This window comes from Oryctolagus cuniculus, chromosome 7, assembly GCF_964237555.1.
Source record: "Oryctolagus cuniculus chromosome 7, mOryCun1.1, whole genome shotgun sequence".
In the NCBI taxonomy this organism is placed as follows: domain Eukaryota; kingdom Metazoa; phylum Chordata; class Mammalia; order Lagomorpha; family Leporidae; genus Oryctolagus; species Oryctolagus cuniculus.
The window spans coordinates 109,158,948-109,401,567 of NC_091438.1; the positions used below are offsets into that span (position 1 = coordinate 109,158,948).

At 41.1% G+C, this 242,620-nt stretch overlaps 3 protein-coding genes across 22 annotated transcripts; 1 reads left to right on the forward strand and 2 right to left on the reverse strand.

The window, feature by feature from the left end:
- Nucleotides 1-42,737: 42,737 nt before the first annotated feature.
- On the reverse strand, nt 42,738-96,154 carry EFCAB7 (EF-hand calcium binding domain 7). Of its 7 annotated transcripts, none has more exons than XM_008265127.4 (14): nt 96,023-96,154; nt 93,137-93,306; nt 86,613-86,824; nt 85,677-85,763; nt 84,798-84,993; nt 84,247-84,368; nt 72,863-73,004; nt 68,730-68,839; nt 66,062-66,219; nt 64,121-64,254; nt 58,069-58,217; nt 51,402-51,611; nt 45,769-45,876; nt 42,738-43,733 (listed from the first exon to the last, which is right to left on the reverse strand). In XM_008265127.4, exons 2-14 carry the CDS (start codon nt 93,303-93,305, stop codon nt 43,659-43,661), a joined length of 1,872 nt encoding a protein of 623 aa, XP_008263349.3. In that variant the 5' UTR covers nt 93,306; nt 96,023-96,154; the 3' UTR covers nt 42,738-43,658. The 7 variants fall into 7 exon arrangements, with proteins under 7 accessions (XP_008263349.3, XP_051713632.2, XP_002715993.3 ...); XM_051857672.2 differs by having other exon boundaries at nt 95,923-96,125; XM_002715947.5 differs by having other exon boundaries at nt 95,919-96,059.
- A 164-nt stretch (nt 96,155-96,318) lies between these two features.
- ITGB3BP (integrin subunit beta 3 binding protein) lies at nt 96,319-176,544 on the forward strand. 8 transcript variants are annotated; one of them, XR_011390678.1, is made up of 10 exons: nt 96,319-96,520; nt 113,888-113,918; nt 125,019-125,145; nt 140,781-140,850; nt 153,744-153,822; nt 154,243-154,336; nt 154,714-154,773; nt 161,588-161,638; nt 170,406-170,526; nt 176,375-176,469. XR_011390678.1 is itself a non-coding variant. In XM_051857685.2 (9 exons), exons 1-8 carry the CDS (start codon nt 96,516-96,518, stop codon nt 161,635-161,637), a joined length of 516 nt encoding a protein of 171 aa, XP_051713645.2. In that variant the 5' UTR covers nt 96,319-96,515; the 3' UTR covers nt 161,638; nt 176,375-176,544. The 8 variants fall into 8 exon arrangements, 5 of the variants coding, with proteins under 5 accessions (XP_051713645.2, XP_051713644.2, XP_069934476.1 ...); XR_007924041.2 differs by lacking the exon at nt 161,588-161,638 and having other exon boundaries at nt 170,406-170,588; nt 176,375-176,544; XR_007924042.2 differs by lacking the exon at nt 161,588-161,638 and having other exon boundaries at nt 176,375-176,544.
- Nucleotides 176,178-234,134, reverse strand: ALG6 (ALG6 alpha-1,3-glucosyltransferase). Of its 7 annotated transcripts, none has more exons than XM_070078361.1 (17): nt 233,997-234,123; nt 232,101-232,179; nt 229,908-230,170; nt 228,440-228,535; nt 215,752-215,836; nt 208,102-208,191; nt 205,233-205,321; nt 204,543-204,625; nt 203,480-203,544; nt 197,770-197,955; nt 196,734-196,869; nt 194,563-194,648; nt 193,175-193,259; nt 188,771-188,841; nt 184,088-184,156; nt 183,766-183,964; nt 176,178-176,543 (listed from the first exon to the last, which is right to left on the reverse strand). In XM_070078361.1, exons 5-17 carry the CDS (start codon nt 215,817-215,819, stop codon nt 176,346-176,348), a joined length of 1,425 nt encoding a protein of 474 aa, XP_069934462.1. In that variant the 5' UTR covers nt 215,820-215,836; nt 228,440-228,535; nt 229,908-230,170; nt 232,101-232,179; nt 233,997-234,123; the 3' UTR covers nt 176,178-176,345. The 7 variants fall into 7 exon arrangements, with proteins under 7 accessions (XP_069934462.1, XP_069934461.1, XP_051713634.2 ...); XM_070078360.1 differs by lacking the exon at nt 228,440-228,535 and adding an exon at nt 232,796-232,936 and having other exon boundaries at nt 233,997-234,107; XM_051857674.2 differs by lacking the exon at nt 228,440-228,535.
- Nucleotides 234,135-242,620: the final 8,486 nt, after the last annotated feature.

The window sequence follows — 242,620 nt, forward strand, 5'->3', positions numbered from 1 at the left end:
TAGAACTGGCATTAAATTTTTTAATTTACAAATTCTTTTTTTAAAAAAAAAAAAAAGGTTATTTATTTGAAAGGCAGAGTGACAGAGAGAGAGTCAGAGAGCTTCCATTTGCTGGTTCACTCTCCAGATGGTTACAATGGCTGGCTAGGACTGGTCCAGGCAAGTCAGGAGCCTAGAACGCCATGCAGATCTCCCATGTGGGTGGCAGGGGCCTAAGCACTTGGGCCATCCTCTACTGTTTTCTCTGGTGCATTAGCAGGGAGCTGGATGGATCAGAATTGGAGCAGGCAAGATTTGAACTGGCACTATGATATGGGATGCTGGTGTTGGAGGGACTAGCTTAAACTGCTGTGCCACAACCTCAGCCCCTACTTACATATTCTTATTTGATAGGCAGAGGAAGAGGCAAAGAAACAGAACTCTCATCTGCTGGTTCACTTCCTAAATGCCTGTGGCAGCTGGAGCTGGGCCAAACCAAAGCCAGGAGGCTGGAACTCAATCCAGGTCCTCCCATATGAGTAGCAAGGACCCAACTACTTAAGTCAACACTTGCTGCCTCCAAGGGTGCATAGGAAGCTGGAATTGGAAGTGGAGCTGAGACCCGAACCCAGGCACTCCAATCTGGGAGCTCACCTGGCAGCTTAGCCCCTGCACCCAACAACTGCCCCAAGAAATGGCGTTTTAAAGTAGCTTCTATAGCTCAGAGATGCGTGCAATAGCAATTAGGGAGAGAACTAGAAATTGCAACAGTGAAGGAAGCAGAGCTGGTTAGCATGTGTGCCTGAGGCTGCAAGCTTGTACCACACACAAGGAGAGCGCTGGAGAACCGCAGGCAGAGAGAGGAAGCAGGGGTCGTCATGGTGCTCTTACAAGTGCGGCAGAGAAGTGCGGAGCAGGAGTTAGAGACAGAGTATAAACGAGAGAACAAGAAGACACAGAATCCCAGACCCTTCAGGCCCTCCAACAGATGCCAGAGTGAGATCTGTTTGAAACAACACAGCCACACGGGACACCTATTTTTGGGAACATCTACTCTTTGGGTGACTCTTTGCATCTGTAGCCATGTGATTTAAGTTGGTGAACTGTACATCATTCATTCTACACGTGGATTCAGCTCTATCAAGCCTGGTGGAAAGGTTTGCCCTAAGAAAGACATCTAGCCACATGGCAGACCTGTTACAAGTCATGCAACCTGCTAGTAAAAGACAGATAGGGTTGTAGCCAACCGATAGTGCCTTAATGTGTTACTGAACAAATACTAAGATGGCTTTTTTAAAAAAATTCATATAAAAGGAACAAATCTCAAGTATTACATATATACAGTTTTAAGAGCATAATGTTACTTCTCACCCTACCCTCCCTCACTTCCCATGGCCAAGGCCTCCCTCAATCTCTTCCTTTTGCACTTGCCTCATTTGGTCTTCACTGCACCTTCAAGGTGGGGTTGGACAGCTTTTCTTATTTGCCTTTTAATTTTGACAATGACATATTTTCAATCACAAGATTAACCCTTCACTAAACAAAGAATTCAGCAAGTAGTCAGTAGAAAAACCACTGTTCCTCAAGAGTATAGATGAGGGGCTAACGAATGGGTTGTGAAGATGGCTAACCTAAGTCCCCAAGATTCTTTCTTCTCGTCGGTGTCCTGAGATGATTCAGTCTGGCCGGTAAGTAGACTTTGGGGATTAGGGACCTGTGTGGCAGTCCCCCAGGCCCACTGCTTTGCCCTCCCTCTTCCATCCCAGCACTGCAGGAGTCCAGGTGAGGCCTCCTCCTTGTTTTACCTGCGCACCTTCTTCTTCAAAGAATGTCTTCTTGGCTCTCCCTGTCTTGTCTTCCCCTGGCTTCCTTTTCATCAGGCTTCAAGACTTGGCTCAAATGCATCTCCCAGGAAGCTTCTCTGACCAGCCCTAAACACTCCCCTCTTACTTCGGGCTCGCAGTCACCCCCACAGAGGCACTTCTCGCACTAAATCCCAGTGCCCATGCCCAGAGACTGTCTCAGGCACTGTGTATTCCCCACATGTGTAGCACGGTATGGAGCAATGAAAAACCAAACAGTCAACATTCGCGGGATGGAAATGTTAATTTGGGAGTGGTTTCTGGAACAAGCAAACCCAACCGCTTACCTGAACCAGCATCCTAAAGCTCTGATGAAGAGACCTTGTATGCAAACACCAAACCCTGTGACCAGTATTTAAGTTACTCAGGGACAACTTTGCTAACTTTTGGGCTGGCCGCTGTGTGTTGAGATGAAACAGCTGAGTATCAGATTGATGACCAAGTACTGAAAACCCAAGTTAAGCAGAACAGGTTCCCATTCCTGCCTCAGGCCCTGTGCATTTAACACGTGCTCTGTGAGAAAGACATTTCTTTTCAAGTTTTATTTATTTATTCGAGACAGAGACAGAGACAGAGACAGATACAGAGACAGAGACAGAGACAGAGTGAGCTTCCTTCTGCCAATTCACTCCCCTGCATGCCTGCCACGATCAAGACTGGGCTGAGCTGAAGCTAGGAGCTGGGAACTCAAAGCAAGTCTCTCAGGTGGGTATCAGCAGCCCAATCCCATGAGACATCACCTGCTGCTTCCCAGGGTCTGCACTGGCAGGAGACTGGAGTCAGGCGTGGAGCCAGATATTGAACCCAGTTATGTGGATGTGGGACACAGGAGTCTTACCTGGCATTTTAATTGTTAGGCTAAATGCCAGCCCCAAGAAAGACATTTCTGTTCTGTGATTTATAGGTTAACAACTGTGGGCATTTTGACAGGCCACTGGCAAACCTGAGAAGGACAGAAATGAAACTGAGAAGGTGGCAGGTGGCTGGGGAACTCTTAGTAAGTTTAAATGTCTGTGATTCCCACTGAAACCCCCATATGCCCAGAGGAGCGACCTGCTAATGGTGACTATGCACATGAGATTAGTTATGCAGAGTAACTTCCTGTGTGTCATCCTGCTAATCCTGAATACATCTCTGTGACATATTATTGTAATTTTGCAAACGAGTTAAAAAAGAAAGTTCAAGCAATTGGCCCCTGATTAAACAGCTAATAAACAGCATATCCAGTAATCAAACTCAGGTCTGTCTGACACCAAAGGTTATATTGCAATAAAATTCTAAACTTTGATATCCCACCGAGATCCTCAAAGTGACAGCAAGGCTGTACTTTTCTGGTTACACTTTAGCTCACCCAAGACTTTCCCACATGGACTTTGAGATGTGAGATTAAATTGCACGTAGAGGTTTGTTTTGGACAGGAGGCTTAAATTAGTCCAGTGGGGTGACTGTCCTGAGCAATGGTGGAAATTCAATAACAACCATAACAACTCCTGTTGGAGTTGTACCTTAGCGTTCCTCAAAACCTTTGCACACACACTCCTTCAGTTCTCATTCAGCCCTCTGAAACAGCGGGTTCTAGCACAAATCCCATTTAACAGGTTAGAAAATAGAACTGTAAGTACAGCACAGGATATGATGTCTCACACTAGATGGCAAAGCTGAGGTTTGAACCAAAGTCTGCAATTCCAAGCCATCACGATGAGTCAAAGTTGTTAGGTCAAATTCAGGTCGCCAGCAAGTGGCCTGTCTTGCATTTGACATTACAGCAGAGGGAGTCTGCAGAAGCACTGTGGATATGGAGCTGCAGAACCTCGTTGGCAGTCCTTGCCACTGCTGTACATGTGCACGGGGCAGCAGAAGTATCAGCCTCCTCCATGAGCTAATAGCTGTACTCTCCCCTGCCCTCGCGCCTCCCTCGGCCAAGGCCTCCCTCATGCTCTTCCTTTTGCACTTGCCTCCTGTGGTCTTCACCGCACCTTCGGGGTGGGGGGTGGGGGCGTTGGAAGCTTTCCTCTGTGTCGCCATCTTACACTAGTTGTATTGGATGAATGGTGGCCTCTCTTCCCCTAAAAGAGATACATCCGCCCAGAACCTGTGATTGTGACCTTGTTTGGTAAGGGTTTTGAAGAAGTAATTAAGTGAAGGATATTGAGATGATATTACTGGGGGTGGTCCAGTGATAAGTGTCCTTACAAGAAACAGAAGGGGTGAAGACATACACATGGAGATGCCTTGTGCATATGAAAGCAAAGATTGGAGTTCCATAGCCCCAAGGAGTACCTGAAGCCAGCAAAAGCCACAAGAGGCAAAGAAGGGTACTCCTCACACCTTGATGTTACACTTGTAGTCTCTAGAAATGTAGGAAAATAGATGTCTGCTGTTTAAGCCGATCAGCTAATATTGACATCTTTTTTTTTTTTTTTGCAATTACCCATGGAGGTACCCACCTCCTCTATTAGCAGGAGCACGCTGCGAACAAAGACTTCGTTTTATTCATCTTTGTAGCCCCCACCCCCTCACACAGTGCCTGATGCTTGTGGAATGACCACATCCATGTGTTGCAGGAAGTTCACAGCAGCGCCACCAATGCATGGTGGCACTGGCCTGGGCCAGGTCACCGCCCCACAGTCCCTGAGCCATCTAAGGAGCCAGCTCATGACTCACACCAGATGGAGGCCTCACATCAATGGGCCTGTGGCTGACAGAGCCAAGCCAAGAGAAGATGGCGTGACACAGCCAGGACAGGAAGGCAGTGAGGGTGGTGGCAGATACAGAAGACCTTCCCCTTGGCCCTTTTCCTTGTCCCCTCCCTCTGTCCTCCAGTGACCTCAGTGTTTGAAACCATCATGAGCATTAAACTCACCAGAATCTCCTGTTTACTGAGCAGTTACGGTCTCGGCCACTGTAAGTGCTTCCCAAACTCTGTTCCCATCATCACACAGCTCCTACGTGGCAGCTGTTATTCCTCCTCCTTCCAAACTCACATACGGGGAAACTGGCTCTGGTGAACTGTGTGTTAAGTGGGTTTTTCTGTGGATGTGACTACAAAGAACGTGGAGCCCACTGTGTGGCCTGGGTTAGACAGGAGGTGTGGCTATCATGACAGAGGTCAATTATATTTCTGACTCCATTTCAGCTTCCTATATTGTTACCCATTGGCTTAATTTAAAAATCTTTGTGTATACAATATATTTCATCTTGCTCTACAGAACACACATTTTTCAGAGTCCCCATAGAGGTGGAGTAACAAAACAGTTTTATTACTAATGCAGAAGACAAGACCTTCCCCTGTCCCCACCCAGTTATGCCATGGCAGCTCATTTTCTGGCTTCTTTGTGGTCATGGGAAGATCTGTCAGAGTCCAGGTGGGCACTGGCTTTAATGCCTGCGTTTCTGGGGCTGGCAGGGCTCTTCCTAGGCCAGGGCCAGGCTGTTTTGTCTGCCTGTTTTATCTGCCTATGTTTGTCCCATTCTGTACAGCTCCTAAATGCCTAGCCAAAGGACACTCAGATGTGAAAGAGGAGAACTGTACCCCCACCACTGTAGTAGATGGCAGAAGGATAGCAAATGCCAGGCTCTCCCTCTTCTTTTTCTTCTTCTTCTTCTTCTTTTTTTAATAAAGATTTACTTTTTGAAAGGCAGAGTGAGAGACGCAGAGGGAGATACAGAGAGAGGATCTTCCATCTGTTGGCTCATTCCCTAAATGGCCACAACAGCCAGGACTGGTCCAGGCTGGGTCTCCCCTGTGGGTGGCAAGCACTTGGGCCTTGGTCCACTGCTTTTCCAGGTGCAACAGCAGGGAGCTAGACCAGAAGCAGAGCAGTCAGGACTTGACCTGCTGCTCAGATATGGGATGCCAGTTTCAGAAGCAGTGGCTTAACCCACTGCACCCCAATGTTGGCCCCATGAACTGTCTTCTAAGAGTCTCTCTACAACGCAGTGAGCTTGGACAGTATAAAACATGGGGACTCATTTTCAGCAGTTATGCCAGAGTATACTCTTCTCAGCTAGTGTTATCTCCTTCAAAACTGTCACCCTGGGAAGCAACACATTTATTCAAACAACTCTGACACCCCTCTGATTCCTTGACAGAGACTGCGTTCCTGTCTGCTGCACTTTCTTTGAAAAGTCTTCGGTCGTCTATGGCCATACCACCCTGAACGCGCCCGATCTCGTCTGAAAAGTCTTCGGTCATAACAAACGTCTCCCTCTGAGAATAGATTTGAACTTTGGAAAGAGGCAAAAATTGGCTGGAGCCATGTCTAATGAATAAAGTGGGTGATCAAATCTTGTTACATCATTTTAGGTGAAAAATGAGGCATGACTCTAAAATGATGTGACTGGTTTTCCTGGGTGACCCATAAACCGACCAGCTGAAAAGCCATTCCCGGGGAGGCGGCTGCCCACGCTCCGAGCACTGGACGCATGGCTGAGTGTGTGTGCGGCTCCCAGAGCAGCGATTTGGCAGGGCTCCATCTGAATTTGGATATATAAGTTCAAATGTGTTTGTAAAAAAAGGAATCTGATTGCTTACTCATGGAAATGAAGAAGCTGTTCTTGTGGAGAAAGTTCACTCTCTCTCTCTTTTTGGCAGCCAGGTCTGCTTTGCATATGGAGTCCGCTGAGAAACAGACTCCTCTCCTGCAGCAAACCTGCACCCCAGGCTGGCCTGCGGCTCCTACAGGCACCGCTTCCCTTACAGGTCGACTCCTGCTGCACCTCGGAGCGGCTGGCTGCTTGTTACATGGCCATCTTCCCCTTTCAACCAGAGGCTCCTTGAGAATGATGGCAGCCTCAGCTCTGCGACTCCAGTGCTCAGGGCACTGCGCACAGACACCGGCCTGTCACCAACCCGTCCCCTTTGCTTCTCCTGCTTCTGCGGCTCCAGTTGCTAAATGGAACTTCCCTGGCCTGGAAACCTCAGCGGGCCATTCATAGGTAGGCAGAAAGGAGACTACTGGTTGCTTACGGCTTAAGCGGTAGGGGAGCAAGGGAGACTGACTGCTAATATAGGGAGCTCCTCTTAGGATTATGGAAGTAGCATTCAACTGTAGTGAGGGCTGTACCACTCTGTGAATACACTAATACTGAATTGTACATACACTTTAAATAGGTGAACTGGATGGCATGCGAATTCTATCTTGATAAAGTAGTTTATTTCACAAGGGGAATGTTTGTGCCTTGGCTCCTTCCTAAGGTAGTGGTTGGAATAAATGACAGCTAAGCTCTCATATTTAGTTACCTGTATAGAATTAAGTTCTATCTCTTTTCTGTAATTCTACCATGTGAAAACATATGAGTGACTTTCATCAAATTTAGAAGGAATGCTTAGGATAGTGGAAACTGTTGGCTGTTTCCCAACATCAACTCTCCTCTTCATTTAGCTTGACAACCCCCTGGTGTTTAGTTTGACACAAAGACATGGGTAAAGCTACCGCCTGCAGTGTCAGCATCCCATATGGGCGCCAGTTCAAGTCCCAGCCGCTCCACTTCTGATCCAGCTCCCTGTTAACACACCTGGGAAAACACTGGAAGATGGCCAAAGTACTTGGGTCCCTGTACTCATATGGGAGACCCGACGAAGCTTCTGGCTTCTGGCTTTGGATTGGTCCAGTTCCGGCCATTGCGGCCATTTGGGGAGTGAAGCAGCAGATGGAAGACCCCTCCCCTCCCCCAGCCCGGTCTCTCTCTCTATTTCTCTCCCCCTATTTCTCTCCCCCCCAACTTTCTCTCCCTCGCTTCTGCTTCTCTGTAACTCTGCCTTTAAAATAAATAAATAATGAATATAAATTTCAAAGTGCAGCTTAAAAAAATAAAAATAAATAAATAAATCTGAAATAAAGAAAGGTAGACCTGCTTTCTTTTCAAAAAAATAAACAAATAAATAAAAAGACATCCTGAAAAGAAGCAGGTGGCCTTAGCTAAGCTTTGGCCATCAGAACAGGAGTGAAATAGACATGTGTACTCTTGTGCCTTTCTTTTTCCTCCTCTCCTTCCTGTTGACTGGCACGAGGGGATGACAGTGGTCAGCCATCTTGGCCAAAAACAGAGACAGTCAACACTCTCAAGGAAGCTGAGCAGCAAAAGAAAGGAATCAGGAGTCTGTTCACACAACGGAGTCCCACACCAGCCTTGCGCTAGTCAACGACAAAAAGGGTTCGAACACTATACACTTTTACTTTCAGTATCTTTTTTGAAACTGTATTGCAGCAGCGAAATCTACATTTTTAACTAATAAGAAAAGCTAGTACTCTGTGTACCAAAACAGGATCTAGAACTTGTGGCCCTGGCATGCTTTCCTTGCAAGGGCAAAATTCTTACCTCTGCTAGCTTGGAAGACAGACAACTGGCCAACCCAAAACCTACAGCTCTAGGCAAATGGTGGCCAAATTTAAAACATGAGTGGGGCTGGCTACTTGTTGCTGTGATTTAGAGAGAAGCTCAGGCAAGGGCTGGTTATGGCTCTGCTAAGGGAAGTTTTCTTTAACTATAGCCTACAAATGATGTTATCCAAGTCCAGTGATTTGTAGACTTGCAGAGCTGTGATCATGACTATCTCTATACCCAAACAAAAGGGGACTTCAAAATGTCTGTAGAAAAAAATGAATTTAAAAGATAAACTTCAGGGCGGGCATTTGGCACAGTGTAGATGTTGTGATTTGGGATGACTTATTGTGGAGTGACTTGGGATTGCCTGGTCTGACCTCCAGCTATTCTGCTTCCAATCCAGTTTCCTGCTAACGTGCATCCTGGGAGGCAGCAAGCAATGACTCAAGTACTCATTATCCCCTGCCGCCCACGTGGGAGACCTGGATTGAGGTCCAGGCTCCTGGTTTCAGACTGGCCCAGCCACCTGAGGAGTGAATCAGATAGAAGGATGCAAGATCTCTCTCCATCTGTCGATCTCTCTCTCTGTTTCAAGCAAAATGAAAATAAATAGAAAATGAATTAAGATACATTTGTGGGGCTAGCATTATGGTGTAGTGGGCTAAGTCTGCCTGCAGTGCCAGTACCCCCATATGGGCACCAGTGAGAGTCCTGGCTGCTCCACTTCCGATCCAGCTCTCTGCAATGGCCTGGGAAAGCAGTGGAAGATGGCCCAAGTGCTTGGGCTCCTGCACCCACATGGGAGACCCAGTAGAAGCTCTTGGCTCCAGACTGACCCAGCTGCGACCATTGCAGGGATTGGAGAGTAAACCAGAAGATGGAAGACTTCCCTCTCTCTGCTTCTGCCTCTCTGTAACTGTGCGTTTCAAATAAATAAATAGATAGATAGACCTTTTTTAAAAAGGACACATTTGTTTTGGTGCAAAATGATTTGAAATTCAGCATAGTTTTTAATAAAAACACATTTTCTATGAACTTTCTGAGGACCCCTCAGATGCATGGATTTCCTACTATCTAAGCTGGCCATCAGTAGTGGTGAAATCAGATGGGCAGAGTACAGAGGCCAAGTAACCGCAGTCAAAGTTTTCAGGCTTCAAAACTATCAAGATGAGAACTTTCACTCTGCTCACCAACACAGGGAACTGATCAGAAGAGGATAGGAGCCTAAGAAGTTTCTGAGGAAACCACAGATCGAAAGAAACAGGTCCAGCTGGCAACAGCAAACCCCACCCTTCTAACCCCGACCCCTACTCCTAACCTTCATCAGCAGATTGCAAAAATTATGCAGCTCTGAAAAGGGCTTTTTGGGGCTGCTCTCCAATGTCCATTAGATAGAGAATGAGAGTTCTTGGAGGGTGGAGCCACCACTTCCTATGCACCTGCTCCATTGCCAGCAAAGCACAATGTGAATGCCATTGTGGCTGGTAGCTGCTCTTTATACATACGTGTGTGTGTGTGTGTGTGTGTGTGTAATACTTATTATATAGTTAAATATAGTTATGTATACAATTATATATATATACTTATGTAAGTACATATATAGTTAATTGAGAGAAGGGACTGAAATTTGTCTCTACATTTATTGGGTGTTGAACCACAATGAACCACACATGGGTCTGATGGAGAGGGGGTGCACTGCCCAGAGCTCACGGACACAGACTAGGTTACTTGTAGGAATGTGACCCCTGGGAATGAGTGATGCATTCCGTGGATGGGAAGATCAGTAAGCATTGTTATTTGCATGGTCAAAGGGGTGACAGCAGCAGAGATTTCTCTACTTTTCCTTCCCTATAGTAACATAATGGAACCAGCCATTTGTAGCTGACCACATGCCTCGAAATATGAAGTCTAACTTTGTTCAGGCCTATGTGTAGATAAATGTGGCCTGCATGATAGATCTAACTGGTGGACTGTGAATTGGAGTCAAGTGTGCACCTTCCAGATTTTAAAGGAAGAAAGCACCCTGCCCATCTTTGTCCTATGCCCACTGCTGAAACAAGGATGTGGTGGTGGGGAGCTACTTGCAGCCAGGCGAGCAAGTGTAATACCTATAAGATGGCAGATTGACAAGTCTGAAGGATCTGGGTCCCCACCCCATGGTCCCGTCGTACTAATCCCAACATGCTTACCCCAGACTATGCCACAAGAGGAGAAAAATGTCCTCTGGTTTCACCCACTCTTGCTTGGAGTTCCTATTAAAACAGCATCACTGGGGCCGACACTGTGGCGCAGCAGGTTAATGCCCTGGCCTGAAGCACCGGCATCCCATATGGGCGCCGTTTCGAGACCTGGCTGCTCCACTTCCAATCCAGCTCTCTGCTATGGCCAGAGAAAGCAGTAGAAGATGGCCCAAGTCCTTGGGTCCCTGCACCCATGTGGGAGACCTGGAGAAGCTCCTGGCTCCTGGCTTTGGATTGGCACAGCTCAGGCCGTTGCAGCCAATTGGGGAATGAACCAGCAGATGGAAGACCTCTCTCTCTGCCTCTCCTCTCTCTGTGTAACTCTGACTTTCAAACAAATAAATCTTTTTTAAAAAGCATCATTGTAGAAATTATTTGGCTTAAAATATAAGTTACATGATATGCACTGAATTCCCTTTGGGAGGTCTCTTACAGTGGCATTTGCCAGAGCAGCCAAAACTGAGATACAATGGAAGGATAAAGCCTTAATGGGAAATTTAACAGAGCTTTCAAATATAAACCACATAGACAGTCACAAGGGCTTAAGCTTCCAAGTTGCACGTGCAGAATTACGGGAAGTCTCTCACACGGGCTAACGGAGTGGCAGCTGAATTTGCAGGGTAGTCACTGCCTACAAATATTTAGCTTGCATAAATCTAATTATTCTTACACATAACAGACAGGGAAACGAAGAGGAGAAGAGGAAACTTAAGTAGCCGGGACAATTCTGCCACCATCTCACTCAAGGACTACGTGCTCTCGCTCAGCCTTCTTCCCCACCTGCCTCTTAAAGCATGAGCGTCTTGCTGTGCCCAGTGCTGTTCTGGTATTCCCAGGCATACATATTGTATTACACACATAGTTCTCCGGTGTGGTACTTGTATAAGGGATTTTGTGTAAAATGATTTTGACTACATTAAAGTGTCATCTTCAACTCTAATTCTTGAACTCACGCCACAGCACAATGTGAGCTCCCTGTAAAGTCAGCAACAATGACTTACTCCCCTCTCCCCACCTTCCCCCACCCCGCCAGCCCCAGGAAGACTAGCTGGTCCTAGGGGACAGCAAAAAGCTTGTGGGAAATGAAATTAATAAATAAGTTTACTTTGGGGCAAAAACAATCTTGACATCCATGCATAGTTTTCCCATAGTGTACATTTTCTGTACATTTTCCATGAATTTTTTTAAAGATTTACTTATTTTATTAGAAAGAGTTACAGAGAGGCAGAGGCAGAGAGAGAAAGGTCTTCCATCACTCCCCAGATGGCCACAATGGCCGGAGCTGTACTGATCTGAAACCAGGAGCCAGGAGCTTCTTCTAGGTCTCCCACGTGGGTGCAGGGGGCCGAGGACTCAGGCCATCCTCTACTGCTTTCCTAGGCCACAGCAAAGAGCTGGATCAGAAATGGAGCAGCCGGGACTCAAACTGGTGCCCAAAAGGGATGCCAGCACTGCAGGCGGTGGCTTTACCCGCTATGCCACAGCACCGGCCCCTCCATGAACTTTTTTGAAGACACCTTATATATCCTACTGGCTCAGTTTTCATTTTCATATAGATCATTAAAGGAAAGAAAACAGTTGCTTCTGATAGGGATTTGCCTCTTCTGTCACATGGTCATTCTGTAAGGGGGCTTTATTTCAATCAAATACAGAGTTGCAAGGTCTGTGTATGTCCCCATTGCAAAAATTTCCTGTGTAAAACTTCATCTAGGTTGGCAGTGTCCTCAGCCACTCCTAGGGGCAACCTGGCATTTGGAGAACAGCCCCAGAGGTCTTTGTTTTCAATGGGGCAGCTCCCAATCTTCTCCTGACTTTGTAACCTGGACACCCAGAGGGCTTTCTGTAGAAAGGAAATGGAGCGATGCATGTGAGAGTATCTTGGAAAACAGAAAATATGATGTGTAATTTTAATGCCATTGCTTCTATAAAGTATGAAAAAAACTATGGAGCTTAGGGAGCAAGGGGGGTCGGATAGAGGAATCTCCAACCTACCTCTTCAACATGCCAACCTCTCTCACCCCTAGTTCCTCCTGGAACGGTCTTCTCTAGTCTTCACCTTCAGCTCTGAGTTTAGTGATCATTCTCCCACTCCCTCCGCCAGAATCAGAATCTTTTCTGCTCTTACAGCCAGCCTTGTTCCGCCCAGCCCTCACCCCATAGTGACGTCTGCACCTTGCAGCAGTTGCTGGTTTGCTTGTCTGTAACCCATCACACCTCCTTCTTCCCTGTGTGTCCCAGGAGGCAATATAGTTTAGCTGAGGATCTCATTTTGAGCTTCCTGCCAGTGTTTATGATCCTCACACTGGTTGATTTGGCCCCCAAATGGTTCCTACACCAAGTTCACTGGACCCAGCCACGGTAGTAGCCACTTCAATTCACCCTTGAGCAAAAGAGGTGCTTTTCCCATGAGAGCATTTCAGGCATGAAAAGCCTAAACACTGTGGCAAAAAAATAATGTCCTACATGAAGGATTTCTGTGAGTGAGACCCCACGGGAAAGAAGTGGCCATAAAAGAAGGATGTACTTTTCTCTGAAGGGAGGAGAGAACTTCCAATTTGCTTATGGTCTTGTCTAAATACTAATGGAGATTGTGGATTCAAACGGTTTCCATAGCCTTGGCAGTTAATGTCAAGAGCCTCAGGTGATCATTGATGTCACACATAAGAGTGTTAATTGTTAAATTAACAACAGGAGTCACTGTACACTAACTTCCCATACAGGACCTCTGTCTGCAATGAATTGTATTATGAGAATTAACTGTAAAACTTGTTCTCAAACAGTTTGTATGTGTGTGTGTGTGTGTGCAAACTGTTGAAATCTTTACTTAGTATAACGTTGGTCTTCTGTGTATTCATTGAAAATGAATCTTAACAGAGAATGGAACTGGGAATGGGAGAGAGAGGAGGAAGAGGTGAGGTGGGAAGGGGTGGGAGGGCGGGTATGGAGGGAAGAATCATTGCATTCCTAAAGGTGTACTTATGAAATCTATACTCCTTAAATAAAAGGTTTCTTTGCGTGGTGGGGGGAGAAGTGCTTTTGAGTATACTGCAGTACAGTACAGGAAAATCATATTTGGTTATAAGGTTTTTGGCCACTTACTACATAACCCTACCACGTAGTGGCCAGGGGGTGGGGGGAAATGCTCCAGGGGCTGAATCAGTCATAAAACAGTCAAATTCAAATTCTTGTGTTAGTTGCTAAAATAAGCCATGTGGTATATGCTATAGGAAAACAGGCTCTCAGCTTCCCTGCATGCCGTTCACAACACATGAAAGAGAAGAGAAATAAAATAAAAAGAAAACTTTGTAAAGATTTCTGTAAGGTGTGGATGGTCATATGGATCCAGCACATTGTAGATTGGTATTTCCCCCAATCGTTCTGTTTGGGTCCTTATAGGACTCCTTGTATACTGAACATGCTGACAGTCCTATTTAACACTGCCCAATTCAGTTTACCTAAACTTTTAACCAGGGTATTATAACCCCAGAACTACTTGTTTTTGGGATATATTTATTTGTGGAAAAGATCAACAGGATGAAATATCAGAAGACTCAAGTCTTAGTTTCAACTCCACAAGCAGGTTAGACAAGTCAATCAAATATTTTAGTACTACCACCTGTCCATCATATTTCATCTTTTTAGAATCTTAGAGGAACTCATGAAGAGGAAAAACGGAAGAAAATGTTTTCAATATGAACAATAATATTCAAAGTGTTTGATTCATGATTAAATCTCTACTGCATGACTTAATTGGCAGAGTTCATTGTTTACTCAAGGGCTGTTTTCATGTCACAGGAACTCAGCTCAGCGGTGACTGGGAGAAGCAATGAGAAGGAGGATTTCCAACGGCAGATGTTCAAAATAGCCAACAAAACCCAGCTTGCATCCATCTGCACACCCTTCTCGCCCTTTCCATACAAGCCCATGGGATCATCCCTTCGTGATTCTACGCCTCTATGGGGACGCCAGGTGAGAAAAGCCTTTGCCATCCTCTCAGCTGGAAGCCTTCATAAGGCCTCAATTACTGACTGAACTCGCCCAGGAACCATTCTTAAAGCTGGGACTCCACTGCGAGCTTCCAAGCCAACAGAAGGACTGGATGTATTGGGTTGGGCTTGCAGGGAATTGAGAGGAGAATGAATGGATCAGTTCAAAGGTTCCTGTTCATTTTTTTATAGAAGTGTAGCTCACTTAAGCTCTTCTAAGGCCTGAAGGAGTGCAAACTACAACACTGTTGCATCAACCTTATTCTAAACTGAAGACACTTGAGAATAGGTATTTTACCAAACTCCCTCGCCTACTTTAAAAGCAGAGCATTGGGGCCAGCACTGTGGTGTAGCAGGTAAAGCCTGTAGTGTCAGCATCCCATATGGGCGCTGGTTTGAGTCTCGGCTGCTCCACTTCTGATCCAGCTCTCAGCTGTGGCCTAGGAAGGCAGTAGATGATGGCCCAAGTCCTTGGGCTCCTGCACCCATGTGGGAGACCTGGAAGAAGCTCCTGGCTCCTGGCTTCAGACAGGCGCAGCTCCAGCCATTGTAGCCAACTGGGGAGTGAACCATCGGATGGAAGACTCCCTGCTCCCGCCCCCCTGCCTCTCCTTCTCTCTCTGTGTAACTGACTTTCAAATAAACAAATCTAAAAAAAAAAAAAAAAAAAAGAAGAAGAAGCAGAGCATCTCTAAAGAGCTCAATTGTCATACATTCCCTCCCCAGGAGTTTCACAGCCCAGGAAAACGGCTTTTTGGTACCATACCTTCTTGATGACTGCCACGGAAACCATCCTATCTCTACAATCTGTTCTCATAGGGTCCATTTCTCTCTCCTAAAAGTCATGTGTTCCAGCAAGTGCCCTTCTCTCTCTCCCCTTTTCTCTAGGAAGCAGTTTATAAGCCCTAATTCTAATTGCCTCCAGTCACATTTTTTTTTTCTGTGAATTCTCACATATAGGAATAAAGATGCTTTTTTCTTGCTAATCTACCTTTTACAGTTTAATTTGCAGGCCCCTAAGTAAATAACTTAAGCAGTAGATGAAAAGCTTGTCCTAGCCTACAAGGCCAAGACAGAAAAAAAAAAAAATATTGTTGGTTGATCAGTTCTGATCATACTTCTATCATGCCAGATAAACTTATAATACTTGTAATACACTATATGTAAAAACTTCACAGCAGACTGAGACCTTTCATACAATGAAAATGTATGCTACATTTGTTTATTTGGAGCAAAATTTTAGGTTAACTGATGGAATGTGTTTATTGTTGACACTGAACTCTGTCTGTGCGGCTCACTCCTTTCACTTCACGCAGGTCTCTCTCCTCGCGTGGTTCAGCAGAGGTTTTCCCAAACACTGGACTAAAAACAGCAGCCCACCCTCCACTGCCCTCTCTCTTTACCGGGTTCTGTTTTTCTTCAGAGCCTTTCTCTTCATATGACATACACAGTCTACCTCCTTCATATAGCTCTCCACAGCTCTGTCAGGGTGGAAACTTTTTTTTTCTGTTCATTGCTACATCCCTAATATGTGCAACAGCACATAGTAGGTGCTCACAAGAATTTATCCACTGAATCCCTCTTCCCAAGGCATTGTATTGCTCTTACCTATCTAATTTGGCTTACTACAAAAAGCCTTATTTTCAAAGGGTAGAATGCTTTTCTTTTTAGTCTTTCGTGTTCCTTGAGCATTAGATTTGGTCAAGAAACAGGAAAAAAAAGGCATTGTTTTTTTGTTCTTGTTTTTTTTTTAGCAAGAACACTAATGAAACCAAGAAAGAGAAGTGGGGCTGGTGCTGTGGCATAGCTGGTAAAGCTGCCACCTGCAGTGCCAGCATCCCACATGGGCGCCAGTTCAAGTCTCGGCTGCTCTACTTTCAATCCAGCTCTCTGCTATAGCCTGGGAGAGCAGTAGAAGATGGCCCAAATCCTTGGGCCCCTGCACCCACGTGGAAAACCCTGAAGAAGCTCCTGGCTCCTGGCTTCGGATTGGCACAACTCCGGCTGTTGCGGCCAACTGGGGAGTGAACCAGTGGCTAGAGGACCTCTCTCTCTCTCTGCCTCTCCTTCTCTCTTTGTGTAACTATGACTTTTGAATAAATAAATAAATCTTAAAAAAAGAAGAAGAAAGAGAACTCCTAAATTGATTGAAATTTTTGTGCAACAGATTAAATGTTTAGCAATCAAGTGCCCGGGTCTCAAAGCCAGTCTTGCCCATTCCTTCTCCCTTGGCTCTCTCTGCTGCCCTCTCTCTGGAAGGGGGGAGGAGGGCTCATCTTTTTTGTTCCCACACTATCCACGCTTTAAGACACAGTCCACCTCTTCTTTCCACAATCCAGAATGTTCTCTCCCTTCTCTGAACTCAGCACTTTCTCTAGTTCTGTTCTCTGTGCAGGTACATATCTCTTGTGTCTTCTCTCCCCGCAAAAACTGCGTGGATGAAAGGTGAACAATATCTTATTCATCTTGCTGGTTTAATGCAACAGGAGAGTGCACATTCCAAAGCCCACCACAATTAACGAACAAGTTTTTGTTTTTGTTTTCCACACATGGGAGTTACAGCTTATTAAAAAGAACCCCAGGATGCCTCTCTGCCAAGTCATCCCTGTCCCAAGCATATGAGGAGTAGGAGCATCTCCTCTAACACCAACTCTCTACCAGCGCTGAGAACTTGCCCTCCTGCTTGGTGCTCCTTCACTTCCTTTTCAGTAAAAGCTGTACACTGGTCACAAACATGTCCTGCCCCAGCGTCTGCAGTGGTGCCTAACCAGAGTGCAGGAAAGAGTTATTCATTCCAAATGGGAGATACTGGAGTGTCTCAGCTGTAAGACCAAGTTCTTGGGCCGGCGCCACGGCTCACTAGGCTAATCCTCCGCCTTGCGGAGCTGGCACACCGGGTTCTAGTCCCGGTCGGGGCGCCGGATTCTGTCCCGGTTGCCCCTCTTCCAGGCCAGCTCTCTGCTGTGGCCCGGGAGTGCAGTGGAGGATGGCCCAAATGCTTGGGCCCTGCACCCCATGGGAGACCAGGATAAGTACCTGGATCCTGCCTGCGGATCAGCGCGGTGCGCCGGTCGCAGCGCGCCGGCTGCGGTGGCCATTAGAGGGTGAACCAACGGCAAAGGAAGACCTTTCTGTCTGTCTGTCTCTCTCACTGTCCACTCTGCCTGTCAAAAAAAAAAAAAAAAAAAAAAAAAAAAAAACCAAGTTCTCAAGGCCCCACTAGTTGGGTCTGAGTATAGCCCCTTAACCTCTGGGTCAGAACTCAAGGCCCATTTTCCTGCAGGTGACACAAAAAGCGATCACTTGTTTAGCACAGGATGCATATGCCACACTCCTCCACTGCAAGAGGTCCACCTGTAGATGGGTCCTTGAACGTGAACGGCGAAACACACAAAATCTTTATTTCACTAATCTCTAACAGGCGTTTAGCATTTCTGTCTATTACAAACAGCATTATTAGAATTATTACTATTACTTATTGCTGCTACCTAAGACTTTATCATTATTAGAAGTCATAGAAATTTTCATATCACATTTAGTTAGCTCAAAATATTGAGATTGTGGATATCTCAAAATGTCATTTATATATAGTCATAATTCTGAAGTATGGTAGTGTAGTAGGGTAGACCCTCTACTAGGTCTTGTTATTTTCAATAGAGCATGTATCTTATTATATCACAAATTTGGTCTTTTAGTGTTTTCATAATTATATTTTAACAAAATAGATGGTTTCCTTTGCAGTTGTCTGCTTATATTTTATTTACTTAAAAGTACTGAGGGGTCTGTAGGTTTACAAAGCAATAGCAAAGCAGACCACGACAAAAGAACCCCTCTGAGTTGATGAAAAATCTGCTGATGCACAAATTCCCCTGAAAGTGCTTATTTTATTTTGCTTAGGGTGGTCATACATGATCCTTCAAAATATCCACACTTTGATTTACTCATGAGTGTGAACCTGCCTCAATTTCTAACACTGGCCACTTACAGGCCAGTGGGGCCACCGTGACTCTTAGAGCCCAGAAACAGCTTGAACTAACAAGTCAGCAGGACATCTCCTGGACTTTTCAGTAACACAGGCCAATAAATTCCTCTTTTGCTCGGACCAGTCTGTGTTAGGTTTTGTCACTTGCACCACATTGGGTTCTTGGCTGTTGAGGGCCAGGGGAAGGTGGAGACAGTGCTGATACTCCCTGGGAGGCTAACATCTGCCCCAGCTGGATTCACTGTGCTCCAACACCAGCAGACAACAGACAGCACAAGTGTCACGCCAAAGCGTCCGTTCCCCTAATCCTCACAACAGCCTCTCTGATAGGCATCCTCATTCTCAGCTGTTACAGATGGGGGGGGGGGGGGAGGGGGTCAGAAATTAAATGACTTGCCCAAGAGAACAATCCCCATTTCCCACGATTTTTTTTCTTCTGCCTAGAATTCTCCTTGCCCGACAAATCTACCTTGGGAACTCCAACGGATCCTTGAACTCAGCTCAGCTACCACCTCTGTGGGAAGCCCTCCTCTCTCTTCATCTTCCCCTCCCACCCTGAGCCCTCAGTATTCTTGCCCCTGCAAAGCCTGACATGTACTATGCTGTCTACATCCCTTATAAGCCATGTCTTTTCAGTGGGTGGGAATATTCTGGATCCCACATGCAACATCTGATACAAAGCAAGCACATAATAAATGTTTGATGAGACTAAACTTACTGGTAACTACGCATAAACTAGCTGTAAGTTAAATCCTGGAAAACAAAGGTGACTCACAATCCACAGCACTGGGACAAACATTCAGGGAATGTCACATGGTCTTGCAATGTCCTGTAGGTACAGTCAGCCTTCCGTGTCTGTAGGTTCTGCATCCATGGATTCAACCAACCACAGAAAATATTCGGAAAAAATAAAATCACAAATAAACTAAAAACTATCCATATAACATTTGCATTATATTAGGTTTTATAAGTAATCCAGAGATGATGTACAGTATGGGGGAATTAGGATAATTTAAGGTATATACACATTTAAAGTATGTGTGTAGGTTCTGTGTGAATACTATGCTATTTTATATACAGGATTGGAACATCCTTAGATTCTGGTATCCATGGGGTCCTGGAACCAATCTCTGATGGACCAAGGGAAGACTGCACAGGTGAAATGCAAACGCTATCTTAGAGCAGCTTACTCTCTAGTGGGGAAACTATGACATAAACAGGTAATTTCACTGGAATGGAATTAACGTATTCGAGATGAAAAGGCAGAGCAGAGCAGTGGACAGAGGTTGTCTGGGAAAGCCTTCTGTAGATGCCCTCGGAACTGAATCACCCCAAAGGAGAAGAGCAGCTTATTTAAATACCAGGCAAGTTGAGAGAGGGAATAAAATCAAGAGCAGCAAACAGTAGCCAGGGTGTAGGAAGGAAGGGCAAACATCCACAAAGGAACTCTCGAAAACTGCGAGCAGAATCAGAAGAGTGATGGAGGCAGGGGGGTAAGAGCTCCCGAACTCGTGCAAAAGCAGCAGTGCCAAAGGCAGCAGAAAGGCCAACACAAGCCCTAAGGTGTTCCCTGGCCTTAGCGACCAGAAAGTCACTAAGAACTCTGGCAACAGCACTTACAATAGAGACCCGGAGAAGGCAGGGGACAGACTGCAGAGAGGTGGTGAGTGAGTAAGAGGTGACAATCAGAAACAGAATGCACAGAATCTTAACATTGACTAAAAGGAGGAAAGAGCGGCAGGGCATAGCTAACACGTGAAGTTTTAGGAATACTTTTTTAAGTCTTAACTTTTCCCTTCCAACCCCACACCTACTCCCGAAGAGACAAATTTCCATTTGGAACCCTAACACTCCCCCTGTATTTTGTCAGTCATCCTTTTATTTCTCGCATTCTCTGTTCATGGTATAGGCTCACTAACTTCTGCGTGGATGAAATGCAAACAGCACAGGTGGTGGCAGGGAGCAGAAGGGACTTACTGGGACAAGGCTACTGTTTGTTCTGCCTCCATGGCACGTGTGGCTGTCTGGAAAATCAAGCGCACGGAGGCAGGGACAGACGGAGAGGGCTCGGTTTGGATGGTGGAGCCCAGAAAACAGAACTGTAGATTCAAGGGTCCCTTCATTCTCAGAAGGAACTCAAGTTCCTGGGATTGGCGGGTTTGTGTTGGATTCTCAGGGCTGCCACTGTAGGTCTTGTAAATTATTCCACCTGTCTGAGCTCAGGTTTTTCCTGGCAACTTGAAAATGCCCATGGTAGCTGCATCTACCTTACAGCACCACTACAGACATATGAGTACCCCAAATGAAGAGCTCTTCATAGGGCCTGGCAAAAGAGTCCTATCTCGTAAAATAGGATAAAGTACAACTAAAACGAATAAAAATGTTACTCGAGGCTCTGAGTTCCAGAAGAGTTGGGCAGAAGTAAAAAAAACAAAACAAAACAAAACTTAAAACTCCTTAGAAATTGTACCACAGGAATCAATAATCAGCCCCAATTTACCACTTTTACAAATCCGTATTTTCGTGTACCAAATTTACTGAAAAATCGATGCTACAGTTTGACCTCTCTGAATAGGCCTGCCCAGTGAAGTCGCTTAATGCCCCAGGGCCAGGGGGCGGGACCAAGGTGTTGCATTAATTTCCTGACCTGACAGGGCTGCTTGCGTAAGAACGTCCTTGGTGTATCAAGTTGTTTTTCATGAAAATTCAGCTCCAGACCCCTGAGTGGAGCAGATCCAAAGCGCTGCCCGGCAACCACCAGATTTTTCAAAAGCCTGCGCCCCGGCAAGCAGCCTACCCAAGGACAGGAGCCCGGTCCCATCGCCAACGAGAGGGTGGGGAGGGCGGCTTGGCACTCGCCCGGCAGGACCTGCGGGCTGACGCCCCAGGGGTGGGTGCTCCCTCTCCCTTGCCCCCACAACGCCGGGCTCCGAGCCAGAAGGAAGCGCCAGTCCCAGCCGAGAATAGCAGGCAGCCCAGCGGGCAGCGCAGTTCAGGCACGCCGGCGACGGCCTAACCTTTCCCGTTAAGGTGACAGCACTGGGCGCTGTAACTGCATATTCCGAGGCAGCAAAGGTTAAAGGAAATGTCAGAAGCCTGAGGAGCAGGAGGGGGCACGGGGACTGTCAGGGAGGGAGGGGCAAGACGCGGTGGGTCGGGCCTCGCAAGGTCAACCACAGCTCCCGGTGCCCGGCTCTCCCCGCCCCCCGGCAGGCAGGCGAGCAGCCCGGCTGGGCCCCGTGGCCGCGTTTCCCCCGACCCGGCGACGTCGGCCGGGTCCCCCCGAGGCAGAAGAGCGAGCGCACAGGCGCTAGGGCGGAGACTGGGCGGCGGCGCACGGAAGTGGCCGGTGGCCGGCGAGGCGGCGCGGCCTCGGGCGCACGTCGCGCACGCGCCCCTGGGCGCACGCAGCCCAGGGCCGGTCGTCCTTACCCCGTTGGCGGCGGCGATGCGCACGATGAGCTGGATGGCCTCCTTCATGTAGAACCTGCCGTCCCCGCCCACCACCAGGGTGGCCTCCTGCCGCTGCGCCGGCTCCACGGTGGAGATGATACTCTGGATGAAGTTCTCCGCATAGTTGGTGCTGCTCTGGAACACCTTCACCCGCTTCCGCAGCCCGCTCGTGCCCGGCTTCTGGTCCGGGTACGCCTTGGTCTTCACGGTCACGATCTTCACCATGGTGGCGACGGGCTGCCGGGGGCCGGAGCGGACACTGCTGACTGAGGGGCGGCCGCGGCGGGGGCTGCAGCTGCTCTGGGGTGAGGGTGCAGGCGGGTGGGGGCTACGCCGGCTCTCTCGGCCGTGCTCGGCCCTCCCCCTTAAAGAGACAGGGGACAGGGCCCTCCCTCCACCGCCAGCCCACCTACCTGCAGGTCCAGCCAGGAGGGGAAGGGGGTGCGCCCATCTCCAGACCTCCCGGGGAAGTGGGTGGAGCCTGCCGGTTTACCCTCCCCTTGGTGAGCCAATCCTCTATAAAAAGAAACCCGCCACGCCTCCCCTAGATGGAAGGGCAGAGGTTGGGCTAGGGACCTGCTCCTAGAGCGAGGACGGGAGGCAGGGTGGGGGGAAAGAAGAGTAGACGGTTATGATTTTCTGTGGTTTGCCCAGCGTAACGTGTGGCAATAACTTTCTGAAAACTGGTTCTGAAAGTCAGAAGCGTAGCCTCAGAGACATTTCATGGTTCCTTCTTTCCCTTCTCTCCCCAAATGGAAGGACATTTGAGTGGGGAAAGGGAATCCGTTCTAAAGGTTGAGTTGGACTTACTGCTGTCCGCGAAGAGCCACACACTTGACTTCCACTGGTGAGGGTGGGTGTGTAAGTAGCTGTGACTTATTGAATGTAATGTTTCGCAATCTTACTAAGGTATGGGTTTAACTTTTCCCTGTTTGATCCTTACAACACGGAGATTCGAAGAATAAAATGCCTTGTGATGCCATTCAGCCAGGAAGGTGCAGGAGGCCGACCCGGGTGGGTCTGGCTCCAAAACCAGGCTCTCACGGCTATATCGCCGCCGTTTCACCAGGTTTAACAAGTGTCCCACAACTTAGGCCATGCAAATGTAGGAACCATGCAAAAGGCTGAGAATGGTTACCATCAAAATAAGCCAATTATCCAGGCGATAGAAATTCAGTAAACAGATTGCCGAGAACTTAGGTGCCCTGAAATGGTTCCTGGAGAATAACAGGGCAGTAAATGGGATCTTCAGCTTTTCCTTTAGGCTTTGCGATCTCTTCTGCTGGAGGAATGTGTCATTTTGGTGACATGGAAAACAACTTGGCTTCCTAACTTGTGTGACCTTGGAAAAGTTAGCAACTGTGTGTATCCATTTCTTTGCTATAAAATGCACATAGAACCTAACTTAGGCGCCGGCATTGTGGCATAGTAAGCTAAGCTGCTACCTGCAATGCTGGCATCCCATAATCAGTGCTGGTTTAAGTCTCAGCTGCTGCACTTCACATCCAGCTCCCTGCCAGTGTTCCTGGGAAGGCAGCAGAGGATGGCTCAGGTTTCTTGGTCCCCTGCTGTCCATGTGGGAGACCCAGATGGAGCTCTAGGTTCCTGGGTTCAGCCCCAGTCTGGGCTGTGGTGGCCATTTCAGGAGTGAACCAGTAGATGAAAGATTGATCTCCCTCTCTGCCTTTTGAATAACTAAATATTAAAAAAAAAAAAAAAACTACCTTAGAGGATCTCTGCAAGAATTAATAGGATTTTCCGTGTCTGTGGTTCTAAGTCACGGACACCCAGAATTACTTGAGATACTTTTTGAAATGGCCCATGTTCCAACCCCAGTCCAAATTAAATCATCATCAACTGGTGTAATTAAATCACCTAGCTTGGTGCCTCAATAATACTAGCTCTCTTTCCCCAATTCCAAAGCCAGAGCTTACGGTTAGCCTTTGAATTCAATTTTAATCATGATTCTTTTAGTGGTTAATTGGTGTATCTTCATCAAGCAGGGCTGACCGCTGACTCTCAGAAACCAAACATATTGATTTTGTTTTTTTAAAAAAGATTTTATTTATTTATTTATTTGAGAGGTAGAGTTACAGACAGTGAGAGGGAGAGACAGAGAGAAAGGTCTTCCATCCTCTAGTTCACTCCCTAAATGGCTGCAATAGCCAGAGCTGGACTGATCCAAAGCCAGGAGCTTCTTCCAGGTCTCCCACGAAGGTGCAGGGGCCCAAGCACTTGGGCATCTTCCACTGCTTTCCCAGGCCATAGCAGAGAGCTGCATTGAAAGAGGAGCAGGCAGGACTAGAACCAGAACCCATATGGAATGCTGGCACCACAGGCGGAGGATTAACCCACTGCGCCACAGCGCCGGCCCCCAAACATGTTGATTTTGCATGTGTTGTGCTGACATAATGTGTGGTGATACTGTCACATTAAATGAGTTTCAGTAGTAAATAATATTTGAAAACTGAATCCTGGGCTTCTGTAATGATTTATAATACTTACATAAGAGTTCACAGTTTACAAGTAGTATAATCTTGTGACTTAAACGGCAGAGTCAAGTCCACTTTATAGATGAGAGAACTGAGGATAGAACAGTGAATGTAATCAAGGTTACCTAACTCTATGAAATGAAAATATAGCTTAGAGTCACTATCTTAGAAATATCAACCTCAAAATAGGTATCAGTAAATGTTAACTCATGAAGTGATGGGCTCCAACTCAAATCCCATACTTTCTCTAGCCTTCACTATCTTTGGGAAGTGGGATGGGGCTTTTTAGTTACAAGGAATTGACTTGTACATTTTTCACTTCAGAAGTTGTAATAACTAGGTTGAACAGCATGACAAATCAGCCTTATCTTAGTGGCTTAAGACACAACTACTTAATATTACTTCTCATGATTTTATGAGTTAACTGGATGATTCTGCTGATTTTGGCTGGGCTCCTGGGGCAGGCAGGCTAAGGTAGTCCCCTGCCCCTTATCTTTTGGAAACCATGTCTTTATTTATTCCCCTTGCAGTACTTTTCTACTACTATGAAACAAAGCTCTACAAACGCACTGGCTGGAAACAACACCCATTTACAATCTCATACTTCTATAGGTCAGAAGTCTGGGCGGGTTTGGCTGGGTTCAATGTTCAGGGTATTTAACAAAACTGAAATCAAGATGTTGGCCAGGCTAGGCTTTTTTTTTTTTTTTTTTTCCACAGGCAGAGTGGACAGTGAGAGAGAGAGAGACAGAGAGAAAGGTCTTCCTTTGCCGTTGGTTCTGATCCGAAGCCAGGAGCCAGGTGCTTCTCCTGGTCTCCCATGTGGGTGCAGGGGCCCAAGCACTTGGGCCATCCTCCACTGCACTCCCTGGCCACAGGCAGAGAGCTGGCCTGGAAGAGGGGCAACCAGGACAGAATCCGGCGCCCCAACCAGGACTAGAACCCGGTGTGCCGGCGCCGCAGGCGGAGGAGTAGCCTAGTGAGCCATGGCGCCGGCCTTAGGCTAGGCTCTTATCTTGAGGCTCTGGGAAGAATCTGCTCCCAAAGATGAAGATAAATAAAAATGGAGGCCCCAGTTTGGATATCCCAGGTCCAATCACATGTAGCCACGTAGTGGACATAAGTCACCTGGATTGTCCTGAAACACTAGCTTTAGTCATAAACAAAACACAAGATGTCCTTGTCAGCATGATTCAGTAAAATTAAACCAGTCAGCTATAGGCACATCACTTAAACAGCTCTGCTTGCCTGAAAAAGAATGCTAATGTATAACAACAGCTAATTACGAAGGTCAAAATACTTCCTCCTTTATGCTTTATAAAATGCACTGTAACTGCTGGGAGCTGGGCATCTTACCACTTTTGTTCAAAAGTCTCCCATTTTGTGAACTGTTCTTTGTATGCACAATCAACTTAAAAATTTGACTTTGGGGTTGGTGTGGCATAGCGAGTAAAGTCACCACTTGTGACACTGGCATCCCATATGGGTGCAGGTTTGAGTTCCAGCTGCTCTACTTCTGATCCAGCTCCCACTTATGTGCCTGGGAAGGAAGCAGATGATGTCCCAAGTGCTTGGGGCCCTGCCACACAAGTGAGAGACCTCAAAGAAGCTCCTGGCTCCTGGCTGTGGATGGGTCCAACTCCAGTCATTGCAGCCATGTGGGGAGTAAACCAGTGGATGGAAGATTCTCTCTCTCTCTCTCTCTCTCTCTAACTCTGCCTTTCAAATAAACTAAATAAATCTTTTTAAAAAATTGACTATTTTTGACACAGCTCATTAAGTTTGTTCCATTTTCTTAGAACTGCAGGATTGAGATCTCTGTTCTGAATTTCCACTAAGCACGCTTTTTTTTTTTTTTTTTTTTACTTGAGAGTTGGAGTTACACAGAGAGAGGAGAGGCAGAGAGAGAGGTCTTCTACCCGATGGTTCACTCCCAGTTGGCCACAATGGCTGGAACTGCGCCAATCTGAAGCCAGGAACCAGGAGCTTCTTCCAGGTCTCCCACCTGGGTGCAGGGGCCCAAGGACTTGGACCATCTTCCACTGCTATCCCAGATTATAGCAGAGAGCTCGATGGGAAGTGGAGCAGCAGAGACTAGAACCAGCGCCCATATGGGATGCCGGTGCTTCAGGCCAGGGCGTTAACCCGCTGGCCAACTCCGGGCTCATTTAACTGTGTGTGTATTAACCTTTCTGTGCCTCGATTTTCCCGTATGTAAATGGACAATAATAACTTTCTGCCATCTACATTCACAGGGAAGATTAGCATGAGCTCTTTAAAAGGTGTTAGGCAGGCTGGCGCTGTGGTGCAGAGGGTTAACGCCCTGGCCTGAAGTGCCAGCATCCCATATGGGCGCCAGTTCAAGCCCCAACTGCTCCACTTCTGATCCAGCTCTCTGCAACTCTGACTTTCAAATAAATAAATCTTTTTAAAAAATTTTAAAAAAAGGTATTAGACAAATGGTTCCTGGTCTCACCAACCTTGCAAGATGTTGGAGATAGATACTAAGTAATAAATCATAATTGTGGCAACTGCTCCAAAAAAGCATGGGTGCTATTAGAGTGTAAGTAGGAGAAGCTGTCATTGGAGGGAGTCAGGGACAACAGCCTGGAGGAAGGGGTCTTTGAGCTTAGGGCAGGAAGGGTAAGTAGTAGGTGGTCAGGTGAAAAGAGAGGGAAGGCACTCTATTCTAGGAGAGGACATGTTCAGAAGGAAGACTTGAAATTACAAGAAATCTGTTAGCGGAACTCAAACGACAGCCAGCCAAGTGGAACATAGAAACTGAGAGGTTGATTTATGGGCTTGCCCATACTAGGCCTTCTAGTTGCTGTAAGTATTGGGATCTTTATCATAGCAATAATGAGCAACCAAAGGGATTTTCTAGAATTGTGGTAAAATATGCATAAACTTGACCATTATAAGTGTGCAGTGGCATTAAGTACATTCACTCCCAATTAAAGCACTTTTAACCATTACCACTATCCATCTCTAGAATTTTTTTATCACCCCAAACTGAAACTCTGTAGCCATTGAACAGTAACTCCCTATTCCTCCCTGCCCCACTGCCCCTGGAGACCACTATGTTATTTTCTGTCTATGAATTTCGCTATCTGTTCCCTGTGTAAGTGGAATCATATAAGATCTGTGTAAGCCTTTTGGTGTCTGACTCATTTCAATTAGCATAATGTCTTGAAGACTCATCCTTGTTGCTGTATGCCAAAAGGGTTTAAAGCAGAGGAATGTTGTGATCATAACAGCAATGTAAAGATCATTCTGGCTCCTGTATGAATGAATACAAGGAAATAATGTGGTTGAAGTGAAACTGTGTTGGCAGGTAGAAACTGGTGAATTGTGAGACACTTCATATAGGGCTCAGCAATGTTGCATAACGGGTTAAGCTGCCACCTGCAATGCCAGCATCCCACATGGGCACCGGTTCGATCCTATTTGCTCCATTTCCGATCCAGTTCCCTGCTAATGTACCTGATAAAGCAACAGAAGATGGCCCAAGTGCTTGGGTCCCTACACCCACATGGGAGACTTGGATGAAGCTCCTGCCTCCTGGCTTCAGCCTGGCCCATCCCTGGCCACTGTGGCCATTTTGGGGGGTGAACCAGTGGATGGAATCTCTCTCTCTTTCTCTGTCACTCCTTCTTTTTCTGTAACTCTGCCTATCGAATAAATTAATTTATTCTTTAAAAAAGTTCATGTAAAATGGAATTAAAAGATAAGTCTGGAGTGGACATTTAGCCTAGTGGTTAGAACATCGGTGTGCCACACTGGAATGTTGGGATTTTTTTTCCAGATCCAGCCTCTGACCCCAGCTTCCAGCGAGTGCAGACCCAGGGCGGCAGCAGTGGTGGCTCAAGTAACTGAGGTTCTGCTAACTACATGAGAGACCTAAGCTGAGTTCCCCACTCTTAGTTTTGGCTCTGGGAGTCTTGACTGTTGCAGCCATTTGGGGAGTGAACCAACAAATAGGGACTTCGTCTGTCTCCCTGTCTTGTTTTCTCTGCCTCTGAAATAATCAAAAATATATATATTTTTGACAGGCAGAGTTAGACAGTGTGTGAGAGAGAGAGAGAGAGAGAGAGAGACAGAGAGGAAGGTCTTCCTTCCGTTCATTCACCCCCCAGATGGCCGCTACGGCTGGCGCGCTGCGCCGATCCGAAGCCAGGAGCCAGGTGCTTCCTCCTGGTCTCCCATGCAGATGCAGGGGTCCAAGCACTTGGGCCATCCTCCACTGCCTTCCCAGGCCACAGCAGAGAGCTGGACTGGAAGAGGAGCAACTGGGACAGAACCAGCGCCCTAACCAGGACTAGAACCCAGAGTACCGGTGCCGCTGGCGGAGGATTAGCCTAGTGAGCCGCGGCGCCGGCCACAAAAATATTTTTTAAAAGATAAATTTCTCTTGGTGCAAAAAAAATTGAAATCCACATTTTTTTAAAAAGTAGAATTTTTTAAAAAAATGTTTATTTATTTATTTATTTGAAAGGCAGAGTTACAGAGAGGTGGAAGCAGAGGCAGAGAGAAGTCTTCCAGCCACTGGTTCACTCCCCAAATGGCCACAACAGCCTGAGCTAGGCCAATCCGAACCTGGAGCTTCTTCAGAGTCTCCCACGCACACACAGGTTTTTTGTTTTGTTTTGTTTTTATGATATGCATTTTCTATGAGCTTTTTGAAGATCCCTTATACTCCACTGCAGACAATATATCAAGGTGACCAGATTCAAGATATTCTGAGGAAGTAGGATCAACAGAACTTGATGATAGGTATGGGTTGAGTGAAAAGGAATGATGGCTCCTAGCATCCTGGGATTAGGAATTAAAAAAATTTTTTTTTTAAATTTTGACAGAGTTATAGACAGTGAGAGGCAGAGACAGAGAGAAAAGTCTTCCTTCCGTTGGTTCACTCCTCAAATGGCCGCCACAGCTGGCACTGTGCAGATCCAAAGCCAGGAGCCCCGCGCTTCTTCCTGGTCTCCCATGCGGGTGCAGGGCCCAAGCACTTGGGCCATTTTCTACTGCTTTCCAAAGCCATAGCAGAGAGCTGGATTGGAAGAGGAGCATCCAGGACTAGAACGGTGCCCATATGGGATGCCGGCGCCGCAGGCATAGGATTAACCAAGCGAGCCATGGTGCTGGCCCTAAGGGATCAGGAATTTTATGCATATGGAGTTGGAGAGTAATCAGGTATGACCATGAATCATTTTGGACATGTAAACTTTGGAGTGGCTGTCATCAGTTTAAGAGGAAGTACAGAATCAGATGCTGAATATATAGATCTAGTCCTTAGAAACAAGATTTGGCCAGTGCTACAGATTTACAATCTATTAGCTCACATAGTATTGGAAGACATAGGAGTGGGTGAGATCCTCTACAGAAAAGAACACAGAAGACAGAATCAATAGAGTACAATACTGAGCTTTGAGAAACTCGCATTTAAAGGCAGGCCAAGAACTGCAGTGTGGACAAGTTGGGCTTTTTATACTTTTGAAAGAAAATTTATTTAGAAACACTGATCCAGCAAGAAGAGTTAGATGTGTTGTCCTATATGTCATCCAGCATAAGCCTCGGCTTTGAACATTAGGTTACACTGAAAGGCAAGGCAGGACACATTACTGCTATGCCAATCAGGAGCCTTCCGACGACTCAAATCACCTGGAATTTGGTTGGGTTTGGACACAAAGAACAGGGAATTTCTTTGTTTCTTTTTTTGTTTGTTTTGTTTTACAGACTTGTCAACTACAATTCTGAATGATTTTTCCCCCCGCACATATAAATGACAGGTAAGTTAAATCCTGGTTAGATAAATATACAATGCTTGGTTAAATACAGTATTAATTAAAAAAAAAAAAAGCTTTATCTTCACCCTTCAGTTATCATTATTTGCATCCCATTTTTAATGGGACTTGAACCAATGCCCACAGGGATGCCGGTACTGCAAGTGGCAGATTTACCCACTACACCACGGCGCCACTCCCACCCCCCTTTTAAGATTTTATTTATTTATTTGAGAGGTAGAGTTACAGAGAGTGGGAGAGACACAGAGAGAGAGGTCTTCTATATGCTGGTTCATTCCCCAAATGCTGCAAGAGCCGGATCTGGGCCAATCCAAAGCCAGGAGCCAGGAGCCAGGAGCCAGGAGCCAGGAGCCAGGAGCTTTCTCTGGGGTCTCTCACGTGGGTGCAGGGGACCAAGCACTTGGGCCATTTTCTACTGCTTTCCAAAGCCATAGCAGAGAGCTGGATTGGAAGAGGAGCAGCCAGGACTAGAACTGGTGCCCACATGGGATGCCAGTGCCACAGGTGGAGGCTTAGCCAACTATGCCACAGTGCCTACCCCCCAAATCCTTTTCTTACCCAAGAGTTCTATGAGGCCTGAGAGTCTTCCAATTAAGAGAACTGTAATAGAATAAATCATCTATATTGTCCAATAAGAATTTTCAATTATTTGTAGCTGTTTTTTGTATGTACTCGGATTAATGCTGAACAATATGTCATTTTAGTCCATTTGTTAACCCTAAATCATAAGTTCTTCCTGACCATAGATTTAGTTTATTACACTAAATTCTGATCTATTGTAGTTTGCTGAAACTACTAATTCCTACATATGGAAGCAGTACAAAGCAATCTAATGTTGAATTGTGTCCATAACTTATTCAGGTATTTAAAACTTGTATGTGAATAAAACTTAGTGGATATTTGGAAGCCATAATCCTGAAATTGTTTGTTCCTACACCAAAATTATAATACTTTCTGAACTCATGTTTCAGTGGCAAGTGGTTATTCATGAAGCTATACATGAAAGGGATTGATATATGATAAATTGTACTTTTCCTTATAAGTCATTTTTGGAATCTTCTATAAAGGATATCAGTCTGAATTAATTTAAATGAATATTTGATATGCAAATATTAATATTTCAAGTGGCAAAAAGATAAGATTTTTAAAAATACAGATTGTAAAGGACATTTTTCAAGAGATAATGAATGTCTTCATTACCCTATTTCATCAATGTTCTCAATTCCTTGTTAGATGCTGTGGTAGGTTAAATAATGACCACCCCAAAAGATCTCCATGTCCTAATCCCTATAACCTGTGACCGTTACCTTAAATGGCAAAGATGACTTTGAAGATGTAATTAAATGAAGGATCTTGGGGTGGGCATGTTATCCCGGATTATTCAAGTGGGCTCTCCATGCAATCACAAGTGTCCTTGAAAGAGGAAGCCGGGAAAGATGTGACTCTAGATGCGAGGAGGGCGATATGACCATGGAGGCAGGGACTGGAATGTTGTAGTAGCAAACCAAGGCGTTAGCAGAAGCCACCACGAGCTGAAGAGGCAAGAATGCAGTCTCCTCCAAGAACTTCCCAGGTTAGCACAACAGCCCACTGACGCTGATTTTTGAACCTGGCCTCTAGAACTGTGAGAAAATAAATTTCTATTGTTTTGAGTCACAAAGTTTGTGGTGATTTGGTTCCATGGCCATGGGGAACTAATAAAGATGCTTTAAGTCAGGAAACTTAAGGCTTGATTCCCTGGAGGCTGAACACATGACTTCTGGAGGCCAGAAAGAGACACAAGAAAAACAAAGGGCTATCCTCAGGCTTTACTATGAATAAGCAACAGAGAAATGTTCATCACGTAGAGCACAAATAAAGCAACCAAGAAAATCATAGAGGTAATTATTTCCAAATTGTTATTTTGATTAAATAATGATTGATCAAGGTCAAAAATGTTTTTTCTTGAATTGTCTAACAGAGTTCTCTGTTTATACATTATATAGAATTATCTACAATATACCACCTTGGAATTCTGAACATTGTCTATCAGAACTAATTCTAATTCAGAGCTGTTAGTTATTATTATTATTATTTTTGACAGGCAGAGTTAGAAGACAGACGAAGAGAGAGACGGAGAAAAAGGTCTTCCTTCCATTGGTTCACCCCCCAAAATGGCTGCCATAGCCGGCGCACTGCGCCAATCCAAAGCCAAAAGCCAAGTGCTTCCTCCTGGTCTTCCATGCGGCTGCAGGGCCCAAACACTTGGGCCATCCTCCACTGCCTTCCTGGGCCACAGCTGAGAGCGGGACTGGAAGAGGAACAACCGGCAGAGCTGTTAGTTATTAACAGTTTTTTCGGGGCAGCACTGAGGTGGAGCCGGTAAAGCAGCTCCCTGCAGTACCTGCATCCCATACGAGTGCTGGTTCGAATCCCGGCTGCTCCTCTTGATTCAGCTCTCTGCTATTCCCTGTGAAAGTGGTAAAAGTTGGCCTAAGTCCTTGGGCCTCCTGTACCCAGGCGGGAGACCAGAAGAAGCTTCTGGCTCCTGGTTTCAAATAGTCCTGCTCCAGCCGTTGCAGTCATTTGGAAAGTGAACCAGTGGATGGAAGATTTCTCTCTCTGCCTCTGCCTCCTATAACTCTGCTTTTCAAATAAATAAGTAAATCTTTAAAAAAAAACCACACACACTTTTTTCTCACTTGCTTCTCAATTCTTTCTCTTGGTATTACTAACTCTTTTAGCTTCTATTATATATTTTTTCTATTTTTGAACATTTTATATTCATTATCTTCATTTACATTTATCCATCTGTTCCCATTCAAGTCATTGTATCAAATATTTACAAAACACATTTTGTACGAAACACATAGTAAAAAATACTTGGTTAGGCCTCAGATTAGTCACCTAAAATAAGATCCATATATTCAAGAAATTAAAAATAGGAAAGAAATTGATAAAAAGTAAGATATATAATAAAATCAACAGTTACTGAATTTTTAAACAAAAGATTTATTTATTTGAAAGGCAGAATTACAGAGAGGCAGAAATAGAAAGAAAGAGAGGGTAAGAGAGAGAAAGAGAGAGATAGAGGTCTTCCATCCACTGGTTCACTCCCCAAATGGCCACAGTGGTGGAGCTAGGCCAATCTGAAGCCAGGAACCAGGAGTCGGGGGCTTCTTCTGGGTCTCCCATGCAGGTGCAGGGGCCCAAGGACTTGGGCCATCTTCTACTGCTTTCTCAAGCTATAGCAGAGAGCTGGATCAGATGTTGAACAGCTGGGACTTGAGCAGGCGCCCATATGGGATGCTGGCACTGCAGGTGGTGACTTTACTTACTATGCCACAGCTCCAGTCCCAGAGCTAGGTACTGAACCCCAGTAATATGATATGAGACCTGGGTTTCTTAATCGCTAGGCTAAATGTCTGCTCCTTCCCCACCAGATGATTTAGAAAAAAACTCTAGGCATACAAATTGGACAATTTAGATCAAATGGACCAATTCCTCAAGAACCAAAACTACAAAAATTCAACCAAGATGAAATAGATAAACTGAAATGATGTATAGCTGTTGAAGAATAGAATTAGTATTTAAAAGCTTCCTCAAAAGAAATCTCCATGTTTATAGTTTTAATGGGAAATAAAATATTTCAAAAAACAGAACTAATTTTACAGTCTATCCCACAAAACAAAAAGGAGCATTCCCAACTTATTTTTATGAAGCCAGCATTACTCTGATACCCATATGAGAAAGAGATTACAAATAAAACTATAGACCAACATCTCTAATACTCACAAAAATGTTCAACAATATATCAGCACATACAACCTATAAACATATAATGATACTTCAAGATGTAGAGGGGCTGGTGCTGTGGTATAGTGGGTGAAGCCACCGCCTGCAGTGCCAGCATCCCATATAGGCACTGGTTTGATCCCTGCTCTCCATTTCCGATCCAGCTCTCTGCTGTGGCCTGGGAAAGCAGTAGAAGGTGGCCCAAGTACTTCGGATCCTGCACCCACGTGGGAGACCCAGAAGAAGCTCCTGATTCCGGGCTTCGGATCAGTACAGCTCCGGCCATTGTGGCCAATTGGGGAGTGAACCATGGGATGGAAGACCCATCTCTCTCTCTGCCTCTCCTTCTCTCTCTGTGAAACTGTGACTTTCAAGTAAAATAAATAAATCTTAAAAAAAAAGTATGTAGAAAAATGGAATTAAAATTATGATTTTATTTTGATGCAAAACTTTTAAATCTATGCATTTTTTCATAATATGCATTTTCATGTATTATGAAAAACATGTTCCAAGATTTTTTTGTACCAGAATAAACTCATTTGTTTCCATGAACTTTTTGAAATATCTCCACATGAAAAGAATAATATATCACAATCAAGTGGGTTTTATTCACTTGAAATTTTATCCACTTGAAATTTGAAAATCAATGAATATGACTCAATATATTTGCAGTCTAAAGAAGAAAAACCATGTAGCCATATCAATTGATGCAGAAAAAAGTCTGACAAAATTCAGCATACATTATCGATTAAAAAAATCAGAAAAATAGGAATAGAAGGAAACTTCTCCGCCCTAATAAAGGACATCTACAAAAACAAAAACATTCCCAGGTACTGGATTGAAGACTGAATGGTTTCTTACTCTAGACTGTGAGCAAGCTTAGGATGTCATCCACTCTCACCACTCTTATTTGACATTATAATAGAAGTATTGGCCATTGCAATAAGCCAAGAACTAAAGTAAGAAAATGCATACAGATAAGAAAGAAACTGTCCCTATTTGCAAATGACATAATTTTCTGTGTAAGAAATTTACAGAAGAAAACAGACAAAAAAAAAGACAAAAATCTCCTACAACTAATAAGACTTTAGCAAGGGTCTCAGGAAATAAGACCAAATACAAAAATCAATCATATTTTTATACATTGGCAATGCAGAACTGGAAACTGGAATCTAAAAAACAACCCATTTCTAATAGCTCATAACATTTAGGAATAAATCTATTGAAGAATGTATAGGATCTGTACTACTGAAAGCTACAAAATGCTGATGAAACAAGGAAAACCTAAATAAATGGAGAGATATACCATGCTCATGGATTAAGAATCATTTTCCTCCAAATAATTCATATATTTACCACAAAACCAAACAAAATCCTAGCAGGATTTTTTTGAAATATAAACAAGCTAGTCATAAAATTTATATGGAATGAAAAAGAAAGATTAGTTATGACAATTCTGAAAAAGATAATTGGAGGGATCATATTAGTTTTTAGACCAACTGTAAAGCTACTTTAATCAATACAGTGTAATATTAGAAACACACATTAAGTAGGGCCGGTTTTGTGGCATAGTAGGGTAAACCTCCACCTGTGACACCAGCAGCCCCATATTAGTGCTGGTTGAAGATCCAGCTACTCCACTTTTGATCAAGCTTCCTGCTAATGTGTCTGAGAAAGCAGTGGAGGATGACCCAAGTGCTTGGGCCCCTGCACCCATGTGGGAGACCCAGAATAGGCTCCAGGCTCCTGGCTTTGGCTTGGCCTACCCCGAGATGTTGTAGCCATTTGGGGAGTGAACCAGCGGATGGAAGATCTCTCTCTTCCTCCCTCTCTCTCTCTCTCTCTAACTGCCTTTCAAATAAATAAAAATTAAAAATCTTAAAAAAAAAAAAAAAAAGAAGGCCGGCGCCGCAGCTCACTAGGCTAATCCTCTGCTTTGTGGCGCCGGCACACCGGGTTCTGTTCCGGTTACCCCTCTTCCAGGCCAGCTCTCTGCTGTGGCCAGGGAGTGCAGTGGAGGATGGCCCAAGTGCTTGGGCCCTGCACCCATGGGAGACCAGGAGAAGCACCTGGGTCCTGCCTTCGGATCAGCACGGTGCGCTGGCCGCGGTGGCCATTGGAGGGTGAACCAATGGCAAAAAGAAAGACCTTTCTCTCTGTCTCTCTCTCACTGTCCACTCTGCCTGTCCCAAAAAAAAAAAAAAAAAAAAAAAAGAAACACACATAACTCAATGGAGCAGACTAGACCCATAAATAGACTCACATAAATAGTTGGGTCTGTATAATTAGTTGATGTTCAATAATGAACAAGGACAATTCAATGGAGAAAGGAAAATCTTTTCAACAAAAACTACTAGAATAATTAACATTCATATAAAAAATGAGCCTGAACTAAAGCCTTATAACTCATATAAGAATTAACTCAAAATTAGTTATAGATACAAAGTTACAAAGTAAAACTATAAAACTTTTAGAAGAAACTGGAGAAAATCTTTGTGGCTGGGATAGGCAAGGTCTTCTTACATTTGACACCATTGATAATGCATACTCTTAAAAGGAAATATTGAGAAACTGGACTTCATCAAAATTAAAAACTCTCACTCTCCGTATGGTCCAGTTGAGAGAAGGAAAAGACAAGCTACAGACTATAATACAGTGTTTTAAAAATCACATATTCAGCAAAAGACATACCTAGAATTGATAAAGAACTCAAAACTCATTGGTAAGAAAACAAACAACTCGGCTTAGAAATGGACAAAACTCTTGAAGAGACACCTCACAAAAAGGACATATACAGACTACAAGCAAGTATATGAAAAGTTGTTAAGTATTATTACTTACTTCAAAAATGCAAATTAAAACCATACAAGGCACTACTGTACATCTATTGGAATGGGTAGTATGAAAAACAGCGACAATACCAGCTGCTGATGGGGATGCAGAACAACTGGAGTTCTCATTGCTGTGGAAATATAAAATGGTACAGCCATTCTGGAAAACACTCTGGCAGTTTTTTACTAGCTTCTCTGCTTCCCATCTAGCTTCCTGCTGACATGCACTCTGGACAGAGGATGATAGCTCAAGTACTTGAGTCTCTACTAATTACAAAGACTTGGGCTTTGGCTTTGGCCTGGCCCAGTCCAAGCTGTTGAGGGCATCTTGAGAGTGAATCTGTAGAAAGATCTCTCCTTGTTTATCTCTCTCTCTTTCTTCTCTCTCTCTCTCTCTCTCTTTCTCTGCTTTTCAAATAAAATAAAAACAAACAGCAAAAAAAAATTTAAGTCAACTTGTATTTACCAGGTGACCTAGCAATTCTAACTCTGGTCCATAGGGAAATGGAAACTCATGTTCATGTAAAAACCTTAGAAAGAGTGGGGTGGGAGGAGTGGAAATTTCAGGTATTTTCTTTGTTTTCATTGGCTCTAAGTGTGCTATTTATTTCTGCACACTAATATTATAGGCAATGTGTCAATCATTACCATAGCCATTTTTAAGTACATGGATGTTAATAGCAGCTGTAAAATAATTGCCAAAATACTGGAAAGAACCCGCAGATGAATGGATAAGTAAATGATGGCATGACCATATAATAAAAACACTACTCAGAAATAAGCTCCACCAAAAAACACAATTATTGACACCTACAGTTTAGATGATTTTCCAAGACTGAAAGAATTGAGTCTCAAATGGCTGCAATACTTCATGGTCCCATCCATGTGACATTCTTAGAAAAAAACTGTAGTGATGGAGAATAGCAGTGGTCGATGCAGCGGGGGTACACAGCAGGGTGGAACGTGGCTGTGTGGGATAGCAGGCAGGAGGCAGTTTCTTGGTGATGGAACTAGTCCATATCCAGATTGTGATGGTGGTTATATGAATTTATACAGGGGGTTAAATTAATAGAATTGCACAATTTCCCCCTGAAAAGGGTCAACTTCACTGAATGGTGATTTAAAAAAAAATAAATCTGAAATAAAAGCCCCATAGGAATAAAAAGGTATTAGTTTTAAAATAGAAGCTCAGAAGTGGAACAGCTTCTTCTGGGCTGGGGAAGGATTAAAGGTTTCATGAAAGATGAGGCATTTAAAAAATGTATGTTAGAGGTACAGCCTGTAATACTGGTTCACAATCCATCTTCTCTGATACTTTATATAATGAGGGCCAGGAACAATGTCTGCCTTGTTCGCCTCTAAGTAAGCAGTAACGAAAGCAGTGCTCTGCATGTATTAGGCACTCAATAAGTGTTTGATGAATTGATCTAATGCCTATGATATTAATAAGCATAGATAAAATAACAGGACGCTCTAGAGCAAATGAAAAACACAATACCTGAGATTTCCATCCTCCAGTCCGCCCTACTCTAAGTCCTTCCTACCCCTTCAAAGTCAAAGATGTAACTCATTCCTCTGATTTTTCCAGCCCACACTCACTTTTCCAACTTGTCCAAACTTGCTCTATCAAACTTAGTCTAACATTTTAGTGTAGTGCTTCTCAGTATTTTAAAGCCTCTGCTTCATTTCCTTTGTCATCAAAACATCCCCTTTTTATATAATTTAAAATTAAAAATACAATATATTGCATGACTAAGGATCAGTGAGTGGATTGGAGCTCTATCAAATAAATAAATAATTAACAGATCAAAGCACTACTTAGCTTCAAATTACACTTCCTTCAGTCTTCAAAAGAGATCCTCATCTGCCCCTAAATGCCTAAAATAGGCAAGCCTTCACGCTCTCCTTTCTGTTCCCAGACCCTCACCACTAGGATAATGCTTAATGAGCAGCTTACTAACTTCAGATTTATTACAATTCCCGAATAGGCTAACGGGGCGCTCATTTCCTCAGTCGCCCCCCCCCCCCAGTCTTCTGCTTCTTTATTATGATTAATACAGCATGTAATGGATACTTGCTCATTGGATATCAATATGTACCATTCCCCAGCTTACTCCTAATATATTTACTTCTCTGCTATAAAGAAAAAATACTTCTCAAAAGCTAAACCCAGATGACTTTTGTAATAAATGCTTAGAAAAGACATAGAGAAATTTACTTTTTAGTAATGATGCACATTCATATCTTTTTTTTTTTTTTTTTTTTTTTTTTTTTGGACAGGCAGAGTTAAACAGAAAGAGAGAGACAGAGAGAAAAGTCTTCCTTCCGTTGGTTCACCTCCCAAATGGCTGCCACAGCCAGGGCGCTGTGCTGATTCGAAGCCAGGAGCCAGGTGCTTCCTCCTGGTTTCCCATGCGGGTGCAGGGCCCAAGCACTTGGGCCATCCTCCACTGCACTCCCAGGCCACAGCAGAGTGCTGGACTAGAAGTGGAGCAACCGGGACAGAATCTGGTGCCCCAACCAGGACTAGAACCCGGGGTGCCGGCGCCACAGGCGGAGGATTAGCCTAGTGAGCCGAGGTGCTGGCCGGATGCACATTTATATCTAAAATTGCCAGAAAAAATACAAGGTGGTCATCTGTAACTGGCACCATTGCCTTTATGTGGTACAAGGAAATTAGTTTCAATCAGATTGTTGTACTTTAGCTGGCCTTGAATTTAACTTGATGTTGTATCCAATTGTAAAGAAAATAATAAAAATAAGAGTATGTATAAATGTCTACCATTTATTCATGTGTGCCTAAGAGAAGCTGAAAAATATGTTTTTTAATTTTTGGAGAATGGAACCACATTCCAACCCTTAATGATATGCAGATCTTTTTTTCAACATTCACATACAAAGGGGTCTTCAAAAAGTTTATGGAAAACGTATATTATGAAAAAACTATGCATGGGTTTCAAGATACTTTCCACCAAAATAAACTTCTTTTATTTTTTTCACAGTTTGGATTTTTAAAAAAATTTTTCTTTACGATAGATTTAAATTTACAAAACAAAAAATTATGTAGTACTTCACTTGTTGAATACCTTCCTACATTTTCAAAAATGCATTATATACAAAAGTAGCGAAGTCCCTATTTTTAAGGTACAAACTGACGTTGGTCAATTATCACAAATGTAGGTGACTTGGGCCCTTACACTTTTCCTTTTGCAAAGACAAAGTCAGTACCTTGTTAAGAGCAGATTTCCTATTCACTTTAGAAGTTAGAAATGATTTTCAAGTAGGAATGTATATAAACCTAAGTATGCATATAGCCATAGTGTCCAGTATCTTGCTAAAAGCAGCCTAAGTCATCACAAAGGACTTACAGTGCTGAGACATTCATTCTCTCTCTGTCTGTCTCTCTCTCTGTGTGTGTATGTGTGTGTGTGTGTGTGTGTGAAAATAATATGCTCACCCTCTGGTGGCCAAGATCAGAAATACATTTCCATTTTCTCGGGTTGTATCCAAAATATGATTAATGTGGTATATTAAGTTTCTGCTTCATCTTTAACTTAAAACAAAATATATGAAAGAAGGCTGGCAGTTTAGTTTACTCCAATATCTAAAGAAAATTAACAAAGCAATTAATACTAATTTTGAATTGCTTATGATGGTATTTGATTCTGAGTACTTCAACTGATTCTATAACATCATCAGAACTGTAAAATTTTAGAGTTGAGAGGAATTACAGTGGTTCTATAGTCTATTCTCCACTTAAAACTGCAGTGAAAAATCAAATTTTTGTTTCAGTTGTTTTTAAATCAATTAATGAAAGGAAAAAGGTCTGGTAAAAAATTCGTCATAATACTTTTATTCTGATGCTTCTAGTTTTAATTTATAAATATCCTTAGGAATTGGGAAGGTCATATTACAAATAGGTTTATTTTAATTTTCTGCTCATTTTATTCAGCCACCCAACCAATATTTATTGCATATCTGTTATGTTTAATGTGGCACATGTTGAGGTTACAACTGCCCCTGCTTTCAACTTAGTCAAAAGTACAAATAAATAACCACAATCTCAACAGTGTACAATGAGTGCTACAAGAGTGAGCGAGCACAGAGGGTCAGGGCCATCGAAGTAGTCATAGTTGGGGGAATCACTAGGGAAGGGCTCTTGGGAAAATGACTTATTCATTCAGACCTGAAAAAGGAAGAGGGAAGGGAGAGGGGAGAATTATTCTATAAGCAAGAAGGGAAAAATAACGTTCAAAGGTCCTGAGGTGGCAAAGAATGTGGAAATTGGGAGAAATTACAGAAGTATGGGTGGGAAAAAAAAAGGCTGAAGAGGAATGGTCAGAGGTGAGAAGAAAATCTGAAGAATACGGTGTTCCAGAAAGGTCACCAGTGTCCAATGCTGGAGAAAAGACTAAAATATCCACTGGATTTAATGACAAGGATGTAATTTTGACCTGGGAGGGAGTCATCGATCACATTTGAATTAACTGGGAAGAATAAATGAGTCAAAGTGGTTGTAGCAAATGTGGACAATTCTTATGTGAAGAGAAGAACAGAAATAAGAGATGTGTAATGACAGGCTTCTTAAAGAGACTAGAACACGTGTAAGTAACAGTGGGAAAAAGCCGACACTCGGGGCATGTCTGCGGACATTTAATGGACATACTGAGGAAACAGGCAGGAATGGATTCAGAGCACAGGAGAGAGCTGGGGCACATAGCTGTCTTTTTAAATTAAACCACATATAGAGTTACCTTTTAAAATAGTATGGTCCAGGGGCTGGCCTGTGGCGTAGTGGGTAAAGCCACCACCTGCAGTGCCGGCATCCCATATGGGAGCTGGTTCAAGTCCTACCTGCTCCTCTTCTGATCCAGCTCTCTGCAATGGCCTGGGAAAGCAGTAGAAGATGGCCAAGTCTTTGGGTCCCTGCACCTGTGTGAGAGACTTGGAAGAGGATCCTGGCTCCTGGCTTCAGATCAGCACAGCTCTGGCCGTTGCAGCCAAATGGGGAGTGAATCAGCAAATGGAAGACCTCTCTCTCTCTCTCTCTCTCTCTCTGTGTGTGTAACTCTGACTTTCAAATAAATAAATAAGTCTTTAAAATAAAATAAAATAGTATGGTCAATCAGTGCAAAAGTACCTTGAAAAAGGGAAACACCTCTCAAATGTAAAGAAAACACTGTTATATGCCAATCAAGCATATTTGCTTGGTTAAAGAATTACCAGGAGCTGGAACTATAGTATAGTGGGTTGGGCCACCACCTGCAGCGCTGACATCTCATGTGGGCACCTGTTCTGGTCAGGCTGCTACATTTAATCTGGCTCCCTGCTGGTGTTCCTGGGAAAGCAGTGGACGATTGCCCAGGGGCTTGGGCCTCTGCATCCACCTGGGAGACTTGGAGGAAGCTCCTGGTTCCTGACTTCAGCCTGGCCTAGCCCTGGCTGTTGTAGCCATTTAGGGAGTGAACCAGTGAACAGAAGACCTCTCTCTCTGCCTATGGCCCTCCCTCTCTGTGATTCCGCCTTTCAAATAAATAAACACATCTTTAAAAACAATAGCAACAACAATAAAAAAGAATTACAAAAGCCTAGAAGTAAGGTGTTTTAGGACTTGAATCAAATTTTCCTAGATATTCCACTACCACAGTAATTAAGTAATCCATAACAAGTACCTAGTTTACTGAAAGATCCAAAAATGTAACCCTGTTTATATTCATTATATAGCTGGTTCCCATGAACTTCCATTGACTTGGAAAAAAGTTTCACTTTAATCAAAATATCTGTCTTTTCTACTAAGTTTAAATGTGATTGATAAAAGACAGTTGCTTTTCCATCATTTTATGAGTGAGTTCTGGGAAGGAAAAAGGCTTAGTATGTCCAAGTGCTAATAGGGGTGGAAGGCCAGGCTTAAGTGCTTGTTGTTCTTTTTCTTAAATCTCCATGTTCCAAAGACATGGCTTAAGTTAGCCCGTCAATATCCCATTATAAAAGAACCTTTACAACTCTGGACAAAGATAACAACTTTATTACATGTTTTTATTATCATAGAGATAATTTCCTATAGCTCAACAACTGGTGAAATAGAGTATATGTTCATACTTATTAGATTTATAAAGCATTTGGCAATTAATGAAATGTTTTCATATTCCATTTCTTTTTAAAACATATTATCTAAAGAATTTAACTGCTAGATAATAACCACCCATTTTATAGATACCTAAATCAAGGGCCAAAAATCCAATGACATTTAAACTATGTGCTAGCATGTACTGGGTACAAAAATAACACACTGCCATATGGTACTCATATTTCAAAAGCTGACATTTACTAGCCAAGTATTCTGTTAATGACATTGCCATTCAGTTCTTAATCGCTTAATATAATTTCATGCCCTCTACTGCTTCATTAAATGCTATATAGATTTAATTTCCATTATTTCAAAATACATTAATTAAGAGCAACCTACAAGTCAATTCATAAAAAGAACAAAATATTTCAACTACTCTCATTAGATTTTGGCCTCTTAATATAAAGATGAATTTTTCCAAATTTTGTTTCAATTTTTTCTGATTAGAAAACCAAATGGCTATTTTTATATTGAATTTTATTTTGGTTCTTTAATTAAGATAAACCAAAAATATACAATATTTTATAGAATTCACTGAGTATTACTTTTTAATTTTTATTTTGACTTACTAATCATAAATAAAATATGCTTAGAGTTACCACTAAATTAATAAGAAGGTCACAGATTAAAAACATTTATATTTTAATAATAAAAATGTCTAACATGAACATAAAATGTAGATGCATATAAATTAGTTAATTATATACATACATCAGTAAAATTGATTAGCATTTACTTGATCAATATATAGACTAAATCTGAAGTAATTATTCTTATTTAGATAGTTCCAGGTGGAATTATTTAAGATATAAGGGAATACACACAATGATATACCCATTCTTGTCGTTCATTCAGAGGCATTACATGTTGACAAACCTGCATATAAAAATAGAAAGCTTTTACTTTTACATACTGGGTTTTTTGGCTAATTTTTCACTAGGACCAATATTTCTAGGCCTTAAATTTAAAAAAATTCTTCTACAGATAAAATTCAATAATATTTGTCCTTAGCAAGGGCTGGCAGTATATGATATATGATCTGAGGTCTAACAGGATAATCCAGTGTAAATCCTACCCCGATATAGTAGTTGTTAGCTGGAGTATAAGAATATGGGTAAAGGAGGGTGATAGAAAGTGAAGTAAATATCTTTCCTTACTAATCCTAGAGCGTTTTCTATAATGTTTTCCAGTTTTTTACTTTGTTTTGTTATTGTTGTTGTTTTAAAGATTATTTATTTATTTATTTGAAAGGCACAGATACAGAAAGAGAGGGAGAGAATGAGACAGAAATCTTCCATCTGCTGGTTCACTCCCCAAATGGCTGCAATGGCAGGGGCTGGGCCAACCGAAGCCAGAAGCTTCTTCTGAGTCTCCCACGTGGGTGCAGGGGCCCAAGCACTTGGGCCATCTTCTGCTGCTTTCCCAAGAGCATTAGCAGGGAGCTGGATCAGAAGTAGAACAGCAGGGACTTGAACTGGTGCCCATATTGGATGCCAATTATACAAGTGGTGGCTTTACCCACTATGCCACAATGCCGGCCCCTATTTTCTGTACTCTTAATTTGAGAAACAAAGAATAATCTCTATTTATCCTGTTCTAGAATGTATCAGAATTCTATGGACAGTGTGGAGAAAGAACGGGTAAGAATATAAAGCTTCTTCCTTTTTCTCTTCACCAGATCCTGAGGTGAGGTGGGGGGCAGTGGAATGGGGAGGGGACAGTCTATTCATCTGTCCCTGTTTCTGGCTAAATTAGAATCCCAGAGTTCTGCTAATACCAGAACTAGACTCTTGACTTAATTGTTTATCTAAAATCCAGGGGTATTTTCTCTTTCAAATTAACTTAGGCAATCTGAATAATATAGATAAAATATTTTCAGTTATCAAGGTTCTTCTCTGGGGGCCCATGCTGTGGAGTAGAAGGTTAAGCCACTGCCTGCAGCACTGGTATCCCATATGAGTACCAATTCGATTCCTGGCGGCTCTACTTCCAATCCAGCTCCATGTTAATGTGTCTGAGAAAGTGGTGGAAGATGGCCCAAGTCCTTGGGCTCCTGCACCCACATGGGAGACCAGAAGAAGCTCCTGTCTCCTGGCTTCGGTCTGGGATAACTCTGGCTGTTGCAGCCATTTGGGGAAGTGAACCAACAGATGGAAGATCTCTCTCTCTCTCTAACTCTGCCTTTCAAATAAATAAATATTTAAAAATAAAAAAGATTCTTCTCTCTTTCTCTTTCTTAAATAAATAAAAAATCTATGGTTGGGGGACAAGAGCTTAGCCTAGCTGTTAAGACAATAGTTAAGATGTCAGCATACTACATTAGAGGACGTAGGTTTGATTCCCAGCTCTGGCTCCTGATTCTGCTTCCAGCTAATGCAGACTCTGTGAGGCAGCAGTGACAGCTCAGGTAATCAAGTTGGGTTACCTGGATTACTCAGATCCTGGCTTCAGCCCCAGCCATTACAGACATTTGGGAATGGCAGCTCTCTGTTTCTTCCTCACTGACTCTCAAATAAATTTAAAAAATTCAAAAAATTTAAATTCCTATTATTATTAACACTACTTTGCACTTCTATATGGTGTTCTAAAATGCTTTTATGCATATCACTTTATTTTTTATCTTTACATTAACCTTGATAAGTGTCTAAAACTAATGATACTACACATGTATCACGTGTAAAGGGACTGGGACAGAGAGGTTAAATGACCTTTCCTTAGTCATTCAACCAAATAGTGGCAGAATTAGATTAAAACCAAAGTCTCTTATCTCTGAGTACAGAATAACACTGATATGAATATCATACTTCTAATAAATCTTCAACTTCAGTTCCTTTCTACATGTTTATTCATAGCATTAAAACAAACATTCAGACATAAAACAAAAAGTTTTAATTAGAAAATAATACATTACCATTGTAGATTTTGGTGCCACTTCTACTACATATGTGTTGAGTCCTTTGTTGTTCACACAGTTTTTACTTAGTTCATTGTTGACATGAATAATCAGTTTATTATCTGACTAAAAAAAAGATTTCATAAGTTACCAGTCATTTCTTTAATAAATAGAAACAAAAATAAACCTCAAATAATCCTAGAATCCTGTTAAGATCATATGGCCCGTTACAAACTCATATATACTGGCTCCTTCTCTCATCTTTGTATCTGCATCTTTTTCTCATTCATCTCATTTCTATCTGTTGCCAATAAACTTTTCTTCTAAATATTTTTTTTATTCTAAATGTGACCTTAGTCTTGATCCTTAGGCCATTATTGATATATGCTGGGCCACATTATCTTACCCTTGTCTTACTAAGGTAATAATCTTTATTTCTTTTGCTGAACCTCTAATGTTTCTACCCTCCATTAATTCTGATTCTACCTCCCAAACAAAATGCCTGAAACATGCATTTAAATGTATTACTCATCTGCTCATTTGATAAAGGTGATTTACTTAGTATCAATGATGTTTTGGGCACTGTTCTCTAGAGTCCAGAGACACTGAGATAAAAGACTCTAATGAGCTAGCTCACAATCTAGGGGAGACAGACAAAATGACAATTACAAAACACCATTCAATTTTATAATAGGGAACCATTAAACATAAAAGATGAACATTAGCTCAGACTGGAATTTCAAGAAAGAATGTTTGCAAGAAGTGACAATAATAAATAATGGTTTCTTGAGTGGACAAGAAGCAAGAGAAAATAGAATGAAGATGAAAAATGGGAGAAATGCAGGAGTCAAAATATTCCCCTGGTAAAGAACCTACAATCACTCCCAAATGACTATGAAGGGCAGTATAATGTTTTATATGTGTGACTTTTTGCAAGTTATCTAGTCTTCCTGTGCTTTGGTTTCCTGTGTATAAAATAGGGATAGTATTTACCTTAAAGGGTTGCTAAAAATAGAAAACACACAAATATATAAAAATTCTTGTCACATGGACGGTTCTAAAATGTTAATATTATCAGCACATTTTGATGAAGGAAGTTTATTTAATTTCTTTGAGGGAGGGGCGGGCACCATTGCTCACTTGGTTAATCCTCCGCCTGCGGTGCCGGAACCCATATGGGTGCCAGGTTCTAGTCCCAGTTGCTCCTCTTCCAGTCCAGCTCTCTGCTGTGGCCCGGGAGGGCAGTGGAGGATGGCCCAGGTGCTTGGGCTCCTGCACCCGTGTGGGAGACCAGGAGGAGTCACCTGGCTCCTGGCTTTGGATCGGCGCAGTGCCGGCCATTGCGACCATTTGGGGGAGTGAACCAACGGAAGGAGGACCTTTCTCTGTTTTTCTCTCTCACTATCTGTAACTCTACCTGTCAAATAAATTTTAAATAAAATTTCTTTGAGGGAAAAGAAGGTGGTAGAGGATTGCAACATGACAGGTGACAGAACAGAGGGATTGGGGTAAGGGAATGATTTTTCTACAAACTCTTTTCTTTTCTTTTCTTTTCTTTTTTTTTTTTTTTTGAGAGGCAGAGATAGGGACTCAAAGAGAGAAAGATAGAGACCAAGACAAAGAAAGGAAGAGCTCCCATCCTCTGGTTCATTCCTCAAATGTCCACATGGTTGCCTGCAATGGTCTGAACCAAAGCCAAGAATTCAATCCAGGTCTCCCATGTGGGTGACAGGGACTCCCACTAGAGCCATCACCTGTTGCCTCCCACAATCTGCATTGGCAGGAAGATGGAACTGGGAGCTGAGTCAGAACTCAAACCCAAGTACTCTGATGTGGAATGTGGACAACAGCTAAGCCAGATGCCACCTACCTCCTTCTACTTTTAATTCTAAGAAAACACAGAGTCAGACAGGCGAGCAGGCTAGATCTTAAGAATCACCTTCTGGGGCTGGTGTTGGGGCATAGTGGGTAAAGCTGCTGCCTGTGACGCCAGCATCCCATATGGATGCCGGTTCATGTCCCAGCTGCTCTACTTCTGATCCAGATCCCGGCCAATGGCCTGGGAAAAACAGAGGAAGATGGCCTAAATGTTTGGGCCCCTACGACCCATGTGGGAGACCCGGATGAAGCTTCTGCCTTTGGCTGGCCCAGCCGTGGTTGTTGCAGCCATCTGGGAAGTAAACCAGAGGATGGAGTATCTCTCTCTGCGTGTCTCTTCCCCTCTTCTCTGAAACTCTTTCAAATCGATTAATCAATAAATCTTAAAAAAAAAAAAAAAAAAAGAATCACCTTTCAAAGCTGTATGACCCATGGGCATATTACAATCTATTAGGGGAAGACCCTAGTTTACTTAATCAAATCCAAATGCCTCCATCTTGGTTTCAAGATAACATAGATAATCTGGATTAGTTTTAACTATGCATTTACCTTCTTAATACTCCAAATAAAGTTTTCTGCTGCTACAAGGAAGTTACTTCATACTGATCTTCCCCATGTTTCTTTTTATACTGTTTCTCCTACTTCTAAAGGCTGTCTTGTGGGGAGCAACCCGGACTAGACTAAGTTACTGGAATTAGGACTTATTCTATGCATCTGCTCTCCCACAATATGGCGCTGAGAAGGGAGAAACAGCTTCTACGCAGCTGCCTCCAGTTCAACCAATAAACTGTAGGACCTGCTCCTGATTGGAGGAGAGCAGCGTACTCGGCGTGTGGGTAGCAGAGTTGGGATTGGTGGAAGGACTATAAAGGAGGAGAGAGACAACATGCACCAGGAACATCTATCTGAAGGAACACCTGTGCAGCCCCCGAGAGAGCCAGCCGGCGGTGTGCCGCTCCCCTGCGGAAGTGGGGAAAGTGGCCAGGGGGAACCGCCCTTCCACGGAGGTGGAAGGGACAGTAGCCAACCCGGGAAGAACCAGCAGCAAACCCGGGGAGGGCCGAGCAGACGAAAGAACAGCGCAGGGTCCTGTGTCGTTCCTCCACGAAGACGGGGAGCGACACTGTCTCTATGTGCATAAATCCTAATCATCCTGAAATCCCCCACCACAGCCCCTTCTTCACCATCACAAATCCTTCCCCAAGTTTTAAGATTCAAACTAACAGCATCTACTAGAGATACAAATAGAAGAAACTACTACATACAGGAATAATACTATTTAAATTCAGTTAATTATTCTCTGATCTCTTTTGAGAATATTAATTTTGTCTTTTCAACTAGCTCATAAATTCCTCAAAAGCAGAAACCATGTGTCATGTTTTAAGGTTGGCTTCTATTATGACTAAGAGATTTGGTTATATAACATTAACTCAAAATTCAGCCAAACCTTAAGTACTTACCACAAATTTATAGGAGGCATAAAAATAAGTCTCATCCACAGACTGAAAGAAATAAGCCAAAATCCTGTTTATGATTTTATAAAAATTTATAATTTCTGGAGAACTGAATATGACTGACTAAAAATTTATGCAGGGGTAGGCATCTAGCCTACAATTTTTTAAAAAGATTTATTTATTTGAAAGTCAAAGTTACACAGAGAGAGAAGGAGAGGCAAAGAGAGAGCGAGAGGTCTTCCATCTACTGGTTCACTTCCCAAATGGTCACAACAGCTGGAGTTGGGGCAATCTAAAGCCAGGAGCCAGGAGCTTCTTCCATGGGTCTCCCATGTGGGTGCAGGGCCCAAGCACTTGGGCCATCTTTCACTGCTTTCCCAGGCCATAGCAGAGAGCTGCATCAGAAGTGGAGCAGCCAGGACTTGAACCAACATCCAGATGTGATGGTGGAGCTGCAGAGCAGTCCTACCTGCTACGCCACAGTGCTGGCCCAAATTTAAGACATCTACCTCCTACATCAGAGAGCCTAGGTTTGATACCTGGCTCTGGCTTCTGACTCCAGCTTCCTGTTGATGGACACCCAAGGGAGGTTATGATGATAGCTCAAGTAGGTAGATTCCTGCCACCTACCCACATGGGAGACCTGAACTGAATTACAGACTCCCAGCTTCAGTTCTGGTAAGTGGCCACTGTAGGCATTTGGAGAGTGAATCAGGGGTTGGGAGTTCTCTTTCTCTGCCTCTCAAATAAATTTTTAAAAAAATTTATGCATGTACTCTCTTGACCTGTAATATCAATACAGGTTGAACATCCCTAATCCAAAAATTCAAAATCTGAAAGGCTCCAAAATCTGAAACTTTTTGATCACTGACTTGATACCTTAAGTGGAAAATGCTACACCTGACCTCATGTAACAGCTGGAGTCAAAATGTAGGTGCACTAAAAATACTGAATAAAAGTACTGATGGGGCGGTGCTGCGGCGTAGTGGATTAAGTCTCTGCCTGCAGTACCAGCATCCCATGTGGGTGCTGGTTCTAGTCCCGGTTGCTCCGCTTCCAATCTAGCTCTCTGCTATGGCTTGGGAAAGTAGTAGAAGATGGCCCAGGAGCTTGGGCCCCTGTACCATGTGGGAGACCCGGAAGAAACTCCTAGCTCCTGGTTTCAGATCGGCACAGCTCCGGCTGTGGCAGCCATTTGAGGAGTGAATCAGCGGAAGGAAGACCTTTCTCTCTGTCTCTCCCTCTCATTGTCTGTAACTCTACTTCTCAAATAAATAAATAAATCTTAAAAAAAAAAAAAGTACTGGCCGGCGTTGCGGCTCAGTAGGCTAATCCTCTGCCTGTGGCACCAGCAACCCGGGTTCTAGTCCCAGTTGGGGCGCCGGATTCTGTCCCAGTTGCCCCTCTGTCAGTCCAGCTTTCTGCTGTGGCCTGGGAGTGCAGTGGAGGGTGGCCCAAGTCACTGGGTCCTGCACCCGCATGGGAGACCAGGAGAAGCACCTGGCTCCTGGCTTTGGATCAGCGTCGTGCGCTGGCTGCAGCGCACTGGCCACAGCGGCCATTGGAGAGTGAACCAACGGTAAAGGAACACCTTTCTGTCTCTCTCTCTCTCACTGTCCACTCTGCCTGTCCAAAAAAAAAAAAAAAAGTACTGACATAATATGTCAACAAAATTCATATGAAACATAAGTGAATTCTACATTTGGACTTGAGCCCCATCCCCAAGATATTTCATTATGTATAAGCAAAATACCCCTACATATGAAAAATATCCCAAATCTGAAATGTTTCTGGTCCCAAGAATTTTAGATAAGGGATACTCAACTTGTAGCAGAAAAGATGGCCAAACTAGAAATAATTACCTTGAAAAAAAGTATGTTTTCGACAGAATAAATTTAGCTAGATAAAATTATGATAATCTAAAGGATCTCTGTTAAAAGTTAATGTAAAAAGTTTTCTTCTTTGTTTATATCCTTAAATCATGATGTTTATTATTTAAAATTGCTATGTATATGTGAAGACTTTCACCAACAAATGAGACAAAATACCCAGCACCAGATTATTCTGTACTTCACTGATTTCTAAATATTTAATTGTTATAGTCTAAGAGGAACAACAATGATTTCAAGGCTTTAAAAATCAGATAAGAATTATCATGCCCAATTTAATTTGAAACCTGAGGAGAATGAATAATCACCTATTATAAGGATTATTAGTATAATGGGATATTTAATTACTGTATAATAACAGAGTAAAGGAGAAGACTAACATAATAGTGGGTTCACAGTAAAATAGGAAGAATTATCTTATAACTTATACCTTATTTTCAATAACAGAAGTTATCCAGCTGTCATGTTTGTAAGTATATATGATTATATTCTCATAGCCATCCATTGATTTGGCACTGCCGTTGGTAAGAACATATTTACAAATGGTCTTCTCAAGTTGCCCATTGCATGCCTCCATACAGACAGCTTTAATTCTTGGCTTGCACTTCTCTGCATGAATATTGATGACAAATGGACAAGCCTGATAGGGAAGAGAAAGCGAACCTTGGTTTAGCCTTGTGGTAGAACTGAAAATTATTTATTTGGTTAAATATTTATTTATTTAATTATTTGAAAGGCAGAGTTACAGATAGAGAGGGAAAGGCAAAGAGAGACAGAGCGAGATCTTCCATCTGCTGGTTCACTCTCCAAATGGCCTCAAAGGCCAGGATTGAGCCAGGCCAGCAGCCAGGAGCCAGGAACTCCATCTGGATCTCCCACGTGGGTGGCAGAGGCCCAAGCATCTGGGCCATATTCTGCTGTTTTTCCAGGATCATTAGCAGGGAGCTCAACTGGAAGTGGAGCAGCTGGTCTTCAAACTGGCACTCATATGGTATGCCAGTGTCACAGGTGGTGGCTGCGACTAGGCCACAGTACTGGCCCCCAAAATAAATTATTATTAATATGTTTATTTTGGGGCTGGTACTGTAGTGCAGTGGGTTAACACCCTGGCCTGAAGCGCCGGCATCCCATATGGGTGCCGGTTTGAGTCCCAGCTGCACCACTTCCGACCCAGCTCTCTGCTATGGCCTGGGATAGCAGTAGAAGATGGCTCAAGTCCTTGGGCCCCTGCAGCCACATGGGAGACCAGGAAGAAGATCCTGGCTCCTGGCTTCGGATTGGCGCAGCTCCAGCCATTGTGGCCATCTGGGGAGTGAATCAGCGGGTGGAAGACCTCTCTCTCTCTCTGCCTCTCCTATCTCTGTGTAACTCTGACTTTCAAGGAAAATAAATATAAAATCTTTATAAAAAAAAACTGATATGTTTATTTTGTGCTTGAAGAAAATGTACCATACCTTCTGACTTGTCTCTCTGATATACTTTTAGAGGAAAACATTAGCATTATGATTAAGAAATTTAAAAGCACAAAACTTTTTTTGGTAACATATTAACTGATAATGTTTATAGAAAATTATAACCTCTAGCAAATCAGAAATATCTCCTTTAGGCCATAATACCATCTCTCCATTTGGTTCAATGCTAACTAGTATCATGTTATTTAACTTTTTTTATAACTTTAAGCTTACAGAAAGAATTAATCAAAGGGTTCTATAGAAATTATGTTTGGGGCCAGCGCTGTGGCATAGTATATTAAGCCTCCGCCTATGGTGCTGACATCCCATATGGGTGCCAGCTGGTGTCCTGGCTGCTCTTCTTCCTACCCAGCTCTCTGCTTATGTCCTGGGAAAGCAGTGGAAGATGGTCCAAGTGAGAAACCTGGAAGAAGCTCTTGGTTCCCGGCTTCAGATTGGCCCAGCTTCAGCTGTTGCGGCCACTTGGGGCATGAACCTCTCTCTGTAACTCTGCCTCTCAAATAAATAAATAAAAATATTTTAAAAATTGAATTATTATATTTACAATTGAAACAATAAATGAATATAGAATTGGATGTTGAAATAAGGCTGGTTATCTGAAAGACCAAGTGATTAGAGGCTGTAACTCCCAGCTTATTCACTGACTTCCAGGTAGAGGGAAGGGTCTGGAGAACACAGTCTATAAAAACTTTCAACCCTGAGATCAGACGAGCGGGACTGCTGGACCCGTGGAGGTTCTGAGAGGCTGGTGGGTTCACAGAGGGCATGGAAACTCTTGGGTCTCCCATGCCTCCAGCCTAACCCATGCATTTCTTTACCTGGCTGACCATCAATATCCTGTGTGATATATTGGCTAACACAAGTAAAGCATTTCCCTGGGTTCTGTGAGCCATCCCGGCAAATTATCAAGCCAGAGGATGTGAGGTATGAGAACTTCTTCATCTTTTTTTAGGATTTATTTTATTTGTTTGAGAGACAGAGTTAGAGATAGAGAGGGAGAGAGATCTTCCATCCACTGGGAGTCTACTCCCAAATGGATGCAATGGCCAATGCTGGGCCAGTCTGAAGCTAGGGCCAGGAGTTTCTCCCACATGGGCCCAAGCACTTGGGCTGTCCTCTGCTGCTTTCCTAGGCACATTAACAGGGAGCTGGATCAGAGGTAGAGCAGCCAGGACTCCAATAGGTACCCAAATGGGATGCCAGCACTGCAGGCAGCAGCTTTACCTGCTACATCACAGTGCCAGACCCATGGTTTGGGAATTTCTGTCTACAGCTGGTCAGAAACAGAGGGATATGCATGTTGGTGTTTCATGTGAGGGAGATTTTGTGGGACTGAGCCCTTAACATGTGGGATCTGAGGCTCTCTCTAGGTAGATTATGTCAGAATTGTACTGAATTACAGTGGTCCCCCGTTATCCAAGAGAGACACGTTCCTGGACCTCCAATGGATGTCTGAAAGCCCCATATACCAAATCCTGTAAGTATTGTTGTATCTACACATAGATGCCTAAGATTCAATTTAAAAATTAGGCACAGTGAAAGACTAACACCTAATAATAAGGTACACACTAATAATAAAGTAGAAGTGATTTAGAAAAAAATTAGATGTTGATAATAAGTTCACAATTCAAACAATCTAAAAACACCTTAGCTGAGGAAGATGAAGAAGATGAGAAGGAGGTGGAAGATGAAGATGAAGATGATGATGAATATGTTGGTTCTAGTGTAGGGTTTTTTTATTGTCTATAAAGTATTTAATCCCCTGGACACAACTCACTCTTTTTAAAGCAAAAACTGGAAATTTAAGGCTATGTGAGATCTGTTTTAAACTGTACAATGTCTTTTTTTTTTTGTCACTGTGTTTTTAGATAGCCCTTTCCTGGTGTGGTGGTATTTTCAATAGTCACTAACCCTGCTCTGGTACAGTATGCGGTTGTAGATTTGCATGGAAATTTAAAGCATGTTCTTGGTGTACAGCACAATTTAATTATATATGGGGATGGGAGTTTTTTCATCTTCAGTTGCCTCTGATGTAACTTACACGAAATGTTTTCTGTTAATTGAAAGCACTCTGTAATTGCAAAAAAAAATTTCAGCTGTTTCATTGACATTCTGAATGCTTTTAAGTGAATAGATTCTTTAAAATTAGTATTGTCTTTTTCATAGGTATGCAATTTTTCTTCTTCAGGGGAATTTAGTCTTGTTTTTGTCCCTTTTGGGTAACATGAATTATGACAGTGTTTATCTTCCCATGTAGTTAATAAAAAGCTTTTGTCTACATATCCTACATCATCATGATGGGGGTAATAAATGTTAAATTGAGGCCATTTTTATCCATTAAAAACAATCTAATATCCAAGGATATCTCTGCATTTGGATCTGAACTTTTCCAATGTATACTTTTAGTCTTTACAACCTACAATGTATTGCACACAGTAGTATTTGCCTCTTTATCCAACACAGTCTCCTGTCTTGCTGTGTTCTAATTGCACTGATCTTTCAGATCCCAGGACAAAGGACGCTCTTTCCTATGTGAGGCCTCTCCACTTGTAATGTTCTCTCCACTTCTAAGATTCCCCTCATATCTTTTCATCTACTCAGTGCCTCTTACAGATTTATCATATAGTAGGTATTCAGTAAGTACTTGTTGAAAAAATGAATATATTCACAGGCAGTGATGGTAAAACTTTGGCGAAATAAAATCTGAAGTTGATTTGGAGAAGCATCAGCAGAGATTTCTGTTTTGGGGCTGGTGCTATGATGCAGCAGGTTAAGTGTGCCTGCAATGCCAGCATGTCATATGAGAATCCATTAGAGTTCTGGCTGCTCCACTTCTGACCCAGCTCCCTGCTAATGCACCTAGGAAAGCAGCAGATGGGATTCCTGGCTCCTGCCTTTGGCCAGGCACAGATCCGGCCATTTGTGGAGTGAATCAGCAGATAGATCTCATTCACTATCTCTCTCTCCTCCTCTCTCTGTAACTTTGCCTTTCAAATATATAAATTAATCTTTAAAAAAATTCTCACACACTTTGGAAAAAAACTGATTATTCTTTGTATTTAGAACCATCGGATCTGGTTCTAAATCTGTTCAACCAGTCAGGAACAATCCCACCTAAATGAACTATCAATGCTCCTCACCTTTGAAAGACAGGCAATCAAGGACAAAATCACATTAATAAATATACCAATCAAGTGCCAACCAATCAACAGTATTCCCTGAGTAACCATGCTTTTTCAAATGTTGTCAACTCATTTATGCTTTTTTTTTTTTTTTTTTGACAGGCAGAGTGGACAGTGAGAGAGAGAGACAGAGAGAGAAAGGTCTTCCTTTTGCCGTTGGTTCACCCTCCAATGGCCGCCGCTGCAGCCGGCGCACCGCGCTGATCCGATGGCAGGAGCCAGGATCCAGGTGCTTTTCCTGGTCTCCCATGGGGTGCAGGGCCCAAGCACCTGGGCCATCCTCCACTGCACTCCCTGGCCATAGCAGAGAGCTGGCCTGGAAGAGGGGCAACCGGGACAGAATCCGGCGCCCCGACCGGGACTAGAACCCGGTGTGCCGGCGCCGCAAGGTGGAGGATTAGCTCATTTATGCTTTTAAAAGCTAGACAATTACTGAACTCTGTCTTTCCTAAATCTTATATCAATGGGTATTCTACCTTATACAGAGACTATATCTGAGCATATTACCTACTCAATATATAAATAAAATTTAAATTAAAAAATTACCTCAGAATTCTGCCTTATGACTTCAAAGGTAAATGACATCAGCAAATACTATAAAAAGTCTTAAATAGGGGCTGGCGCTGTGGCGCAGTGGGTTAAAGTGTGGCCTGAAGTGCTGGCATCCCATATGGATGCTGGTTCAAGTCCCGGCTGCTCCATTTCCTATCCAGTTCTCTGCTATGGCCTGGGAAAGCAGTAGAAGATGGCTCAAGTCCTTGGGCCCCTGCACCCACGTGGGAGACCCGGAAGAAGCTCCTGGCTCCTGGCTTCGGATTAGCTCAGTTTTGGCTATTAGGTCATCTGGGCAGTGGGCCAGCAGATGGAAGACCTCTCTCTCTCTCTCTCTCTCTCTCTGGCTCTACCTCTCTCTGTAACTCTTTCAAATAAATAAAATAAAACTTTAAAAAAAGTCTTACATAGCTCTTAACTAATTTCTTTATTAAGTGAAAGCATGTATAGCAGAATCAGTACTGTTCATTAGTTAAAAGCTGATTTTATAGCATGGTTAGAATGTGGAGTTCACTCAATGTTAGGTTAAAGTAGGATAGAAAGAGTTATTATAACTATTCACCTCCTATTCATACAAATAGCAAAAATAAAAATAGAAACAACTTCTCAGAAAACAGGTTTATGAGGGTTGCTGAATGTCAAAACCAGAAATTAAACCAGGCTATCAATGAATCTTAAACTTAAAAAACTTATTGATGACAGAACTGCCCTCTTAAATTGATTTTTATATGGAAAAGGACAGTATTTTTAAGGATAGTATATTCTGGGGCCAGCACTGTGGCGTAGCAGGTAAAGCCACCGCCTGTAGTGCCAGCATCCCATATGGGCACTGGTTTGAGTCCCAGGTGCTCCACTTCCAATCCAGCTCTCTGCTATGGCCTGGGAAAGCAGTGGTAGATGGCTGAAGTTCTTGAGCCCCTGCACCCACATGGGAAACCTGGAAGAAGCTCCAGGCTCCTGGCTTCAGATGGCCCAGCTCCAGCTGTTGTGGCCATTTGGGGAATGAACCAGTGGAAGAAAGAGCCCTCTCTCTCTCTCTTTCCTCTCTCTCTCTCTGTAATTCTGCCTTTCAAAGAAATAAATAAATCTTAAAAAAAAATAGTATATTCTTAAAATACTCATATATTGTCATCTAACATACAGCTTGAAAACAAAACTTAAATTTTATGTATTTCTTAAACAATTTAAAAATTTTTAACTGACATAACACTGTACCTATTTATTGAGTATCATGTGCTGTTATAATACACAGGCACATTGTGTAAACATATCTACCTCCTGAAACACTGAATTCTGTCATTTAAATATGAAGCACAAATATGGAATTGAAGAATAAAGTCTAATTTTTATTATCTCTAGCTTATCACAAGTCATTTGACTTCTGTACCTATCATGTAAATAAATAATCATTAATAGCTGAGAGCATACACAGTGCTTTGTATGAGCTAGCCACTGTCCAAATGTTTTACAAATATTAACAAATATACCACTTATAAAAAGATCAGAATTCCAAATTCTCATATAGATACATTCTCCTCATTCTAAGAGAAATGTTCTTTTAGGACAGAGTTTCCCATTTAAGTGAGCCTTTAGTAACTCAAACAGCTATCTCCACTTAAAGAGTATAGTTTTCAAAATCATCAGTTTTTGCCTGAATATAATATGCACACATTCTTTTGTCTCTGAATAACTGAGATGTTGACAGTAACTGTGAAGTGAGAATAGTAACTTGCATAAACTGACAGAAATATGCTGTTCCACTCAGTACTCATTAATATACTACTGAAATTGAAGAATTTGAGAGCCTAATTCAAAAAATCACGTATCAGGAAAATGTTAAGGGGGTAAAATACCATGTACACTACACCCACTGGAAACAAGGAAGCCGCACCTCTGTCAGCTCCAGAGCTTTATTGTAGCCCATCGAGTGCAGAATCACCCAAAGGTCACGAGGATCTCCGCCTTGATCGCTGGCTTCCATCATATTCAATTCCATAAATCCTTGTCTTGTTAATTCATTCTTCTTCGTATCAAAATTCTCTGTTAACCAAAAGTTTCTTACATAATTAAACATTTATATGGTTAATAAAATGTCTATGTATTATAATTTATAAGTGCTTATTTTAAAGGTGGCTTTATGAATCTGTAAGCAGAATAAAAGTAAATTAAGAATCGCTCCAAACATGCTTGTGAGCTACACTTCTAATTCCTGACAAGTTAGCATAGCTACTGTCACAGTACACATTTAGTTTCTCAACAAATTCTGAACTTATCAATAATATAAACATCCTAAATTAGAGGAAAGTGTAATTTTTTTATTTATTTATTTTTTGACAGGCAGAGTGGACAGTGAGAGAGAGAGACAGACAGAAAGGTCTTCCTTTGCTGTTGGTTCACCCTCCAATGGCTGCCGCGGCCGGTGCGCTGCGGCTAGCGCACCGCGCTGATCCGATGGCAGGAGCCAGGAACCAGGTGCTTTTCCTGGTCTCCCATGCGGGTGCAGGGCCCAAGCACCTGGGCCATCCTCCACTGCACTCCCTGGCCACAGCAGAGCTGGCCTGGAAGAGGGGCAACCGGGACAGAATCCAGCGCCCCGACCGGGACTAGAACCTGGTGTGCCGGCGCCGCTAGGCGGAGGATTAGCCTAGTGAGCCGCGGCGCCGGCCCGGAAAGTGTAATTTTTTCTGAGTAAATTCTAGCTTACCTGCTCAATTAAGTATATAATTATATACATTTCAAAAATTAAAATGATTCATGTATATTTGCCACTTAAAACAAGTAGAACCTGTATAAATTAGATATAATAACTTAAAACTACTGGATTTTGAAAAAGGTGGATGTGGATAGGGTTATATTTAAGACTACTATCTGCCTAATTCCTCTGTTCCCTGGTCCTTAAAAGACTGTTAGACTTTGGGAATACCCCAGAGTTCAAGAGTCAATCACATTTACCCAGGTAATTCTAATTATACCCATTTACCATTGGTTGTGAGGAACAACATTAAATTCACCTAGAAGTATTTAGAAATATGCAATCCCTGGATTTATCTATAACCTAGATAATAAACATCCACTTACAATAGATGCTTAAACTTTGTTAACTGTCCTACAAGAAGTGTTTTATTTTTCAACTTCTGTCTGTAATGTACCCAAGGGAAAGAGATTTTCTTACTTGAGATACTGCTTCTTTTTGTATGCAATATTCTGAAAGAGAAATACCTGTCCAAAATTTGTCAGCTGATTAATACATTAAAATGTTTAGGGTTGAAAGTGATTCATAACTTTTGCAAGGAAAAAGAAAAACAAAAAACAAATGCAGATTAAATTATATCACAGCAAGAAATGGTAGCTACCTAAATGGAAGCTGGAATCACTAGTATTAAAGCTAGATGAAAAAAAATAATATTTGATATACAATACAAAGAAATCATTACTTTAGAAAATTGTGTCTAGGTTCTGTGTTACAGACTATCAATAACCAGTTTACTTTTAAACTTAAAATTCTAGAGCCTCATTAATTTTTTTTTCACATAGTTAGAGAGAGAGAGAGAGAGAGAGAGAGAGAGAAAGGTCTTCCTTCCATTGATTCACCTCCCAAATGGCTGCTACAGTCGGCGCGCTGCGCTGATCCAAAGCCAGGAGCCAGGTGCCTCTTCCTGGTCTCCCATGCGGGTGCAGGGCCCAATAACTTGGGCCATCCTCCACTGCCTTCCTGGGCCACAGCAGATAGCTGGACTGGAAGAGGAGCAACTGGGACAGAATCCGGGGCCCCATCTGGGACTAGAACCTGGTGTGCCAGTGCCACAGGTGGAGGATTAGCCTAGTGAGCCGCAGCGCCGGCCGATCCTCATTAATTTTTAAAAAGCTTATTAACACCTGAGTTCAAGACTTAATACAAACCTACCATAATCAAGACAGTGTGGTGATGGTGAAAGCACTGACAGTTAATGGAACAGAATACAGAGCCCACAAAACAGACCCACACAAATATATTCAAGACATTTAACAAAGGAGCAAAGACAGTTCACGGGAGAAATGATACTCTGAAATAATTCCACATGCAAAATGGACAAATCTAGACACAGACTACTCTTTCAACAAAATTAACTCAAAATGGGTCACAGACTCAAATGTAAAACACTAAACTAAAAAATCTAGAGATAATTTAAGAGAAAATCTAAGCAAACTTGGCTTTGTGATGAGTTTTTAGATATAACACTAAAAGTATACAAACCAAAAGTATGATCTATAAGACAAAAAAATTGATAAGTAGGACTTCATTAAAATTAAAAACTTCTGTGAGGAACATTAAGAGAATGAAAATTACAAGCCGCATGCTTGAAAAAAATACTTGCAAACTATAATATGAAAAAAAGATTTGCATTAAAAATATAAAACAAACTGTTGAAGCTCAAGAAAACAAACATCCCAATTAAAAACTGGCAAAATTTCTGAACAGTTATCTCACAAAAGAAGAAATACAGATAGATGGCAAATAAGCATACGAAAAGATGCTCAACATTGTGTGTCATTAGGGAGCTGCAAATTAAGACCGCAATGAGAGATATTACACCTATTTGGAAGGCTAAAATCCAAAACATTTACAATACCAAATGCTACTAAAAGTGTAATGCAATAGAAATTTTAATTCATTGATGTGGGAATTCAAAATGGTATAGCCACTTCAGAAGATAGTTTGCCAGTTCTTTCAAAGCTAAATGAGTTTCACCACAAAATTGAGTTGTTTAAATGAATTGAGTTAAAACTTAAATGCATACACTGTGTGAATCCAGCTTTAGGATATAAGTAAAATTATAGACATCACAGGTCGCTGAATGTTAGAGGGAAGGAAAAGACAAATGAATAACTGAAACACAGAGGCTTTTTAGGGCAATGGAGCTATTCTGTACGGCACTGTAATGGTAGATACATAATATTACATAATTGTCAAAACCCATAGAACTGTACAAGACTGAATTTTTTTTTAAATTTTTATTTTGTTTATTTGCAGAGCCAAAGAGAGATGGAGAGACACAGAGGTCTTTTATCTCCTGGTTTGTTCTCCAAATGCCTGCAATGGCCAGGGTTGGGCCAGGCAGGCTAAAGCCAGGAACCAGGAGCTTCTTCCAAGTATCCCACATGGGTGCAGGGGCCCAAGCACTTGGGCAGTCCTCTGCTATTTTCCCAGGCACATTAGAAGGGAGATGGATCAGAAGTAGAGCAGCTGGGACTCAAATGAGCGCCAATAAAGGATGCCAGCATTGCAGGTGGTGACTTTACCTGCTACACCACAATGTCAGCCCCAAGATTGAATGCTAATAGTGAATCCTAAAATAAACTATGTACTGTAGCTAATAATGTATCAATATTTAGTTCACCAATTGTACCAATGTGCCATACTGATGTAACATGTTAATAATTGGCAGGAAAGAGAAGGATAGGTATATGGGTGATCTCTGTGTTTTCTATTCAATTTTTTCCTGTAAACTTAATATTGGTCTACAGAATTAAGTTTTTAAAAAATAGAATCTTACTTACCAACAATTTACCATAAGAAAATCCTAATTATGATTAACTTTTAAGGAATGTGTTCTGGTCCTAACACATATAAAATTAAAAGATCCTGTTGGGGGGCCCTTGCTGTGGCATAGCAGGTAAAGCCACTGCCTCCAGTACCGGCATCCCATATGGGCGCCTGATTGAGTCTTGGTTGCTCCACTTCTGATCCAGCTCTCTGCTATAGTCTGGGAAAGTGGCAGTAGAAGATGGCCCATGTCCCTGGGCCCCTGGGCCTGCTTGGGAGACCAGGAAGAAGCTCCTGGCTCCTGGCTTTGGATTGGCGCAGCTCTAGCAGTTGTGGCCACTGGGGAGTGACCAATGGATGGAAGACCTCTCTCTCTCTCTCTCTGCCTCTGCCTCTCTGTAACTCTATCTTTCAAATAAATAAATATATCTTAAAAAAAAAAAGATCCTATCAGTGTGGGATCTGTCCAGTAGCCACTGCTTGGGATGCACACATCCCATATCAGAAGGCTGTTTTTTTTTTTTTTTCCTTAAAGATTTATTTATTTATTTGAAAGGCAGAATTACAGAGAGGCAGAGAGCGACAGAGAGAGAGGTCTTCCATCCACTGGTTCACTCCCCAGATGGCTGCAATGACTGGAGCTGTGCCAATCTGAAGCCAGGAGCCAGGAACTTCCTCCAGGTGTCCCACAGATGCAGGGGCCCAAGGACTTGGGCCATCTTCCACTGCTTTTCTAGGCCATAGCAGAGAGCTGGCTCAGAAGTGGAGCAGCCAGGACTTGAACTGGTGCCCATATGGGATGCTGGCACTGCAGGCGGCGGCTTTACCTGCTATGCCACAGCGCCAGCCCCCAGATGGCTGGTTTAAGTCCTGGCTGCTCTGCTTCTGATCTAGCTTCCTGCTAATGTGACTGGGAAGGCAGTAGATAATAGCCCAAGTACTAGGGTCTCTGCCACTCATGTGGAAAATGCAGATGAAATTCCAGGTTCCTGGCTCTGGCCTGGCTCAGACTCGGCTGTTACAGGCATTTGGGGAATGAACCAGCAGAGGTAAGTATCTCTTCTGTCTCTCCCTCTGTCACTCTGCCTTTCAAATAAAAAAAAAATCTTATCACTACTGTTATGATTGTATATCATAAATCTTATTAATCAAAGTGTAATATTATAAAGGAATATTATATATTTCTTATTGTTTATAAAATTTAAATTTTCAGTTAAAAAGAGATACACAAAAGAATTCCTTATATTAACAATGTATTTCCAACCTCCTTGCTCTTTAGATAAACAGATTTACCAGACTTCTAGTTGGCTGACTCTGACAAGCTTAAACCGTTTTTAGAAATATACATTACTACTCCAATGACAGTATTTGTGAGTTAATCTCTCTCTTGAGCACAGTCTGGCTTCCTCATACTTCTTGTTCTCTGATCTATACATAGTTGGAGAAACCTTCTGGTTTCCCTCTTTGACCTTTGGTCCCTGGCTTAGATACACAATTTTACTTCCTAAATGACAATCAATTTTGCTTCCTTCTTAGCGATATTCTTTGTCCATCTTGGCACTTTTGACTGCAATAACTCTATAGATGGACTTCCTTAATTCAAATCAAACACAAAAAACATTAAAGAATTCTTAACATATATAAGCAACTTCGTGGAAACCTCTTAATTTTTCAGTAAAACTCTAGCTTGTTAGCCCTTTGCTGCCCTCTCCTGACAATGTTAGGTCCAGTGTATCAAGAGTTAGGACTGCCTCATCTTCTGAGCCCCAAAGGGTACAGGCTGAAAACTGACATTATAATTAATTCACATTTTCTTTCTTTCTTTTTTTTTAAAAAAGACTTATTTGTTTATTTGAAAGGCAGAGTTATAGCGAGAGAAGGAGAGATAGAGATAGAGAGAGAGAGAGAGAGAGAGAGAATCTTTCATCCACTGGTTCACTCCCCAGATGGCTACAACAGCCAGGGTTGGGTCAGGTCAAAGCCAGGAGCCAGGAGCCAGGAGCCAGGAGCTTCATCTGGGTCTCCCATGGGGGTGGCAGGGACCCAAGGACTGGGTCATCTGCCACTGCTTTCCCAGGTACATTACTGGATCACAAGTGGAGCAGCCAGGACTCAAACCAGCACCCAAATGGGATGCTGGCATTGCAGGTGGCAGCTTAACCCACTACACCACAACACCAGCTCCAATTCACATTTTCTTTTAACTTAAGTATTAGGCCAGCTATCAGTTTAAGGAAAATAAATATTTATGTTTTAAGTCTACAAACATGCTAACCCTTTTAATCTAATCTAAATGCAATAATAATATTCCACAGAGAAGTTTGACTTCTTATTTCTTAGGAATCAAAGGGTGAAATACATATGTATATTATATATATAAATATAATTTTTACACATTAAAAAAAAGAAAAGTGCTTACCTCTGCACACAGCCCAAGCATCTTCATCACATTTCTCACCACTTGCTCTCAATTCAAAAAAATTATATTCTTCAAGGCTAAGAAGACCATTTCCATCTAAATCAATTACTTCAAATATATCTGATAAAGCTGACCTAAAATGATCAAAATAGCAAATTATTTTTTGTCTCTAAGACAGCTAAACTGAAGAAAATCTCTATGAGGATAACTTCCAAAACAAAGTAATATCATAGATTAAACAACTTTTATGGACAATAAAGTTAATATTACCCATATACAATTTTGACTCAGTTCCACATTATGTGAGAAAAACAGGCTTCCTAGGCAACCACTGAATGAACATAGTGGAACTCAATTCACAGTAACTCCCCTTCTTCCTTTAACATTTCTCCAACTTATTTTCTTCATTCTTCCCACCTGCAGCCACATCCTATTGTGTATATGTAAGGCACAGGAGAACTAAGTTTTGGATTTTGTATTTGACAGTTGTCAAAATTGAGACAGCAATAGTAGGATCTATTTCTTTTCTTTTCTTTTTTTTTTTTTTTTTTTCTTTGACAGAGTGGACAGTGAGAGAGAGAGAGACAGAGAGAAAGGTCTTCCTTTGCCGTTGGTTCACCCTCCAATGGCCGCCACGGCCGGCGCGCTGCGGCCGGTGCGCTGTGGCCGGTGCGCTGCAGCCGGTGCACCGCGCTGATCCGAAGGCAGGAGCCAGGTGCTTCCTCCTGGTCTCCCATGGGGTGCAGGGCCCAGGCACTTGGGCCATCCTCCACTGCACTCCCTGGCCACAGCAGAGAGCTGGCCTGGAAGAGGGGCAACCGGGACAGAATCCGGCGCCCTGACCGGGACTAGAACCCGGTGTGCTGGAGCTACTAGGCGGGATCTATTTCTAAGGGCAGCATATAATGAGGGGAAATTAGCAGAAGTGAGACTAAAGTGGATTTGCCAAATATATGAAACCCAGACATGAATGATAATTCTAGACCTATGAATGGAAAGTTACGTTAAAAAAGACTTATTTATTTTATTTGAATGGCAGAGAGAGAGAGAGAGGGAGAGAGAGAGAGAGAGAGAGGAAGGAAGGGAGGGAGGGATGGAGGGAGGAAGGAGAAATAGGGAGAGGCAGAGAAAGGGATCTTCCATTTTCTGGTTCACTCCCCAAATGCCCACTACGGTGAGAGGTGGGCAGATCATGACTTTGATAGTCATGACCCGTAACTTCTCCTGGGTCTCCCATGTGTGTGCAGGGGCCCACACATTTAGGCCATCCTCTGCTGCTTTCCCAGGCACATCAGCAGAGTGCTGGATTGGAAGTAGAACAGCCAGGACTCGGACTGGTGCCCATATGGGATGCCAGCATTGCAGGTGGCGGCTTCATCAACTACGCCACAGTGCTATCTCTGAAGGTCACTGCCAGACACCTAGTGAGTAAGTTGAGTGGAATTTAAGCATGATTTTTTGATGTATGTATACACTGCAGTTAATTTAATGAAGCTGATTAACATACTCATTACCTCACATACTTACATTTTTGTGGGGAGAACATTTAAATTCTCCTCTCAGTAATTTTCATGTATGTAGTACACTGCGATTAACTATAGTTACCATGTTGTATGATAGATCTCCTGAACTTATTCTTCCTGTCTGAAATTCTGTGTCTTGTAAACAATCCTTCCCCCTCCATTCCCAGGCCCTTTAACCACCATTCTACTCTCTGCTTCTCTGAGTTTGACATTTTTTTAGATTCCACATTCAGTATTTGTCTTTATGTGCCTGACTTGTTTGACTTAGCATCTCCTCTAGGTTCATCCACATTGTTGTAAGAGTTGGGTTGTAAGGGTTGGATTTGAGTGGGGGCTGGCCAAAGGAAAAGGTGGAAGACAGGTTACTTACATATCCAGTCTAGATGTTGTACTTCTAACCTTAGCAAACAAAACTTACCTAAATTCCTTTGTAAGAAATAATTTTCCTGTTTCATCTCTATATACAAGTAGGGCTTCTTCTGGTACCGGCTTTCTTTCTTTCTTCAGTCTACAGCCAGTTGTGGAAGGAATTAACCAGTAAATTCCAGGTCCTAGTTCACCAGTCCATCCAAACACCTTTTCTCAAAAGAATTAAACAAAACAGAATAGAATAATGATGAGTTTTAATGAATTTTAAATTTTTTTCCTGAAAGACAAGCATTATCAATGACTTTTCAATATTTATCAACCATATTGTAGTTCTATCAATCTTTTATAAGCTTCATTTTTTTTTAGCAGTAACCCCAGTACAAGACATTTAGAAGGTGGTTCACTATATAATGTTAAAACAGTTGTCTAAAACTCTAAGGTAAGAAGTTATATCTCTTCTAAATTTTCCCTAATAATCTTCCTGATAATCTTCAAAATCATGTGATGCAAGTATGTTCAACAAGAAGCAAAGAGAGCAATTTTAAGATATCTTTTATACAAACATTGCCTTCTGTTAAAAAAAAATGAAGAATATCCCAGATTACAGTTCCCTAACTTGATTCAAGTAGAAATTCATGAATTATAAATCAGATTTCAATGACACAAAATAAAAATTAAATATATTTTAAAAAGTTCATTAAATCTACTTTCCATGAAGTTGTTTCCTGTCAAGTGTTGCACATTTAAAATGAGTGCCAGGTTATTTGTATAGAAACAAAGCAAGTGCTATCTTGTACCTCCTGGAAGCTTTCTGGAGCCTAAAGGCTTCCCATAAAAACCAGGGGTCGTCTATGTCAAATACATTAAACCTAAGCATTTTCCAGTTATGATAGCTAAACAGTAATTTGCTCTTCAGCGTGGATGAGCTGTTGAATACTGAATCCAAAAATTCCTTTCAAAACTCCAAAGACTAATACTTAAAACAAAGCTGCTCATCCAAATTCTGGGTTTCTTCCTATATCTGTCCTGAAAAGTCAGAGGAACTATCAGAGGTGATTATGTCCCATTTTGATAAAGAAGCAATTCAATATAACTGATGATGATTTTAAAGACCAAACGTCACCAAATCTATTCTTTGGAAATTAGAATCCTTTAGAATGGCCTGATATCCAGGAAGGAGAAAACATTATCTTGCTGCTTTCCATTTGCCTCCCTTATCCACATACAACTTTGAATTATTGTGGATAGAAAATGAAAAGTTTTTCCTGGGCACAAAACTATTCTTAAAGACAATAAGTGTTAAACTTAGAAATGTCAATAAAAAACCTTTATAAATACGACATGAAGCCTACACAGTAAAGAGATAAGCAGAAATCCCTTCAAACTTTATTACTGCCTAGCTATGTACTAACTTTTTTACACATTCAATCTCATAAGAAAGTAATTTTACCCAAAACAAAATGGGAAAAGCTATTGTTTTGGACAATGTTTTATTTTTAACTTAACTTTGTAATAAGTTCTGGAGAAGAGTTTAGTCAAAACATTCCCTTCTGCCTTTTATTTGTTTCTTGCCTGTAACTATTCTTGTCTTTTAGGAAGCCTACAATAAAGACTTCTATATAACATTCCATCAGGGAAATGTTTGTCTGGCATAGGTTCTATATAAAGATTAAATATGATATTGCAGTAAGCCCTTGAATAGTATTATTTCTGTTGTTGTATAGCAGATGTATTTTGTAGTCCTCATAAAATAAATAGCCACATTTATGTATCTGACTCACATATTCGGGCTCTGAGTAAATACATAATTAGAGCAGATCCGAACAATCCCAAGGGCACCATATAAAAACATTTAAAAGCATTGCTTCATATCAATGTATTTTTGAACTCTATAATATGAGTCAAGCCTGAGAATAGTAATCTTGAAGGTTTTCTATTTTGCAGTAGTAAGACTAAGTATGAAAAACATGTACAGCAACTTTTCTGAAGTTTTGAATTATTTGCATTTAAGGGGGAAAGAGCTTTCATCAGTCGTATTTGTGAGTCTAACAACAATAACTAAATGTTCATTTGTGAGGAATGACGGCATTTAGAGGAGAGGAAAATGCAATGTCATGTAACTTTGAAGTTAAGAATCTAAGACTACTAATTAATCTTCGACTCTTAATATATCTCAGTGGCCGGCACTAGGCTAATCCTCCGCCTGTGGCGCCAGCATCCAGGGTTCTAGTCCCAAGTTGGGGCGCCAGATTCTGTTCTGGTTGCTCCTCTTCCAGTGCAGCTCTCTGCTGTGGCCCTGGAAGGCAGTGGAGGATGGCCCAAGTGCTTGGGCTCTGCATCTGCATGGGAGACCAGGAGGAGGCACCTGGCTCCTGGCTTCAGATAGGCGCGGTGTGCTGGCCGTGGCGGCCATTTGGGGGGGTGAACCAATGGAAGGAAGACCTTTCTATCTGTCTCTCTCCTCTCTCTCGCTGTCTAACTCTGCCTGTCAAATATATATATATATATATATATATATATTATATATATTTCAGTAAGAAAGAGTCCTTCATAAGTAATAAAACATATATAATCTCTGTCTTTAAGTACTATTTATATCTTAATTGAAAGGGAGAATATGAGAAATTAAAAAATAAATACAGAAAAACTATTATTTTCTCCAAAATTGAGTTTGTCTTGTATTTCAAAATTAAATATTAGAAAATAAATGTACATACTTCTCTATTTTGTAGTTCAGTAAAACACAAGGGCTGTAGATTTGCTTGACTCTCATTTTCCACTAGAATATATAAAGCTGTATCAACCGATAACCAAGGAGATGGTTTTCCTATAAACAAAACAACCCAAATGACTTAAAGCAAGCAATCACTATTTATTTTTTCCTAACTAAAAAAAAGAAGTTAGTGGCTTTTTCTCTACTTGAATCTTGATGTGAATGAGATGGGAGAGGGAGTGGGAGATGAGAGGGTTGTGGGTGGTAGGGAAGTTATGGGGGGAAAAAGCCACTGTAATCCAAAAGCTGTACTTTGGAAATTTATATTTATTAAATAAATTTAAAAAACCAAAATAATAATAATTCCCAAGAAAAAATAAAAAATAAAAGAAATGCATACCCCATTTTAATAGCTTAGGATTTGTAATAACCCATATACCTACATAGAGTGACCGCATGGGAAACATTCGCTACAAAGTCACTTTCTAGAAATCATAACTTTTCTTGAAATCATCAATAGGTGAGGCTGCAGGTCAATTGAAAATTTTAGGAAAATCAGACCCTTTCTGGTGGAGATGGGATGTAGGTGTCAGCTTATTTGTGGTAGACACAGGAGGAAGAGATATCAGACAGCATTTACGTACTCACAATTCCTATCTCTAATAAAAACTTTCCCCTGCATGTTAGACCTATATAACCAACTATTTGGCATTTGCATATGAGGATTACAAGAAAGAAAATACAAAATTGCAACCACAAACAAAAAAATATATCATGCTCTAACTGATGAAAATCAAAGAAAAAGAAAAAACCTTGACTATTGGTCATGGAGGGAAAAGTCCAAGTCCTCATCACAGCAAACAAATCTCTACCCAGTTTTGTCCTTGTTCCTCCCAGTCTTACTCTCCTACTGCTCTCTCCTTGTCTGCTCAAATGTAGACACACCAGCCTCTGCTACACTCTCCACACCAGCACCTGCACCTGGAATGCCCTGCCACCTCTTCCACTCTTCAGTCATTCTTTACACATCTCCTACACTCAAAAAGCTTACTCCTTCCTTGCCTTCTGTGGAAGACAGCAAGAATGAGATGCTATTTGCAATATGATACTGCAGTTCCTCCATCAAGAGATCAAGTCTATTACTCCATTCTATTAACCTAGACTTGCCTTGTGGCAGGCTAAGAACAACAGAATATAACAGAAATCACACTGAGCCAATTCTAAGTCCAGACCTATCGCCCTTTTGCTTTTTTTCCTCAGATCCCCGTTACATCATGAGGACAAATCTAGATTAGTTTTCTAGAGGATGAGAGATTACATGAGGCAGTCTAGTTGTCCCAGCTAAGACCCTGTGCATACAGACTCATGAGTAAATACATGTTTAACTGTTTTGAGTCACTGACTTTTAGGGTAGCTATGCAACAGCTGGTAACCAATACCCTTTCAAAGCCTGTTCATGTGTCAGGTTCTTAATGAAGCACACACCAATGATTCCATTTTTAATTTTAGGGGCAACACATATTCCTTCATTTTTCATAGTCCCTTCTTTACTTTCTGTTTTCTCCACAGAGCTTATCATTTTCTAACATATCATGTCATTTTCTATTTATTATGTTTATTGTTTCTCACGCTAAAATGTAAATTTAAATGTAAATTTTACAAAGATTTTTGTCTTTTGGTGCTCTGATGTATCTTAAATACCCAAACTGATGCTTAGTATGTAAGACCCTCAATAAATATTTGATAAATAAAGGAATCTTACTCATGGGAACAGAAAATAAGCAACTACACTGCATTGTCACGACTATCTTCATTCTTTTCTCTGAAAAAATTACTACTGCAACTGTCATTTAAAAGTACCAACTCATGGAAAGCCAAGACACTGTGGCAAAAAATGACCTACATGAAGGATCTCTGTGAGAGCCCAGTGGAAAGAAGGGGCCATCAGAGAAGGATGTACTTTTCTCTGAAGGGAGGAGAGCACTTCCAATTTGCTTGTAGGCCTGTCTAAATGCTGATGGAGTTTGTGGACTCAAAAAGCTGCCATAGCCTTGGCAGCTCATGACAAGAGCCTCGGGTGATCACTGACATCATAAATAAGAGTGTCAATTGTTAAATCAACAACAGGAGTCACTGTGCACTTGCTCCCCATGTAGGACCTCTGTCCTTAATGTGTTGTGCTATGAGAATCAATGTTAAAAATTGTCTTCAAACAGTACTTTCTACTTTGTGTGTCTGTGTGGGTGCAAACTATTGAAATTTTTACTTAGTACAGAGTTGATCTTCTGTATATAGACAATTAAAAATGAATCTTACTGAAGAATGGGGTGGGAGAGGGAGTAGGAGGTGGGACAGTTTGAGGGTGGGAGGGCGGAAATGGGAGTAAGAACGGCTATATTCCAAAAGTTGTACCTATGAAATTTATATTTATTAAATAAAAGCTTTAAAAAAAAAAAAGTACCAACTGCCAAATAATGTGTATACTGGGACTGGCACTGTGGCTTGACAAGTAAAGCCACTGCCTGCAGTGCCGGCATCTCATATGGGTGCTGGTTCAAGTCCTGGCTACTCTATTTCCCATCCAGCTCTAGGCTATGCCTTGGGAAAGCAATGGAAGATGGCCCAAGTCCTTGGGACCCTGCACTGATGTAGGAGACCCAGAGGAGGCTCCTGGCTTCAGATCGGCCCAGCTCTGGCCGTTGCAGCCATTTGGGCAGTGAACCAGCGGATGGAAGACCTCTCTCTCTGATTCTCCCTCTTTCTGTGGAGCTCTGCATTTCAAATAAATAAATAAATAAATTATTGTGTATACCACAAAATAGGCAGTGGAAACTTTCAAAGTCTCTACTTCCAGAGAAAAAAGAATGGATGTGGGAAGAATTCTCTAGTCAGAAAATGTTTCTTTGTAAACAGATTTTTAAAAAAGACTGATTTAGACAATCAACATTAAAAGATAACTAGGGAGAGGCTGGCATCCCATATCAGAAAACTGGCTGCTCCCCTTCAAATCAAGTTCCCTGTTAATGTACCTGGGAAAGCAGTAAAAATGGCCCAAGACTTAGGTCCCCACCACCCACGTGAAGACCCAGACAGAATTCCTGCTTCTGGCCCAACCCCAGGTGTTTCAGTCATTTGGGAACTGAAACAGTGGATAGAAAATCTCTTCCCCTCTCTCACTCTGCCTTTCAAATAAATAAATGTATCTTTTAAAAACAGATATTCGAGGAAAGCACACTTAGAGACAAGCTTGACTGATTTAAGAAGTACAAGATAGGGGTCAGCATTGTGAACTAGCAGGTAAAGCTGACGCATGTAAGCATTGTGGAGTAGCAGGTAAAACTGACACATGCAATGTTAGCATCCCATATGGACACTGGTTCTCGGCCTGGCTGCTCCACTTCTGATCCAGCTCACTGCTAATGGCCTGGGAAAAGCAGTGGAAGAAGGTGCAAGTGTTTGAGCCCCTTCCACATACTGATCTGTATGATCTGTATGAAGTTCCTGGCTCTTAGCTTCAGTCTGGCCCAAAACTGGCCATTGCAACCATCTGGGGAATCAACCCACAGTGAAAAGAAGATCTCTCTCGGCAACTCTAAGATCTCCAAAATAAATAAGTAAATCTTTTTTTTTTTTTTTAAAGTACAAGATAACCATTTTAGACAGTAGGAAATTTTACTTTTTAATCTAGAAAACAATTTTACCATGAAATAAAAAATTATTAATATGGTCTAAGACACAGAAATAGGACTTTGAAGGTTCTAAAAAAAAAAAGACTTGCACTTTCTTATCTCAAATTATATCCATATAGAACTTTTCTTAGACATATTGATTAAAAAAATTGACAACAGAAATAGCTTAGATTAGAAAGTAAAAAGTTAATTAATTCTATACCATAAGGAAACAAGGCAACATTTTTCTCACATTTTTAATAAAATGTTTTAAACACATACACAAAGTAGTTTGCTTGCTTTTTATATGATAAATAGTTAATGTACACACTAACTCTTGAAATGTAATTTTTCTTCCTAGGCAGATTATTTTCTTCATTAATTAAGACTATAAAATATTTGCAAAATATTTCTAAACGGGATACATACAATTTAATGTTTTTAAAATAAACAGAAGAGTTAAACTTGCCTTCGACCTGACTCAGTTTTAATGGCTTAATTGTTAGATAAACCATGGACTTCTCAGGTATGTGCATCCTGTATTGATGACTAATGATTTTACCATCTTCTTCTAAGAAGAAGCAACCTTTTGATTGTACACATTGCCAATCCTGAAAAGGAAAAAAAAATTTTTTTATTAAAAGCTTATTAAATGTCTCCTCAATACTATGTATATAGTACACTAAATAATGTAAAAAAAATTTGTCAAACATAATCACAGCCCTGCAGAAATGTCAGCATACTTAGGGCATTTGGCCCAGGTCCCATATCAGAATGCCTGAGTTCAATTCTCAGCTCTGGTTCCTGATTCCAGCTTCCTGCCAATAAAGACCCTGTGAGGCAGATGTGATGACTCAAATAACTGGGTTCTTGCCTCCCACAGGGAAGACCTAGATTGAGTTTCTGACTCCTGGTTTTGGCCTGGCTCAATCTTGACTGTTGCAGGCATTTGGGGAGTGAACCAGAGGAGGATAAGGACTCTCTCTGTCTCTCTGCCTCTCAAATAAATAGAAAAAAAATTAAAGATAATAAATACAAAATTGACATGGTACAATTCAATTATATTTGGTAGTAAAAGGTAGTAGGGATATAAAGGAATTATATATATGCAAAAAATACAATAACCTCATTTCCTAAAATCATACCTAGTACATTGTAGATGCTAAATGTTTAGTGTCAAAATGGTTAGTAGAGGCTTTTATGTCAACTGAGTGGCCAATGAATGAACTATGCCATGAAGGATTGACAGCATTTATTTGATGAGAAGTTAGGAAAAGACATAATGGAGAAAAGAAATAAGAAAATTAAATTCTTGAAAGGAGAGAAGTACTGAGGCAAAGTAATAAAATAAATACCCTGAAGTAATAATCTGGGAGACAGTAATGCTGGTACCCTAAGAATGATGGCATATTAAGGACCACTAAAACAAATATATTGAAAGAAAAAGTGATAGGACCCTGTATTGCTGGATAAAGCATCTAACAACCAAAAGAACTGTTACAAGTCTAGGTAACTAGAAGAATACTCAATAAAAATTTCATCTATAAAAAAATGCTGATACATAAAAACTACCAGTTTTGAGAAAGACCATTCTACATTGGATCTTCCATGTATCTCTTGTACCAGCCAAATCCATTCTCACAATCTGAATTAATGTCTATATGGGATATCATGACTAGCACCAAATAAAATCTGAAAATGGCATCCAGGACAGAAAATAAAGAATTCTTACTGAAATTATGAGAAAGTGGGCCATCACATAGATGTGTACACCAATGCTTTTTATCATTAGTAGGTTTGCCTATCTGTAATACAAGACATGTATCTGTTCTATTCCTGACTTCCAAGAATAGAATGAGGCTTTGAAGTACCTTTATGAAGGAAGATTTTGAAAACTTTCCATAAGCATAGTTAAATAATTAATTTCAAAAATTTAATAATAATTATTGAAAATTTACACTATAACATCACAAATATTTTTAATCTATTAGAGAAATATTTACTATGGTACTGAAAAGGGAAGACCAAAAATAATTTATAAAGGTATTTCTAGCTCATCCTTTAAAACAGGTTAAATTATATTAACATATTTTCATAATATATTTCATAATAATTTTAATATTTTTATTATTTAAATACATTTAAAGTAAAAATTTTTTAAATAGACAAAAATCCCTATAATTTCACCCATTCTACTTTGAATTTTATGTAATCCTTTCTAATACTGACCACATAAAAAAACCTAGGTTTTACATTTTAATAAAAGTCACTTTAAGTTCTGCTTCTAGATCTAATCTTATATGCAAGATTTTTTAAAAGATTGATTTATTTATTATTTGAAAGGCAGAGTTCCAGAGAGACAGAGGCAGACAGAGAGGGGTGGTGTTGGTATTCCATCCGCTGGTTCACTCCTCAAATGGCCATAATAGCTGTAGCTGAGCTGATCTGAAGTCAGGAGCCAGAAGCTTCTTCTGGGTCTCCCACGTGGGTGCAGGGATCTAAGCACTTGGGCCATCTTCCACTGCTTTCCCAGGCAAAACAGAGAGCTGGATTGGAAGTGGAGCAGCCAGGGCTTGAACCGGTGCCCATATGGGGTGCTGGCACTGCAGGCGGCAACTTTAACTGCTACGCCACAGCACCAGCCCTGCAAGATATTTTGCCATTGAAAAAAGAATAACATTGGAGGACTCAAGACTTTCAGATTTCAAAACTTACTATAAAACTATAGTAATCAAAACATTGTGAAACTGACATAAAGATATAGAGATCAATAGACTAGAATAGATAGTTCAGAAATAAACTCTTAAATATTCTGTATAGCAAATGATTTTCAACTAAAATGCCAAGACCATTCAATGAGGTAAAGGACGGTCTTCTCAACAAATGAAGCTGGGAAAACTGAATATCTACATTCAAAAGAAAGATTTTGGACATTTACACCTTAAACAAGAATTACATCAAAGTGGACTAAAGATCCAAATGTAAATGCTAAAAGTATGAAACAGAGATTAAAACAAAGGGGGAAAGCTGACATTGGACTTGGCAATGATTATGTCACCAAAAGTGCAGGTAACAAAAACATGAATGGGACTTCATCAAAATTAAACACTTTTGTGAATCAAAGGATACTATCAACAGAGTTAAAAGGCAAATTCATGGAATGAGAGAAACTGCTTGCAAATCACATATCTAAAATGGGCTTAACATCCAGAATATATAAAGAACTCCTACAACTCAACAATAACAAATAGACAAATTTTAAAATGGGCTTGGAGCAGATATTTAGCCTAGTGGTCAATATACTCCTGTCTCACATCTGAGTACTTGAGTTCAATTCCTGGCTCTGGCTCCTGATTCGTTTCCCACCAATGCAGATCCTGTAAGTAATGGAGTTCCTGCCACTGACGAGGAAGACCTAGATTACATTCCCTGCTCCTGGTTCTGGCCCTGGTGTGAGCATTTGGGAATGAACCAGCAAACTGGAGCTCTCTCTTTCTCTGCCTTTCAAATGAACTGAATGATCATTTCTTCAAAGAAAATATACAGATGGCCCACTAAGCACATGAAAAGATGTTCGACCATTACTAATCATTAGGGAAAGGGAAATCAGAACTACAATAAGATACCATTTCATATCTTTTAGGATAGCCACTATCAAAATAACAGAAAATAGCAAGCATTGATGAGTGTGCACAGAACCTGGAATCATTGCACATTGCTCATAGCAATGTAAAATGGTGAAGCTACTGGAAAAATAGTTGGACAATTCCTCAAAAAAGTTAACACAGAATTCCATAGGATCTACTGATTTTACCTCTGGGTATATACTCAAAAGAGCAGAAAACAGGGACTCAAAATGTGTTTTTACATCAATGTTCATAGCAACATCGCTCACGATAATTGAAAGATAGAAACAATCTAACTGTCCATTAATAAATGAAGAAACAAATAAAATGTGTTACATATATGAATTTTTTTTTTACATTTACCTATCCAGAATGGTAAGGGATACTAGTTTTGAATTACAGAATATCATGGCCAGTGTCTTGGTGTAGTGAGTTAAGCTGCCACCTCCAATGCTGGCATTTCATATGGGTGTGGGTTTGAGTCCCAGCTGCTCCACTTCTGACCCAGCTCCCTGCTAATGTGCCTGGGAAAGCATCAGGAAATGGCCCAACCCCTTGTGTTCCTGCACATGCGTGGGAGACATGGATGAAGCTCCCGGCTCCTGCTTCAGCCTGGACCAGCACTGGCTGTTTCAGGCATCTGGGGAGCGAACCAGTGGATGGACAATTCTCTCTTTCTCTCTCACTCTAGAGAGTGAAATGTTGGATAAGAGTGCTCTCTATGTGTGTTTCTGTGTCTTTCTTAACTCTTACTCTCAAATAAACACAAATTTAAAAATATACAATTATTTTCAAATAAATAAATCTTTAAAAAAGAATTAAAGAATACTAAAGATAGAAAGTGTCTAAAAAGTAATTTAGTTGAGACTTCTCTTTTTATTGATGAAAAAGTCTGAAAGTTAAAGGTAGGCATGTCATAGTTCTCACTGATTGCAAAACCAGAGCTAGAACCTAGGTCTCTTTACTTTCTCTCAAGTCTACCAGTTCTATTCTAAGTTCTACCCTATTTAACAGTTATATATCAGCCCCACCATTTTTAAAAGCCAATTTTAGGGGGCCGGCGCCATGGCTCACTTGGTTAATCCTCCACCTGCAGCGCCGGCATCCCATATGGATGCTGGTTCTAGTCCCAGTTGCTCCTCTTCCAGTCCAGCTCTCTGTTGTGGCCCAGGAAGGCAGTGGAGGATGGCCCAAGTGCTTGGGCCCTGCACTGGCATGGGAGACCAGGAAGAGGCACCTGGCTCCTGGCTTCGGATCAGCGCAGCGAGCTGGCCGCAGCGCACCGGCTGCAGCGGCTATTTGGGGGGTGAACCAACGGAAGGAAGACCTGTCTCTCTGTCTCTCTCTTTCACTGTCTAACTCTGTCAAAAAAAGCACCAATTTTAAAAAGAAGCTCTGTGTTTATAATATTATAATAAAGCATATGTTTTGAAAAGATGTAGAGATTACACATTTTGAATTAAGTTCCCAATAAGTGTAGTTTTCTTCACCTTCCACTTGGTCCTTTGGATGCTGTCTCAAAACTGGAGAGTACTAATTTAGTTTGGATATGAAGATGGTAATATTATTATAAGTAATAATAATAATATATAATATATAATAATATAATATATAGATCATACATTATAATGTATAGATTATACATTATAATGTATATACTATATATTATAATATAACATATAATATTATAATTATAATTATATTATATATTATATATTTTATTATTATAATATTATACTATAATATTATAATACATATTATATATTATTATATATATTATATAGAGATGTTTATATTATATATTATAATATAATATACATTTTAATATATAATATACATTCAAATATAATATGCAATATATAATATATAATGTATTTATATATGTATTATATATTTGTACATAAATTATAAATATATAAAAATATATTTATATATTATATTATATATTATATAATATATTATACATTATAATTACATTATTATAATATTATTATATATGAAGCATATGTTATTACTAGGAAAATTTATGTCTCTAGTGTTTAGAAGTAAGCATTAAATTTTTAAAGAATTGTTAGAGTTAGTAAAAACACAATGTTTAGTTGATCTAAAACTTCTATAAAATAAACAGACTTTCAGTCACAAAAAGCAAGTTTTCTTTAGGACAAAGACTAAAATTTTATGGAAAAAAAGAGAAAAAAGTACTGATAAATTGACTGGCTTATTCAAATAAATCAATTTGAAAGGATTACAGATTAAGTTGACAATTTGAATATTATGAGAAAAATGAAAGAAAGCTGAATTTTAAATTTTTTAGAATGATAGATTTAGAATTTCTAAGGATAGCATTGTAGCATAACAAGTAATGCCACCACCTGTGACACCAACATCCCATAAGGGCGCTGGTTCATGTCCCAGCTGCTCCACTTTCAATATAGTTCCCTGGTAATGGCCTAGTAAAAGCAGCTGAGGATGACCCAAATGTTTGGGCCCCCATTACCCACAGGGGAGACCCATATGAAGCTCCTGGCTCCCAGCTTCAGCCTGGCCCTGGGTTTGCTGTTGTAGTCATCTGGGGAGAGAACTAGCAGATGGAAGATTTCTCTTTTTCTTCCTCTTTTTTCTCTGTCTCCATCTTTTCCCTGTCCCTTTGTAACTCTGTCTAAATAAATAATTAAATAAATCTTTAAAAAAAAAATTCCATGCAGGTTGACACTATAAATAAAATAATGGCTTGTAATTCTTACAAAGGGCATGAGGTGGAGCTATTTTCTACCAATTCAGGTAAATTCATAGAAACCCAAGTAAACTAATACTTCGTTTCTTTGTTACATACAAATCTTATTTTCACTGATATTGTATAAGGAAATGCTGAAAAGTAAAAGCTACAAGTAGTAAAGCATAAAATTCTAGCTATGAAAGCAAATATATTAGTAAAGTTACTTTTTTCTCTTGGAACACGGTAGTGGACATGATTTGTTTTGACATACATATTCTGTATTAAAATTTTAGGCGAAGTATAATCATTAAGCAGTAGATCTACCATAGAGTTAGTCCTTGAAGGAACATAATATCATCATTATCATTTTTTATAAAGATACCCTATGTCACATACTTATTAGAAAACTATTTGCTTTTCAACAGGTTAAGAGAAGTAGGTAAAGAAAAAGCTACTTAGCTTTTTTGCTATTAAAGAATACTTAAAACATGGGTGGTGGGAAAAATTGATATGGATTGTTACCTAATGAAATGTTGAATTGATGAACATCTTGAATATGTGAAAAACTAAAAAAATTTATTTGGAGCTTTCACAAATATTAAAAAACAGTGAAAGACTTTGAGTTTAAATGTTTATATTTGTATTGCTATGTGAAGAGAAATATGTATTACAAAAACATGTTGTATAGCACATATGTAATGTTCTTTATGTATGTACAATATATATGCTTATAATATAGGTATATCTGTGTATATAGACATTTATTAACAGATTACACAACATATATATGTGCTAATTATGAGTCTGAATATAGGAAGTATTGTATTTCTGCAATTTATAAATCATGGATTGTGGTTTACTCTAATTCTAGTTATAACTGCCCTTAGCAAGGAGGTTGAAGTTATTTCTTTCTCAAATAAAAATTTTTGACATTCTTTGCATATTAGAGAACCTAAGCAAAAGGACAGAATTTTGGATTAAAAAGAATAGTAATACAGTAGGTAAGCATGGTCAAAAGAAAGTTTAAGATGTTAAGATTCTTATTTTTCTTCCTGTTATTCAACTCCTTTACCAATTGTGTGGCTTGATGCTTTACAAACATGCTTCTATTTATCCCACCCACCATAATGATTTTCTAATGTTTTTAAAATTAAATATTTATTTATTTATTATTTATGTAAGAGGCAGGCAGAAAGAGGAGAGAGAGAGAGAGAGAGAGAGAGAGAGAGAGAGAGAGAGAACTCCCACCTACTGACTCACTGCATATTCTCAGAATGGCTGGGGTAGTGCTAAGGCCAACATCTGGAGCTGCAAACTCAATCCAAGTCTCCCATATGGGTGAGAGAAATCCAATTAGTAGAACCATCACCACTTTTTCCCAGGGTCTGCATTAGCAGGAAAGAGTCAGAAGCCAGACCCAGGGATGGAACCCAAGCACCTCAATGTGGAATGTGGGCATCTCAACTGTTAGGCTAAATGCTTGCCACCAACCTTCTAATTTCTGAAAAGTTTCTCCTTCTCTGCCCAATTCCATACTTCTCTGCTCTATATGATAATGAGGTACTCAGATTTGTTTAAAATAGATTGGAAGCAATTGTGAAAACTAACAAGCCTTTAAATTACTTGTTCTATATATTCATAACCAAGTCATAATTTTTTAAAAATTTTACTTATTTTCATTTTATTTGAAAGACAGAGACTGAGGCAGAGAGAGAGAGAGAGAAAGAAAGAGAGATAGAGACTCCAAAAGACAGATGGAGAGAGATCTTTCCATCCTCTGGTTCACTCCCCAAATGCCCACAACAGACAGGACCGGGCCCAGGTCAAAGTTAAGAGCCCAGGACTCAATCTGGGTCTCCTATGTGGGTGTCACGGACAAAATACTTGAGCTACCTGCTGCCTCCAGGCTGTGCACTGGCAGGAAGCTGGACTGAAAGCAGAGTAGTGGGACACAAACCAGGCATTTTTATATAGTATGCAGGCATTCCAAGAGGCAACTCAACTGTTAGTCACATACATGTCCCAGAAATGTATAAAATTTATGAAATTTTAAAAAATACTTTCAAAGTAAAAAAAAATGAATTCTACTGAATATCCAAAGAGTTATGCATTTTTTTTTTTTTTACAGGTAGAGTTAGACAGTGAGAGAGAGAGAGACAGAGAGAAAGGTCTTCCTTCTGTTGGTTCACTCCCCAAATGGTCACCATGGCCGGCACGCTGCACCAATCCGAAGCCAGGAGCCAGTTGCCTCCTCCTGGTCTCCCATGGGGTGCAGGGCCCAAGCACTTGGGCCATCCTCCACTGTACTCCCGGGCCACAGCAGAGAGCTGGACTGGAAAAGGAGCAACCAGGACAGAACCGGTGCCCCAACCAGGACTAGAACCTGGAGTGCCGGAGCCGCAGGCAGAGGATTAGTTTAGTGAGCCATGGCGCCGGCCTATGCATTTAAAAAAAAAAAAATCCTTATCCTTTCAACACATCTAATAGCAAAAGCAAATAACAGTGGACAATATTAAGATCAGAAACAAGACACAAAAAAAGAAAAAAAAGTAGTATCAATTGTAAAAGATAATACTAAATTTTCTTAGTAGACTTTCACCTAATTTCTTATTATCATCAGCATCATTCCCTTGCTCTTGATGTCTTAGATACAAAATCTAAGAAGTCTCTTGTTATACCATCACTGTAACCATCATTGGCTATTAGATCTTTCTCTTCCTAAGACCTCAGATACTACCCTAACTCAAGCTCCCATCACTTTATATATAGACAGCAGTACTAGCCTCCCAGATAATCTAATGTGAGGTCTCCGAACACAACACAATAGTAGAACGACTGTTTCTTAAACTCTATTTTTACCACATCATTCCCATATAAAGCCCTACAGTCATTTCTTAGTTCTATAACAATATTAAGAACAATTGGCCGGCGCCGCGGCTCACTAGGCTAATCCTCCGCCTAGTGGCGCCGGCACACCAGATTCTAGTCCCGGTCGGGGCGCCGGATTCTGTCCCGGTTGCCCCTCTTCCAGGCCAGCTCTCTGCTGTGGCCAGGGAGTGCGGTGGAGGATGGCCCAGGTGCTTGGGCCCTGCACCCCATGGGAGACCAGGAAAAGCACCTGGCTCCTGGCTCCTGCCATCGGATCAGCGTGGTGCGTTGGCCGCAGTGCGCCGGCCGCGGCGGCCATTGGAGGGTGAACCAACGGCAAAGGAAGACCTTTCTCTCTGTCTCTCTCTCTCACTGTCCACTCTGCCTGTCAAAAAAATAAAAAAAAAAAAAATAAAAAAAAATAAAAATAAGAACAATTTTATTAAAGTGAATACTATGTTCATGGCACTATGATAAAGGCTTTACATATGTTGAAGTTTTAAATATTTCCAAAATATGAAAATGTAATTGCTCCCAATTTATGGATAAGGAAACCGAGACTCAGAAGAGGTGCTCGCTAAGTTAACCAACCAAGATCACAGTTATTAAGTGACAAAGCTAAGATTCAAGCTCAGGTCCATCTATATTCCAAATTCTTAATACATAGAGAACCACTTTACACAAAGTAAACACTTAATACATATTTGTTGAATAAATAATACGTTAATGAAATACAATACTATATTAACTTGGTAAATGCATTATTAGTAAGCAAATTATTGTAAGGGGCCAGCACTGTGGCATAGTAGGTGCAGCACCACCATCTCATATGGGTGCTAGTTCAAGTACTGACTGCTCCTCTTCCAATCCAGCTCTCTGCTATGATCTGGGAAAGCAGTTGAAGATGGCCCAAGTGCTTAGGCCCCTGCACCCATGTGGGAGAGTTGGAAGAAGCTCCTTGCTCCTGGCTTTGGATCAGCGCAGCTCTGGCGGTTGTGGCCATTTGAGGAGTGAACCAGCAGAAGGAAGATCTTTCTCTCTGTGTCTTCCTCTCACTGTTTGTAATTCTATCTCCCAAATAAATGAATAAAATCTTAAGAACAAACAAATAAATAATAAAATAAATCTTTAAAAAATTAATTTAAAAGCCCCATATTTTATCCTAAGAATAATATTGGCATACCTTACATACTTAGTAAATATCTGTTGAACTAAAGAAATTATACCAGATATTTAAGAACACAGAGAAAAAACCTTATTATGATTTAATATAATCCATATTAACTTTTATTTGTATCTCTCCTTACAGCTACTAAGATTGTTTATTTATACTTTTGAATCAGGTAACCAAATTATTTAACTATGTTAATTTTATTAGTATTCAATTTAGTTACAAAGTACAAACAGGTTCCATTGGTAGAAAATAATATTGTTGGAACACTAAATATTGTGTGTGAACATGTTGGACACACACACCAAATTGCTTAGGGTGTACAGATTCCTAAACAGTCTGAACAAAATTCCTTAGAGATAATGTTTTAAAATTTTAATATAGAACAAATGTCACTGTCTAGCAATTTAAAGATATAAGGGACTTCAGAGTTCAATAACAAATACAGAGTTGTTATTTGAAACAAAAATGTAGCTCTTGAGAACAATCAGTTCAGTTTTCTAACAGCAGTTATAGTATGTGGTCATAACCATTTTCCCCCCTTTTACAGAGGTCCCTAGGTGCACATTTTTAATGTATCCTAGCAGTTTCCAGTTAATGTTTTATATTTCTGTAGCTATTATTTTCTGTTGAAAGAAAACTAGTAAAGGTTGAGTCTAGAAAGGGAAAACAAAGGAAGAAGATCAATATTAACACTCTACAAATATTGACTTAGCAAAGTGACTTTCTTGTCTTTCTCTCATAGGAGTTGATATTGAATAAATGACTTATTTACAAGAAACACCCATGGAAAGCATCTGTTAAACAGAAAAAAAAATTTGCTTGTGAAGGCATATTATTAGGTAATCTACTTAGCACGTTAAAAAAGTTGAGAGTCAGGCCGGCGCCGCGGCTCACTAGGCTAATCCTCCGCCTAGCGGCGCCGGCACACCGGGTTCTAGTCCCGGTCGGGGCGCCGGATTCTGTCCCGGTTGCCCCTCTTCCAGGCCAGCCCTCTGCTGTGGCCAGGGAGTGCAGTGGAGGATGGCCCAGGTGCTTGGGCCCTGCACCCCATGGGAGACCAGGAAAAGCACCTGGCTCCTGGCTCCTGCCATCGGATCAGCGCGGTGCGCCGGCCGCAGCGCGCCGGCCGCGGCGGCCATTGGAGGGTGAACCAACGGCAAAGGAAGACCTTTCTCTCTGTCTCTCTCTCTCACTGTCCACTCTGCCTGTCAAAAAAAAAAAAATTAAAAAAAAAAAAAAAAGTTGAGAGTCATCATTTTTAAACTAAAGATTTATAATAACATTCTTATTATTTTTACTTTACAAATGTTACAACTGGCTGTGGGTAGAAATGTTGCATTCCACTTAAAAACCTCAAAGAATTACTTAACAAACATTCTTGATTATCAGAGATACTGAACAGTTATTAATAAACAATGTGAATTTTTTTTCAGAAAAAAAGTCGTATCTATTAATCTAAAATACTATACCTCTATTAAGTTTGGCTCAGTTAACTTGGGGTTCTGGTTACTGTTAGCACTCATGGTAATTGTGAGGGAAACAGATGTTTTGAAATTCCTAGTGCTTGACAGTAAAGGACTCCTGCTGCCACCTGTAACAAATAATTGATATTTAGTTTCATATTATGAAAAGTTTTCAGTAAGAGTTTGTTTCTAAATAAAGTGTAGTATAAAAGGTATATTAACTTTGTTCTCTTTGTTCTTCTTGTTGAAATAAGTTAAAAGTTTTATACTTATCAGGTTTAATGATCCTTAATTTATGGGCTACTAATAACATTCCTTACTCAATATATCATCTGAAATTTTAGTTTTCATAAAATATAATGATCCTAGCCAAGTCAAATTCCATAATAAAATTTTACTTCAATAGATTTTGACAGCTAGGTGACAAAAGTTGGATTCTCATGTGTTTCATCACCGGCAAGCTGAGATAGAAGGAAAAGTTTATCTGGATATGACCCTTCATCAGGTGGCATGTACCAATGCCTGATCAAGAAATTCTTAACATTAAAAGCAAATACCTTTATTTGAGAACATCTCCTGATTCGTTTTTCTTATGACTCTAGGTGAAGGTTTTGGTACTGGTGATGGGTCCCTTTCAAGAGTTCCCTCGATGTGGCTTCCAAACTGCTGACACTTCAGTTTGCTATCAACCTCCAGTTTGCCTAGTATAGTCTTGAGACATTGCTCATTGGTTGTCATATATAATTTACAAAACTACAGGAAATAAAAAAGTAGTCCAGTGGGTAAAACATTCAATCATACATTTGGGAGAAGGCAAATGCATAGGCAAGGGATAGACTGATAGATGGAATATATTTCCTAGTGAACTTGGTTACTCATTTTCTCGAATCAGATTGACCAGCCTCAAGTGACCTAGTGAAATGTAGCCATGATTCAATGAGGAGGTCATACTCTGAGCCAAATAAAATGTTTTACACAGAGATGTGATTTATTATTTTTTTTTACAAGACATGTGTAGACTTGCTTTTTTTCTAAATAATTTTTATGATTCTTCCATGCCAGAAAAGGTACATTTCTGAGAGCCTCTGTGTGTGTCTACATGCACACATATGTTATTTTAACATGGTTATATTATTTTTAATGTAGTCATCCAGTTACAATTGTGGGAATAACTTTCAAGTACAATGAATGCCTAATATGTAAGTAGTCATTGCCAATATTAAAAAGATGTGCTCCTATAAAAGCATTCTTCTGATATGTTTATTAGCTAATTTAAACATTTTAAATATATATATATTTATTAAAACATTACATGCTTACTATAAATACATACAATTTGTATTTGTCAATTTTACCTTAATAAAGATAGGGACAAAATTTTAAAAAATACTTTTCCTACACAGTATGCAAATTTGCATCAATATGATCTTATGTACCTTGATATAGTCAAACTTTCCATCAGCATTTACATCAGGCAAATTAATTATGGCATTTACTTCTTCTCGAGTCATCTTTTCCCCTCTCTGAAAAGAAGCCAATATTTATTGAAAAGCAACATAATTACCACTTTGTTATTCACAGAGGTAGCATAAATATTTTAACTTTTTCTGCAAGTTTGACCAGAAGGTTTCTCTAGAAATAAGGTAGTATAAATACTTCAACTTTTTCTACAAGTTTGACCAGACGATTTCTCTAGAAATCAGAGTATTATGTGAAGGAAGAATGAGAGTGTCGGGGCTGGCATTTTGGCACAGCAGCAACAGCCAGAGCTTGGGACACTCCTGGCCCAGGCCTGGTTGTTGCAGGCATTTGGGAAGGGAACCAGTGGAGGAAAGATCTGTCTCTCCCTCTATGTTACTCTGCCTTTCAAATAAATGATAAATAAATATTTTAGAAAAAGAATAAGTCTGTCATATAAAGTAAGATTTTACAATTTTATTAAATTTTGTGCAAGAACACTGAATCTCAGTTTTCTAAATTGTAGAGCAAGAGTCAGTAATAACTACTATTGTGTTTAGAGCAAAGATATTTTCTAACATTATACCAAAAAACAGAATGCATTCCAAATCTCATTTATACTTTGTTTTCCTTTCACTTAGTGCATATGGACCTATCACAGATTTTCAAAGAGTTCTGGGCAAGAAGGAATTGCATAGGAGCACAAGGGGATTGCAACATAGGCTCAATTTTATACTTTATTTTTTATTTACAAAGCACCTTTCATCTAGTAGGATCCCTAAGTACTTTATAAATAACATATATGTCATTCATTTCACCTGTCAATGAAACAGCTATTTTTAATGTGAACTTTGGACGACAAACCTAGACTTGAAGTTGTTTTGCATATTACAGAACAGTTTCATAAATCTTACCTTTGTTAGAAATTTATAAAGGTCAGTGTGTAAAATAGAGCCATCATCATTTACATCTAATTGCCTAAATGATTTTAGCAGGTCTGCTTTTGAAGTAGGTTTTTCTTTCCTTAAAATTACACAAAAATCATCAAAATTCAGTTTGGCTGTTTGAGAAGTCCAATATTTATTAATTGTCTTTTGGGATGGGTTTCTTCCTGCATGTTGAAGAACTGCCCAAGAAAACAGGTATGGTTATTGTAACATTCAGAATTGGTATTTAAATGTATTTTCTTCTAACCATTATACATGATATTAGACAAATACACACATACACCAATACCATTGCCTTTGGTGTTGAATATTTAGGGATGTCAATATATGCCTGACTTTCAGAAATAAAAATATACATATTACCAGCTAAAGATTCTTGATTTATTAATGCCAGAACTAAATAGATTGTTTCCTTTGTTGTCAATTTGGTCCTCAATGTATATGGTTTAAATAACTGGTAATCTATGATATACTTAAGAACTTTTACAGAAAAAAAAGATGGAAAATAACCATCTACTTAATTATATTGAGGTCATATGGGTAACCACAAAAGAAAAACATTATTACTTTTAAGGATCAACAGATATAGTAATGAAATGAAGAAATCATTTGTTTCAGAATATTAACAACAAGAAGGCATTACATCTAAAATTTCATCATTAGTAGAATTGCAACATTATTCATGTTCCAAGTATTAAATATATGCACGAAAATAACCCATTTGAGGAGCCGGTGCCGTGGCTCAATAGGATAATCCTCCGCCTGCGGCACCGGCACCCCAGGTTCTAGTCTCGGTTGGGGTGTCGGATTCTGTCCCGGTTGCTCCTCTTCCAGTCCAGCTCTCTGCTGTGGCCAGGTGGAGGATGGCCCAAGTGCTTGGGCCCTGCACCCGCATGGGAGACCAGGGGAAGCACCTGGCTCCTGGCTTCAGATCGGCGCGGTACACCGGCCGCAGCGGCCCTTGGGGGGTGAACAAACGGAAAATGAGGACCTTTCTCTCTGTCTCTCTCTCACTGTCCACTCTGCCTGTCAAAAATAATAATAATAATAATAATAACCCATTTGAAGTTGTGTGTCTGCTGAAAATCAAGAATGTCAACGCTGCTAGAGAAGACCATCACAGAGATACAATGGTCAAACAGCTTTTCATTATTAACCATTTCTTTATATCAATGGAAAGTTAAATAATTAATAGCAAGAAAGGCTTTGTATAATTATTTGTTGGCTGGTGTTGTGGCATAGCAGGTAAAGCCACCATCTGTAGTGCCTGCATCCCATATGGGTGCCAGTTTTGAGTCCCAGCTGCTCCATTCTTTTTTTTTTTTTTTTTTTTAAGATTATTTATTTATTTGAAAGGCAGAGCTACAGACAAGGAGAGGGAGAAACAGAGAGAGAGGTCTTCCATTCATTGGTTCACTCCCTAGATGGCCACAATGACCAGAGCTGTGCTGATCTAAAGCCAAGAGCCAGGAGTTTTTTCTGGGTTTCCCACATGGATGCAAGGGCCCAAGCACTTAGGCTACCTTCCACTGCTTTCCCAGCCATAGCAGAGAGCTGGATTGGAAGAGGAGCAGCTAGGACATGAACTGGCATCCATATGGGATGCCAGCACCGCAGATGGTGACTTAGCCCACTATGCCACAGTGCTAGCCCCTGCTCCATTTCTGATCCAGCTCTCTGCTATGGCTTGGGGAAGCAGTAGAAGATGGCCCAACTTCTTGGGCCCCTGCACCTGCATGAGAAACTCGGAAGAATCTCCTGGCTCCTAGTTTTTGGATCAGTGCACCTCTGGCCATTGCAGCCATCTGGGGAATAAACCAGTGGATGGAAGAACTCCCTCTCTGTCTCTGCCTCTGTCTCTCTTTAACTCTGCCTTTCAAATAAATAAATAAATCTTTTAAAAAATTGTATTTATTGTACACTATAGTATAATGGTTTTCAAAAAATATAGTTTGTAAAGTTGAACACAAGTATTTTGGTAGTCTGAAATAAATTTCTGCATATTAAGACATAACTCTCGGCCGGCGCCGCGGCTCACTAGGCTAATCCTCCACCTTGCGGCGCCGGCACACCGGGTTCTAGTCCCGGTCGGGGCACCGGATTCTGTCCCGGTTGCCCCTCTTCCAGGCCAGCTCTCTGCTGTGGCCAGGGAGTACAGTGGAGGATGTCCCAAGTGCTTGGGCCCTGCACCCCATGGGAGACCAGGAAAAGCACCTGGCTCCTGCCATCGGATCAGCGCAGCGTGCCGGCCGTGGCGGCCACTGGAGGGTGAACCAACAGCAAAGGAAGAACTTTCTCTCTGTCTCTCTCTCACTGTCCACTCTGTCAAAAAATAAATAAAAAATAAAAAAAAATTAAAAAAGACATAACTCTCTGAAATGAACCAATAGTAAGTTTTCCTAAGCACCACAGAAGGAATTAACAGAATTTTAAATGGTATTAACTGTCTTAAAGGATGCTACAAAATCCCTTTATAAAACCTTATGTTGCATATTTTCAACTTAGATGGGAATTCACAACATCTGTGAATTATAAATCAGCATTCAGAAAATGATAATCTGGATAATCTACAATTTAATATAATAAGAATAAAAAAATTCAGCTATCATTCAGGAAATGGAAACCAGATCAGGGTAATAAACACAGACAGTTGTGAGTCAGTTACATTAGGCATTTACTGTGCACAAGCATAATATAGGGTGATATTTTTTCAGAAATACAAACTAATTTCAAAGAAGTTATACAATCAGAATAGGAAGTCTATATCTGAAGTATAAAATTGCTATTTTTGGTTATGACTTATGGTTCTATAACATATTAGCAGTCTAATGGTAAAAAGAAATTTTCTATCCAGGTTATGCCAGTGCATTGAGTTGATAACTTTAAGTTAACAGAAGTTACAGCTGTAATAATTACCAACTTCCATTCACCTATAAAGCCTCTATGCAAATTCGGAGCATTGGATATAAGGTATTTTTTTATTCCCACAGGTCTATTTTACATATAGACAATATCTCAGATTACATGCTGCCCTAAGAACAAAAGATAAGCATTTTGCCTAGTATGTAGATGATGCCTTAATTAATCTATTAATACAACCAGAGAAATGCCATGTGTATTTCAGGATTCCATCCCCAGCCAACTCCCACACTTTAAAAGCAGGGAATATAAGTAGACTCTTTTTTTTTTTAATTATTTAATTATTTATTTATTTATTTTTGACAGGCAGAATGGACAGTGAGAGAGAGAGACAGAGAGAAAGGTCTTCCTTTTAGCCGTTGGTTCACCCTCCAATGGCTGCCGCGGCCGGCGCACTGCGACCAGCGTACCGCGCTGATCCAAAGGCAGGAGCCAGGTGCTTCTCCTGGTCTCCCATGCGAGTGCAGGGCCCAAGCACTTGGGCCATCCTCCACTGTACTCCCGGGCCACAGCAGAGAGCTGGCCTGGAAGAGGGGCAATCGGGACAGAATCCGGCGCCCCGACCGGGACTAGAGCCTGGTGTGCCGGCGCCAAAGGCAGAGGATTAGCCTATTGAGCCGCGGCGCCAGCCTATAAGTAGACTCTAAATGAATCTGTAATTTGACAATTCAGAATTCACATGAAAGAAAATGCTCCTGCTGGTCCCACTTCGGGGAAATAGGCATGTAATTCTTTCCCATGAGTGACACTTCAGCATATATTTGTTGCTGGCTTCAGTAACAAAGACAAAATTGTTTAAAAAAATGTTTTAAATTACAAAAAAGCAACTTTCTCAGGAAAAAAATCCTATGCCAAAACTCATACTCAATAAGAAGATATCCCTGTATTTAGGAAGTTGATATAATCTAGTAATGACTAACTTGAATCTCAAAGTTTAGAATTATTTAAAGTCTATGAAATTTGATGATAGTTAAAATATGTGTAACTGTGCATGCATAAATGTTGACACACTGATCTTTTGCCAGGGTTTACTGTAAACTTTGACTTGAGTCTTCATCTATATTATTTAAAAATTGACAAAAAGGAACTTCAAAGTTCTGGTAATGGCACTGCTCCATTTAGCCTTAAAATGGAAATGTCAGAGCATATGTTATGTGCATAAGTAGTAGAAGGAAATAGAAGAAAGACAACAAAGAAAGACATCACTGATTAACATTACTCCTCTTTCAAACCAGAGTATCTGAAATAAATTGTTACAGTGTTACAAAGAATATTGTACCATAAAACCAAAATCATACATAAACCCTTTAGAGACAAACGTAGCATTGTTACCTTCCCAGATTAATTTCATAAGACTGACAGCACTTTAGTAATACATTCTCATTGACTCAAAAACTAAACAGAGCAGCAGAGTACATGTTCACCTTTTTAAAAAAAGATGTATTTATTTGAAAGGCAGAGTGACAGAGACAGACAGAAAGACAAGAGATCTTCCATCTGCTGGTTCACTCTCCAAATGGTCACAACAGGTAAAGTCGAGCCAGGCTGAAGCCAAGAGCCTGGAACTCCTTCCAGGTCTCCCACGTGAGTGGCAGGGGCCCAAGCACCTGGACCATCTTCCACTGCCAGATCAGAAGTGGAGCAGCCAGGACTCATAATCAGCACTGTGAGATGGGATGCTGGCATTGCTAGCAGCAGATTAAACTGCTGTGTCACAACACCAGCTGCATGTTAAATTTTTAGACTTAGCAGATCCATTATCCCAGTCCATTCTCAAAAGAAAATAAAGAGAAAAAAAATCTCAGATATTTTGTAAATAATGGCAGTGTCTCTCCCTCCCTGTCATTCTGCGTTTCAAATAAAAAAACCAAATATTTTAAATAATTCTATTTGTCTATATCATTTAGTGCATATTAATAAAATACTATCACTTAAAATTCAAAATGTAATATTATGCTAAATTTAAAATAATGTAAGTCAAGGTAAAAGTAAACATTATTTGAAAAACTGCTTTAGTCGTATGTTTTTAAATTATTTGACAAATATCTTTTATTTACACATCAAATAACTGTTAATGTTTGCAATTCTCATATTCTCAAAATGGAATTCTTCTAAAAGAGAAATTACTGCATACAAACCTAAGACACTGCTGCAGAAATATGTCAGAGTTTGAGATTAAGGAAGCTATTTCTAAAGTTGGTAAAATGGCTCAATCTCTCTTCCTGCAAGGAGATCACCTTGGATGAAACAGAAGGAGCAGTCAGTTATCTGGTATTGCTTCTCTCCGGTGACTCAGGACCTCCTGACATTTGATACCTCTAGCAAGGACCAAATTCAGTGGTTTGGGGGAGATTTGTAACCAGAAGAATTTAAAACTGTGGTGATCAGAGCTGGCATTGTGGTGTAGCGGATAAAGCCATATGGGTGCCGGTTAGAGACCTAGGGTTTTTCTGCTTTCAGTCCAGCTCCCTGCTATGGCCTGGGAAAGCAGCAGAAGACGGCTCAAGTGCTTGGGCCCCTGCACCCATGTGGGAGATCCAGAGGAAGCTCCTGGCTTCTGGCTTCCAATTGGCCCAGGCCCAGCCATCACAGCCAATTGGGGAGTGAACCAGTGGATAGAAGATCTCTCCTTCTCTCTGTGTGTCTCTTCCCCTCTTTCTATAACTGTAACTTTCAAATCAATCAATCAATCAGTCTTTAGAAAAGAAAAAATTGGAGAACAGCAATAAGTGATTCTCCCCCACCAAAACAAAACACATGAAACAAACAATAACAAAAAAATAAAAACCTCAGAATCCTTATTCTCATTTAAAAATTTACTTATCTCTAAATAATTTTACAGTCACTCAACCCATTTTTATGTATCCTTTATGTCTTCCTCAGTATAGGTAAAATTCAGACCAGTGATTCAGATGCCATAAATATTTACATTCTAATATTGTGAATCTTAAAGCACCAAAATGAGAATTTAAAAAATATTTTAAGCATGGGCCGGCGCCGCGGCTCACTAGGCTAATCCTCCGCCTGCGGCGCCAGCACCCCGGGTTCTAGCCCCGGTTGGGGCGCCGGATTCTGTCCCAGTTGCTCCTCTTCCAGGCCAGCTCTCTGCTGTGGCCCGGGAGTGCAGTGGAGGATGGCCCAAGTGCTTGGACCCTGCACCCCATGGAAGACCAGGAGAAGCTGCTGGCTCCTGGATTAAGATGGCACGGCGCACTGGCCGTAGCAGCCATTTGGGGAGTGAACCAGTGGAAAAAGGAAGACCTTTCGCTCTCTCTTACTGTCTAACTCTGCCTGTCAGAAAAATTAAAAAATTAAAAAAAAATTTTTTAAGCAAGCAATAATTGATGGAAGCTTTAAATATGTCAATCCAGTCTATACACATTAGAAGTTTTATTTTGAAGTTTCTAGAACATGTAAGTATATAAAATGGCATAATAGCTTACTGCACTTCCATTGCTCTAGTTAGTTTAAGAAATTGGAATAATTCAATAATGTAATTCTAACTAGAGTATTTCTGAATTACAAACTTTCAACCAATAAGACAGAAAGATTCAAAATTTAAAAGACTGTACCTAAGTATAGTTGATCTTTAGAAATAATGTTTTCTAAGCTGCTTTTGAAGACTGTTAAGTAGGCAGCTCTGCAGTTCATATAAAATATCTTCTCTTCAGTTAATGAGTATTTCTTTGTTCGAGGACTCTGACTGGGAAAAGCTGCACCACTTCCCGGACTGTCGGCCATTCTATTAGAAAATCATTCAAAAATCTGTTTTAGTCAAATGTTAATTGCCTAAAATGCAAATGTCAACACACCTTTCAAATGCTGAGGGAACAAGATATTTAAAAGCTGTTATATGTGGGGAAAATTTATAATACATATATGGAAAAATAGACATGAAAATTTTTATATATGGAAGAACAAGATGAAAGCTGTGTACAGTGAGTGAAAGAATTACCACAGGATAAACTAGAGTAAGCCTTTAGCAGCTGACTTCTAACTTTATATATATTCAAATACACAAGGGTACCCCAGCATGTCTGTGGAAAAAATAGAATTAGAAGATAATGATATTTTCCATAAACTTTGTGAAGACCTTTCCTACACACACATATATGTATGTGTACATATACATATACATATATATATATATACAGTTGTTGCTCAAGTATATGAGAACACCCAAAAAACAAAAACATAATATTACACAAAAGAAGAATCACAGGACAGGCCAGCACCGTGGCTCACTTGGTTAATCCTCCGCCTGCGACGCAGACACCCCGGGTTCTAGTCCCAGTTGCTCCTCTTCCAGTCCAGCTCTCTGCTGTGGCCCTTGGAAGGCAGTGGAGGATGGCCCAAGTGCTTGGGCCCTGCACCCGCATGGGAGACCAGGAGGAAGCACCTGGCTCCTGGTTTCGGATTGGCACAGCACCGGCCGTGGCGGCCATTAGGGAAGGAAGGAAGACCTTTCTCTCTGTCTCTCTCTCTCACTCTCACTGTCTATAACTCTACCTGTCAAATAAAAAAAAAAGAATCACAGGACAAAGGAAAGTGTACATTTATGCTCCCAAAATAAGAGGTCAACTAAATCAGACTCTTCACAGAGTTAAGAGGGTTAAATCAATTAATACATGTGCAGCATACAGCACACTGTCTGGCACATAACAAATGCTAAACAAACTGGAGACAGCGTGAAACTCACAATAATGCCAAGTCAAATAGAAGATGATTGGCAGGTGACACCCATCCTTCACTGGATCAACCAGATGGTTTCATGAACATCTGGATTACCAAGCCCCACATTTCCAGTAATGGAATTTTTAGAAGTCCTATTTAGAGCATTGCCATGGGGCTTACTATTTTCTTTTACTAATATTATTTTAGGTTTATATAATATCTCTGCTCATAAGAGCTTAAATATTTTTCATACATCTTGTGTTATCCCTACTACAGTGGTCAGGTGGTTTTTGTCCATTTTACAGATCAAGAAACTGCGGAACAGAGATGCCACCCTCCTAGTAGTAAGTGGCAGAAGGCTGTAGATTTCAATAACAGCTTCTTCGTTGTTAATGTGGATGATGATTATCGAACAATGGTTACTATGAGCTAATAAATTACGGTGAGGGGAGGCATGGTGTCCCAGTAGGCTAAGCTGCCACTTGGGACTGTAGCACCCCATATGGAGTGCTTGGGATCAACTCCTGCCTCTGCTTCTGACCCAGCTTCCTGCTAATGTACTTGGGAGGCAGCAGATGATAACCCAAAGACTTAGTTTCCTGTCACCTATGTGTGAGATCCACATGGCATTTCTGGCTCCCAGCTTCATCCTTCCCAGCCCAGCCCAGCCCTACCTGTTGTGGTTAGTTAGGGAGTGAGCCAGGGGGTGGGTGGAAGATCCTCTCTGCCACTGCCTTTCAAATAAATAAATAGTCTTTTTAGAAAATGGTGCTGGTTGTTTAACAGCTTCCAACATGACTTTATCCAGCTTTGACTTCTAACATACATTCCAGGCTGACGAACTGAATATTTCAAGTTCAAAAATAAGATGACACAGGTAGGGTCCCCTTCAGGACTCATTGGATTCCTACTCAGGAGGCCTAAATCACTTGCACCTTCTTGAATTATATAGGTCTTTTACACTTGGGAAAGAAAGATAATAATTGCTTATCACGGATGAAGTACCCTATTTATAATACACAGACTGCCTGCCTGACACTTTCATCTTACACCAGATTTAGAAGGACCCCATAGGGATGTGGTGTCACAGTCTGGTTACTACAAATTGGTATCACTGTAATTAAGCATCCGAGTTCTAAACACATAGGAGCACACGCATATCCTCACAAATGTGAAAGAAAACTGTGCAACAAGGAAGGGAGAACGGATGGTCGCTGCACAGCGATTTTAAAATACAAGGATTTTCAAGAATCGTCTTCACCATAGTCTTTCCCAATAAGGTAAAACTCCCACACGTGGAAATGCCACGGTAGAAGTGTTCCAGAATTCTGTTCTTTCCCTTTCTGCGATGAGAGACTACACGGAAGCTTAATTAAATATGTAATTGCACCCCTCGGGCTTGGAAACCTCCTTTATGTAAAACTCCAACCAGAGACCGAGACAGGGGCCCAGAGAGTACATCGCAGCTAACGGCTACATAAATAATCAGGCACACACAATGGCAGGAAAAATAAACTGTCTAGGAGCGCCTACGGCTTGCGAAGGGCCCCGTGCAAACAGCCATCCAAGTCGCCGTCCCTACGCGCCGAAAAGGGTCCCCAGCTAATCTCGGGCAACCTCGCGAGCTCGCTCTCGGTTCCGCGGGGCGTAAAACTGCGATCCCGCGTACACTTCGCGTACCTACTCGGACCAAGTGTTAGACCAGGAAAAGAAGCCGGTGGGAGAAGACGCAGCCGCACAGTGAGACGCAGACGAGTGAGGAGATGGAGACAGCGGTTCGCTACCTAATGCCAGCTCACAAACGAGGAGTCTCAGCCCATTCTTTCCGGTGATCCCGCGATCGTCTCTGGGCCGCCGGGCAGACAGCGGCCTTTCTCCAATCACCATGGCAACGGCACTTCGCCGCCACCGGAAATAAGATGCAGAGCACCTCCACGAATGCTCCGGCTAGAAATCTAGCGGTGGTTGATCCCGAGCGAACAGAGACGGCTGTATCTGTTCTCCGGGAGGTACCATGGCCAGAGGAGTAGCAGAAGGTTCTGTGCTTCACTCTGGAGGGAGCGGCTGAGGTCATGGGCCTAAACTCCCCACACGCCCACCCATTCCTCGCACACACTCGGATCCTTTCTCGCTGGGAGAGTGTTTCCGGAGGGTCCGCGTTCGGTGGGACACACACAGTCCAGTCCCCGCCCGCCCGCGCTTTTCGTGCTGTGTCTTGGCTGCGGAGCGTTCTCGGCTGGTCCTGCTAGTGGCGGTGGTGCGTCTTTGGATCTCAGAATGCCGTAGGTATCTCCTCCCTAGGTTTTACTGTCTTTGAGGTCCCTCTGTGAAGAAGAGTAGATATTATGCGGCTCCACTAGCCTTTTTGTTTTCCTAATTTTTTTTCCTGAGTAAAAATTGTCGCCAGTTGTCAACCGTTCCCGGTGTTTGTGTCCTCAAAGGACTTGAACTCCACGCTAGTCTATTTCAGCACTGTTTCTCCAAGGCTTTTGACAGATGTAGGGTGTGTGCTGTAATTAGGTGATGTCTCACTTGAAATGATTTTTAAGAAGTTAATTTCCTGAAGATCGGGCAAGGTCGACTGGAACATCCCCGTAGAATCGGGAGGCCCTGCAGTACCTAGATTAGGGTAGTGGATTCATATAAACTCGTGGCAGCAGAATGCACGACTTGGGTCTGAATACTTGAATCCCAGTGAAGATTCTTTCACTGTTGAGTCCGTCACTTTTCAACTCCGCCTCCGGTTTGCTTACTGATAAGAAGAAAATTGCACTGAATGATTTCTCAATTCCCATCCAGCCCGAATAATGTGGTCATTGAGAATGACCAAAGCGGGAATAGGCATTGTGCTGCGTAATTTTCATTTTGTTATCCCAACCCCTCCTCCGTCTTCTATTGAGATGAATAAAACACAGTTGCTGCCCTACAGAAACTTAAACGAAAAAGAAACGGAGTCCCTAAAGAACGTAGCGGGCAGGAGTGGATGTCGAACTCGGGCAATGGTTTTCTGACTGCTCCTTGTTCCCAGGCTGACTTAGGTCCCACCGCGAGAGGAATCTGTTCCTTTGTTATTTTCAAAATAGAGTAAAATTTATAATAAAATGGTGGGGGAAAATTTATATCAGATACTGGTATGAAAGGTGCAGAAATAATAGCCTGCATGTATTGAATCTTTAATTATCACCTAGGAACAGTGTTTAGCAATTTGGTCTCATTGAAGGTAGGGACTACAATTATCAACACAGATAAGGAAGCTGTGCACCTAATATAGTGTTGTGCACACAGCTATTAAAAAATATGTTTTTCTTATACTCTTGAAAGTTACAGGCTGAGAGATTTTCCTTTCCCTAGATTTAAGCAAAAAGACTTATTTTTTATTGCTGAATTAGAATAATCAGCCAATAGCCACGTACCCAAAGCTGCAAAGAGAATGCAACAAACAAAAAATTCCAAGTTAGGAACACAGTGAAGAAAACTGGTGTGTATTTGCTTCACAAGGGCATACCAGTAGATACATGTTGTGTTAGAAGAGTTTGAGAATCTTAAAATTGAGGTTGACATCTCACTTATGAGATGAGTAACTTATGAGAGAGTATGATCTAACCTGTTTTTAATTTCTTTGAACCTTTTCACGAACAAATTTTACTAGAATAATGAATAGTTGTGGAAATATACATATATATATATCCTAAAAGAATCGAAAATGAATAGGAGAGAGTAAATGTCCAATGACAGTAGAGTGGATGGATGTTTCTTAAAAATATTAAGTGAAAGAAACAATTTATTGAAAACTACATGTAGTATATCATTTCTGTAAAACTTAAGAAGCAAAAATAACCCTGTTATTTAGAGTTCTGTGCCCATTAAGATTATGAACAAAAACAAAAATGATAAATATAGCATTCAGTTTAATGGTTGCCTTCATGGGGAAGCAGATGGGGTAAAAGATGGAATATGCAGTTGTACTCCATTTGGTAATGATCTAATTACTAAATTTTGTGGTGTGTTTGTGCTTTTTTTTTTTTTAAGATTTATTTATTTGAAAGTCAGAGTTACACAGAGAGAGAGAGAGAGAAAAAGAGGTCTTATATCCTCTGGTCTTATATCCGCTGGTTCACTCCCCAATTGGTCTCAATGGCCGGAACTGTGCCGATTCAAAGCCAGGAACCAGGAGCTTCTTCTGGGTCTCCCACATGAGTGCAGGGGCCGAAGTACTTGGGCCATCCTCCACTGCACTCCCTGGCCACAGCAGAGAGCTGGCCTGGAAGAGGGGCAACCGGGTGCCCCAACCGGGACTAGAACCCAGTGTGCCGGCGCCGCAAGGTGGAGGATTAGCCTAGTGAGCCGCGGTGCCGGCCAAGATTTATTTATTTATTTATGAAAGAGTTAAGCAGGGCAGAGGGAGAGAGAAAGAGAGGTCTTCCATCCTCTGGTTCACTCCCCAGGTGGTCGCAATGGCCAGAGCTGTGCCCATCTGAAGCCAGGAGCTTCGTCCAGGACACCCCACAGGGTGCTGGGGCCCAAGGGTTTGGGCCATCTTCTGTTGCTTTCCCAGGCCATAGCAGAGAGCTGGATCAGAAGTGGAGCAGCTGGGTCTCAAACCGGCGCCCATATGGGATGCAGGCACTGGCACTGAAGGGAGTTTTCTTTTTCATTTTTCTTTTGACAGGCAGAGTGGAGAGAGAGAGAGAGACAGAGAGAAAGGTCTTCCTTTGCCGTTGGTTCATCCTCCAATGGCCACCGCGGCCGGTGCGCTGCAGCTGGCGCACTGCGCTGATCCGATGGCAGGAGCCAGGTACTTCTCCTGGTCTCCCATGGGGTGCAGGGCCCAAGCACTTGGGCCATCCTCCACTGCACTCCCTGGCCACAGCAGAGAGCTGGCCTGGAAGAGGGGCAACCGGGACAGAATCCGGCGCCCTGACCGGGACTAGAACCCAGTGTGCCGGCGCCGCAAGGTGGAGGATTAGCCTAGTGAGCCATGGCGCCGGCCTTCAAGGGAATTTCTAAGAGAACTTTAAAATGTGCTGATTTTTCTTTATAAAGGAAGCTGAATACAAGTGAATCCTGGATCTGCTTTGCACATTTTACTGTGCCTATTTGTGTTTGTAGTCATGCTGATGCAAATGTGTAATATGATTATTTTTATTTTGTGGATTGATTACAGTAAGAGGTGAATGAAATGATATGTCAGGTCCAGCAAAAGTTAACCATGTTAAAAAAATTCTTTGAATTTTGATAGATAAAGTTCTACAATTTGTTTTACTTAAAAGTATACTACTGTATTTTTTTAAGATTGATGAAATTATTAGCACTTCATCTAAGTATGAAAAATATGAAATGTAAATGTATTTTTCCTCCTACCAGTAAAGTAGCTATAACTGAGAAAAGTATAATAAATCTTTTTTAAGTAACATTTCCTTTTTAATTTAGTTTTTAACAGATTCACATGGTTTAGATGCAGTTCTAAGAATATAATGATAGTCCCTCCCTCCCTCCACCAATTTCTCCCTTCTGCCCTCTCTCTCTTACTCCCCCGCTTTTCTTTAGTTTTGGGGATAACATATTTTTAATTTACATTACTTAATGGCTTAATGCTTCACCAAATAAAAAGTTTAATAAGTAAAAAGCAAAAAGGACCCTAGTTTAGTGGAAATATAGGCAAGGGCCATAAACAGAACTTAAGTGGAAATATGACTGAGTGTTTCACCTAGATACAGTATACTTTAATACCAAATAGTTAAAACTATAGTAGTATAACATTTTTTTTTTTTTTTGACAGGCAGAGTTAGACAGTGAGAGAGAGACAGAGAGAAAGGTCTTCCTTCCATTGGTTCACCCCCAAGATGGATGCTACAGCCGGCACGCTGCACCGATCTGAAGCCGGGAGCCAGGTGCTTCCTCCTGGTCTCCTTGGGCAGGTCTCCACTGCCCTCCCAGGCCACAGCAGAGAGCTGGATAGGAAGAGGTGCAACCAGGACTAGAACCCAGTGCCCCAACCGGTACTAGAACCTGGGGTACCGGCACGACAGGCAGAGAATTAGCCTAGTGAGCCATGGCGCTGGCCAACTTTCTTAAAAAAAAAAAAAAAAAAAAGATTTAATTATTTTATTTGAAAGGCAGAGGAAAAGAGAGATCTTCTATCTGCTGGTTCAGTCCCCAAATGGCTACAATGGCCAAAGCTGTGCCAGTCCAAAGCCAGGAGCCAGGAGCTTCTTCTGGGTCTCCCACATGGGTACAGGGACCCAAGCTCTTTGGCTATTTTCCACTGCTTTCTCAGGCTATAGCAGAGAGCTGGATCAGAAATGGAGTAGCCAGGACTCAAACTGGCGCCCATATGAGATACCAGCACTGCAGGCGGCGGCTTTACCTGCTATACCATAGTGCTGGCCCTATATAACATTCTTTTTTATTTTTTTTTTAAGATTTTATTTATTTATTTGACGGTAGAGTTACAGACAGTGAGACAGAGAGAAAGGTCTTCCTTCCGTTGGTTCACTCCCCAAATGGCCGCAACAGCTGGAGCTACACCAATCTGACACCAGGAGCCAGGTGCTTCTTCCCAGTCTCCCATGTGGGTGCAGGGGCCCAAGCATTTGGGCCATCTTCTACTGCTATCCCAGGTCACAGCAGAGAGCTGGACTGGAAGAGGAGCAACCGGAACTAGAACCGGCGCCCATATGGGGTGCCGGTGCTGCAGGTGGAGGATTAACGTAGTGTGCCACAGTGGTGGCCCCAACATTCTTAAGCATTGGTTTGATAAAAGTATAAAACAAAGATTGACAATACTATATTTGCAGCAGTACTGATACATGCAGGCATTTTTCTTTAAAAAAAATTTTTTACTTATTTATTTGAAAGGCAGAGTTAGAGAGGGAGAGGGAGAGGGAGAGAGATTTTCCATTTGTTGGTTAACTTCCCAAGTGGCCGAAACAGCCAGGGCTGGGCCAGGTTGAAGCTGGAAGCCAGGAGCTTCTTCTGGTTCTCCCACGTGGGTGCGGGAGCCCAAGCACTTCAGCCATCCTCCACTGTTTTCCCAGGTGCATTAGTAGGGAGCTGGATCAGAAGTGGAATAGCCAGGACTCAGGCATTTCTTTTAATAGATCATTTTTATAATGTTGTGAGAAACTCTTCTAATGCTTAGAATCTCTAAAAGTCTTTACAATTGCAAAACAACTAGATTCTGCATAAATTACCTTTTTAATTGCATTGATGGACTATAGAGAAGTGAATTAAAACCAAATTACACATAATGGGGAGTCAGCACAAAAGAGAAATGGAATTTTCCTGAATATATTTACAGGCATTCATGTTGTACTTGGTAGAAATGGGCTAGAGGCAGAGTAAGGAGTTAAGCTTGAGACTTAGGAATTAAACTAGGAGGAAGCCAAAATGATTCCTGGTTGGTAAGGATCCCTTGGCCGGTGATGAATCAAATGTGTGTCTTTTGTGGACAACATCTTCAGTTTATGCCCCTAGTTTTTCCACAGGTTAAGATCAACTGAACAATATTCCAAAATCATAGATAACCTAACACAAAAGGTAACTACCACAACTGAAAGTTCTGATACATAAAATCAACAGAATTAGGGCTTTATAAAATGGACTTATACAAACTGTCTAAAGACAATAAAGCTGAGTCACAAAAACTAGCAATTAATAAGAAAATACTTAAAAACTAACCAGGCAGGAGCAGGCATTATAGTACAGTGAGTGAAGCTGCCACTGGGGAAGCCTCTCTAGTAGTGTGCCTGGGATGTAATCCCAACTCCGCCTCTGCTTGCAGTCCACCTTCCTGCTAATGCACTTGGGAGGCAGCAGATACTCTCAAGTCCTTGAGTCCCTGCTGCCCATGTAGGATACTCAGGTGGAACTTCACCTAGTCCAGCTCTAGCTAGCTGTTACAGGCATTTGAGGAGTGAACCAATGGATCGAAAATTTCTTGCTCTGTGGCTCTGTCTTTCAAATAAATAAAATGAATATAAACATTTTTAAAAGATTTATTGATTTGAAAGAGTTACAGAGAAAAGGGAGAGACAAAGAAAGAGAGAGATCTTCCATTCCCCAAATGGTTGGGGGGCTAGGCCAGACAAAAGCCAGGAGCCTGGAACACCATCCAAGTCTCCCACGTGGGTGGCAGGAACCCAAGCATTTAGGCCATCTTCTGCTTTTCCAGGCTCATTAGCAGAGAGCTGGATCAAAAGTGAAACAGCTGAGAAGGACCCATATGGAATGCTGGGCATTGTAGGCTGTGGCTTAACCCACTGCGCCAAAACACCGGCCTCTAAATAAACTTTTTTAAAAGGCCCAGATTGGAAAAAAAAAAAAGACACAAGCACATTTTAAATGAGGGTGATTAGGATATTTAGAAAGTAGGGTTACTGTTGTGGTGCAGCAGGTTAAGCAAGTGCCTGCAATATTGGCATTCTGTTTTGGAATGTTGGTTCAAGTCTTGGCTGCTCTGCGTCTGATCTGCCTCCCAGCTAATGTGCCTGAGAAAGCAGCTGATGATGGCCCAACTACTTGGGCCCCTGCCAACCATGTGGGACACTCAAATGGAGTTCTTGGTTCCTGGCTTTGGGTGGGCCAAGCCCTGGCTACTGCAGCTATCTGGGGAGTAAACAAGTGTGTGGAAAATCTCTCTCTCTCTGTCCCTCTGCCTTTTAAATAAATAAAAATAAAATCTTTCTAAGATGAAACAATAAATGGTAAATTAAAAATCAAGTAAAAATACAGTTGTTGAAATAAAAATTCAGTAGATGAAATTCCGTGTCAAAGTAGTTTGTATTGAACTGAATCTTCCATAGATGGTTTTAAACTCTGGAAAAAATATTTTTTTAAAGATTTATTTATTTGAAAGGCAGAGTTACAGAGGCAGAGGCGGGGTGGGGAGAGAGAGAGAGGACTTCCATCCACTGGTTCACTCCCCAGATGGCCGCAATGGCTGGAGCTACTCTGATCCAAAGCCAGGAGCCAGGAGCTTCTTGGTCTCCCACATGGGTTCAGGGGCCCAAACACTTGGGCCATCTTCCACTGCTTTCTCAGGCCATAGCAGAGAGCTGGATCAGAAGTGGAGCAGCCGGGACTCGAACTGGCATGCATATGCGATGCCAGCGCTGTAAGTGGCAGCTTTACCCACTACACCAGCGCTGGCCCCTGGGAAAAACCAACTACTTGAAGGTATTAGAGAACATCCCTAAGCAGGAAGAAATTGGAGAGCTGCTTATCCTTGAAAGAAGGAACATAGATAATGAGCAAGGTTTGTTTTTATACTGTTTTTTAAAAATTCATTTTATCTATATATATTATTTGAGAGGCAAGGAGAGAAGAGACAGAGAGAGAGACAGACAGCGTTCCCATCTGCTGGATGCCTGCATGAGCTCATCAGCTGAGGTGGGGCCAAGAAGGAACCAGGAACTCAATGCAGGTCTCACGTGGCTGGCCAGGATCTAACTGCTTGCACCATTACTGTTGCCTCCCAGGGTGCACATAACAGGAGACTGGTAGTAGCAACAGAACCAGGACTTGAACCCAAGCACTCTGATAGGGAGTGCAGGTGTCCCAAGCAATGCTCACCCCATGTTGACAGTGTTTTGCCCAAAGGTAGCCCATGTGGTTTAGCGTGGGTAGTAGTCCAGCAGAAAGTTCCTGTTTTACTTGCTTGAAGAATATTAAGTTGAGAGTTTGGAATTACTAGACTAGCTAGAAAATAAAGGGAAAATCCTAGTGAAAGGGTATCCCAAAAATGTGATTATACACTGCCTACATCTTCGGCAGGAACCAGTATAAGCACTGGAGGTTCCATAAAACCTGGCAGATAACCAATAGCTAGAATGCTGAAAGAACTGAGCAGAAATTTCAGTTGCTTCCCATCACAAAAGAGACAAAATACATAGTTTGAATTTACTCAAGTTACATGCCAAAACAAAACTCAACACTGTCAAGAGTAAGAATTCAGAGTCTCTGTCATATCACGTAGTGTCCAGCATACAGTAAAATACCAGACTTGCAAAAAAATCAAGAAACTATAATTCATTGTTGAGAGAAAAACTATGTGTTGAAATTGACTTTAAGATTATACAGATTTTTAGAATTAACAAAGACATTAAAGAACTTAATATGTTTAAGGACTTAAAGATGAGAAAATTGTCACATTGAGAAAATACCTGGGGAATCTCAGGATATAAATAGAAACTTTTTAAGGAAATTTAAAAAGAAGCAAGTGGAAATTCTGCATCTGAAAAGTGTAATATATCTGAAATGAAAATATTATCTGAGCTTACTAGCAGTGAACTTGAAGAAAACACAAATAGAAATGATCTAATCAAAGGAAGAGATAGGGGGTGGGTAGGAAACAGACTCTTCATGAATTATGGGACAAAATCAAATGGTCTAATCTGTAATCAGTATTCCTAAAAATGGAATGAGAATATGGCAGAAAAAAATTTTTAGAGATAATGACTCCGAGGGCTGGCGCTGTGGCATAGTGGGTAAAGCCGCCACCTGCAGTGCCGGCATCCCATATGGACGCTGGTTCGAGTCCTGGCTGCTCCACTTCTAATCTAGCTCTCTGCTATGGCCTGGGAAAGCAGTGAAAGATGGTGCAAATGCTTGGGCCCCTGCACTCTTGTGGGAGACCTGGAAGAAGCTTCTGGCTCCTGGCTTCAGATTAGCATAGCTCTAGCCATTGTGACCACCTAGGGAAAGAATCAGCAGATGGAAGACCTCTCTCTCCCTCTCTCTCTCTCTGCCTCTGCCTCTCTGTAGATTTGCCTTTCAAGTAAATAAATACATCTTAAAAAAAAATAATGACTCCTAAATTTTTGTAATTTTGCTGAAAACAAAATTACAAATCCAAAAGCTCAATAAACTCCAATTACGGTTGAAAGTAAGTATGTGTTGGTACACACAAGTATTTATATGCCCTACACATATACTGTTAAGTGTCAAACTGATGAAAACTAAAAATGAAGGGAGAATAATCTTGAAATCAACCATGGAAAATTGGTACTTTATGTATTGGAAAAACTATGTAGTAAAAGCTAATTTCTTGTAAGAAATAAAGCCAGAAGGCAGTGGAATAATATTTTTAAAATGCTAAAAGAAAAACCTGTCAACTCAGAATTTTTGTCTAGAGAACCATCCTTCAAAAACAAAATAAGCTGAGAATATATCACCAGTAGACCTGCCTTGAAGAATGCTAAAAAGTTCTTTGGGTGGCTGGTATTGTGGTGGAGCCAGAAAAGCTGCTGCCTGCAACACCAGCATTCCATATGGACTTCAAGTCCAGGCTGTTCCACTTCTGATCCAGCTTCCTGCTAATGACCTGGGAAAGTAACAGAAGATGGCCCATTTTGTCAGAATATAATAGTAATAAATATTAATGTTCATATTTGAGAATATGAGTTAGTAAAGTGGTCTTATGACATTTCTCATTTGTTCAAACTAAAGAGCATTTGACTTACATCCATTTATCTTCTGGGGTAAATATTCCCAAATATATCTGTTTGGCTTCTGTAAGAACTCTTGGCTGATTATTTGTTAATCTTTTTATAAGGAAAGCTTTGACACCATAAACACATTGTCCAATAATTGGTAAAAGTTTTGGCCAGTTTTACCATGAAGAAAAACAAGATTTGAATTTCGTTTAGGTACTCCTACACAATAACCATACTTCTACAGCAATGGAGTGCTGTTCCTTCCACTTACCCATGCTGTGGTAGATATTTTTGTGTGACCATGAGAAGTTTTGAACACACAGGAATGTAGGCTTAAATGAAAAAGAGAATGCAGAAAGGAGACACACACACATACATGTATATGTATAAATATAAATTCTTCTCCCTTCTTTGCTCATTCCTGTGCATAGAATGGAAAATAAATTTCACATACCTCAATTTGCACATAAGGAATCACATGGGATGTGAATTTGTTACCTTTTGTCAAAAGATTTTTAAGCATCTCATGCACATAATAATCCTCTAAACACTCTTGTGAAGTTGGTAGCTGGTGATATTAGCGTCTCTTACAGTGAAGAGTAAATGGAAACACTGATATACTAAGTGATATTTTTATCTCCCACTCAGAAATTTGTTGCTACTTTGCAGGCCAGTATTACTATAAACATTATGAAGCTTAGGGAGATTATGTGCTTTGCCCAACCTTACGGAAGAATTTGGCATAGCATCAAGGCTCCCTGAGTCTTATCTGCTTTACTAAGTTTATTCTTCAACTCCACTCCCACCTTCATCCCTACGATTTAAAATCATCTGTAATCTACTGTTTTAAAAGGCCTACAAGGGAACCTGAAATCATTTGTGAGTTTCTGAGATGGGTGTTCTTGGTTCTTGATTAAGAATCATAAATAGCTTTCCCACCTAGAATAATTTTTTAAATATTATAACTGGTGTTAGTAACAGTTTGTAATAAAATTTACCCTCTCAGTCTGTTCTGATGAGTCAAGAATCCTGTTCAAGATACTACCACATATTAAGCTAAATAAAATCAGAAAAAATTGTCATAGAGAATAATATAGTCACTTCTACAAACATTTTTACTTTGTCCTGTTGATATAAAATTGCATATCAGGTATTTTTATCTTTTTAAAACTAAAAAATAATTGACATAGCAATCAGAATTTTGATCCCAGTGAACCTTATCTTGGTATACCTATATAATATATAACATTTAAATTATGACCATAAGTAGAAATTTGAGTAACTGAAAATGAAAAGTCACAGAGGTAAAAGGTTATCCGTAAGAAGGTAACTAAAATACAATAGATAAATATCCATTTAAAAATTATTTGGCTTAAAATTATGCTAAAATATACACAAGATAAAATTAACCATTTTAACTATTTTTAAGCAGAATTCACTGTCATTAAATACCTTCAAATTGTTCTGTAATCTTCACTACCATCTGTCTCCAGAACATTTTTGTCCTTGTAAAACTAAAACTGTGCCCATTAAACAATAGTTTCTGATTCTTCCTTCTGGCCCCTGGCAACCACCATTACATTTTCTGCCTCTATGAATTTGACTACTCTTGTATGAATAGAATCATACAGTATTTATCCTTTTATAATTGGCTTGTTTTTTAAAAAAAGATTTATTTATTTGAAAGGCAGAGTTACAGAGAGGCGGTGGGGGGGGGGGGGGGGTCATCCATCCACCATCCACTGGTTCACTCCCCAGATGGCTGCAACACCTGGAGCTATGCTGATCCGAAGCCAGGAGGCAGGAGCTTCTTCTGGGGTCTCTCACATGGGTGCAGAGGCTCAAGGATTTGAGCCATCTTCTGCTGCTTTCCCATGCCATAACAGAGAGCTGGGTTGGAAGCAGAGCAGCCAGAACTCGAACCGGTGCCCATTTGGGATGCTGGCACTGCAGGCGGTGGCCTTAGCCACTACGCCACAGCACCAGTCCCATAATTGGTTTATTTTACTTAGCATAATATTTTCAAAGTTCATCTGTGTTGTAGCATGTGTCAGATTGCCTTCCTTTTTGAGGCTGAAAAATACTCAATTGTATGTGTATACCACATTTTGTTCATCCCTTTATCTGTCAGTGGACACCTGGGTTGCTTCTACCTTTTGGCTGTTGTGAACGGTGCTTCTGTGAACAATGGTGTATACATATGTTCATGTCCCAGCTTTCATTTCTTTTGGAAAGAATTATTGTTGGATCATAAGACAAATCTATTTTTAATTCTTTGAAGAACTGCCATGCTGTTTTCCATAGCTGCTGTACCATTTTACTTTCCCACTAGCAGTGCACAGGTGTTCTAATTTCTTCCTGCCAATACTAATTATTTTCTGCTGTTGTTTTCCTAGTAGTCATCCTAGTGGATGGGAAGTGGTGTCTCATCATACTTCTGTTTGCATTTCCCTGATGATAGATTGTGTGAGCATCTTTTGTTGAGCTTCTTGGCCATTAATATGTCTTTGGAGAAATGTATGTTCAAGTCTTTTGCCCATTTTTGTGTGCCCATTTTTTTTTTAAAGATTTATTTATTTACTTGAAAGTCAGTTACAGAGAGAGGAGGAGAGGCAGAGAGAGAGGTCTTCCATCCACTAGTTCACTCCCCAGTTGACTACAATGGCTGGAGCTGTGCCAATCCGAAGCCAGAAGCCAGGAGCTTCTTCTGGGACTCCCACGTGGGTGCACGGGCCCAAGGACTTGGACCATCTTCTACTGCTTACCCAGGCCATGGCAGAGAGCTGGATCAGAAGTGGATCACCCAGGACTCAAACCGGTGCCCATATGGGATGCTGGCACTGCAGACAGCAGCTTTATTCGCTACACCACAGCGCCAGCCCTTGTGTGCCCATTTTTAAAATATAGTAGTCACAAGAGCCACTTAACTTTACAGAACTACCAAGAGTCAGTTGTAACTTTACAGAAGTATTAGGTATTTCTTTTAATTATTAAGTGATACTTGTAGCAGAAAAAGTAGAAATTGTAAGGAAATACCCAGTATGTCTAGTCAAGTTTTGCTTGTTTATTTATGTGTTTCATCCATCCCTTCCTATCCCTATTAAAATCATCCTAATCCATTTAGCATTATCTCTTGCTTGTAGTACAGATTCTTCATGGGCAAGAGGGTGCTGTGCATATAGAAAGTCTTAATTTAAAAACTGCTAACTTGGCAGTGGACCCAGTTCTAACGGAATGATAAGAATAAATGGTCAGGGCCAGCGTTGTGGAGTAACAGGTAAGCTGCTGCCTGCAATGCCAGTATCTCATATGGGCACTGGTTTATATCCTGACTTCTCCACTTCTGATCCACCTCCCTGCTAATGTGCCTGGGAAAGCAGCAGAAGAGGGTCCAAATGCTTGGGCCCCTGCACTCACAAGGGAAACCTGGGTGAAGTTCCTGGCCCAGCCCCAGCTGTTGTGGCCATTTGGGAGTGAACCAGAAGGTGAAAGATCTCTCTCCCTCTTTCCCTTTCTCTCTCTGTAACTATTTTAAAAAAGCCATAGATTCTTCTAATATTTTTTTTTTAATTTTTTGACAGGCAGAGTGGACAGTAGAGAGAGAGACAGAGAGAAAGGTCTTCCTTTTGGCCGTTGGTTCACCCTCCAATGGCCGCCACGGCCGGCGCGCTGTGACCAGCGCACCGCGCTGATCCGAAGCTAGGAGCCAGGTGCTTCTCCTGGTCTCCCATGGGGTGCAGGGCCCAAGGACTTGGGCCATCCTCCACTGCACTCCCGGGCCACAGCAGAGAGCTGGCCTGGAAGAGGGACAACCGGGACAGAATCCGGCGCCCTGACCGGGACTAGAACCCGGTGTGCTGGCGCCGCAAGGCAGAGGATTAGCCTAGTGAACCACGGTGCCGGCCCAGATTCTTCTAATATGTTTACACTTCTTTAATTCCCTTCCCCTCAGTTTAACAAAGGTTTTCATTTTAAAGATTTATTTATCTGAAATGCAGAGTTACAGAGAAAGACAGAGACAGAGAGAATCTTCCATCTGCTGGTTCACTCCCCAAATGACCACAATGGCTGAAGCTGAGCCAGTGAAACCAGGGGTCAAAAACTACATCCAGGTCTCCCACCTGGATGCAGGAACCCAAATAATTGAACCATCTTCCACTGCTTTCCCAGGCATATTAGCAGAAAACTGGATCAAAAGTAGAGCAACCAGACTTGAACTAGTACCCTTACTAGATGCTGGTGTTGCAGGTAGCAGCTTAATCCACTGCCCCACAACACTGGCCCCTTAACAGAGATTTATGCACATTGACCTGAGCTCTTAGTTTTTCTCCCTCAAGATGTATGACTATAGGCAAATTGTACATACTCTTTTCCCTACTAGCTGAACTAAGTGATTTCTTCTAGTTCTATTAAATCTTTTTAGGATTCTTACAAATACTTCCAGCTGTTGGTTATAAATTGTCTGAATTATCTGAATACTACATCAGTGTTACCCTTAACAAATCATGTTTTTAGTGTCTTACCAAAATTTACTTTTCTGTTTACTTTTATATTTCCTTGGGCTTCTTAGATCAACATAGGACCTAATCTGGAAACCTTTTAAATCCAAGCATTTAGTTACTTTCTGTAAGAATTAACCACCAATAATAAAGCAATAATATTTTTTAAAGATTTATTTACTTATTTATTATTTATATGGGATGCAGACACAGTAGGTGGCAGCTTTACCTGCTATGCCACAGCCCCAACCTCAAAGCAATAATATTTTGAACAGTTAATATCAGGATGAATTTTGTGTTCTTCTAAAAGATAGTATTTCTGGGGCCAGCGCTGTGGCTCAGTGGGTTAACACCCTGGCCTGAAGCGCCGACATCCCATCTGGACACCAGTTCAAGACCCGGCTGCTCCTCTTCTGATCCAGCTCTCTGCTATGGCCTGGGAAAGCAGTGGAGGGTGGCCCAAGTCCTTGGCCCCTGCACCCACGTGGGAGACCAGGAAGAAGCTCCTTGCTCCTGTCTTCAGATCAGCGCAGCTCTGGCCTTTGCAGCCATCTGAGGAGTGAACCATCGGATAGAAGACCTCTCTCTCTCTCTCTCTCTCTGCCTCTCCTCTCTCTGTGAAACTCTGACTTTCAAATAAATAAATAAGTCTTTAAAAAAAAAATAAAAGATAGTATTGCATCTTTACAGCATTTAAAAACAGGATAAAAAATGTTCTGCTATGTAATTTTATTTTTTTTATTTCTAACTTTTAAGTATTATAAATGTCAGACATATCATGTTTCCAAATAGGGCAATATATTCTAAAGCTAAATATAAATAATTTTCAAAGTTATCTGTCTTTTTGTTTTTAGCATCAACATAGGAGTTTCTAATGAAGTTTTAGTCTTTTTTTTTTTAATTTATTTGAAAAGCGGAGTTTAGAGAACAAGAATAAGAGAGAGAGAGAGAGAGAGAGAGAGAGAGAGAGATCCTCTGTCTGCTGGTTCACTCCCCAAATGACCACAATGGTCAGAGCTGGTCCAATAGGAAGCCAGGAGCCAGGAGCTTCTTCTGGGTCTCCCAAGTGGGTACAAGGATTGAAGCACTTGTACCATCTTCTGCTGCTCTCCCAGGTGTATTAGCTGGGAGTTGGATTGGAAGTGGAGCATCCGGGACTCAAACCAGTGTCCATATGGGATATGGGATGGTGGTGTGGCGGGTGGCAGCTCTACCCGCTATGCCACAACACTGACCCCCACAGTTCAAGGCTTAGTTTCGCCATCTTAGAAAGACATAGAAAGTGATGGAAAAATATATAACCTAATGTAGAACAAAACAAGTAGGCATTAACCTCATCTCAGGACTCAATAATTGTGTTCCTTTCATTACATCGAATTATCGTTTTATTTCTTTTAAAAACATTTTTTAATTCTAAATTTTGGGTTAACATGTAATACTTGTACATTTTAAGGGGTGCAATGCAGCTTTACAATACATATACATAGCTTAAACCAAACATACTAGGCAACCAACCTTCCCATTTGCTTATCTTTTCTTTGTATTTGCATCCTGCCAGCTCCTCTTTTCATCATTGTGAGCTGTAGTCACCCCATTGTACTGTGGAACACCAAGATCTGTTAGGTTTACCTTACTGTGTTTTAGTATCCATTATCCAGCTTCCCTGCTGTTGCCCTCTGCCCTACCCTCCATAGCCTCTGGTAAACAGTATTATAAATTTTAATTGAAATATATATATGTATATATAACTTCCGATAGAATGAGAGAAAATATTTGCAAACTTCTCATTTGATGAAAGATTTATACTCAGAATACGTAGGAAATGAGAAGACTCAACAGCAGATAGCAACCAATCTAGTTAGGAAATGGGCAGAAGATCCAGACAGACATTGCCCAGAAGAAAAGATACAATTGGTTAACAAATACGTGAAAAAATGCACAGTATTGCCAGCTGTGGAGGAAGTGTAGGTCAAAACCACAGTGATGTATCATCTTACTTCAGTTAGAGTGGCTGTTATCAAAAAGACAACATAGCAAATGCTGGTGAGGATGTAGAGAAAAGGGAACTCTTACACCCTGTAGGTGGGAATACAAATTAGTATAGTCATTATAAAGAACAGTATAGAGATTCCTCAAAAAAAAACTAAAAATAGATCTGTATGGCCCAGCTATCCACTTGGGTATATATCTGAAGAAAATGAAATCAGCATATGGAAGAAATACCTAAATTCCTATATTCATTCCAGCAGTATTCACTATAGCCAAGATACAGAGCCAAGCTAGGTACACATCAGTGAATGAATGAGTAAAGCAAATGTGGTACGTACACACAGTGGAGTATTATTAGGCCAAAGAAAATGAAATCTTGATATTTGCATCAAAATGGATAGAACTGGAGTTCATCATGTTAAATGAATAAGGTAGAAAGAAAAATAAATACCACATGTTCTCTCATGTGGAAATTTAAAATAATATCTACAATTTTTATTCGTACCTCTGTTCACTTCATGCTTCATTGTGAATTCACATGTTGATTTTATGTAAAGTTCTGAAAGACAAAATTCTCTAAAGACTAATTTAAAAATGTAAGACTTATATAGCTATATTAAAATTAAGTAAATACTTTTTAGAGAGATAAGTTCTTTATTTAATGTTTATTGCTAGTGATTTTCATAAATTGACCATCTCTTCTTTTTTTTAATCCAGCATGTTATAAATCAGTAGTTATTTATAAAAAATTGTTTTCTAAGATTATGCAAATTTTGGTGGTGGTTTCTGTAATATAACCTTTTTAGTATCCTCTTTTGCACTATGCTCTCATCCTCTAATATTTTAAATAATTTCTGTTTTTCAGGGATAAGAAAGTACTTTTAATGCTAACTTTGTCACTGGTAAAACTAGTTTTAATTTATATTGACCTTTTTCTCCTTTGAACATTTAGTCTGCATTCAATAAAATGTTGATGACTGCTCTTTAGAAGACAGCTGTACGAAATAAAGTATTATAAATATTCAGCTTTCCTTTCTAAGCATTGTCACCAACAGCTGGGCATCCAGTTTAGCAGAACAGATTTTACACAGAGAAAGCCTGGCATGTTCCTGATTCAGTTTAGTGAAGGAAACAAAAAATAGTTTCTTATGGATTGGGGACTTATAAAGACATGGAGCATCTGTTCCTCAGTTAAGTCATAGGCTGGTTGCACTGAATCATGTTTAAAGCTACAATAATGTACGAAACTTTTTTCATGTTGCTCATACCTTAAACACCTAGTCCATTATTTCTGCAAATAATCGACTTTCAACATCTCCATTGAAGGTATGTAAATTATTTTACTCTTAAGTATAGTTTTTATTAGTGTTATTATAAAGCAGACAAATATACTAGTTTTTTACTTAGACTTCAAATAATATGACTTTAGTGTTTAAGATGTATTGTTGTCCATCCATATATGTAGAACAACATATACCAAAAAAAGATCCACTTATAATTATTCCATTTTGATATGAAGTGTTTTACTACAAAAAACAAGGCTACCATCGTAAATAATTGCATTCTTATGATATTCTGGTTTAATAAATAGGGTAAAAATTAGTTGGCAAAAGTTGCTTAAAATTTTTATTTGTATACCTTACCCTTAAATATTAAGTATTAAATATTAAGTATTTGACTTAAAGAATGTCAAATTTAAGATTCTTTTTTAATGTTTTGTTTACAGTGTTAGAAGATCACTGAAGCTGGAAGCAAATGTAAGTATTCATCTAGGAGTTTGTAATTACATGATAAAATTGTTTTTAATATTTTCTAATATAAAAATTATCAGAAAACAATATGACATGTTACACCATTTTCTGCACATAAAACTTTTGTTTGTTTTGCTTCATAAAACATTTTTTGTAATCTATTGTGTGGACATTTGTAGCCAGCTTGAGATGTTTGCTTAAGCAGATTATTTAGAAATCTTAATGAAATAATTTAGTAGAAATTAGTAGAAAAAAAATCTGCACCTTAAATATATAAGAAACACACATGGAACTATGGTGATACTTTAATCTGCTTAATATAATCTGTTAACATGAAATAAAAACATTATAAGCATTTTTATATTAAAATGTAATCACCTACCTCAGCTATGCTGGCATGGATTAGACAACAAAATACTAACATCATAAAAAATTTTACCGTGGTTATCACAGTACAGTAAAATTGTGTTGTTGCTATTACTTTTTGTAAATCTAGTTATAGCACATTCCCAACGCCAGCATATCTTGGCATATGTTAGTTTATTATATTTTCACATTAAGTAAGGATCTGGATACAAACACTAATACTAAGATACTTATGACCTCAGGAAGCTTAACTGCAAGTATATTGGTGAGAAAGTAAATTAAAACAAATAGCTAGTCAATAAATGGGCTTTTACAAAACCCCATGTGAAAATGCCATTTCAAGAGATGGGTTTTATATGGAATTTATCTTTGAAAAGCTCACTGGTATTTAACATAGCAGAAATTTACAATTTAAAAAACTTCCTAGATGCAGTTTTTAAAATTTTAAACAAAGGTGGCAAAATACTGCAATGACAGTAAAAAAAAATCATTAGCAGGGTAATTAGCAATTTGGAGTACCATTATCCAACTTGTTCTGTGAAGAATGCAGCTGTGACTATAATTCTGCATCTGTTTCTTTGGTCAAAATAGTGTTTTGGTAGGTGAGTAGTCCAGCTTAGAATGAAATACTGTTCTTTGCTGCCCCAAAGCTGTTCTCTGGGAGATAGTAACATTATTTGAGGGGAAGAGAATGACCATTTCAGAATCTAGTATCTTCATGGAGTTACAGTTGTAATCATGGCAGCTTTCTATTTTTTTTTTTTCTCAAATGGAATATCCTGTATTAGAAAATCACAGTGTTATGTCTGGCCCAGTTCTGTGCCTTTAAACCAGTTGACTTAGCTTAGTACCACATAGCTACCACCAACCAGCTCAGAGCAGGTTCCCAGCATGCTAGCCAGGATTTTTATTCCATTTTCTTAGCTGTTTCTGATATTGTCAGCTGTTATATGCTTGCCTCTTAATCTGTTTATAGATCTGAATTTAGATCTGACAGCTTTTGTCCTATTCCAGTATTATTTGAGCTTTTCTCCTCTACATTTCTCTCATATTCACTTCCATCCACCCTACTATCTAACACATCCAACCTAGTAACAGCCTGGCTCCCAGTTATTTTCCCATATGGCCTGTGATCCCACTGAGGTTGCCTTACCCCATCCGAAAGAAAATTAGCATTCAAAACATATACCTATAATTCTAGGAGTACTTAATTGTTGTAAAGCAATAAACTAGTCAAAACTTTGATCATTTTACCTTACAAATATGATGCTAAGGGAAGGAAGCTGGGGTCCAAGGAAGGGAGATGACCTTCTTAATGCCTGTTGGTTCAAGTGGAGTCTGTTTATCCTAAGCTAAGCCCCTGCTATGTCATCTCCCAAAGGTATTCGGAACTCCTGACTTCCAGTGTTCCCAAGGCAGCTACAGATCTTCATGGAGGTTAATGTTCCATGATGTTTTGGTGAGGCTACAAAAATAATTTTCTCATGACTCTCTTAATGGGAGAAGCTAGAGATGGATCATCCCTGTTTTTTTCCTATAATGTAGATATTAGACACTGCAAGGACCACTATATGCTGGACTTCCCAGAGCTGGATGTTCTAAGGAAATGAAGAAGGTTCCCATTTGACATCACCTATAATATTTGGATTTTTTGAGTTATTGCCCTGAAAGTACTATTTCCACATGAATTTTCAGCAGTGAGGATAATTTATTACAAACTGTTGCCCATGCCAGTCCAGATGAATTTATATGGTTATTTGGCATCTTGGCCACAAACCTAAAGTAACCCAGTCTCTTTCAGGCCACCTCAGAGAGGGAATAGAAGAAGCAGATGCTACAGATGGGATGGGAAGGAGCATTCTTCTTAGAAAGTCCAACTCAGTACACATGCTCTAGAAGGAGTGGTGGTATGGGTTTTCAGGAAGATTTGCTAATTTGTTTTTTTTTTTTTTTACATTATTTTAAAGATTTGTTTATTTGAAAGGCAGAGTTACAGTGTGTAATGGGGTGGGGCAGGAGAGGTCTTCCATCTACTGGTTCACTCCTTCAGTGGCCACAATGGCTAGAGCTAGATCAGGCCAAAGCCAGGAGCTTCTTCCCAGTCTGCCACGTGGGTGCAGGGACCCAAGCACTTGGACCATCTTCTGCTTTCTCAGGCCATAGCAGGGAGCTGGATCTGAAGGAGAGCAGCCAGGACCTAAACTGGTACCCATATGGGATGCTGGCACTGAAGGCAATGGCTTTACCTGCTATGCCACAATGTTGGCTCCTGGATTTGCTAATTTGTACTTAGATGCCTAGTCTAGATTACTTCATTACTATTAGTAAAATACTCATGGTCTAGTCTAATTTCAGAACATTTCTATTACCATAAAAGGAAACCCCATACCTGGTAGCAGTTGGTCCTGGTTTCCTCCTACTCCTCTTCCCCCAACCCCTGGCAATTACTAATACCCTTTCTGTCAAATAAGTACATCGGTTCTGGATGTTTCCTGTAAATGGAATTATGCAATTTGTGTCTTTTTGTTCCTGCCCTCTTTAATTTAATATAACTTTTTTTTTTTTTTTTTTTTTTTGACAGGCAGAGTGGACAGTGAGAGAGAGAGAGAGAGAGAGAGAAAGGTCTTCCTTTGCTGTTCGTTCACCCTCCAATGGCCGCCGCAGCCGGCGCGCTGCAGCCGGCACATCACGCTGATCCGAAGCCAGGAGCCAGGTGCTTCTCCTGGTCTCCCATGGGGTGCAGGGCCCAAGTACTTGGGCCATCCTCCACTGCACTCCCTGGCCACAGCAGAGAGCTGGCCTGGAAGAGGGGCAACCGGGACAGAATCCGGCGCCCTGACCGGGACTAGAACCCGGTGTACCAGCGCCACAAGGCGGAGGATTAGCCTATTGAGCCACGGTGCCGGCCGTAATATAACATTTTCAGGGTTTCTCCATGTTGTAGCAAGTAACAGTACTTTGTTCCTTGTTTATGGATGAGTAATATTGCATTTTATGGATATACTTGCTACCTTTTAACTTATCCATTCCTCAGTTGAAGGACTTTTGAGTTATTTCCACTTTTTTTAAAAAGATTTCTTTATTTATTTGAAAGTCAGAACACAGAGAGAGAAGGAGAGGCAGAGAGAGAGAGGGGTCTTCCATCCATTGGTTCACTTTCCAACTGGCCGCAATGGCTGGAGCTGCACCGACGCGAACCCAGGAGCCAGGAGCCTCCTCCGGGTTTCCCACGCAAGTGCAGGGTCCTGAGGACCTGGGCCATCCTCCACTGCTTTTCCAGGCCACAGCAAGAGTTTGATTGGAAGCTGAGCAGTCAGGTCTCGAACCGGCACCCATATGGGATTCCAGCACTGCAGGCAGTGGCCTTATCCACTACGCCACAGTGCTGGCACCTCCACTTTTTGACTATTTAGAAAAATGCTGCTATGAACATTGTCGTACATGTTTTTATACAGTTTCTGTAGTTATATCCTTAGGAGCAGAATTACTGGGTCATATGAAAATTCCATGTTTAACTTTTTGAAAAACTACCAAGCTCTTTTCCCATAGCAGGGGCACCATTTTACATGTATGCCAAAACTTTTGAGAGTTCCAGTGTCTCTATACACTTGACAACAAATGGCATTATCTGACTTTTTATTCTGTCTGTTCTACTGGTTATGATGTATCCCATTATAGTTTTGATTTTTATTTCCTTGGTGACTAATCATGTTGAATAAATTTTCATGTGGTTATTGGCCATCTGTGTGTGTGTGTGTGTGTGTGTCTGTGTATATTTGAGATCTGTCTACCCAAATTCTTCTCTTGGTACATTTTTTAATTGGGTTGCCTTTTTGCTATTGAGTTGTAAAAGTTCTTTGAACACCATCACTTTATAAAACATAGTTTGCAAATATGTTCTCCAGTTCTATGGGTCATCTGTTCAAATTCTTGATAGTGTCCCTTTGTACACAGAAAATTTTTAATTTTGATGAAGTTCAATTTTTTTCTTTGATTCCTAATCCTTTTGATGTCACATCTAAGAAAAGTAACATGAGGCATGGAAACAGAGTTTTACCTGTGTTTTCTTTCTAAAATTTTTGTAGTCTTTGATCTACTTTGATTTAATTTATGTACATGGTACAAACATTCATTTTTTTGCATGTAGATAGCCAATTGTCCCAGTTGTCCCATTTGTTGAAAAAGTAACAGACTGCTAGTGAATAGTCTTGGTACCATTGCTGTAAAAAAAATTGACCATAAATGTATGGATTTGTTTCTGAACTCTGATTGATTGCATTCACCTGTGTGTCTGTCTTCATGCCACTATCAACTGTTGGAATCCTAAAAGTTTTAATTATTGTAAATTTGAAATCAAGATGTATAAGTCAAAATTTGTTGTTCTTTTTCAAGAATACTTTGGTTATGCTATATCCATTGCAGTTTCATATTAATTTTAGGATCAGCTAGTCAGTTTCTGGGGGTGGGGGAAGCAAATTAAAATTTCAACAGGGTTTATATCAAGTTTGTAGATCAGTCTGAGAGATATGTCAGTCTTAATAAAAATGTCTTCTAAACCATGAACATGAGACATATTTCTGTTTAATTAGATATTAATTTCTTCCAGTGTTTTGTAGTTTTCAGTGTACAGGATTTGTACTTTTTTGGGCTAAATTTGTTACTAAGTATTTTAATCTTTTTGATGCTATAATAAATGGAATGGTTTTATAATATCATGTTTCTTTCGACCATTGCTAGTATACAGAAATGCAACTGATTTTTATATATGAATCATGTGTCCTACAACTTTGCTGAACATTTTTATTAGCTCTAATAATTTTTTTATAATAGGTTACTTAGGGTATTCTATACAAAAGATTATGTCATATACCAGTAGAGAGAATTTCACTTGAGAATTTCACTTCTTTTTGCAATCTGATGCCTTTTCTTTTTCTTGCTTGTAGCTCTGGCCAGAACCTCTAGAAAAATGTTAACTAGAAGTGGCAAAAACAAGCATCCTTATCTTTTTCCTGATCTTAGGAGGAGAGCATCTAGCTTTTCACAATTTAATAAGTTAGCTGTAGGTTTTTTACAGATAGCCTTTATCAGATTGAGCAAATTCTCTTCTACTGCTAGCCTGTTAAGTATTTTTTTTTTAAGATTTGTTTATTTATTTGAAAGGCAGAGTTATAAAGAGGCAGAGGCAAAGAAGAGAGAGAGAGGTCGTCCATCTGCTGGTTCACTTCCCAGATGGCCGCAATGGCCAGGGGCTGTGCCAATCTGAGGCCAGGAGCCAGAAGCTTCTTCTGGGTCTCCTACATGGGTGCAGGGGCCCAAGGAGTTGGGCCATTTTCTACTGCTTTCCCAGGCCATAGCAGAGAGCTGGATGGGAAGTGGAGCAGCTGGAACTTGAACCAGTGTCCATGTGGTATGCTGGCACTGCAGGTGCCAGCTTTAGGCACTAAGCCACAGAGTGTTTTTTGTTTTTGTTTTTTTAACTATGAAAGGATATTGGTTTTATCAGATGCTTTTTTTGGATCTATTCAGATGATCATGTGTTTTCTTTATTCTCTTAATCTGTATGACACTAATTTTTGTATATTGAACCAACCTTGCATTTCTGATATAAATTCAACTTGGTCATGATGTAAAATCCTTTTTATATGCCAATGGTTTCAATTTCCTAGAATTTTTGCATCTATATTCGAAAGTAATATTGGTCTGTAATTTTCTTTTGGTGTCTCTGATTCCAGTATCAGGGTAATACTAGCCTCAGAGAATGAATTGCCAAGTGTTCTCTCCTAATTTTTGAAAGAGTTTGAGAAGAATTGTTATCAACTCTTATTTAAACATCAGTAAAATTTGCCAACTGTCTATTCCTGGGCTTTTTTTCTTGGAAATATTAACTCAATTTCTTACCTACCATTGATCTATTCAGACTTTCTAGTTCTTTGTGATTTAGTCTTGGTAAGTTGTATGTTTCTGGGAATTTGTCTGTTTTATCTAGATTGTATAATTTATTAGCATACAATTGTTCATAATATCTCCTTATGATCGTTTTGTTTCTGTAAGTTCAGTAGTAACACCCCCTCTTTCATTCTTCATTTTATAATTTCAGTCTTCCCCATTCCTCCTTCCCTCCCTCCTTCCCACCTTTATCAGTCTAACTAAAGATTTGTCAATTTTGTAAAACTTTTCAAACTGAAAATATTTCATAAATGAATTATAGTGCAAGATAGTAATAGTATAATAGTGATAACTTAATACTTAAATTATTATATTGATATCTTAAAATTGTAGAGCAATGAGAAAAAATAGAAAAGCAGGTGTATTAAAATTTTTTTGCCAATGTTCTATTTTTTGTGTCAGGAAAATTTTAAGGTAAAGTTTACATACCATTAAATGCCCAGATCATGAGTAACAATAAGTTTTTACCAGTGGATAGCCCCATATACAAATACCCAGTCCAGAAATAGAACGTCTGCATTAGCGTGAGTCTAATATATTGGTCCTGGTCTGTCCCTGCTATCCTTTTAAGAGGATTGAGATACTGCTTAAGTGTAAAATGCCTTTGTCCCCTGCAGCTACTATAAAAACAACAACAAAATCTCAACTTTTTGGATCTATTAAGGATGGTTATTATGGCAGCCAGTGACTTAATTGATGTGTGGTAGTACTGGCTTAGGAAACATAGGCCAAAATTATAAAAAGTCCTTGAGGCAGCTAATGTTTAGAGTTTTCTAATATAATTCTATAATTAGTACTAGTAGTACCTAATTACTGTATATTAGGTGGGATATTCTAAAAACCTAATTAATCAGTAAAAGTTTACAAAAAAATTATCTTTCTTTAACTGGCCTCTTGTTTCTGGTTGTCCAAATACCTATAGTACATGTTTTAAATATCTCTGGAGGTGAACATCTCCTCTGCTCCTGTCCAGTTTCCTGCTAATGCATCCTGGGAGGCAGCAAATGGTGGCTCAAGTGCTTGGGCCTTTGACACCCATGTGGGAGACCCAGATGGAGTGTCAGGCTCCTGGTTTCAGCCTGACCCAGCCCTGGCTGTAGGCGGTATTTGGGGAGTGAGCCAATACATGGAAGATTGTCTCTCTCTCTCTTTCCCTCTCTCTCATCTCTTTGCCTTTCAGATGGAAAGTACATAAGTAAACATTTTTCAGAAAATGTTTCTGTGGGGGCTGGCTTTGTGGCACAGTAGGTTAAGCCACTGCCTGCAACACCAGCATCCCAGGTGAGCACTGATTTGAGTCCCTGCTGCTCTACTTCTGATTCAGCTCCCTGCTGATGTACCTGGCAAGGAAGCAGAAGATGGGCCAAGCACTTGGGACCTTGCCACCAACGTGTGAGACCTGGATGGATTTCTAGGCTTCAGGCTTCAGCCAGGCTTGGCCCAGCCCCAGCTGTTGCAGCTATTTGGAGAGTGAACCTGCAGATGAAAGATCTGTCTTTTTGTCTCTCCCTTTCTCTTGCTCTGTAACTCTGTGATTGTCAAATAAATAAATAAATCTTTAAAAAAAAATTTTTTTTAATGTTTCTGTGTTGGGGCCAGTGCTGTGGCATAGTGGGTAAAGCCACCGCGTCCCTATATGGAAACTGGTTCTAGTCCCAACTGTTCCACTTCCAGTCCAGCTCCCTGGGAAAGTAGCAGAGGATGGCCCAAGTCCTTGGGCCCCTGCACCCAAGTGGGTGACTTGGAAGAGGTTTCTGGCTCCTAGCTTCAGATCCATCCAGCTCTGGCCATTGCAGCCATTTAGGGAGTGAACCAGTGGACGGAAGCTTGATCGATCGCTCTCTCTCTGCCTCTCTGTAACTCTGCTTTTCAAATAAATAAATCTTTAAAAAAAAAAGTTTCTGTGACAGTGTAGGTTATTAGTTCATAATAATAATGATCCTTCACATCCCACATTTCATCCTGAAGGAACCCTTAGTACTTTTTACATGGTTTATAATAGGTAAAAAAAAAAAATAAAATACAAGAATCTATTTTGTAGAATATGTTTTAAACAAGAGGACAAAGAAAGCTACAATTTGTGAAATATATTGGAAGAGAATGTCATACCTATTTGAAATTATAGAGAGAACATTGGTTTTTATTTTCTGTTTTAGGCAGAAAAATCAGTGCTGAAATTTTGCTTTTGCTAATGTACATAGTGTGACCTCCTTACAAAAAGTACAGTGGTGTTTGGACTGACTGCAGACAGAACCTTAATACATGGCAATTATTTTTGTTCAGTAGTGGTGTTAATTAAGGAGTCTTTATGAGAAGCAATTGTAAATTATTATAGAAATGATCATGATCTCTATATCCTTTCATTCCATTTACATTCTGAATCCTTTCCTAGACAAATCTGTTCATCTCAGTTCCTCTGATTTTCTAGAATCACCCATGTTGAGTAGAAAGAGTGCTGACTTTTCAATTTGTAGCTCAGTCTTCTCTCAAATCCCAATCTAAAGAACTCTTTCTGTTGTAAGAGACTAATGTGTAGGACAAGTTCTTCAAAGTTAAGGGCATGGCAGAATAGAGGTTCTTAGATGGATTTTAGATTACTTTTTTCTTTAGGCATCTTCAGAAATGAAAAGTTAGATACTTGGAAAAATCTTGAGGGAAAAAAAACTTAGGGAAGTAAAAGTGTGCCTTTTTGTGTTTACCAGTAAGACAGCTATGTAAAAATGTGTTATATACAAAAGAATATTTAATGAGGTAGAAGGAAACAGTAGATTTTCAGTTTGCTCTCCATGTAGTTGTAGATAGATGTATTTCCTTCTAATCAACAGAAATGACCAAAAACAGGAGATACTTTATTATTTTTAAAGTTAGGCATACACACACATACCACAGTTATTTTCTGAAAGCTAGGAAATTGTTCTCAGGGAGAAATGTGTCATCTAAGTTGCAATGTTTAGATACTTGGCAATTGGATAAAATAATTGGATAAAATAGGAGAACAGATTGACATAAATGTACATTAGGGTAGTGACTTTCATTCCTGTACATACACAGTGAAATAGTTCTGGGCAATAAATTCTTGGGAAAGTAGAGTAGGGATTTGGATAAATGTCATAGTTTGTGACTTAATACATATAAACAGGTGAAAACTCAAGATAGAGAGGTAATAGTAACCACCTGATAAAGAGACTTACAACTCTTTCACACTGCAGGAAAGATTGCTTTAGAGTTATAACTTGATATTATAGGTTGACTTTTTAAAAAGATATTGGTTACATTTGTGGCTGCTGTGGATAATAAAACAAGAAAGAAATGACTTTTGTTCTCCAATACAAAGATATCTTTACCATTTAAAATCTTTGTGATGTTGTAGATTCTGAAACTAACACCAAAATTACCTAAAAAGGTGACACAGCCACGATTTCTGCCATAGGTGTCTTAAAAATACAGAATAATTGACCATACAGAATTAGGTAACTGTTTCAAGTTAGCTACCACGCTAAAGTTTAGTTCTACAATGTTGGCAACATATGAGCCTTCTGTTATCCCCAAATCTATCCTCTGTCATCTGTTCCACTTCCAGATTGAAGGTTTCTCAATGCCTTTTATTTCACTTATCTGTCAGCCCTCCCTCTTGCAAGAATCCTTTGACAAATTACTGCAGCCCACCTTGATTTCCCATTTCTCTGGATCTCTGTAACATGCATACTAATTTAAGACCTTTTCTCTACTGTTTATTGGTAGACACTCCTTATACCAGGAAAGTTGTTGTAGTATACATTAGTAATGTATACTAATGTATACATTAGTTAGCGATGCTGGGGTGATCAGTAAGCATTATGAAAAGCAAGTTTTAGAAGAATTCCAGAGCACAAACAGTAGTGTGATAATGAGTGTTTGGAGGAAGTGAATTATGAGTGGGGACCTAAATCAAAGAAAGAATAGGTCTTGGGGAAGGTAAGAAAGAGAACATTCTAAGATCACAGAATGATGTGCAACCCAAATGTTCTTAGTCTACCTAGTGACTTAAATGTTAGATGAATGAACCAATGAACAAATGAGTCCATTCTGAGAGGGGCAGTAGGACAGAGTTTACTGTTCTCTTCCTTTTAGGTCATTCATTCCCCACATGTTTTTAAATTTACTAGGATACAGTGATAAAAAATGGTATTTCCAGAAGCAAATTCTAATAGGGAAGACACAAATGTAAAAAATACACAAAATATGTTACCTGTTAAGAGGTTGCACACCACCCATGAAGTGCAAAGGAGGAAGCTGCAGAGAGGAGTTGTGTAGAATAGAATGGTTTCTCAAAGGCCTTAAATGTCAAAATCAATTATTTGAACATTGTTTTTGTTATCATTAAGGCCAGATCCTGTGTCAGAGCACTGTGTGAATAGTTAGGATAGCTTTTATCCTTCCTAAGATTTCTTAATGAGTCTTCCTAATGGGCAGAGAGTTTTCCTGGATTGGCCCCATAATTATACTGCCAATTCTGCTGAAAGCAAAAGTGAGGTTGTGATTGGGAGAGTCAGCCAAATCTAAACTTATTGGGAAGTACCTCTCTGAAGGTAGTAACACTGTAATGTTAAAATTTCACAAATATCAAATGAGATGGCCTGATTATTGTAAAGACTTGAAATATCTACCTACTTTGAAAGAATAATGTTCGTTTTAGGTTGATAGTTGAATATATTTAAAAAGAAAGAAGAAAGAAATGAATATTGTTTTGAAATTTTCTGAGTCTTTAAAGGTATTTTCAAATTATTTCTTTCCCAAATTAATATTTATTTTCAGTTATCTGAGCCTTCAAAAGTCAAAAGGATTGCAACTTATTCGCCAACAACTGGAACTTGTCAGATGAGCCCATTTACTTCTCCCACAAGCTCTAAAGAAGGAGAGCACAGAAATGGACCATCAAATGGTTAGTTTAACATTCTTTTCCACTTATTTTAAGATTTTTCTAGTTATTGGTGTATCAAAATTTTGATTTAGTAATATATAGATCTTGTTACAGCTGAATTTTCTCTCAAAGAATTTAGCATAGAAAAGGTTACAATGTAACTGTTACTTTGGACATAAATGTAAACTTTCTTGGCATTACTTTAAAATTCTATGGCAGACTTTGTTCCCTTACTGTCCCATCCATTAAATAGAAATTATGACCTGACTGCCTTCAGCTACTATCAGTTACAGTGGTTACAGATATGCCCCTTAACAAGCTATCTGTCATGAGCATAAATTAAGGGCACATAACTCATTTATTGCTGTACTACATTGAAGGGGGAAACTTACAAATGTTAGTTTTATCCATGTTGTTCATTTAGCTTTATCCACATTTAATATATTTTCATATAGCTTGCCTTTCTTGTATTTCATTTCCTTTTTCATTACTAATTTAATACAAAAGATTTATGAAAATTTTCTTGAGAAAAACCTAATTTATTTGATATGAAATTCTTTATTTTAAAATATTGCTAGATCAATTTTGATGATACATATTCATTGTTCTCTGGTAGTTTGTTCTAAAATATTTATTTAAAAACACAGACCTCTTTTCATAGGTTTGATCTTTTTATATTGAGAAAGGCCATGAAGTACTGACATGTCAGCTTCTATAATATAAAATTTTGAATAGACTCAAATTTAATAAAATATATTTTAGATATGTTGTGATTACCCTAATTTATATTTTATTGTTTAACATTTATTGAGTACTAAGTAAGCATTCAATAGAGGCTACACAGAAACAAAAAAGTCTCATTTTACCTAATTTATTATAATGAAACACATAAAGAGATATTAAACTTTTGAACTCTTTGATTTTTATTTAATCAAATGATTTTTATCTGAAAGCTACTACTATTATATTTGCTTTCATAAAAATGTATAAAGATGTATACATTTTTTAAATTCCATCATTCTGTCTTTTTCTACATCTGCTGCATCTTGTTTTAGTTTAAAAATTAATGCCTTAGAGATTACCTACTGCTAATATGGATAGATTTTGCAAACTGAAATTGAACATGGACTTAATTCCAAATTGAAATTAAATATGGTCTTAATGGAACATTCTTTTTATCCATAAAAAGATTGGTCACATTTTTTCAGTTGACATTTAAGTGGATAATTATCACAGGTTATAGTACTAAATAAGTCCTTTTTTAAAAAGTCAGACAGCAAAGATTTCTGAGATATTGGCAGTATTCTGTTTTTCGACCTCCATGGTAGTTACACTGATTGACTCTAGTTAAACATTAAACTATACATATATGTTTTCCTTACTCTGTAATGAGTAGCTCTCATCTATAGAATTCTTAAAACAAGAGTGTTTTGTCTAGAGTCCTATATCAGATTATATTATTTGTAATCATTACAGTGCTCATCCTCATACGTCACCTTACACATATTTTTAAAAAAAAGGAAACCTCGGCCGGCGCTGCGGCTCACTAGGCTAATCCTCCGCCTTGCGGCGCCAGCACGCCGGGTTCTAGTCCCAGTCAGGGCACCGGATTCTATCCCGGTTGCCCCTCTTCCAGGCCAGCTCTCTGCTGTGGCCTGGGAGTGCAGTGGAGGATGGCCCAAGTGCTTGGGCCCTGCACCCACATGGGAGACCAGGAGAAGCACCTGGCTCCTGGCTTCGGATAGGCGCAGTGTGCCGACCGCAGCGCGCCAGCCACGGCAGCCATTCAAGGGTGAACCAATGGCAAAGGAAGACCTTTCTCTCTCTCTCTCTCTCTCATTGTCCACTCTGCCTGTCAAAAAAAAAAAAAAAAGGAAACTTGACTCATGAAGTGACATGTTTAAATAAATAATAAATATAACTTATAAAATTATTTAAGTTCCAGAGAAAGTCAATTTCTATTAATAACTCCTACTCTTTGAATATTACACAAATTACATAAAGTGTAAATAACATTTTCAAGGACATGTTAGGTGCTACTCACTTCCCATCACAATAAATAAAAAATCCAAAACTTCTGTCATTTTCTACTACTTGTCCTGTGTTTACACTACATTGGCCATTCTTGTCTTTGGGGAAGGAACCAACAGATGGAAGAGCGCTTGCACTCTTACTCTCTTTCAAATAAATAAACATATAAACATTTTTTATTTTTTTTTATTTAATTTTTTTTGACAGGCAGAGTGGACAGTGAGAGAGAGAGACAGAGAGAAAGGTCTTCCTTTGCCGTTGGTTCACCCTCCAATGGCCGCTGCGGCCAGCACGCTGCATCCAGTGCACCGCGCTGATCCGAAGCCAGGAGCCAGGTGCTTCTCCTGGTCTCCCATGTGGGTGCAGGGCCCAAGCACTTGGGCCATCCTCCACTACCTTCCCAGGCCACAGGCAGAGAGCTGGCCTGGAAGAGGGGCAACCGGGACAGAATCTGGTGCCCCGACCGGGACTAGAACCCGGTGTGCCGGGGCCGCATGGCGGAGGATTAGCCTATTGAGCCATGGCGCCGGCCCATAGAAGCATTTTTTAAAAGATGTGCATTTTCCAAAAACTTTTTGAAGCCCCCCGTATGTTTTCCCTCTTCCTGTTCTCCACACTGACCAAAAATGGGGTGATTTCTTTCAACTCTTCAGTTTTAGAGGTGTGTATGTGTGTGTAATATCAATTAAATATTACATTTATGTGATTATGTGTGTATCGTTGTATTACTGCCCTCTCTAGACGCTTAGCAAATTTTTTTTAAAGATTTATTTATTTTATTTGAAAGCCAGAGTTACAGACAAGCAGGTAGAGGCAGAGGTGGGGCCAGGGGAGAGAGAGAGAGAGATCTTCCATCCACTGGTTCACTCCCCAGATGGCCAAAACAGCCAGAGTTGTGCTGCTCACACATGGGTGCAGGGGCCCAAGGACTTGGGCCATCTTCTACTGCTTTCCCAGGCCATAGCAGAGAGCTGGATGGGAAGTGGAGCAGCCGGGACTTGAACCGGAGCAAATATGGGATGCCGCACTACAGGTTGTGGCTTTACCTGCTATGCTACAGTGCTGATCTTGCATTTTTCTTAAGGTGACAGTCTTCTCTCCCTTACTGTTGGGGCATATGTTCCAGGACCCCCCCAATGGATGCCTGTTTACTATGATACCTCCCCCTTATCCACAATTGCCTTTCCGTAGTTTGAGTTTCCTGCAGTCAACCACGGCCAGAAATATTACTTGGAAAATTCCAGAAATAAACAGTTGATAAGCTTGCATGCCCTTCTGAATAGTATGATGAAATGTCACACCATGCTGCTCCTTCCTGGCCCAGGACTTGAGTCATCCCTTTGTTAACATACCCATGCCATATACACTACCTGCCTGTTAGTCACTTACTGGCTATGGTTGTCAAATAGGCTGTCACAGTGTCACAATGCTTGTGTTCAAGTAAACCTCATTTTGTTAATAAGGGCCCCAAAACAAAAATAATGGTTCTGGCAATTGTATTACAGTGTATAGTTATAATTGTTTTAGTTTATTGTTAGTTATTGTTAATATCTTTTCTTGTGACTAATTTATAAATTACATTTTATCGTCTTCATATATGTATAGGTTAAAGTCTCCAGAGTCTTGAGAGATCTTGGAACATAGTATCCAAGGATAAGGAGGGGACTATTGTATGGTCCGTTTTAGGTTTTTGTTTGTTTGTTTTTCATTTTATTTGAAAGGCAGAGAGACAGATCTTCTGTCCACTGGACCAATCCATAAATGCCCTGTGTCATCCAGGGATGGGCTAGGCTGAAGCCAGGAGCCTAGAAGTGCCCTCTGCTTCTCCTATGTGGGGGTGGCAGGGACTCAAGCACTTGAGCTATCATCTGCTGCCGTCCCCTGCCCCACAATGTGCACATCAGCAACAAGCTGGAATCCAAAGCAGAGGAATTTTCACCTGAACCAGATACTGGACATGGGATGCAGTTGTCCCCAAGCAGCTACTTAACTGCTGCATCAAATACTTGCCCCATACTGTGTGTTTTTTTCTTATGCATGTATATATAATTTTAATGTCATTTTTATCATAATTAAGTACTCAACAAGCACTGTGGCTACAACTTTTTGCAGTTTGAGGTGCAACAATAGAACTAGCATTAATTTTTTTGTTCTTTATAATTTCATGTGTAGATTTAGTCTTACCATTGATCTTAGTAATCTCAATACTTTTTTTTCTTACTGAGAACTTTTACAGTAAAGAAAGCACTTTATTTGTTTTTCTTTGGCTTATCCAAATTGCTATCATTATTGCTCTTGAGCGTTGGAGTCATTATTAAATAAAATAAAGGTTGCTTGACCACAAGCAATGTCTTATCATAGCAGACAGTCTGATAACTGAGACAACTAAGTGACTGATGGGTAGCCAGCACATAGAGCATGGATACTTAGGACAAAGGGATGATTCATGTCTCAGGTGGAACAAAGCAGGACAGCGTGAAATTTCATCACTCTCTCACAGCAGCATGCTGTTTTAAACTTAGGAACTGCTCATTTCTAGAATTTTTCCACATAGTTTTGTTGTTGTTGTTGTTGTTTTGTTTGTGACAGGCAGAGTTAAACAGTGAGAGAGAGAGAGACAGAAAAAGATCTTCCTTCCATTGGTTCACCCCCCAAATGGCTGTTACGGCTGGTGTGCTGTGCCAATCTGAAGCCAGGAGCCAGGTGCTTCTTCCTGGTCTCCCATGCGGGTGCAGGGCCCAAACACTTGGGCCATCCTGCACTGCCTTCCCAGGCCACAGCAGAGAGCTGGCCTGGAAGAGGAGCAGCTGGGATAGAATCCGGCGCTCCAAGCGAGACTAGAACCCGGGGTGCTGGCGCCGCAGGCGGAGGATTAGTCAAGTGAGCTGCGGCACCAGACGACATAGTATTTTTGAACCACAGTTAACCATGGGTGACTAAAACCATGTAAAGCAGAACTGCAGATAAGGTGTGACTACTGTATTTTGTAACCTAGAGAAGACTAAAGATGGCAAGTTTTTCCCCCTTTGGTCCCAAGAACACTTCAGATTTGTTATTTAATAATAGAGTATAAGAATAACCAGCAAATATTTGGAGTCAAAAAGTACATGTTACCTAGACAGTATAACTGTTTAAATCAACTAGACTATAGCATTATAATGGCCCAGAGAATTATTTTTTAAAAAAGATTTGTTTCATTTATGTGAAAGGCCAAGTTAAAGAGAGAGGGAAAGACACAGAGAAGGAGGTCTTCCATTTGCTGTTTCACTCTCCAAATGGCTGCATCAGCCAGGGATTGGCCAACCTGGAATCAGGAGCTAAGAGCCCTCTTTTGGGTGAGGGCCCAAGCACTTGGGCTATTTTTCACTGCTTTCCCAGGAGCAGTAGCAGGGATCTGGATCAGAAGTGGGCAGCTGGGCCTGAAACTGTCACTCATATGTGATGCTGGCGCTGCAGGCAGCAGCTTAACCTGCTATGCTGCAGCAGCAACCCTGGCCCAGAGGATTTGATGGAGAATATGATAAACCAATAAAGAAAAATGATGGGCAGAGTGAGAAGCTCGAACATCAGTCAAATAGTTCTACAAGGCTAAAATAGAGTAATGAGGCTGAGGCAGGATTTGAAGATATAACGACTGTCAGTTTCTCATAATCAAGGAAAGATCTGAGTTGCCAAATTAAACTACCATGCTTAGTCAGTGTAGGATAAATTAAAACAAAACCTGGAGTAAGTGTTTGGCCTAGCGAGTAAGATGCTGCTTGGGGCACCCACATCCTATATCAGAATCCCTGGATCAAGTCCTGAATCCCTCTTCCTGCTAATATATACCCTGGGAGGGAGCAGACGGTTCAAATATTTGGGTCCTTGCCACCTATGTGGGAGACCTGAACTGATTTGCTGGCTCCCAACTTTGGCCTGGCCTGGCCCAGACCCAGCCACCACAGGCATTTGGAGAGTGATTCAGTTGATGGGAGTTTGTCTTTCTCTGTATCTGTGTCTCTGCCTTTTAAAAACATGAAAGTAAAAATATTAAATTGGCCGGCGCCGCGGCTCACTAGGCTAATCCTCCGCCTAGCGGCGCCGGCACACCGGGTTCTAGTCCCGGTTGGGGCGCCGGATTCTGTCCCGGTTGCCCCTCTTCCAGGCCAGCTCTCTGCTGTGGCCCGGGAGTGCAGTGGAGGATGGCCCAGGTGCTTGGGCCCTGCACCCCATGGGAGACCAGGAAAAGCACCTGGCTCCTGGCTCCTGCCATCGGATCAGCGCGTTGCGCCGGCCGCAGCACGCCGGCCGCGGCGGCCATTGGAGGGTGAACCAACGGCAAAGGAAGACCTTTCTCTCTGTCTCTCTCTCTCACTGTCCACTCTGCCTGTCAAAAAATAAAAAATAAAAAATAAAAAATAAAAAAATATTAAATTAAAAAAAGCCAAATCCACACCTAATCCTACCACTTTAAAGACAAGCAAAGAAAAGACGTTACCTACAAAGGATGACATATTGATTGTAGACTTCTTATCAGTGTCAAGAATCTCACAGAAAATGGGGTAATAAAACCATATTATTGGAAAGGCAGAGAGAGGAAGGGGGAGAGAGACCTTCTATTTGCTGGTTCACTTGCCAGATGCCAACAAACAGCAAGGACTGTACCTGCTGAAGCCAGGAGCTGAGAACTCCATCTGGGTTTCCCATGTGGAGTGACTGGAACTCAAGTACTTGACCCATCATCTGGTGCCTCCCAGGTTGCACATTAGCAGGAAATTGATTTGGAAGCAGAGTAGCCAGGATTCACACCAAGTACTCCATCCTGAGATGCAAACTAACCCTCTGTGGCACAGGCCTGGCCCTGAAAGAACTTACTATAAAAAGCATATTGAACCTCAAGAAATGGAGGAGAATACAAAAAGCAGTGATAAACAAACAAAAATCAGGAAATATTAATTATAAAGTCTAATGATAAATTATGCTGACTCTAAAGAAAAGTCCATTTGAGAAGGGTTTGTTAAAAACAAGCAATAGACCACACTAGTATGGTAGATAAAAAGGTAACAAATAGAAATTAAAATGCTTTGTATTTTCAGGCGGATGATGGGATATCTATCAATTGACTTTGTGTTTTTGTGTACTTGCCTTTTTTTTTTTTTGACAGGCAGAGTGGACAGTGAGAGAGAGAGACAGAGAGAAAGGTCTTCCTTTGCCGTTGGTTCACCCTCCAGTGGCTGCTGTGGCTGGCACGCTGCCGCCGGCGCATCGCGCTGATCCGAAGCCAGGAGCCAGGTGCTTCTCCTGGTTTCCCATGCGGGTGCAGGGCCCAAGGACTTGGGCCATCCTCCACTGCACTCCCGGGCCACAGCAGAGAGCTGGCCTGGAAGAGGGGCAACCGGGACAGAATCCAGTGCCCCGACCAGGACTAGAACCCAGGTTGCCCGTGCCGCAGGCAGAGGATTAGCCTAGTGAGCTGCGGTGCCGGCTATACTTGCCTTTAAAATGGAGAAAATAATAATACCTACCTCAAAATTGTGAATTAAATGAATTAATACACAAGAAGCATTTAGAACACTGCGTGCCATAAAGTGTGTTTTCAGTTAATATTATTATTATTTAGACTTTAAGAAAGGTAAAGGACAATTAAGCCTAAAGGAAAAATTCAGACATTAGTTCTTTTACAAAATTAGTAGTTTATATACGGATATTAAGAAAAGAGAAGGGAAAGAAAGAAGGGGGGAAGGGAAGGAGAGAGAAAGGAAGGGAAAAAGGAAAAGAGATTCACTACCAGAAAAATGAGACTCCTGAGTCATAAGTGCATCTGAAACAAAACATGTGAAACATATTTGAGTCTGACAGGATAATCAGGAGAAACATCATTCCCTAGACACTTAAAACAACCTCTTTCAGAAACTAATGAAGCAGGTAAAAAGTTAGGGAAGATACAGACAGTTTAAACACAACTGGCCTACTGACCAACCAGATAAAATACCCAATATATGATAAAACATATGTAGAATTGTCACAAAAATGTAACTGATTTGGAATCAGAGGAGGTCTCGTTGTATTAAAAATTGCTGTTGTAGAGACCACATTCTCTAACCAAAAGTTTATGTAATTGGGAATCAATGAAAAGGCAGCACTTTAAAAAATTTTAGCCCATGTGTTTAGAAACCAAGAAATTTCTATATAATTCATTGATTAAAAATTATGATGGGAAGTATAAAATATTTAGAATTGAATGATGAAGCATGTCAACATTTAGAAAAAACTTTTTAAATTCTAGGTGGCAAGGGCCTAATCACTTGCTACCATGCACTGCCTTCCCATGTGCATTAACAGGAATCTGAATAGGAAGCAGAGCATCTGGAGTTCAAACCAGCACTCTGATATGCATAGCAAGGGGTGGCTTAACTTACTGGGTCAAAATATCAGCCCCCAGAGAAAAAAAATCTAAACCTAAATTATAATAAAGCAGTTGCTATTGGGAACATTTATGCTTATAAAATATTTTAAAAGGAAGAATTACTAAAAACTAATGAACTGAGCATTCAAGTCAGAAAGACTTCAAAAGAAAAACAAAGGAGCCAAAATAGTAGAAGGAAATAATAAAGATATGATCAGAAATTATTAAATAGAAAACTGAACAATAATAAAGAAAAACAACGAAATCAAAGGCTAGTTCCTTGAGGGGCCAGAGTTATGGTGCATGGATTAAGCCTCAGCCTGCAATGCTGGCAGCTCTCTGCTAATGTGCCTGGGAAAGCAGCAGAGGATAGCCCAAGTACTTGGGCCCCTGCTACCCAAGTAGGAGATCTGGATGGATCTCCAGACTCCTGGCTCCAGACCTTGCCCAGCCCTGGCCATTGTGGCCATTTGGGGAGTGGACCAGCAGATGGAAGATCTCTCTCTCCCCCCAATCCCTCTCTCTTTCTGTTTATCTCCTCTCTTTATCTCTCTTGTGCTCTCTCTCTGCCTTTCAAATAAATAAAAGAATCTTTAAAAAAAATCAGAGCAAGAGTGACTACCTCAGAGTTGTGCAGATTAATTAGCCATTATATGTAACATGTTTGAAACAGTGGTTGGCCCTAATAAATACTGTGTATTAGCCATTATCATCATAATCATTGATTGTGCTTCCAAACCTTATGATCCGTTGAAAGCTATCTTCATTAGTTAGGGAAAGGACTCTCTGGAGCCTTATCAGAAAGTTCAAATATAATTCTGAGTGTAGTCCAGATTCAGTGATTCACCAGTATTTTGTGAAATTGCACTTAATAGTCAACTACACAGTTGGTTGTTAGCATATATTTTGTTGCTAGGTGTTTTTATATATATATATATATATATATATATGCCATATAGACTCCAGCTCTTTAGTATGTGTTGTCTCCTTTGTTAACAGAATGGAATGAAATAAAGGAAAGAAATTATTAAGTAATTCAAAAATGTTTAATGATAAATTATACGATACAGTCATCTTTGATAATTGATCAAAGTATTGTCCTGAAAGATATTAAAACTGTGGGGAGCAACCCGGACTAGACTAAGTTACTGGAATTAAGACTTATTCTATGCATCTGCTCTCCCACAATATGGCGCTGGGAGAGAAGAAAACAGCTTCTACACAGCTGCCTCCAGTTCAGCCAATAAACTGTAGGACTTGCTCCTGATTGGAGGAGAGCAGCGTGCTCGGCGTGTTTGCAGCCGAGTTAGGATTGGCGGAGGAGGACTATAAAGGAGGAGAGAGACAGCATGCACCAGGAACATCTAAGGGGAACATCTAGCTGAAGGAACACCTGTGCAGCCCCCGAGAAGAGCCGGCCGGCGGTGTGCCGCTCCCCTGCGGAAGTGGGGAAAGTGGCCGGGGGAACCGCCCTTCCACGGAGGTGGAAGGGACAGTAGCCAACCCGGGAAGAACCAGCAGCAAACCCGGGGAGGGCCGAGCAGACGAAAGAACAGTGCAGGGTCCTGTGTCGTTCCCCCACGAAGACGGGGAGCGACATAATGGTGCCGTGACTCGGATATGAAGCCTAGGCAGGGTTTAGTGTCGTTCCCCCATGAAGACGGGGAGCGACAAAAACCCCTGGGTATCAGTTGAAAATTATATAAAAACTTAAGTTCTTCTATGAGAAGATGGAGATTAATATTAGCCCACATATTTCAGGATGGGATATTTAGCTAATTCATTTACAATGATAAAAAATGTTTAGAAAGGCATCGAACATACAGTAAAAATTCAAGTAAAGCATTCTTTGCTATTTCTTACCTAACATTACTGACTGCTGGTACTGAAATGTGAAAATGAATTGCAGGTTAAAGAAGCAAAGTCATTTTAATATTTAATTTTGGAACATTATAATGTAGACAGTGTAATAAAAATTCAGGAAATTAATATTAACCTTTAGGCAAAGATTTTCTGAAATAAAGATTTAATGTATAACTTAAGTTTTCATTTGTAGTCTTGTGTAAAAAAGATACATTTTCAGCTTTTTTTAGCATATTGGATTTTAATAGATTTCTACATTCCTTTCCTAAGTAAACTTTTACCATATTCCTACATTCCTTTCCTACATTCCTTTCCTAAGTAAACTTTTACCATATTGATTTATTCTGTTTGTAATTTAAGGATGTAGACTAGTCAAACAATGAAAACTTAAGAAATAAGAGAAATAACTAGTACTTTAGCAAAATTTCTAAATCATAAAGCTTTCTCTTTTTGACATAAAGGAATATTTTAAGAGGACAGCATAGGGGAAAAACTTAAAGTGTGTTTCCTGGGGCTAGCATTGTGATGTGACTCTGGCATCCCATATGGGTGCCAGTTTGAGTCCCAACTGCTCCCTTTCTGATCCAGCTCCATGATAATAATGGCCTGGGAAAGCAATTAAAGATATCCAAGTCACTGGGCCCCTGCCACCTGTATGGGAGACCTGGAGGAAGCTCCTGGCTTCGACTTTGGCCTGGCCCAGCCCCAGCCATTGCAGCCATCTGGGAGTGAACTAGCAGATAGAAGATTTCTCTCTCTCTCTCTCTCTCTCTCTCTCAGGGTGAACTAGCAGATAGAAGATTTCTCTCTTTCTCTCTCTGTGTGTGTGTGTGTGTGTGTGTATAACTTTAAAATAAATATATCTTTTAAAAAAGAATATTTTGAGGTAACAGTTTACTTATAGTAAGATTTTTTTCTGAGAAGAAGGCAAGATCCAGAGTAACAATGAGAAAGATTATTGTTAGTGTATGTACAATTTAATCAAAGTATAAGTACCAGAGAACAGAAAATATTTTTTTAAAATAAAAATTTATTTGAAAGGTAGAGTTACAAAAAGTAAGGGAGAGACTGAGACAGAGAGAGTACACGGGGGTCTATGTAAGTGACAGGGACCCACCCAAACACTTGGGCTATCGTCCCCTGCTTTCCCAGGCACATTGTCAGGGAACTGGATAGGGAGTAGAGCAGCCAAGACTCAAAGCTGCACTCCTGTAGGATACCAGTGTCATAGGCCGTGGCTTAACTTGCTACACCACAACACAAGCCCCAGGAAATACACTTTAAGTAAGCTTTTCTCCTAGTAAAAAGAGCAAGTAAGAGTAATGGAATAAAAATTATTCAAAGGGAAAAAGTGTGAACTAGGATTGGAAAGTCTGTTCTAGACAACAGTAGGTTTCTTAATATGTTAATAGATTACAATTGAAAAATTAAAGAAATTGCCTATTATCTGTGTGTTTTGTTTCATCTGGAGTATTACCTAGAGCTATGCTGTCCAATTCATGTGGATATTGAGCATTTAGAATGTGACTAGTCTGAATTGAGAAATGTTATGAATGTGAAATATTCAGTAGATTTCAAAGAGTAGTATAAGTATATAAATGATTTTAATAATTTTATATTGATTACCTGTTAAAGTATATATTTTAGATATATTGGGTTAAATTAAATATTAAATTTATTAAATGTTTTTTCTTTTTAAAATTTCTCTATTAGAAAATTAAAAGTTAAATAAATGTCTCATTATATTTCTGTTGGAAAATATAAGCTAGAATTGTTCATGGTGTATTATGTCAAGCAACTTTTAGTAAAATAACAAAACCATTGAGTAGTAGTTTCAGTGTCAAGGGTTGAACAAATGGAATTACATAAAAATATGTAGTTTGAGGAAAATATCATTATTCATATATTTTAAAAAGTTGTTTCTATTGATGGTTTTCCATTAGTGATAGAGTCTTTGGATTATTCATTTAATGAAAATTTATGGAAAGCCAGTACATATAAGACACTGAAAATCTTTAACTGTACTAATGTGTCCTCAAATAATTGCTTAGTGTACCTCAAGAATATAGGTATTTAATGTGTACAGTTCTATAAACCATTCTAGACCAAACAACTAAAAATAGTTATTAACTCATAAAACGTTAATAAGTGCAAATATCATGTTCTGGTAAAGCTATAAAATCAAACTTTTTTATGTTCAACCCCATCTTTTAGAAGATTCTGACTTAGTTACATCTCATGTCTTCACTTGTGAAACTTGGAGAAGTTTAAATCATGACCTTAGATAACTAAACAGCATTTTAAATGGAATGTAACCATTTATTTACTTTATTACTATCTAAAATTAATACTCTAATGAATAATGTTTTTATTAGCCATATATGTCTGAGTATCTCTTATCTAAAGTGCTTACAACCAAAAGTGTTTAAGATTTCGGATTTTGGAATATTTGCATAGACTTTACTGGCCAAGCATCCTGATTCAGAAATATAAAATCTGAAATGCTCCAAGACCTGATATTTTTTAAGTGGCACTTAAAATGTTTTGGATTTTAGAGCATTTCAGATTTTGGATGTTCATTTTCTACATTAAGAACTTTTCAAGGATCTACTAAGTAACTATGCATTTAAGAATTCAGGTATTCAGAAAATTCAAGAAACTCCACAACAACAACAAAAAAAACAACCCACTTAAGAGATGGGCCAAGTACCTCAATAGACATTTTTCAAAAGAGGAAATCCAAATGGCCAACAGACACATGAAAAAAATGTTCAAGATCACTAGCAATCAGGGAAATGCAAATCAAAACCACAATGAGGTTTCACCTCACCCCAGTTAGAATGGCTCACATTCAGAAATCTACCAACAATAGATGCTGGAGAGGGTGCGGGAGGTGGGGGGGGAGGGGGGAGGGGGAGGGATACTAATCCACTGTTGGTGGGAATGCAAATTGGTTAAGCCACTGTGGAAGTCAGTTTGGAGATTCCTCAGAAACCTGAATATAACCCTACCATTCAACCCAGCCATCCCACTACTTGGAATTTACCCAAAGGAAATTAAATCGGCAAACAAACAAGCTGTCTGCACATTAATGTTTATTGCAGCTCAATTCACAATAGCTAAGACCTGGAACCAACCCAAATGCCCATCAACAGTAGACTGGATAAAGAAATTATGGGACATGTACTCTATAGAATACTATACAGCAGTCAAAAACAACGAAACCCGGTCATTTGCAACAAGATGGAGGAATTTGGAAAGCATCATGCTGAGTGAATTAAGCCAGTCCCAAAGGGACAAATATCATATGTTCTCCCTGATCAGCGACAACTAAGTGAGCACCAAAGGGGAAACTTGTTGAAATGAAATGGACACTATGAGAAACAGTGACTTGATCAGCTCTTGTCCTAACGGTTGATGTACAATGTAATACTTTATCCATTTTAGTATTTTTTTTTGTTCTAGTACCATTGGTTGAACTCTGTAATTAACACACAATTATTCTTAGGTGTTTAAATTTTAACTGAAAAGTGATCCCTGTTAGGAATTTGGAAAACATTATGCTGAGTGAAATAAGCCAATCCCAAAGGGACAAATACCACTTGTTCTCCTTGACAGGTGACAACTAACTGAGCACGAAAAAGGAAACCTGTTAAAGTGAAATGAACACTATGAGAAATGGTGACTTGATCAGCCCTCACCCTGACTGTTGATGAGCAACTTGATATGTTATCCCTCTTAGTATTTTTTTTGTTTGTTCTACTTAATACTTTTGGTTGAATACTGTAATCAATACACAATTCTTCTTAAGGGCTGAAACTTAACTGAAAAGTGATCACTGTTAAATATAAGAGTGGGAATAAGAGAGGGAAGAGATGTGCAATTCGGGACATGCTCAAGCTGACTTACCTCAAACGGTAGAGTTAGAAACATACCAGGGGATTCCAATTCAATCCCATCAAGGTGGCATGTACCAATGCCATCTCACTAGTCCCAGTGATCAATTTCTGTTCACAATTGATCATAATGATAGGACTAAGAACCAAAGGGATCACATAAACAAGAATAGTGTCTGCAAATACTATCTGATAGAATAAAAAAGGGAGAGAATGATCCAACATGGGAAGTGAGATACACAGCAGACCCATAGAATGGCAGATGTCCTAAACAGCACTCTGGCCTCAGAATCAGCCCTTAAGGCATGCGGATCCGGCTGAAAAGCCCATGAGAGTATTTCAGGCATGGAAAGCCAAGACACTCTGGAAAAAAAAAAAAAAAAAAAAAAAAAAAAAAAACCTAAATGAAAGATCTCTGCGAGTGAGATCCCAGTGGAAAGAACAGGTCATCAAAGAAGGAGGTACCTTTCTCTGAAGGGAGGAGAGAACTTCCACTTTGACCATGGCCTTGTCTAAAAATTATCAGTCAGTGAACTCAGGGGGCTTCCATAGCCTTGGCAGCTCATGACAAGAGCCTAGGTTGATTACTGATGCCATAAACAAGAGTGTCAATTTGTTAAGTCAACAACAGGAGTCACTGTGCACTTACTCCTCATGTAGGATCTCTGTCCTTAGTGTGCTGTACATTGAGATTTAATGCTATAACTAGTACTCAAACAGTATTTCACTTTATGTTTCTGTGTGGGAGCAAACTGTTGAAAGCTTTACTTAATGTATGCTAAACTGATCTTCTGTATATAAAGAGAAACGAAAATGAATCTTGATGTGAATGGAAGGGGAGAGGGAGTGGGAAAGGGGAGGGTTGCGGGTTGGAGGGACGTTATGGGGGGGAAGCCATTGTAATCCATATTCTGTACTTTGGAAATTTATATTCATTAAATAAAAGTTTAAAAAAAAGGAACAATAAAAAAAAAGAAAATGTTTTAAAAATACATACACTTGTTCCTAAAATCAAATTGGACTTACTATTACATCACGAGGAATTTAACTGTATTATAGATATTGTTATCACCAATTCCTGTTGCTAACTTTGATGAGAAAGAAAAGAGTGAAATAATAAAAACTGGAAGCATTAATATGGTGTGTTGTATTATAAATATTAAAAATAATGATATTTGAAGCATCCTTTATCTAGTAAAGATTACTAATATATTTAACCTAATTATATTCAGATTGAATTCTTCTCATTTTCTCTTTAATATACCAAACCTCAATGGAAATATTATTCGAAAGATTGTTTCATTATGTAATATCATAATGAACAAAAAATTAGAACAGGAAATGAAAAAATAGGACACTTTTTCTTTTCTTACCTTCCATTTGTTGACTCTTTTGTTTTCTATTTAAGCTTTGGCAATCTAAATTGTATTTAAAAATTGACAGCTTCTCTCTCAGCTTTGTGTTCTTTGTTACATACATAGGGAAGAGAAGAAAATTGAATCACCTCAATTTAATGGGAAGAAAGGAATCTACAACAAAAGTCAATGATGAGTAAGTTTGTTTTTCAAATAATTTGTGTGTGTGTTTTGCAGGAAAAGGGTCATGTTAGTTAAAGTGATATTGTAAGAGTAATCATGGGCCGGCGACGCGGCTCACTAGGCTAATCCTCCGCCTTGCGGCACCGGCACACCAGGTTCTAGTCCCGGTTGGGGCGCTGGATTCTGTCCCAGTTGCCCCTCTTCCAGGCCAGCTCTCTGCTGTGGCCCGGGAGTGCAGTGGAGGATGGCCCAAGTACTTGGGCCCTGCACCCCATGGGAGACCAGGATAAGTACCTGGCTCCTGCCATTGGATCAGCGCGGTGCGCCGGCCGCGGCAGCCATTGGAGGGTGAACCAACGGCAAAGGAAGACCTTTCTCTCTGTCTTTCTCTCTCACTGTCCACTCTGCCTGTCAAAAAAAAAAAAAAAAATAGAGTAATCATTTATTTGTGAAAATTAATAATTTATAAGACACTGAACTTTCTTAAAGACCAAAATACCTTAATTGTCAAGTGGTTTGCAGTAATATATGTTGCCTTGATTTTAATACTCAGTGAGTCCAGTTCTCCTAGCCTCTGCATAATAGGCCAACTTAGGGTAAAACTGAGGAAAATTTCCAATTATGTGAATGGAGAAATAATACTTTGGGAACATAATGCCCAACTGATACCTGGTTGGAGTTAGAGATAGGAACACATTGTAGTTGACAGGATAAGGGATCTAAAGAATCATGAAAGGCTTACATGCCAGCAACCACCCATTTTTATATTGGCCTTCCAGTGGTCCCTTTTAATGATGAAGGCATTATCTGCAGAAACTACTGCCTGTTTATTCTGGGAAGGAAATTTATATCTTCTTCCTGGAAAAGTATAATTAAAAACATCAAAGGCTTAAATTCCCCAAGGATTTTATACATTCAGCTAATTTTATATTTCAGTGTACCCTGTGTGTCATATGCTATGAGAGATTTATTTTCCATAAATAGTCTTATAATTTGTGACTGTAACTCCAGGTCAGGTCACAGTCTTATTTATTGCATAGTGTCAAGCAAGTATACTGTTAATTGCTAATAGTCTCGAGTAAAGGGTATGGCAGCTGACTGCTACTTAGAGTACCATAAGGACAACAGGAAGAAGTTTCTCGAAGAAGCCTCATGGTTTGGCACCTCCTGCATCTGTCACAGTACCCCCTTTATTTACTTTTAGTTACTGTTTTTCCTAGCCATGCTTTTCCCCTAGCTCCGAGTATTTTCACGTTCCAGCCCTCCACCCCACAGATACCTTTTAATACTTTTTAAAAAAGATTTATTTATGAGCTGGTGTTGGTATAGCAGGTAAAGCCGCCACCTGCAGTGCAGGCATCCCATATGGGCATCAGTTCGAGTCCTGGCTGCTTCACTTCCAATCCAGCTCTCTGATAATGTGCCTGCGAAAGCAGTAAAAGATAACCCAAGTCCTTGGGGCCCTGTACCCACGTGGGAGACCTGGAAGAAGCTCCAGGCTCCTGGCTTCGAATCAATGCAGCTCCTGCTGTTGTGGCCATTTGGGGAGTGAACCAGCAGATGGAAGAGCTCTCTTTCTCTACCTCTGCCTCTCTGAAACTCATCCTTTCAAATAAATAAATAAAATAAATATTTTTATTTATTATTAACAGAGAGAGAGAGACAGAGACAGACAGAGATCTTCTATCCACTGGCTCACTGCCCAGATGGCAGCAACAGCTAGTGTGGGCCAGGCCCAAGCAGGAGCCAGGAGCTTCATCTGAGTCTCTCATGTAGGTGGTAAGTGCTCAAGCACTTGAGCCATCTTCTGCTTTCTCAAACTATGAGAAGTAGAGCAGCTGGGACAAGAATCATTACCCATATGGGATGCCATTATTGAAGGTGGTAGCTTTACCTGCTGTGCCACAACGCTGGGCCCACCACCAAATAATTTTGTTCTTAATTACTATTCCTTCGTTCACCTAACCAAAATTCCCATTTCCTGAGTGAAACTGATGTAAACTAGGTAGTAAGAGAAATCATTCTTTTTTGTCTAACTTATTTAAATTTTATAAAGTAGGAAATATATGTATATAGCAAAAAACCTAAATGTTCATAAGAAAACTAGTAGTAAATAACAATTATGAAAGTCACAGGAAATCTTGTATTTGAAAGCAGATTCCTTCTAAACCAAATTAATTCTGATACAATTATATAAAGCATAACAAACTTTGAAGTCAAAGTAGGCAGTGAAGGAAGAAATGTTTTTGGCCACGGGCATAACCATGTAATAAGAAAGCCAAACCTATAGTGTTGCTTCTGCCCTGAGTCAGCTACACTCCACCTTCTCCAAACTGTGCTTCCTTCTTTCTTCTTCTGAACATGTAAGTCTGCTTAGAGATCAGATTTTTTTACAGTAGCTCCCCTGTCAGTTTGTTTTCATATACCAAAGGAAGAGCAAGAAACTTTATTACAGAGATCACTTAGGAATCTGCCTCTGTGTATTTATTATTAATTTCCCTCAGTATGTGTTTCTGAATTTCCCTACTATTTATCACTCCATGACTTTAATTAGAGTTAATGAATTTGTCGCTTGTTGGCCTTTTGGCTAAGATCAAGTGTAGAGTTAGTGAATTTAAGGATAAACCAGTGTGTTTAAAAATATACAAAAATCTTGCATTTATGATTTTTTCTATTACCTGTAAAATTACTGCCCCAGTCTATAAGACTATTTTTAGCTTTAGTAATGAGTTCTTTATTCCATTTATTTTCTTATTTTAGAAAACTATCCTGAAGACTTGAATTTTTAAAAATCTCAAATTTAACTGAACATTTTACATTTATGGGTCAATTTTAAGTTTTTTCAATGTTCCCATTTTCATTTCATTTTCTTTGTGAAGTATCATCTAGCTAAGAAAAACATGTAATGAAAGAAGCAAGGTACCTGCTTCTAGAATGTTCATGGGGCTTCTTTCCTTGGTGGAGTCACTGTATATTCAGTGTTTGATCCTACATTGTGCAAATTCAGAAACACACCTTGAAATGTTGATAACTAAAGGGTTAACCAGTGCTAATCAGTTTCAGGAGAAATTGTTATGTCTGGAAATATCCTTTTATTATAAGAACTTTGATACAACATCTGATATCGGTTTTCTCAGGGTACTCTTCTCAGTGTGTTCAGAAAAAAGTTCTTTAGGAGTGTTCAGTAATCTGAGAATTAATGAGGGGATAAGATATTTTAAAGAATGTTTTCATTTATCTGGGAGATATTTATAGTATATTATTTCTATTATTTATATATTTATATAGAAGAGGTATTTCTGCCTAAATAACTGATATCTTCCATAAAAAAGCACTATCACATTGCCATCAGCATGGGGAAAATCGGATCTTGACCTTTCATAACACAAATGAAAATCAATTCTGAGTGGATTTCAAATCTGAATGTGAGCAGACTCATAGAATGGCAGATGTCCTAAACAGCACTCTGGCCTCAGAAGCAGCCCTTATGGCATTCGCATCCAGCTGAAAAGCCCATGAGAATATTTTAGGCATGGAACGCCAAGACACTGTGGCAAAAAAAGAAAGAAAGAAAGAAAGAAAGATCTCTGCAAGTGAGATCCCAGGTCATCAAAGAAGGAGGTACCTTTCTCTGAAGGGAGGAGAGAACTTCCACTTTGACTATGACCTTGTCTAAATATGATCAGAGTCGGCGAACTCAAAAGGCTTCCATAGCCTTGGCAACTTATGACAAGAGCCTAGGGAGATTACTGACACCATAAACAAGAGTGTCAATTTGTTAAGTCAACAACAGGAATCACTGTGCACTTAACTCCTCATGTAGGATCTCTGTCCTAAATGTGCTGTACATTGTGATTTAATACTATAACTACTACTCAAACAGTACTTTATACTTTGTGTTTCTGTGTGGGTGCAAACTGTAGAAATCTTTACTTAATATATGCTAAATTGATCTTCTGTATATAAAGATAATTGAAAATGAATCTTGATGTGAATGCAAGGGGAGAGGGAGCAGGAGAGGGGAGAGTTGCGGGTGGGAGGGAAGTTATAGTGGGGAAAAAGCCATTGCAATCCATAAACTGTACTTTGGAAATTTATATTCATTAAATAAAAGTTAAAAAAAATCTGAATGTGAAAGGTGAAAGAGTGGAAATTTTAGAGGAAAATATGGGACATGCCGTTGTTAAATATTTATTTAAAAGGCAGAATTGGAGATGGGAGCAGGGGAAAAGAGATATCGAGGTATCTTCTATCTGCTGGTCTACTCCCTAAATGGCCTCACCTGCTGGGACAAAGCCAGGCCACAGACAGGAGCTAGGAGCTTCATCTGGATCTCCCACATGTATGACAGGCACCCAAGTACTTGGGCCATCTTCTGTTTTTTCCCAGGTCCTTTAGCAGGGAGCTAGATCAGAAGATGGGCAGCTAGGACATGAATCAGTGCTCATGTGGGATGCCTGCATCAGACAGTGACTTAACCTGCTGCACCACAATGCAAGCCATGGTTTCAACCATAAAAGGATTAACAAATTGGACTGTTTTAAAACTTCTTCTCATGAAACGAAAAACTTTTTAGTTTGTGAAAATTAAACCCACAGAGTATGAGAAAATAATTTGCAAGGCAGCCCAATAGAAAAATGGACAAAAACTTGAGCTGGCACTTCACAGAGAAGATACTTAAATATACTAACAAACATATGAAAAGGTGCTCAACTGGGAAATGCAAATTAAAACTCCACTGGAGTCCACAGTATCCTCACTAGAATGGCTAACATAGAAACAAAGGAAAATATGAGTTAGATTTTCCTCATGGTTGAAGATATAGAATGATTAGAATCCTTATAAACTGGTGGTGAGAATATAAATAGATAAAAACCATGTTGGAAAACTATTTGGCAACATCTACTAAACCTGTAAAAATGCACACCCTGTAGCCCAGAAATTCTTCTCCAAGGCGTATACTTAGACATAGGTATGCAATCATCCCTTGGTACATATGGGAGGTTGATTCCAGGACCAGCCCCCTATAATACCAAAATTTGCAGATACTTAACTCCCTCATATAAATGGTGTAGTATTTTCATGTAAACTACACGCATCCTCCTGTATATTTTAAATCATCTCTAGATTACTTAAATCTAACAAATGTAAATGCTGTATAAATAATTGTTATACTGTATTTTTAGGAAATCACTTCAAGGGAAAAAAACCTATACCTGTTCAGTATAGGCACAATTTTCCCCCCAAATATTTTCAATCTGTAGTTGGTTGAAGCAATGAGAGAGAATCTATGGGTATGGATGACCTACTATACATATATTTACCAAAAGACAAATTTTTAAAAAAAATTATTTATTTGAGAGGTAGAATTACAGACAAAGAGAGGGAGGGATGGGGAAAAGGCTTCCATCCGCTGGATCACTTTCCAGATGGTCACTGCCAAAGCCGGACCTGAGCCAGGAGCTTCTTCCAGGTCTCCCACGCAGGTGCAGAGGCCCAAACACTTCTGCTGCTTTCTACTGCTTTCCCAGGCCATAGCAGAGAGCTCAATCAGAAGAGGGGTAGCCGGAATACAAACTAGCACCCACATAAGATGCCGACGCCACACACTTAGCCAACTATGCCACAATGCCAGCCCCAAAAGACATTCATTGCACCCTTATTGATAGTAGCCTCAAATATGAAAATACCCAAGTGTCCATCAAAAGTTGAATGGGTAAACAAATTGTGGTGTTAATCCAATGGTCTATAATGAAAATCAGCAACAAATAAAAACAACAATATGGCTAAATATCACAAACATTATGTTAAGTGCGAAAAATACTAGCTGCAGAAAAGATTACATAAGGCATAATTCCATTTGTGTAAAGTATAAAAGTAAGAAAACTAACCAATGCTGTTAAAAAAGTTAGGGTCCTGATTTCTCTCTCAACGCGTAGGGATTTCATGAAAGGAGGCATGAAGCGAATTTGTAGGGTGCTAGGAAGGTCCTGTTTGTTGATCCAGGTGCTGATTGCCCAGATAATTTTTAATTTTTGAAATAAATTAGATGTATGCTTATTTAATTTATTTATATTTATAAACTGTAATTTATCCCTGCTTTTATTTTTATAGCCATAGACCACCAAAGTGCCCTATAAATAATAACACTAGCAATTTTTTTAGACATGTCATGATTGATGAAGTAGATTTTAGCTTCAGGATTGCATAGTCCAGTCTGGGTTATATTTCATTTCCCAAACTATATTCTGTCTATTTGTAGCTCTAGGTATACTCAGTTGTTAATCAGATTAAAACATAATTATATAGTCAAATACATATGAGAAAGGGGGATATTATCTCATTCTTAAAGATTTATAAGGTGTAGTGAGAAGACATAGGTAATAATAGTAATTATTTAATACTTCTTATGTGTCAGGTTTATGCAAATATTATTACATTAATCCTCTCAATAAACACAATGAGGTAAATAATGTTATCACACTTATTTACACAGATGAAGAAACTGAATTATAGAGATGTAAAACAACAGCTTAGGTTTACAGAGCTTCCCACCTAGCAGAATTCTTTTAATTTTTGAACTAGAGTAACTGACAAAATGTTATATTGTCTTATTTTGTCTGTCCAGCATCTCTTACTGTTGGTATTAGTGTTCTTAAAATCACTCCTGAGGCCGGCACCGCGGCTCACTAGGCTAATCCTCCGCCTGTGGCGCCGGCACACCGGGTTCTAGTCCTGGTTGGGGCACCAGTTCTGTCCCAGTTGCTCCTCTTCCAGTCCAGCTCTCTGCCGTGGCCCGGGGGGGCAGTGGAGGATGGCCCAAGTGCTTGGGCCCTGCACCCGCATGGGAGACCAGGAGAAGCACCTGGCTCCTGGCTTCAGATCAGCAAGGTGCGCCAGCCACAGCGGCCATTGCGGGGTGAACCAACGGAAAAGGAAGACCTTTCTGTCTGTCTGTCTGTCTCTCTCACTGTCTACTCTAACTGTCCAAAAAAAAAAAAAAATCACTCCTGGGGCTGGCACTGTGGTGTAGAGGGTAAAGCCACCACCTGCAGTGCTGGCATCCTGTATGGGCACCGGTTCAAGACCCGGCTGCTCCACTTCGATCCAGCTGTCTGCTATGGCCTGGGAAAGCAGTGGAAGATGGCCCAAGTCCTTGGGCTCCTACACCAGCGTAGGAGACTCAGAAGAAGCTCCTGTTTCCTGGCTTCGGCCTGGACCCACACTGGCCCTTGCAGCAATTGGGGGTGTAAACCAACGGATAGACGATCTCTCTGTCCTTCCCTCTCTCTGTAATTCTACTTTTCAAATAGATAAATATTTTTAAAAACATTGTTACGTGAAATAAACCAAATGCATAATGACAAATATTATAAGATCTCAGTTATATGCAGTGTCTAGAATACATGAATCCGCTTTTCACCAAGATGGCGCCGAAGGCGAAGAAGGAAGCTCCTGCCCCTCCTAAAGTCGAAGCCAAAGCGAAGGCCTTGAAGGCCAAGAAGGCAGTGCTGAAAGGCGTCCACAGCCACAAGAAGAAGAAGATCCGCACGTTCCCCACCTTCTGGTGGCCCAAGACACTACGCCTCCGACGGCAGCCCAAATACCCTCGGAAGAGCGCCCCCAGGAGAAACAAGCTTGACCACTATGCCATCATCAAGTTCCCCCTGACCACGGAGTCGGCCATGAAGAAGATAGAAGACAACAACACACTGGTGTTCATTGTGGATGTCAAGGCCAACAAGCACCAGATCAAACAAGCTGTGAAGAAACTCTGTGACATTGATGTGGCCAAAGTCAACACCCTGATCAGACCTGACGGAGAGAAGAAGGCGTGTGTGCGGCTGGCTCCTGACTAGGATGCTCTGGACGTTGCCAACAAAACTGGGATCATCTGAACGGAGTCCAGCTGGCTAATTCTAAATATATGATTTTTCACCATAAAAAAAATAGATTACATGAATCCAAAAAACAAAAGGTATATTCTAGGTTACCAGAAGCTGGTGGGGGAGATCCATGATGAGTTTTTGCTTAATAGTTAAGAGTTTCTGTTTGTACCAATAAGAAAGCTTTGGGAAAAAAAGTTAACAGTAATGGTTATGTTTAACTCCTTCCGTATGCATCTTCATATTATGAAGGAGGGAAAACTTGAAGATTTCATTTCTGTTAATGTGCATGTAACTCTCAGGTCTTGAGATTGTCTAAAAGTACAGGTTCTTAGAGGTAGTAACTTTAGATAACAGCTTTCAGGAATGGAATTAGGAGATTTTTGTGGTTTTTGAGAGTATTTTGTTAGTGGGATAATAAGGCAAACACCTGAGTGTGGGAGGTTAATTTCAGTATAAAGGAAATGGAGATTGAGCGACAGCATTATTTTTCACAGTAATTTGTGAAAAAGGATTATTCATTAAATTATCAAGTAAGAAGAATTGAACAGCATTGGGACCCAGCAAAATTATGTGCGGTACTTCTAAATATTAACTGTCAACTGATGCACCACTGTTTTTCTCTAGCACTTATAGCTTAAACAAGGAGACAAAAAAAAGAAATCAAGGTTACACATTAGAAGGAAGTGTGTGTGGTAGAAGGTGAGGGGACTGAGTTAGTTAATTGTCAACAATTAACTTGAATTGATGAATTATGGAATCTGTAATAAGAAGGAAGAAAAAGAAAACTAAGAAATGAGCATATTTCTCTTGTTACTAGGAATGTATAGTCTGGTCCAGGTCCTTTTTATTCTGTTCATTGATAGTTATTTATAGAACACCTACCACACTAGGTGCTATGTTGAGTAACTTGAGTTACAACAATAAAAAGTTAGACAATAGATGGTTGCCTTCATGAAACTTACAGTCTGGAGAGGAAGACACTTGTCAACAGTTCGAAGTTACAAAAAGGAGGGAAATCAGGATCTTCAGAGGCCATTATTAATGGCTTTTAGAGTTCTTGCCTTTACTTCCACTCTGTGACACCCACACAGTTACTACAGCACACACCATTCTTGTGTGCTGAGAAATCTTTAAGAAGTCATTGGATCTTTTTATCATCTGCTTTCATTTTCCTTCCCTTTTTTTTTTTTAAAGATTTGTTTTATTTATTTGAAAGGCAGAGTTAGAGAGAAGGAGAGAGAGATCTATCTGCTAGTTCACTCCCCAGATGGCTGCAACAGCCGGGGCTGGGCCAGGCTGAAGCTAGGAACCAGGAACTTCATCCAGGTCTCCCATGTGGGTGCAGGGGCCTAAGGACTTGAGCCATCTTCCAGTGCTTTCCTAGGCACATTAGTAGGAGCTGGGTCAGAAGCAGAGCGGCCAAGACTTGAACCGTTGCTCATATGGGATGCCAACATTGCTGGCGGTGGCTTAGCCCATTATGCCACAACACTGGCCCCAGCTTCCCCGTCTTCCACATCACTATGGCATAGTGGCAGCTGAAGTAATGCTTGCTGACCACCCGCATCAATAAATCTTAGTTAGAAGCACTCACTTCATGACCATTTCTCTGTTTCTTTAGTTCTCTCTTCAGAATATATCTAAGGAATTTCATAAGAAAAAGAAAATGCTGAAACTGAATTTGAAACTAAGAACAGAAAATAATTGAAAATTATAAAGATAGGAGAAGCCTAGAACTGCAAAACTATTGCAGAACAGTAGTTTTGAAAGTTCTTTGGTTGGCGCTGCAGCTCAGTAGGCTAATCCACCTGTGGCACCAGCACACCGGGTTCTAGTCCCGGTCGGGGCGCCGGATTCTGTCCTGGTTGCCCCTCTTCCAGGCCAGCTCTCTGCTGTGGCCCGGGAGTGCAGTGGAGGATGGCCCAAGTGCTTGGGCCCTGCACCCCATGGGAGACCAGGAGAAGCACCTGGCTCCTGCCATCTGATCAGCGTGGTGCGCCGGCCACAGCGCACCGGCCGCGGTGGCCATTGGAGGGTGAACCAACGGCCAAAAGGAAGACCTTTCTCTCTGTCTCTCTCTCTCACTGTCCACTCTGCCTGTCAAAAAAAAAAAAAAAAAAAAAAAAAAAAAAAAAAAAAGTTGTTTGCTTGAAACTGAAGAAATTAATATAGAAGGAACTAGATGGGGCTGGCACCATGGCGCAGTAGATTAATCCTCTGCCTGCGGTGCCAGCATCCCATATGGGCGCCAGTTCTAGTCCCAGCTGCTCCTCTTCTGAAAATAAGATAATTCTGGATTTTACAATGAGACCTTTCTAAGGAGATTAGAAAAAGTCATTGAAAATTGTGTTTTTTGACATTCGCTTTCTCAAGAGGAAAGAAGACATTCAGATTGGGCTGAAGCTGACAAAAATGTCAAGTCTTGGACAACTTTCTAATGTGCCAGACCAGTTGAATTACAGTTTCTCTGTTGAAGTATCTTAGGAAGGTTGGCATTGTGATGCAGCAGGGTTAGTTGCTCTTGTAATGCTGCCATCCTATATCGGAATGCTGGCCCAGTTCATGTACCAGCTACACCACTTCCAATCCAGCTTCCTGCTGTTGTGCCTGGGAGGCAAGAGATGATGACCTAAGTACTTGGGCCTCTGTCATTCATGTGGAAGACCCAGATGGAGTTTTTGGCTTCCTGTTTTGGCCTGATCCAGCCCTGGCAGTTGGAGCCATCTGAACCAGCAAGATAGAAGATACATGTCTCTCTCTCACTGTTTCTCTGACTCTCACTTTAACATTCAAGTAGATGAAAATAAAATCAACATTTTTAAAAGAGAACCTAATTTAAAAATAAATTAATATATTTTAGAGGATCAATCCAGACACTTTAAAATTAATCAGTGCTTAAAAAATAGCTGAATATTTGTTCTACTGATAAACAAGGAAAAAGTTTAATTTAAACAGGACCAAGATTTCAGTTTTCTCAAGTTATGCTACAGTAGTCTTTGGCCACAGTGCAGGATTTGATCAAATAAGGGTGCCATGAAACTGGCAAGAGTCACTAGATTTCTGATAAAGTACCTCACAATTTCTGAGTGGTTCAAAGAATCATTGCAATAGGATGAAGGATTTGATCCAATTTAGTCTAAATCTATTTAAAAGAAAGGAATAGTGTTCTGTAAGAAATGAATGGTACTCACAAATGGTTTTACTCACCAAATTGAAGGGGAGAATAGCAATAATTTTGAAATTTTATGCCATAATAAACTTGGGAACTGTACTCATGCAGCTTAAAAGAAATAAAAGATTGTTAGTTTTGAGAAATAAATTAATGAAGGAACATCAAGATGATATTGAAGACTGGGGACTCTAAGCAAACAATAATACCATTCTAAGGCAACAAAGTAGAATTTGAACTTGCATGGAAAATTCAGAAAAAAGCCTTTTAGTAGCAATGAAAATCCTATTTTCAGTATAAGTAGGATTCAGTATGTTTGAGAATTGCTATTTTGTCTAGAACGAAGGAGAGTGGCAGACAACTCACCAAATCTGCCCAGTAAGTAGTTATCTCCAAGAAGGTATGAAAAAGGAATGCACTTTACGAATTTCTTAGAATGTAACAGTTGGATAATAGTTATAAAACTATTCCATGAATTTGGTTGCCATCAAGGCTTTTGAAGGGGGAAGGAATTTTTTTTTTTTAAAGATTTATTTATTTGAGAGGTAGAGCTATAAACAGAGGGAAAGACAGAAAGAAAGGTCTTCCACCCACTGGTTCACTCCCCAAATGGTTGCAACGGCCAGAGCTGGTCCAATCTGAAGTCAGGAGCCAGATGCTTCCTCCAGGTCTCCCACACAAGTTAGGGGCTCAAGCACTTGTGCCATCTTCTACTGTTTTCCCAAGCTATAGCAAAGAGCTGGATTGGAAGAAGAGCAGCCAGGATACAAACCGTTGCCCATACGGGATGCTGGTGCCACAGCGCCAGCCCCATGGGAAGAATTTCTGTTACACCATGTCTGGAACATAACTTCTGTTTGAGAATTGGGGCCTTATACAGATGACTTTTAATATACAATACAGGATACTTTTAAAAGTAAAATATCACCCATAATTCCACTGTCTTCTACTTTTTAATAAGCTTCAAGTCTATTTCTTTTTTGCATACTCAGTTTTTTTAAGTTTATTTGAAAAACAGAGTGAGAGAGATCTTTCATCCACTGGTTCACCCCCCCAAATGTCTGAAACAGCTGGGATTCAGCCAGGCTAAACCCAGGAGCCAAGAACTCCATCTGGGTCTCACACATGGATGACAGGGACCCAAGTACTTGGGTCATCTTCTCTTGCCTTCCAGGCACATTAGCAAGAAGTTAGATTGGAAGTAGAGACAAGACTGTGTCCCAGGCAATAGCTCAACCTGCTGTACCACAACACCCACCCCTCTGATACATATTTGACTCACATGAAACAGACTATATGTACCTTATATAAGAAAATTCCAACATATTTGCCTTATTTTTAATAACAAAAATACTAATAGGTAGCACAGACATGATCTTGAAAATCATTTAAATAGAATTTATGGTTTTGCTCTTAAAATTGATATATTAGATTTGTGCTGTCTGAAACAATAGTTAGCAGCCACACATGGCTCTTGAGCACTTAAAATGTGCCTTGTTTGAAATACAGTGTTCTGTGAGTGTAAAGTACATGCTGGAGGGGCAGGCTTCTAAATTAGCAGTTAAGATGTCCAAGTCCAGTGTCAGAGTACCTGGATTCCTTCCCTGGCTCAAATCAAGGTAAAATTGGGACTATTAGTGTTCTCCAGGTGGGGACAAGTCATCTCCATCTTCCTTACCACTACTCAGTGAGAATGAGAGAAAGTGAAACTCTGAGAGTATAGTTGATAATACTGTATATTGTACTTATAAAGGAAGGAAAGAAAGAAGGAGGAGCAAAGTTCTGAAAATGACTTGGCTGTGTTTAGATGCTTATACTTGCTAAGTATTTTTTGTCATTTATTTCTAGATTCATGACAATGCTATCTAAAGTTGAGAAATCATCAGACAAAATCATGGAGATAATGCAGAATTTAAACAGTATACAGGTTTGCTTTTTTTCAAATATAATTTTCATACTGCTCCATTAAAAAAGGATAGTAAGGAAAGAAGCCCTAGATTGGAGAATACAGACCAGCTGAGAGTTGGTAGAAGTTTAATTTTCTTTTCATGGAAATGTTTTTCTTTTATGAATATCATATAACCATAATAGTTTAGTAATAGCTGGCTTTCTTACATTTAAAAGTAAATTTGTAGATTCTGTTTAGTGTTTTCAATTAGTAATAAATTGTTTTATCCAGGCATTTGAGGACTTGTAATAGTTGACCTACTACAAAAAGTTAAATCTGCTAACACAGAGTTTAAGTTTTTCAAATGAAGAAAACGATGTACTTGTTTTCTCTAGACTTCTTGGAAATCTTAACTTTATAGAGAACTTATTTAACTCATCTAAGATGGTTTTCTTCCAGGCTTTAAAAGGCAATAGAGAGCTCGAAAATCTCATTGGTATCTCCTATGCATCCTGCTTCTTAAAAAGAGAAATGGAAAAAACCAAAGAACTAAGTAAGAAGAAATTTGTGAGTTGTCAGTTGTATTAGTTTTAAAGATAAACTTACTAATTTTTATCAAATTTAAATCTGATAGACTTTTTCATATAAAGCACTACTGGGCATAGACAGAAAAACTGTTGCCATGTATCTTGCACCAGGGTATGTTATTTTGGGAATTCCTCTTTAATGTGAAGGAAAAGAATGTACCTTAAAATGGCTATTGGCTTTTTTAATGTAGTGCTCATTTTAAAGTAAGATACTGCATTTTATACTTGATACCTACAAATGTGTATTGCTTTGAATTATTTTTTCATAGTTATTTCTTCCAAGTAATGAGAAATTTTTCATATTCCATGTTAATTCTTATCATGAGATTTTTTTTCCTTTTAGTGATAAAAGTAACAAAACAAAAACGATTAGAAAAGAAGAATTCAAGACTTCCTCACAAAGGTAAAGAGGTATATTTTAATTTGTTACATAGGAAATATTTTTATTTCAGCAGTTAAGCACCAACCGTGAGTGCTTTTCAGTATATTTTTGAAGATGTGAGTCTCATTTCAAAAATCTTACATGAGTTTAGCAGAAGACCCTGTCTGATGAGATAAGCTTTCCTGATGATTGAGCTTTTTCAATGCCTTTTGAAATAGAATTTTCAGATTAAGATTTAAATTTTGTAGTCTTTTGTTAAATTTCTATTTGAGAACACGGACAAATAGGAACAGCAGTGTGTTAATATACCAGCTTTTCAGGCACATTTAAAGGGCATATTAGTTCTGGAATCTTTCAAATCATTGATGACATTGTATCTGTGACTATGCCTCTGAACATTTCACAGAATTTTTTTAAAGATTTATTTATTTATCAGAGAGGCAGAGGCAGAGAGAGAGATTCATGACAATGCTATCTAAGTTTGAGAAATCATCAGCTGCAATGGCTGGAGCTGGGCTGATCTGAAGCCAGGAGCCAGGAGCCTCTTCCAGGTCTCCCATGCTAGTACAGGGGCCCAAGGACTTGGACCATATTCTACTGCTTTCCCAGGCCATAGCAGAGAGCTAGATCAGAAATGAAGCATCTGGTAGTTGAACCAACGCGGATATGGGATGCCAGCACTGCAGGCAGCGGCTTTTACCTGCTACACCAAAGCACCAGCCCCATATTTCACAGTATTTTTAAGTTATCATAGGAAATACACATTCATACCTCAGTAAGCAAAATAATTACAAACTATAAAATATCAAAACTTTTAGACTAATTTAAGAGTGACCATTTTGGGGGCCAGCGCTGTGGCACAGCGGGTAAAGCCACTGCCTGTAGTGCTGGCATCCCAAATGGGCACCAGTTCGAGTCCTGGCTGCTCCACTTCCAAACAAGCTCTCTGCTATGGTCTGGGAAAGCAGTAGAAGATGGTCCAAGTCCTTGGACTACTGCACCCACATGGGAGACCCAGAGGAGTCTCCTGGTTCCTGGCTTCGGATTGGCTCAGCTCCAGCCAGTGTGGCCATCTGGAGAGTGAACCAGTGGATGAAAGACTTCTCTCTCTCTCTCTGCCTCTGCCTTTCTGTAACTCTGCCTTTCAAATAAAATAAATAAATCTTTAAAAAAAAGAGTGATCATTTTATTATTACTGACATAGATGCCATTTAGCAGTCTCTGCAAGTGGAGTTAGGCCATGTTTTAGTCCACCAATTTTTAGTACCAGTTGTCACAGAAAGCAACCAATTGAGGTTGGCATTGTAGGTGGTGAAAGAATTCATCAGAGCAGTCAGATAGAGTGAGCAGTTAGATTTATTGAACCCATTGTAAGAGAGTGGGTGGGCAGTAAAGCTAGAAGGTAGCTGGCTGCTGCTAAACAGTAAAAGGGAGCAGTGGGCAGACTAACTGCCACTACAAAATAGATTATAATCTGAGGAGTATACTTGTAACTGTAGCCATCTTCTTAGGATGAGTTTTCCTGTAATCCCAACAGGTTTTCCCAGCCAGGTAATCTGCATTTCTGCCTGCACTGCCCTTAGCTTAGGGAGTTTCCCAGTCCACCAAGTGCGTTGGGCAGCCTTCCACACCAGTGACTGCCATTTATTGAGTACCAGTAATTACTATATTCCCAGTAATAGAACCAGCAGATCTTTACAGCAACACTGCAGAAGGAGAGAGAAAGAGAAGAGGAGAGAGATCTTCCATCCATTAGTTCACTCCCCAGATGGCAAGGGCCAAATCTAAGCCTGGAGCTAGGAGCTTCTTCCGGGTCTCCTACATGGGTGGCAGGGGCCCAAACCCTTGGGCCATCTTCCGAATGTATTAGCAGAGAGCTGGATTGGAAGTGGAGCAACTGGAACTTGAAACAATACCCATATGGAATGCCAGCATATCACACAGCATCTTTTTTAATTAATTTATTTATTTGAAAGAGTTAACAGAGAGAGGTAGAGACAAAGAGAGGTTGTCCATCTACTGGTTCACTCTCCAAATTGCTGCAACAGCCGGAGCTGAGCTGATCCAAAGTCAGAAGCCAGGAGCTTCTTCTGGATGGATCTCCCACATGGATGCAAGGGCCCAAGGACTTGGGCCATCCTCTACTGCTTTCCCTGGCACATTAGCAGGGAGCTGGATCAGAAGTGGAGCAGCTGGGACTAGAACCAGCAGCTATAGGGGATGCCAGCACTGCAGGCTGGGACCTTAACCTGCTGCACCACATTTTTTAAGAGGACTTTGGTTTTTGTTTTCTGTTTTGTTTTTTTTTTTTTAATGTCAAACTGATTTTCTTTGTGTGTTCCTTATTTTGAGATGTGACTTTTATTTTCACGTCTTTGAGAAGCACAGAGAAAGAGAGAACTTCCATGTACTGATTGATTCCTTAAATGGCGATAACTACCAGGGCTACTAAGCCCAGGTAAAGCTGGAAGTTGGGAACTCAACTGCAGGACTTCCAAATGGATGACAGGAAACCAATTACTTGAGCCGTTACTGATGCTTCCCAGGTTTTGTATTAGCAAGAAACTAGAGCCAGGAGCCAGAGTTGAATGCCTAGATACCCTGCTGAAGGACATGATCTTAACCGTGAGGCTAAGCATCTGCCCCTGACCTTCAGCCTTCTATAGAAATTTCTAATTTACTTTTTAACTGTGTTACTGTGAAGTACTATTTAATTTCAAAATGTTTTAGTAATCTTCATAATATTAGAAATCATATGAAATGTAAATAAGTCCTAAAGTATATATTGTATTTGCTTCATTTACATAATCAGGAAAAAGAGTAAGCTAAATGCATGTTGCACTATCAAGACTGTCCTTTGGATTCTTTTTTTTGTTTTTTTCTGGGGGGGAGGGGGGTTGTCTCTCAGATCCTTGTAAAAGTTTCCCGAGACCTTTAAAATACACAATACTAAGGCTGGTGCTGTGGCATAGTAGGCTAAGCTTCCGCCTGCAGTGCTGTTATCCCATAAGGGCGCCAGTTCGTGTCAAGCTGCTCCTCCTCTTCTGATCCAGCTCTCTGCTTATGGCCTGGGAAAGCAGTGGAAGATGGTCCAAGTACTTGGGCCCCTGCACCCATGTGGGAAACCTGGAAGAAGCTCCTGGCTCCTGGTTTTGGATTGGCCCATATCCAGCTGTTGTGGCTATTTGGGGAATGAACCAGCAGATGGAAGACCATTTTCCCTGTCTCTCCCTCACTCTGTCTGTAACTCTACCTCTTAAAGAAATAAATTAAAAAAAAAAAAAAAAAAAAAAAAAAAAGAATAGCCCTCTGACAGCTATAGAAGGGGGCATCAAGTGGAAAAAAAGATAATACCAACCGAATTGCAATATTTATGCTGTCGTTGCCCTCATTGCCCCTTCAAGTTGGTCTCTTATGTCTGTTGTTTTTTTTTTTTTTCATTTCAGTGCTAGTTTCCTTTGTTAATATCTGTTGCAGTCTTGATTACAGGCAGATGAGTACAATTGTAAAAGTAACACTCTAGTGCTTTAAACAGACCATCTTGGTTTTTAGAAGAACTGGACCTTGTATATATCATGAAATACCCTCATAGAATATATGAATCAAAGAGAATATCTTGAACAAATGAAGGCTTCTCTCTTTAGGAAGTAAATTTAAAGTTATTTACTTAAAAAAAGTTATTAAAAAAAGTTATCTAGGAAGTAAATCTAACTTCATTTTCCTTAAAATCAGCTTTCTGACTGCTAGGAAAATAATGAAGTGGAAAATTCTTTTTCTGGTAGAATTTAGTGTGAATTTTCACAATTATTTTAAATTTGTTCTGCTGAAGATTTAAAACATATGACCATTCAGTGGGTTAATACAGATGGAATGTCACATTGTCATCACATGGCAAAGCATGAAATTTATTTACTTTACATAATCAACCTCTACTTTAAACAACTTGATACAGATATTCTTTGGTCAATAGATGGCATTATGTAGTACTTACTATTTTCATTTTTTTCCTGGGGACATTTAAAAATACCATCATTGTTTGTCTATGACTAGTTCTTCCAGTAAACAAAATGTTTTTGAAAAGAATGTAAGCAAATTGTAGAGCAGTTGCCAAGATATGAAATCTGGACACTTAGCTTCAGTCCAAAACATATTTTATCTTTTTTGAGAATAATTGTGTAGGTTGCAGTATGCATATTTTAAATGAAATGTAACCATCTGAACTTTACATTGTTCAAAAAAGTTGTTTCAGCTGTTTGTAATAGAAAATATTTTAAAATTTCTAGTTCAGTCTTTATAAAAAAGCATAATTATAATGTTCCTATTTGTTTAGTTAACTTTATTCTTATAAAATTCATCTTTGTTATAGGATTTCAGAATTATCAGATTCTTAGACTGCAGTGCAAATTTTAAACTCCTTCTGTTCTAAAACATAAAATACTTTGTTATTGCCTATTCATTCTACCACCCACTGAAGTATTTTTTAAGCATAAAAATATGTTGTCCTTCCCCACCCTCAGTCTTGAAAAAGTATTCATCATATCAGCAAAATAACTTTACTCCCAGAAGACTGCTACCCTCTTAGCTTTTTCTATTATATCTTAACATTAAGCAGTGGCTTTTTTCAGACAGATACTTCAGTTTTAAAAGCACTGAGGTTTGAAGTTTAGACATGATGAGTTTTACAGGAAACAACAAGAATTCCCCCTAGCTTTAACATTCTGGGTTTATCTGGAGATTAAAAAATGGAGCTATTAATTTTGGTAGCGCAAATATACATTAATGTACAGCTGAGTCCCCGAGCTCTTTTTAAGGATTCAGCTGTCATGTTTGCTGTGTACCTGGTCATACCTTTCCTACTAATAAATTTAGTACTCTTGTTTTGTACTGTTCATCACTGGGGGGATACATTTCGACTGCTGAAAATGCTTACTTGAGATTTGTCTAGGATTTAAGGAGAAACAAAATAGTTTATTATTTTTTCAAAGGCTTTTAAACTTTTTCTATGATTTAAAATTTTTTATACTTGCTAGAAGTATGATAATTTTTCTTTTAAATAATATCAGTAAAAAAATTTTAAAACTAGATTTGGCTCACTTAATAGCAATTATGTGCTTAAGAGGTGTAAATAACTTGCCTTCAGACATTACAAATATCCAGGTGCTCTGTATGTGCTGATGACAACAAAATTGAAAAGAAAGACTGTAATAATTCTGACTGGTTTTCTCTGCAGAAGATATTGATTATTTGTGTGTGGTGAGAGATTTGGAAAATTCAATTAAAGGAGTTGTGCAAAGGTTTCATAAATTTTCCTTCTACAGCGTGTACACAGACATTGTTGCGTATTAAATCAATGCAGCACTTCACAATATATTTTCTTTGAAACATAAAAATAAATAACATTTAAACAGTTCTGCTTACTACAGAAACAAATTTTATTTTCTGTGAAGCATTTAGTCATGTGCTATCACTGACTCATACACATTTGCCAGCTGTAACAAATTTTATAGACATTTCCCCCAGAGACATATCTCCCATACTATGAATTTTTAAATGAGCAAATGGTGAAGAAGGGATGTCAGCAATATAAAAATTGATCAGTTAAAAGATAAAAGCATAAGTAAAGAGATTTGTATGGTAGTCTTAATAGGTTTTATTAAATAAAAATACTATAAAAAGACAGTAATGAATAGACTGAAGACGAGCTGTTCTAGAGGTGAAGAAAAATTATTCTGGCACACTTAGGAGAAATTGGTTTTATGTCACCTGACAGGTGAATTTTTTTTCCACTTTACCCGTGGAGTAATCAAAAGAGCTCCACAAAAAAAAGAAATTCCCTATATAAGTGGTTTACATATTTTAAACACACATTGAAATAAAGCAGGTATTAATAATAGTATATAGCTAAGTAGTTAAAAGCAAGACTTGTGTAATATGTAAATATTAGGTGACTTTTCCTCCAGCTCAGACCTCAGATAGGAGAATGGTCATGCTATTCATATCATATGATTCAGTCCTCTGGAATCTCTCTTTCAGGACTCCATTTACCACTTTTCTTAATTCCTGGGCTGCTCTTTTTTCCTTCTCTGACAACTCCTGCTCATCCTTCAAGGTCAGCTATGAAGCCATCTCCAGGGCTCCTAAGTAAAGCTAAATAGCTTCCTCTTCTAGGCTTACACAGCACTCGTCTGAATATTTGTAAATGCATCATGTTGTAGTGCTTTGTGATCCTTTGGAATAAGGATCTTTCTGGGCTGTTCTTTGGCCAAAAAAAGTGCTGTCTTTGTGCCATGGCCCAACCTGGATAGAATGGCCAAGTGCAGTACAGGGAATGTGTGAACAACAAACAAGTGACCACTCTAAAAATGTCTTAAAGATTTATCTAAATATTTTCAAATATTTCAAATATGGTTACTTCTTTACATACCTTATTAACTTAATGTTTATTAAATATTTACTGTGAGCCAGGCATTGTTCTGGTCTTGGGAATATACCAACAAACAAGACAGACACAGTCTTGCCCTCAGGAGGACAGAATCCAACACAAACAATTTCAGTAGAGCACAAAGAGTATACTAACAGTGGTACTAACATACATTATGATAACAAATGTCTTTGCCATTTTCATAGTAAATTTTCAACTATACATTTTGAAATAGAATCAGCCTAATTGGTGAGTATTGAAACAAAAATTTATAGCCCCAAAACTGCTATTTATAATGTAAAATAAAACTGTATATTATTTTAATTTCATTTTGATTCAGCATTTATTATATAACATACACTGTGACAAGTTATTTGAACTTTTTGAAAAAAAAAGTCTTTTTCTTTCATACAGAATTACGTTGTCTGGACAGCTATGAATTTCTTAAAGCTGCTTTAAACTGAGGTACTATTTCAAATCTTTCTAATTCAGTTTAACCTTGTTAAATTTCATTGTTTTTGTTCATGTGCAGAACATTTTATTTATATTATCAGATTTAGTACTGAGTACTGAATTTCTATAAAACAAAAAGGGACATGAGCTTTGAAGCGCCATTAGAAATTCTGTTCAATCTATTCTTATAAACTGGCAGGAAGTCTGACAAAATCTGCGTTAGAGGCTAATTGAAAAAGAACACTGTTGAACTGATGAGGCTAGCTTTGAAAGTCAGAAGAGTACATTTCAACTGAGGATGAAGAGAGTCCTTAATTGAGTACCATCCAAATAGCTAGAGAGCTACTGACAAGTAGGGTATGGTTTCTGTAGGACACATCTAATTGAACAAGACATAACAAGTCTGTTAAATTTGGAAAAGTGCTAAATTGATTAAGTAAATAATTAGATATCAATTAGTTATACCTTTCTATCAAAATAATTCCTATTGATTCAGCTATATAAGTGAAAATGATTTGTTTACAAATAGCTTATTATATACATATAAACTAGAAACAGTTTGAATCATGATGTGATTTTACTGAAGGTTCACATTAAGAACTGGCATTATCTCAGCCTTAGTGGCATCAATATTAAGATTCTTAGAAGCAAAGCAGATTCTGCTTGATATCTCTTTGAAAAAAACATTAAAGCTAAATGAAAGAATTATATTCTACCTCAAAATATATTTTTTTGGAACTGGTATCTCAAGTGATTAGTATTAGCTTCCTTACAAACTAGCTGTTCTTAAAATATTTGCAAACATACAGAAAGAAAACTGTGTCACTTTAATTAAAATGTTCTTTCTGTTATACATAAAAATAGTAGTTTATCATAATAGCTAATAATTATTGAACATCTTTTATGTCCCAGTCTGTGTTTTAAGCACTTCATATTTACTCCTTTTAATCTTGATAAGGAAGAAACGGAGGCACAAAGAAGTTAAATTCCTTGTCCCAGGAGAAAGCCAGGAGTGTAAGCTGAGTAGTCTGGACTGGAGCTTATGCTCTTGACTGCTACACAGTAGTAATCTGAGAATGGCAGGTTTCACTACTGGTCAAGGATTTACTTTCCTATTAAGTGAGAATGTACTATATAATATATGTACACACATTCATTATAGGATTAAACATGTAATAAAACTTAAGACCCATGAAAATCCAACAGAGAACTCTTATATTGGTGATCACAGATACATATTCAGTTAAACATTTAGCAACTGAATACATAGATTTAGTGCATGGTAGACTCATTGATAAACTTTTGGGGAATTTAAGAGTACTGATAATAGCTTTATGTTCATGGATTCTAGAAAAGAGCATCACATTTTAGAGTTTTTTTAAAAAATTATTTATTTGTTTATTTGAAAAGCCGGGGAGGGCGAAAGAGAATCATCCATCTGCTGGTTCACTCCACAAATTCCCACAATAGCCAGGGCTTGGCCAGTCTGAAGCAAAGAGCCAGGAACTCCATCTGGATCTCCAGGTGGGTGGCAGGAACTGAGGAACTTCGGCCATCATCTTCAGCCTCCCAGTGCATTAGCAGGATGCTGTTTTGAAAGCAGAGGCAGGATTCGATCCTGGGCACAGCAATATAAGATGTGGAAGTTCCAGGCAGTGGCCTAACACACTGTACCACAATACCTGCTCCAGGAGTGTTCTTTCGAGCCTTTAATTTTTTTTTTTTTTTTTTTTTTTGGACAGGCAGAGTGGACAGTGAGAGAGAGAGAGAAAGGTCTTCTTTTTCCATTGGTTCACCCCCCAAATGGCCACTACGGCTGGCGCATTGTACCGATCCGAAGCCAGGAGCCAGGTGCCTCTTCCTGGTCTTCCATGTGGGTGCAGGGCCCAAGCACTTGGGCCATCTTCCACTGCCTTCCTGGGCCACAGCAGAGAGTTGGACTGGAAGAGGGGCAACTGGGACAGAATCCGGCGCCCCAACCAGGACTAGAACCTGGGGTGCCGGCGCCGCAGGCGGAGGATTAGCCTAGTGAGCTGCGGCACCGGCCTAGCCTTTAATTTGAGTAGTACTTTCAGAAAACTTAGAAGAATTAACTAAAATCCCCCCTTTTTAAAAAGATTTATTATTTATTGAGAAGCACAGTGACAAAAATCTTCCATCTGCTGGTTCATTTCCGTAAATGCACCTAAAACCTGGGGCTGGCCAGGTCGAAGATAGGAGTCTAAAACTCCATCCAGGTCACCCAGATGGGTGGCAGGGACCCAAGAACTTAAGCTATCATGTGCTGACTTCCCAGGTGCATTAGCAGGAAGTTGGATCAGAAACAGAGCAGCCAGAGACTCAAAACTGGCACTTCTATACAGGGTACATGTGTCCCAAGTGGTGGCCTAACCTCCCATAGCACAGTGCACACCCCAAGGTTCCCTTCTAATGAGAAACCATTGAGAGAGATCACAGTAAAATATAACAACTTCACCTTTGAGGCATTTTTCTAGTTTGTGCTTTGATATGTTTCCTTTTTTACTTGAGGTTACTTTCTTCATAATCTCATCCGTTCCCTTGACTTTCGCTTTTACCTTTCTTTATGTGATTTCCATATCTATCTGTGACCTTCCTTTCGAGCTATAAATCGTTTGTCACCATACAATGACCCCAAATATTTTAATTATTTCCCCTTCAAATTGTTCTTCCTTACACCTTTCTAGGAATTCTGTCATCCCATTGATCAGCTCAAAAGCCTCTCTTTTTGTCCTCATATCCAAACAGGTACCAGATCAGATCACTTCTTAAAATGGACTAGTTTATCCCTCTATTAACTGTCATCTAGATTACTGTTTTCCCCATAGAAACCTACCTTTCTGTCCTCTAGCCCCTTTCCCCTACAGCCTGTCCTGCTACTGAGCAAAATCTATGCTTTAGAATATATCACCCCACCATATCCATAATAAAATCCAAATTTAGACTGATATTAGGACTGTTGATGATCTGACCACAGTTTACCTCCCCAGTGTCTCCCTTGTGCCTCGTGAACTCTAGATTACTTGCCATTTCCTAGACTCGCTCCCCCAGCAAGTTCCTTTTTAACTTCCCTAACTTGTTCTTGTCTCCTCTGCCTAGCATTCATTTTCCCTCACTATGATCAAAATCTTACCAGTCTTTCAAAACCTGTTTATAACATGCCTTGTTCTAGGCTTCCTGAGATCCCTCTCCTCCATCCATGTTCTGTCACAGCTTCTCTCTTGTGCCTTTGTCATAGCTGCTCTACTGGTATGAATAGGGGAGGGAAATTGTCATTGTGGGGAAGCCCAGTATACAAGAATTGGCTGCCAAAAATGGAAGGTACTGTGAGAACAAAGAAAGAGGTAGACAAACCCAAGATTATAGAATATAATTTACTGGGGGACTTACGGACAGAAGTATAGGCTCACGTGACCTAAAGACAATGGATCCTTGTCCTATGGGACAGAAGAAAAAGGTTTTATAGAAAAACATGGCCTGTATACACAGCAGACTCATAGAATGGCAGATGCCCTAAATAGCACTCTGGCCTCAGAATCAGCCCTTAAGGCATTCAGATCTGGCTGAAGAGCCCATGAGAGTATTTTAGGCATGGAAAGCCAAGACACTCTGGGGAAAAAAAAAAAAAAAAAGACCTAAATGAATGATCTCTGCGAGTGAGATCCCAGTGGAAAGAACGGGGCCATCAAAGAAGGAGGTGCCTTTGTCTGAAGGGAGGAGAGAACTTCCACTTTGACTATGACCCTGTCGGAATAAGATCGAAGTCGGCAAACCCAAAAGGTTTCCATAGCCTTGGCAGCTCATGACTAGAGCCTAGGGAGATTACTGATGCCATAAACAAGAGTGTCAAATTGTTAATAACAGGAGTCACTGTGTATTTACTTCTCAAGTGGAATCTGTCCTTAATGTGTTGTCCAATGTGAAGTAATGCTATAACTAGTACTGAAATAGTATTTTACACTTTGTGTTTCTGTGTGGGTGCAAACTGATGAAATCTTTACTTAATATATACTGAATCGATCTTCTGTATATAAAGATAATTGAAAATGAATCTTGATGTGAATGGAATGGGAGAGGGAGCGGGAGATGGGAGGGGTGCGAGTGGGAGGGAAATTATGGGGGAGGGGAGAGCCAATGTAATCCATAAACTGTACTTTGGAAATTTATATTTACTAAATAAAAAATAAAAAGAAAAACATGGCCTGTGACTAACCAACATACACTTGGACTTTCTCAAGAAGTACTAATATTCCAGACAACAGGGCAGCAGGCTATCTTAATGACTTCACTGTTTACCTCGTAGGGGTTGGGGTGACAGTTATGACCAAGATGCCTGCAGTTATATTAGGCTGAACTCCTATAAGTGTTAAACTCCCTGATTGTGTTCTGTGCCCCCAGAAGCCTGAGACACACGTAGACCTCCTGATACCACTGTGGCCAACTTTCCTGCACAGCAGCTCCAGTTCTCCCTTGCACTCCATGATTACTCTTCCCCTGTAACTGTTCAGTGAGGAGAGCTGCCCCACACAGATTCACTCCCAGAGCCTTTAAAAGTGTAGCCTTTATGAAGCAGTGTTACAAGAGAGCAGCGGAGACAACAACTCAGGGGTCACAGGCAAAGGCAAAGAACAGTAAGGGAGAGGAAGAGAAAAAGCATGATTTTGACTCATGTTGACAGAATATGTTGGGACACTTTAGTAATAAGGTAGATAAGTCACTTGGTTAACAAAACTCTGAGGCTTAGTGAACAAAATTCTATGTATAACAACCTTTGCAACTGAATAACCAAGTTAAGGACAAAAAGACACATGAAACAGTAATAAGGTGAGGCAAGCTATGATAGGTGATACAAGTTCAGACTTCAGTTCAAGGGTTCTGGCCATTAGAAGTACAGACAAGAACTGTGAAGCCAGTGAGGAGGTAACAAGATTAGTAGATAGCATTAGAATTGATAACCTGCAACATGGCAAGCCCTCTGCTAGCTTGCCTTGTTGCACCTTCAAGCAGAATTGGAATCTTTTCAGTCCCACACTGAATCTAATTCATGAACTCTGCTTTCCTAAACCTGAGCTGAAGTTTTGAAAAGGGCTCCAGCATACACATGCCTCTAAAAGCTGTGAAGACCATAGGCCTGCCTGACATGTTTGTAGGTCTTCATGACAGTCTCCCAACCACATGACATCAGGAAGCACAAGTCAGGTGTCCTTGAGAGTAGGCAGTGGTGAGGAAACCTCACGGTGCTTAAGAGTGTTATATAGGGGCCGGTGCTGTGGCACAGATTAATCCTCTGCCTGCAGTGCTGGCATCCATATCGGCACTGGTTCTAGCTCTGGTTGCTCCCCTTTTGATCCAGCTCTCTGCTTTGGCCTGGGAAAGCAGTAGAAGATGGCCCAAGTCCTTGGGGCCCTGCACCCACATGGGAGACCAGGAAGAGGCTCCTGGTATCTGGCTTTGAATTGGCCCAGCTCTGGCCATTGTAGCCATTTGAGGAGTGAACCAGTAGGTGGAAGACCTTTCTCTCTCTCTCTCCCTCTCCCTCTGTCTGTAATTCTACCCCTCAAATAAAGAAATAAAATTTTAAAGGGGGGGGGTGGTGGTGGTGTGCTATGGCATAGTGGGTGGGGCCACTGCCTGCAGTGCTGGTATCCCATGTGGTGGCTGATTTGAGACCGGCTGCTCCACTTCCAATCCTGCTCTCTGCCATGGTCTGGGAAAGTAGTAGAGGATGGCCCAAGTGCCTGTGCCTCTGCACCCTCATGGGAGACATGGAGGAGGCTCCTGGCTCCTGGCTTCGAATCTGCCCAACTCTGGACGTGGCTGCCATTTGGGGAGTGAACCAGTGGATGGAAGATCTCTCTCTGCCTCTGCCTCTCTGTAAATCTGCCTTTCAAATAAATAAATAAATCTTGAAAAGAAAAAAAAAAAAAAACTAGAACCAAACAGTGCTCCAACATGGATGTCAGGGTAGCAGGTGGCAGCTTAACCTGTCATGCCACACAATAAAATACTTAAAAAAAAAAAAAGTGTTGTGTAAAAATAGTGACCTATAATATTACTAGTAAAAGGGACCAGCATTGTGGTGTAATAGGTAAAGCTGCTGCCTTCAATGCCGGCATCCCATGTGGGTTTTGGCTCAAGTCCTAGTTGTTATACTTCTCCACTCTCAACCAAGCTTCCTGCTAATGTGCCTGGGAAGGCAGCAGAAGGCGGCCCAAGTCCTTAGGCCACTGTATCCATGTGGGAGCCTTGGAAAAGGCTCCTGGCTCCTGGCTTCAGCCCGGCCCAGCTCCAACCATTGTGGCCATTTGGAGAGTGAACTAGCAGATGGAAGATCTCTGTCTCTCTCTCTGTCTGTCTCTCTCTCTCTCTGTAACCCTGCCTTTCGAGTAAACAAATGTCTTTTAAAAATAGATATGTATGAAATGCATGAAGTTTCCATACCTTAAATAAAAGGTTTCTATGTTAAAAAAAAATAGATACGTAAATAAAAATATTACTAATATAAGACTAACCAATATTCTGGACTCTGGCCAAATTTGTCACACTTTTATGGGGTATAAAGAGACTTGACAAAAGTTCCTTCCTCTTGGGTATAAGGAGTTTAAACATTCCTCTCTATTACAGTAAGTACCAATTGAAGAATGATGTTAAAAGAATTCATGGCAAACATAGTTCACCTCAAGTTGAGATGATTAGATAGTCCTTAAAGGATTTATGATTTGTTTTTAAAGAGCAGCAATCTGTTTTCAATAACCTTTTTAAAAAAATTTATTTACTTATCTGAAAGGCAGAGTTACAGAGAATCTTCCATCCACTGGTTTACTCCCCAAATGACTGCAATAGCCAAGGCTGAGTCAGGCCAAAGCCAAGAGCCAGGAACTCTATCTGGGTCTACCACATGGGTGTTGGGGGCCCAAGCACTTGGGCCACCTTCCTCTGCTTTCCCAGGTGCATTAACAGAGAGCTGGGATTTGAAATGTTGCTCCTAAGGGGATGCCAGCATCACAGGCAGCAGTTTACAGCCCCAATACCAGCCCATTTCCAATAACTTTTTTTAAATGTTTATTTGAAAGACAGAGTGACAGAGGTAAGAGAGCTTTCACCCACTGGTTCACTCCCCCAATGGCTACAACTGCCAGGGCTGGGGACAGGCTGAAACCAGGAGTCAGCAACTATATCCATATTCCCCATGTGGTAGCTGGAACCTAAGTACTTGGGTCATCACCGGCTGCCTCCCAGGTTTTTAAGTAGGAAGCTAGATGGGAACTGGAGGCAGGACTGCATCCCAGACACTATGACATGGGATGCAGGTGTCACAAGCATCAGTTTAACCCATTACACCACAACACCCACCCCCAGGATTTGTGATTTTAAAATCAATTCTAGTTATTGCACTGTGCACTGTTTGTCAGAAAGCCATGCGGACTCCAGTAATGAAAGCTTCATGCTTCACTAGGAAGTTGGATTTTGAAAAATGTGTAATATAAAATGTGCTATATAAAGAGAACAACATGAGCTAAGAAGACAGAGAAGCAAGTTGATGGACAGGTAGACCTGGGCCACATCATTGTCAGTGATGGTCCCAGGCTATGTTCAGACTTTATTTGTTCAGCAGAGGCAAGCCAGTTGAAGACCATTAGGGAAGTAACAATCCAACATGTTTTAAGAAGAGTGATACGGTCGCTAGGGGCCGGCACTGTGGCGTAGTGGGTTAAGCCTTCACCTGTGGCACCGGGATCCCATATGGGCACTGGTTCATGTCTCAGCTGCTCCTTTTCCCATCCAGCTCTCTTATGGCCTGGAATAGCAATGGAAGATGGCCCAAGCCCTTGTGCCCCTGTACCCATGTGGGATACCCAGAAGAAGCACCTGGCTTCAGATTGGCCCCAACCTCAGCTACTATGGCCATTTGGGGTACATTATTAACTATTCAACGACTAGCTGTATTACCTACTTAGTTGTGTAACCTAAACAAGAAACTTGGTTCCCCCTAAACTTTGATAATAAAATAGGATTGGTAATATTTTCTTTGTGAGAGTGTATAAAATAATTATAAACTCTTTAATAAATGATAGTCTTTCTTTCCTCTGTAGTCTTAGTAACTCTCATCATTGTATACATAACCCAGAGGATATTTATTAAGTGAACCCTAGAGCACTCAAAATCCATATAAAAGCAGACTGGACTCTCAGACAAGAGTTGGCAAAAGTAAGCTGGCAAGTGGAAGAGAATATCTGTGGACGCTTATGAATAGGGAGCTGGAGTGGACACCCACATGCCCTCAGTTGCCCATAGCTGCTTTCTTTTCCACCAAGTCCTGAGGTCAAATGGACAAGAACCTCTGCCACCACTAGGAGTCCTCAGAGGGATACACTTGGAATAGGAAATGTGTCATGGTAAAGACTGCTTTTATTTATTTCTATTTCCCCCCTTTAGCAGCTGTTAGAGAAAACACCTGCTGAAAGGCCCTTAAGGCTTATAGACAAAGGCATGTAAATTTGATGTTTTCAGTAGCTCATGTTGGGGTTTTAAAATTCTCTCATGTAAATGTCTGCACTTAAGGTGAGGAATGCTATGTCATAAGAGTCATACTGACAATTACTTGTGAAGGTGAATCTCACTTAGAAGACTCAAAAATAAGCAAATAGGTTGCCAGCATCTAAGTAAACTAGGTACCACACTACATGGATGTTTAAGTAATTTCTTGAGTGATGAACGAAATACATGTGATGATGTAATAATCATCTTTTATATCCTGCAGGCCTTGAGAAGAAATGCACTTACTATGAGCACCAACTTTTGCATCTGCCTGATCATATTTAAAGGAACAGAAGAAATGTTTGTAATTAATCTGCCCAGTAAATACCAGCTCATAGCATGAGGCAGGTGCAAGTCTAGATAAAATTTCTTGCAGCTAATTTAAACTTTCTACACACACCAGTAGGTAATCTCAATGTAAATAATACATTTCTCTTTGACCCTTTAATGTAAGCCAGTATGTAAAAAAGGATCTTGACATACACTTTGTAACCCATATGTTTCTGTATACTTTGGACATTTGTGTATAGACCAAGTAAAGCTTATATGAAAATACTTACGTTTTCTCAAAACTCAGATTAAATCCAACGGTAAGTGTAATTAAGTACCAGTTTTCCCTTAAAGCCTTAGATGTTTGTTTATTTACAAATTCCTTTTAAAAAAGTTATTTTTTAATTTATCTACAAGTTTATTGTGTAGTCACTATCATGGAGTGAGCTTTTAATATTGTACTCTAGTTTTTTCCTGTGCTTATGGAGAAAAAATATTTCCAAAGTTTTAAAATTTTGTACCTTTTATAAAATATTAGGATGCATTTTTCAGTACAGACTTTTAAATATGAAATGTTTTTGAGCAAAACTGCACAGACTATCCTGAATTTAAAGAAAAGACTTACTACGGAGGAGGATGTGATCCCTTCCAAATTATTTTCAAACATTAAATATCCATATTGTAGTTATGTTTTGTATCATTGTTTGTGCTGTTACAAAATATAAGGTAGGGGGAAAATCATAGAATATGTTACATCTAAAAATTCTTAATATAAATGATTTAGGTACTTAACAGTAATCCAGTTGCCTTCCTTAACATTATTTAAATAAGATTTTAAAGTAATCTGCTGAGTGTTAAGAATACTTTGTGATACAATCCTTAACAATAGAATGTTAGCAAAGGTATATGAGAAAGGATCATTCAAGCATTGAAAACTAACCTTAGGATAGAAGTCGAAACATTTTATAAAGTAACCTACATTAGGACACAAAGGGTTAAAAGCAGATTGGTCTCACATATAATCTAAGTTAGGTAGATATGTGCTTAATGCCATTAAGTCAGTCACTGTGTGTTTGACCTCCTGATATATTAAGCTTTTGCCTTTCAGAACAGCTGGGTCTGCTAAGAATCATTTCCCAGTTCTCTTCATTGTAGGTCAGATGACTCTCGCTTTATCACCCCTGGAGGCCGCGTGAAGGACAAAGCAGAAAGATCCACACACAAAACTAATGTTTACGTGGGGGAGGGGGAGAGGGATATACTTGGCCCTGATCTTCCAATGAATGTAACAGAAGAGAGACCAATTGAGACTTGTAACCATTGTGTTACTCCAACCATTATTTAGTTATATCCTATCCATCTCTTACTCTCGCTATTGAACAGAGAGGCTCCTTTCACTGCCTTGACTTTTGTAAATGTTTCACTCACTTAGTTGTGGTTTATCATTTGGACAGAGTGCTACATCGGGGATTTTTCTCCCTTCCCTAAGACATCAAAGGAAAATGACTCTATGCCTGCCTCATTTTTGAAATGTGAACACACACCCTATTCTCTTCATTACTCTCAGCCGCAAACCTAAGTTTATTGGCAACAAAGACAACTGCATTTCTCAGAAACCCTTCTTCCCTCTAAACTATACTGGAATATAACTTAAAAGGGTTCATTTGATAGGTATATGAGTGAAGAAAGTGAGAAATCTTTTCTATCTTTAATATTTCTGCATAACCTAAATATCTTTATATTAAAGCATTCCTATAATCCTGAGTTTAAGCTGCGAGACAGGCTTTGGAATGACCTACTTCTGTGATCTCAATTCATCACTGGATATTTTTGGGATTTTGGAGCCTAATCTTTCTAAGTTCAAAGTATACTGTTAAACTAGATTCTAAGAGACATGAGATGCTTGACTTAAAAGATAATCGCTATAAGATTCCTTAAAAGGTAGAATGGAACATTATATGATTAGATTAAATTCTCTGGGCAGTGGGTTTTTTTATCTATAGAATTTACCTATAAGATATCTTGAATAAGATGCATTCTATTTTAGCATTTATATAGCACTTTTATTTTTAAAGTTTCTGTACTCCAATTATTTAGGAGCTATAACTTAGAACCTCCTCGTCTTTGATTTAAGTCAACGTTCTGTGTTACACTCGAGTATACGGTTACAAAATTTTTTTAAGAAATAAGGCTGCACCAGGCAGCCAGGATGCTGACATTTGGGCACAGTGATTACAGATGGTGACCATGGGCCGCAGTGTTCCTGCTGATTCGGCAGCAATTCAAGGCTGCTTCTCTGTACTGACCTGCCCTTTGAGTCTTTATGCACATTTGCTTGGAGAAAGAAATACTTCTTGATTTTTGCTTTGTCTAAACCCACTTCTCTGACCAGACTTAGAAACACATCCCTTCCTGCTTCAGCCTGTGTCTGTCCCTGTCCAGACCCAGGTTTTCTTTGCATGGACGTGGCATTTGACTTGCACTATTTTACCATGTGCCATAACTTTATATGTTTTAATGGTTGTTTTATGAAATACATTCATAAAAAATAGGGTAAAATGATTTTTTCCCTGACTAGAGAAAATCTCTTTATGTGAGAAACAACATGGATATAATAATAATTTTTACCAATTGAATACTACAGTAAAAAATGGCTTCTGCTAATATAGAGTGACATTGTATTAATAGGACAAAGTTCAGATGAAGCATGAAGGGCAGTGGTTAAGTCACTGCTTGCTTGGGATGCCCATGTCCCATATCAGAGTGCCTGGTCCAAGTCCCAGCTTCTCCACTTCTGATCCAGCTTTCTGCTAATATGTACCCCGGGAGGTAGCAGATGATGAGCTCAAGTACTTGGGTCCGTGTCATTCATGCAGGAGCCTGGGATTTAGTAACGGGTTCCTGGCTTTAGCCCAGCCCTAACTGTTGCCAGCATTTGGGGAGTGAACCAACAGATAAAATAATAGCACTTTTTTTCTCTCTCCCTTTCAAATAAAATGAAAGTAAATAAATAAATGTTTAAAAGGATGCAGCATGATTTGAATGTGTTGGCATTGTTACTGAACGACATCATAACGAAACAGAATAAGGGGGCCGGCGCTGTGGCTCACTTGGTTAATCCTCCGCCTGCGGCGCCAGCATCCCATATGGGCACTGGGTTCTAGTCCAGTTGCTCCTCTTCCAGTCCAGCTCTCTGCTGTGGCCTAGGAAGACAGTGGAGGATGGCCCAAGTGTTTGGGCCCCTGCACCAGCATGGGAGACCAGGAAGAAGCACCTGGCTCCTGGCTTCGGATCGGCGCAATGCCGGCCGCAGCGGCCATTTGGGGAGTGAACCAATGGAAGGAAGACCTTTCTGTCTCTCTTTCACTGTCTATAACTCTACCTGTCAAAAAAAAAAAAAAAAAAAAAAAAAAAACAGAATAGGATAAAATCCTGTATAAGACAATTTAACTTTTACAGAATGATTTTGGGAGTATAGAACTAATGATCATGAATAATTAAAAGGACTTCATTCAAATCACTTAAAGCTTTAGATTTAAATTCAGAAATTCATTTATTAGATTCAAGCAAATCTATATTCTTGGGAATAATCAATCTGCCTTGGTTTAAAAATCCAAATTTGCATGGGTAACAAGGCATTTTCAAACTTCAAGCAGCTTTATTTGCTTTCTCATCTTTCATTTATTTATTTATTTTTAAAACTTGGAATTTTTTTTTAAAGATGTTCTTATTCATTTGAGAGAGAGGATTACAAAGAGGAGAGGCAGAGAGATCTTCCATCTGCTCGCTTACTCCTCAGATGTCTGCCACAGCTGGGGCTGGGCCAGACTGAAGCCAGGAGCTTCTTCTGAAACTCCCACGTGGGTGCAAGGGCCCAAGGACTTGAGTCATCTTCACTGCTTTCCCATGCTCATTATCAGTGAGTTGGATCAGAAGGGAAGCATCCAGGACTTGAACCAGTGCCTATACAGGATGCCAGTACTGCAGACAGCTAACCCGCTGTGCCACAGCACTGGCCCAGATTTATTTGAAAGGCATAGATACAGAGAGAGAGAGATCTGTCTGCTGGTTCACCCCCAAATGGCCAAGTCAGCCAGAGCTGGGCCAGGCCAAACCACGAGCTTCATCTGGATCTCCCACATGGGTACAGGGGCCCATGGACTTGGGCCATCTTCTGCTGCTTTCCCAGGTGCGTTAGCAGGGAGTTGGATTGGAAGTGGTGCAGCTAGGACATGAAACAAACAGCATATGGGATGCCAGCATTGCAGGCAGCAGCTTAACCCTTTTTACCAACCCCAGTCCCTGCCTTCTCATCTTAGATCACAAATGTTGGGATCTACGCTACAGGTAAAGTCACCTTCTGCAGCACTGGCATCCCATATGGGTGCCAGTTTTAATCTAGGGTGTTCCACTTCAGATCCAGCTCCCGGCTATTGCGTCTGGGAAAGCGGCAGAAATTGGCCCAAATGCTTGGGCCCCTGCACCCACATGGGAGACCCAGAAGAAGCTCCTGGCTTTGGATAAGTCCAGCTCTGGCCGTTGCAACCATTTAAGGAGTGAACCAGCAGATGGAAGATCTCTCCCCCTCTCTAACTCTGCTTTTCAAATAAATAAAATCTTTTTTTAAAAAAATCACAAATGTAATTCCCTGAGTTATAACTCAGTGAAGTTACACATTGCTTACATTCTAATGTCAGAAAAACTAAATTTGAATACCAAAATTAGTGCTTTCCTTTAAAAAGAAAGAGCTTAACTTGCAGATTGTTTTTCAAAACCTAATAGAGCTTACCATGCCAGTAGTGCTCCATCAACATAGTGAATGTTCCGAAAACCCACTGGACCTTTTGTAAGAAGTGTTGCAAACACTACGTCATGAAGTGACACGGTAAAAGAAGGGTAAAGACTCTGTGCTTGGGAAAGCAGCGTTATGATAGGAAGCAAAGTGGCTATGGCGGACAGACTAAGCCAATTTTCCGGGAAAAAGCTAAAACTACAAAGACTGTGCTGAGGCTTCAGTGTGCGGAGCCCAGCTGCAGATCCAAAAGAATGTTTGCTATTAAGAGATGTAAACATCCTGGACTGGGAAGAAATAGGAAGAAAGGGGGCATGCGATCCAGTTCTCATCTTCATCTTATGTTTTGGTATGAAGACAATAAAATCTAAAGGTTACTACTGTTCATTTCATTTGGTCTTTTGGGAGGGAATGAACTAGAGTCATCAATAAGATTCCTCTGGGAAATTTTTAAGCTTCGAAAAAAAAAAAAAACTAATAGGTAACAGGGTGTATTTCCCAAGTAAACACTGGCTCCCCCCGCCCCCCACAGGCAGAGTGGATAGTGAGAGAGAGACAGAGAGAAAGGTCTTCCTTTTTGCTGTTGGTTCACCCTCCAATGGCTGCCGCGGCCAGTGCACCACACTGATCTGAAGCCAGGAGCCAGGTGCTTTTGGTCTCCCATGCAGGTGAAGGGCCCAAGGACTTGGGCCATCCTCCACTGCCCTCCTGGGCCACAGCAGAGAGCTGGCTGGACAGAATCCGGTGCCCCAACCAGGACTAGAACCCGGTGTGCCAGCGCCGCAGGCGGAGGATTAGCCTATTGAGCTGTGGTGCCGGCCAACACTGGCTTTTAAGGACATTTCCTGTTACTTTTCCATTTGACTCGCTGTGAATATTATTGAAACTACAATATGTTGTAGGCAAGCAGTACTTCAAAAATAAAACCCTACATTTGTTCTTGGTCCCCATATAAATTTATTTTGTGTAAATAACAATGACTTTGCACCATTTCCTTTCCAATAATTCCATGATTCTCAAAATGATACTTTCATTTATAGCAAAAAGTTCACCAGATATTTTAGCACTATTTCACATTTTTACATTTGTTTGGTAATGTGTTTAGTTGACTTTCTTCTGATTTCTTTCAGTTTTCGAATCCCACATGATTATAATGTTAAAGTATACCAAAAAGAACAGGAAGTTTAAGCAGGACACAAAACACACCAATACAGAAAATAAGTCCGGTAATTTCTGAGGAGGATCCAGTGTAATCGTCATCAGCGTCAGCAAGGCCATGGTGATTACTGAGAGGAAAAACTACAATAAGAAAAAAAAGTATTATTTAGTAGCATAAAGGTAAAATTTTAATGTACTTATAATTGATTTGTAACTATTAACAAAACTAAAAAGTTGGGCGTCCAGTTATTTATAGTGGTGCATCTCAACTTCAGCTTCACATTAGAATCATCTCAGGGGTTTTACTGTTTTTATAAAAAACTTTCATTTAATAAATATAAATTTCAAAAGTACAACTTTTGGATTATAGCAGTCTTCCCCCCCATAACCACCCTCCCACCCACAAACCATCCCATCTCCTATGCCCTTTTCCATCCCATTCTTCATTGATTCATTTTTAATTATCTTTACATACAGAAGATCAACTCTATACCAAGTAAATATTTCAACAGTTTGCACTACACAGACACACAAAGTAGAAAGTACTATTTGAAGACCAGTTTTACTGTTAATTCTCATAGTACAACACATTAAGGACAGAGGTCCTACATGGGGAGTAAGTGCACAGTGACTCCGTGGTTGATTTAACAATTGACACTCTTATTTATGACATCAGTGATCACCCAAGGCTCTTGTCATGAGCCACAGAGGCTATGGAAGCCTCTTGAGTTCACCAACTCTGACCTTATTTAGACAAGGCCATAGTCAAAGTGGAAGTTCTCTCCTCCCTTCAGAGAAAGGTACCTCCTTCTTTGATGACCTGTTTTTTCCACTGGGATCTCACTCACAGATCTTCCATTTAGGTCTTTTTTTTTTTTTTTTTTTTTTTGCCACGGTGTCTTGGCTTTCCATGCCTGAAATACTCTCATGTGCTTTTTAAGCCAGATCCAAATGCCTCAAGGGCTGATTCTGAGGCCAGAGTGCTGTTTAGGGCATTTGCCATTCTATGAGTCTGCTGTGTGTTCTGCTTCCCATGTTGGATCATTCTCTCCTTCTTAATTATATCAATTATTAGCAGACACTGGTCTTATTTATGTGATCCCTTTGACACTTAATCCTATCTTTATGATCAGTTATGAACTTAAACTGATCACTTTAACTAGTAAGACGGCCTTGGTACCTACCAACTTAATGGGATTTGGAGTCCCATGGCAAGTTTTTAGCTTTACCCTTAGGGGTAAGTCTGAGTGAGCATGTGCTGAACTGTACATCTCCTGCCTCTCTTATTCCCGCTCTTATTTTTAACAGGGATCGATTTTCAATTGAATTTAAACACCCAAGAATAATTCTATGTAAGTAAAGAGTTCAACCAATGGTATTAAGTAGAAAAAGAAAATACTAAAAGGAATAAAATAGTAAGCTGTTCCTCGACAGTCAGGACAAGGACTGATCAAGTCATTGCTTCACATAATGTCAGTTTCATTTCTACAGGTTTCCTTTTAGGTGCTCAGTTGTCACAGATTACGGAGAACATATTTGTCCCTTTGGGATCTCAGGGGTTTTAAACAATCTCAGTGCTCAGCCCAGTTCCAAAGTTTTTTTTTTTCTTTTTTTGAGATGGCTTCTATCTGCCGGTTCACTCCTCAGTTGCCCACAACAGCCATGGCTAGGCTGGACTAAAGCAGGGAGCTAGGAACTCAATCCAAGTCTCTGATATGGGTGACAGGAACCCAGAGAGTTGCCATCACCTGCTGTCTCCCAGAGTGTACATTATCAGGAAACTCCAATGGGAGTGGATTGTATCTTAACCCTTAAGAAAACGCCTGTCCCATAAATCAGGATTTAAAGAGTGGCCTTAGTACTTTTTAGAACTAGAACACTTAGAATTCTTCAAATGGCTCCCGTGTGTAGCCAAAGCCTGAAAACCACTGTCTTATCCTCCATACTGCCCACACACTGAAAAGGTATTTGGGACAGATGTTAACTCAAATTGGGATTACATGCATAGCATCTCCTTGGGCCCTGGGTCCATGGGATATAAATTCCTAAGCTAAGCCTCAGGACCCACCACCTATTAGAAACTTTTCCATAAAAAATAAAATTATATTCCATATTCATTAGATGCTTCAAATGTACTAATGCTGCAATAAAGCACAACAGAGCGTATGAAAAAAGTCATCTGACCTCTGAGTTTTCTATGTAATAAGGCAGATAGTGAATGAAATCACAAGGTCACATGTGATTATCACATTTACTGTAATTGTGTAGTAAAGTTTCTTCTCTAAGCCAGTGTGCTGTATATTTCTGTGACGATGGAAATGTTCTGTAACTGCACTCCAGTCCAGTAGCTGCTAACCATGTGTGCAACTAAGCTTTTTGTTTGTTTGTTTGTTTGACAGGCAGAGTTAGAGAGAGAGAGAGAGAGACAGAGAAAAAGGTCTTCCTTCCGTTGGTTCACCCCCCAAATGGCCGCCAGGAGCCAGGTGCTTCCTCCTGGTCTCCCACACAGGTGCAGGGCCCAAGCACTTGGGCCATCCTCCACTGGGGCCTTCCCGGGCCACAGCAGAGGGCTGGACTGGAAGAGGAGCAACCGGGACAGAACTGGCGCCCCAACCGGGACTAGAACCCAGAGTACTGGCGCCGCAGGTGGAGGATTAGCCTAGTGAGCCACAGCGCCGGCCTGCAACTAAGCATTTAAGAGGTGCCTATTGTGACCAAGGAACTCAATTTTTAATTGTCTTTAAGTTCCTACATGTAATTAGTAGCTACTCTATTGAACAATGAGTTTTAGACAACAAGTCTCTTTAAGACAAGGACCAGCCAGATGGTATTCATTTTATCCCTAGCACAGTGCACACAATGTCGAAAGCAAGCCATGAGAAATAGTAAAGACCTTACTGAAGCAGGTGGGGCACACCTAAAGAGTGCTTCCATGGCTACATTACCATGGTATTGGTAAGATCTGAATACAGAGTAATGCAGTGGGCATTCCGGTGGACAAAAGGGAAGGATACAAGCTAAAAGGCGTACAAACAAATATAAATAGACTGCAAGCATCCTACACAGGAAAAATCCCTGAGGTTACTCTAGTGAGAAGTAAAAATTTCTAAAGTGAAATCACCAAAAGTTTCAAATTTAAGAATTAGGGGACTGGTTGAAATGTGCTAATATGACCTGGAATTTGGTTAAACAGAGATGCTGAAGCCTCTCCCATCTTCAACAGGAACCCACTCTTCCTCCACCCATTACCCCATTTGTCTCTTCCTGTTTACAATGGTTTCCCATGTTGTGTTCAGTTCTCTCTTTCACTTGCGGACCTGTATCAGTTAAGCTTTCGTTTCAGTCACTCAGTGAAACAGTTCTATCTCCACTGCACTAGCCCAAAGGTCAATCCTTTGAACCTTCTTTGGTTTCTTCGCTGGTTTCCTCCTCTTGTCCCTAGCTCTGTGCATTGTAGCACTCAGTACTTGGCCCTATCGTCAGTCTACACTCAACACCCTTAGAGAGCATGACTTTAATCACCAACCATATGCTGAAGACAAACTAATCTCCAGTGTGAACCTCTCCCTCTGCCGCTCTGTAACTCTCAAATAAATAAGTAAATCCTTAAAAAAAATTAAATCCTGTCTTTTGCAACAAAATGGATGCAACTGGAAACCATTTTGCTTAGTGAAATAAGCCAGTCCCAAAAAGACAACATATATTTTCCCTGATTTGTGGTAATTAATATAGAGAGCATAAAAATGTATGAGTGGAAATGACATTTTGAGAGTTGAATATTGTTTACAGCCCATATCTATACTGTTGAAGAACAGTGGTTTTTGCTACCTACTACTTGTTGAATTCTTTATTTGGTGAAGAGTCAAGCTTGTGATCATAAAATAAACTGAAGGTATGTCATTGTAAAAATTAAAAGAAAAAGGAAGGAAGGAGGAGCAGGGATGGGAACATGGGAAAGGTGGGAAGTATCATTATGCTTTTAAATCTGTGTACATGAAATATATGAAATTTGTTCACCTTATATAAATAAAAAATTTTAAGATAAAAAATGTAGTCTCCTTATAGGAAGGTAATCTAAACATTACCTCTTGATCTTGGCTCCTTTTTTTTTTTTTTTTTTTTTTTATGATTTATTTATTTGAAAGGCAGAGTTACAGAAAGGCAAAGAGAAGTCTTCCATCTGCTAGTTCACTCCCCATATGGCTGCAACAGCCGGAGCTGAGCAGATCCGAAGCCAGGAGCCAGGAGCTTCTTCTGGGGCTCACACGTGGGTGCAGGGGCCCAAGGACTTGGACCATTTCCACTGCTTCCACAGGCCATAGCAGAAAACTGGATCAGAACTGGAGCAGCTGGGTCTCAAACCAGCGCCCATATTAGATGCCGCCATTGGAGGCAGCAGCTTTACCTGCTATGCCTCAGTGCCAGCCCTCCTATTATTTCTTTCCTTACCATGATCCAATCCATGATGTTCACTGTATTTGCAATTCTCTATCCTGAGATGCTTATCCTCAATTACTGCACACTTCACACTACTCAGGAAAGCCCTGCCACTTAAACTGTATTCACCCCTTGCCTCCTGCGTATCCGTATGCCTTGCTCGTTGCTTTATTTCCCTCGATAACTTTAAGACCTCTGACATGCTATACACTTTACATACGCCAGGGTCTGGATCTTCCCACTAGAATGTAACCTCCATGAGAGCAGAATTTTTGCTACTTTTGTTCATCGCTGCTTCTTCAGCCTCTAGAGGAAGGCCTGACATGCAGGAAGCACCCAGTAAGTATCTGTTGAACCAAAGAATGAGTGAGACTAGGGACTCATGGTGATTCTCACTCTAAGACTACTGGACCACATTATAGATACCACACTGGGGTTGGAATGTGGCTCATATCCAGAAATTTAGCCTCAATACCAACAAGATGAATTTTAGATCTTACCTTCCATTTGAAAACCCAAGTAGTCAATCCTGTCCTTGTTTTCTTCTCTGCCCTCTTGACTTCCTACCTCGCCTGTCCCTATTCTCCATGCTCCTCACTAAGTGCAAAACCCTCAGAATACTCACTCAGCCTGCCCGGAGAATGCCTGCCTAGTCATTCGAGACCTTCCAGGGTTTGGATAAAATACATCATCTCCTTTTCAAACCTTTGCCTCTACTCGTCTAGGACAGTCATTTTTTCTCTTTGTTATTTGGGTAATTTGTGCAATCCTCTACACTGTGTAGTCCTTAAAAAAAAAAAATACAAGTGTGCCTTGCTGTGTCCCTGCTATACTCTTATCTACATCAGGGGCTAGGAAGAAGCAAAGGCCCACACACTCTAAGTGCTCACTGTATATTGGGCATGCTGCTCTCATTTTAACATTTATTGACTTATTTTATAAAAACTATTTTTTAAAAAACGACATTTAAAAAAGAGTAAGGAAAAAAACCACAAAGTCCTTCCATTCTACCCTCATTTAGTTTTATATTCTTCCAATGGTTTTATTTGCTTGTTTTGAAAAGTAAATCTCTTCAAATATTTCCATGTTATAAACATGGAAACATACTCACAAATTTTTTTAAAAATTTTATTCATTTATTTGAGACAAAAAAGAGAAAGTCACATCTGCTGGTTCACTCTCCAAATGCTGTCACTGGCTGAAACCTGACCAGGGCCAAAGTGGGATCTGGAAATATAATCTCCCACATGGATGCCAGGAACCCAATTAATTGAGCCATCACCACTGCCTCCCAAGATCTGCATTAGCAGGAAGCTGGAGTCAGGAGCCAGAACCAGGAAACCCAATGCAGGTACTCCAGTGTGGGACATGAGCATCATAACTGCCAGGCTACAGTGCTGCTCTAGACACAAATACTCTTTTTCCTGAGCTCTATAATAAATATCTTCGGGGCTGGGGTTGTAGTGTAGCGAGTTAAGCTACTGCCTGCCACACAGGCATCACATATGAGTGCTGGTTCAATTTCCAGCTGCTCCAATTCCAATCCAGCTCCCTGCTGATGGACCTGGGAAATCAGCAGGAAGATGGCCTGAATTCTTGGGCCCCTGTTTTCCACATGGGAGACCAAGGTGGAGTTCCTGGATCCTGGCTTCATCCTGGCCCAGCTCAGGCTGTTGTAGCCATTTTGGGAGTGAACCAGAGGATGGAAAATCCGGCCCCTTTTCTCTGTGTGTGTGTGTGTGTGTGTGTGTGTCTTCTCTTTGTAACTCTGCCTTTCAAATACATAATCTTTAAAAAAAAAAAATGGGCAAAACATTTGAATAGGAATTTCTGCAAAGAATTACACAAATGACCAAAAAGTGTATAAACAGGTGCCCAACACTAATCATTAGTATAATGAAAATCAGAATTACACTGAGATACTGGATGCCTATAATAAAAGACAGTGATAGGGGATGGTGTTGTGGCGTAGCAGATAAAGCCACCACCTGTGATGCCAGCAACCCATACAGGTGCTGGTTCATATCACCTCCTTCCCAGGCCAAAAAAAAAAAAAAAACAGTGATGCATGCTGTATAGGATGTGGAAACATGGACCCCTTACACATTTTTGGTAGAAATGTAGAGTCATGCTGCACTTTGCAAAATGTTTCATAGTTTCTGAAAATGCTAAAGATAGAATTACCATATGACCTAGCAATTCTTCTGCTTGGTATATACTCCAGGGAAATGAAAACTTATGTACTTAATAGCTTGTACACAAATATTTACAACAGTATTACAATCACCCAAAGTGGAAACAACCTAATGTCCACCAACTTATAAATGGATAAATGGCAATAAAAAGGGATAAACAACATTCTACAACATGGGTGAACCTCAAAAATATTATGCTAAGTGAAAAGTCATAAAACAAGACATTTTTTATGATTCCATATTTTAGACTGAACAGGCCACTACCATCCCAATTCTTATGCTGAAGCCCTCTCCCTCAATGTGACTATATTTGGAGATAGTGCATTTAAATAGTGCATTTAGAAAGATAATTAAGATTAAGATAAGATATGGCAGCCCAAGCTAAGACATTTCACCTACTGAAATGTCCAAGACAGGCAAATCTATGGAGGAGAGAATGGATTCATAGCTACAAGGCTGGGGTTGGGAGTGAGGCTAGAATGGGGAATAACCACTAAGTGATACAAGGTTTCTTTTTGGAATAATGAACATAATCTTAAAGTTGGATTCTGGTGACAGTTATCCAAATCTGTGTATATACTTAACACCACTGTGTATATACTTAAAATCACTTTAAAAGAGTGACTTTCTTTGAACTATATCTCAAAAAGTTATTAAAAAACACTTTTAATAGTATAAAAATACAGTGTCATGCAAAACATGTACCATTCTTTAAAAACTGAACAACTTACCAAATACTGTATAATTCTGGGAAGAAATGTAAAACTTGGGAGATACTTCCTTACAGAAATGGAAAAGGATTTCAACTGCAATTCTTCTTCACAAATCTTTTCAAATATTGAAAAGCAAGTTGCACAAGCTATGAAAAAGGCCATCACTGTCACAAGCGAGGGCAGCAGCAGTCCATCCTTTAACAGCAGAGGAAGCATACTGTAATATGAAAATAGGAAAAACATCCACAGAGAATCATAGTTCAAACCACTTGTAAAAAGGATTTAAATGAGTTTACAAATGTCATTCTGAAAATATTATAAGGAAATTGGTTTGACTCACCTAAATGTTGACACAAGTAAAAACCAAGTAGACATAAAAGGAATTTCATTTAAAACTAAGCAGACAGGTCTAAAATGAAAAAATATATATATTAATATTACAGAACATAATTTCAACTCCTACTTGCAAAAATGAGAACACATTTATCTGTCTGATTTTCAGGGGTAGTTAAAAAAAAAAAAGAGGTAGGAAGGTCACAGAGACTACTGATTCATTCGTTATGAAAGTCCAAACAGAATTAGTCCAGATATAGATGGTGTCCACTATAACTGGAAAACTGCTTTCAGTATTCCACTTAATGGAACATTCCAAACAGTACCTTAAGCAAAGGATCAGATAAGCAGATCTGAACATTCAGAAAAAGAAAGCTTTTACATGTATTTCATCCTACTTGGTAAATGTGAAATGAATTCCCAGTATAGGCGTTTTCAAACTTCCCCTATGACGCCACCATGTTACATAGCGCTCTGCAAAGTTGATACTAAAGCTGTGACAGATAAGACCACCATGCCATTGATGACCGGGCAAGATAAACCAGTTATAAAGGGAATCAAACTGATGGTAGAATAAAAGAAAAAATGAATAATAAGAGGTTAAATCAACAGGGCAACAGTATATAGGAAGCGCAATGCCTGTAAATGGGTCCATGGACTTGTTAAAGAGCTGTGAAGGGTCATAGCTCCAAACTCTGACCTCCTCACCATAGACCCTGCTCCCGTACCTCCTCGATTTAACTGTGGCCATGCTCAACAAGGGGGCTATGAGTGCTCTCATCTCTGTGAATTATTCATTCTGTGATCTTGAGCAAATAACTAATTATTTTCTTTATGTATAAATGAAAATACCTTATATTATTAAATACTTGACAGTACTCTCTGGGCCAGCATTGTGGCATCTGGTTAAGCTACTTACAAGGCCAGAGTCCCACAACAGACTGGCATTTCGAGTACCAACTGTTCCACTTCAGATTCAGCTCCCTGCTAATGCACCTGGGAAGGTGCAGATGATGGCCCAAGTACTTGGGCCTCTACCACCCACGTGGGAGACCTGGATGGAGTTCCTGGCTCCCATCTTCAGCCTGGCCCAGCCCTGACTGTTGAGGACATTTGGGGAGTGAACCAGCAGATGGAAGACAACACGCTCGCTCGCTCGCTCTCTCTCTTTCTCTCTCTCGGCCTTTAAAATTAAATAAGTAAAATTTTTTAGAAAGAATTCTTCGCAAGTTATCACATAACATTTTTTTAAAGATTTATTTTAAAGAGTTACAGAGAGGCAGAGACAGAGAGAGAAAGAGAGAGAGAGGTCTTCCATCTGCTGGTTCAATCCCCAGATGGCTGCAATGGCCAGAACTGCACCAATCCAAAGCCAGGAGCCAGGAGCTTCCTCCAGGTCTCCCATACAGGTGTAGGGGCCCAAGGACTTGGGCCAGCCTCAACTGCTTTCCTAGGCCGTAGTAGAGAGCTGGATGGGAAGTGGAGCAGCCAGGACTCGAACCAGCTCTCATATGGGATGCTGGCACTGCAGGCGGCAGCCCCAAACACTACGCCATAGCGCTGGCTCCTAGTATTTATTTTTAATAATAAAAAACTTTGCTAATGATGGTAGTATTTAAATAATTGTTGCTCTTTCTTTCGCACCCTCTCTCTCTCATTACTTTGGATCTCCTTACTTTTTAGGTTATTTTATCTTTATTTTCATTTTATTTGAAAGGCAGAGAGAAACAGAAAGAGATCTCTTATCTTGTTTAACTCCTCCAAATATCTGCGACAGGGGTGGGCCAGGCTGAAGCCAGGTATCCAGAACTCAATCTGTATCACCCATATGGATGGCAGAAACCCAAGTATTTGAGCCATCCCCTGCTGCCTCCCCGGGTGTGCATTAGCAGGAAGCTGGAATTGGAAATAAAACTGGAACTCAAACAAAGAACTCTGACATGGGATAGGGGCATCCCAAATGGCATCTTAACCACTGCACCAAACACCCACCCATGGACCTCCTTTTAAAAATGCCCTATATAGGCCGGCGCCACAGCTCACTAGGCTAATCCTCCACCTTGCGGCGCCAGCACACCAGGTTCTAGTCCCAGTCGGGGTGCCGGATTCTGTCCCAGTTGCCCCTCTTCCAGGCCAGCTCTCTGCTGTGGCCAGGGAAGTGCAATGGAGGAAGTACTTGGGCCCTGCACCCCATGGGAGACCAGGATAAGTACCTGGCTCCTGCCATCGGATCAGCGCAGTGCGCCGGCCGCAGCAGCCATTGGAGGGTGAACCAACGGCAAAGGAAGACCTTTCTCTCTGTCTGTCTCTCTCACTGTCCACTCTGCCTGTCAAAAAAAAAAAAAAAAAAAAAAGAGTAAAAAATGCCCTATATAGGCCGGCGCCGTGGCTCAATAGGCTAATCCTCCACCTGCGTTGCCAGCACCCCGGGTTCTAGTCCCAGTCGGGGTGCCGGATTCTGTCCCGGTTGCTCCTCTTCCAGTCCAGCTCTCTGCTGTGGCCTGGGAGTGCAGTGGAGGATGGCCCAAGTCCTTTGGGCCCTACACCCGCATGAGAGACCAGGAGAAGCACCTGGCTCCTGGCTTCGGATCAGTGCAGTGTGCCGGCCGCAGCGGCCATTAGGGGGTGAACCAACGGCAAAAAGGAAGACCTTTCTCTCTCTCTCTCTCTCTCTCACTGTCCACTCTGCCTGTCCAAAAAAAAAAAAAAAAAAAATGCCCTATATAATTTTGAGCATTCTCTCGTTCTTAGAAGGATAACTTTTCCCCATGTCAATCAGCATGTGAGATGTAAGCTCTTGGGTTATGAACTGGCTGAAAATGACTACACTAAGAAAATACTAGAGTTCTTTCCATTTCACTGCTTAGTGCTTCTTAAGTAAGAATGAGTTCATGTTAACAGCAAGTACACAGTGGGTGTTCAGTAATATTGCTTTATTTTTCTAGGTCTCAATTCTTCTCCATTTATTCAATCAATATTTATCCACTAAACCCAAGTATGATCAAAAACTGATTACATACAGGCACTGAAGGAAGTGCAAAGATGAACTGAACTCAGCCCTAACCTTCAAAGCCCTCTACACTTCATAACCAAGTAGTAAAATCTCCTGCATCCTCAACCTCTTCTCAGATCCTCCCCCTTCACAATTTTGACTGAAACCATGTCTAGCTTCCCCTTCTTGCCAGAATAAATGTCCAAGTTCCTAAAGGAGCCTCCAAGGTCCTACATGATTCCCACCCATTACCGCGTCACCGTGGAAGATCTAACTTGGATGTGGGCTGCAGGGGATGATGGTAAGCAGTCCTCCCAGCTGCAAAGGTATCAGACTGCTCTGTTCAGAGGAAAGAAGCTTTCCACACAGGCCAGCCCAGCCTCCTGGGAGGCTCTGCAATGAGAATTTAGTCCAAAGTGCTACCTGATCAAAGCAATACACTACCTTCCATTTGCCACTGATCCTTCTGCACACGTATTTTCTAGTGAAGACAGGGTGAGGAGGAGAGTAGTGGTGGGTTGGGACTGACCTGGGGGAAGACACAAGTATTGCAAAGTGTTCTGGGCAGATACATTTTTTTTCTGAGGATAACAGAAAGCGCGAGTTTAACTATCCAGCAGTGGATGAGAAGTGCAGACTAAGGTCTCAGGAACAATCAGCCTCCTCAGCGGGTGCTCTGGGGCTCTTAAGAAGTACAAAGGAGAGGAGAGGCAGAGCTGCAAGTCAGGTGCATGGAGCTCAGGAGTAGATGGACGACAAAACTGCTTGATAACAGGGCATTTTATCTATCTCAAATATCAATGCAGCTTCTTGAGGGCTTGTTGATGGCTTGATCTTAGCCATGAGAAGGACGAACAGGATGTCTGTACAACTAAGCAATGGCAAAATATTATTTTCTGAAATCTGAAAGAGGCAAAGTGTTATGTTAGGAGATTCCAGTGCCTCATTAGGCAGAATGAGAGCCACTCTGCCCAGAGCCCACCCCTTCCTACCTATCGTTATCTGTGCCCCTTTTACACTCTGTTATAATGAATTCAAATTTCTGGTCATGCTGACCAGGCAGGGCCAGATTACTCTGCAACTTCAGCTGGCTTTCCAATCAAGGCCAGCTTCTGGAATTCACAAGCAAGCATTATTTAGCAGGTACTATTTTAATATTACGATAATAAACCCCCTGGTGTCATCTAGTTCTTTCTATGAAGACCAAGAAGAAACTCTAATGCTCTTAAAGTAATTTCAACAGGAAGTGCCAATAAGATCTATATGAAAGATTGTGCCTTCGGGAAGGAAGGGAGGGAGGAAGGAAGGAAGGAGGGAGGGAGGGAGGGAAGGAGGGAGGGAGGGAGGGAGGGGGAAGGAAGACCCTCTGGGAGAACTGGAGAGAACAAGGCTACTGAAGAGATGTGGAAAGGAATGAAGTGAAGAAACTCAACTAGGAAAGCCCCTTTGGAGGACATATTTTTGTTAGTACACAGAAAATGTAGATCAAAAAACAGGAACACATCAGGAACATGTCAGTCATAATCCTCCCTTACTGTGGTTTATAAAGAAGTAAAATCTTCAAAACAACTATGAATTAATTTTTGCAAAGATATAATTAGTATTTCAATAGTGTAAGTGAATATTTGTGTGTAAATTATAAAATTTATGTATTATAAGCACATAATAACAAGGCATACTTCACACATTTCTACTTACAATGATACCAAGAGAATGGACTTTTCATGTACTTGGAAAGAAAATAAAAAGAATGACAGTGCACAGCCAACCTTTAAGAAAAAATGGGAGGAGGGAAGATATAACAACTTGGCAAATATCAATTTAATTATGAATCTAAATAAATATCATTTCAAGTAAAATTTTAATTTTCTATCTCAAAGTAAAATATAAATATAGCACCAATATGCATAATATTTTCATCAAATTTTAAAATCAAAACTTTTTTTAAAAAACGATTGCAAAGTTATAATAACTTGAGAATCAGGTGTTAATAAACAAAACCAAATACCTCAGACACAACAATCACACCTTCCTCCTCCTTTGGAATTTCTGACAATTTAAATTAAAAAGCAGGAAGGAAAAGACGGTCAAAATCTAAAACTGGCAAAACCAATCTACTTCAGTGTTTTTAAAATGTGTATGCCAATAAAATACAGTAAATGTCTTCTAATCATTTGCTAGTTGGAGTTTTAAATTTAAAAAGTACTCAGATCTATTTTCAGAAGTTTGTATTCTGCATATCAGACATACATGTATACATATCCTTCCAGTTCTTGAGTGGAAACACCTGAATTACTACTGTGCACCTGCCATATGTTAACCCACTGGCAATCCTATCTACCATACACTTCTCTCCAGTACCCTCTGCTGATGGAGGCAGAGGAGTGGTCTAAGCCACACCTGTTTTAATAGGACGAGTAATAACCTACGTGCTAACACTCACACTCCCTCACACTTGTTCTCCTGCTACCGTGTCAGACGGTGTAATTTCCCTGTTAAAAATTCTCTAACAGGGGCTGGCTCTATGGCACAGAGGGTTAAGCTTCTGTCTGTGATGCTGGCATCCCATATCAGAGCACTGGTTTGAGTCCCTGCTGTCCCACTTCCAATCCAGCTCCCGGCTACTGGCCCTGGAAAAAGCAATGGAAGGTAGTTTCAAATATCCGGACCCCTGCCACCTAGCTGGACAACCTGATTGGAGTTCTGGGCTCTTGGCTTCAGCCTGGTCCAGCCCTGGCCATTGTGGCCATCTGGGGAGTAAAATAGAAGACAGAAAATCTCTCTCCCTTTGTGTGTCACCCAACTTTTCAAATAAATAAAATGTCTTTAAAAAAAAAAAAAAAGTAAAATAGCTTCCTATTACACTTAGAATAAAACTGGAACTCCTACAAGACCTGACTGTTCCTCACTTCCTACCTGTCCCTTTATGCCTCAGACATGCCAAAAGTGTTCCTGCCTTTAAGGAAAACCCTGATTTCCTCAAGTCAAGGCCCAGATCTTCTTGTGACTGGCTCCTTCTGGATGGTCATTCACTTCTTAGGTCTAAGGGTCCCCGCCCTCATCTAGAGCTGTGTGCTGTAGCCCCAGCCCACCAGCTCTCTCTACAACACCGCTGACTGCAGAACACTCAGTCTATCTTCCTGTTGACAGGTTGCTTTTCTTTGTTGTCACTGTCTGCCACTGTCAGGAAAGGCCCCAGATAGAGACAGCAGGGCTGTTCTCAGTCCTTCACTTACATGGTGGCACCCAGAAGAGGACCTGCCACGTTACAGGGCACTCCATAAATACCAGCTGAGTAAATTAAATACAAATCGTTGTGCGCCTCTGGATCAACAGATTCACCAGACTACCTCAATCCCAAATTGATATGGAGATGTAATTCAATCAAACTTGAAGGGAAATTTTGAAAATTTTGTATTTATTTGAAAGGCAGAGAGACAGACAGTGATCTCCCACCTGCTGGCTCACACCCTAAATGCCTGCAATGGTCGGGGCCAGACCCAGCTGAAGCCGGGAGCTGAAGACTCAGTCTGGGTCTCCCATGTGCTTGGTAGAAACCCAGGTGCTTGAGCCATCTTCCACCAACTCCCAGGGTGTGCACCAACAGGAAGCTGGAACCGGAGCTGGGACCTGAACCTGAGCACTCTGCTGTGGGATGCAGACATCCCTGGCTAACCACTACGCCCAATGCCTGTCCCCAGAAAATGCTGTAAAAGTAATAATAGGCAATGTTTTATAAACTCTCAGAAATATACAACAAAAATTCAAAACAGCATCAACAAAATCAAACTAAAGAAAATTTAATTTTTTAAACACAGGGACTTGTATTAAAACCACAGCAAACAGAATAGGAAATTAAGAAGAAGAAAATATTTTTTCTGGTTTACAGCCCCAGAATAACTGTCTCCAACACTGCTATAATTACTCAAACTCTAAAATTCTATTATCTTTTTAAATATTTTTTTAATTATTTATTATTTGAAAAGCAGAGTTACAGAGAGGCAGAGGCAGAGAGAGAGAGAAGTCTTCCATCAATTGGTTCAATCCCCAAATGGCTATAACAACTGAAGATGGGCTGATCTGAAGCCAGGAGCCAGGAGCTTCTGGGTCTCCCACACAGGTGCAGGGGCCCAAGCACTTGGGCCATCTTCTACTGCTTTCCCAGGTACATTAGCAGGGAGCTGGATCGGAAGAGGAGCAGCTGGGACTCGAACCAGCACACATAGGGGATGCCAGCACTGGCTGCTTTAATCCACTACGCCACAGCGCCAGCCCCTATTTCATTATCTTTGACATGTATCTTTATTTAGCATACTATTTCCTAGAAAAATATATAATCTTTCACACATTTGAAAATATTTCAGGGTAGGCTCATTGAAGATAACAGAGAATTATTAACCATATCCATTGTGTTCTAAATGTCCTATGGAATATTAACAGTAGATGACTTAGTATGCTGAGTTCACTCACAGAACGAAACAACAGAAGTCATCAATAAAAATGTAATGAAAAGGGAAAGAGGACCATGAGTTACCCTTTTTTGTGCTATGGTAGAGATTCGATGTTGAAATAGTTCACTGTTATGTTCTCTGTTCAGGACTGTTTTTAGTAGACCATGTATGTAAGTGGCAATCCCAGAATTTAAACCCTAAGTTCTACAGTGCTGTCCTTTTACAAGTACAATGGGATTTACTGTTTTCATAAACTAAAGGTTTTTAATACTTTAAAAGGTATTTTTAGGAGCAGGCATTAGGCCTAGCACTTAAGGCACCAGTTGAGAAGAACCACATCGTGTATCAGAGGCCCTGCTTCAATACCGAGCTCTGGTTCCTGACTCCAGCTTCCTGCTAATACAGATTCTAGGAGGCAACTGCTTCGGCTCAAGTAACTGGATTCTTGCCACCAGTGTGGGAAGCCTGGGTTGAGTTCCCCACTCCCAGCTTCAGCCTTTAAAATCAAAAGACTTTTATGTCATTTTATAAATGAAGGCATACAGAACAAAATTTTAAGTATCACACAAACAGAATCATGAAGTATGTGTATAAACTACAGAATATATACCCAATCCATCTTCAAACTGATACAGGTCATCTTCCTAAACACAGATCTGACCCTTCTTCTCAGAAACCACTTTGTCTCCTATTGCACACAAACTGAATTCCAAACCTCTTCAAACCAAAGTCTTACAGAGTTTGGTCCTTTTGACCCTTACTTCTTACCATATCCTCTCCTACCCTCAACACACATACACACACACACACCAATTTTATTGGCAGTTTCTAGAATATTCCCTATTTCTTCTTATCTCTACAAATTCTAGGTCCTTCTCATCTTGAATTTCCTAATTGCTATATGACCTCCTGTTCTAAATCTTGCCCAGCTTTCAAAATGTAGCTCAAACCTCACTTCCTCGCAGCACCTTTTAAAAATCTTCCTTCAAGATACATCTCGCTTTCTCATTCCATCACAGGACTTCAGCTATACCTGAGAGAATTTGATTCTGCCTAATAACAACAATTATGCAAGCATATGTACATTGTCACTGTTTTCTTTGTCCTCCCTCATTCACTAATATAACCCAGAATTAAATAGCTATTGAATTCAACTGAAAGGTTGTTCAGCCCAGCACAGCATCAAAGTATATATAATAAATGACAAATACTATTCAAAGAAAGAATATAATTATCTACATTTTTAAATGATCAGCTATAGGGGTTGGTGCTGTGCCTCAGCAGGTTAAAAGCCTTGACCAACAGTGCCAGCATCCCATGCGGGTGCCAGTTCAAGTCCCAGCTTCTCCACTTCCAGTCTCGCTCTCTGCTATGGCCTGTGAAAGCAGCAGAGGATGGCCCAAGTCCTTGGGCCCCTATACCCATGTGGGAGACCCAGAAGAAGCTCCTGGCTCCTGGCTTTGGCCTGGCCCAGTCCTGGTTGTTGTAGCAATTTGGAGAGTGAACCAGTGGATGGAAGATATCTTTCTCTCTCTACCTCTCTCTCTGTAACTCTGCCTTTCAAATAAATAAAATAGTAAGTCTTAAAAATAAATAAATAAATAATCATTTGTAGCAACAATTAAGTATATCTAAATAATGAGAAACTTACCAGGGTAAATTTAAATCCTTTGGGAGAAGGCTGAAGTATTAATTTTACACATGCAGGAAGCAGACTCAGAAATGTAAAACAAAAGCTAAAGAATTAATAAAAACAAGAAAAATTTAGTTTTCATGGATATAAATATTGCTAACCAAAATAAAATATTTTTAAAAGTATGAGGATCACTTTATTTATCAACCTACATTAATTTCAAACTAAAGTTTATTTTTTAAATTTAAGACCAAATAACATTTACATATTTTGTTTAGGACTGTATGATAGAGAACAAAGCATAACTCTAAATACACTAAACACTGCTGACATTATTTTAGTCTTTAATGTCATATACAGAAAAGAAACAAAGAGGCCAGTCATTCTACTCTGGTGGTTTTGTGACATGCCAACTTGGCCAGGCTGAATACCACCCCGAGAATTCCTTTCTGGGAGGCCTCCTGGCAGGGTGGGCTACCAGGGATCCTCTCAGAAGACCTGGAGTGTGGAAGGAGGCAGCACCCATCTCCCAGTTACTCAAATGCCAACCTAAGGAAGACACTGCACAGATGTAAAGTCCTCATCCAGCTGACTTTAAGTTCATGAAAGGCAAGTGGCCTGGGGGCCTACCTTAATCAGTGGGAGCGCATACAAGAAGGCCCATACCTTGCCTAACGGCAGCTGGGCCGGAATGGCCCTGGCCTCCCCCAGAGACGCCTGCCTGGGGGACCTCAGTTGACTCAGCCAGCCCCACAGCAGCAGAGCCAGCTCCTTGTAATCAATTCATAGACACAGTCCCATCATCTGCTCCTGGTTCTCCTCTGCTTGATCCTATTACACCACTGCCAATCAAGACCCTTCAAGATACTGAAGTTGGGTTTAGTGTACTCTCTGTTTAAGAAGAACATTAGGTGAGGCCAGTGTTGTGGCACAGGGGGTGAAGGCACCACCTCTGACACCAGCATCCCATCTGGGTGCCAGTTCAAGTCCCAACTGCTCCACTGCTGATCCAGCTCCCTGCTTATGTGTCTGGGAAAGCAGATGGTCCAAGTACTTGGGTTCCTGCCACCCGAGTGGGAGACACTGACGGAGTTCCAGACTCCTGGATTGGGGTTGGGGCTCAGCCTCGGCTGCTGCAACCATCTGAAGAATGAGACAGTGGATAGATGTCTCCCTCTCTCTCTCTCTCTGTCACTCAGCCTTTCAAAATAAATAAATAAATCTAGGTAACAATTCAGAAAAGTCTTTCCAATAAAACAACTCAAATAAGAGTTTTATACAGAGGAATTATTTTAAGTGATGTGGAAAATTCACCAACACGCACCTCACTCCCTAATGATAAATAGATATTATCATAATACTTTTAGAGAAGCTTATAAACACTATATACAAACTGTGTCTCTTACCTGATTATTATCTGGATGTCACGTGGCAAAATATCCTTAATCTTCAGAAAAACACTGAAGCTGCACCAAACATTGGCTACTTTATCCTTCAAAGAGATTTGTTAGTTTTACATGACAGTGTAACTGAAAGAACTGCTAAACCCCACAAAGTACAGTCCCTATTCTAAGTAAGTGAACCTCTGAGACATGTGAGACTTGTATTCATAATTGTAACAAATTGTGCAGTAGATTAACTCTCTAATCAGTAAACATACACACATACACATTCTCGATATTTTTTCTGTGATGGGAGTTGATCTAAAAGGTAGCCAACCATAATCTCGACACTCCCAAAAAATACTTAATATCTTTCAAAGAGCAGTACACTATCTCTAAACACAGAACATATTCATTTTGGGAAATTTTTCTTTAAAAAAAGCCTTTTTTCCCTAATTTGTAGAACACATATTATAGTTGACGCATTTTATCACACGTCTGAGTGTATTTAAAGTAACCTACCAGCTACCAGCTACCAGCAATGACAAGAGCTAATTGCTAATAAATGAAGAAGTTTAAAGGTATTAGCAGTTGTACTAGGATCGCTTTCAAAATTAAGTTTATGAACACAGTGGTCGTGCTCAACAAGCCCATCCTCTATACGGCGGCCTGAGGCACAGCCGTGGGGACACGAGGTCAAGAGAGGAACCTTCACTGCCAACTGGACCCTTGGAGCCAAGAAATGCTCTTCTGCTTTTGAGGGCAACAAGTAAATGGAAGAAACTGGCAGCACCACTAAACACGCGTGATGTTCATTTGGTCATTATTGTGATAAAAACCGTTTCTGAAATGGAATGTAAGGCAAATAACCAGGCAGCTTCTGTGGAAAACCATGCTTTTCTTTATATAGGTGTTTAAAAGTTAGAGGTTATATAAAGAAGAAGGTATGAGGACAATTTTCAAATCACAGCTCTGCCAGGTCCTAGTCATATGAATGCCCGTCTTCTCATCTGTAAAGTGGGATCACAGCTACTTCAAAGCTACTGTGAGGATCAGACAGTTTCAGGGACGTATGCGGCAGCATAAGTGACTACAGTGTCAGTGTCATCACCACCGTCATCCCCCTCCACACACACATTCCTGCTCCTTCACAATTAATTCCTTTCATCCTTTCTTTCAAAATGCAGTTCTAACTTCCTGTAAAACTTACTGAAAGAGTAGAGAAATTGATATATTCAAGAATTAGAAGATATATACTTTTCTAATCCTTCTTAAAAGAAATGTTATTCAAGAGTAAATTATCTGTAAATATGTTGTCTCTTTTACTAAAGGCCTTTTTGTTTTAGGAAAAAAAAAAAAAACTAGTTTAATTACTAAATCTAAATGGTCAAATTATTGTCATGAAAGTGTAACAAGAGGAGCCAGAGCTGTGGCACAGCCGGTTAAAGCCCCTGCCTGCAGCACCAGCATCCCATATGAGCCACTCCACTTCCAATCCAGCTCCCTGCTAATGTGCCTGGGAAAGCAGCTGAGGATGATCCGAATCCTTGGACCCCTACACCCACATGGGAGACCTGGAAGAAGCTCCTGGCTTTGTCTGGACCCAGCCCGTGACTGCGGCCATTTGGGGAGTGAACCAGCGGGTGGAAGACCTCTTTCTCCATCTCTACCTCTCTCTGTAACTCTTTCAAATAAATAAAATAAATCTTAAAAAAAAAAAAAAAAAAAAAAAAAAAAAAGTCTAATAAGAGTGATTAGACCAGCATTAAATGAAATAATTCTCATTAAAAATTTCTATGGGTGAAGATTTTATCTCATAAGGAATTATGATATCTTTCTGAAGCAAACATGATTTTTAGTTAGACAAATAATTTTCTAAGACTAAAGTGAGAATATAAAGCAAAAACTTACAGAGCTGCTAACTTTGTAGCTACAACTTTTCATGCTTTCTTTCATTGTGAACCCTATTTTATTAGAAAACGTGTAAATTATGGATCTGCCAGTGGCATAAACATTGCCTACTCATCTAATGTTCTAGAAAATGCCAGCTGGGTCCCACACTGGCAAGGAATGACTGCAGAGGAACACAGCTGAGGCACAGCTGAGGCTCCTAATCCTCGCCTTCTCCAGGAGACCCCCGCAGGTCACAGGGGAGGTACAGTCACAGGAAAGAATGAGAGGAGCTTCAAACATGCCTCAAACAGTCCGCGGTCAACTGGGAAGAGTCTTCTTAGGACCTGCAGCGTCTGTTCCTTATCTGTGAAGAATGGCAGCCAGCAGAGGATGAAGGAAGCCGCCACAGTACAAGCTAGCTTAAGTAAGAGCGCAAACCTACGACGAAACAAAGGCAACCGGTAAGACAGGGGACAGATACAAACTCTGAAAAATCTACCTCAAGCGCACTGAAGGCAACCAGGGCAAAGGGATGGCTATGCCAAATCCATGCCACCAACACAAGTTCAAGAGGGGAGTCTGCTCAGACCAGAGTGGAAAAGAAGTGCATTCTCCACCAAAAAGGCGACTATCATCAAACTGATTAACATTTCCCTTAGGTGCCATTTCCCTCGGAATAAAGGACTGCAGCCACGATGAGAAACGTCGAATGGGGACATAGTTCTACCAAGTGTATCATGGCATAAGCTCTAATGTGATGAAATCCTACAGCAATGCTCTAAGAAGCCAACAGTAAATGGACATTGGCTAAAATATTTCTCCAGTTAGGAAGATGTAAAATAAAAGAATACAGAACACGACTTAAGTCTCTCTTTGCCCACTCACCCATGAGCAACATATTTACAAGAAATTACCAATGGACAAAGTGAGACCACCTTCCTCCAGGTTAAGTTTACCAAATTCTCTGAAGTAAGTTTTTGCGATTCTGGTATTTCAATGTTAATAAAAAAAATTGAAGGGAAAAGGCATTTGGCCTAGTAGTTAAGACTCCTGCCTCCCACATTGGAATTCCTGGGTTTGATTCCCAGCTGTGGCTCCAGATTCCAGAATCCCACGAATGCAGAACCTGAGAGGTAGCAGTGATGGCTCAAGTAATTGGGTTCCTGCCACCCATGTGGAGAACCTGGATTGAAATCCCAGCTCCTGGCTTTGACCCAGCCCAGCTATGGTAGTTGTGGGGATTTAAGAGTAAACCAGCTGATAGGGGCTCCTTTCTCTCTCTGTCTCTCTAGTTTGTTCTCTCTGCCTTTCGGGGGGGAAAAAAAAAAAGTTACTTACCCTTTTCCCTTGAGGCCTTTTTTAAAACACTTGCCCAATAAAAAGCAAAAAAATGGCAAGGAATGGTAAAGTTCCATCTGTTTATAATTTAAAGCTAAGCAAAATGCCAGTGACCCTAGCAGGTCCCAGTCATAAGATACTCCAAGAACACCCCACAACGCAAAGCCAAGACTCACAGAATTATATATGAGCCTGTGTCAAGGAAATTATCTCAAAAATTAAGAGGTCTTACATTTTACAGAGCAGATTTCTTATGATTTTAAAGTAACATATACATATAATGAGAGCTATTTCTAAACAAGAATATTTTAATAGATTAAAGTGATTAGCAAATAGCAAATTCCAGTTAACAGGCTCAAATATATTAAATCTGCCAAACAGCAAGTGATCTGTTTAGGTTTAAAAGAGCAATATATAGTTAAAACATAGCTTTGTTTCTGTTAGACTACTTAACAATATTACTAGAACAGCACACCAAAATCAGCAGAATAAGACAACGTTCAAATAGCAAGTTCAAAATTTTAAAACGTGGGCAGACCTTTGGCACAGTGGTCAAGATACTGCTTAGGATCCCTGCATCCCATATCAGAGTGCCCGGGTTCACATCCTGACCCTGCCTGTTTCCAGCTTCCTGCTAATGCGCACACTTGGAAGCAACAGGTAGTGACCCAAGTACATGGATCCCAGTGACCCATATGGGAGACCCAGACTAGTTCTAAGTTCCTGGCTTTGGCCTGGCCCAGCACTGGCTCTTGTGGGCATCTGAGGAATAAACCAGCATAAAGAAGATCTAACTTTCAAATAAGTAAATAAGAACGTTTTTAAAAACTAACAGGCTCAGTATACTCCCTCTATAATTATTATATTCCTTATGTCAGTAATATAGATTAATAAATGTGTGATTAGTAATTAGTAACACTATTCATTAAAAAAAAAAAAACAGTATTAGCTGTGGTGTAGTAGGCTAAGCCTCCGCCTGCGCCATCAGGATCCCATACGGCTGCCATTCATGTACCGGCTGCTCCTCTTTCTATCCAGCTCTCTTCTATGGCCTGGGAAAGCAGCAGAGGATGGCCCAAGTGCTTGGGCCCCTGCACTCAGGTGGGAGACCCAGACTCCTGGCTTCGGATCAGCCCAGCTCTGGCCATTGCGGCCATTTGTGGAGTGAACCAGTGGGTAGAAGACCTTTCTCTCTCTCCCTCTCTCTGGAGTCTGTAACTCTACCTCTCAAATAAATAAATAAAATCTTTTAAAAATAAAATTAAATAAATAAAAAATTTTAAAATCGGTATTAGATTTTCAGTTCTAAATGGTGAGTGACGCACTCATGATTACCTCCTCTCCTTCCTGAGACCCCCCTTAAAACGTCAAAGAATTGAAAACATCTAAATTCACAGCCATAAAGAGAAAACAAGACTGGATTACAACAGCTAAAGGCTTTAACAGTTCTAGAAGACAGGAACGAATGAAACGGGGTGCAAGAAGTCACAGCACGTTGGTGGCCTGGGGAAGCCAGGAGCCAACCCACCCTGTGAGACCCCACAGAGCGTGGGGGGCCAAGCAGCCTGCAGAGCTCGAGTGCTGTGTGAGAAGGAAACCAAGGGGACTGAGTGAAAATCCGTGCACGGGAAGGCAAATCTCACCCCACCTGTACAAACAGTATCTGGCCTCGATCTCCCCGTCAGCAACAAGGAAGGCACAGTTCCTCAAAGAAATGCAAGAACTACCCAGGGCAGCTAGTCCAGGAGTACTGTAGTACAAAGCTGTCCGCCTACAGACACTTAAGGATCCCAAGTGTGCTGACCAACTCTGCCCACGGACCAGCTCTAGAGGGAGTTCACATTTTTCTTCTTCCTCATTTTTTAAAAAAAGATGTATTGGCCGGCGCCGCAACTCACTAGGCTAATCCTCCGCCTTGCGGCGCCGGCACACCGGGTTCTAGTCCCGGTCAGGGCGCTGGATTCTGTCCCGGTTGCCCCTCTTCCAGGCCAGCTCTCTGCTGTGGCCAGGGAAGTGCAATGGAGGATGGCCCAAGTGCTTGGGGCCTGCACCCCATGGGAGACCAGGAGAAGTACCTGGCTCCTGCCATCGGATCAGCGCGGTGCGCCAGCCTCAACGCGCCGGCCGCGGCAGCCATTGGAGGGTGAACCAACGGCAAAGGAAGACCTTTCTCTCTGTCTCTCTCTCTCACTGTCCACTCTGCCTGTCAAAAAAAAAAAAAAAAAAAAAGATGTATTTACTCACTTGAAAGTCACAGTTACAGAGAGAGAGGGAGAGACAGAGAGCTCTTCCATCCACTGGCTCACTCCCCAGTCAGCGGGCAACATCCAGCACTGGGCCAGGCCAAAGCCAGAAGCCAAGAGCTTCATGCAGGTCTCCCACATGGGTGCAGGGGCCCAAACAACTAGGTATCTTCTGCTGTTTTTCCCAGGCCATTAACAAGGAGCTGGATCAGAAGTGGAGCAGCCAGGACATGAACCGGTGTCCATATGGGATGGTGGCGCTGCAGGTGGTGGTTTTACCCACCACACCACGACGCCAGCCCCATCTTCTTCATTCTTATGAGCAGATACACTAGGATCAAATAGGCATTTAAGGAAAACATATGACAGCAAAAGAATCAAAATGAAAAATGGAAGAAACTGACTCTGAAGGAATAGAAATTACTCAGGGAACAAAAAAAAGTAAATTCTAATTACAAATTTAAAATACACTTATTAACAAAATTAGTGAAAAGTTAAAGTCAAGATAATCTAAATCACAAAAGACAAAGATGCTCTAGAGATGAAATATCTAATATCTGACTAAGAAGCTCAAGAAACAAGGATTTGTGATTTCATATCAAGGAAATATGAGAGCTTCACGAACTGATGAATAGGAGTCTTCAAAATGAATGACCCCATGCAAGTGAGCAAAACAATTAGAAAGAACACCTGTGCTGAGGGGGCTGGCACTGTGGAGTAGTGGGCCAAGCCTCCGTCTGCAGCGCCTGCAACCCATATGGGCACAGGTTCAAGTCCTGGCTGCTCCTCTTCCAATCCAGCCCTCTGCTATGGCCTGGGAAAGCAGCAGAAGATGGCCCAAGTGCTTGGGCCCCTGCACCCATGTGAGAGACCCAGAAGCTCCTGGCTCCTGGCTTCGGATAGGCGCAGCTCCAGCCATTGTGACCATTTAGGGAATGAAACAGTGGATGGAAGACGTTTCTCTCTGTCCCTCTTTCTCTACCTCTCAAATAAATAAATAAATCTTTAAAAAAAAAAAACCTACGCTGAAACAAATCATTAAAAATTTCAGAGCACAAAAGATAATAAAATAACAATAACAGTAACAAATACCTATATAATGCTATCTCCCAAGAACTGTTTCAAGTGCTTTACAAATATTAATCCATTTAATTTTCAAAACAGGCTCACAGAGTAAGAGACATTACGGTTCCCCTCTTATGGATGAGAAAAGCAAAGCATATAATGGGTTTGGTTTTTTTTGGTCTAGCAGTTAGGACACCAATGTCCAACATCAGAGTACTTGAGTTTGAACACTGGCCCTGGCTTCTCTGGGAGGCAGCAGCAATTCAAGTAATTAGGTTCCTGCTGCTGGTGAAACAGGAATCCTAAATTATGCTCCCGGCTCCCAGTGTTGGCACCATCCTGACCCAGCCAGCGCAGGTATTTGGGGGAATGAACAAATAGATGGGAGCTTGCTTTCTTTCTCTCTCTCTCCTTCTCCTTGACAGAGTTAAACAGTGAGAGAGAGAGACAGAGAAAAAAGTTTTCCTTCCGTTGGTTCACTCCCTAAATGGCCACTATGGCTGGAGCTGAGCTGATCTGAAGCCAGGAGCTTCTTCCTGGTCTCCCACATGGGTGCAGGGGCCCAAGCACCTGGGCCAACTCCACTGCCCTCCCGGGCCACAGCAGAGAGCTGGACTGGAAGAGAAGCTGCTGGGACTAGAACCTGGTGCCCATATGGGATGCTGGCACCGCAGGCAGAGGATTAACCAAGTGAGCCGCGGGGCCGGCCCCCTCAACGAAATAATTTCTTTAATGTATCTCCACAAAATGGCTTCAGAATCCCAAAAGCTTTAAGAGTCTACTTCAAACTTTGGGGAGCAGCACAATGTGTTTGCTAGAATGGCTAAAATGAAACTGACAACTGGTAAAGATGGGGAGCACCTGGAACTTTTACATCACTGTGTACAAGAGTGTCCACTGGTACACTATGCTTAAAAACAACCAAAGATTGGGGCCAGCAGTGTGGCGCCCGGGTCAAGCGACACTGGCATCCCATACTGAAGCACCAGTTGAAGTCCCGGCTGCTCCACTTGCAAACAAGTTCCCTGTTAATGGGCCTGGGAAAGCAGAGGAAGATTACTATCCATGTGGGAAACCCAAATGGAGTTCCAGGCCCCTGGCTTTGGCCTAGCCTAGCCCTGGTCACTGTGGTCACTGGGGAGTGAACCAGCAGATGGAAGACCTCTCTACTACTCTGCCTTTCAAATAAGTTAATCTTTTCTTTTAAAAAAAAAAAAATTTGTAAACAACCTTTTTCGTTTCTTTACATCATTGTTCTTGATATTGTTAGGTCATTTGATAGCCATGGTCCCACAAACGGCATTACCACCAACAGCAAAACTAAACTGGGTTAAGTGGACTGGTTTAAAATTATGATAAAAACAACTGCCAATTAAATAGTTTGCAGATCTTTTGACAGACACACATATTAATTTTATTATAACAGAAACCAAGTGGCATCAAAAGAAAAAGTTCTTGATTAAACTATCACATTTCTGTGTATTGCCTTTTATTTTTCTTTAAGACATAAGGCTACAGATAAGAACATTCAGTATATTCAAGACAGATAGGAGGACATATACAGACTATTATCAATTTAGCCTTAAAGATTTGTTAGATATCTTTTTTTTTTTTTTTTTTTTTTTTTTTTTTTTTTTGACAGGCAGAGTGGACAGTGAGAGCGAGAGAAAGAGAGAAAGGTCTTCCTTTTGCCATTGGTTCACCCCCCACAATGGCCGCTGTGGCCGGTGCACTGTGGCTGCTGCTGTGCCGATCCAAAGCCAAGAGCCAGGTGCTTCTCCTGGTCTCCCATGTGGGTGCAGAGCCCAAGCACTTGGGCCATCCTCCACTGCACTCCCGGGCCATAGCAGAGAGCTGGACTGGAAGAGGAGCAACCGGGACAGAATCCGGCACCCTGACCGGGACTAGAACCCGGGGTGCCGGCGCCACAGGCAGAGGATTAGCCTATCGAGCCGTGGCACTGGCCAAGATTTGTTAGATATCAAAAAACGCATACCTAAACAGATTTTAATTATCCACTTTCAGTTTCCATAGTTACCACTATGTTAGAGAAACAATTTGTTTTAAAATTCTCCTTTTTTGTCAGATAACATTTACAAGAGACAAGAAACACATTATGCCCTTTCTGAATCAGGGAGCACAACCATACTTGGCATTCTTCTTCCAGCTCTCCAGCATTTTGTTCCCAAGCCAAACAGATGTGAAAAAGGAATTCTACTTATGATAAACATGTACTTTATACTTCAAGGAAAAATTTGGTAGAGAGATTCTTCTATATCATTGCAAAAATAACTTATATAAGCAAGCAGCAGATGGCGTTATATAAACTGAGCCTAGATTTCATAATACATAAAGTGTCATAACATGCAAACTGATTTCAATTCCAAATTAGAAAAGGATACTGAAAATGTCCATAGTCAATAAGAATAAGGCCTGGATACAGCAATATGCATAATGCATTAGCAATCTGTAAGGGAAAATATTATGAAATAAGAAAGTCATCTGCGACATCACTCAAACAGTTTGCATCTAACTCTGCAGCTAGCAAACATTCTTCTTCTGCTATCATAGGCCTGTTTTTCAAAATACTCCACGTTTATCAAACACCTTTTTTTTTTAACACCTCTTTAGACACTGAGGTTTTCATGGAGGTGACTCAGGACACTTCCGAGAAAACGAAGTCACTAAACAGCATTTGTCTCAGGAAGTACCTTTACAAAGCAAAGTGACAACAAGCAGAAGTGAAGCTAACAACTAACCTATCTAAAATGGCCAACTAGAAAATTATTTAATAACTATGACCACAGAACATACAACTTTTCAAAAATGCTTTTCAGTTTAATGATTTTCACAAACCAGATGAAAATTCATATTTATGGGGCTGGCAGTTGTGGCACAATGGGTTCAGCTGCCACCTACAATGCCAGCATCCCACATTGGCACTGGTTCGAGTCCCAGCTGCTCCATTTCCAATCCAACGCTCTGCTAATGTGCCTGGGAAGGCAGCAGTAGATGGACCAAGTGCTTGGGCCCTGCCACCCATGTGGGAGACCTGGAGGGAGCTCCTGGCTTGTGGCTCCTGCAACCATTTGGAGGAATGAACCAGCAGATGTCTCTCTTTGTCTCTCCTTCTCTCTCTAACTTAGCCTTTCAAATAAATAAATAAATAAGACTTTTTAAATTAATTAAATAAATAAAAGGCTTTTTTAAAAATCCAGATTCACTCATTAAGCAATGAATTTAAGCAGAGTGGAGTTCAACAGTACCTAAGTTCTAACATTCAGTGGGTAACAAACCACAATAGTAAGGCATTATAATGACTGCTGTAAGCTGATGTTTCCTAAAGGAAAACTAACTGACAGAAGATACAATGTTCCTCATTATTCTATCCATTCCCTAAGCTTCTGTTGCATCTATAGGCTAATAAAACATTTCAAAGATGACACAACAGGTTGAAAAACTCACCTTTTTTTTAGTTGAGATTTCTTTTAAACAACAACAGTACAAAACCACCGCAGGTATGTAAATGAGCAAATCAGCAATTAAAACTGGAAAAGTAAGCAAATAACTTTAAGCATGAATCCAATCGGATTGACAGCAAGCCACTCCACTCCTCCCACCCACCTTGACTGACAGCTCTGCTGGCTCAGGAGCCTCCCGACCTGCACACAACTGGCCCTGGGCACGCCCTTCATTCTGCATATAACTTCACTTTGTCAAACAAATTCACATATTAATCAATTAGATGTACCCAACTTTCTCTCTTTGCTCTCATTTGTGCTTAAAAATTAGGCATACTTAGAGCTGGCGCTGTGGCATAGTGGGTAAAGCTGCCGCCCGTAGTCCCAGCATCCCATGTGGACGCCACTTCTGATCCAGATGCTCCACTTCCCATCCAGCTCTCTGCTACGGCCTAAGAAAACACTGGAAGCTGGCCCAAGCCCATGGGCCCCTGCACCAGCATGGGAGACCTGGAAGAAGCTCCTAGCTCCTGGCTTCAGATCAGTCCAGCTCTGGCCATTGCAGCCATTTGGGGAGATTCCAGCAGATGGAAGACCTCTCTCTCTCTGCCTCTCTGTAATTCTGCCTTTCAAATAAATAAATCAATCATTAAAAAAAAAGTTTACTTGTATACTTAATACCTATTGTTCTTACCTGTTGTACGCATAAAGAGCTTATGTGCCTGACTCTCATATCCACGTGACGTATGGAGAGCAATCCAGTCTGGATTTATAAACTTTGCCCTGCAAATCAAAACATACACACTTACACCTTATTCCTCATCATTTTTAGCAATAAGGACATAGGAACTTATTTTTTGAGAATTAGTCATTCCTCTTACAAAGCAATAGACTCAACGCTTAAGATTTATTCTTTTTATTTAATCAAATGATAATGACTAAAGCCATAAAACAGCATCTGCTCTGCTCATCTTTTCATTTTTTTTATTTTTATTTTTTATTTATTTATTTTTTTTTTTGACAGGCAGAGTAGACAGTGAGAGAGAGAGAGAGAGACAGAGAGAAAGGTCTTCCTTTGCCATTGGTTCACCCTCCAATGGCCGCCGCGGCCGGCGCGCTGCGGCCGGCGCACCACGCTGATCCAATGGCAGGAGCCAGGAGCCAGGTGCTTTTCCTGGTCTCCCATGGGGTGCAGGGCCCAAGCACTTGGGCCATCCTCCACTGCACTCCCTGGCCACAGCAGAGAGCTGGCCTGGAAAAGAGGCAACCGGGACAGAATCCGGTGCCCCGACCGGGACTAGAACCTGGTGTGCCGGCGCCGCTAGGTGGAGGATTAGCCTAGTGAGCTGCGGCGCCGCCGACCTGCTCTGCTCATCTTACAATGAAACCATGTAACTAGAAGCCCACCTCCACTGTTCTCATATAAAAAAAAAAACCTGATGTGTCATTTCACTTATTAAATGTATACCTTGCAAAGAATAATATGTTAGTATTAATCAGAGGATCATGTTATATAATTTGTAATCTTTTCAGTTATCATAACATTGGCTAGAATAAACAGCTATTAATCACAAATCTTGGAGCAATTGATTGGCTCAGTATTAAGATGTTGCTTGGGACTCTGCCTCTCTTTCATGAGAGTATCTGAGTTCATGTTCTGGTTCTCTTGACTCCAGCTTCCTGCTAATGCACACCCAGGCCCCTGCCACCCATGTTGAAGACCTGGATTGGGTTCAAAGTTCTTGGCTTCAGCCTAGCCCAGCCTTGGCAGATGGGAAGTGAACCAATGGATGGGAAATCGCTCTCTTTCTCATCTCAAATAAAATAATATTTTAATTATAAATATTTGCATAAAACTAATCATAATCATAATGTTTAAAATATTTCCTTTTCTTTTTTTTTTTTTGACAGGCAGAGTGGACAGTGAGAGAGAGAGAGAGACAGAGAGAAAGGTCTTCCTTTGCCATTGGTTCACCCTCCGCTGAACCGATGGCAGGAGCCAGGTACTTATGGGGTGCAGGGCCCAAGGACTTGGGCCATCCTCCACTGCACTCCCTGGCCACAGCAGAGAGCTGGCCTGGAAGAGAGGCAACCGGGACAGAATCCGGTGCCCAGACTGGGACTAGAACCCGGTGTGCTGGCGCCGAAAGGCAGAGGATTAGCCTAGTGAGCTGAGGCGCTGGCCTATTTCCTTTATTTTAATTATTTGAAAGACAGAGGGAGACAGAGATGTCTCCCATTTGCTGATTCACTCCCCAAATGCCAGCATTAGCTGGGGCTGGCCAAGCTAAAGCTATCATAAGCCTGAAACTCAATCCAGGTCTCCCACATGGGTGCCAGGGATCCATGAGTCATCACCTGTTGCCTGCCAGGGTGCACATAAGCAGGTAGACAGAACTGGGAGCAGAGCCAGGACTTGAACCCAGGCACTCCAATATGGAATGTGGCAATCCAAGCAGTGCCTTTAATTGCCACACTAAACACTCACCCTTAAAAACCAAAATGTGAAATAAAATTTCAACCCTTTTATATTACCCTGAAAACTGCAAAGTATAACTGATTATCATGATAACTGGGAGCTTACTTTTAATCCATTTTTTTTTTACAAAATATGAAATAGTTAAAGTTGAAATAATAAAAACATGGAAGAGAAGCTCAGGAGATCCTGTGAGAAAGTTCCTCAAAATTTTGGCACAGTAGGTAAGACATGGTTTAGGACTCATAAATCCCATATCAGAATGTGTGGTTTGAGTCCTGGCTCCTCCACTTCCAACTCAGTTTCCTGCTAATGCACACCCTGGGAGGCAGCAGTATTTGGCCCAAGCTCATGCACTCGGGTCCCTGCCACCCACACAGCAGACAGAGATGGAGCTCCCAGCTCCTGGCTTTGATTTGGTCCAGCCCAGAACAAATGAGGCAGCCATTTGGGGACTGAACCAGTGGATGTGTCTTTCTCTGTATGTGCATGTGTGTGGGGGAGGGGTGGTGGTGGTGGTGTCTATCTGCCTTTCAAAGAAAGCAAAAGTGAAATTTCTGTTGACACACTGCAGTGTGAGTTGGAACACCAAATGCAGAATAGAACTAGGTCCCACCAAAACAGAGGCTCCTCATCTTCTCTAAACCACTCCACTCCTTTAAAAGGAAGAGAGATTCCAGTCCTAATTGTAAATCTCAAGGGGAACCCTAGAGAACTCCAATTCCTAATTTGACAGATGTGGTCAGAATACTACTTGGACCTGTAGTTTTCATTTACTTTGTGCCTTCACAGAAGATTTCCTGTGCACAACTAAGCTGCATTAGATTTGTCAGCAGTCCACACATCATTGGTAATATCTATAACTAGGAAACAAGGCTGGGTTTGCTTTTCTTTTTAGCCTGTCCTCCAAAGAAATTACAAAAATGTTCCAGCTCTGCTGGTTACCTTTCTTACAACCCAACCGTAATACATAACAACAGTAGCTTTCTGGTGCTTGTTCCTCTGTTCAACAAAGCCAGATCACACCGTGTCTTACTATACCTGTTAAGCACATAATATTCAGTCACATTCAGAAAGAAAAACTTACACATGTGCACACAGGAGACTATGATAAGCAGTAAGAGGAGGGTAATCCAATCCCCAGTACTGTAAGTTGTTATCACTGCTGTTAAAATACCTGGAAAGAAGAAACCACCAATCCATTCATCAATATTTAAGAAATAGATGTATTTCATTCCATTCCATGTATATTCATCTCTCCATTTCTTTAAATTTAAGCTTAACTATTGAATTGCTAAGCTATGAATAAGTAAACCATGACAGCAGACACAAATCCAAACTGTCCCAGGCAAACTGGAACTTATTGTCACCTATTATTAGATGCAATCAATGACTAACACTCATATAACAAATATGCAACAAAAAATAAAATTCACAACAGATGATCTAATAAACTAGAGAAACAATATTTTTTAAATCACAATTTTAACAAGCAAAACATCAATATTAAAGAACACATAAAGATATGGTTTATGGAAAGAGAACTACTTTATGTAACAGGCAGGCTTGGGATAAAACTGGGGTTTTTTTGTTTTCTCAATTTCTCATCTGTTTTATTTATTTTCCATTTTAGTACTTAAAATATTTGTTTATTTTCATTTCAGTTCAAAGGCAGAGCGACAGGAAGAGATCCTCCATCCACAGGCTTACACTCTAAATGCCTGTAATAGCCAGGGTTGGGTCAGGCTATAGCCAGGAGCTCAGAACTCAATTTGGGTTTCCCATGTGGGTGATAGGAATTCAAGTACTTGAGCCATCACCTGCTGCCTCCCAGGATGCACACTGGTAGGAAGCTGGATCAGAAGAAGAAAAGCCAGGACTCACACCAGGCACTACAATATGGGATGCAGGAGTCCCAAACAGAAACTATGTGAACAATGCTAGTTCCTATGTCCGGCTGGGAACTGAATCCAAGGAGTGGGAGGGTTCAAGGATACGCAGGTTAGCTGGAGGCCCTTTTCATAGGTAGACTCTTGGAAACTGGGACACACAAATAGCATGGACCAAAGGATCCAATTGTCTAGACAGAGAGCCTGAAGACAGGCATCAGTTGTATTACTGCCACTTTCATGTTACTACTGGGCACAGCAGCCATAAGTTTAATTGTGTCTGCCACATTTGTAGCTGAAGCATTAAGTTAAACATGTGAACCTGATCAGTTACTGCCTGACACAAGGTAAGTTCTCAAGAGTAGCCCCAACCAGCCTTTAGCCACAAAACCACTGGAATGGATATAGCAATGGAAAACCAAGTAATTCAAGAATCACATTTCAACCAAACTTGATTAGGTTTTCAGCTTCTTATAAGGAAAAAGCTAATTTTCATTCACTTTAACCTTGAGAGCCACAGGAGATAAATAAAAAGAGGCACTGACAGCTAGCTCATATATAAGACATATACTAACAGTATATATACTAACAGTTATAGATACTACAGATATGTACTAACAGTAAACTCACACACTGGATTACAAGGAAAAAATGATAAAGGTTAAAAACTGGGATCTCCATTGTTACAGAAATCCCTAAATTATAAGAAAGAGGCATGGAAGATAGTAACTTAAAAGTGTTTCAAGAGGCCGGCGCTGCGGCTCAATAGGCTAATCCTCCGCCTTGTGGCGCTGGCACACCGGGTTCTAGTCCTGGTCAGGGCGCCGGATTCTGTCCCAGTTGCCCCTCTTCCAGGCCAGCTCTCTGCTGTGGCCCGGGAGTGCAGTGGAGGATGGCCCAAGTGCTTGGGCCCTGCACCCCATGGGAGACCAGGAGAAGCACCTGGCTTCTGCCATTGGATCAGCGCGGTGCACCGGCTGCAGCGGCCATTGGAGGGTGAACCAACGGCAAAGGAAGACCTTTCTCTCTGTCTCTCTCTCTCACTGTCCACTCTGCCTGTCAAGAAAAAAAAAAAAAAAGTGTTTCAAGAAAGCTTCAAGATCTACCAATAGCAACAAAGCAACTAGCTTATGTTCCTGTTTTATATACTTCAGATACACCTGAAAGTTGTATAAATACTATTTATACACTGAGATGTATTTTCCAACTGACTTCCCATGTAATCTCAGGGGATATTTTATCAGTACAAAATATGGCTGCTATACAAACTACAAAATTACATTCAAGAGGGCCAGTATTGTGGAGCAGCAGGTTAAGCAGCCACTTGCGAAACCAGTTAAATTCCCTGCCTCCAATCCAACTTCCTGCTAATGCATTTGGGAAGGCAGTAGATCAAGATCCAAATGCTTGGGCCCCTGTCACCTATGTGGAGAGACCAGGGTGGAGTTCCTGGCTCCAGACTTTAGCCTGGCCCACCACTGGCTATTGCAGTTATCTGGGGAGGGAACCAGCAGATGGAAGATGTCTCTCTCTTTCTCTAACTCTGTCTCTCACCCCTCTCTTGATGCTGTTCCTTTCAAATAAATCCTCAAAAAAATGCACATTCAGTAGTGTTACCATTAACTTCAAGATATAATTTTTTCTAACACACAATCCATAGGTGGTGGTTTTGCTTTAAAAAAATTTAACTTGAGGGGTAGGTGTGCGGCACAGGGGGTTAAGCTGTCACTTGGGATTTTTACATCCCTTATTAGAGTTCCTAAGATTGAGTCCCACCTCTACTTCCAATCCAGCTTCCTGCTTAATGTGCATAGGAGCAGCCAATGATGGCACAGTACTTGGGTTTCTGCCACCCATGTGGGAGACCTGGATGGAGTTCCTGGCTCGTGGTTTCAGGCTGACACAGCCCTGGCTGTTGTAGGCATTCAGGAATGAACCAGTGAATGGATGATCTCTCTCTCTGCCTTTCAAATAAATCTTGAAAAAATCAAAAAGTGTCTTTAAGTATACTCTTTGTGATTATTACACAGCATAGAAAATTAATACAACTGTTCATTTAAAAAGCATACAAATTATTACAAAAAATAGTCAATGCACTAGAAACATAGGAGAGAAGATATAAACAAGCAGAAATATGATGAACAATAAATTAAAAGATGTTCAAAATCACTCGAGGAAATGCAAATCTTAAAATCTGGGTGTGCAGACCGACTCAGGGGCCAGGAAGCACCTGAGAGCAGGGGCACGCAGTGATTCTGGCTCTGAGCGGAGCCCATGTCTTCTTGTGGGAATCCTCCTTGGAAACGATGGCTTGGGCTCTGATCAGCAGACCTCTGTGTGACAAATCCCACCTCTGTGTTGGACTTGCAAGACTTAGAGTTTATTCAGGCAAAAACCAAGCAACATGGTTACTACACGATCTGTTCTCAGAGGTTTGAAACCTTCGGTGAAACTTCTGAAAACTGATTGCATGATATATTTCTTTTTTAGAAAGTTATTGTTTGAGAATGATGTCTTTTTATACCAAGAAATAGTTATCCTGAATGATCTGCTGTGGCCCGGGAGGGCAGTGGAGGATGGCCCAAGTCCTTGGGCCCTGCACCCGCATGGGAGACCAGGAGAAGCACCTGGCTCCTGGCTTGGGATCAGCGCAGTGCGCTGGCTGCAGCATACCGGCTGCAGCGTGCCGGCCGCAGCGCGCCGGCCGCAGCGGCCATTGGGGGGTGAACCAACGGAAAAAGGAAGACCTTTCTCTCTGTCTCTCTCTCACTGTCCACTCTGCCTGTCAAGAAAAAGAAAATTTACCCTCCCCTTTTTCTTTAATCAATATATGTTAAAATAACAACAACAACAAAAAAAAAGGTGTGCAGAAAGACATATTCTGATGCTAGTATCTATTAAAACTGTCTATTAGAGATTGCATGTCTAGGAATCCACGCAGGAAGACCCCCACACACAGAGGAAATATCATTAATCATTCCTCCATTAACAGCCATTGAGAGGGTTTCAGGACCCTCAGTATAACTGCGCTGAACTAAACACCATACACACCAATCCCTACCGCAATTATGTGTTAAAAGCAACATGCTCAGGGAAAGTAAACTCTCCCGACCCCAGGTACACAATCATGCTTGCACTGAGCCAGCTACTTCATTCTGCTAATGATTGTTTTAAAGGTGGAAAAGAGTTTGTTCCTCAACAGAGAGAGAGATGAAAGAAGCTATAACTACTATTCTTACTTTTAACATGTTATGATACTTGTAGCCAGGCAGTCATCTAATGACTGCAGGGTGAAAAATCTCAGGATAAAAAGCTACCATGGCAGAGAAGGCACTGTGGAACAGCAGGCTGAGCGGCCACTTGTCATGCCTGCATCCCATACGGAACTGCTTCCCCAGCTTCCTGCTAATGCAGCCTGGGGGGCAGTAAAAGATGATTCAAGTACTTGGCCCCTGCCACCCACGTAGGAGATTCAGTTTGAATTCTGGTCCCCTGGTTTCAATTTCACCCAAAGCCAGCAGCTGTGAGCATCTCAGGAATGAACCAGCAGACGGGAGCCCCCCTGCCCCGTCTCTCTCTCGATCTGCCTTTCAAGTAGATGAAAATAAATAAACAAACATGCATATGAGCACAGATTTGAGTCCTGGCTGCTCTACTTCCAAACCACCTCCCTGCTAATGGGACTGGGAAAGCAGAATATGGCCACCCCTATAGAAGACCCAGATGGAGCTCCAAGCTCCTGGCTTCAGCCTGATCTAGCCCTGGCTCTTGCAATCATTTGGGGAGTAAACTAGCAGGTGGAAGATCTCTGTGTATGGGTGTGTCTCTCCCTCTCTGTAATTCTGCCTTTCAAATAAATAAATTGTTTTTAAAAAGTTAAAAAATATGGTCTGATTTACCTTGGTGATTACTTTATTTCTGCAATCAAGCAAGAGGAAAGTATTGGGGGCAGGCATTGTGGCACAGCAGGTTAAGCCACCACCAGCAGCGCCGGCATCACATATGAACACTGCTTCGAGTCTCGAGTCCTGGCTACTCCACTTCTGATTCAGCCTCCTGCTAATGCACCTGGGAAAGTGTTGGAAGATGGCCAAATGCTTGGGCCCCTGCCATCCACATGGAAGACCCAGATGGAGTTCCAGACTCCTGACTTTGGCCTGGCCCAGTCCTGGTCACTGCAGCTATTTGGGGAGTGAACCAGTGGACAGAAGTTTTCTCTCTCCCCGTCTGTCTCTCCCTCCCTCTCTGTAACTCCACCTTTCAAATAAATAAGTAAGTCTTTTTTAAAAAAAAGTTTTAAAAAAGGAAAAATATTAAGATTCTACAAATAATCCAAATAGTGACACTCATTGATTAAATCAATGTTATGATGCTGAAAGGTGCTCAAAACAGTTTAAAGAATAATGCCAAATATTTAACTGACTTCCATTTTAAATACTCCAAACTCTATCTGGGGTACAACCAACTTATTAATAGAAAATTCAATGTGAAATTCTAACATGAAACTCTCTGATAAAGAAATTATATGAAAGCAGGGATTCAAGCAATCCACAGAATAATATGAACAGTTTATACATTGTCTCTGAGAGAATAAATAACCTATCAGCTATCCAGTGAGTCAATAAATGTTATCAAGTGTTATTAGAATATATTCAATAAAAATGACACCAGCAAAAATCTCTATGAAATTATGACCATGGTGGCTGGCGCTGTATTGCAGCAGGTTAAAACCCCGGCCTGCAGCACAGACATTCCCTAAGGGTGTTTCGAGTCCTGGCTGCTCCACTTACAAGTCAGCTCCCTGCTAATGTGCCTGGGAAAGCAGTGGATGATGGCCCAAGTCCTTGGGCCCCTACACCCATGTGGGAGACCCAGAAAAAGCTCCTGGCTTCGGATGAGTTCTGCTCTGGCCATTGCAGCTAGTTGGGGAGTGAACCAGCAGATGGAAGACCTCTCTCTCTCTCTTCTCTCTCTCTGTAACTCTGTCTTTCAAATAAATAAAATAAATCTTAAAAAAAAAAAAAAAAAAAGCTGGTGCCGCGGCTCACTAGGCTAATCCTCCGCCTTGCGGCACCGGCACACCGGGTTCTAGTCCCAGTTGGGGCGCCGGATTCTGTCCCGGTTGCCCCTCTTCCAGGCCAGCTCTCTGCTGTGGCCAGGGAGTGCAGTGGAGGATGGCCCAAGTCCTTGGGCCCTGCACCCCACGGGAGACCAGGAGAAGTACCTGGCTCCTGCCATCGGATCAGCGGGGTGCGCCGGCCGCAGCGCACTGGCCGCGGCGGCCATTGGAGGGTGAACCAACGGCAAAGGAAGACCTTTCTCTCTGTCTCTCTCTCTTACTGTCCACTCTGCCTGTGAAAAAAATTAAATAAAAATAAAAATTAAAAAAAAAGGAAATTATAACCACAGCCAATATTTATTGGAAGCTCATTACATCCAAACACTGGCCTAGGTGCTTTACATGTATTACGGAATTCAATCCTTACACAAACCTAGTGAAATATATAGCTTATTATTTCCGCTCTACAAATGATAAAACTGTGGTAGAGAGAGTTAACTCATTTGCCAAAGGTCACACGGTGAGAACCTGGTAGAGTCAGGATCCGCACTCAGGCAGGGAGACTCTACAGCCAACACTCTTCACCACCAAGCTATCACTTTTTCGCCTCTCGCGCATTCTTAGCAGAGAGATTTGTAAGACCTTCAGCCAGACTCATATGTAAAATTAAAGTTAATCACCACTGTCCAAGTGATTGAGGGTAATAATGATTAATAACTTCTATCAGGGCCAGCGCTGTGGCGCAGCGGGTTAACACCCTGGCCTGAAGTACTGGCATCCCATATGGGCACTGGTTTGAGACCCAGCTGCTCCACTTCCGATCCAGCTCTCTGCTATGGCCTGGGAAAGCAGTAGAAGATGGCCCAAGTCCTTGGGCCCCTGCACCTGCATGGCAGACCCAGAAGAAGCTCCTGGATCCTGGCTTCAGATCGGTGGTAGTTACGACCGTTGCGGCCAATTGGGGAGTGAATCATTGGATAGAAGATCTCTCTCTCTCTCTCTCTCTCTCTCTCTGCCTATCCTCTCTCTGTATAACTCTGACTTTCAAATAAATAGAAAAATAAATCTTAAAAAATAAAATAAAATAATTTCTATCAACTCTGAGTTCTGAAAAAGAGAAGGTTCCAATATACTGTATGTGAAACCAGTGAAGGGTACAGCTGCATTCCTGATACACAGGAAAAAAAAAACTATAAAAATGAGGCCATGTGGAAGAGAATGCATAAATATTCCTTCAGCAAATATTTACTGAGTGCCCACAATGTACAAATGGGGAACTCAAAGATGAACCAAAGGGACACATGTGAACTTTTCAGTCCTGTGACTGTAGGCTTCTCCCACTTTTTCAGCTCCACAAATTCAGCTATCTGCCATCCCCAGGGCTCTCTTCTGTTCTGACCTAGAGTTACAGCTGTGATCTTCAGTGGGAGAAGCAGTGGATGAGGCAGCAGGGAGCAAAGACTTAACCATGACAGCACACACACAGTTTATTTTCAGAGGCGTTTCTAAGACATACAGTGTTCTATCTCATGATCGTGGTATCTCCCCTGCAGGTTAAGTATCAGTGTTCTTTCTCATCAACATTCTAGCCATGGCAGAATTTTGTATATATACACATACAGGTAACTCTGAGGACTATGAAATTTCAAAGGTAACAGGTAAAACAATATGTGTAAGCGAATAAATACCTAAGAGGGTACTCGGGCTGAAGAACACTGTGTGTTCACGTACCTTTAAATAAACTATATGAACTGTGAAAACAGTAAAAGCCAGTTAAAATTATCCATACCATTGCTTGATTGGCAAATTAAAAGTAATTTCTTGCCAGTGTCTCTGAGCTTCATAATCACCAAACATAGGGGGCTTTCCAGCACCTAAGACGAAAGGTAAAAACAATCATGCACTTCAACATCTCAGGTAATTTATTTCCTTATGAACGCTTGCTAAGTATTATAATAGAGACAGTGTAGGTCATGGAAAAAGCACAAAAGTTTACCAAAAAAGTCAGAGGGCTGATCTGTGAACCCTCCCACTGCCAGCACACTCAGCGGCTTTCACATCAGGCAGGTGACATACCCTCACCAGGCGCCAGCACACTCAGACAGGATCTATGCAACCTGCACAGAAGGCCACGCGCACGAAGAAGACAACTGATCTAAGTACTCACTATGGTGCCTGGCACACGGCAGCACTCCATAAACAGACGGTACCAGGAGCTTTACTTACATCTAAGTTTACTTTTACTTCATGACAAAAACTGTCAACTACACTGTCCAATAAGTACCAGAACATAGTGACCACAAACAGCTGCATTTTACCATGGGCTTTTACAAACTAAGTATGAGGGAATTAAGGTTAAGTGTAGAAACAAATACAGATTTTATGTTACAAAGACAGATCAAGCTTTGTTGACAAATTCATTATGTAAAAACTATAAGTTCATGATTCATTTTTTTACTTTAAAATTATAAATAAAGGATAGTAGACCTTTAATAACCAACATTTTATAGTACCTACCATGTCCCATTTACAACCACCTTACAAAATAAGCATTACTATTATTATCTCCACTTTAGTTGGAAAAAAAGGTAATAGTCACTCAAGAAATAAGTAGCAGAGTCTGAATTTGAACCCAGGGAGACTGGCTCCATAGTCTACACTCTCAGGTCCTACTCTATACTGCCTCACAACCTGGTTAAGTAGGTTATTATCCTTTTTATAATTATATATATTATATATAAAATATAAATACATATTATATAATAAACATATAAATATATTTATATACTATATTATTTTTAATATTTTATATAATTATATAAATATAATTTTTATATTATATATAAAATTTAACTATTATAATTTATATATATTTATATAACAATTATATAAATATATGTGTATATTTGAAAGGCAGAGTTACAGGGAGAGAGGGGAGAGACAGAGAGAAAGAGATCTTCCATCTACTGGTTCACTCTCCAAATCCCCATGATGGTCAAAGCTGGACCAGGCTGAAGCCAGGAGTCAGAAACTCCATCCTGGTCACCTGGGTGGGTGGCAGAGGCCCATGAATGTGGGCCGTCTTCTGCTGCTTTCCCAGGTGCATTAGCAGGGAGCTGGATCAGAAGTGGAGTAGCTTCAACTTAAACCTGCACTCATGTGGGATGCCGGCATCACAGGAGGCAGCTTACACTGCTGAGCCACGATGCTGGCCTGGTTATCATCCTTAAATGATTCAAAATGACATAAGGCTCTTCCCATTTAGTAAACAGCAAACACTTACTCATTAACTTGCAAAACTGTGAGAAGGTCTAAGGACGTACAGTATAGTCACAGGTCTTGAGATCAGCAAATAAAGTGAAAATCACATATAGTCAATTATATTTATTAACCCACTGGGAAGGTGTGCCACACTTCTGAAGAATGTAGTACTGCTCACTGAAATCAAAGCCAGATTCTCTCCAACTGTTCTACACTGTACTATGTGAACTGTTTGGATTTAATGGCTGGATTATAACAATATTCTTTAAACGCTGGAATCTCTATCCAAGGAGACACCCCATCTATAAGACAGTCATGAGAAAGCAGATCTACAATCCATAGTACATATACACTGAGTGGCAGAAGAAATTACCCACAGTATATACATGCACACACGCACCCTCAATCTTTCAGAAGGAACCACATCTTAGTCATTGTTGTACTCTCAGGATATAATGCTATCTAGCAGACTTTCCATGACACGGGGCAGATTCGCACTGAGACAGCAAGATGCTGATATAATCAGTGTGACAGCAGATTTAAACACTTGAGTTTATCAGTCTGAGTTTCCACGTGCTGGACACTGTGCAGGCAGACCAACTAATTATTTTTTTAAAAAAAGATTTATCTTTATTTATTTGAAAGGCAGATGGAGAGAGAGAGATCTTCCATCTGCTGGTTCACTCCCAAAATGGTGCAATGGCCGGAGCTGAGCTGATCTAAAGCCAAGAGCTGAGAGCTACTTCCAGTTCTCCCACACTGATGCAGGGGCCCAAGGACTTGGGCCATCTTCTACTGTTTTCCCAGGCCATAGCAGAGAGCTGGATCGGAAGTGGAGCAGTCAGGACATGAACCAGCGCCCATATGGGATGCCGGCGCCGCAGGTGACAGCTTGACCTGCTGCACCACAGCGCCGGCCCTCAGACCAAGTAATTATGAGAAAGTTGCTTTAACACAATGCCACATATTGTTTCTTGGCAAAAAACAAAGTCTTGAAACTACCATGACACTTTAACATTCTAAATCTCGGGTCAGTGTTGTGGTACAGTGAGCTGCTGGGGAAGCCCACATGCCCTACTGGAATGCCTGGGAGTCCCAGCTACTCAGTGCTTCCAATGTGGCTTCTTGCTACTGCACCTGGGAGGCAGTGGATGATGGCCTTAGTACTTGAATCCCTGTCACTCACATGGGAAATTCGGATGGAGTTCCTGGCTCCTGGCTTCAGTTTGGACCAGCCCCAGCTTTTTCAGGCATTTGGGGAGTGAGTCAGGGGATGGAAGATTTCTATGTCTCTTCCCAACCCCTCTCTCTGTCACTCTGACAAATAAATCTTTTAAAAAGAGAAAACAAAAAAGGTTAAAAAACTAATGTGGTAGGCCTCTGCCCAAGCTGCTTATTCCCTAATCCACACATCTCTTCCATCAACTCATATCCAACCTTCAAGGATCACCTCAGCTTCTATGTCCTCCAAGAATCCTCCCCTAGAAGTGAAAAACACACTGACAGCTAACGACTGACTTATCAAAACACTTAGCTTTCAGTACTGTATACCTCGTCATGTAACTGGACTATTCCCTAACTGCTACCCAAATTAGAATTTTAGTTCCTATTGACAAAGTTTTTTTCAAGAGTTCAGAAGAACCATATTACTAGGCCATATTGTAGTATATTAAAAATTTGCTTAATTAATCTAAACGGAAGGGAGAGAATGGCCTATAATAAACTTTTCAAAAATGAATCAATTGCATTTTTGTGTGTGTACGTTACAGAGGGGTTGGTGCATATTTCTACACAACCATTCAATATGGCTTCATTCAGAGGGAGAGAGGAATTGTTTTTGTTGCTTTGTTTTTATTTGTTTTTGGTCCACTGGGATAATAAAAGTCAGAGAGAATCTTAAGTAATTTCTTATACCTGAAAAAAAAAAAACCCAACTAACCAGATTTTCTGAAATTGCTCCAGACTTCTGGTCAATGTGGAAGAATTTATTACCATTCTCTAACAAATAGAAGAATGGATAATGAGTCTCTTTAGAGTTGGGAAACAAGTTTCTATCCAGAGTCTGACCTACTTCAATAAATTCAGCTGACACTGGCGATGAAATTAGTACTTAAGTTTTTAAAACTGCTAAAGTGCCCTTAAAGCAACCCAGAAGGACAACCCAACTGCACCTGTGGGAGCTGCACTTGGGAAAGGCGAAAAGGATTCCTTCCACAGTGATTAATTCTACAAATTCATTGGTATGAGACTCAGAATTACATAAAGAAAACACACTAATACATATTTACAGGGCATTGATCCTGTCTCAGGAGAATGGGCTTGACGCACTTCTTAAATGTTCATTTTATTAACTCCTAAATTCAGAATTATGGTCAAATTTAAAGAACAAATCATTTTTTAAAAAGATTTATTTATTTGGGGCTGGCACTGTGTTGTAGTGGGTTAAGGCACTGCTTGAGCCCAGCTTCTTACTAAGGCACCTGGAAAAGCAGAGGAAGATGGCCCAAGTGATTGGGCCCCTGTACCCACGTGGGAGACCCAGATGAATCTCATGGCTCCTGGCTTCGGTCTTGAGGAGTGAACTAGTAGATGGAAGACTTTCTCTCTCTCTCTCTCTCTCTCTGCCTCTCCCTTGTCATTTCACCTTTCAAATAAATAAATAAATGCTTTATAAAGATTTATTTATAGAAAGTGGTATGAGAGAGAGAGAGAGAAAGACAGAGAGAGGTATATTTACCAAATGGCCACAATAGCCAGGGCTGGACCAGGACAAAGCCAGGAGCCAGGAATCCCATCAAAGTCTCCCACATAGGTGGCAGAGATTCAGGTACTTGGAGCATCATCTGCTGCCCTCCTAGGCACATTAGCAAGGAGTTGGACCAGAAGTGGAATAACCAGGACTCCAATCAGCTCTCCAATATGGGCTACTAGCATCACAACATCAGCCCCAACAAGTCATTTTTTATTAATTGTACATACAAATTGCCTTTACATTGAAATTTTTTTAAAAGAATTTGGTTAAAATTTCTCATAATAAAATCCCTCTTTTATAAACTGCTGGTAAATAAAAACTTTTAAGTTCTTACTAAGTAGAGGACTGTATTATGGCATAGCGGGTTCCTGCAAAGCCAGCATCCCATTTGAATACCAGTTCAAGTCTCAGATGCTTCACTTCTAACCCAGTTCCCTGCTAATGCACTTGGGAAAGTGCTTGGGAGACCAGGATGGAGTTCCTGGCTCCTAGCTTTGGGTTGGCCCAGTCCTGGCAGTTGTAGCTATCTGGGGAGTGATTCAGCAGATGGAACATCTCTCTCTCTCTCTCTGTGTGTGTGTGTGTGTGTGTGTGTGTCCCTCTCTCTCTCTAACAGTGCCTTTCAAATACATAGATAAATGTTGAGATAGAGATAGAGAGAGAGAGAGAGAGAGAGAGATGCTCACTCTAAACCGAGAGGAAGCAAGCATCCTTACTGCTAAATATGGAAGGACACCCAGAGGAACCAAAATGAACAGCTTGGCACACTCGGTCCAGTTCCTAACTCAGCTCCTACCCCTTCTGTTCTGTTCTGGAAGGCAGTGGATAATGGCCACAGTGCTCACAAGACACCCAGCTGGGACTTGGAATCCGATGCCAATGTGGCAAGCAGCAACTTAAACTGCTGCACCACAACGTGATATACTGTCTTTTTTTAAAAAAGCATATTGGCTTACTAATATTTAATATGTATTTCTTCTTGAATTATTTTTGTTAACATATTTTTCTAGGAATTTGTCCATTTCACCTACATATGTAAATGTATTGGCATAAAATCACTCATGTTTTCTTACCTTTTATACTTCTCCTGTATGAATGGTTATAGTTTTTTAATGTTTATTTTTTTCATTTACTAGAAAGGCAGAGTGAGAGAGAGAGACAGAGATCTTCTATCCACTGTTTCACTTCCCAGATGTCCACAAAAGCCAGGGCTGGGCCCGGCCAAAACCAGGAGCTCAGAACTCCCTCTTAAGAGTCCCAGCTGCTCTGTTTCCCATCCAGCTCTCTGGTAATGCACCTGGGCAGGCAGCAGAAAATGGTCCAAGTACTTGGGTCCCTGCCACCAATATGGGAGATTTGGATGGAGTTCCTGGACCCTGGTTTTGGCCAGGCCCAGACATGGCTGTTGCAACCATTTGGGGAGTGAACCCGTGGATGGGAGATCTCTCTGTCTTTACCTCTTTCTGTGTTACTTTGTCTTTCAAATAAATAAATAAATCTTCAAAAAAAGAAGAAAAAATAAAACCCAAACAGTTCTATAACCATTAAAGAACTCTGAAATCACTAAGTACTTTTCCACAAATTCCAGGCCCAAGTAGTTGTACTAGCAAGTGCTACCAAGCATCTAAGAAACAAACTATACCACTCTTCTATACCATACCAAATTTACAAAAAGAGGAACTATTCCTTAATTCATTTTATGAGGTTAGCATAACTTTTATATCAAACTTGACAAAGGCATTTTCTACCCCAAGGCCCTGAAAAACAATTTTCAGGAAATAAAATTACAGGACAATCTCATTGATGAGCTGAACTGCTAAACCTTAAGTATCAGTAAACCAAATGTGGCAATATACTTTAAAAAAATAATAATAATACATAACAAGCAAATAGGGTTTTCCAGGAAAGCAAGGTTGGCTCAATGCTAACAAGAACAAAAATGTATTCAATGGCAAGTTAAAAGCAACTAGTAAAATCAGGAAGATAAAGATGGCTGATGTCCACTCAACATGGTAATGAAAGACTTAGCGATAAAAAGACAAGAATAAGAAAAGGTAAAATAGTAAAAAGGAAGAAACAAAACTGTAAGTAGTCACAGATTATTTGATTTTACAGATAATATAAAAGGTCACTCAGATAAATTATTATAGTTATGGGTTTTAGAAAGGTTGCAAAATATAAAAATCAATGTTGGGGCCAGCACTATGCACTAGCTCCCTATTAGAGCTCTGGTTCAAGTTCCAGCTATTCCACTTCTGATCCAGTTCCCTACTTATGTACCTGGAAAAGCAATGGAGTATGGCCCAAGTACTTGGGCGCCTGCCATACACGTGGAAAACCCAGAAGAAGCTCCTGGCTTCAGACTACCCCAGCCCCAGCCATTGTGGCCATTTGAGGAGTGAACCAGCAAATGGAAGATCTCTCTCTGTCTCCCTCACTCTCTTTAATTCTGCCTTTCAAATAAATAAATAAAATGTTTTTAAAAAATCAATGTAAAAAGTCAACTACAGGGGCTGGTGCTGTGGCATAGTGGGTAAATGCCACCACCTGCAGTGCCGGAATCCCATATGGACACTGGTTCAGGTACCAGCTGCTCCACTTCTGATCCAGCTCTCTGCTATAGCCTGGGAAAGCAGCAGAAGATGGCCTAATTCCTTGGGTCCCTGCATCTGTGTGGGAGACCTGGAGGAATCGCCTGGCTCCTGGCTTCAGACTGGTGCAGCTCCAGCTGTTGTGGCCAACTGGGGAGTGAACCAGTGGATGGAAAACCTCTCTCTCTGCCTCTCCTTCTCTGTGTAACTCCTTCAAATAAATAAATAAATCTTTAAAAAAAAAAAAAGTCAACTACACTTTTCTAGCAAAAAAAAATTTAGAAAGTTTTTAAAAGACATTGTTGGAGTCAGTGTCTTGCTATAGCTGGAAAGCCACCCCTGCAATGCTGGCATCCCATATTGTTACCGTTTATGTCCTGCTGCTCCACTTCTGATCCAGCCCCCTGCTAAAGGCTTGGGAAAAGCATCGGAGGATGGCCCAAATGTTGGGATCCTGCTACCCATGTGGGAGACGTGGATGGAGTTCCTGGCTCAGCCCTGGCTATTACGGCCATCTGAGGAGTAAACAAGCAGATGGAAGATCTCTATCTATCTCTTCATCTCTCCCTCCATCTCTATAACTCTCATTTTCTTTCTTTTTTTTTAAGATTTACTTATTTATTTGAAAGTCAGAGTTATACAGAGAGAGGAGAGGCAGAGAGTGAGAGAGAGAGATAGAGGTCTTCCATCCTCTGATTCACTCCCCAAATGGCCGCAACGGCTGGAGCTGTGCCGATCCGAAGCCAGGAGCCAGGAGCTTCTTCTGGGTCTCCCACATGGGTGCAGGGGCCCAAGGACTTGGGCCATCTTCTACTGCTTTCCCAGGCCATAGCGGAGAGCTGGATGGGAAGTGGAGAAGCCATGACTTGAACTGGCACCCATATGAGATGCAGGCATGGCAGGCAGTGGCTTTACCGGCTATGCCACAGAGCCGGTCCCCTCTATAACTCTCATTTTCATGGGGCCGATGCTGTGGCGTAGCAGGTAAAGCTGCCGCCTACAGTGCCGGCATCCTGTATGGGCTTCAGTTTGAGTCCCAGCTACTCCACTTTCGACCCAGCTCTCTGCTGTGGCCTGGGAAAGCAGTAGAAGATGGCCCAAGTGCTTGGGCCCCTGCACCTGCATGGGAGACCCAGAAGAAGCTCCCGGCTCCTGGCTTCGGATCAGTGCAGCTCTGGCCATTTTGGCCAGCTGGGGAGTGAACAAGCAGATGGAAGACCTCTCTCTCTCTCTCTGCCTCTCCTTCTCCCTCTATGTAACTCTGACTTTAAAATAAATGAAAAATCTTAAAAAAAAAAACTCATTTTCAAATAAATAAATAAATCTTTAAAACAAAAAGAAAAAAACATACCATCTACAATACAGAGGAAAAAACTAGAAGATAACCTGGGACTATATCTCAGAAAGGATGTATAAGATTATAAAATTTTGTTGAAAGACATTAAAGAGGGGCTGGTGCTGTGGCGCAGCAGATGGCCTGCTGGCATCCCATATGCGCACCAGTTCGAGTCCCAGCTGCTCCATTTCTCATCCAGCTCTCTACTATGGCCTGAGAAAGCAGTGGAGGATGGCCCAAGTCCTTGGGCCCCTGTACCCATGTGGGAGACCCAGAAGAAGCTTCTGGCTCCTGGTTTCAGATGAGCTCAGCTCTGGCCATTGCAGCCATTTGGGGAATGAACTAGTAGATAGAAGACCTCTTTCTCTCTGTCTACTTTGCTCTGTAACTCTGTCTTTTGAATAAATATTTCAAAAACAAAAGACATTAAAGAAACAGATGGAAAAACATACATGTTAATGAACTAGAAGCTCCAGTAATGACTGTCAATTCTCCCCAAGATTCATCAACAATACAGAATTTTACAATTCCAGTCAAAATCCCAACAAGATATTTCACAGGACTTAGTATGATCTAAAAGACACATACCGGTGTATATTAACTTTCTTTTGCTACACAACAGTTTGCGGGGGAAGGGCTTAAAACGATATCCTTTTGTTATCTCACAGCTAGTTAGGTCAGAAGTATGAGTGACACCTGGGAGACCCAGATGAAGTCCCTGGCTTCTGGCTTCAGTTCATTCCAGCCCCTGCTATTGTGGGCACTTGGGGAGTAAACCAGCAGATGGAAGATCTGTGTGTGTGTGTGTGTGTGTGTTTGTGTGTGTGTGTGTGTCATTCTGCTTTTCAAATAAATAAAAATAAATACTTATCTTAAAAAAAGTCTTCACATTTGAAAAACAAAGAAACACAGTGTAGGTGGGCTTAGCTCAGTTTTCTGCTCAGGGTCTCACAAATCCAAAATAAGGTGTCAGCCCATCTCTCATCTGAAGACCCAGTGGGAAAATCTACTCCCACACTCACTCGGACTATACGCACAAATACAAGTTCCTTGCGGCTGCCGATCTGAGACTCCTGTGTCCTTGCTAACTCGCAACCTTCTCACATAGCCCCAGCAACATCATTGGGTCATTCTGCTTTGAATCTCTCTAGTGTCCGCTTCTGCTGGAGAAAGTCCTCTGCTTTCAAGGGCTCATATGATTGCACTGGGCACACTGGATAATTCAATGCAACCCCCTATTTTAAAGTCAGCTGTGCCATATGACAAATCTAGCCACTCCAACAGAGATGCCATTTTCACAGATTATGAAGGCAGGACAGCTTTGGGGAGCCATGTTAGAAATGCTGCCTACTACAACAGGAAAGAACAAAGCCAAGAGCAGTCAAGACACTCACAAAGCAGGACTATCAGGTGGGAGAACTTGCTCCATCGTATACCAAGATTTATCATAAACTTGCAGTAATAAGACATGGCAGTATTGGGCCAATGGATCAAAATGGAGAGTCAGAAACAGAACCATGTGTATATGAAAATCTTAAAAAGACAGAACCTGTAACACAGATTAGTGTGAAATGTTGGACTACTCAATAAGTGGGCTGAAATAATTGATTATCCAAGTGAAAAAAATCCAGTGAATCCCCATAACTTAAAACACAAAAATCAATTCTAAGGAGATCAGAATTTAGGAAAGACAAACTTAAAAATTCTGGATTTAGGAAAATATCTTCATGACCTACGAGTACAGAAGGAGTTCTGGAAGATACAAAAAAAAAAAAAAAAACACAAATCACAAGGGAAAAAGACTAATAACATTATTTAAAATTAAACACTTGTGTTCAGCAAAAGAGTATGAAAAGACAAGCCACAAACTGGGAAAAGGTATTTGCAACTCATTTGAAGGTTAGCTTTCAGAATAGAGAACACATGAGGAAAGGAAAAAATAATATATAAACAAAAAAGTTTACATGGATTTCAAAATCTTTGAACCAAAATAAATTTATCTTTTATTTCCATTTTCCATGAACTTTTGGAGTGTCTTTGTGTATATATATTTAAATAGACAACATATAAGGGGAAAACCTAATAGAAATATACAAATGGTATAAACAAGTTTTTCACAGAAAAGGAAATACAAAGGGCTAATAAACATGAAAATATGTTCAATCTCATCAGTAATGAAATAATCTCAAAACCACAATGAAATATCATTTAACACACTCCACACTGACAAAACTTCAAAAACTTAACAGTACCCAAATGTTTTAAAGGATGTGGAATCACAGGAACTCTCCTAGGAGGGAACTGCCCCAATACCAGAAAAGCTTAGGATGGATGATGCACACAAAATTTGCCTCCAGAATTGGAGCAAAAAAATTTTAATGCATCTCTTGCACTTGCTTTGCTCTAGATCTGATGCTTGGTGTGAGCTCACAGAGAAATGAACCAAAATAGGACCTGACTACTTTGGTTCTAGCCAAGAAAAAAAGAAGCCATGCAATTAGCCGGCCCTAGCTCACCAGGGAGCTGCCTGGAGAGTGAAGTCAGAGCCTCCCTAACCCCAGTAATAAAGTGTTCTCCAGGGCCAGCTGAAGATGGATTTATGCACTCCTAGACCTCCAGCCAAACTCTCTCTCTCTCAGAACTCACCCTTTCCAGCTGACTAGAATACAGCCCAATCTTCAGAGACCCAAAACGAAATCCATTACCTTCCCTGCTGAATCTACTCTACCACTTGGTTTTGAGCCTCAGTATCTGAACAAGAAGCCATTCTCAAACTCCTCCTTTTATTTATCCTCACATACAATTGGCCATTAAATTCTGCTGATGTTCATTCAATGTGGCTCAGATTTAGCGACCTGGTCTAGGCCCTCGTCATCCCTCATCTGGACCACTGCCATCAGCTGTGTGCACCAATACTCATATACCAATACAGACCAATACATAAACTCACTTACGGCCAATGCACACAGATGCTGCCAGTGTAATCTGCCTACCAGCACTCTCACCTCCCACACTCCCAACTCCACGCAGCACTGAGAGCTGTCTTTTAAAGAAACAAACCTGCAGTACAGCGGCTAAGCTGCCACTTGGAACGCCTGCAGCCCACATCAGAGTGCCTGGGATCTGCTTCTGAGTCAGTTTCCTGCTAATGCACTTCCTGGGAGGTAGCCAGTGACAGCTCAGGTACTTACTTTCCTGCCACTCACACGGGAAACCTGGATGGAGTTCCAGGATCCTCGATCTGGCCTGGTGCAGTCCAGGCTGTTGCAGGCATTTGGGGAGTGAAGCAGAAGACGGGAACAGATGGAAGATCTATTTCTGTCTGTGTTTCTCTCTGTGTGTCACTTTGACTTTCAAATAAAGAAAACAAAATGGAGGAAATATGATGTGACCCCTATGCTTAAAAACTTGCATCGTCCAAAAGATAGAGCCCTCATACGTTAGTATGGCTCCACCTAGGCCATTTATGTCACCACTTCATCTTCCTCTTAGCATGCCCACTGTATTCCACTCCCACTTAATGCTGTCACCATTCCTCAACGAGCAATCCGTCTCAGTTCATGCTGTCTCCCCCTACCTCTCCTCACCTCCTTTTCTCCCTAGTAAAATCCTTCTCTCTTTTAGAAAAAGCTTCACTGTTACACTCGAAGCTTTCTCGCCTGTACTAGAAATCTCTTGTGTAGCCAGTCTGTGCTGTTCATACCACACTACATTTGAATGTAGTAATGTAACCAAGAGCTCTTCAAAAAGCTCACAGGAAATGCATATTACGAAGAACAATGCATGGATTTTTTTTAAATTTTGCACCAAAATAAACATCTCTTAATTCCATTTTGCACAATCTTTTTGAAGACCCTTTATATGTTTGTATTTACATGTCTGCCTGACTCACTAGATTGTGAACTTCTCTAGGGAAGATCCCATTTACTATTCTGGGTCGACCCAAAGACTCGACCTGAAGGTTTAGTCACCAGCAAGGACCATTTTCTGCACAGCAGACATTCTGACATTTTGGGGTTAAATAATCTAATGTGAAATCAAAGGGGGTAAGCTATGAACCCTAAATGTGCTGACTGTATCACTACACTATCAAAAAAGCAAACATAATGCTTACCTATTATTTCAAGTAGTCCTCACAACAACCTGTTAAAGTATGTATTAATACTCTCACTTTGCAAGAGATACCTGAGGCTTCCAGAAATTAAGACACTTCTGGGGCCCCCCACTCCACCCTGGTGCTGTGGCATAGAGGGTTAAGCTGCCACCTACAATGCTGACCACCCACGTGGGAGACTTGGATGAAGCTCCTCGTGGCTCCTGGCTTCAGCCTGGCCCACCACGGATGGTTGCAGCCATTTGGGGAGTGAACCAGCAGATAGAACACCTCTCTGTCTCTCCTACTCTCCCTTTAAGTCTTTCAAATAAATAAATAAATCTTTAAAGAGAAGAAAGAAACTTCCACAACAAGATCAGGAAGCTAATGGGTGAAATAACTAAAGTTTGAGGCCAAGTTTCTGCTGCTTTAAAGTGATTTTACCTCTTCAAGATTCCTCAAATTCAGTGAGCATTTAACTGACTTGGCTTAGGCCTCTTCTTTGTCAGAAATCAGAGCGCAATTATAAAAGCACTGACTCTGAAATCAAACACAATTATATCTGCATCAGTTTTCATTTATTGGTTATCTCACTTTCCATTTATAAATGAGCAATATTATCTACCTTCAGTGGTTGTGGTAAGTACTAAAGAAAACAGTGTCCAGCATACAGTAAATACTCAAAAAAGAGCTCTAACGGCTATTACTACTATTATTACTACTACTGACTCATCTCCCTGTCATAAGTTATTTTCTACAACCAAGTAATTTGTCTAGCCAACTAAATAACCAAATCTCCTGCCACTGCCTTCCCATACTTTTTCTTTCAGAAATCTTTTTATGCTACCACAATACTGAACACCTATGATAACCATGCTCTCTCATGCCTGCACTGTCTTTTGCACATGTTCCTGCTCTATAACACGTTCCCCATTTGAGCTGCTTGACAATTCCAACTCATCCTTCAAACCTTGAAATCAAACATCTCTGAAGTCTTCCCTAATGTATACTCATTCACTTCTAATAATACACCAAACATACTTCTATGTCATAGCTATCACATGGTACTGTGACCACTTACCTATCAATTTGTAGCCTATCTGAGTAGTGGATATTCACCTGTGCAAGGGTACTTCAAACAGTTCATGGAAAATGGAATTAAAAGATGTTTACTTTGGGACAAAAAAATGTTTGGAATCTATGCAGTTTTTCATAGACATTTTCCATGAAATTTTTGAAGTACCTTTGTATTTCAAGCACCCAGCACAATATCTGAACACGAGAAGTGCTAAATAAATACTCCCAGAGGGGCTGGCACTGTGGCATGGGTCCCTGCAACCATGTGGGAGACCCGGAAGAAGCTCCTGACTCCCGGCTCCAGATCAGCACAGCTCTGACCTTTGCGGCCAACTGGGGAGTGAGCCAGCAGACAGAAGACCTCTCTCTCTCTGCCTCTCCTTCTCTCTCCATGTAAATCTGATTTTCAAATAAATAATAAACAAATCTTAAATACATAAATACTCCCAGAGCTAAATTTAATCCTACCCCACAGTCTCCAGGACCACATTCTATCACCCCCCCGCCCCCATTTCTAATCTTACTCCTCCTTTGGCTCTACTCCAGCCTTTGGGGTACTGACTCAGGTCTTTCTGCAATGTCTATACATACTTAATCATCTCTGAATGTGTCATCTTTCCAGTTAGAATATGTTTTTGTTTTCTCAAGTCAAAAGGCCCATTTAGCTACCACACATACTTTTTATTAGAATTAGACGTTTAGATGTATTTTCTTGACACACCAATTAAAATTCTTCTCTTAGTAAGAAAACTCTAAACTGTGACCACAAAAACAAGCCAAAAGAGCTATTTAAAGTTATATTTGCCCGTCTTTTAAACAGTCAGAAATGTATTACCTGAGTAAGAATTAAGAGAAACTGTCCACCGTACTGTCAGTCCTATTAGGACCACCACTGTCATCAAGTACCATTTCTCCATGGTTCCTCAAAGTCAGGGCGGGGATGTAAAACAGGGCCAGGGCCAGGCACTTTTAGCACCAAGTCAATCACTTCTTTACTTGATCAGGGGAATGTCATCACTTCTTTGGAATTTGGAGATGGTTTCAAATGATGCTTTGTTTCCAAGGAGTAAAAATTCATTACATCTGTGAAGAAGTAGCCTGAAGAAAAAAAAGATACCAAGATTTAGCAGGGCACCACCTGTAACAACAAGGCTATTAAACTAAGAAGAAAGATTGAGAATTGAGCGGGAGGACTGGCACAGAGGGAAGGGGTAGTGTTAAGTTCCACATCCCTTAGCCCTTCCTGTCAAAGGGGCTCAACAAGTCTAAAGATACAGGTTAGATGTGCTCTCACAAGGAGTATTTCGGAGAGAAGAAACAACAGAGCCAGGTCAATAGTAGCCAGTGAGTTCCAGCTAGCATATGTCCACCTCCAGGCCCAGCTAAAGGTACACATGGGAGCTTCACCTTTGGAACAGAACAAAAGAATTCTGTCTTTATATTTAGTTTGTTAAGTCTTCCACTAAAACAATTACTGCAGTTTTATTTTCTTATTTCTCTTCTTTTAAATGATACTTGTAGGAAGCACACCAACTTTCTTTGAGAAACAAACCTTTGCAAAAGTCATCAGGAAGAGCTCCAAATCTTACGAGAAAATACAAAAATGGTAAAAATTAATCAAATACATGTTTCTTTTTTTTCCATTTTTTCCTTAGGATATACATTAATTTAAATATTTTCAGGAAAATAAAAATAATAACAGAACTGAAAATGAAAGGAAAAACTGGTACATTCCACCTACTGGGCTAAAATCACTCTTATTTGCATAAAAACATCTGGGGCTGGCGCTGTGGCACAGCATATTAACGCCCTGGCCTGAAGCGCCGGCATCCCATATGGGCACCAGTTAGAAACCTGGCTGCTCCACTTCCTTTCCAGCTCTCTGCTATGGCCTGGGAAAGCAGCAGAAGATGGCCAAGTCCCTGGGCCCCTGGCCCCTGGCTTCGGATCAGCGTAGATCTGGCCGTTGAGGCCAACTGGGGAGTGAACCATTGGATGGAAGACCTCTCTCTCTCTCTGCCTCTCCTTTCTCTGTGTAACTCTTTCAAATAAATAAATAAATCTTTAAAAAATAAAATAAAAAATCCATGAACAATTCCTGAAGTAATGACATCTAGCATCTCAATCAAGCAGAATGACTCAAGCATTTATTTATTAACTTCAAGATTTACTTATTGATTTGTTTCAAAGACAGAGCTAGAGAGAGAGAGAAGGAGAGACAGAAAGAGCTCTTCTATTTGCTAGTTCACTCCACAAATGGCCACAACAGCCAGGGCTGGGCCAGACCAAAGCCAGGAGCCTGGAGCTTCTTCTGGGCCTCCCAGGTGAGTGCAAGGGGTCCAAGTATCTGGAGCATCCTCCACTGCTATCCCAGGCACATTAGCAGAGAGCTGAATCGGAAGTGGAGCAGCCAGGACTTGAACCAGCATCCATATGGGATGACGGTATCAGCATCCTCTGTTATTTTTCTTTTTTAAGATTTTGATTTATTCATTTGAAAGGCAAAGCAAGAGATAAATCAATCTTCCATCCACTGGTTCACTTCCCAAATGGCCACAATGGCCAGGGCTAGGCCAGGTCGAGGTCAGAGCCTGGAACTCCATATAGGTATCTCACACAGGCTGCAGGGACCCAAGTACTTGGGCCATCATCTGCTGCCTGCCAGGAGCATTAGACAGAAGCTGGATCAGAAGCAGAGCAATGGGACCCACATCGGCACTCCATGCAGCAGTTTAACCCACCGTACCATGATGCTCGCTCCCAGGAAGCTAACCCAACTCACTGGCTCATCTTTTGTCATTCATGTTATATCACAACTCTCCTTGCAGCGATCATCCCTCACACCCTACTACAATGCCCTCCACTTACTGTTTGTACCACTACTGTTTTAAATTTTCTTCCTAATTCTTTACACTTCCAGAAATTGTATTCTTATATATAACATGGAACAATCTCAAACACATTTAAAAAAAAAAAACAAAAAAAACCTTGGGGGCCAGTGCTATGACACAGTGAGTAAAGCCACTACCTGCAGTGCCAGCATCCCACATGGGCAATGGTTCGAGTCCCAGCTGCTCCACTCCTGATCCAGCTCCTTGTTATTGCACCTGGGAAAACACTGGAAGATAGCCCAAGTCCTTGGGCCCCTGCACCTATGTGGGAGACCCAGATAAAGCTCCTGGCTTCGGCCTGGCCCAGCCCCAGCCATAGCAGCCATTTAAAGAGTGAACTAGCAGTTGGAGGATCTCTCTCTCTTTCTGTCTCTCCTCTCCCTCTCTTTCAAATAAATAAATCTTTAAAAAAAAAAAAAAAAAAAAAAAAGCTAGACACCCAAAAACACATTTGCAAAAGACTCATAAAAGGACAGAACGGGCCGGCGCCGCAGCTCACTAGGCTAATCCTCCGCCTTGCGGCGCCAGCACACCAGGTTCTAGTCCCAGTCGGGGTGCCGGATTCTGTCCCGGTTGCCCCTCTTCCAGGCCAGCTCTCTGCTGTGGCCCGGGAGTGCAGTGGAGGATGGCCCAAGTGCTTGGGCCCTGCACCCCATGGGAGACCAGGAGAAGCGCCTGGCTCCCAGCTTCGGATCAGCGCGGTGCGCCAGCTGCAGTGCACCGGCCACAGCGGCCATTGGAGGATGAACGAATGGTAAAAAGGAAGACCTTTCTTTCTGTCTCTCTCTCACTGTCCACTCTGCCTGTCAAAAAAAAAAAAAAAAGAACGAACCTGCGTTGTTGGAAATCAGCCAAGGGGTTAGCTTCAGGAAGCAAAAAAGGAGTGGTGATTGGCAGGGGTCTCCAGGGATATCATCTGAGACATCGGAGTGTTCTCTCTTGATTTGAGTGGTGACAAAAAGACATGTTTACTCTGTGATAAATCACAAGTAACAAATTGTGATTTAGGTATAGTATTGTTCTGCAGCTATGTTACCCAGTTGGAAAAAAAAAAAAAAAAAAAGCTGGGAGCCAGTATTGTGTTGCTATGGGTTAGGTCACTGCCTGCATACCAGTGTCCCATGTCAGAGTGCTGGTTCCAGATCCAACTACACTGCTTCTAGTCCAGCTCCCTGCTAATGGGCCTGGGAAGGCAGCAGAAGATGGCCCAAGGACCTGTATGTATGTGTGTGTGGTGTGTGTTTACTCTCCTCTCTCTGTTGATGTGCCTTTCAAATAAATCTTAAAAAATAAATAAATAAATTGCATTTATTTGTCAGGTAGAAAAATGCTTCCTTAATCGTTGCTCTGTTCCCTGCATCTAGAAAGCAGGTGACGGTGAGATATCTGCTGAATGCAGGAGGGTTATGTGTGCAAGCAGAGGGGAGGGACCTCATTTTATTGAGGCTAAAGATTTTAAGTGAGACATCTGGGACGTGAACCAGCAGATGGAAAGATAGTGAGCCTTTGACCCCTCTCTGACTTCCCACCTGCAGAGCAAAGCTGGGTAACTACCTCGTCCGTGCATTCGCCACCGAGCTGCCTCGCAGTGGCAGTGGGCTCTCGCCCCTGCTCTGCCCTGACAGCGCATCTAGGAAGAGAATTCCTCCGTCCACGTCCCAGGGCCGAGCCGGATCCTCTCAGCCGGCAAGATTCTCCCACGGTGGAAACACTACCCAAGAAGCGCAGTTCGCCGGGTGAGCGCATGCGGCAACAACGACCCCTCTAGACGCGTCTCCCCCCTTCTCCGGAGGTCCACACCCTCAGGACCACAGGGACAAGGAGGCCAGGCCCGCTCCGACCAGGGGATACCACCACCACCACCGCCGCCGCCGCGTCCCCTACCGGACCCTAGAACACCCTGCAGGCTGGGCTGGGGGAGGCCTCGGGTCGTGGAGCGCGGGTGGGGGTCAGGCAGCCTGCACCGCGCTGGCTCGTGGCGCCTCCCACACCGGCTCGGGGACCAGAACCGCCAGGAATTCCCCCTCTCTTACCCCACTGCCCGCCCGGCGTTGGGATTCCCGCCTGCCACGGGTCTCAGGAGGGCGCCTGCGCGCTCGCCCCAGCTGCGGGCGGCTGCTCCGGCCTTCCGCTCCACGTGCTCGCGCACCGCCCGCCAGCTCGCGCAGCCGGCGCGGGGGCGAGCCCGTCGAGCGTGAGGGGCGGGGCGAGCGACCTGGGCGCGGAAGGGAGGCAGCCGGTTTACAAGGCGGGGCACGAGCGGCTGGAACTCGAGAGGGCTCGCGTCCCGGGTTAGGCTAGGGGCAGGTGGAAAGCCCCTTGCTCTTCTTTCCTGGGATGGTGGCCAAGGCCTGAGGCGCTGCTTATTCCACGAATTCCTGATAGGGGCGGGTGCTGGCTCGCTCCACAGAAGAGAGAGCCCTTTGGCTGGTCGCCGTGACTGGGCAGCAGGTCTTCTGGGCCAGTGCCTCAAGGAGTCAGAAAGCCAGCCTGCTTGGTTATCTTGGAGCCGCCTGCCTGTGAAGAATGCGGCACGAGCGCAGGCGTGGGACGGCTGCGGTGTCCCATCACGTCGGAAGCATCTCTGAACGTCCCAGAAGAAAGCTCTGCCCTCCAGTTGCCACTGCACAGGCCTCATCGGGCAGCATAGCTCAGCCATACCTAAACTTATCAAAAAGAGCCACAGTCCCCCAGTCCTGCCACTCTGTATAAGCCTACCCTTCTAATTTACTCTGTTAAGTACCAACAGATACAAGGCTGTGGCTTTAACTTGCTGCTAAGTGTGTTTGAACAACTCCCTAGACTTGCAGCGTTGATCAGCAGGGCAAGGTGAACTTCTAGACCTAAAACTTTATTTAAAAGACCATCGGGGCCGGCGCCGTGGCTCACTAGGCTAATCCTCCGCCTTGCGGCGCCGGCGCACCGGGTTCTAGTCCCGGTCGGGGCGCCGGATTCTGTCCTGGTTGCCCCTCTTCCAGGCCAGCTCTCTGCTGTGGCCAGGGAGTGCAGTGGAGGATGGCCCAAGTGCTTGGGCCCTGTACCCCATGGGAGACCAGGAGAAGTACCTGGCTTCTGCCATCAGATCAGCGCGATGCGCCGGCCGCAGCGCTCTGGCTGCGGCGGCCATTGGAGAGTGAACCAACGGCAAAAGGAAGACCTTTCTCTCTGTCTCTCTCTCTCTCACTGTCCACTCTGCCTGTCAAAAAACAAAACAAAACAAAACAAAAAAAGACCATCGGTCCTGGAATTGTGGAGAAATATGACCAAGTCCGTGCACTCAAGGGATCTAGTTCTCACTGAAAAGACATTTTGGGGGCTGGTGTTGTGGCGAAACAGGTTAAGCCACTGTCGGTGATGCCCGCATGCCATATGAGTGCCAGTTTGAGTCCTGACATTCGCTTCCTAATGTACCTGGGAAGGCAGCAAACGATGGCCCAAGTACTTGGATCCACGCCACCCACGTGGGAGACCTAGATGAAGGCCTGGCTTCTGGCTTTGGCCTGGCCCAACCCTGGCCAGTGGAGCCATCTGGGGAGTGAACTAGCAGGTGAATATCTATCTCTTTCTCTCGGTCTGTCTCTCCCTTTCTCTCTCTAACTCTGCCTTTCAAATAAGTAAGTCTTGAGAAAAGGGAAAAAAGACATTTTCATATCTAAAAGGATAGAAAGCAAAAGAAAGAAGCACATGCTAATTGCCACATGATTAGTATATACACCAAGCACTGTAGTACTTAAGAGAAGCGGACTCACTGTAAACTACCAACCATCAGGAATTACTTTTCCTGCAGGCATCAGCTGAGCTTTGAAGGAGAGCCTGGGCTTAGATAACCCAAGAGGATGGGAGCAGGAATCTAGACAAAGGAAATGGTTCAAGCCAAAACTGTGACAGCTGAAAAGTGCAGAACATGTCCTCCAGTTCAGCTGCTGGGTGATGAAGCTGGAAAGGAAGAATCGTGGAGGGCCTTGAATACCAGGCTGTGATGTTGGGAATTTATTCAGTGATCAGTAAGGGGCCATTAAAATGACTTGTGGTAGGGAGTCAGGTGTACAGTGCAGTGTTGAAGAACACTTAGAGTGGTAATAATGGGCCAGATAAATGAGAGGGAGAGGTAGAAGTCATTATAGTAGGCCATGCGTGGTTAGACAAGGGCCTAGACTGAGATGGTAACGGAACTGGAAAGGAAGGGATCAAGTGGAAAATATATGAATCTTGGTAATGTAATAGATATATAGAAGAAGCAAAGGAGAGGAGAGAATGAAGGATGGCTCCCAAGGTTTCAATCCCGTTACTGGAAGAACTGATAGCTCTAAGGAAGTCTGGAGAATAAGATGGCTTGGAGGGTAGGCATTTGGCCTGCTGGTTAACACACCACTTACAGTGCTGACGTCCGATATAAGAGTACCTGGCTTTGGGCCCTGGTGTCACTCCCAGTTCCAATTGCTTGATAATGCACATATTGGGAGGCAATAAATAATGATAATCCAGTGGTCAGGTCCCAGGAGTACATATGGGTGACCCGGATAGAGTTCCAGCTCCTGACTTTAGCCTGGTCCAGCCCTGGATATACATAACGGATACTCAATAAATGTATTTTTAATCTTTTAAAAATTTATTTATTTGTTTTCATTTTATTTGAAAAGCAGAAAATGAAAGGGAGACATGGGGACTCTTCCATCTGCTGGTTCACTTCCCAAATGCCTGCAACATCCAGTGCTGGGCCAGGCCAAAGCAGGAGCTCAGAAATCCATTTAGGTCTGTCACATGAATGGTAGGAACCTAAATGCTTGGGTTATCATCTGCCACCTCCCAGGCACGTTGGCAGGAAGCTAGACCAGAAGCTGAGGAGCTGGGACTCAAACCAGGACTCTGACATAGGATTAGGTGTCCCAAGCAGTGTATTAACCCACTGTACCACAATGCCCACCAAAAACACCTGCATTTTAAATGACAGCATCTACTAGAAACAAAAAGTCATAACAAAACTGTGAAGCGGATCAAGTTTAGAGACAGGATAGAATGTTGGTTAAGTAACAGTGTCTGACTCTGGAGACAGATTTAGATTTGAATCTCAGTTCTGGCCAGATGTTTGGCCTAATAGTTAAGACACTGGTTCGGATGCCTACATCTCATCCCAGAGTACCTGGTCTCATTCTCCAGCTCCAGATACTGACTCCAGCTTCCTGATAATGCAGCAGTGATAACTCAAGCAATTGTGGTCCTGCCACCCACGTGGGAGAACTGAACCGTTGCAGGCCTTTGGAGAGTGAACTAGCATATGGGAGTGCTATCTATCTGAAGTAACACCTTAACAGTAGGACCTCCATTTTAGAGCACCTGAGACTTCATCTTGAGGAAGGACCCCCCCCACCGTGAGATTCTGGTCTGAAACTGTGATCTAAGACTCAGACAATAACAGTACTCATACAGTAACAGTACACTGTATCCCACTTGGCAGAGCATAGAAACTCCCTAGCATGATTGCTCAAGCTTAAAACAGATAGGCTGCACCTGGATTAATGTTAAGATTGTAAGTTGTCTATTTTCAAGATTGTAATTGATATTAGTTTCACGTAGGCCTTAGGTCAGCTTGACCCTAGTAACCATGTATCCTCCCCCCCCCCCCATCCTATCAACCATGTATTCCCTCTCTCCTCCTTGTGGTTTTTGCCTTTATAAGCCCTGTTGCTTTGAGCTGTGGGGTGGAGAGTTCTTTAGGGCATTGACCCACTCTCCACCACTGGCAGTAAAGGATTATCAAGTTTTTATCAACGTGTGGTGCTCTTCTGTTTACATTCGCTCAGGTACAACATATCTATCATCTATCTATCTCTGACTCTCAGTAAATTTGTTTTTCAAGATACAGAGGTGGTGTTGTAGCACACAGGTTAAGCCACTGCCATGCCCGCATCCCATACTGGGATCAGCTTCCCTGCACTTCCGATACAACTTCCTACTGATGCACCTTGGAGGCAGCAGATGATGGCCCAAGTATTTGGATTCCTGCCAGTCACATGGGAGACCGAATGGAGTTCCTGGCTCCTGGCTTCAGCTTGGTCCATCCCTGGCTGTTTGTAGGTATTTGGGGGAGTGAAACAGCAAATGGAAGATCTCTCTCTATCTCTCCCTTTCTCTCTGCCACTCTGTTTTTCAAGTAAATAAATTAATCTTTTTAAAAAAATAAAAATTGGATGGGGCCAGCACTGTAGCATAGTCGGTTAAGCTTCTGCCTACAGGGCCAGCATCCCATATGGCACCAATTCAAGTCCCAGCTGCTCCACTTACAATCCAGCTCCCTGCTAATGGCCTGGGGAAGCAATGCAAGATGGCCCAAGTTCTTGGGCCCTTGCACCCACGTGGGAGACCTGGAGGAAGCTCCTGGCTTTGGATCAGCCTAGCTCTGACTGTTGTAGCCATTTGGGATGTGAACCAGCAAATGGACGACCTCTCTCTCTCTCTCTGTCTCTCCCTCTCTCTATTTAGTAACTCTGCCTCTCAAATAAATAATAAATTGTTTTAAAAAAATAGGACATAGTGAAAGAGTAAGGCTTTTTAAAAATCAGTTTTTGTTTTTCATTTTTGTTTTGCGATTCATGAATTTCCTTGAAAACAAAGCAACAGAGAGTGAGAGCAGGAGATCTTCTTCCATGGATCACTTCCCAACTGTCCTCAACAGTTAGGGTTGAACAGGCCAAAGCCAGGAACCAGTAACTGCATCTGGGTATCCCATCTGGGTGGCAGGGTCCCTTAAGTATTGGGGCCATCATCCACTGTCTTTCCAGGTGCATTAGCAGGACACTGGATCAGAGGTGGAATAGCCAGGGCTTAAATCAGCACACTGATGTGGGATGCCTGTATCACAAACAATGACTTAACTTGCTGCGCCACAACTCTGGCCCCCAAAAATCTCAGTTCTCAAACCTCCTAGATAGGTGATGTTGGTAAATCTCCTAATGACTCAATGATGTAATTATTCCACCTAAAAAAATTAATAATAGCACCATATTCTTTGAGTTGTAATGACAGCAAAATAAAGTTACATATTTAAAACTTTGAATATATTGCCTGGCATACAGTATGCAATCAGTAAATAATAGCTATAAGAAGAGATACTTCGTATGTTCTCATTTTCTGATAGCCTTTTCCTCTCTTTGAAGTGTCTTCTTTCCTCTACCACATAACAGCCTGTGTACACTCACACCCCCACCAAAAAGCCTACTTAGTTCTTACTATCTGAAAATTTTCTCTGAAACAAATTTACAGTAATATGAAACCTTCCTCAAGATTTGTTCCATTTAAAGGAGCAATATCCATCTCTATGGCCAGTTTGGCCAATAGGTGATGGTTTCAATTAGCTGCTGCTATGTAACAAATTCCATCAACATGTAGAGGCTTAAACAGTGATCACTTCATTTGCTCATGATTCTATGGATCTAGAATCCAGACAGGATTCACTGGTAGTTCTTCTGTTCCACCGGCATTGGCAGAGTTTACTCATGAGGCTGCATTCATCTGAGAGATCAGCTGAGGCTAGAACGCCTACAGTGGCTTCAGCACTCTGTCCACGGGGTCTCTCTCTCCACCAAGTTACGTGCACTTCTTACATGGCAGCTTGCTTCCCACAGAGAGCACTCCAAGAATCAAAGGCAAGACTTGAACACTCTTACATGTCAGCCCTAGCTGCGTTAAACAGAATTTATAGGAGACCAAGCCAAAATAGAATTACCCATGCTGAAGTTCCATGCCACCAAGCGAAAACTAAGTTGGTTTTTTTGTTTGCTTGTTTTTTGTTTTTCAAAGATTTATTTTATTTTACCTGAAAGTCAGAGTTAGAGAGAAAAGGAGAGGCAGAGAGAGAGGTCTTCCATCTGCTGGATCACTCCCCAGCTGCGCCTATCCAAAGCCAGGAGCTTCTTCCATGTCTCCCATGCGGGTGCAGGGGCCCAAGGACTTGGGCCATCTTCTACTGCTTTCCCAGGCCACAGCAGAGAGCTGGATCAGAAGTGGAGCAGCTGTGACATGAACTGGCACCCATATGGGATGCCAGTACTACAGGTACTAAGCCACAGCACCAGCCCCAGAAAACTAAGTTGTTTATCTGACCTTCCACAAAAACCAAGAGAAAGACAAATAGCCAAATCCCTACGCAGGCTATTTTTAGCCAGCATTATCAGGAAGCCCTCTCTACTTTAACTTTTATAAGTAAAAAGAGCTTTTAAATGACCAATTTGTTTTTTGTTCTCTTTCTGCTTTTCTCGGCCCTTTTGTCTATAAGCTAACATGCCCTGCTCAACTCATTGGAATACTCAGAATGAGATATTGCCTATTTCTAGAATCATGAATATGAGCCAATGGAGAGTTTAAACTAAATTTGTTGTAATTTTGTCTTTTGATCAAAACAGCATCACACTCTCCTCATTCTATTGGTCAAGTCAAAGAGCCAGCCCTGATTCAAGGAGAGGGGAAATAGATTCTACCTCCCAATGGGAAGAGTGGGAAGGGATTTATGGCCATCTCTAATATAGCACAGAAAAACTTGCACATAACTAAAAATGGAAAAAAGCCCAACTAACTATCCTAATCTTATTACTTGTTATCAGCCAGGAGGTCAAAGTTCAAATCCTGTAAATTTCTTGTCTTTCTACCATATATTTCACAAAAGCAGCAACCTATGGTTGCCATTTCACTCGTATACAGTGAAGGTGATGATCACATGGTGCAAATTACACATACCTTACGATGTGTTGAATCCTGTCGCCTCACATTGAAAGGTTGATGTCTTAATACTTAGTGCCTTAGAATGTTGCTACATTTGGAGGGAAGGATTTTAAAGTGATAGTTAGGGGCTGGAAATGTGGCATGGTGGGCTAAGCCTCCACCTGCAGTGCCTGCATCCCATATGGGTGCCGGTTCCAGTCCCAGATGTTCCTCTTCCAATCCAGCTTTCTGCTACGGGAAAGCAGTGAAAGAAGGCTCAAGTCCTTGGGCCCCTGCACCCAAGTGGGAGCCCCCAAAGAAGTTCCTGGCTCCTGGCTTTGGATTGGCCCAGCTCCAGCTGTTGTGGTCATTTGGGGAGTGAACCAGTGGATGGAAGATCTTTCTCTCCATTTCTCCCTCTGTCTGTCTGTAACTCTACCTATCAAATAAATAAATAAAAGAGAGGTAGTTAAAGTTAAATGTGGTCATCAGCGTGGGCCCTATACCAGTATAGCCAACATCCTTGTAAGAATAGAAAATTTCACTGTGCCACAGGCCATCTTCAAAGAAAAATATGAAATTGGCCACACACGTGTGTCCACATAGAGGGAAGACCACATGAAGTCACATGGAGAAGGCCATCCACAGCCACAGAGAGAGGCCTTGGGAGAAACCAACCCTGCAGGAGCCTTGACCTGAGATGTCCAACCTGCAGGCCCAGGAGACAATGAAATCCTGCTGTTTAAACTACCCAGCCTGTGGTATTTGTTTACAGCGGCCCTAAAAAACTAACACATACTGCCTTGAAGCTGCTTTCAATACTCAATGAGCTAGGCAGACACCTTCACCCAAGTCATACTTTTACAGCATTTCTTGTCCTTTGCTAGCTCACTGCCACTCACTGAGAAAACAATACCTGGGTCCCAGCACACCCTTGATTCCTTGTGAAAACCACTCAGCTGCTCTTTGAAAGAGAATTCCTTTTTCTCAGGACACTTTCCTCCATGGACCCTTGTATGCCATTTTCTGCTCTTCTGAAATCTCCGACCTTCTGAAACGTCCAGGTCTCAGTGTGCTCTTGCTCCCTGCAGGGCGAAAGTCCACCCAAGTAGCACGGGGTGAGAGTAACCTCCACATTTCCAAGTCTCCACGTAAATGCTCACCAAAGTCTTTTAGATACGGCTCACCTGAGTACCCCTGTAACTCTGAGAGAATGGCAGGACAGATATTATCCTCCCTTTCCAACACAGGAAATAACAATTTTAAGAGATTATTTATTTGAAATATAGAGTGACAGAGAGAGAGAAATCTTCCATCCTCAGGTGCCCGCAATAGCCAGGGCTGGGCTAGGCAAAGCCAGGAGCCCAGAACTCCATCTGGATATCCCACGTGGGTGGCAGGAAGTCAAGCATTAGAGTGTTGCCCACTGCCTTCCCAGGCCCACTCGCAGGAAGCTGAATGGGAAGCAGAGCAGCCAGAACTCAAACTGGCACTCCAGTATGGGATGTGGTGTCCCAAGTGACCATACCACAACACCTGCCCCCACGTGAGACAACTTGAGAGCGACATTTCCCACATCACGTTCTACTGAACTCTGGTTTCGTGGAACAATAACTGTTATCAAGGGAATTGTGTGTATGTGGTTTCTTGATGCCAAAAAAAACCAAGAACATTGGGTTACACAAAACAAGGATGATTCCTTATTCCAAGTCTTCTCAGAGTTTTTAACTTTTTTTTCTTGAAGTACATTTATTAACTTGAAAGGCAAAACAAGGGAGAAAGGGAGAAAGAGAGCGGTCTCCATCTCCTGGGTCATTCCCCAAATGACTGCAACAGCCAGGGTCAGGCGAGGCTGCAGCTAGGAGGCCAGAACTCCATCTGGGGTCTCCCATACGTGCGGCAATTATTTGAGCCACTCTCTGCTGCCTCCCAGCATGCGCATTAGCAGCGAGTGGAGACAGGA

What these genes read in the sequence shown, in the direction of transcription:
- EFCAB7 (XM_051857672.2), bottom strand. Translation starts at nt 96,125, where the DNA reads ATGGTGATTGGAGAAAGGCCGCTGTCTGCCCGGCGGCCCAGAGACGAT. An exon ending in CTGAGCCAAACTTAATAGAG is followed by an intron (nt 73,005 to 84,246) that starts GTATAGTATTTT and finishes TTTCCTTTTCAG; the next exon opens with GATTGGCAATGTGTACAATC. An exon ending in AAAACTGAGTCAGGTCGAAG is followed by an intron (nt 68,840 to 72,862) that starts GCAAGTTTAACT and finishes TTTTGTTTATAG; the next exon opens with GAAAACCATCTCCTTGGTTA.
- ITGB3BP (XM_070078377.1), top strand. An exon ending in CAGAAATGGACCATCAAATG is followed by an intron (nt 125,146 to 140,780) that starts GTTAGTTTAACA and finishes TTACATACATAG; the next exon opens with GGAAGAGAAGAAAATTGAAT. An exon ending in AGAATTTAAACAGTATACAG is followed by an intron (nt 153,823 to 154,242) that starts GTTTGCTTTTTT and finishes GTTTTCTTCCAG; the next exon opens with GCTTTAAAAGGCAATAGAGA.
- ALG6 (XM_008265129.4), bottom strand. Translation starts at nt 229,989, where the DNA reads ATGGAGAAATGGTACTTGATGACAGTGGTGGTCCTAATAGGACTGACA. An exon ending in GCTCTTTATGCGTACAACAG is followed by an intron (nt 204,626 to 205,232) that starts GTAAGAACAATA and finishes TTACTTTTCCAG; the next exon opens with TTTTAATTGCTGATTTGCTC. An exon ending in ATTGACTATGGACATTTTCA is followed by an intron (nt 197,956 to 203,479) that starts GTATCCTTTTCT and finishes ACACAGGCTCAT; the next exon opens with ATATAATTCTGTGAGTCTTG.